Genomic DNA, 288,358 nt, shown 5'->3' with positions numbered 1-288,358 from the left:
TATAGGTTTGTATAGCTGTTTAATATATTTTACAGATCATGCGTTTAGTTTTCAAACTCATTTGTTGTGTCATTTTCTGTAATAACTCAAAAATGTCTGTTAGTGTTAGTTTGAAGTGAAATGTACTAAATTAACATAGTTGGCAAACATTAAGCAATACCTTTCTTCAAGGTAAAAAGAAACATGACTTATACCTTTTAACACTTATTTGTTCCCGTGAAACGGTAGAAACAATATGCAGTTCAATTTACCATTTAACAATTATTTTTCCCGGCGAAACGGTAGAAACATTCGCAGTTCAACTTATCCTTTAACAGTGAAACGGTAATATGCAGCTCAACTTACCCTTAAATACGTATTTGTTCCCGTGAAACGGTAGAAACAATATGCAGTTCAACTTCCATTTGACTGTAATAATTTATCTTTCCTATTTAAAAGCCTTCATAGTAGTTCAACAATAAGTTTGTTGGTTTATAACGTTAAAATATGTCGTTCGATCCCTCTAGTAAGCACAGCACATATAGCACATTGTGCGGCTTTCAGCTCATACAAACAAATAAGTGTTTTGCCTATTACGGGTATCAAAATCCGGTTTTTAGAGTTGTATGTCCACAGACATATCACTGTGTCATTGGGGGTGCGAAACAGAAAGCAATGCAACTGTCTATTTATTTCTAACCACAAATACAAAAAATAATTTACTTATTTCAATGATTATATTTGCTTCCTCGAAACCAATGCCCCCCTCCCCAATGGTACAGCGGTTTGTCTGCAGACTTTCGACGTTCGAAACCGGGTTTTGATACCCGTGGTGAGCAGAGCCCAAATAGTCTTTAGTGTAGCTTTACACTTAAGTACAAACAATCTAAACCACCAAATTTTGTTTTTTAATTGACTAATTTTCAGTTGTTCGGGTTTTTACCTACATACTTTACACCTAATTTTGAATACAAAACTCTTGTCATGGTCTAACAGTTTTACCTTCAGTTTGCATACGTATACACATGATTTCGTAACATTTTCACACACATCTTTCTCTACCGTTACAGTAAACAGCTTCTTTGAAGAATATTTGTGACCCGAAGCACATGTTTGAAATGAGTTTACATTTACGATACTTTACCTTTGAAGTAATGATAAAATTTTACTGCTTTACAAATTATATTCTGTAAAATATTTTTAATAGTTATGAATTTTTCTCATCTTTTGGTCGCCTATCACACCAATGTCGTGTCCTAACAGGGACTGGTGGGTGAAGGGACTGGACTCTTTAATACGAAGACCGTGGGTTGGAATTCACGTTATTTGTCAGTCATGGAATCATTGTAATGTTACGTTCATTCCCACTGTTCATTGGTAAAAAGGTAGTCCATTAGTTGGAGGTGGGTGATGATTACTAGTTGCTAGATCACGGACGCGGATTTCTTTCATATAGCTTTGCGCGAAATTCAAACAAAACTATCCTATTTTACATTGAGTTAGTTACTCAAACACGTCTTACATATCTGACAGACTCCAACATGTGACAGTGAAATATTTCTATGAAAAAAATACCCTATAAAAATACCCTTTTAATAGAAGTAACGAAACATACATGATCGAACAGCACCTAATTATCTTTTTCCATTAATCAATTACATTAACTGTGATGCATAAACCACCTGCAGCTAGATATAATAAATAATTAGTTTAATATATTATGAGTGTAGTATTATGGTGTTTGTGTAAATACACTCCTGGTAATTTAACTTTCTGAAAAGTTCGCGAGTGATTGTTAACAGAATTGTTAGTTGTATGAATTTTGTTTCTTACAGAATTTGGCAAATATTTTACTGAATGTGTTTTTTTGACAAAATGTTTTTAAATCACATACAGTGATACCTAATACATTAACTTTACATCTTGAGAGATTTTATTAAGAAGAAGGTCATGTTACACAGAAAAAACCTGTACGAGAAGATAGGAAAAAAAATACCTGAACTAAAGCTGTGCTCGAAATTAGTTATGGAGGGATCATGTTAATAACGTTATCAATCATTACTTACGTTGTTCAAGCATTCAAAGTTTCAGCTGTCATCTTACCTTCCTAACCTCTTATTTCGAAAATTAATTTCGAGTTTCGATACAAACTACGGCACCACAGCCTTAACAATTACTCTGAAATATCTAATTTTTAACCTAAGACATGCCAAACTACTGATGCAAGTAATGTCGGACCTGTTTTGTTTTGTTTTCCTTTTCACTTCAAGGCAGAAAATCCGAATGCAAAATAAAATTATTTTTATCATATTTATATCACAACGTTTGTTTGGTAGACTATAATTATGTTATTAGTTGTCTCGGGTTTATAACTCAAGGAACCACCTTCTTTTGGAAGTGATAACAGCGTAACATGGCGATGTTGTATGAAACACCTGCCCGCGAAATAAAGGTTTTGTTTTTTTGCCAGCACGTTAGGTATTGCTAGTATATTACTAGCAACGGCTGTCTGAGCTGACGAGACATCTGCCTAGGTAAGCCAAGAGATGTTTCCACTTGGAATAATCAAATGTGCAGCGTAAACCGAGAAACTATAACCTAGTTTCACATCTTCTACGTGAGGAAACTTTACTCTTTATGATTCACTCTTTTACGTTTTGTTTTTAAATAAACACATATCCTGAATGAAGTTTCAGTACAATAAAACACATGTATGAGTGTGAAATAACATTTGGACAAATCTTGACATGCGCATACTGCAATAAGCACATAACAAGGATAAGGTAGTCGTGAGTAGCTTATGATTTTAATAGCATGTATTAGAACCCGCTGCGATAGCTTGGAAGCTAAACATTTGTTATGGAACACAGTTATAACATAATAAGCAATAGTTGGGCCTTTCTGATAGACTTGTAGTGTTTTTAAATGTAGACATATTACAAAACAATACCGTCCAAGTATACAATGCGGGAAGTTTGAAATATAATTAGTTTATAACAATAATGTTGTCATGGAAGACCTAAAATTGCTTTTGAATATGAAAGCACGAAACAGTTTAACCATTATAGAAGACTGTACAGTGACTAACTGGTAATTCTGCATAATTATAAAATTATAGATTGAGTTTCGAAAACTCGTTGTAGGCAGAGTACAGCTATACCTGTGACAAGTTTGTTTAGAATAAATGTTTAATTTCTTAACATAACGTAACGCTAAAGAACAGCTAAAGACATTATGATCCATCAAGAATGTCCTGTTCACTAAATTCAACTAAACTCTTAAAAAAAAACTCAGAGTAGGCTCTTATTATTCAGATATGAAGATGACCTAGAAAGATCGAAACGTTGTTCTCTGCTTAACAAATAAGGTGTTGAAACCCATACCAGCCATTCTGAGAAATATTCACAACTGTTGGTCTTTTGTTCAACACCAACATTCAATGTTCGATTTGAAAGGTGGCCCAGCATGGCCAGGTGATTAAGGCGCTCGACTCGTAATTCGATGGTCGCGGGTTCGAATCCAGGTCCCACCAACCATACTCGCCCTTTCAGCGGTGGGGGCGTTATAACATGACGGTCAATACCACTATTCGTTGGTAAAAGAGTAGCCCAAGAGTTGGCGGTGGGTGGTGATGACAAGCTGCCTTCCGTCTAGTCTTACACTGTTAAATTAGGGACGGCTAGCGCAGATAGCCCTCGTGTAGTTTTGCACGAAATTCAAAAATAAACAAACAAACAATCGATTTGAAAGCGCAGAATGGAGTGAAACAAAAACAAAAACGTCTGAGGAGATTTGAGCTGAATTCTTGTTACAAAATGAAAACTCTTCTATGTACGTTCACCTAAGCTGCAGACGAAAGATAAACCTAAATCTACATACTAAGTAATTTACATAAAATGCAATTAGACTCTTATTCTTATAGAAGCTATCTATTAATTTATTCATTCTATCTATAGGTGAATGAAACAACAGAACGTTATATTTTCTTCCTACAAACTGTTAGTTGTCTTTGTATTTAGATAGCAGCTTTGCGTTTAGCAAAAGGTGTTATTTAATATGCGAAACTGATAAGAAACAGTTTCGATGGAAATCCTGTACAGTAGATTTAACAAATAACACGGAAAAAATTCTGTCAAGAAATAAAATACACAATGAATATTAAATGGAAACATATACATTTAGTTACTGAAATAATATGGTATTATATTCGGTATAAAATAATTAGGAATAGATTATAGTTCAAAGTATTGTTAACAGACTAGTCAATTCATTACAATTAAGGTTATTATATTCGTTTATATGAAAGTTTTATCATGGTGAATAATAATACACTTTATTAAACTCAGCATGTTTCTAAATTAGCATCTGTGCCTAGAGCTCTTTTCTATCTAAATATAACAATAATTGGGACACAAATTAAACATTATTAAGCTAATTTTATCTTAACACCGACAAAACTATGTTCGATGGCATGATTTTGTTTTACATAATATTTTGTGAAATAATAAATAATAACTTAATCATTAAATATAGCATTTTAGCTTATATTTTTTCTAACTAATAGATACTTTATAAATATAAGCAATTTTCTCTTATTTAAAAAAAAAATGCAAATAAATTTTGTGAATGACAAAGAAGAAATAACTTTCGTTAACGTCTGTTAACGTGTTATAACCCAAAGTTCAATGATGTTAAAGTGAAAACATTGAAAAAAGAAAATACGTACTATAATTAGTATTAGTTTTGTTTTTATATTAGTTATAATAGTTTGTTTCTCAATTTGTTAGCAGCACGATTAAAAACAACGCTTAAAATCAGGGGTTCGATACCCTTCAATGGGATCAGCATATAATTCATGTGGCTTTGCTCTAAGAAAAACACACACACGCAAACAATGTTAAACAACGCTTCACTCTGGCAGATAGAGAACGGATAGCCCATTGTGTAGCTTTGCGCTTAAACAAACGTAATAACTAAGCAAATAATATTGAAAGTAGTCTGTTTGAGCAGCAATAGATTTTTACACCGTCTTTAGTTAATATTTATTTACTTTTTGAATTCGCGCAAAGCAACACGAGGGCTATCTGCGTTAGCCGTCCCTAATTTAGCAGAGGGAAGGCAACTAGTCATCACCACCCACCGCCAATTCTTAGTCAACTCTTTTACCAACGAATAGTAGGATTGACAGTCACATTATAACGCTTCCACCGCTGAAAGGACGAGCATGTTTGGTGCCAGGGGTATTCGAACCCGCGATCCTCGGATTACGATTCTAACTCCTTAACCCACCCGGCCATGCCTGGCCTTATTTAACATTTCATTAATTAATAAATTTAGAGTTTTCTATACAAACTACATTACAAAGCGGCAAATTAAGTATGAGATAAAATAATTATTAATATTTCAATACATTTGCCAAATGATACTTTTGTGAAATAATCAAATTAAATAATTAATTATCTTTAGCATTATATATGTAAAATCGGCTCGTTTGGGTTGAGAAAATATTTTACGTAGAAGAGCGAACAACGTTTCGACCTTCTTCGGTCATCATCAGGTTCACAAAGAAAGAAAAAGGTAACTGACCGGAAGCTGACCACATGTTTGAAAGGGGTTGTGTAACTGAGTGTCGGAATGTAGAGGGCGGTGTAAGATGTTTGGATATATAATTTTATATTATTTATTTTATCATATTTAATATAGGTATAAAGGTGTTTCTTTATATTGGTTTATTTTGGGTTTAAGTTGTTGTATAAGTAAGGCTTCTTTAATTTTGTGTTTGTTTATGTTTGTTTCTTTATTTAGTATTTGAGTGTTTTCTATGGTTATGTTGTGTTTATTTGACTTGCAGTGTTCGAAAGCGTGTGAAGGTAACTTTTTGTGTTCTTTGAATCTGGTTTCCATTTTTCTACTTGTTTCTCCAATATAGAAGTCGTGGCAGTTATCACATTGTATTTTATAAATAATGTTGGTTTGGTGTTTGTCAATGTAGTTAACTCCCAACATTAACTTCACATGTGAACAGGAAGAAAGCAATCAAATATCATTTCTTAACCTCAAAATTACAAGAACCGACACACAATTTAATACAGAAATCCACCGAAAAATCACCCATACTGGACTATACATTCCTTGGGACTCAGCACATGAAACAAAACAAAACTCAACATACTAAGAAACCAAATAAACACAGCCATAAAACTATGCTCACCAGATAAAATTAACGATGAATTAGACAAAATAAAACAATACTTCATCAACATCAATAAGTTTCCTCCACAAACCGTAGAAAACATTATACACACACACCTAGACAGAAAGCAAAATCAACCAACAAAAGTAAATATATCTGACGAATCAAAAAATCATGAAACCATATACTGCTGTATACCATATATTCCCGATATCAGCAGACAAATAACCAACATTTGGCAAAAACTAGTAACAAAATATGACATTCCAATTAATACCAAATTTATTCAAAAACCAGGCACAAAACTGAGGTCTATACTATGTAAAAACTACACTGACAAACACCACACCAACATTATTTATAAAATACAATGTGATAACTGCCACGACTTCTATATTGAGAAACAAGTGGAAAATGGAAACCAGATTCAAAGAACACAAAAGTTACCTTCACACGTTTTGAACACTGCAAGTCAAATAAACACAACATAACCATAGAAAACACTCAAATACTAAATAAAGAAACAAACATAAACAAACACAAAATTAAAGAAGTCTTACTTATACAACAACTTAAACCCAAAATAAACCAATATAAAGGAACACTTTTATACCTATATTAATATAATAAAATAAATAAAATTATATATTCAAACATCTAACACCGCCCTCTACATTCCGACACTCAGTTACACAACCCCTTTCAAACATGTGGTCAGCTTCCAGTCAGTTACCTCTTTCTTTGTGAACCTGACGATGACCGAAGAAGGTCGAAACGTTGTTTGCTCTTCTACGTAAAATATTTTCTCAACCCAAACGAGCCGTTTTTACATAAATATTTCTTTACAAGTGGTTTTTTCGACATCACTGATTATCCTTAGCATTAAATAAACCTCGCAACGGAGTAATTATTATTACTTAAATAAGACGAGACTGGTACTATGAATTTGAAGAATCATCTCACAGAAGACTAGTAGTTCCACATGACTAAATGTTATTAAACTCACCGAATATAACATAACTAAACTATTGGATTTCTTCTATTCCATCTTCTATAGTTTATTATTTTACTCGGGCAATCGCTTCAGGATGAATCCAACAAAAGGCCTTATTTGAAGAGGCATTGAGTGCTTCCAAGGGCGCTGAATACGAACTTAGCCTGGGAACAAAGAACATGCGCAGAAGTATATTGAAGTCCCTGGCTGTGCTCAAGTGTTTTCTTTTTCGTATAAGGTCATCAGTTCTCACCGTAGCGTCTAGTACCTTGAAGTCCCTTTGCACCTTGGGCACATTAGTTCGGATTATTTGAGATTCTAAATTTATAACATTAAGCAACGGTTACTAACGGTTTTATAATTCATTTCTGTAGATCGTTATAATTTGTTTTTCCTATTGAAAAACTATCTTGATTGCTTTCAAAAAACTCCTGATAAAGAATGACATGAGTAAATAAATCACAGTTTAAATAATGTAAAGTAACGTGTATTAACAACTCAGTTGTTAATAAAGTCTTGGTGTTTAATTTGATGATTTTATTCTGGGTGAAAAGTAAAGACAGTTATATGTTATAAAAAACTTTCGTCTTCGTTTGTAAACTTACAGCTATTCCACCAGGAGACACCTTTTCACCACAGAAAGAGTGAAGTAAAATAAAACTAAATTTAAAGGAAGGGTTGTGTTAAACTGAAACCTCTGACTAATGTTAGTTTGTTTTAAACAAAAATAAAAAAAACACAAAAAAACGTTGTACCAGTTGATAGGTTCCCTGAGGTACAGGCTATAAAGTAGGCCATAAAATGTACCTTAAGTGTGAGTTTGGTTTGGTTTCAATTTCGCGCAAAGCTACACGAGGACTATCTGCACTAGCCGTTGCTAATTTAGCAGTGTAAGGCTAAAGGGAAGGCAGCTAGTCATCACCACCCACCGCCAACTCTTGGGCTACTCTTTTACCAACGAATAGTGGGATTGGCCGTCACATTATAACGCTCCCACAGCTGAAAGGGGATTCGAACCCGCGACCCTCAGATTACGAGTAGAACGCATTAACCCACCTGGCCATGCCGGGCCTAACTTGTAATTTGAGAACGACAATCCATCATTAACACACATACATATATACAAGTATTATACCTAATGTCGCTCTTCGTTTTCTCAGAATGGCTGGTGTGGGTATTAACACTTTTATTGATAAATGTCTTAATACCAATACCCGGCGTTCTAAAACACATTTTTATTTCAATTGGGTTTCTCATCATCAATAATTCTCTCTACATTTTATTTTTGTATGTTTATTTATTCTATTCTATATTCTTACTTTAGCGTCATTTGGGAGACATAAGCTATCTCAAGTAAAGCACTTTATTTATTAGCTGAAGACCTTTCCATATCATTATAACGTAAACAGAATACATCATTTTTTTCCCTTGACGTAAATGTTATCTTCCTTATACGTCGTTACAAGAGTGCGTTCTATAAATGAATAGTACATTTGATTCTATACTTAACTTATAATTTTTAATTATTCTAGTTGTCTGTAGATTCTGACCACAATATAATACTGATTCATAATTTTAATTTTAATTTAAATTAATTTAGTTTAATAATATACTTAATAAGAATCGAAATAAGGTTGACAATAGTTGCAACGAACCTCGCTTTTCGTTTTGTTAACCTGAAGATGACCTAAGGAAATGAAAACGTTGTCCTCTGTTTTATTTAATAAAATGTTAATACCCGTATCAGCCGTCCTGAGATACATATAAAGCCCCTTCTTTTTTCCTACATGGCTTTGGATTTTTAATGATTAATTTTAATATATACAGTTTATAAACATGGAATAATAAACCTTAGGAAAACTAGACAATAGGTTAGCTATTTTACTTTATTGGGCAACTCAATACCAATTTAACTTCTTCTAAAAGTATCTTTTTACTTTCGGTGCTCCCCATTAGTACAGCAGTATATTTATGGATTTATAACGTTAATATCAGGGGTTCGACTCCCCTCGGTAGGCTCAGCAGATAGCCCGATGTGGCTTTGCTATAAGAAAACACACACATTTTACTTTCGGCTACATTCTGGAATTATTATTTTAAAACTTTTTATCCCAGAACAACTAAACAGAGTGGTGGACCGTACTGACTTTAACTGTCAAGCAGTAGATAGACGTCTTGAAGGTTGAATGTGACCACCATGTTTGTACTGTTTACATAGCTTGTCACCTTGATTAGTTCATTGTTTACTTTGCTAGAAAATGTTCTCACATCTCTCTTGGTTCTTATTTGTTTTGCTGGGAAGTTAAAATATATTTTAGTAAAACAAGCAAAAATTTTATGAATAAAACATAACTTTTCTGCACTTTACTTCTGTAAATTGGGGTAACTATGAAAATACTAATGAATACAACTATGTATTCAGTCACATGCTGACCTAAATATCCAGCAAACTCACGTGGCCTGCTTGTCTTCAATACATGTGCACGATTCAATTATATTATGACCATAAGATATTGTCATTCGACACATTTTCAAAATACAATGGTTAACATCGGATTATAATCGGTTTATTGTTTTTACTTACAAGAATATGTTCTACCACCTTAAAAATTGAAGTTGAGGAAAATTATTTTTGTAATTCAATTACAAGTAAAATACTGTAACAGTCTTCATAGAGACATCTAATACTTAATACTATAATAACCAGTTTTGGGGAATTACCACCTCTTTACAGACCATATCTATGCCATCACACACTGCCTTGCTCTATCTGAAACACACACACACACACACATGAACAATAGCCTGCAGCGTAGGTTTCATTGCAGAAGGGTCTGTCTGAATCCGTCTTGTTCAAAGCAACCCACTCTTTCCTTCTTATTTTCCGTAAGCTGTCGAATATATGAAGACAACAGTTCTCCAGTGTACGTTCAATAGTACAAGCGTACATAAACACATGGGTCCTACTTCTTGTGACTTGAACGGATTATCTTAGTATTGAGTAAAAAGGATATCAGTTTTAGTTTCCAGCTTGTTTGATTATCTGATGGTTGAACGGATATCTTGAAAACAGTTTGTGTACGTGATGTACGTCGTTTTTCCAGACGTCTTCTTGATTATATTGCATACTGTGACGTGAAACACGTAAACTCCTTTAGCTATTGACTTTATTTGTTACACTGAGGTAGAACTTGTTGTAGGCATTTTTCTGTATAGTCCTTCTTACCATAGTTGATTCATATTTTTCATATTGACAATAGTTGTCAGATATTTTTTAACTGCATATTCAAAATAGAACACATGTTCTATTGAGATAGACGATTATCCTATAATAATATGTTAATATCTAACACATGTTCTATTGAGATAGAGGATTATCCTATAATAATATGTTAATATCTAACACATATTCTATTGAGATAGAAGGTTTATCCTATAATAATATGTTAATATCTAACACATGTTTTATTGAGATAGAGGATTATCCTATGATAATATGTTAATACCTAACACATGTTCCATTGAGATAGAGGATTATCCTATAATAATATGTTAATATCTAACACATGCTCTATTGAGATAGAAAGGTTATGTTATAAAGATATCTTAAAAATTGACAAATGTTCTGTTGAGAAAATAATGTTAATATGTAAAGTTATTTGTGACTTCAATAAGATAATTGTCTCATGTGTTTGTGTTTTATTCTGTATATAAGTGGAAAAGAGAACCTAAGTTTTAAAGATCGAAAAAACACGCGAGGCTTAAGTTAAGACATTTTTATATTTACAACAAGGTGATTCGCATGTGGAATTAGTTTCTTTTGGCAGCACAAAGACGGACTCTTTACAAACGTTTGTGAGAATAATCGATAATATTTGGGGGTAAAAAATGGTATCTTTTATTCATGTGTTACATTTAGTATCGGTTTAGTTGGTAAACACTTGGTATATTATAGAATTATCTCATTATGAATTAAAGCCCATATGATTTCTAAATATTTTAGTGAACTCTACGCACGTTTGTTTCAAGAGCGTCATCGTTTAACTGAATAAACTGGAGTGACTTACTACCTAATTTTATTAAAAAAAAACAACAAAAAAATTTGTTTTCTTAATTAAACACGTGCATCTCGTGGTAACTATGACTGCAACCGAAAACATTATTTAATTAATGTTCGGGATCCATTTGGTAGTTCGCAATTATATTTCTAAAGAAATTATATAATTTCAGCTTTAATAGAACGTTTCTCACTAACGTTATTGTGAAATAAAATTTATTATAATTAATAATTCAAAAAATTAAATAAAAAGTAATATAATTCTAGGAGGAAAGTACGTAGTATTTATAATGTGACGGTCGATCCCAGTATTCGTTGACAAAAGAGTATCCCAAGAGTTGGCGGTGGGTGGTGATGACCAGCTGCCTTCCCTCTAGTCTTACACTGCAAAATTAGGGACGGCTAGCGCAGATAGCCCTCGTGTAGCTTTGCGCGAAATTCAAAACAAAAGAAACCCTGTGATTGTAGGGATAGCGTCACTTGGAATGCACAAGTCACAATATGTTAAGGAAGGCACTCCATTACAGGATGAAGAAGAACCCGTTAAAACTTTTGTCATATAATCGTTATAATGTTCTAAATTAATTTTTAGCTCTATTGAATAACAGTAATTTACACGTCATCAGATAGAGATTTATTACACTGTTATCATTGGTCAAGTTATAGGTATAAATCCGGGTTCCACATGTTTACTTAAAGGATATTGCACTTCAAATGTGTGTGTAGGATTAGTACAAGTTCCTTTGTTTAGTTCAAGTACGAAATTCAAAGCAAACCCTCAAAACTTTGCTGTGTAGCAGAGCAAGTACAAATATATACATATATAATATCATTAATAATTTTCTGTTTTTGCTGCTCTTTCGTCTTTATGTTTTATATTTGAGAACTTTAGAATAATTCGAGAGGTACGGTGTTCTTACTCAGTTTACAATTGTATATTGAAGTATTTTCTTATATCATGTGCTTTTCTTACCTCCTGTCATCTATTTCTCTCTTTTCCTTGCTCTTAGGAGCGTCTTAAACAGAAGTATTGGGAAATGCAAGTTTCCATATATGTATATATTTAATACAAAGTCCAGATATTTCTATGAAATGTTTAATGCATTGCATATTCTTCAAACGCATTGTGTTATCAGACGAAACCAAACCCTAAAATAACATTACGATAAAGACAAATAGTAAGGGTTCATATATACTTGTATGCCTTGGTAACAGTATGTGATATTAGTTACGGTTTTGAAAATTTTATTTTCTGTTCATCTATACATGCACTGTAAGTAATGTATTTGTTGTCACGACTGTGTAGAATCTACCCTCTTCATTCACAGGGTTTTGGGTGGCTAGGCGGTATGTTTGAGAGTTTTATAATAAAAATTGGGCTTCGATACCTGCAGATGGCAGAGCTTAAAAAGTCCATTGTAAAGCTTGTGGTTAACAACGATCAAACAAAGAAAATGATCCACCAACCAAACGTACCTGGCTGAATTACCTGTGTTGTTATTACACGAGTTCAATTTCTCAGCCATTATTGTGTTTATTGTTACCCAACCAGCCTGAATAGCTCTCGTATTATCATTAGATCCGAATAATGAGCAGGCTATTTCAACAAAACATTAATTAAGAATATATGAAGTGTTAAAATTAACATGTAATATAATCCTTAATATAATCTGAGCTTATTGTGACATGAATAGAGCTGACGAAAAATTACACTTCAATAGATTAATCTAGCTTACACCGTAACAGTTACCAAACAATTTACTGATATAAAGTGTCTCAAGTACTCATTACCGGCTTGGCAACTCTTTTGCCAGACCCTGAATCGTGCCGTTTGATTTGATCTGGATTTGAATGAATTATATTCATGTTCACATCTGCCCAACTTCTTCCTTTCGGGATAGGTCCCGGCCTTTCTTTCCACTGCTGCCTTTGCCTCCACCCAAAAAGTCAAGAATAATAACGATAATTAATTTATTAAAATAATAATAAAAAAAAAACCACCACTTAATCTTAATAACAATCCACGAAAGGGGACGAAGAGGAACTACAAAGTTCCTGAACACCCCAGTTGGAGAGAGAACTCTTCTGATTTCTCTCTCTTTAAACTGAACCCCTGCCACGTTAGTTTAGGTTAGCACAACCGGCTTGTAGAATCCAGATACTGAGTTAGAAGCCCCCTCAATGATCTAGAAGGTATAATTCTTTAGTTTCGTTCAAAATACAGAAGAAAATGAATGGTAGTGCAGTTCGTATAATATGTTATTTGAGGAGAATAGTAATTAGAGCTAGAACGGAATGATTTGTAAAAAAAAAAAAAACATATTTTATACATAAAGTTTAATTAAAACATTTAAACTAAATACTTGAATATAAGCTTTTGTTTTTCACTAGCGTGAAAGACGCCAACAGCATTGCTTCCAATAAATCACAGCTCGCGCGTTATTTCGTTTTGTTTTGTTTTTTAAATAGTCGTGATGGAAAATGCAATAAATGGAGTTCTTTATATATGGTTGAATTTCATTACTCGTTTCCAGATACTAGCAATTTTCAGTGAGATAGATATTGTTGAATTTTTTTTTTTCCTCGTTCTTATTAAAACTTTAGATATAATTACAGATTCATGGACGTTCAATTATTTTGTCTCTCATATCCATCTTACGTTCCAGGTCCCGGCATGACCAGGTGGTTAAGGCACTCGACTTATACTCCGAGGGTCTCGGGTTCGAATCCTGTCGCGCCAAACATGCTAGTCCTTTCAACCGTGGGGACCTTATAATGTTTCAGTCAACTCCACTATTCGTTGGTGACAGAGTAGCCCAAGAGTTGGCGACGGGTGGTGGCGATTAGTTGTCTTCCTTCTGGTCTTACACTGCTAAATTAGGGACGGCTAGCGCAGATAGCCCTCCTGTAGCTTTGCGCGAAATTCAAAACTAACCAAACAATATTCCATTGCAATCAAAATGAATTTCAATCAACCACCTATTGAGCATTTCTAATATTTTAACATTTTTTAAACTTCCACTTCAACAAAATTAAATTACTCTTAACTTCGGATGCGTTTCGTCAATATCACCCAGAAAAAATAAAAACACAGAAGTTTTCTTATCGTGTTCCAAATGGTTCAAATTAAATTTGAAACGATAATAGTAAGAAATAAATAGCTTAAAGAAGGAATCAGCAACTATAAAAGCATTCAGTCAGTAATGGTTACTGTAATGGTTACAAAGTCCTTCAGTAATATTTTTCTGTAATGGTTACAAAGTTCTTCAGTAATATTTTTCTGTAATGGTTACACAATTCTTTAGTAATATTTTTCTGTAATGGTTACAAAATTCTTCAGTAATATTTTTCTGTAATGGTTACAAAATTCTTCAGTAATATTTTTCTGTAATGGTTACAAAGTTCTTCAGTAATATTTTCTGTAATGGTTACAAAATTCTTCAGTAATATTTTTCTGTAATGGTTACAAAATTCTTCAGTAATATTTTTCTGTAATGGTTACAAAGTTCTTCAGTAATATTTTTCTGTAATGGTTACAAAATTCTTCAGTAATATTTTTCTGTAATGGTTACAAAATTCTTCAGTAATATTTTTCTGTAATGGTTACAAAATTCTTCAGTAATATTTTTCTGTAATGGTTACAAAATTCTTCAGTAATATTTTTCTGTAATGGTTACAAAATTCTTCAGTAATATTTTTCTGAACTACTAATATTAGAATTTGGCTGAAGTATTGTTCTGTTTTTTATAAACATAAATATCTTTTCTGATATTTTTACCAATCATAATCTATAATGATTTAGGGTTAAAACTGCTTTCAAAGAACTATCCCGTCTGCTATCTAAAATTGCAATTTTCTTAGGGAATTTTTTTCAAGTCTTAACTAATATTAAAGACTTTATAAGAAGACACTAAAATTAAAATTCAAATTAGCTCATCTGATTAAAAAAAATGGATTCTTGTTGAACGTTTACCTTTCTTTCAATTCGTTATCGATTTTCTGTTAGGCACTCACTGCACATTTATTAGTTGTTTCATTTTTTTAACTGAAAGACATTTTTACTTATGTGACAAGGTCATTAACGTATAATAACCAGAGTAATAACTTTAACGATTTTGATTTATTATCTTAAAAGTAAACTACGGGCTTATAACGTTTCAATCAAATTTGTCAAGGTTAAAAAGGCCCGGCATGGTCAGGTGGGTTAAGGCGTTCGATTTGTAATCCAAGGGTCGCGGGTTTGCATCCCCGTCGCACCAAATATGCTCGCTATTTCAGCCGTGGGGGCGTTATAATGTGACGGTCAAAAAGTAAAAAAGTTTGTTGGTAAAAGAGTAGCCCAAGAGTTGGCGGTGGGTCGTGATGACTAGTTGCCTTCCCTTTAGTCTTACGCTGCTAAATTAGGGACGGCTAGCGCAGATAACCCTCGTGTAGTTTTACGCGAAATTCAACAACAAACAAACAAGGTTCAATACAGGAACACACACAAACTTAGACTTTTCCTGGTAGTATTGTTTCTTTGAAACATAAAATGTCCACAATTATAATTATAAGTATTTCACAAAGTTTAATTTTTGTGTCTCAAGAAAGCTGTTCTAGGTTTCCAAAAAAATTGACTCAAGCTGTTTCAAATGCTATAGTACCTTCTACCAATGCAATTCGGGTTTATTCTAGTATCTTCAAAATCATATGCAATTATAATAAAGGGAAAAATTCATTAAATTTAACAAGAAAAACATTAAATTTAATTTAAATATCTAATAACTTTTTATTGGGTTTAAGAACATTTTGTTTATTGTGCAGGAGAAGTAATATTTGGTATATAATTTGTGCTGTCTCCTAGTGCATTTACCTGATGCAACTAGATGGCGACACAAACAAGGTAAGCACTGAACTTATTACGCTGAACTATTATAATATTATTCTTAATGGCCACCATGTAACTCAGTGGTGTGCCGGAATGCTTATAACGATAAATTTATTTAGATACGCGCTGTTGGCAGAGCACAGATAATCCATAATATCCATTTCTTTTTAAAAACAAATAATTAACTGAAATTTTTCTCTCTCTCTTTCTTTGTTTATATATATGTGTGTGTGTTGTCTCAATGGGTGATCAGTAAGCTACAGAATGCTTAATCTAAACATTTGGATTTGATACCCGAAGTGGATGTCGCGCAGGCACCTTAGAATGGAACTATCGGCTTAGAATAAACATAATCAAAGAGAAAGTACAATTAACTTGTTCTAAACATTTAGGTAACATATCTTTACTTACTGATTTTTGATTTTGTAAAACATTCTAGAGAGATAAATAAATAAATAAATACATATATATAAAATCAAGAGTTATATACTTAGACGTTACATTTTTCTTATATTAAACTTAAGATAGTGGCTCCATCTTTGGCAAGGATTTTCGTCATAAACTTTGAATATAATTTTCATATCAAAATTTGTGGTGCATATTGAAGGGATTAACGCATTTTAACAATAAAGTTAGAGGAAAATAACATTTAAGCTCCAAATAATTAGAATAGAACTTGCGGCTTCTTCGGGGCAACGACGAAGCTACGATTAAGTATTCTCTTATAAATAATTGGAGAGAAAAGTTGATTCATTTTTCACCTTACTTTATTACCAAAATGTTCACAGCACAACGATTTTAACTTAATAAATAAATATCAATCAGTATTTATATTAAACAAATATGAAACAAGCATACATACAACGACTTAAGCAAGTATTTAGACGTATGTTAGTGTAGATAACAACATGCCAATATGTAATTTGTAGAATCCAAAGATATTTTATGTCCTGGGTGGTTAGTTATGTGTGAGTTATAAATCAGAAAATTCGACAATACGAATGTTATATCTTAAACGGTAACGTGATCTAGCGTAATATTTAGATAATTTGATTTTATAAAGGAAAATGAATGCATTTATTTGTCTGAAAAATAATAAAATGACTAGTCATGAAGAGCTACATTAAATATACTTAGTTTCGTGACCGCAGTACTAAACAAACATAAATGTCATGTCATGAAAACTTGACATTAGTTTTAGAGCTTGAATAAGCCACTTCGCTTCACCGATATGCAATGATATATTAAACAATATTTTCTATGCTTAAGATAGGATAAATAATCAATCAACTTATCTTTAAATATCGATACACAGATATATGGGGTATTTAAATTATGGCCCCCTTTCAATTCATCTTCCTTCTTTAAAACTTTCAGAATCAATGGGTTTATGACACCTATTATACCAGTTTGTTTGGTTCTCTCCGGCTGGTTCTTTATGGTTTTTCATTTCTGAACCAGATCTGTGTGTTACAAATGATTAGGTCAAAAATAACACTCCTTAATTACCCTCGGTACCTTTCGGCGATCGGATATCAATTGTTATCTTGGTTAGTAGTCTCATAATGACCCAAGTCTAATTATTTATCAGTTATTAATTTCCATTTTAATCACCAGATTCTAATTACTTTACTTTCTAGTTGTATCCTACGTTTCGGCAAGTAAAATAATAAAATACGAACCATACACGAGAAAGATAAAAGACATCTAGCTGATAACACGTGCACTCAGTCAACTTAATATACAATGAACAGAGTGCGCTGATATTAAAACGATTTTGAAAATATAAATCAAGAAGTCACGTGACATACAGAGCCGATATAAGGTCCCAGGGAAACTAATTACTTTATCCCTAACGTTACAACTTTAACAAATAATTACACCTTATTTATATTTATAAGTTTCATCCTCTTTAAGAATCAAACAATATTTGTTGAACAGTGAAAGTGATTACTTAAATTTTTATTTATTTATTTATTATTAATCCTAAAGTTACACAATATAACATTTGTACCGTGCCAACCATGGTTATCGAGAAAATTCGGTTCTCAGTTTAATTATTCAGTTGTACCGATGAGCCACTAGAGGGCGAGCAAACTCTACGCAGTTTTGTTTTTTCTCTATTTCTATACTAATGCTTTTATTTGCCAGAACAAAGGAAAATTTGTTACGCTAATGGGTTTCCTGAATCTTGTAAAAATAATAAAATAAAACCACAACAACTGATAGAGTTCCTACAAAGTGAACAACACGTATATGATATTTGTTCGCAGTTAAGTGACTTAAGAAAAGCTTAAACTGATTATAACAGGCATAAACTGACGGTCAATGAAGCAGCTGAAAAGATGGGATATTAACTTACTCTTATAATTAGCGGACAATTAATGGAACGAACCATGTTCTTCTTTTTACTGAACATTACAGTAATTCATTAACTCATAATCACTTCAGATAACAGAGCCATTAAAGTGTCTGGAACACTCATGTTTTTCATCACTGCTTCTGCTATGAACTGCCTACTTGCATTATAGCAAAAATAAGAAATCCAGATTGTTGCTAACGTTGAAATGATATTATTTAATACCTAAATACTTTGTAAACACTTCATTTCTTTTATTGTTAAAAGTGTTAAAGTTTAATGATTTTGTAGCTTAATTTCAACGTTTGGTAAATAAAACTAAGACCATTGTGTTTGATATGCGTATATATGAATAAAGACTATTATTATAATATTTATCGTATATATGAACAAAGACTATTATTATAATATTTATCGTATATGTAAACAAAGACTATTATAATATTATTTATCGTGTATATGAACAAAGACTATTATTATAATATTTATCGCATATATAAACAAAGACTATTATTATAATATTTATCGTATATATGAACAAATAGTATTATTATAATATTTATCGTATATATGAACAAATACTATTATTATAATATTTATCGCGACGACTACTCCTGCCAAATAAGCATTAAGGTTAAGAACTTAAATATAATAAAAGTTGTTGCTTTTGTGGAACTATTAAGAAACTAAAGCAGACTTGACTCGATCATATAAGCAGTGTCTCTTCAACGCTTAATATATGTCGTATCCAAGCCAGTCAGTTGAACCCTGGTATTAAACGAAAGGCCTAGTCGACACATGATATAGAAGGTACACATTTGCCGGGAAATATAATATTTACTTTGAATGTGATATTCTAAGAATTATTCTTTAATCTAAACTTTTCACCTGGGTTGATAACAATAATTACGATTTCCTCGATAATTACTGCAGGTTGGATATATTTTCGTATTATTCAAACACTGGAAACGACCGGTGTTATTTGGCCAAAAAATTGGGCATTAAGAACCTTGGGAATGTTTTGAAGGGTTTTCTATCCTGTGCCAGACTCCTCAAGTTTATAATAGCAACAGAACTAATAATATTAAAATCGTTCTTTTTACACGCCCCCCCCCCAGTGGCTCAGCGGTATGCCTGCGGACTTACAACGCTAAAATCCAGGTTTCGATACCCGCGGTGGACAGAGCACAGGTAGCCCTAGTACACTGCTCACTTGGTGTTATAAAAAATAGGGAGTATAGCCAATAATAAACAAAATACAAAGAAAAGTTGAGGTAGTTACGGGTGGCTGCCTATTGTTAGTGGTTCGGAATTACAAACAGTACCACATTACCTGGATGTTCATTGTTAAACGAACTGCGGTGGACTAAATAATTAAATGTGATTTTGTCGGTTGCTAAGCTTCTCTGTCGTGTAGTTAAATCAATCAAATCGCTACTGCGAATAAAGTAACGTTTCTTGAAGACAAGAAATTGATTCCACACGTTCACGTGAAATATTCTCTACAAGTATCTGGTGGTGAAAATAAATCACTTAATTGGCTTCAATATCGAAATAAGTTTGATCGTAGATAAACCTTAATGGTGATAAGATTGAACAGTTTAGAACAGCTACTTAAAAAAAAAAATAGTACTGAGTGAATAAACTTGTAGCTGAGACTTGTCACATGTGTTTGTTTTTGAATTTTGCTCAAAATTACTCGAGAGATATATCTACGCTAGCCGTCCCTACTTTAGCCGTGTAAGACTAGAGGGAAGGCAACTAGTCATCACCACCCACCGCCAACTCTTGTGGATGCTACTCTTTTACTAACGAATAGTGGGATTGACCATGTCATTATAACGCCCCCACGGCTGAAATGGCGAGCATATTAGGTGTGACGGGTATTCGAACCCGTGACCCATAGATTAGGAGTCGTGTGCCTTAACCATCTGGCCATGCCGGGCCCATGTCACATATACTGAAAGGTGTTTAAACGAACCCAACGAAATATTATATAAACACTTAAAGATTACCGGATAGTGACATTAGAAACCCAAACAAGTAATATAAGCAAGAACAATGTCAAGAAAACTATAAACATGTTAAAAGAAGAGAGTGAAATAAATCACTTTCCTTACTTTAGGGCCATGGGTGCGTTATAAATGTGACAGTCAAATCTCACTATTTCATTAGAGAAAACCAAGCGTTGGCGATGAGTGCTCTTGAGATTTTGCCTTCCTTCTAGATTACCAGTTTAAAATTAAGCACAATCAGTCCTTCCGGGAAAGTACCGAGACAGAACAACTAAACCCTACATAAATTATTCTTTCAAAATTAAAATTTTAAATGTATATTTCTTGTATCGTGGCGTACTCCTTCAGGTCTGCAATGACGGAAATTTCATATGATGCTTTAAGTCTAAGCCGGAAAATGTAACATTTTCACTTATTTTCTGTCCTTCAGCTGAGATTTCCAATTATCTACTGGACTCTCCTGTCGAAAATTTAGAAATATTGGATAAGAACATATAAAACTATAATTATTTATTTTCTGTCATCAGATCCAGTTGTATGTTTATTATAATGTTTACTAATGAGTAAAGGTACTGAGGAGTACATGTGACAATTGAGTATATAATGTTTACTAATGAGTGAAGCTACTGAGGAGTACATGTGACAATTGAGTATATAATGTTTACTAATGAGTGAAGGTACTGAGGAGTACATGTGACAATTGAGTATATAATGTTTACTAATGAGTGAAGGTACTGAGGAGTACATGTGACAATTGAGTATATAATGTTTACTAATGAGTGAAGGTACTGAGGAGTACATGTGACAATTGAGTATATAATGATTACTAATGAGTGAAGGTACTGAGGAGTACATGTGACAATTGAGTATATAATGTTTACTAATGAGTAAAGGTACTGAGGAGTACATGTGACAATTGAGTATATAATGTTTACTAATGAGTGAAGGTACTGAGGAGTACATGTGACAATTGAGTATATAATGTTTACTAATGAGTGAAGGTACTGAGGAGTACATGTGACAATTGAGTATATAATGTTTACTAATGAGTAAAGGTACTGAGGAGTACATGTGACAATTGAGTATATAATGTTTACTAATGAGTGAAGGTACTGAGGAGTACATGTGACAATTGAGTATATAATGTTTACTAATCAATAAATGTACCAAGGAGTACATGTGACAATTGAGAATATAATGTTTACTAATGAGTAAAGGTACTGAGGAGTACATGTGACAATTGAGTATATAATGTTTACTAATGAGTGAAGGTACTGAGGAGTACATGTGACAATTGAGTATATAATGTTTACTAATCAATAAATGTACCAAGGAGTACATGTGACAATTGAGTATATAATGTTTACTAATGAATGAAAGTACTGAGGAGTACATGTGAGAATTGAGTATATAATGTTTACTAATGAGTAAAGGTACTGAGGAGTACATGTGACAATTGAGTATATAATGTTTACTAATGAGTGAAGGTACTGAGGAGTACATGTGACAATTGAGTATATAATGTTTACTAATGAGTGAAGGTACTGAGGAGTACATGTGACAATTGAGTATATAATGTTTACTAATGAGTGAAGGTACTGAGGAGCACATGTGACAATTGAGTATATAATGTTTACTAATGAGTAATGGTACTGAGGAGTACATGTGACAATTGAGTATATAATGTTTACTAATGAGTGAAGGTACTGAGGAGTACATGTGACAATTGAGTATATAATGTTTACTAATGACTGAAGCTACTGAGGAGTACATGTGACAATTGAGTATATAATGTTTACTAATGAGTAAAGGTACTGAGGAGTACATGTGACAATTGAGTATATAATGTTTACTAATGAGTAAAGGTACTGAGGAGTACATGTGACAATTGAGTATATAATGTTTACTAATGAGTAAAGGTACTGAGGAGTACATGTGACAATTGAGTATATAATGTTTACTAATGAGTAAAGGTACTGAGGAGTACATGTGACAATTGAGTATATAATGTTTACTAATGAGTGAAGGTACTGAGGAGTACATGTGACAATTGAGTATATAATGTTTACTAATGAGTAAAGGTACTGAGGAGTACATGTGACAATTGAGTATATAATGTTTACTAATGAGTGAAGGTACTGAGGAGTACATGTGACAATTGAGTATATAATGTTTACTAATGAGTGAAGGTACTGAGGAGTACATGTGACAATTGAGTATATAATGTTTACTAATGAGTAAAGGTACTGAGGAGTACATGTGACAATTGAGTATATAATGTTTACTAATGAGTGAAGGTACTGAGGAGTACATGTGACAATTGAGTATATAATGTTTACTAATCAATAAATGTACCAAGGAGTACATGTGACAATTGAGAATATAATGTTTACTAATGAGTAAAGGTACTGAGGAGTACATGTGACAATTGAGTATATAATGTTTACTAATGAGTGAAGGTACTGAGGAGTACATGTGACAATTGAGTATATAATGTTTACTAATCAATAAATGTACCAAGGAGTACATGTGACAATTGAGTATATAATGTTTACTAATGAATGAAAGTACTGAGGAGTACATGTGAGAATTGAGTATATAATGTTTACTAATGAGTAAAGGTACTGAGGAGTACATGTGACAATTGAGTATATAATGTTTACTAATGAGTGAAGGTACTGAGGAGTACATGTGACAATTGAGTATATAATGTTTACTAATGAGTGAAGGTACTGAGGAGTACATGTGACAATTGAGTATATAATGTTTACTAATGAGTGAAGGTACTGAGGAGTACATGTGACAATTGAGTATATAATGTTTACTAATGAGTAATGGTACTGAGGAGTACATGTGACAATTGAGTATATAATGTTTACTAATGAGTGAAGCTACTGAGGAGTACATGTGACAATTGAGTATATAATGTTTACTAATGAGTAAAGGTACTGAGGAGTACATGTGACAATTGAGTATATAATGTTTACTAATGAGTAAAGGTACTGAGGAGTACATGTGACAATTGAGTATATAATGTTTACTAATGAGTAAAGGTACTGAGGAGTACATGTGACAATTGAGTATATAATGTTTACTAATGAGTAAAGGTACTGAGGAGTACATGTGACAATTGAGTATATAATGTTTACTAATGAGTGAAGGTACTGAGGAGTACATGTGACAATTGAGTATATAATGTTTACTAATGAGTAAAGGTACTGAGGAGTACATGTGACAATTGAGTATATAATGTTTACTAATGAGTGAAGGTACTGAGGAGTACATGTGACAATTGAGTATATAATGTTTACTAATGAGTGAAGGTACTGAGGAGTACATGTGACAATTGAGTATATAATGTTTACTAATGAGTAAAGGTACTGAGGAGTACATGTGACAATTGAGTATATAATGTTTACTAATGAGTGAAGGTACTGAGGAGTACATGTGACAATTGAGTATATAATGTTTACTAATCAATAAATGTACCAAGGAGTACATGTGACAATTGAGAATATAATGTTTACTAATGAGTAAAGGTACTGAGGAGTACATGTGACAATTGAGTATATAATGTTTACTAATGAGTGAAGGTACTGAGGAGTACATGTGAAATTGAGTATATAATGTTTACTAATCAATAAATGTACCAAGGAGTACATGTGACAATTGAGTATATAATGTTTACTAATGAATGAAAGTACTGAGGAGTACATGTGAGAATTGAGTATATAATGTTTACTAATGAGTAAAGGTACTGAGGAGTACATGTGACAATTGAGTATATAATGTTTACTAATGAGTGAAGGTACTGAGGAGTACATGTGACAATTGAGTATATAATGTTTACTAATGAGTGAAGGTACTGAGGAGTACATGTGACAATTGAGTATATAATGTTTACTAATGAGTGAAGGTACTGAGGAGTACATGTGACAATTGAGTATATAATGTTTACTAATGAGTAATGGTACTGAGGAGTACATGTGACAATTGAGTATATAATGTTTACTAATCAATAAATGTACCAAGGAGTACATGTGACAATTGAGTATATAATGTTTACTAATGAATGAAGGTACTGAGGAGTACATGTGAGAATTGAGTATATAATGTTTACTAATGAGTAAAGGTACTGAGGAGTACATGTGACAATTGAGTATATAATGTTTACTAATGAGTAAAGGTACTGAGGAGTACATGTGACAATTGAGTATATAATGTTTACTAATGAATGAAGGTACTGAGGAGTACATGTGAGAATTGAGTATATAATGTTTACTAATGAATAAAGGTACTGAGGAGTACATGTGACAATTGAGTATATAATGTTTACTAATGAGTAAAGGTACTGAGGAGTACATGTGACAATTGAGTATATAATGTTTACTAATGAGTGAAGCTACTGAGGAGTACATGTGACAATTGAGTATATAATGTTTACTAATGAGTAAAGGTACTGAGGAGTACATGTGACAATTGAGTATATAATGTTTACTAATGAGTAAAGGTACTGAGGAGTACATGTGACAATTGAGTATATAATGTTTACTAATGAGTGAAGGTACTGAGGAGTACATGTGACAATTGAGTATATAATGTTTCTTCTCTTCATGCTCATAAGTGAAAAATGTCATATTCCGATACTAAGTCTGTTGTGTTTTTTTCACGTACATGTACAACGAATGTGAGACGAATTTTCAATTTCATTTAAACTAGTGGAGGAAATGACACGTGTTGGTGTTAAAATTTAACTATTTCGTTAACAAGTGTGAAAATATTTCGTCTACGTGAACGCTATTTCATACTGACACTATCAGTTGTATATAAACAGTGAAATTATAGTTTAAGTATTTTGTATAATACACGGTATTCGTAGTAATATGTGATGATATTCTATGCTGATGGGTCCGGCATGGCCAAGCGTATTAAGCCGTGCGACTCGTAATCTGAGGGTCGCGAGTTCGCATCACGGTCGTGCCAAACATGCTCGCCCTTTCAGCCGTGAGGACGTTATAATGTGACGGTTAATCCCACTATTCGTTGGTAAAAGAGTAGCCCAAGAGTTGGCGGTGGATGGTGATGACTAGCTGCCTTCCCTCTGGTCTTACACTGCTAAATTAGGGACGGCTAGCACAGATAACCCTCGAGTAGCTTTGTGCGAAATTCCAAAACAAACAAACAAAACCTATGCTGATTTCATCGTATCGTGTTTAAAATACGCAGCAAAATTCAGTTTAATGAGATAAACCGTTAAAAATGTTAGGAAAAACTGGCGTTAATCAATTGTACATAAACAGTAAAATTAAACCAAGTTGGTTTTTAAAATAAAGGATTTTGTTTTGATTCTAAATGAGTTAGACTCTTTAGCTGACCTCAAACGTAGGACATTGGATACTTCAGAGCAGTAACATGCATTTTAGTTTTATTACCATTACTGTAAATCTCTTGAATAAATCTCTGGAATCGTATAAGATTGCTGCGTATCAGCTGTTAACTGAAACAAAGTCACTAAATCTACTTTCTTTCAAAAATAGCATTTGCAATTGCATTCGTTTTCAAAGCTGCTTTATTTCACAATAGCACCGGAAACTTGTCTACGAGAAGACGACTATCTCTCTGAGAACCAATGAAGAAGGAAATTAGACGTTCTGCTAATTAGAACCGCAGAACCAAAGCACCAGAACGAGTGACGGTGGACCATGTACTTGATTCGGAATAACGCAAGGCTTTCTTCAGTCTCCGAGTTCCTTCATCTTGTGTACTAATTAAGTGTGTATGTATGTATGTATGTTTTGGAATTTCGCACAAAGCTACTCGAGGGCTATCTGCGCTGGCCGTCCCTAAATTAGCAGTGTAAGACTAGAGGGAAGGCAGCTAGTCATCACCACACACCGCCAACTTTTGGGCTACTCTTTTACCAACGAATAGTGGGATTGACCGTCACATTATAACGCCCCCACGGCTGGGAGGGCGAGCATGTTTGGCGCGACTCGGGCGCGAACTCGCGACCCTCAGATTACGAAGCGCACGCCTAAACGCGCTAGGCAATGCCAGGCCCTACTAATTAAGGAGTAGGAGTCTTGGTAGATTGGAACATACTCACAGAGAGCTGAAACATCACGGTGAATGACGGACGAATTACGTGGTGAAACTCGTTCATGCGACTTCATGTACACCCTGATAGAACGAAATGTAGGACCGATGTATCCATAGCAGCTGCACCATATATGTGATTAAAAACACCTGTATAAAAAAATAAAACGAACGTGTTTAGGAAAAACTCACGAAATATGCGTGAAATTGTGCGTTACAAAATTCGTGGTCAACTATCTTGTGCATATAATCTATTAAAACAATACAAATTAAAGTGTAGAATCCAAATAAGCCGTCAACAAGTTTGTAAGTATTAAAACTAGAATTTTTCAGATGTAATGCATTTATCATTCGACAAGTTATCTAACACGGACGAAAACGACGAAAAAATAATAAAACCTTTTTATTACAGACGAACGTTTTATCCCCCCCCCGCTAGTACAGCGTTAAGTCTAAGTATTTACAACGCTAAAATCAGGGGTTCGATTCCCCTCGGTTGGTTCAGCAGGTAGCCCGATGCTATACGAAAACACACGAACATTTTATTAACCGTTACTTATCTTCCGTATCTTAAATAAACGCTAAATAAATAACGGAAGTGTTTGGTAAGGTTAAAACGGTAAGAAGTGTGCAAGTGAATATTGCCTTTAATTATTTAATGAATGAGACTGTAGTTTTTTTTTACATTGTTATCTTTAATATCACTTCCAAGTTCTTTATTATATGACTTATTTCGTAACAAATAATTCCACTATAAATCTCTTTACATGCGTAACTTTCATTACCGAACCGGAGATTATATCTGTATGTGACAGATATGCAAATATTTTATCAAACATGAATCGTATAAGAGAAACATAAAGGAGAATTTCTCAGCATGCGACGTACAGAATTACAAATTTCATCTTGCTTTACAAAATGTTCGCTTGTATAAGATGAAGTATTCAGTTTGGTACAGATTGCATTTGTCCAATGATAGCAAGTTAAGTAATAACCTGAATAGAGCCAAGAATAGAATACGTACAACCATGAACATCTAAACGTAAAGGATTTTTCTAACTGTGGTAGTTATTTAATAGTCTCCCGCTAGTACAGCGGTATGTCTCCGGATTTACAATCAGAGGTTCGATTCCCCTCGGTGGGCTGAGCAGATAACCCTTTGTGGCTTTGCTATACGAAAAACACACACGTTATTTAATAAATACAAATACCGAATTAAATATATGGTGAGTAATGCATGTACTTTATATTCAGTAAAAAAATTAAATGTTCATTTATCTTATACTAAAACATTTTTTTTTTTTTTTAAATAACTTCAAGTAATCTTCAAAATTAGCTATACGCATTTTCAAGTTTACATTATTAAGTTATTCTAGTTTTTTTTATGTTTTCGTTCAAACATTTACCAAAAGAGACAAATATACGTAAAGGAAATAATAATATAATGATTATGGTAATAAGCGTGCTGCAAACCTTTCAAAATATTAGAAACTGATAAAGATTATTTATGTTAAATCATTTATTTGGAACCTTCATTGTAAGCGGTGTTTCTGATCGTAAACCTAAAAACATAGGTTAGTCCTAAATTAGTATATTATGAACCAATACACAATATTCAATCAATGAGTATATTTGTAAGTTAGTACTGAGGTGTAAAATGTTTAAAATTCTTAGTAATTTTAGTTAAAATTTAAAACATACAAATGTGTGTCTTAAATAGTAATAAAAAAAAACACGTAATGTTATTCATTTTGTATACATAATGATTGGTTTGTTTTCAATTTCGCGCAGAGATACTCAAGGGTTGTCTGCGATAGCCGTCTCTAATTTAGCAGTGTAAGATTTGAACTCGCGACCCTCAGATTACGAGTCGAGTGCCTTAACCACCTGGCCATGCCGGGCCGCACGTAATGCTCAACAATTACAAAATATACAATAATTTTTGTGAATTGTAACTGTGACAGTTCGTTAACATGTGATTTTTAATTGTATAAGTTATTGTTTCTTTATAAGTTATGCCGAAATGGCCAAGCGTGTTAAGGCGTTCGACTCATAATCCGAAGGTCGCGAGTTCGAATCCCGGTCGCGCCAAACATGCCCGCCCTTTCAGCCGTGGGGGCGTTATAATGTTACGGTCAATCCCACTATTCGGTGGTAAAAGAATAATCCAAGAGTTGGCGGTGGGTGGTGATGACTAGCTGCTTTTCCTCTAGTTTTACACTGCTAAATTAGGGACGGCTTGCGCAGATAGCCCTCGAGTAGCTTTGCACAAAATTCAAAAAACAAACAAACTTCTTTATAACTTTGTTTTATTTTGTTCTAAAGTAGTATTTTTGAACAGAAGTATACTGTTAACAACATACTGATAAAACAGAACAATTCAGTGATAAAAATCGGAACTGTTTATATCCTCGTGAAAGTACATAACTTACTTTGGTGTTCTAGATCCGGATGTAATGAAAAAGGGTTGAAACTTGCTTCAATTCTTTAACTTTATCACTAACGTTATGTCATTATTTTTATAACATTTGGCTGTTTTTATAGAATCTTACGTTTTATTTATCTTAATTCTTCGTTGTTATTATAAATACATCCTTAAATAACTGATGTCTGTATTTGATGTTAATCAGGTGTCACTACCATTTGTTGTTCTAAAATACAATTTCCCAACATAAAGCTAAATCTTAATTATTAATTATTTCTTTATATAACTTTAGTTCTTAACAAATCTGACTTATGTTATGAGCTGGTTTGAAAGGCAGATAAGCATCCGATACGAGTTATTAAACTTCTCTTTTAAATCTGATGTTGGAGTGTTCAGAGTACAGATACATTAATTATTTTATCTTACTTGACTGGAGGCAGTCTCGTTATTATCTCATATTATCCTAAAATTATTAAGTATTCAAAGAAATTCAAATAAAATCCTATCTTTTATTTTTCATCCAATTCTACTTTTGACGTCGTCTAGCAAGTTTTAGCCGAAATGAGACACTTAACGATATGTCCGATAAAAGAAATAGTGCCACTTTATTTATATTATAAATTTGTAAATAGCAAATGATCGTTTGGTTAGAAACTTGAAATCAACAAATAATTTGTTATTAATTAGTAATGAAAGAATAAAAATAATTTTTTTTAATTCTAAATTTAAGTATATTTTTAGAGGTATTGTTAAATATTTGTTTATGTCGTTTGACGTCAATACTCGTAATAATTTAGCAGAAAATACGGTTCTCTTTTCACTCCGTCGTTCTGTGGTAAATTGTGAAGGTAGACTTACTTCATTAGAGGTAAGTTAGAAAAATGATAAAAAAGAACACAACAAGCAACAGAATAGGCTGATTTTACGGCCTTCAGTGAATGTATGGAATCTATTAAGTTTGTTACTGTCACACTTGATAGCACAACATGGGAGGATACGAGATGACATAAAGGTTAAAAAAAAACCGGAGGAAAAAGCATATATCAAGTAATGAACAGAGTAAAGAAAAAACAAAGTAAAATAACGCTGGGACTTAAAGCTAATCATTACCTTGGCTCATATCCTTACAAATTGATAAAAAGTGTAAATTGTGACATTCAAATGTGATAAAAAAATGTTATGATTGTTTTTGCTCAAAGACTAGTAAGGAAAGGACATGAAGGTTGACAGTGGTCGTAACAACTCATTTGTAGCATTCTATTTTATTTCCGTTTTACTCGATTTTACTTTAACTTGAAATATAGCTTCGAAACGTTTGTAGAGCGTTGTTAAAATTATTAAGGGTAGATAACTGACTAGAATGAGAAGTTTTGAACAAGAGAAATACAGAGAGGTTTTTAGGCTGTTTTTTTTTTTTTTTTTTTTTACGACATGGTTATGGTTGAAGCGTTGCTCTGTTTCTTATAGCTGGGACTCCACAAGGGGCCTGGCATGGCCTAGCGCGTTAAGGCGTGCGCTTCGCAATCCGAGGGTCGCGGGTTTGCGCCCGAGTCGCGCCAAACATGCTCGCCCTCCCAGCCGTGGGGGCGTTATAATGTGACGGTCAATCCCACTATTCGTTCGTAAAAAAGTAGTCCAAGAGTTGGCGGTGGGTGGTGATGACTAGCTGCCTTCCCTCTAGTCTTACACTGCTAAATTAGGGACGGCTAGCACAGATAGCCCTCGAGTAGCTTTGTGCGAAATTCCAAAAAAAACAAACAGACTCCACAAGTAATGTTTTTGATACCGGTTTTGACATTTCTAATCTGAGAAACCAGTTATTGTTAAGCTAAGCTTTTGCTAGGAACTTTAATAAAATATTTATTTGAAAAGTAATTAACCGTATTTGGTTCTTAAAATGCACGAAGGTTTCGGACGTTTCACTCAAGCTTCTAAAGAGAGCTTGAGTATAATATTATTGAGCGTCTCAATATCTTGATGTCTGTATATATTACTGTATACTGTTTTGAGTGTACCAATCACAAAACTGATGACAGTTTTACTTTATAAGTGTTTTTGTTGAAAGCAATACCACGCCCAGCATGGCCAAGTCGTTAATGACCTCGAATTGTAACTTGAGAATCACGGGTTCGAATCTCCGTCGTACCAAACATACTCGCCCTTTCGGCCGTGGGGGCATTATAATGTGTGGTCAATCCCACTATTCGTTGGTAAAAGAGTAGCCCAAGAGTTGGCGGTGGGTGGTGATGACTAGCTGCCTTCCCTTATTGCTAAATTAGAGACGGCTAGCGCAGATAGCCTTCGAGCAGCTTTGCGCGAAATTTAAAAAAAAAAAAACAAAACAGAAATACCAGCATATTCCATGCTTGATTATATCTTAAATACATTCACATTAATTTATATGTTCATTGAATATTAGCTCATTACACTTTTTACAAAATAATCATCATTAAACTTCTCTTACTTTTTGCGCAAAATGTTTGTACTGACTGACACAACTCTGAAGAAATTAATTAAAATATGTTTCACAAAAAAGCAATAGTCACAATGATTATTTGTTAAATAAAACAATTTGAAAACAATAAAGTGCATTGAAACCGGTTTATCAATAACAATGTTCTTAATGTTAAACACAGGCATTGTTATATTTCCATTTAGCCATCTGCTACAATTACTATTAAACATTACATGACACGACTGATACGAAATACAGAATGCTATTACCAGTTAGGCTAGTTATAGATTCAAGTAAAAAGAAATTGGTTATCATAGTTTTATACACTACTCTACCAAAAGTGGTTATCATAGTTTTATTCCAATACTCTACCAAAATTGGTTATCATAGTTTTATACACTACTCTACCAAAAGTGGTTATAATAGTTTTATTCAAATACTCTACCAAAATTGGTTATCATAGTTTTATACAAATACTTTACCAAAATTGGTTATCATAGTTTTATACAAATACTCTACCAAATTTGGTTATCATAGTTTTATACAAATACTCTACCAAATTTGGTTATCATAGTTTTATACAAATACTTTACCAAAATTGGTTATCATAGTTTTATACAAATACTCTACCAAAATTGGTTATCATAGTTTTATACACTACTCTACCAAAATTGGTTATCATAGTTTTATACAAATACTCTTCCAAATTTTTGTCCTAATCGTCCCTGTTTACTAAGACCTACATCCTACTTCAACTGTATTTGAGACATTAACAACTGAGTCATTTGAAGAATACTTTTATAATACCGAAGTCATGTGCAAGGAAACAAACGAAACCCACGGAAAAATAAAAGCTCGTTGGTTTCTCGGTTTAAATTTGCTCGTAACAGATATTTTGAGCGTGCCTGTATTTACTCGAAGATCACAGGGTTTTCACTTGTATTACCAGTCTACACGTTACTTCTGTTGATGCGAAGAGCTAAAGAAAAATCGATTCTTTGTGTTCTCTACATTTCTATATTTTAGGCTTTTTTTTTTTGTATTTGCTCCAGAACCTTGAAATATTTGATTAACTATTATTAAATATTCTATAACAATATTGGATTGGAATTAGTAATTATGTTTAGATTCATTTTTGTAAATATTTAAAACTAATCAGTTTATATTAATATAATTTTCGGTAGTGGCAGCTTGGGTAATTTTAAAGCAGTTTATAGAAGTTTGAGTTCTTAATTAATTGAGATTCTATTGTACGTACAAGAAATAATTTTAGTTGAAAGCTTATTATTTCTTCGATAATTATAATAAAATTAGTTGTCTTCTGATGTAAGAAGATGGCGCGTTGAAGCAACAATGTTTCGACAGGTATGTGTGAGTTTTAGGGTTAGGACTTGTCAGTTAACAATAATGAGTTTTTAAGTTTCTGAAAAACAACAAAAAACTCGATTAACTCCAGAAATTACAAGGTGGGTATTCTCTTTCCCAGATTTGCTGGTTTATTTAATGCAGTTCATAAGTTTGTCACTGTGTGAGCAAATTAGGAATCACGTTTAGTAGCAATGTCATTAAGTTAAACCACTAAAAACTGTGTAATATGTCATTAAGTTAAGCTAGTAGTAACTTTAATAGTAATATATCATAAGTAAAGATGGTAGAAACGTTAGTTGTAATATATCATTAAGTTAAACTAGTAGAAACTTTAGTAGTAATATATCATGAAGTAAAGATGAAGAGGTCATAGTTCCATAGGCTGTAAATGTATCAGAGCATGTGATAAAATCATAAAACAGTTATTCATTTTAGTAAAACTAAGTAAGAAGTTTCCAGCCGACCCACGAACTAGAGTACTTGACATTAAATCCTTCCTCACCGATAAACTTATATGTCGTCGTGTATTTAGATTGAACGTACGTTTTTGTATGTCTGTACAAGGAGGACACACCGATTATCTCGATGTTTGATTTACTTAACCTGAAACGTCGAGAATGTCGTCCAACACTCAGCCCCTAACTATTTTCTTTTCGCGTACAGAAGTAACGCTGTAGTAACAATATGTATACCAAGTTACTGTCAAAACATATCTGATCATAAAACTATTGTAAAAGTGTCTTCCTTCTTTACTAATTACCTTTTATTTTTTAATATAAAATTTAGACAACCGTAACTTATGAGAACCATGTGATATGACATATTTCTGTTCATACAATAAGCTTTAGTAAATATTGTAAACAACAGACGTATAACAATGACTATATGCTAAGTTGTACGAATGTTATTTTAATCCTGGTATTCCGTATATATTGTATTATTTGTAAACATCAAAGGTTGTATTATACTCTATGAGGAATTTGTCCATAAGATAAAAATTGCCCAAATTATAAGATGGATAATATTAATATTTCTCTATGTGCCCAAATGATTACACGTTCAGGAAGTTAAACTGTCTATTTCACTTCTAAGTGAACATTTAAGTATTCCCTAATAGTTGAGAAGTCCTGGCATTTTACTAGTTGTGTAATGAAGGCTAGTTTTAAACCGTAAGTAAAGTTCATGACCGGTTTAGTTTCCAAATGTTTTGTATAATTTAAAAATAATAAAAAAAACATTGATTATTAGTTAAATTTTAGTATTATAAAATTATTATAATTATATTAATCGACGTTTTTGTTAAAACACTGAAGTATTATGAAAATTTAATGACTTGAGCATTGGACTATTTATGTAATATTGTGAAATACATTTGTTCATTCTAGAGATGTGATTTTGCTCCTCGCTGCTACAACGGTAAGTCTACGGACTTAAATCGCTAAAATCAGGGGTTCGATTCCTTTTGGTGGACTCAGCAGATAGACCGCTGTTTCTTTGCTATAAGAAAAACACACAGATATGATTTTTTCTCTGAATGGTAATATCATTCAAATTTCTTAAGTTAAACAATGGTTTTAACAGTTTCTTATATTCATGTCACTGAAAATCTTTGAACACTTGGTTAATGATAAAAGAGTAAGTTTTAGTTAAAATATTGTTCATTTAGGACATGTACATGGTAAGGAAACTTAATTAACTGATCAATTAGTATTAAGCATCCTTTTTATAATGATTTAATTAATTATTAAATTAGTGATGAATAACAATTTTGTTGAGAAATGTGTTATATATGAGCTATGGCTGCTTAAAAACACGTTCTCTACTTTGGAGTAAAATTATTTAATTAATAATTAATTAACTAATGGATTAAAATTTACTATCCTTTTAAGACTAACTAATACTTAAGCGTCCTCTTAAGGATGAATTAATTATAAATGATTTAACAAGTTAAAGAGCATCCTTTTAAGGAACAATTTAATTTATTAATGACATGATGAGACATGTGTCGAACCAGTCATGTCCGTTTGTCATAGTGGCCAAGAAATACGTTCTCCACTTTGTAGTACTATTACGTAATCATTTATTATGGCTGCCTATCTAAGTACTGAAATATAATTTATGCTCACCATAGGTTAGTTACATGCAGTCTATGTTGACAGTTTATTGAACTATGACGTCATGGCCGCCTATGATGGAGGCCCAGTAACGTGCCCCTAACAAAGCGCACTCTAGTGGCAACTTTAAAAATAAGGACATCATCATCTTTGACATCACCGCCACTCCCCTGAGGCAGCCAATCAGCATGAAGCGGCATCCTTTGGGTGCAATCATTCTGGACTTACTACTGTCGAAACACGGTTTTAGCATTAGATCCATGAACTTGCGGCTGTGGTACTTGGAAGCCTTAAAATTATAAATAAAGAGAGACTGTAACACTTATAGTATGTTTCTTTTAAACACTGACATTAACCTAGACTTAACAACAACTGATCATTAAGATTATATTTGTTCCCATGTGCATAATAACTACTTTGTTTAGTTGCATGTTATATTGATATTTAACAGTTTTTGTTTCGAGTTTACTCTTAGTAGGTTCTTCAACATTTGCTACATACCTATCTGAGGATCGCGGGTTCGAATCTCCGTTGCACCAAAATGCCCGCCCTTTCAGCCGTGGGGGTGTTAAAATGTGACTGTCACTTGGTAAAAGAGTAGCCCAAGAGTTGGCGGTGGGTTGTGATGACTAGCTGCTTTTCCTCTAGTCTTTCTCTGCTAAATTACGGACAGCCTGGACAGATAGCCCTCATGTAGTTATACTAACTTAGTTATTACTCACCCACTGTAGTTGTACTGACTTACTTATTACTCACCCACTGTGGTTATACTAACTTACTTATTACTCACCCACTGTAGTTGTACTGACTTACTTATTACTCACCCACTGTAGTTGTACTGACTTACTTATTACTCACCCACTGTGGTTATACTAACTTACTTATTACTCACCCACTGTAGTTGTACTGACTTACTTATTACTCACCCACTGTGGTTATACTAACTTAGTTATTACTCACCCACTGTGGTTGTACTGACGTACTTATTACTCACCCACTGTGGTTATACTAACTTACTTAACATTTACCCACTGTGGTTGAAGTGACTTACTTATTACTCACCCACTGTGGTTGTACTGACGTACTTATTACTCACCCACTGTGGTTATACTAACTTACTTAACATTTACCCACTGTGGTTGAAGTGACTTACTTATTACTCACCCACTGTGGTTGTACTGACGTACTTATTACTCACCCACTGTGGTTATACTAACTTACTTAACATTTACCCACTGTGGTTGAAGTGACTTACTTATTACTTACCCACTGTGGTTGTACTGACTGACTTCCATTCTTCCACAAGTTCTACGTGTAATTTCTGTTTACTTTAACTACCAGTTCCAAGCTCACCAACTTGCTGTGTTTGAATCATCTTATACTTGTATTACACGTGATTTTTGTGCCATATATTGCATTGTCCCAAATTCTCACTTTTTCTCGTAGTGTCTGCTCTACGTTAATCGTTTTTCACTTAGAAAACCTCTTCACTGCTACACTCTCTCAAGGATTAGGTATAGCTTGTTAGAATTATTACTATCAAAAGACTACACCCTTACCACAATTTGATGTTTTGTGGTAACGTATGGCTAATTGGCTCACTAAAAACCAAGTACCACAGAGAAACCGAAGAAAGACCACGCCATACAAACATACATGCCACGAGATTTTTCACGCCCAAAAAACACTTCTATTCTTATCTGATTGGTCAAGATGATGGCAACATTATTATTGTTGTTATCTATACAATCTATACAATCTATCCTGACCAGCACTTACAAATTTACAGCTTTTAATCATCAATAATGTTTCAAGTCATAGGGACCTCGGTCAGTTTAATTTACTCATTTTCGCCTCTGGTCTACTGCAAACTCAAAGAAATAAATGCCACGCTTGGCGCGATTATCTTTTTCTTGTCAGTGCTATATCCTATTTAACACTCCTACGAAAAGTGGGGCCTAATAGGCCCCAGAGCAACGTGAAAGGTTATTAATATTAGGCTAACAAATTTATATTTAAATGAAATTGCCATTTCATTTGATTCATTTCATTTAAATACAAATTTATTAGCCTAATATTAATAACCTTTCAAGTTGCTCTGGGGCCTATTAGGCCCCACTTTTCGTAGGAGTGTTAACATTTACGTCTGATTGAAGCAAGCTAACTACATAGATCTTACCAACAATAAAAATCCGTTAATGAATATAGCAAATTTGAATATATTGTTCTTAGGATCATGTTTCATCAGTTTATACCTGAGCTGTTAAGTACATATTTTTTGTTAATTTTCTTTACTATCAAAAATAAGAGGTCAGCTTCTGTCAAGAAAAATACCTCGACAGTAACATGTAGTATTCAAATTAAATAAAAAGACTACTTCTCAACTTTCAACAAAGTTCCCTTGTATGTATTTGAAAACGTGATTAAATATAGTTACTTCCTACGTTTTAGTCGAAATCACAGAGAGACGTAAAACAGCTTATTTTATAAAGAAAAATAAGATAAAACTGACATTAATAAACGTACTGTGTTGGCCGACATGATCAGATGGTTAAGGCACTCGATCTCGTAACTTGAGGGTTGCGAGTTCGAATCTCCGTTACATCAAAGATGCTCGCCCTTTCAATCGTTGGGGCGTTGTAAGTGACGGTCAATCCCACTATTCGTTGGTAAAAGAGTAACTCAAGAGTTGGCGGTGGGTGGTGGTGACTAGATACCTTCACTCTAGTCTTACACTGCAAAAATAGAGTCGGCTAGCGCAGATAGCTCTCGTGCAGCTTTGAGCGAAATTCAAAACAAACTACTGTGTTTGTTTTACTTTGTATCCTCACTTGGTTGTTGTTTTCTTTTTGTTTTACTTTGTATCCTCACTTGGCTGTTGTTTTCTTTTTGTTTTACTTTGTATCCTCACTTGGCTGTTGTTTTCTTTTTGTTTTACTTTGTATCCTCACTTGGCTGTTGTTTTTTTTTTGTTTTACTTTGTATCCTCACTTGGCTGTTGTTTTCTTTTTGTTTTACTTTGTATTCTCACTTGGCTATTGTTTTCTTTTTTGTTTTACTTTGTATCCTCACTTTGGCTGTTGTTTTCTTTTTTGTTTTACTTTGTATCCTCACTTGGCTGTTGTTTTCTTTTGTTTTACTTTGTATCCTCACTTGGCTGTTGTTTTCTTTTTGTTTTACTTTGTATCTTCACTTATTGTTGTTTTCTTTTTGTTTTACTTTGTATCCTCACTTGGCTGTTGTTTTCTTTTTGTTTTACTTTGTATCCTCACTTGGCTGTTGTTTTCTTTTTGTTTTACTTTGTATCCTCACTTGGCTGTTGTTTTCTTTTTGTTTTACTTTGTATCCTCACTTGGCTGTTGTTTTCTTTTTGTTTTACTTTGTATCCTCACTTGGCTGTTGTTTTCTTTTATTACATGGTTTAACGACGTGGTATCGCAACTCATCTTGTGACACAGAAGTATTTCCGTGGAATTACAAATTAGAATACGGGTTTCGATACCTGTGGTGGGCAAAATACATATAGCTCCTTGTGTTACTTTATGCTTAGCAGTGTTCTATACATTTCTTTGGTAGTTTATCAGATTACTGATGCGAGGTTAACCTGTTATTTTAGCCATATGTACTTGTTTATCAGACAACATAAACCTCATTCGATTTACATATTATTTTGCATATGTCGAAAATTTTTCTTCATTTAACAGTCAATTCCTTTACAAGGTACGAGAGGAACCGAACCTCTGATTTTAGCGTTGGAACTCCGCGAACTTATAGCTGTTCTATCGGGTGACACGTGTTTAGTGTTAAATATCATTGACGACTGTTTATCTCAGTCCAACGAACATTATGATTGATATAAAGTGAGGTTCTGTAAAGTAATAAATCAAATAAACCATGATAATTAAGCTATTTTAGTTTAATACATTTTAACATTTAAAATTTGTATTTAAAATTACTTACTGGAAAACACGGTATTCTATTATAAGTTACTGTTAATCTCGTGAATGTTAAAGTTGTTTTTAGTTCCATTATGTTTCCCTTATTCCTTAAGATCCTCTGTCAAAGTTTGAAATAAGATATCTTGAAAAGTAGGTTTTATTGATATATCTTTAATACCTCATTTAGCGATATGGCGTTTTTATATATTCCTAATTTTCTTTCCGACTAACATATTCAATCAATCACTGCGCAGGAAGAAAAAGTCCCACACTAATAAGACACGTCGCTATTGTACAAATTGATCCTCAACAGAAAATATGCTACTACTTTATCCTCTTCCTTGGTGTTTAGTCAGCGCCTCATTACATAGAGGTTTCTTATCAGCATTCCACTTTTTGTTGTTCTCGATTTGAAAGATTTAGTCGCTGACTGGCTCTATTGCATTTTAATTTTCTCTAGCCCTAACTGGAGAAATTTTAAAGTATGTTCTCGACTATCGTGACGTGTGCATATCTTAATATAAGTATAAAACTTTCACTTTTGATGTTTTAATAAGCAGGTTAATTAGCAAGAAGTAATTTAACCAGCAGTCACTACCACATTTTTATTTCATCTAAGTATACTTACTTGCATGATTGATTTTATCTTTAAAAGTAAGTTGATATGTTATACTTTACAGTTATCTAAATATCTGGCACTTCGGTATAATTTCGGAATTTTTTTTTTTACATCTTATAATAGAATGATCATTTTGACAGTAATCTGAGGGTCGCCCTCCCAGCCGTGGGGACGTTATAATGTAACGGTCAATCCCACTATTCGTTGGTAAAAGAGTAGCCCAAGAGTTGGTGGTGGGTGGTGATGACTAGCTGCTTTCTCTCTAGTCTTACACTGCTAATTTAGGGACGACTAACGCAGATAGCCCTTGTGTAGCTTTGCGCGAAATTCAAAACAAACCAAACTAATTGCCACATACCTTGGTCAAACTCGTCCTAAAGCTATTATTAGCCCCGAGTACTTGAACAGTTATATGTCTCTTCATATTTATTTATAAAGAACATTACTAGCAGTTTTGCTGTTCAAGTTCACAAAATAATTTGATTTATACCATACTAATTCCTCGCATCACCCATAATAATAAAAAGTAACCTTTGGAAAAAGCTCAGAGATATATGTTACTTATAATAAATATAATCGCAGTTACTTGGTTTAATATTAGCTCTACATGGCCAGGTGGTTAAGGCATTCGCCTCGTTATTTTAAGGTCGAGGGTTCGAATCTCCGTCACAGCTGGAAAGTGTTAATAATGTGACGATCAATTCCACTTTTCGTTGGTAAAAGAGTAGCTCAAGAGTTGGCAGTTGCTGATGAGGACTAGTTGTCTTACCTCTAGTCGTACACTGCAAAATTAGGGACGGGTAGTGTAGCTTTGCGCGAAATTCAAAACAAACCAATGGTCTGATATTTAATTGACAAGTCAATAAATATATTGACTTTCGTGATGAAAGTAAGAATCTAGAACTATTTGAAGACATACGTCTTAGTTCTATTTGTTATTGTTTGTCTAATCAATATTAGTAATAACATAAAGTCGAATGTCAATTAATCTCCTTTGGTGTTGTGGTACGAAAAATGTACATAAATCTTAAAATTAATTTTAATTAATCAAGCATTGCAGGACTTGATGTTTGAATTTTTTTTTTTACAGTAGACAATTTTTCCTAATCCTTTCACCGATACATTTATTAACTAACAACCCAACAACAGGCAGAGAAAAAACACCTTACATTTATGAGTTACCTAAGATACATAAATAACATGTGCCTTTTAGATGTATCCGCCAAAGGATTTTGGTCATGTTTTTACTTGAAAATTGGGATCTTAAACTTCGCAGATAGCCTTCGAGTAGCTATGCGCGAAATTCAAAAACAAACTAATTCTCGGGCATCTAATTTCATCGTGCCATTGTCGGTTGAGTTTTAATACAAACCAAAACATGCACGAGGATAATCGCAAGTGAAAAACCTAACACGACCCCATCAATGAGCAAAGATGTTTGAAAAACTGTTACACCATTAACACCATGATTGGTTTGCTATGTATAGGTGTTCATGAAAACATATAGAAAGCCACCGAGTACTTAAGAGCTGTTGTGTATTGAAAGTTAGATATTATAGAACTCCAGTTGTCACTGATATCACTTCAGTGTTTAACTATTTACTTATGTAGCTTACAAGCTGGGAGATCGCTCGCTCTTCGTCACTTTAGCGTGAAACCCGGGTAATGAGCTGTGACCTTTCAAACTCCCACTTGAGAGACATCTACATTTTTTTCACACCCACTTTACATGTAATCTCTGAGGCAATGTTTTCACCTGTCAACATCAACACTTCTCAAGTGATATTGATTTTATTCAAGTCCAACTGGTTACACTTATTGAGGAAGATGGGTTTTCGAAGAAATAACCATACTTACTATTTGAATCGACATTGATTGCTTCGTCTCTCTCTAAGAAGGCTTAAGTTTGAAAGTTATGTTTTACCGTCTAGCTCCTCCTCTTCTTTCATTGTGACACCATGAACATTCTCAGGTGTCAGGAATTAACACTTTGTGATTGTGACACCATGAACATTCTCAGGTGTCAGGAATTAACACTTTGTGATTGTGACACCATGAACATTCTCAGGTGTCAAGAATTAACACTTTGTGATTGTGACACCATGAATATTCTCAGGTGTCAAGAATTAACACTTTGTGACTGTGACACCATGAAAATTCTCAGGTGTCAAGAATTAACACTTTGTGACTGTGACACCATGAACATTCTCAGGTGTCAAGAATTAACACTTTGCGACTGTGACACCATGAACATTCTCAGGTATCAAGAATTAATGCTTTGTAACAGTAAACATTAACTAAGGACTACAAAAAATAACAAACAAACTCTGGAGATAATAAGAACAATGAGAGATCTTACAAAAAAGCAGGACGTTTTCTGAGAGAAACAGTTAGTGAACGTCAGTTTCTAAGTCTAAATAAAAATGTAAAGTATTTACTAAGAATTTACCATAGATTATAATAATTTAATCAGGAGTGTAGTACAATTAATAAAAAAATATTTCTAGAAATATTTTCAACTTAACCAGAGTATACGACTTATTAGTTTCATTATAACCCAGTAGTTGTAAATGAACTAAATCTATGTTTTAGGTTATTTACATGTGAAATCATAGAGACAGTTTGTAGATTTGTGTTTATTTTCTTATCATTAAGTTATGTATAAGTTTCATGGTGGTTAAAAGTATGAGTTTGATACTATATTATGTTAGTTAATGAGAAATTATATCTTTTATTTATTTAATAATAGTGATTTTAAAATTAGCCATCTTAGGTTTCATTTTAACTTTCATTAAGACATATGCACATTTTGGAAGCTTCAATTACTTCTGCAAAATAGAAACTTTTATTTCTCGTTGGAATTTAGTATTATAATGACTATTAAAAGCTATGATGCACTTAAGACATGCATTTGAAAGTGTGAATCTTATATCAAAGCTAATTTATTCAGTCTGATTAGTAGTTTCCATGACTACCTAACGAGGTGAAATCGAAGCAACCCACGACACTGAAGTACATAAATACATTATTTTATCTCAGCTGGAGTATGTAGTTGAGATGTGTAGAGAAGTATATTGAATACTTACGTTCGTTAATGCTGTTGTATTCTATTAATGTTGAATAATTATATTATTATTATTAATAGGTGACTTCGAAAATATAATACCAGTTGTATGTGACTCTAAGAATTAATCAAGGTAGTTAGTTTAAAATCTAAATACTTGATTTATGATGTTTCTCAATCAGTTGTTGTTGTTGTTTTAAATTAAGCACAAAGCTACACAATGGGGTATCTGTGCTCTGCCCCCTACAGGTATCGAAACCCGGTTTCTAGCGTTGTAAGTCCACATACATACCGTTGAGCCACTGGGGAATTGTCGATTAGATAAAACAGGTTGTTTTCTATATCAAGCGAATTATATCATTTTTTATTAGAAAGTAAAATAAATAAATAAATACATAAAAAAATTTACTCGTGTATTGCTTAATCGTACGTTTTATTGTGTATTTAACACTATATCAGATTAATGCTACATCATACGTTTAAACAGCTGTATTTCTGTGGCAAAATGTTGTTGTTTTTCCTGACAAGATAATATTGGTATTTCTAACTTGGAACATTTTTTTTCCACAACATTTCCAGTAAGCTAGATATCATATTTCGAATTGTTCTTACAAAAAAACAACAACAATATATTTGTCTGTGTTCTTGGAGTCGATTTGTTCCTTTCGATCCATGATTTAGTTATCCAACCTTATAAAGGTTTCCCTATTTTGTTTCCCATAGCACTTGCTTTTTCCATTCTTCAAATGTCAAAACTAGAAATTACTGAAATTATTTTTTGTCGTGCTTTCATCCATTATAAGCGTATTTAAGTTGAACCAGTTCTGTGAACAGGAAAGTGAAACATAGCTTAGTCTCACTTAATTTTGAAATGCAACAGTAATACTAAGCTGTACAGCTAAATATTGCTAAGAATTACAACTAGAAAAATGAACTAATCTTCATTGTCACTTTACATCATTGACAACTCAGTGAGTCGAAGTCTTTCGGAACATGTAGTATCATTTTCTTGACATTAAGGTTATTAGGCAACAGTTCTTGGACAGAAGATGCCATTTACTGTCGCTACAGAATGTAAGAAAAAATACGTAGGTTCATGAAATATTAATAGAAATAAATAATAACCCTTTAATCCAAGTGATTTCGAAAGTGAGTCTTTCTTCAATTTGCTCCTGAGAAGAAAGGCATATGTGTGTTTTTCTTATAGAAAGGCCACATCAGGTTATCTGCGGTGTCTACCGAGGGGAATCGAACCCCTGAACGAAGAAGAAAAGTCCATCTTTTGCTCGGGTTATAGGGTTTTTATTTCATGGTTATAGAATGTAAGCTATATTGTTTGTATGTATGACTGCTATTACTTTCTTAACCTCCAATGTAAGTCATTGTTCTTCCACATTTGGAAAGACGTGCAATTAGATTGAATTTATTTTAATATGTATCCAAAATCACAGACAATGACTGAAGTTAAGGTATACACATTTACTTGGGTAATATTGCGGTAAAAAATATTGCTTGCCAATATTATGGTAAGCGAGTGTTTTCTTATAGCAAAGTCACATCGGGCTATTTGCTGAGTCCACTAAGGAGAATCGAACCCCCTGATTTTAGGGTTGTAAATCCGTATACTTACCACTGTACTAGCGGGGGACTACTTGATGTACTCTAAATGTTTTGCGATCAGCTGAATCAACTTTATTGGAAACATAAAACACTAAGAAAAAATTACAATCACTTTCTTCGACCAATGAGAGTCTTTTATAATCTAATGTATTTTATGACTTAAAAGCTACTAGATGATATAAACATCAGTACTGAAATTTCTATATATCTTTCTGTTTTGTTGAGACCAGAGCTTTCTGTTCAACAACGTGCTGTCTCTGCTTATAAGTCTAAGAAAATTCTAGAATAAAATACAGCTGGCTTGGTGTTTTCTTCTAACTTGTCTCAAACATTTTGATTTATGCTGATTCGTTAATGATGAAGGAATACAATCCGTGTTGTCCTTCTACTTAGAATAAATAGATAAAAAAATAAAATACTTGAATATTTTTCGTTCATTAGAATTTGGCAGAGAAAATTCAATCACACACTTGAGTGACTTAACTACGTATCTTATTAACTTATTCTGTAAAAGTGTTTATTTTATTGTAACAAAACTAAAACATTGTTGATGAAATAACCTCATAGTAAAACTCGATATTCTTGAGAACTTAAACTACAATAATCATATTTATACATATAACTTATAACTCACATTACAAGGGTTACTTTTATACCTAACACTCAAAGATTGCTTGCATTACTTTTACCCCCCAAAGAATCTCAACATCTACAACATGTGAGTGTTGTGTTCATCTGGATGTATCTTTATTCTGGTGTCTTGTTTTACAGGTTAACACAAATATTTGATTTCATAAAGTTTTACATGAAGACAAATAAACATTTATACTCAATTTAAAATATGAGTTGCACGCACAGTGATATTTAAAAATGAGCTGAAATTTTCAACCTTATGCTTGAACGGCCATGTCCGAGGGCTTCGTATACAGCCGTTGCTAATTTTGGGCTACTGACCAGAGGAAAGGACAACTCGACAGAAGAATTCTCTATCGCAAATGCTTTGCACAGGTTTTTGAACCGAATGAATAAGTTAACTCACACTTTTGTAATATTCTCAGCATTAAAAGTGCGGAATGTCATTAGAAGTTGAACGTCGTTAAATAAACTGGTTTGTGTGTCACATTGATAAATAAATCTATAAATATGAGTCTTACGTTTGTAGGTCGTATACAACTATTTCAGAATAACATTTTAAAATATTTCAATTCTACGATAGTACGGTTACAGACAAGTGTTTGTTTCTCGATGAGACATTGATAACCTTACAAACTAATAGCGTTAAAATCCAGGGTTTGATTCCTCGCGATAACACAGCATGTAGTCTGATATGGCTCTGCTCTAAAACAACCAAACCAGATAAGTACTTAATAATATTTTTTTTTTTTTTTGTCTAGAACGACTGTTCAAAATCTCTTGGCATGTGCCTAGTAACGTGTGTTCTAAGAAAGATAAAATTAAATATGAGGTATTCTAAAGAAGAATATTACCTCGATTACATCTTAAATATACATAAAGTCATTGGTTTCGTCTATCATATCTTAATTTGTAAACAATTTGTTAAATTCTAAGTACAGTTTAACTACGACTGATTATCGCGCGAAGTGAAGCTTGCATGTAAGCTTACTTACCATAGGCGAACAGCCTATAATTAAAACACAAGTTGTCTTTACGTAATCGTAACTTAAATATGTTTACTAAACTGTTATCAAATATTGCAGAATTAACGATAACTGTCACTAGTTATCTGTCTTTTTGGTTGTATAGTTAACTAGATTTCACTGTGACGATAAAACCCCGCTAACTCATCTTATTATTAGGATAAAACTTATGCCATGTTTTCCAGGCAATAACAATACCTAGACGTTCACCCAGTAACAATGCTTAGACAATCACACAATAATAATACCTAGGCAGCCATTGCCAACAATACCTTAACACTTACACGTGTGTTTAATAATAGTAGAATGGTGTTGGCTAAGTTTTTACACAAGGTATTACGTATCGACATGTATAACTTTGTCTCGTTATTTAAGGACACAGGTGTAATACACTTACATATATATCAATCTCACGTAATTGGTGTGTGTGTTTTTTTCTTTTCGCAAAGCCACATTGGACTATCTACTGAGTTCACCAAGGAGCTCATGTAATCAAATACATTAACTGTCAATAGGCGAGTACATCAGCATTTTAAAATAATAATGAACTTTACATAAAACAACAAAAAACACATATAGTGGAACTGAAATATCAAAATTATTATTCTAATACCAGTCATCATTATCATCTTTAAGTCCTATATTTTATTTTATAAAAGGCCCGGCATGGCCAAGCGTGTTAAGGCGTGCGACTCGTAATCCGAGGGTCGCGGGTTTGCATCCCCGTCGCGCCAAACATGCTCGCCCTTTCAGCCGTGGGGGCGTTATAATGTTACGGTTAATCCCACTATTCGTTGGTAAAAGAGTAGCCCAAGAGTTGGCGGTGGGTGGTGATGACTAGCTGCCTTCCCCACTAGTCTTACACTGCTAAATTAGGGACGGCTAGCACAGATAGCCCTCTAGTAGCTTTGTGCGAAATTCAAAAAACAATACCATTATTTTATAAAGAGTAATTCACAAAGACAAATTTGTAACTTATGTATGTCATATATGAAAATTATATGCATACGCGAGTGTACATTTTGTTATGTATAATATGCAACACTGATCATATATATGTATATACATCACACATTAATCGGTATTTCGAAGATTTTGAGATATTTGACGAAAAGGCGTACTTTAAGTAAAAACAAACAAATAAATAAAAATAAAAGGGCGTCCAGTAGGCGGTCACGGCTTTTATCTATTTCCAGCATATACTTCGAATGTTTCAACTACCTCGACAAATCTAAGACAAGGGAAGATGATAAATCGTTTCTCTCTCTGCAACTTTCATAAAGAGACCAGATGATCTAAAGTTCGAAAACCCCACACTAAGGGAGGTTTGTCAATATCAGTGTCTCTCAGACGTGCAGACAAACGGGAAAGTTTCTCGACTCTCTCTCTTCTATCTAGTATAGAATAAATAACAACAGTAAGAACATATCTGCTACACACGGTAACATTTTCAATAGAAAGGTAAAGTAAGCTCCTTCTGATTCATGCCTAATCTCTCGTGTTTTTATTCTTTGTTCTTCAATCTCTAGTCAATTTCACGTCGACTACTCTAACAGTGGTCCTCTTATCTACAAATAAAGTACCGACCACACCCTGGATACAACGAGTGACAATTCATTTGATTTTTTTTTTTTTGTCAAAAGCGAAAATATTAAAACAAAGACCATAATATCAGAATAAAGTTTTAGGTGCTTGTGGAATTTTAATATTACAGTTTTTATTATAACAAAAAGTGTCTCCGCTTTAAGCACATTTATATGCACACAGGCCACGCTGGCCTCTGTGTTTGCAGGCATCACTTCAAATAGTTCGCCACTATATATACCAGCTCGACAAAGGTAAATCATAAATTATTTTGCGAGTTGAAGTTAGTTTGTTTGGTTTGAATTTCGCGCAAAGATACATGAGGGCTATCTACGCTAGCTGTCCTTAATTTAGTAGTGTAAGACTAGAGGGAAGGCGGTTAGTCATCAGCAGCTACCAACTCTTAGACTACGCTTTTACCAAAGAATAGTGTGATTGACCGTCATATTATAACGCTCCCACAGCTGAAAGGGCGAGCATGGTCGGTGTTACGGGGATTCGAACCCACAACCCTCAGATTAGGAGTCGAGCGACCTAACCACCTGGCCATGCTGTGTCATGTTTAAGTTAGAATTAAAACAAGTATGGAATTGAACATTTTAATGGAAGTTGCTACCCACAGAAATGTCATATATTCACTGCTAATCCAGCTCTGCGAAATGTACAAAATGATGCGACATAAAATATATGTACATATGTATGTGTTGGAAATTAAATTCACGTGATGGTTGTTTCTTATATTGATGTATCAGAAGGAAATGATTACCTGAGGCTAAACAAGATATGACTTATATGTAATAATGCAGGAACAAATAATACGTCATTTCGGAGGTGTAACGTACATATCCCAAAGGAGTCATTTTTAGTTATTCGACATTCTGATGTTTCACTATTATTATTTCTAATAATATCCATTGTGTCCATCACATGTTACAGAGCGTGTTTGAACAAGAAAGAAAGAATTGTCTTTTGGCAATAATGATGGAGTTTGTTTTTTTCTTTTGTCAAAATTATAACATGCTATTAAGTGTGGTTTTTTACTCTTTTATGTAAAACCTCTTTCATACAGTAATAAATAATGAGATTTTCAACTGCACTTTCTTAATCTCCAAAAATATTTTATCTCATTATATCTAAAAGATAATATACAGCAGATGTTGCTTGAAATTAAATGAGTCATGTTATTTTCCTAAGTTTTAGAGACTTGTTTCTTTTCTTGTGATTCTTGACTCTACATTTATTCAAAAGTCAGGTTTATGTTTTTACTGCCAGAACGTGGTTACACTCTTTATTAATTTTTTATGCTTACTATAGACAGATAATGAGTAATTATATAGAACATAACTACATCTATAATTTTTTGTAGTGCCTCCTAGTGGTACAGCAGTATGTCTGGAAAACGTACAACGCTAGAAACCGGGTTTCAATACCCATGGTGGGCAGAGCCCAGAAGACTCATTGTGTAGCTCTGTGCTTAACTTCAAAGAAGCAAATTGTTAGTAGTGTTACAAAAATACATTAAAAGAGTGAAGGGTTCAACACTACACAAATATTAAGTACACCAAATTATCAATAATTAATGAAGTCTTGGTGTAATTAATCTTTGTGTAGCGTTAGACACTTCACTCTTTTAATGTATTTTTGAAACACGACGAACAATTTGCTTGTTCGAAGAGAAAATGATATAAAACAGTTATATTAAACTATGCACTACATATATGCAAAATATCATCCATCTGTGGAACTATCACTTATCGAGTTTTCAGCATACAACTTTACGTCGTGTTTATTTAGTGTACGAACCAGATGAAGATGGATTGACGGTATTCCGTCTACTAAATATTTCTTTGGCAAAGCTGTTAAACATTATTTTTAGACTCTCGTCTCATTGATCATTTAAAACAAGTTTAACTTGCTTAAGAGGCAGCAGCTCAGGAACATACAGTAGCTACGAAAATTCTTTTGCATGCAATTTTTTATAAAGTAAAAAAAAGAAAGAAGCTCATCCACTTATGAACTTTCTTTTCAGGTGTTGAGTTAACACTGATGTTGTAGGTTGCAAGTGTTACCTTTCAAGCAAAACTGACCAATTTCAGGCACTTTCAGTTTCTTTTCCTTTTTCCAAATAACATTCAGGGAATAAAAGTGCCTTCTACCAATGACATGTCTTCAACTTTTATAATGAAAGATGTCCTGTCTGTTGCGAAGGTTTACTTGGTTTTTCACGAAATTTTATAGTTCAGTTTTAGAAATTTAGTTCAGTATTAGAAATTTCATGCTTTATCGAATTAGTGAATCGAAATTGAATTATTCTAGAAATTGATCAAAGTAAAAGTGTAATTTCTGCAGCACTGATCTGGCCGCTACTATCCAATACAATTTCGAACGAGACTGGAGATTCGATCTGTGGAAATAAACCTCATGATGTATCGATTTAAGATATATTTTCCGTGGGGGAAAAGAAACACATAAAAGTTTGGAGACACTAAATGAACGTATAGATTAGCATTTCACTTTGAAAGAATATATTTTATTTGGTTTTCGTTTTTTTACTTAAAGCTCTTCAGGATATGATTCATAAATTCTATGCATCCTAGCAGTTTATTTTATGATTATTTTGATTGAATATCTATAAATGAGAAGACCACCATGAGTCATAGGAACTCGACTTTATAGCGTTTTTGTCATATATATATTTATATACGAAATGAGAGGAAGGCTGAATCATTTCATGTGATACGGCAATCTATTGTAGAAGTATTGGAATGGACAATATTTCACTGTATTGACAAGTTTCATTATAATTTGCCCAAGTTATTATTGTGAAAAGGAGGCTGTTATAAATCTTAACGCAACGTATATAAACACAGCCAATATCAGAATGATATTAATGTCACTGTGTAAAAATAAGAATATAAACATTTTTATCACAATAACAATAAACCGTATGTTTAGATATCACGATGGATAGTCTAATCATTCGTTGGATTTACAATAAAACTTAGAGTTAGATATGTAGTGGATTATCTGATGCAACCCAGAGGAAATATATTGCTATCGATACTGTAAGAGTCTGTGATATATTAGCGGTTTCACTATAAAGAACAATCGTACGTTGTCTTTTCTTCTGTGGAAGGTTAAATATAAACAGCTGTATCACAGACAACGATAACTGCTTGCACTAAAGTTCGTTCTTTAATATCAACGCTCGTAGCTCAGCGAACAATAGAATATAACCAACAGCATTCCAGGGAACCGTAAAATATATCCACTTAACTTCACAGGTAATAGCCGCCTGAATAAAACCGAGAAATTTTTTCAGCTCTGGCAGTGATTTGAATATACATAAATACTTGTAACCAATAATATGATTATTGTCCAGTGAACATTTCAATAAATAATATCAGGGTGTCATGAATAAAGGTGGATCAAATAAAGGTCGGTGAGGACTTATTATTCAGGGTGAATCGTTTTTATTCAAAAATGTCATTGTTTTTACTGTTTTTTAACTTTTAGTATTGATGTGCATTCACATTGTTTGGTAATTACTGATTTATAAATAGATCCGTTCATTGTTTACACTATTCAATAGACTCACACGTGTCTGTGGATGTACTACATGGTATATATACAATATCTATACAATAGACTCACACGTGTCTGTGGATGTACTACGTGGTATTTATACAATATCTATACAATAGACTCACACGTGTCTGTGGATGTACTACATGGTATCTATACAATATCTATACAATAGACTCACACGTGTCTGTGGATGTACTACATGGTATCTATACAATAGACTCACACGTGTCTGTGGATGTACTACATGATATCTATACAATAGACTCACACGTGTCTGTGGATGTACTACATGATATCTATAAATAGACTCACACGTGTCTGTGGATGTACTACATGTATCTATACAATATCTATTCAATAGACTCACACGTGTCTGTGGATGTACTACATGGTATCTATACAATAGACTCACACGTGTCTGTGGATGTACTACATGGTATCTATTTCATTGTTTGTGGCTGATGCGATTTGTTTTAAAATTTTTACAAGAATATGTTCTGAAACTATTTTGACAACAATCTCAACAGCATTTCTTAACCGTTGTTTCTACATCTCTGTGTGTGTTGTAGCATTGACCCCTATCCTTCGGTGGATCAGTGTTAAGTCTGAGGATTTGGAACAATAACCCCTGCTATGTTGAGGAAAATGTCTCACAGAACATCGCGTCGCATAATATTATGCAGCGAGAATGAGGGACAGCACACAGATACACTGGATACATAAGATATATGGATGGGCAGGGACTTACGGGCCACCCTGTATATGTATATAGGAACCTTAGTGAGGTCATCTAGGTCATTCGGTTTTCCAGGAAATGTTTATTTCTCTACACACTACAGTATTCGCTTCATTTCCGGTACAATGTAGCCGATGGCGAAAGTGTATGTGACAAGGTGTTGGGATGTTTTAATTTATAAATAGTTAAATATACTCAGATGTTTGAATAAAATAGAAGTGACACCTGGAGGCTGATTTAAAATACATATTACATTAATCAATTTATAAAAACAGGTAAGAAACATGATTTCAAACAAAGAGTAAGTTTTAGGAAGCTTTCATATTACATGAAAAGAAGCAAAGAGTAAAGTTATTTTTCCTTTTCTGACAGAGATGAAATCAATCAACTGAGATCACTGATTCCAGGATCCAGATTAGTCTCGGAATGCTGAACACTGTTTGGATTAGCAGTCCAAAAAACTTCTTTTATTTCTTTATGTGATTTATTTTTGAATCCTGTTTCAATACCAATGATAGTACTATCATCAATGGAATAACCAGACTGATTAAAGTGTTCAGCAACAGGAAGACCTTATTGGTGCTAATGGAAGATTTATGGTTGTTGAAACTTTCTATAAGAGTGGTTTGCATTATAATAAGTCTGTCGTGTTCTGGTGGATACAGAGCTCGAGTCATAACCTGTGATTTGCTGGTTGGAATCTTCTTACGTAACCATGTGCTTGGCATGACCAAGCTTGTAGGACGCTCAATTCTTAATCTGAAATTCGCGGGTTCGAGTCTCTGTTACAGCACACGTTTTCGCCCTTTTAGCCATGGCGGCGTTTTAAAGTACGGTCAATTCTAACATTCATTGGTAAAATAATAGTTCAAATGTTGGCGGTGGGTGGTGATGACTAGCTGTCTTTCTTTTAGTCTTACAGTACTAAATTAAGGACGCCTAGCGCAGATAGCCCTCGTTTAGCTTTGCTTGAAATTCAAAAACAAACAAATAAACAATGCCTGACAACAACGTCCTCTCAAACATTGAGCTGTTGTAAATAAAACTCTATATTACTTTTCATTTTCAGACTAGATCCCTGTAGTCTGTCATTTCTAAATTAGGAACGACTAATGCAGATCGAGTAACTTTGTATGAAATTCAACAAAACAAATGTTTTCACTTTCTGGAGAAAATCTGAGATTTTTACAGGAGCTCAGAGAAATGCACTGGTTCCCTGTTGAAACATGATTTTCAACAAACACTTGTATTGCAACACTCACTACATAATGTTGGTAATCAAGTAGGTCAAATCTCTTTAACTCTAATAGAATGATTGTTTGTTTGTTTTTTGGAATTTCGCACAAAGCTACTCGAGGGTTTTCTGTGCTAGCCGTCCCTAAATTAGCAGTGGAAGACTAGAGGAAAGGCAGCTAGCTAGTCATCACCACCCACAACAAACTCTTATCCTACTCTTTTACCAACGAATAGTGGGATTGACCGTAACATTATAACGCCCCCACGGCTGAAAGGGAGAGGATGTTTGGTGTGAGAAGGGTTCGAACCCGCGACCCTCGGATTAGGAGTCGCACGCCTTACGCGCTAGGCCATGCCAGGCCCTCTAATAGAATGAGATTATTTTCTAAATAAATTAAAACCATTTGTAAAATTGGTTTAATATTTTTATTTCTGTCGAGAAAAGGACTTTCTTCTAATGCTTATATATACAGAATCATAGAAGAAAGTATTCCTGAACAATTTAATTTATAATTGAATGGATTTAATCTCCTGAAGAAATTTTGATTTTTTTTTAAAGTATCATCTGAAGTATTTAGAAAGTACAGTTCTGAAAATATTGTAAGAACGAACTTTCTTCTAAATAATAACATTTTTGAAAATCAAAAGAAAAATCCGCATATTCGTGAACTATGGATTACATTTTTCAACGTTTGTTAGTGGAATATTTTAAGAAAGAGAAAAAACAACAACTGATGTGTAGCAGCAGTAAGAACAGTTCATAAAAATTTCTTTGGACAAAAGAACCATTATTTGTCTTTTCTCTTAAGGAATGCCTCACATGAAGAAACGTCTTTATGTGTGCATCTAAACATTCAACCATTTCGTTTATTGACTGTAATCAGCATCAGACGGTGTTATATAAATTTAGGACTTAACAGTTTTATTTTTATTTTTACTGAAAGTAAGAGAAAATATTTTCTCTTTTTTTAAATACAAACATCTCAAAATATGTTCATAGATGTTTCATAAATTAAAAAAAACAACCATGAAGGTCACCGATATTTTAGAAGCCAGTCTTAGTTCGGAGCGCTTTTCTTATTACATCTTTATTCATTCGTTTTACGAGGATAAAAATAAAACAAAGAACAGTTAAACAATTCCAATTAAAATAAGAGCTGTACCTATAGATTTAATAGTTTGTTTTTGAATTTCGCACAAAGCTACTCAAGGCTATCTGTGCTAGCCATCCCTAATTTAGCAGTGTAAGACTAGAGGGAAATCAGCTAGTCATCACCACCCACCGCCAACTCTTGGGCTACTCTTTTACCAACGAATAGTGGGAGTGACCGTCACATTATAACGCCCTCACGGCTAAAAGGGCGAGCATGTTTGGTGCGACGGGGATGCGAACCCGCGACCCTCAAATTACGAGTCGCACGCCTTAATACGCTTGGCCATGCCGGGCCAACCGTAATAGAAAGCTTTTACTTTATTTGTTTTTGTTAGCACAAAACAAATTCCAAGTAAATTTCAAATCTAATAAACTCTAGTTTAAATAAAGCTACACTTTTAAATTTAGAGTTAAATTTTGTTCATGTTGAAAATGATAGTTTACTGTTGTAATAAACTACGTTTATCGGTTACTCACGAAGAAACACTATGATAAGAAACAAAGGAGATAAATCACTTATCTCTATACATGTTTCATTATTTGTGTGTGTTATTTCGTCGTAAGAAGTGAAAAGAGATAATATCTTGGATAAAAATAAATAATGTCGTTTGGTAACCCTGTTCGTGAGAGTCACTTTGTTACTTTTTCTGTGTTATGCAGGTTACGAAACTTTATAATTCAGAACTACAATATTTTAAAACATGCAACAACTCTGACGCTCATACTTCATACATGAAACTCTTTGTTCTGAAAGAAACATAAATTTTATTTCGTTTTACAATAACACTACTAAAGCGTGAAATAAGAATCAGAAGTAGAGATAACACACAACGAGAAACTGGTTCGAACCACAACTCCGTTGTTCTAAAACCTTTGTGTAAGATTAAATGTATGGTAGTAGTTTGAACATAAAGATTCTTCCAAACGTAAATAGATATAACAGTGGTTGACTGAGAAGTGTCTTGGACATTGTTATAAATTCAATTTCATCTCGGCCTTTTTATGTCAGGAAATAAGTTAGACATATAGTTTTAATCTAAACAAACTCAAATATTACTTTGATAAAATTGAACTAAGATTTAATATTCTATATCTTATTTAATTACGTTTAACAAGAGATGCAGTCTCACGGTTGGTCTCAAATAAGTGTATAGACTTACAACTTTAAAATCGAGGTTCGATTCTTTGTACTGAATAGAGCGAAGTTAAATTATTTTGCAGCTTTGCTCTAATGACGCCTTCATTAACAAATCCTTAATGAGCTCTAAAATGAAGAAGTTGGTTAGAAAATTTTAAGCCTTATTTTTAAAGCAAGATATGATTTTGGTTTACGAAGAAAAATATTTTTATAGCTATATCTCATCATATTTTAACAGTTACTTATCGTTAATTATTAACAGACCCTTGGAAAAAATACCCTGTGAATACTTATTGCTCTGAAGTTTAACAGTTTTATACTAATGTTTAAACAAGGATTTCCATACCATTACATGAACAGACAAAATGAATTTAGTGCTCTATTCTCTGCTGTAATCTACATAGTAACACAGCTAACCAATAGCTCTGAGAATTATTTAATAGCTGTCTTTGTTATCCTAATAGCGTTTGTTGTTATAAAAATAGCAAATCACCACAAAGTCATACAACTCTTTGAGAATTAAAACAAAACAAATTCAAACTGCTAGCGTAAGTAACAACTTTTCCTTACGTCTTGTATGGGTGTATGTGACTGATGTGTCTTGCCTTATTCGTCAGCGAATGAGTCTGTTTTCCAATTATGTTGAGAGCAAAAATCCAAAAATCCTTATATTAATTTTTTTGGAGTATTTATGTTTCATAATAACTTGTATAACTATATATATATATAAGCTACTTTTAACTGTGTAAAACAAAGACTATATATATAAAACTACATATATAAGACAATATATGGTCTTTGTTTTATCACAATTAAAAGTAGCGTTTAACATTAAAGACACCCATTAAGGTAAGATAACTTTTTTTTTTTTTGTTTAGGAACAGTTTAACTCATATTTATTGTCAGTAGAGTTAAGAATTTCAAATTGTTCAAGTGTTCTTGTACTATTCAAACCGATCGCCGACAATCGCAGTGGTAAATGCCTGTGTAAAGACGATTTGTGATCCTAATTGACAAATAGCAGACTCGGGAACCTGCAATAAACATGAGCTAAGAATCTAAGAAAAGAATCTTATACGTAAACATAAACTCTCATTGAAAGTGGACTCCAGTGCTAGAAAGCTTACCACAGCAATGTAGAAGTCATGTTAAACCTTTGTTCTGTATTTTATTGAAGTAACGTTTTTTTGTTATTTTCTTTCTAAATATGGTATATTTCTTCTTTTACTGTGAACTAACTGCTTACGGTTGAAGCAAATGTGTTATTTGCCAAACATGGTTAAACCAATTATAGGACTTGATCCTTATTGTTTTTTCTGTTTCTCAGTGGTGGTGTGGAAATCAAAGCCATGATCAGGATCATTTCTTCAAAATGTTCCTCAAATTAGCACACATAAAGACAACCGAAGATTCAAATATCCTTTAATCAGATCGAATATATTCACATATATAAGGGATTTCAATTTAAATTTTATTAAATTATATGTAAATTGTTACGTATTATATTTTATGTCGGATGAATCTTCAATTTATTATGTTAACGTATTACAAAAAAAGTGGACATTTTAATTTTTATTTGAAAGCTATTTGAATGTCTCAAATTTATGATATTTTACAACTGGATTAATACACACAATTTTCTTTCTTAACACAAATATATTTTAATATACAAACGATAATACAGTTTATAATAACAGTTATTATAAATAATAATTTATATACAAAGTTTTACAAACTTACAAACAATACTGAGTCTTATTTCTAACCTGGAACTGAATCTTTTATCGACGGTTCACGGAGAGCGAATTAATTCTATGTTGATACACAGATACAATTCACTTGATGGTCACGTCGGACTTGCGCAATATACATTCAATAATATAAGTTACACGCATTTATAACATATATTAAACTGAAACAAACATAGATATTTAAATAAATATACATTAGTAAATCCGTTACAAACTCAACTTACTTTCTGAAGTTAAAAATGTAAGCTAATTTTCCCTATTCGTCGCAGTTGGGAACGGGGAAGCATTGTTTTCAATTATATGTACAATTGTGTGTGAACAGTTGTCTTTTGGTTTTGATTAACTTTGTATGTATGTTAAATTTTTCCGAAGAAGTAAATGTTTAACTTTTAGTGAACGCAGGTCAAAGGTCAAAGTCACAGTGAAGATCAACCACATAACTCTAAACGTTTTCATTTGATCTTTATCAATGTTCGTAAAAATGTTCAATGTTCTTAAGGGATTAATTGATTAAATTTTAGTGCATGCAGATCAAATGTCAAGGTCACAGTGAATGTCAACCATTCAGTTTCAATGGCAGCCATCTGGAATATTCTAAAACAGTTAAAAGTCACTTGAGAACGAATTGAGATAAAAAATAGACCTCAGTACATAGATCTCCGTTTAGGTTTCTTTTGTTTATGTAGTTAACCACAAAGCAACACGATGGTCTATCTGTGCTTTGCCCACCACGGGTATTGAAACTCAGTATCTAGAGTTGTAAATTTGCCGACATACTCCTGTGCCACTGGGCACGTGAGGAACTATTTGTTTTATAGTTTACAGTGGTCACTGCAATAGTCTACATTGAGGTTATGATTCATGTTTATAAATAATGTGGTTAAATTTTGTTTTGAAATAAAAATGTTCTTGTTAATTTATCCGTATATTGAATGTCGTGTTTTATTTATTTTGTAACAAAAACCGTTAGTATGAAAATATTACAACAATTAATTATTTATTGTAAATGTTTTCTAAAAGCATACATAGCTAAAGGAAATAAATTAATAACGACTTTGTTTTGATGGATAAAGAACTTCGATTTTAGAGCCAAGATGACGTAATTGAATTCTTTAAATTTATTTTTCAGACGAAAAGTATATTCAGGATAAAAAGGGTGAATTTTATTAGTAAAAGTAGCGTAAAATCATATTGTCATTTATTTATCTATAAGCTTTGTCCGATAAGTTAAAAATAAAGGGTTTTAAATTAACGAGAAAAAAGCCTGCACATCCTTCAGCGAGCTCAATTCACCAGATTCTTCCCCTATATTGTTAAGATATGTTTGACCCTGTATGCTGTTGTGACCTGTACAGTTAAAATATTTTTTGTCCCTATATGCTGTTGTGACCTGTACAGTTAAAATATTTTTGTCCCTATATGCTGTTGTGACCTGTACAGTTAAAATATTTTTTGTTCCTATATGCTGTTGTGACCTGTACAGTTAAAATATTTTTGTCCCTATATGCTGTTGTGACCTGTACAGTTCAAATATTTTTGTTCCTATATGCTGTTGTGACCTGTACAGTTAAAATATTTTTGTCCCTATATGCTGTTGTGACTTGTACAGTTAAAATATTTTTGTCCCTATATGCTGTTGTGACCTGTACAGTTCAAATATTTTTGTCCCTATATGCTGTTGTGACCTGTACAGTTCAAATATTTTTGTCCCTATATGCTGTTGTGACCTGTACAGTTCAAATATTTTTTGTCCCTATATGCTGTTGTGACCTGTACAGTTCAAATATTTTTTGTCCCTGTGTGCTGTTGTGACCTGTAAAGTTAAAATATATTTTGTCCCTGTGTGCTGTTGTGACCTGTAAAGTTAAAATATATTTTGTCCCTGTGTGCTGTTGTGACGTGTACAGTTAAGATATTTTTTCTATGATTTTCAGTTAAAGTCTAATATACATACATGTCAATAATTTTGTTTCTAAGCAGCACTCAGGGCTGCAGCGTTGCCAAAAATTTCCTTTACCAAGACGTTCTATTTCCTCAGCGAAGATTCTTCAGCTGGAAAGAAAGTAAACAAAATAAAGAGACGAGAATACAGAGTAAGTTGGCTTATTCAGTCACGTGTGATAGAGAGTGTTTGATAAACATAAAGGGAACATCCTTAGATACACAGTCACGTGTGATAGAGAGTGTTTGATAAACATAAAGGGAACATGCTTACATGCACAGTTACGTATGATGGAAAGTGTTTGATAAACGTAAAGGGAACATCCTTACACAGACTTACATACACAGTTACGTATGATGGAAAGTGTTTGATAAACGTAAAGGGAACATCCTTACATAGACTTACATACACAGTCACGTATGATGGAAAGTGTTTGATAAACGTAAAGGGAACATCCTTACATAGACTTACATACACAGTTACGTATGATGGAAAGTGTTTGATAAACGTAAAGGGAACATCCTTACACAGACTTACATACACAGTCACGTATGATGGAAAGTGTTTGATAAACGTAAAGGGAACATCCTTACACAGACTTACATACACAGTCACGTATGATGGAAAGTGTTTGATAAACGTAAAGGGAACATCCTTACATAGACTTACATACACAGTCACGTATGATGGAAAGTGTTTGATAAACGTAAAGGGAACATCCTTACATAGACTTACATACACAGTCACGTATGATGGAAAGTGTTTGATAAACGTAAAGGGAACATCCTTACACAGACTTACATACACAGTCACGTATGATGGAAAGTGTTTGATAAACATAAAGGGAACATCCTTACATACACTTATATATTTTTATTAGTAATGGTTCGTTAATCTTGTATTGTTTAAATTTTACTATTTACCCTTTATGTTGTCGTAACTTATGGTTAGTTTCATGTTTCCATTTAAATATAATGGTCCAGTTTACTTTGATTACTCAACAATATATATATATATTAGATTTGCCTGCGTCGGACTAGAGTTTTCTAAAAACTCCTCGTGTTCCCCCCCTCTGTTCCATTTCATTCAGCTCTCGTCTTCATCAAAAAAGGAAAATAATTACACATTGAGAGTTTAGCAGCATTTTCAAGTATACTCTCAACAAATCAAATAGAATGGTACAACTTAAATAGACAATGTCTCATCATGTGATCATTAGACACATACAAATTGACAAATAGTTAATTTATCTATTAGACCAGTTATCCGGGGTAGTAATAAAAGGCTTACTAACATAATCTTGTTACCGAAACCCGTTTCCTAGTAACGTCCTCGCAGAAATTGTTGAAGTATAAGTGAGTGTTACAGAGTTTTCTTATTTCTTTGGCCCTATGATAAGTTGAATATTATAAAAGTGCCCAAAGATGAAGTGTTGTTAAGATAGTTGTTACCCCTCTAAGATGATATGAGGTACACAGTTGATTTTATTTTCTGTTATAAATATATATATGGTTTCTTAGAGGGAAATTGGTAAGTCTTCGGATTTAAAAGGCTAAACTCAAGAATTCAGTTCTCCTTGGCGAACGCAGAAGGTAGCCTTATGTGGATTTAAAAAGTAGAAAACACACACATCCACTGTTTTGTTGTTAAGTAGTATCACTAAACGACATCTGGTTTATATATATATATATATATTAGATATAAATTCATAATGTTTGTCCCTCCCTAGTACAGCGGTAAGTCTACGGATTTACAACTCTAAAATCAGGCGTTTGATTCCCCTTGGTAAACTCAGCAGACATCCTAATGTGGCTTTGTTATAAGAAAACACACATAAACATTTATAATATTCACAGTTAATTTGATAGATGGATTCATTTCTATGGTATTTATTGTACTTTGGCGAGTGAGTAATAACTTTATGATTTGTTTGTTTTGTTTTTGAATTTCACGCAAAGCTACACGAGGGTTATCTGCGCTAGTCGTTCCTAATTTTGCAATGTAAGACTAAAGGGAAGGCAGCTAGTCACCAACACCCTTCTGCCATCTTTTGGGCTATTCTTTTAACCAACGAATAATGGGATTGATCGTAACCTTATAATGCCTCAAAGGTTGAAACGGATTAGAACCCGCGACCCTCAGATTAGGAGTCAAGCGCATTAACCACATGGTCATGCCAACTTTATGAACGTAAATTCCGGAAACTGGAATATATTTTATTGACGCTGCAGACAGTACCATATGAATTTTCTCTAAAATAAATAAACAGGCATTTATTATAGTATATAGTAAAGTTTATTGAGCAGAACCTTTATGTTTACTCTATGTTTTAGCAAAAATTTTGTTTAAATATCTAAGTTGTGTTTTTGTAAGTTTGTTCCCTGTTCTTACCAACTAATTTGTTCTGTGGTTTTGAATAAAAATGGTTCTGTTTTTAGGCTGTTCAGTCCAAAGCACTTCATTCCTTGCTGAGTTCTTTTCATAATCTATTTAATTTATGACGATGATTGTTTTGCAGTGTCTTTTTCCACAGGCCAATCACACAAAACTCCATAAGCGATTTGACCGGTATTTTTTTGTGTGGGATAGTATGAATACGCATTTTATTTTGCAAATGTTTGAGGTATGTGACGCTTGAATCGATAACGTGGAACTAGCATGACTCACTTGACTTTTGTTACTTTTACGGACTCAGATCTTTCTTGACTATGTTACGTGGACGAATTTTCTACTGTACTTTGAGTTCTTGACTCACAACTGCTACAAGACACTGAATGTTACTACCAATTGGCTGAGGTACGACTTGTTGCTGGTATTTTTCTGGATGATTCTGGTGTCCCACGTTGATCCATGATTCATTTTTGTCAGTGCCATCAAGTAAAATGAATATCCCCGTCTTAGAAATTCTAAATTTCCGATATAAACACAATTTTGGGATATGAGTGTACGATTATACTAAAATGTAGTTCTGATACATTCTGTTCCACTGCGACTTTATTTTGTGCGACTGTCATGGGATTTGCTATCCAAACCTACCATATAATAACGTACTCAACCTTTTGTATTTCTTTAGGTGAAGCAAGTCAGAAAACAATTCCAAACAAGTCTTTGAACTAGCCTCTTCTCTTTCTTGATATATTGAACTAATCGTAGATTGATGTATGCCCCCCCGCTATTACAGCGGTATATCTACGGATTTACAACGCTAAAATCAGGGGTTCAATTCCCCTCGGTGGGCTCAGCAGATAGCCTATGTGGCTTTGCTACAAGAAAAACACACACACAGGTTGATGTATGTTCCATTGTGTATATGTTTTTTTGTGTATTGTTATACTGAATCTGCTGTGAATGTGTTTGATATTTATATTTAAGAAATGACTGTTGCTTTTTTCTCCTCGTTTAATTGTGAATTTTATATTAGTTTTGTTCGTTTTACTTAAACTGTCAAATACGTATTTCAACTAGGTGTTGAGTGGAAATGTAAGATTGGAATAACGCTGTTTGTAATGCATTTTTTATAAAATGAATAACTTTGTCACGGTGGGTGATAAAGGTTCTCCATACATGGATGTTTCATGTTACTCCATACATGGATATTTTCATGTTAAATCCTTAAAAGAACTCAAAACAGTTGATTATGGCAAAATTAAATAATGTTTTTAAGTCTATTGAATCAGCACGTGCTTTATGATTTTGATTCACTATGTTAATTGCTTCGAGGTCGATATTTAAAGAAACATTGAAATTACATCGAACTAAAGAGGTGGGTTTACTTCCAGTTTGTTTTTTACAGTTTTCTGGCTGACTTTATAGGAATTTTCCTCTGTTGTTCCTGTCTTGTATATTAAGCCTGACAACAGTCTAAAGATGGAATTTGCTTAGGTTATAGTTGAGTAGTAAGTAGCGACAGCTTGCCTAACACTGATAGGATTTTCAAACTCTCATAGATTTGTGAAATTTTCACATTCCTCTTTGAGTGCTATTATAATTTTTTTAGGAATTTTATTTTCCCTTTGGAATTTCAAAAGGAGATTATTCTGTTTATTACACGTACTTTATCTAGGTTCTTCAGGTTTCTTAGTCATTTTATACATTTTCTACGCAATTTTTTATATCGGGTATAAATATGGCGTATTTTTTTCTCCGTCTCTGAGTTTGTTTGAATTAGCACAAAGCTACACAAGGGGCTATCTGTGCTCTACCCACCACGGGTATCGAAACCCGGTTATTAGCGTTGTAAGGTCGCAGACATATCGCTATTAATTGCTGTTTATTGCCTTTAAATGTATCAGGCTGGTTTTATTTTTTTATGATTTTGAAATAATTTAGTATGCTTGTTTACTTTAAAAAAAAAATAAAATTATGTTTCAAAAAGTTCTTCAGTAAAATAGTTCTCGGATTTATGTTTTGGTGGAGAAAACTACGATAATCTTTTATGTTTTTGTTGAGTTTAAACTTAATAAATTAACTATCTTTTTATTTAAATAGCGTTTTGATTTATCTGGTATGCTATTTTGTTTATGTGGTTCTATTGTTTTTTTAAAACTGGAAACTATGTTACTAGGATACTAGGTTTTCGTGGGCTGCTAGGTTATGAAAGATGGGGTAAAAAAGCCATATTGTATAATTCAGATAATTATTTATACTCTTAACTGATGGTGATTTTAGGAGTTTTATTTTGTGTTTTTATTAAAATATTTCGAAAATTTTGATTTTTACACGATATTTCTAAATGTGGTGCTACGTTATGTTGTTTGTAGATTTTTAAAATAATTCTATACGTAGTTTAGTTTCCGGTATAATAATTTTTTTCTCTCAAAACTACTAAAAGTTAACTTAGACCTTCAGTAGCCCGAGAGAATTTGACGTTTTTTTTTTTTCCTTAAATTTTGAGAAATACTTGGATTCTCTTCTCAAACATTTCAATTAATCTATTATTTTAGTGAAATTTTAAATACTGCAAAGCTAAAACATTACAAGAACCAACCACATGTAAAACAAGTTTATACGTTACTAGGACTAAAAAAATTGTTTGAAACGGGAGACAGACAGAGACAGAGAACTAAGTTGGAAAATCAATGAAACGTAAGAATCATGCTCAAGGAGCTTACATCTTTGTGTCATGCAACATTACCTTATGACGATTTCTAACGTTAACTGTAAAAATCGATAAACACAAAAAAAAAATCGAAAAGAGAGCTAAAAACCTTTACAGAATTTTCTTTCGAACAAAATTCTTGAAAAGTGGCTGTTTGGATATTAGATTTTGTGTAGCATCTATTGTTACTCAGCTTCGAGGTAAGGAAACTAGATTGGTCATTTCAAAATCAAGCGTTCCACAATGTGCGAGAGGTACGCTCACAGACCTAAAACATTAACATCCGGAGTTTAATTCACCGTGATGGTAGATAACCTACCATGTGGCTTTGCACTTAAAGAAACAAACTTACGAAAATTGAGCAACATCTGTATTGTCTGTCACCTTCTCTCTTTAGGTTCAATAAGAAATTTCTAAGTCTGCGAAACAATGTAATATGATGATATCATTACTTCTAGGCTTATATTACGTTGCTTCCTATAGAATGTTTGTTTGTTTTTTTAGAGAACAAAACCACATTGTACTATCTGCTGTGTCTACCGCAGGGACTCGAACCCTCGATTTCACCACCATAAATTCCTAGACTTATCGCTGACCCACTCTTGGCCTTCCTTTGCCTCTAACTTAATATTAAAATACCAATGATTTTAGGGTGTTTTATTTTAAAATATAGTCAGATTGGTACTTATTTAATCAAATTTAAATTAATTGATATAATTAATTAATTGATTGATTTTATCCCAAAAGCAAACATGATGAATCTTAATGATGAAGAATTACATTTAGTAATAATATATATGTGAAGTTAGGTCTCAATCAGGTGGATAAAAAATAAACATTGTGTACAATATTTGTTTTCAGTTTAGCTTAATCTCACGAAAATAATTATTGTTTTACAAAGGTGTGAAATCAGTTTTATCTGTAGATCTGAGTTTACAAAATATTAAGATTAACTAGTCTTCAAAACAATGATTGTAATTCTGAAATGTGATGAAGAAAAGCAATTTAAATTTAATTTAAATATATTACAATAAAAGCGGTTTATTTCATGGTTACTTTATTAACTACAATAGCATAGTATGATGGTTGGAGAATGTATTAATACTGTTTATAACATTACATATTTTGATGTATCGAAATATATCTGACTAGTTCACAAAACTGTATTCACAAAAACAACAATAATAACAAAAATATTCCGACAGTAGCCTTTAAAAATGGTCCAGGCACAATCGAACGTTTGCTGTGCCATCCTGTGGATCAGAAGGTCCAGGATTTGCATTCCTTTGTCGAAAACAAAAACCAATCGCATTTTTCACTTTGTGGCAATGATGGCGTTAAAGAAGTGACGATAAAATTCCATCATTCAGTTAGAATAGATGATGAGGGACACTGTCGGCTAACTGTTGATGAGCGACACTGTCGGCTAACTGTTGATGAGGGACACTGTCGGCTAACTGTTGATGAGGGACATTGTCGACTAACTGTTGATGAGGGACATTGTCGAGAAACTGTTGATGAGGGACACTGTCGAGAAACTGTTGATGAGGGACACTGTCGACTAACTGTTGATGAGGGACACTGTCGACTAACTGTTGATGAGGGACATTGTCGACTAACTGTTGATGAGGGACATTGTCGAGAAACTGTTGATGAGGGACACTGTCGACTAACTGTTGATGAGGGACATTGTCGAGAAACTGTTGATGAGGGACACTGTCGTCCAACTGTTGATGAGGGACACTGTCGACCAACTGTTGATGAGGGACACTGTCGATTAACTATTGATGAGTGACACTACCAACTAACTGTTGATGAGGGACACTGTCGACCAACTGTTGATGAGTGACACTACCAACTAACTGTTGATGAGGGACACTGTCGACTAACTGTTGATGAGGGACACTGTCGACCAACTGTTGATGAGCGACACTGTCGATTAACTGTTGATGAGTGACACTACCGACTAACTGTTGATGAGGGACACTGTCGACTAACTGTTGATGAGTGACACTACCAACTAACTGTTGATGAGGGACACTGTCGACTAACTGTTGATGAGGGACACTGTCATCTAACTGTTGATGAGGGACAATGTCGACTAACTGATCTCCCACTAATTCATCAGTTCAAAATTAGAGACGGGTATCACAGTTAGCCCTTGTGTAATTTTGCGTGGGTATCTCAATCGAATTAATAACTTATATAAATAGATGAGTAGTCAATAGTAACATTGTGATATATTATTGATATTGGCAACATGCAATCACATTATCTTTATCTTTTATATCCTTTGAAAATTGTAAAAAAACAATCAATGTATATATATATAGAGAGAGAGAGAGAGAACGTGCTAAATAGAGATAATATGTGGAATGATTCTTAACCAAGTTATAAAAACCACTAATAAAGCATTTTAACTAACCTAAAATACCTTGAATTTAGCTTAAGTGAAACGTTGGGACATTTGATTTCTTAGTTCTCAGATGTATCGCGTGTTTGAAGTAAAGTGCTACAAATATTGGTTGGGCATGGCTTAGTCGTGAGGGCACTCGACTCATAATCTGTCTGTTGCGGTTTCGAATTCTTCTAAAGAAACTCTCACTCCTTTTACCTGTGGGGCGTTACAATGTTACGGTCAATCCAACTATTCGTAGTTAAAAAGTAGCCCAATAGTTGGTAGTGTTGACTAGCTGCCTTCCCTTTAGACTGTCAATTTTAAAGTAGGGATAGCCACCTTATTTAGTGATCGAGTAGATTTACGCGAAATTCAACAAACAAACAACCAGAAATATTTATGAAATATTAGTGTTTAGGCTTTCTTTTGGTTAACATTGGTTAACCAATTATATTTCATTATATTAGCACTTATACAGGACAATTAAGATATACAGACTACTGTTATATTAAATAAACTACTTAATGACATTCCAAACTCACTTTCTAGTATTTTGCAGGATATAGGTCCATCTGTGGTTTGGTGGCAAGTTTGAAGGCTGGCAACGCCAACAATTGAGTTTAGATAGCAGTGGTGGGCGCAACATAGATAACCCACTGTGTAGCTTTGTTCTTAATTACAAACGAGCCAAGTATGCAACATAAATTGTAACGTAAAAAGGGAAAATACTCACAAAACTGACATAGATATGAAAAGGGGAAAAACAGTGAATACATAAAATACTTGTTGTCATAAACAGAATCAAAAGATGTTTAAATTAAACAGACGATGAATATAAATACAGAAACTCCTTTTTAGAAATTATAAATATAATCATAAGGAAGTCTTTAATAATAATATAACCATAAGGAATTCTTTAATAATAATATAGCCATAAGAAAGTCTCTAATAATAATATAACCATAAGGAAGTCTTTAATAATAATATAACCATAAGGAATTCTTTAATAATAATATAACCGTAAGGAAGTCTTTAATAATAATATAGCCATAAGGAATTCTTTAATAATAATATAGCCATAAGGAATTCTTTAATAATAATATAGCCATAAGGAATTCTTTAATAATAATATAACCATAAGGAATTCTTTAATAATAATATAACCATAAGGAATTCTTTAATAATAATATAACCATAAGGAAGGCTTTAATAATAATATAACCATAAGGAATTCTTTAATAATAATATAGCCATAAGGAATTCTTTAATAATAATATAACCATAAGGAATTCTTTAATAATAATATAGCCATAAGGAAGTCTTTAATAATAATATAACCATAAGGAATTCTTTAATAATAATATAGCCATAAGGAATTCTTTAATAATAATATAACCATAAGGAATTCTTTAATAATAATATAGCCATAAGGAATTCTTTAATAATAATATAACCATAAGGAATTCTTTAATAATAATATAGCCATAAGGAATTCTTTAATAATAATATAACCATAAGGAATTCTTTGATAATAATATAGCCATAAGGAATTATTTAATAATAATATAACCATAAGGAATTCTTTAATAATAATATAACCATAAGGAATTCTTTAATAATAATATAACCATAAGGAATTCTTTAATAATAATATAGCCATAAGGAAGTCTTTAATAATAATATAACCATAAGGAATTCTTTAATAATAATATAACCATAAGGAATTCTTTAATAATAATATAGCCAAAGGAATTCTTTAATAATAATATAGCCATAAGGAATTCTTTAATAATAATATAGCCATAAGGAATTCTTTAATAATAATATAGCCATAAGGAATTCTTTAATAATAATATAACCATAAGGAATTCTTTAATAATAATATAGCCATAAGGAATTCTTTAATAATAATATAACCATAAGGAATTCTTTAATAATAATATAGCCATAAGGAAGTCTTTAATAATAATATAACCATAAGGAATTCTTTAATAATAATATAGCCATAAGGAATTCTTTAATAATAATATAACCATAAGGAATTCTTTAATAATAATATAGCCATAAGGAATTCTTTAATAATAATATAACCATAAGGAATTCTTTAATAATAATATAACCATAAGGAAGTCTTTAATAATAATATAACCATAAGGAATTCTTTAATAATAATATAGCCATAAGGAATTCTTTTATAATAATATAACCATAAGGAATTCTTTAATAATAATATAGCCATAAGGAAGTCTTTAATAATAATATAACCATAAGGAATTCTTTAATAATAATATAACCATAAGGAAGTCTTTAATAATAATATAACCATAAAGAATTCTTTAATAATAATATAACCATAAGGAATTCTTTAATAATAATATAGCCATAAGGAATTCTTTAATAATAATATAACCATAAGGAATTCTTTGATAATAATATAGCCATAAGGAATTATTTAATAATAATATAACCATAAGGAATTCTTTAATAATAATATAACCATAAGGAATTCTTTAATAATAATATAACCATAAGGAATTCTTTAATAATAATATAGCCATAAGGAAGTCTTTAATAATAATATAACCATAAGGAATTCTTTAATAATAATATAACCATAAGGAATTCTTTAATAATAATATAGCCAAAGGAATTCTTTAATAATAATATAGCCATAAGGAATTCTTTAATAATAATATAGCCATAAGGAATTCTTTAATAATAATATAGCCATAAGGAATTCTTTAATAATAATATAACCATAAGGAATTCTTTAATAATAATATAGCCATAAGGAAGTCTTTAATAATAATATAACCATAAGGAATTCTTTAATAATAATATAGCCATAAGGAAGTCTTTAATAATAATATAACCATAAGGAATTCTTTAATAATAATATAGCCATAAGGAATTCTTTAATAATAATATAACCATAAGGAATTCTTTAATAATAATATAGCCATAAGGAATTCTTTAATAATAATATAACCATAAGGAATTCTTTAATAATAATATAACCATAAGGAATTCTTTAATAATAATATAGCCATAAGGAATTCTTTTATAATAATATAACCATAAGGAAGTCTTTAATAATAATATAACCATAAGGAATTATTTAATAATAATATAACCATAAGGAATTCTTTAATAATAATATAGCCAAAGGAATTCTTTAATAATAATATAGCCATAAGGAATTCTTTAATAATAATATAGCCATAAGGAATTCTTTAATAATAATATAACCATAAGGAATTCTTTAATAATAATATAACCATAAGGAAGTCTTTAATAATAATATAGCCATAAAAAATTCTTTAATAATAATATAGCCATAAGGAAGTCTTTAATAATAATATAACCATAAGGAAGTCTTTAATAATAATATAGCCATAAGAAATTCTTTAATAATAATATAGCCATAAGGAAGTTTCTAATAATAATATATCGAAAATTTAACGGCGGAAAGACTTATTCATGCTGAAACTTTGTAGAATGGACGACAACTGCCTGTTGTGGAGACACAAGTGTAGAGGACGACGTTTCAAAAGTCTTCCGCTTTTCGTCTTCCAGTCGAAACAGTCTATTGAAGTAAGACCTATTCACAGTTTTCACACAAAACTCTTATTTATAAAATATGAACAAGACATTTTACTAAAATACCTGTATCATATCGGTTATACCGTTAAATAAATTAAAAATTTTAACGCATACAAATACTCGTCCTGCATTATTACTGACGCATCAGGTAAACCAACACTTTCACTGTTCCCTGTTCTTTTACAAATTGTTATAGTTACTCCAATGTTGGCCCATCAAACTCAATCTCTTTCTCAACAGTTGTCTCCTAACTATCTTGTTGTCTTCTTTTCTTGGCTTCTGATCCTTTGTCATCAATATAATTACCTACCTTGTTCTTCTCTTCGCTGTCATATGTCCGAGCCAATTCAACCGCCTCTTCTTAATTACTGTCGTAATGGATTCTTGTTTAGATGTTCCTCATTTGTGATATTATTCCTACAGGATGTACGTAGAATGTTCCTTAACCATCGATAGAGGGCGGTTTTTACAATCAGCGCCAAGATTTTACATCTGTATACCATTGCTGATACGATTTTATGCCCCCTGCAAGTCGAAACTCTTGTTTCTCAAAATGATCTTAAGACTTCCAATTGTTGAGTTTGCTTCATCTATTTGCGATGTAACCTCTTTGTCGTATTTTCCATTGCTTCACGCAGTACTTCCAAAGTAACGTACTCCTGAATCTTTTCTACTGATCTAACACCTGTCAGAATTATTAATAATAATATGACCATAATCTTCATGGTGTTTGACTTGCTTACATTAATACTAAGACCAAATTTAGTCGCTTTTGTTTTTACCTTTGTTATTGTTGTTTCAACAATTTCCATCCAGGATTAATCCAATCCACTAATATCGTCCGTGAATCATACAAGTAGTTACCATCTGTTCATTTCACTGCTGTTACAACTAAGGTAGGTTTTACTAGGCAAAAGGTTGCTTATTTCATTGTCCAGTCAATTGCTATGCCAAACTACAATGTACATAATATACAACCTTGTCTAACGTACGTGATAATTCTAAATCACGCCCCTAGTCCAGAATTGGCTCCAACTGTCTTTGTTTAAGCATTTCATAAGATTTTCTATCTTTTCAAGAATATCATAACTCATGGTAATGCTCCACGTACGTTTCCTAGGACGCTTTCTAAAGCTTTTCTGAAGTCAGTGTAATTAAATATCAAAGGTCTTGCCACACAAGAGGTTTATCGATTATCTGTTTCAATGTAGGAATCTTTTTCACAGGAAGACCGTTCTAGTTGAAAGCCTGCCTGTTCTAGTCTTAGTATAATTTCTTTCATCTGGTTCAGTAGAATTCTTAACATCACTCTTTCAGACACTGGTAGTAGACAAATGCCTCTCTAGTTCCAACACCGTCTCGCATCACTTTTTATTGAGGAGACCAATGATAATTCTATTTCTACAATCATTCAGAGCTTCAATTTCAAGCTCCCCATGGCTCAGCGGAACGTCTGAGGGCTCACAGTTAAAAACAAACAAAAATTATTTTTCAGTTCACATCATTACAAAAATTGTCAAATATTCAATAATTCGTTTTCCTTTTACCTTTAATAAATCTACGTGGATTTTATTCATATCATAATGGTTACTTTAATCAGTAAAATTGTCTGTAGTAGATTACGCTTTATTTCTCCTGGAAATGGTCAGTAAAATGGTCACTGAATCGATAGAACATTTTCATAATATAGTTTATTATTGGTTTGTACAAATTCAAATACTACTTTTTAATAATAACACAACCTAATATAATACACGTGTATTACACACAATGGATAACATTTCATTGTTATTCAAATGAATCATTGCTTATTGTGTATATTCTATAACATATTCTCTCGTTCGATAATTATTTAATAGATATTTGCGTTTTTCAATATTTATACAGCCTCATACTATAACTAACTTTAATATAGGGAAGTAAAACATAACATAGTTTTATTTGAGTTCTTTTAACTTAAAGTCTATCTTTACTGTATTAAAAAAGTTTAGTTTGAATTTCGCGCCAAGCTACACGAGGGCTATCTGTGCTGGTTGTCCCTAATTTAGCAGTGTAAAGATAGAGGGAAAACAACTAGTTATCACTACCCAACGCCAGATCTTGAGCTATTCTTTTACCAACGAATAGTGGGATTGACCGTGACATTATAACGCCCCCACGCCTGAAAGGGCAAGCGTATTTGGTGTGACGGGGATTCCAACCCGTAAACCTCAGATTACGAGTCGCGTGACTTAAACCATTATCTTCCTTTCAGCCATGGGGACGTTATAATATTACGGTCATTCCAACTATTCATTGGTAATAAAGTAGCAGAATAGCTCAAGAGTTGGCGGTTGGTGGTTATAACTAGCTGCCTTCCATCTAATCCTACACTGCTAAATTAGGGACGGCTACCGCATATAACCCTCGTGTATCTTTTCGCAAAATAACAAAAACAAACAAACCTTGTAATTCCTCCTCAGAGGGTTTCGGCTAGACTTGTAAATGTAAGTTCACGTGAATTCCTAGTTTACATATTCTGGCACTGAGCTCTGTGTCCTTGGACTACTTCCAAAAAAACAATTTGACTTTCTTCAATACTTAGATATGCCCGGCATGGATAGGTGGTTAAGGTATTTGACTAGTAATCTGGGGTACGCGGGTTCAAATCTCCGTCACATCAAACATGCTCTCCCTTTCAGTCGTGGGGGCGTTATAATGTTACGGTCAATCCCACTATTCATTGGTAAAAGAGTATCCCAAGAATTGGCGGTGGGTGGTGATGACTAGCTGCTTTCCCTCTAGTCTTACACGACTAAATTATAGATGGCTAGCGCAGATAGCCTTCATGTAGCTTTGCGTGAAATTCAAAAACAAACGAACAAACCATAATAAAATTGTATGGATATTAATAACTCATGAAACTTGTTTCTCTCACCTACTAGAAACGTGCGTTTTTTCACTTTACTAATGTGTTTCAACGTGAAACATATTTCTGTCTTCCAAATCTAGACTTGTGTTTCTTATGTTCTTTTATTACCGGAGACTAGGAGAGCTTGAAGACACGAAGTCAAATAAAATGGTTATTCTACTAAGGTTTAGTTTTCGGTGTTCTCTGCACTAGAAAGCTCCCACATCAATTGAATTGTAACAAGAAAGTTTTCAATCTTTCTAGAGTTTTCAATCTTTCTAGTAATAGTCCATGAAATTGACAAGAAAAATGATGGTTAGTTATGCAGATTCTTTTCATGGATCGTAAACAGCGGTCTTACCAAGTTCATAAGTTAGGCTAGGATTTGATATACATAACAGTGATCAGGAGCTATTTATATCACCAACTGATGGTTAGTTATGCAGATTCTTTTCATGGATCGTAAACAGCGGTCTTACCAAGTTCATAAGTTAGGCTAGGATTTGATATACATAACAGTGATCAGGAGCTATTTATATCACCAACTGATGGTTAGTTATGCAGATTCTTTTCATGGATCGTAAACAGCAGTCTTATATATGTCACACTTTTATTTACTTTTATACATTGTGTTTGACTTATTGGAAATCATTATAACCGATAAAAGGATAAACTCTTTACTAGAAAAGAAAGTTCTCAGAATTTAAGGACGAAAGCAAAGGAAAACGTATAATATGTTAACTACTATATACTTTACATATTCAGTGCAAATGAGGCCTTTTTCCTCTTACCAAGTTCATAAGTTAGGCTAGGATTTGATATACATAACAGTGAACAGGGGCTATTTATATCACCAACTGCATGAACAATAGCTGTTCTCATATTAACTGCAATTATTATAAATGTATTTAAATCACTTACAAAAATAGGGTAATGGTTACTAACACAATGCTATTTATGTTAAGCAAATAATAATTTATTGATATTATTATTGTTGTTAATTCAAATAACTTTACTATTATTGAGAAGAAGTGGCGAGCCCAAAACGTGTTTTCTTGTTTCCAGAGCGGATGAAACAACCGCAGCGCCAACGAGAGAAGACAACATTAGTTTCGGTTGTAAAATTGCACAATAAGCTATGTGCATTACAACATTTCTTTATTCTCACTTTTGAAATCACGTTTTTACGATTCGACTTTCCTAAGATCTTTCTGCACTTGAATCTCGATTTTAACTTCAGCTTTACTAAGTTTTCAATTTTTTTTTTTCTCTCAGGAATTGAAACATGCTAAATCTAAACATAAATTTCTGTTTATTCATATGTGAATAACATATGAAAATTAGGCTCAAGTTGAGTTTTGATTCTTATTTGGAGAATATATTTCTTCGCCTCCTGCTTTGTGCATTCGTTCTCTCTCACATTTCTCAGTTTTTTTATTTACTTGTTGTTGATCACCCTGTCTTTTATAGCTTTATTCAAACCTAGCCTTACCCATTTCTTATTGCCAGCATATTTTCTTTGCCTCTCGCTGTGTTAATTCGTTTTCTTTCATATCTCCGTCTTTTTTTTTCCTTCTCTTTTGTTGATCACTTTGTCTTTCGTGGCTTTACTCAAACATATTTGTTTTCCTTGTATCGGATTAAAGTGTCTAATGACTTTAAGAACTTCTGGAGCTTCCGAATCCCCTGAATTTAGAAACGAGGCTATTTTCCAATAATTCTTCAACCATTTAAAGCTGCTTTAAAGACCGAACAAAAGTCGCTCGCTTTTTGGTCTCTCTTAACCCGAATGAAACTTAATAAAGCAAAAACACGTTTTTTGATTCGTCGCAAAGCAGCACTCCACGACACCTATATGTGGGGATAGTGTTCCTGATTTTATCGTTATAAATCATGAAGATTTCTCGTAAACCACAATATATTTAAACACTTTGCTATTTCGAGGCAACTAATATGCAACAAATGTAACGACGAAAACCAACGTAAGTGATATTGTTAAAGTTAAAACAATGGTTAGGAAAATCATTGTAATATATCCCAACCCAGATCTTGTAAACCTTCTACAGCTCTATACTGAAATTGAAAATCAAATATGCTATATCAGATAATCACATGACATTTTGTGATTTATTATGTTTAGTCTGTAGACGATACGAAGAGAGAAAATGAGTTATTAGACATCCACCGAAGTAAAATCTGAAGTTACATGAAATAAACATTTCAAACTTTCTTTTTTTTTTACATTTTACGTAAAAATGCTTTAATTTAAGTTTTCGGTTGCTTAAGGTCCTTTAACGCAATCTAAAATTCTGTTTATGAAACGAAAAAGAAACTTTACTCATAAAACAGTCGTTATGTGATTTTCAAACTAATTGCATCTCATATGTCGTGAATATATCTGATGCGAATTGAGGATATATATAGCAGTTTACATAAATCCTTAGGACAATAACGGCTCTTACTAAATTTCAAAACATAATGTTAGACACAATTTATTATGTTCCATGAAGCTCGACATATTTTTTAATCTATACCTATTTAACTAATCTAACCAAATTCTCATTCATTCTATCTCGTTACAAGGTATATAAATTCATTTAAAATGAGCATCACTTTTAAAAGTCTTAACTATCGTGTTTGTTGTCTGGCACAGATGGTTATTATACGTTGCTTTCAATGCTATATCCTATTGTGTAACAGAAAGAATAAATAAATAAACATACGCCGTCATACTGGGAGTAACATGTAGTCAATACAATAGTCATGAATTTAAAACATTCATAACTAACTTAGGGTATGTATTTATTCAGGTTTTTTTCTTCTTCTAAATGTTTGTACAGCTGTTTAAATGTAATAAACATTCTTCTTAACCAAACATGGAAAGATCATAAACACGTACTGAAAACGTTACTAAAACAATTCTTACAAAGGGTGACGCATATACTTGTACAAAGTGATATGAGCGGTTTTAACATTTTGTTCGAGTTTCTTCAGTAAATCAGAATTCTTCTTTCACTTTTATGGTGTGGAGACGTGATATCGATTTCTCCTAGTCTCTGTACTGTGTGCACGTGAATAGAAAAGATTCCTCTCCTTCCTTCGACAAGTAAGAGTGAAAGGAAAACTTTAACTTCGCTGGAGTGTGTGTGTGCGTACCCGATTTCGAAATTGTTTTCTGTAGTATATTTCTTGAACGTGCGTTTTGTCTGTCGGACATCAGTGTGCCTGAATGCCTCACCCAAATACCAAGCATTTAGATCATTATTAGCAACAAATATGCATTACCAGGAACATAGTGTACATTGTTTAAATATTTTGTGATGTGTCAAATATGCCTACAACTTGAAACGAAACGAAGGTAGTTAAAAAAAACAACAACTTTCTTTTCAGACATCCAAATCGTTATTGTAAGGAAAAACAAAAGCTCTTAACAACTTACGTTTTCACCTATGTACAACTATATTACAAAGAAAACCAAAGGCGTATAAATGTACATTTAAGATTATTTTACAAATCAAGCAGGATCAGATTGGATCGGGCGCGGCATGACAAGGTGGTTAAGGAACTCGACTTGTAATCTGAGGGTCGCAAGTTCGAATCTCCGTCACACCGAACATGCTCACACTTTTAGCTACGAATGTGATAATGTGACTATCAATCTCACTATTTGTTGGTAAAAGAGTAGCCCAACAGTTGCCGGTGGGTGGTGGTGACTAGCTGCCTTCCCTTTAGTCTTACACTGCTTATGTAGGGACGGCTAGTGCAGATAACCCTCATGTAGCTTTGCGCGAAATTCAAAACAAACTCAGCCAGATTGGATCGTACAAACCTAGGCGTCTAATCTAAGCGCAAATAAAACTATCGATCTATTTTGTATTTGCAAAAATTAGAGTATTTGCTCTAGTTATCACAGCCTTAATAGATCTGTACGTTACCCTGAAAAGTGTCATAAGATTTTAGAAACATATGTTTGGTGAATATTATTCAAGTACAATAATATACGCAAAATTCAACTCTTCGGTATCCATATAAGTTAATAATTTCTCTCCTTGTTATATATATATATATATAATACATATCTAGGAAATTATATAAGAAACTTATAGTAGTATAGCATTAAAACTGTGAAGTGCATGAAGCGCTAGTTTTAACCCTGTGTGATATTTGAATAATGCATTAACAGCTGTGAAGTTCTAGTTTTGTACCCTGTGTGAGATATGAATATAGCGTTAACAAATTATGAAGTTCTAGTTTTGTACCCTGTGTGATATTTGAATAATGCATTAACAGCTGTGAAGTTCTAGTTTTGTACCCTGTGTGAGATATGAATATAGCGTTAACAAATTATGAAGCTCTAGTTTTGTACCCTGTGTGGATATGAATATAGCGTTAACAAATTGTGAAGTTCTAGTTTTGTACCCTGTGTGAGATATGAATATAACGTTAACAAATTGTGAAGTTCTAGTTTTGTACCGTTTATGAGATATGAATATAGCGTTAACAAATTGTGAAGTTCTAGTTTTGTACCCTGTGTGGATATGAATATAACGTTAACAAATTGTGAAGTTCTAGTTTTGTACCCTGTGTGGATATGAATATAGCGTTAACAAATTGTGAAGTTCTAGTTTTGTACCGTGTATGAGATATGAATATAGCGTTAACAAATTGTGAAGTTCTAGTTTTGTACCCTGTATGAGATATGAATATAGCGTTAACAAATTGTGAAGTTCTAGTTTTGTACCCTGTGTGAGATATGAATATAACGTTAACAAATTGTGAAGTTCTAGTTTTGTACCCTGTGTGAGATATGAATATAGCGTTAACAAATTGTGAAGTTCTAGTTTTGTACCCTGTATGAGATATGAATAAAACGTTAACAAATTGTGAAGTTCTAGTTTTGTACCGTGTATGAGATATGAATATAGCGTTAACAAATTGTGAAGTCCTAGTTTTGTACCCTGTATGAGATATGAATATAGCGTTAACAAATTGTGAAGTTCTAGTTTTGTTCCGTATATGAGATATGAATATAGCGTTAACAAATTGTGAAGTTCTAGTTTTGTACCCTGTGTGGATATGAATATAGCGTTAACAAATTGTGAAGTTCTAGTTTTGTACCGTATATGAGATATGAATATAACGTTAACAAATTGTGAAGTTCTAGTTTTGTACCCTGTATGAGATATGAATATAGCGTTAACAAATTGTGAAGTTCTAGTTTTGTACCCTGTATGAGATATGAATATAGCGTTAACAAATTGTGAAGTTCTAGTTTTGTACCCTGTATGAGATATGAATATAACGTTAACAAATTGTGAAGTCCTAGTTTTGTACCCTGTATGAGATATGAATATAGCGTTAACAAATTATGAAGTTCTAGTTTTGTACCCTGTGTGAGATATGAATATAGCGTTAACAAATTATGAAGTTCTAGTTTTGTACCCTGTGTGGATATGAATATAGCGTTAACAAATTGTGAAGTTCTAGTTTTGTACCCTGTGTGAGATATGAATATAGCGTTAACAAATTGTGAAGTTCTAGTTTTGTACCCTGTATGAGATATGAATATAGCGTTAACAAATTGTGAAGTTCTAGTTTTGTACCCTGTGTGGATATGAATATAACGTTAACAAATTGTGAAGTTCTAGTTTTGTACCCTGTGTGAGATATGAATAGAGCGTTAACAAATTGTGAAGTTCTAGTTTTGTACCCTGTATGAGATATGAATATAGCGTTAACAAATTGTGATATTCTAGTTTTGTACCATGTGTGAGAAATGAATATAGCGTTAACAAATTACGAAGTTCTAGTTTTGTACCCTGTGTGATATTTGGTGCGAATACGTTGTTGTGTAAATGCAGATCTGTTAAACACACTTCTGAGCAGTAAAAGTAAAAAGGAGCAAATGTTGCTATCGTTAAACTAACAATAGTCCAATATTCAGCCTCTTAATTGGACATGATTTCGCACTTTGATCAGCGCATTACTATGTGTAGCTTACCATTTATTTTACAAATGGTAAACGTGGGACTCTGATATTTTCATTAAAAATAAATTACTTCTGAGATTAACTAAAAATACCACTGGAATCTGTTGCGATCTAGATATGCAGTAGCTTCGTTTTCCCATTCTTATGTACATGAACTTTATTTATGTCGAACCTACATTGCTGTCACGAATTTACTTATACCGTTGTAAAGATAACAAATTCCTGTCTAATACTGCTAATATATAACACTTAGATTTAGGAATAAATGACTAGTTTGTTACTGGTAGTAAATCGTCTTCTTCCCCCGTCTCTCTGAATTTGTCGCTCACATATAACCTTGTTTTCCCTTTTTTCTTGTTGAACTCCAGTGTTTGTATTCATTTCTCAAACACTCACTTCTAATCGGTTTCTGTGATAAGGATATTACACCTTGTTTGCTTGTATATGGTTATAACGTTTCATAGCCTTGTAGGTTTAGTAGTCTCCATAGGGAGTGAGCTTAGAAAGACAGAAGCTAAACTCACGAGCTCCAGTGATTTTCTAATGAATACTATGTAAATCTCCTAATTCCCCAGAGACTGACCAAAGGCTGGCCTCTTTCTTACACTTGCTTAACTACAATGTTACGATAAATCTAAATTCGTGGCTAAATCGAAATGCCACTGAGAGAAGTAATGAATGTTTATAGTTTAGGTTTAATTCGTTGTGGAAAATGTCAGATTTGGTTTGGTTTGAATTTCGCGTAAAGCTACACGAAGGCTATCTGCGTAAGCCGTCCCTAATTTAGCAGTTTAAGACTAGAGGGAAGGCAGCTAGTCATCACCACCTACCGCCATCTCCTGGGCTACTCTTTTACCAACGAATAGTGGGATTGACCGTAACTTTATAATGCCCCAGCTGCTGAAAGGACGAGCATTTTTGGTGTGACGGGGATTCGAACCTGTGACCCTCAGATTACGAGTCGAGTGCATTAACCACCTGGTAAGGCCAAGGCCTTATAGTGCCACTGTTATGAGAGAAACTGAAAAAAAAACATATTTTACATACAAAAAAGTAATTTAAACGTTGTTTTAAAACTACACCAAGAAAGATACTCATAGAGTATCAAATATGCAAATAAAAAAAACATGTACAGAGACTTATATAGCATGGTATTAAATAAAATAATTTGGACTTCATTCTGAATCTCTTTTATTACAGTAATTTCCCCAGGCGGGATAAAACTTGTCAGGCGAAAAGTTTCATGCTGATAAAATCTTAGAGACTTCGGCAAGAAAACATAACGGGGATCATACATTGACAGTCATGCTGTATATTTAATAAACAGTTCACCTGAAATTCATACTTCATTAAAATTACACAAAAGTTACGCCTGAAAATTAGCTGTCTCTGGCGTATAAAAACCTCGTTCACGATTGTAAGAAAAAAACAAAAAACACTCTCCTTTCAGTAATGGAATGTGGTTGTGTAATAGCTTGTAACATGTGTGAAGGTATTTTCCATAAATATCAACCACTTGAAATCCACGCAATATATATTGCATTTCACTATTCAGCTTTCACTCTTTCAAGTTACGTCAGTTGTTTAACCGTCCATCAAAACGGTTAAAAACTTTTTTTTTTTCATTTTTACAAAACACGAATATTCTCTCGGCTCAATATTTTTGTAATGTCAATCACCCCTCTTGATGGTACAGGTATCCTTCTGACATAACTTAATATTCATCAGAGAGTATCAGATAACCTGATATGTGTTAACAGTATTAGGTTAACTTATTTATATACTTATAATTTAAATACTTTGTTTTTTACTGTTCGTAACTCTGAGTGTGCCCCTCTCCCACTGTTTGTTAGCTCAGCGCAAGTTTCCGGACTTAAGACGCCAAACATTAGGTTTCGGTCTGACATGGTCAGATGGTTGACTCGTAACATACAGATATATAAAACACCATCACTCCAGTAACAATATTCTAGAGACATCGATAATAAATAATGCTTACACATTTTATAAAATTTAAAGAAATTAAAACTTCCAAGTAATAAAATATAAGAAATTCAATGTTATTTCAATCTTATTTAATGTAAGTTTGTTTGTTTTTGTTTCATAAAACAACTCTCATTAGAATAAAATTTGCTTTTATTTGCACAAACCAAAAAGAAAAGTTCTTGTCATAATCTGTGGGAAGAGTTAGAAACCTCGAATCCGGTGATACTTTGAATATATATATATATTTCGTTCTAATATCCTTTATTCCATGAAGGGGTTGAAGGAAATTATTTAACTTCGGAGTACCACGTGTATTAAATTGCAAATATTTGCCATAATTAATATGTTTTAACATTTGAACCAAATATTTTATCATTCAGGATAAGCGGTAAAATACATTTTTGTTTATTTTTCTGGTATACTACAGATGAGTGTTAAAAACATTTTAAATTAAAATAAACTAATTTGTAAATTAAGATCCCTTAAATTATTATCTTCTTAGACAGACTTAATTTTGTAACTTGTAATATAACAATGTACCAAAGAGTTGAAAGTTTAAGCCATTCAAGAAGTCAGTCTTTCGGATTTTATGTTTTTAGGATTTACTGAAATATAACAAGAAAATTTGAAGGACTGAAAAAAAAAACGTTATTTGACGTTAATTCAGTTAATCTATAACGTCAAGACCCGGATGTTTGACACACCCTATGGGCAGAGCATACATAGCCCATCGCGTACCTTTTCGCTTTACAACAAACAAGGAGAAAACGGGTTAATAGTGTTACCAAAACTCAACTGTCTTGCACTCTCGTTCTCACTAAGCACAACTCCAGAACCGGAAAGCTTTTCGTGTAGCATGTTGAAGAATAAATCGTACTTGGCTGTCTCGAGGTTACTTAAATAACGCTTACAAGAATGAAGAGCATGAGAAAAACCAACAAATCACCACTTAGTTCGAATATAAATTGATTGGATAACGAATTCCTGAAATTAGAAGTATAAACTTTCATCATGTACCTTTACTGTAGAAACGTAGTGAAATTGCTGAGAATACAGGAGAGCAAGTCACTTGGACATTTTGTAGCTGTGAAATTACTGAGAACACAGGAGAGCAAGTCACTTGGACATTTTGTAGCTAACGTCTTTGATTTTTATTCAAGTTCCACCTTACTAAAGTCTCACCATTTAGAAAAACAAATTGCTCAGATGGCGACATTGCAGCTCTGATTCGTGTCTACTAGCATTTTATTGGTTATTCTGTTGAATACGTAGAAATAGCTTTGGCCTGGCATGGCCAGGTGGGTCAAGGCGTTCAACTCGTATTCTGAAGGTTGCGAGTTCGAATCCCAGTCGCATTAAACATGCTCGTCCTATCAGCCGTGGATAAGTTATAATGTGATGGTTAATCTCACTATTCATTGGTAAAAGAGTAGCCCAAGAGCTGGCGGTGGGTGGTGATGACTAGCTGCCTTCCCTCTAGTCTTATACTGACAAATTAGGGACGGCTTACGCAGATAGCCTTCGTATAGCTTTACGCGAAATTCAAACCAAACCAAACCTGACATTTTCTACAACGAATTAAACCTAAACTAGAAAAGAGCTCTTTTCTACTCGATCAATTTCCTAAAGCACAAAATTCCAAAGCGAAGATATCTTAAGGATCTTGAAATATTTAAATTAATATTTTTTATATTTTTATATTATATTTTAAATATATTTTTAAATAAATTTTAAAGATAATGCTAGTTTCATACGTAGGCTCAGAATAATCTCCTTCAAAACAACTATGGCATGTTAAAAAACTTGGAAATTCTTAAGTATTTGTCTGAATTGCTACTGCCCTTGAGTACTAACAAGTTTGACTTTGGTTAGGTTGCATTCTTTATGGAGTTAGAAAAGAAGAATCGAAGTGATACCTCGAAATGTCACCATTCAAGCTACTAATTAGAGTAACACTACTAAGTTCAACCTCTGTGCATCATCATAGGATAGGATGAAAGCCTGAAAACTAGAAATGATCAACCCATCTTTATCATATTCTTGACCTTTGAGATTATAATGCTCAATCTTTGGTTTTTTTTTATCATTTCAAAAGCAAGATCTATATGACCGTTTTTCATGAACGACAATACAATCAATAACTGTCTTTTTCTTCTTCAGAGCGACTTTCACTGACCCTCAGGTATCTAATTATTTCTTTCATGAGATACACTTCTGGCATGACATTAAACATTACAGAAAAGCACGTGACTTTATTTCTTACACAATAGTACACCCTATATTTTAAAGTAGTAGCCCGGCATGGCCAGCTGGGTTAAGGCGTGCGACTCGTAATCTGAGGGTCGCGTGTTCGCATTCCCGTCGCGCCAAACATGCTCGCCCTTTCAGTCGTGGGGGCGTTATTATGTGACGATCAATCCCACTATTCGTTGGTAAAAGAGTAGCCCAAGAGTTGGCGGTGGGTGGTGATGACTAGCTTCCTTCTTTCTAGTCTTACAATACTAAATTAGGGACGGCTAGCACAGATATCCCTCGAGTAGCTTTGTGCGAAATTCAAAAACAAACAAAAAAATTTAAAGTAGTATTTCTATAGATTTTTGTGAGTGTTATTTGAAATATAGCTAATACAGTACTAACAAACACGTTTCCGGTTTGTTTTCCGTCTTTGTGATGACTTTAAATACAATAATTATTTCCTGTCAGTCCAATATGTCAGACCCCTCGAAAAGGATCTTCATACGAGGTGAGGGTACCTCTCAGAACAGGTTCTCTACTTTCAGTTTACTTCCTCTGGAATGTAAACATCCATCCACGTGTTTGCTGTGCGTGGCGAACCGTGAAGGGGAGGAGAGGACCCTGATGGTTGAGGAGCTCAACCCTAACACATCACTTTAGTCTTGAATTCCTGTAGACGGACGACTTTGAGGTGGCTCCCCAGGGTCAGTATGCTGGTCCACTTGGGCTAGAATCAACCTAGTACCACTGTTGGACGTTCTCATCAAGTGTTGTGTATATTATGTCTGATGTTGTGTTTGGGTATAGTGCTCACAAAAAAACCCTGGCGTTGCTGCAATGTCCTTGTTTGGCATTGCAATGCGTCCTCTCGTAGGATTCCATGGTGATTGGGGACAATAAGTATTGAAATTTATTCTATTTACTACAGATACCCTCATCAAAGAAAAAACCCACAAAAACAGATTATTTGAAAACGACCACGCATAGACAACGCTGTTGTACAGTGACCATCACAGTCTGATTCTGTACCTAGATTTATCATTTTGCATTCATTATCTGAGAAATTCATATGACAGATGTACCTTTTTCTCATTTAAAATGGGATTAGAGTGGCTTGCTGGCTTCCCCAAATCGGTATGAAAGTTGTACTCGAGAGACATTTTGGTGGAAACATCTTCATCACAACACACAAAACTTCTCTTGAAATCGAAGACTAGGAGGATATACCCATTAAGGTTATTCTCAATGTTACTTTGAATTCTTTTGCACTGTATCTCCACTGTCAAGGACGGAATAATGCTATCTACTAATGTTTTAATTTTGATGTATACACCGCCCACTTGCCATCATCCAGGCAGATTACTTAAACTGTCAGGTACGGCAATATATTTCCAACCCTATCCGATGTTTCCACTGCCGGCGTTTCTGTCACTCAAAGATGTCTTGTCGGGTATCTTTAACGTGTGCACGTTGTGGTGGCAAAGATCACAACGCCTAAAAGTGCGAACGGAAACCACACTGCGTCAACTATAGTGGTTCACACTCCTCATACTCTTGTTCTTCCGTAATGGGGTGGTTGAGATAAAGGTGCAAAGTTTAAAGACTGTTAACAGTATCTCCTACCCAGAAGCTCGGAAGTTACTGTTCCCCTACTTCATTTCAGACACATGATGTTGCACTGTTACAGTGAGAGTATAGACGGATCTCTCTACGCTTCAAACATAATTGTTTTCCAATCTTGTGAACAGTCTTTTGCTTTCATTGGTTAACAGAATTGACGAGTCAATGCTGATTTCTATCACTGTCTCTACAACTCCTTCAAGTGGTGCTCCGGATCCAGGTTCTTTGGCTCCGGGTTCTGACGTTTTCTTCTTCTTTTTCCACCTCTAAGTGCAAAACGATTATTCGATGAAGCTCTCAATCGTTGAAATCTTCATCCACCGAGAGAAACCTGCCCACTAAACAGAGGGAAGGATCTATGGAGGTCGATAGACTTCCTTTCAATAAACAGAAAAGAAGTGGTCGAAAACAGAAGGGCTCTCTATCCAATCCTTCTCCACCTAAGTAAAAATGGTTACTTTGATACAGTTGAACTGCCGACGTTTCCATTCTAATTTGATTACATCATCAAGGCTCTGGTCGATTCTTGTCATCCTGTGTGTCTTTCCTTGCAGGAATCGTTTTTAACACCTGCTGATATAGTCATCTTTCAGCAGTTTTCTTTATGCCGCAATGACAGGTTGTGTGATAGACGAATGCATGGAGACTGGGCATTGCTGATCGAACAGCAGCACGCGCCCGCCCTTGGAGACCGTAGCCGTTCGTATTTCTTTGTGTCGTACCATTACTGTTTGTTCCTTCTTCCTGACTCCTGGAGAGAGTTATCATCAGTCAGACCTCGATGCTCTCATTGAACAGTTGCCCTTTTTAATTTTAATGGAAATAATCCCATCTGGGGTGGTGCTGATATTGATGGGAGGGGTCGCTCTGTAGAACGTATGCTCTCGGATAACAACCTTTTTCTCTTCAGTACTGGTGCTTATACTTATTTTTATGCACCTGGTCAGTCTTTTACTGCTACTGATCTGCTCTTTTACACCTTTATCTCACTTTTATTAAAGAGTTGACACTGACCCATGAGGCAGCGATAATTTTCCTATCATTTTGAGATAGACTGACCGTGATTGATGTTACCTAACCTAAATGCCCCGATAGAAGCTGGACCACGCCAACAAGCCCTCTTTCACTGCTCTCTTGGAAGTTGATCCTTTCGTCGTCTGTAAGCCATTGACAGATGATTGCGTTGCAGCAGTGATTGACTGTATTGTCCAAGCACCTGCTCAACGTATTCTTAAAACCTCAACACTTTTTCTTTGGTAGCTTTGTCCGTGGTGGAATCCTGATTGCCACATAGCAAGAGTGGCTCAAAAGTAGGCCTGTAATACCTTTTGTATGTATCCCAGAATTTCAAACTGCATTTCTTTTCAGTGGGTCCGTGCACATGCTCGGGAGGTAAAACGTCAAAGCCAGAAGGAACCTTGAATTAAATAATCTTCTCTTCTACCACAAGTTCCAAAATCATATGGGACAAGATTTGGAAGATCATTGGGTAACATACTTCTCTCCCGCTTTTGATCTTGCTCTCTGATGGCCAGGAAGTTGCTGATGATTTTATTCATCCCTTTAAACTGGTGAAACTCAGGCTTGCTCTTCAATAGTGTGGCAATACATCAGTTAGAACTGATGATCTTCAATCTCTCTCCTGATTCTCTTGCTATTTTTCTGAATGTCTTTAACTGGATCTGGCAGGAGAATGCATTTTTTGATGCTTGGCACTGGGCTATTGTCCATTGTTTATCTAAGCCTTGGAGAGGATCCCAAAATTCCTTCAAACTATTATACAATTGCTCTGACAAGCTGACTCTTAAAATCTTAGAGAAGGTGGTTAATGCTCGTCGTATTTGGTTCTTCGAATCAAACAACCTCCTCTCACCCACCCACTATAGGTTCTGATGACAATGCTCCACTACTGGTCTACCGACTCAGTATATCTAGTTTTATCACGACTCTTAAACCTAAAGTTGAAACCTAAGAACCAGTTTCCAACCCTTTTACGTTTATAGCTGGAGTACTTAGCGCTGTGTTCTATAATAATATTTTTTTAACGACATACCTTCCCAACCCCCCTGAACTACAGTTTAGCATCCCAATATGCAGACAACATAGCTATTTGGAACACTTAATGCAACTCGAATACAGATATCACTAAAATTCAAACAATACTTGACACTGTATCACATGTATCACAATGGCACGCTACTCTAAAACCCCATTAAGACTTAATGATGTTGTTTTTTTTTTTTTTGAATTAATCACAAAGCTACACAGTGGGCTATCTGTGCTCTGCCCACCACAGGTATCGAAACCCGGTTTTTAGCGTTTTAAGCCACCGGAGGGCTAAGACTTAATGATCACATTCATTAAAAACTTAATAAATCAAGGGAAAACGTTCATTAACTTTAAACTAAAGTTAAACAAAACAAACATCGATTTTACGAACACGGTTAAATTTCTAGGTTTTAATTTTTATGCCAAATCTATCATGAAGGAAACACTTTAACAATATTATCAAAAATAATCCAGTGTATGAATTTTCTGAAACACATCGGCAGACTCAACAAAGGACGTACAGCTAGAACCATTCTTACAATCTATAACACATTCGTTAGTCATATGTTCGAGCATCGTAACATGTAACAAAATGACCAATCGATATTCAAGATTACACAACCTTCAAAATAAGGTTATCGAAATCGTACTTCGACGATGAAATTACATTCCGCCCGTTTACCTTGAATCATTAACCGTAATTTCTCCTATACAGGACCGATTCATCAAACTTGCCTCAAGATATTATAAACGTAGGCCCGGCACAGCGAGATGGTTTGGGTGCTCGACCCATAATCTGAGGGTCGTGGGTTTGAATCCCTCTCACATCAAGCATGCTCGCCCTTTCAGCCTTGGGGCATTATAATGTTACGGTCAATCCCACATTTCGTTGGTAAAAGAGTAGCTCAAAAGTTGGCGGTGGGTGGTGATGACTAGCTAGCTGCCTACCCTCTAGTCTTACAAAGCTAAATTAGGGAAGGTTATCGCAGATAGCCCTTGTGTAGCTTTGCGCGAAATTCAGGAAGAGAAACAAAAGCAGATCTTGTTATGATTCTTCATTCATGTTAGTTGTAGTTAAGCACGAAGCCCTTGTGCAGCTTTGCTCGAAATTCAAAACAAACACACAATTATAAATGTACCTTTATAAGAAATTCATAAACTCAATAGGTCACATCCATAGCTAAAACACCTCTCTCCTGGACCAAATGTATCTCCCTATTTAACACTATAAGTAAGGAAAATATTATTTCGATTTAGTAGTATAACTAGTAATCAAGTTCTTTGATTTTTCAGTTTTGGGCACTGGACAGCCAGACTATTTGGCGCCTGTTTACTAGTGAAAGTAGTTTTTTTTCTGGACACTCCGGCTTCCCGATAAAAGGAAAAATCGACATTTGATTTATAGATCCCAGGCCTTGAAATAACCGTCTCACGCCTTGCTACTTTAGCTTTCTTGTTTGTTTGTTTTGTTTCGTTTATTGTTATTATCAGGTCCTCTAATGACTGCTCAACCTGCTCTCCTAGATTTCATGTCCAACGTAGCTTGCCTGTCTTCAACAACACAGGTGTTATAGTCATTTTTTAATATGACTCTCTATTTCAAAGACCTCTCACACTTCTGCACAATGTCAATACAAATTTAAGATATCGCCCTGCACTTCTTTTCGACCAAACCTTACTTCCGCGAACGGGTTGAAGAGATGCAAACGTTTCTGAGTGGTCCTGAACTGAAGTGATAAACTAAAAACAATTTGCAGAGGCCTACAATGAATTTTGAGCTAAACAAAGTGTCTCATTACTGAAAGCGCTACAATAAGTTTTGATCCTAACATACGTTCTCATAATTGAAAGCTCTGCAATAACCATTAATCATAACATGGGCTTTCATTACTAAAGGCGCTGCAATAATTTTGTTCATAACGTAGGTTCTCATTACTTAAAGCTAGTATTGAACGTATTAAGAATGAAACGAGTAATATTTTTATAAATATTGTTGTAAATCATAAATATTGAATTACCAAGAATATTTTTCTCTCAGTCAGTTACGATCAAAATAAGAAATAAATAGAAATTCCTTCCTTTCTGTCTCTCCTCAGCCGGTACAACGGAGTTACAACGCTAAAATGAGAGGTTCGATTCCCCTCCGTGGACTCTGCAACTAGCTCGATGTGGCTTTGTTATAATGAAAACACACACCCTTGTTTTATTGTGTTTAAAAATATAAAAATGCTTGATATATCTCCATATTTCTTTAAGTAAGTCTCCAAGTGACTCAAAGGTAAATCTGATGGCTTATTACGGTAAAAATCATGTTTCCATATCTGTAATGGGCATAGAACAAATAATTCATTGTATAGCTTTGCGCTTAAGAGCAAACAAAGAAACAGTTCGTTAAATAAACAATGAAATAAAGCTAAGGTGTGTTTTAAACATCTGTTTGTTCTTGAATTTTGTGAGATACCGAGGTTTACAGGTATACCGTAATAAGTATACTAGTTTTAAAACTTACATTTCAGATTAATTAATAAACTAGTGTCCTCGCACGTTTTAGTTCTAGAAAATAATGTTTAATCAGCGCAATAATAGATTTTTAACTAGGAGGTGTACAGGCAACGTTTTGTACACAACGAAATACAGCGTACTTTGGAATGTGGTACTTTCAACCTGAACGTACCAAGTTGACACACGAACTAATCGGACATGTCAGAGACCGCATGGCCCAGACAGACCTGACTCCAGTTTAGTACGTTTGGATAGAAGAATATTTTTTTGTTGTTTATCTGTTCAATTTCGCGCATAGCCTTCCCTAATTTAGAAGTGATAGATTCGGAGAAAACCAGTAAGTCAACACCTGCACCCTGCTAACCATCTCAGTTAATTTTCCCTAAGGCAAGCATGTTGGATGACGAGACTCAAACCTAAGACCCATAGATTGTTAGTAGAGTATCCTGATCACCAAATCATGCGCAGCTTAGAAGAAGGATAAACAGTCATCTAAACTTGAATATCACGGTTATAAAGCTCCATTGACGAAAATGCAGAGTTTGCTTTGCAGCACACTGCCTCTCAAACTTTAAACGTTACGACCTGCAGTTTATCGTTTATGTTAAGCTTCAGGTACATCTTATTCAGTATCTTCCTAGCTTCCTGGAGAACTAATTCATTTTAAGAAGATAGATGGAGTTACTCAGAGACTATATTCCACTGAGTTGACACCGTAGCTCAGCGGCAGGTAAGCTTGAGGGCTTATAACGCATCCCCGTCGCACCAAACATGCTCGCCTTTTCAGCCGTGGGGGCGTTATAATGTTACGGTCAATCCCACTATTCGTTGGTAAAATAGTAGCCCAAGAGTTGGCGGTGGGTGGTGATGACTAGCTGCCTTCCCTCTAGTCTTACACTGCTAAATTAAGAACGGCTAGCGCAGATAGCTCTGGAGTAGCTTTGCGCGAAGTTAAAAAAAAAACCAAAACAAACAAAATAAGCTTATAACACTAGAGATCAGAGATAAGTACACACCCCGGTGGCCGAATTGCAGATTGCTCATTGCGTAAATTCGCTTTAAAAAACAACAACCAACAAACTTCTAATGAATTAGTATGATTTAATTAATATCCACATGAGACTTTCAACATAAAAGTATGTCCTTGCACTAGACTGTAACCGTATTTCATACATTAAAATTGTGTCCCAGTTAACTGATGTTGTAAAAAAGAAAAAAAAAACCAGAAGAGATTGCTTCTTAGTGATGTGTACTTTAAAATTAACGTTCTTTAATGGGAGATTACTGTTTTAGTATTGTTAATTTGTTACATAAACATCTATCAGTACATGTCACTTCAACTTCATCTTAACGAAGTACAAACAAGATATCCACAAACTTTGTAATTTGCAGCTCTCTCTATATACTCTTCATAAGACTATCTTTCTTTCTCTAATTTTCAACTTATTTATTAACTTGTGACATTTTTAATATTTTAACGCATAATTTAGAGGTTAAGGGCCTAATTTGTTTAGTATGTAATGTCTGCATTCTATGTGTAACGTTTTGTGTTTTGTTAATTGACTTGAGGTCAAATTTTTATAGCATTGAGAAAGACGCTCTTTTAAGTTACTTTTATAAAAACACTGAAAACTGAAAAATTATATTTTACTTGTTACAGATTCTGTATAACATCTGTACAGATGGTAACCCAAAGAAATACGGAAATATTAGAAGAAGTTCTACAATAAAGATAATACAAAATATTTTGATGACCTATGAGTACAAAACTGGCTATTGGTTACTTAAACCTTTATCAGTACATCTGGGGTCCCTGTGGACCCCGACGATAAATATTTTTGATATTTTTTCATTGACCAGTTATATTTCTATTTATATTTAGGTAATTGTCACATTATCATCCTTTGACATAAAAGTAGTAAAACTTTCGATTTTTTGCAGTCGAATAATCTGTGTCTTCATTCAGTATTTTGTTAGCTTTAATTTTGAAATGTCAATTATAGAAGAAGTGACCCTGTATTATCGAAATATATGTCAATGATGACAATTTTTTGTCTAAATACGAGAAAATGGTTACAAGTAAATTTCATATTTTGTAATAATAAACCACATATTATATACTTAGGGTATTTAGTCTTTCTTACAGTTTATCTGCACAATGATATGAGAAGGCCAGTATGTTAAGTTTTCAACATCTAAATCATACCTTCAAAATTATGAGCATTAAATATATGCGGAGTCCATATGGACCCCAGGTGTACTGAAAGGTGGATATTTTAACATGTATTGATGAAGGTTAATACATTTAAATACGGTTTAAACAACACCCAAAACGTTATCACTAGTTACTGGTACAGGATATAAGGAACATTCTTGACCTATCCTTATAGATAAAGAAAATTCAGCAAACTTATATAAATTGTTTGAGTATATTAACATGACGAGAACAAATAAACCAAATGTTTGAGGCTTTACATTAGCAACAGAACTACCAATAACAAGTAATTTAGAAAACGTTGGGGTTTTATAACTACACAAAGTACGTGATCAGTTACGTATGCAAATGAATCGTTTCCAAGAAATGCTATCAATCGAAGATAGCCAACGGTAAGATTGTAAGAGTGTACGACTGTTCACTTCTCCAATCGGTTATCTCAAAAGTTTAATGAACAATAGAAAAATAAAATTACGAAATTCCGCATACAATATGTCAAACGTGTAATTTTAAACTCACATATATGTACCATGTATCCAATGGGTTTGTGAATTTTCGAATATAGATAAGCAATAAATATTTTTTTTTAATTTACAAAATGTATAAAATAATATACTTATTTGAACCAATGAGAGACAAACAATCTTTCACGTGTATATATGTTTTACTTGATATGACAAATTATTCAAAATGTATTTGGCTGAAGATTTATTTGGATCTACAAATAAAAAATATACTGAATACATTCATCAACAATAGGCCCGGTATGGCGAAGTGGGTTAAAGCATTCGACTCGTAACCCTAAGGTCCGGGTTCGAATCCCCGTCGCCACCAAACGTACTCGCCCTTTCAGCCATGGGGGGCGTTATAATGTGAGGGTCAGTCCCACTATTCGTTGGTAAAAGAGTAGCCCAAAAGTTGGCGGTGTGTGGTGATAACTAGCTGCCTTCCCTCTAGTCTTACACTGCTGAATTAGGGACGGCTAGCGTAAATAACCCTTGAGTAGCTTTGCGCGAAATTCAAAACAAAACAAATAAATGGTCAGGTTGTGCACTGAACGACACAATCACACTTAGATTCAACTCAGGTGTTTCAAGTGTGCCTTAATTGGAACATGTTATTTGAACACATTTTTCATGTCAAACATGGCATAGTTCGAAAGAACTTTGATGATATGATACTGTGTGGCACATGTTCCACATAAATAATCATGCCAGGCTATTGATCTGTTAACATTCAAAGTTATTTCAGAATAGACTTCAAATGATAAAAGTTTCAGTAAAAGAGCACTTGGCAGAGGAAGCCTATCATTTCTGTAATTGGAATCGTCGCACGTTGAACAACAAAAACGCGATTGATCTAACTTACAATAAGAAAAAAAAAAAGAGTACAATACGAGGTGTAGAATCGTCCGTGAAGCAAGTATACACAGGGCGCTAATTTTCCGGGACTAGCATGTTAACGCGAGCAAGGTTGTTACTGGTACAAATTGGGGGCTCTTAAAAAAACCCAGAAGAAACGACCTATTCGACCTTTTCGTTTTAAATGGGTGTCAGAACGAAACCAGATCGACTATATCTTACCGTCCTTGTCAGCTATTCAAGATTTAAGCCGCTTTTTCCATTGTAGGCTGTGGTCCATAACATTGGCAAGGGCTTGTCACAATAAAGAGAATGATAAAAAGGATAGGTTAACCTGAAATGCATTTCCCTTTTTTGGTGATAACACCCCTCACACAGCGACTTGCTGAGCATGTTAAATGTATCAAATATTTGGCCTGGCCAATTCAAATTATTATTGCGTGTTACTATTGAAACAGGGAATGCCACATTATACACCAGTTCTGGTAGTCTTTGCACTATAATATTCCTTTAATTTTATCCTTCATTGACAAACCATTTACTTATGTCTTGTGGAAGTGAGGGGCAGACACCATATTAAGTTTTTTTGAAAACATATTTCGTTTATATTTTTGTCCAGCTCATATATTTTGGCGTATTTGTACATCTACCTTTATACGAAAACACTCTCACATAAATATATATTTTAGACCTATTCTTACCTTCAAGATAAGTGTTTTTAGATACCAATAGGCTCTCACTTATGTGTTTAAATTTTCTTTTTCGTTAAGCGCACAGCTACACAATAGCTTTGTCATCTGTATAGAAATTCGCTTTTTATCAGGAGATAAACAAAACGCTGAGCCACTGTAGGCTGTATTTATATAAGTCAACTTAAATTCGTTTCGCATTTTCGCTTAAATTATTACACCATTCGCAAGATGAAAAACAAATCATAAATAACAAAAGTTGCCTTTTCTCTGGCAGAAGTGAAGATGACAGTTGATGAACTTTATTTAGCTCAAGTATTTCTGAGAATGGTATAGTACCTACTTCAGGATATCAGTTAGACCTCGGCCCGGCATGGCCAAGCGTGTTAAGGCGTGCGACTCGTAATCTGAGGGTCACGGGTTCGCATCCCCGTCGCGCCAAACATGCTCGCCCTTTCAGCCGTGGGGGCGTTATAATGTGACGGTCAATCGCACTATTCGGTGGTAAAAGAGTTGCCCAAGAGTTGGCGGTGGGTGGTGATGACTAGCTGCCTTCCCTCTAGTCTTACACTACTAAATTAGGGACGGCTAGCACAGATAGCCCTCGAGTAGCTTTGTGCGAAATTCAGAAAAACAAAAATAAACAAACAATCAGTTAGACCTGAACGTCGTCCCTTCATTTTAGTGCAGTTCTACACACACACGCACAACAACAACAACAAGAAATCGGATTAAAAATAAATTAACTTCTCGACAAATATTTTGATATGACAAACCACCAAGAATAGTTTCTTAATAATATCTTACAATTTGAAATGCATATTCAGTGATTGTATAAAGAACTTCTCAGACGTTATATATGAAAATAACTATAACATTAAGGGTTAATTATAATGTATAAGCATGTTGGTTTGTTTGAATCTCGCGCAAAGCTACACGAGGGCTAATTGCGCTAGCCGTCCCTAATTTAGCAGTGTAAGACCAGAGGAAAGGTAGCTGGTCATCACATCCCACAACCAACTCTTGGGCTACTCTTTCACCAACGAATAGTTGGATTGACCGTCACATTATATCCCCCCCACGGCTGAAAGGGCGAGCATGTTTGGGCATGACAGGGATTTGAACCCACGATTCTCGGATTGCGAGTTGAGTGCCTTAACAACCCCTCTGCGTCGGGCCGTATAAGCAGCTTTCGGAAGCTGACACGAAGCTAATTTCTGCCTGCTTCTATAAGAAAATATTTGAATGAATGTTTGTTGTTAAACAAACGGAAAGAGAAAAGAAACATTCTTGTATCTATTCATACGTTATTTAAAAAAAAATTCTCCACGGCTTTGGTATGAAAATATTTATTTTTCAAAAAGAGTGGTGGAAAAACAATTTCCAGTGTTTCACTGTAAAATATTTTAAAATAAATTATCTTCCTGTAAAAGTAATTTAAAATATATGATAAAGACCATCAATCATTTGAGCACACAAATACTTGGTTAGTTTAACGGAATCATGTTGATCTGGACGTAGATGTAATGGGTTTCTTGTACAGTATCCTGAATCTAATACAGATTTCCCATGTGGAAGTTGGTAGACATTATTGACCCACCATGTAATCATCTTAATAATTTCACTAGGTCAGACGTCACGGCGTGTCCATTTTGATCGACAGAAAACCAGACACTTTACGTCTATATCTACTCTGCTGGTGTCCATTCGTCTTGAAGGAAAACGACAGACAGAGCCTGAGGTGCGTGTAGCTCAAATAAATCAGAAGATGTATTTCAATCAGACGGTTATTTTCCACGACATTTTCGTTATTACAGAGTTAATTACAAAAATAAAGATAACAAAACCATGCAGTTTAATTACTGCAAAATTAAGGTATAGGATATAAACGATAGAGATATAGAGTAGTAATTATGGGAAAACTTGAACAAGTTTTTGTTTGGAATTTCGAGCAAAGCTGCACGAGGGCTATCTGCGCTAGCCGTCCCAAATATTGCAATGTAAGACTAGACGGAAGGCAGCTAGTCATCACCACCCACCGCCAACTCTTGGGCTACACTTTTACCAACGAATAGTGGGATTGACCGTCACATTATAACGTCCCCACGGCTGAAAGGGCGAGCATATTTGGTGTGACGGGATTTGCAGTGTAAGACTAGAAGGGAGGCAGCTAGTCATCACCACCCACCGCCAACTCTTGGGCTACACTTTTACCAACGAATAGTGGGATTGATCGTAACATTATAACGATCCTACGGCTGAAAGGGCGAGCATGATTTGTATGACGAGAATTCGAACCCTACACCCTCGAATTACGAGTCGAACTCCTTAACCCACCTGGCCATGCCGGGCCGTGTAAACTTGAATGAAACAGGATTTTAATAACAACTAAAACCTAAGCTTTCTCATGTTAACCATTATTTTTCTTTTGTTTCAATGTTAACCGTGATATCTTTCAGTTGTTATCAACCGTATGAGAAGGTAAGGTAATTATGTTATTAATAAACTAAAATTATATACGTGTTAAATTTCCTGTAGAAAGTTTAATTGTATTTTTACATAGCTCCCAAAATGTATTGACGCGAATAAAGTGCCTGCGTATTGGAACAGATCATCACAGAGTCGAACGTATGAGGTTCTATTTGTTGTTAGCTCAAAGCAACGCAGTATGTTAATTGTGCTGAGGTCATCGTAAGGATCGGCTATCGGATCTCAGCACTGTAAATCGGTAAAATTACTGCTAAAACTTCGAGATAACAAATATGCAAGAGTTTGTTTGTTTTTTTATTTTTACTCAAAGCTAAACGAGGTTTATCTGTGCTAGTCGTCCCTAATTTAGCAGTGTAAGACTAGAGGGAAGGCAACTAGTCATCATCACCCACCGTCAATTCTTGGGCTACTCTTTTACCAACAAATAGTGGGATTGACCGTCACATTATAATGAGGACGAGCATATTTGGTATGATGGGGTTTCGAACCACCGACCCTCATCTGAGGCGAGTGCCCCAATCACCTGGCTATGCCGGGCCTATGTAGGAGGGACAGAAACACATTAGTGTTTCGTGGAAAGTAGACACAATAGTAAATTTACAGTATGTGTTTCATCGATTATGTTGTAAAAGCATGTCCAAGATTTAACTGAGTGATTTAAAAATCTTCTTCAATATTGACGACATAAACAGCAAAGAACTGGTGCCATCATACTGTGACGTAAAAATCCCTGATGCTCTCACACTGTAAAGTACAAACATCCTGGTGCCATCATACTGTAACGTAAAAATCCCTGATGCTCTCACACTGTAAAGTACAAACATCCTGGTGCCATCATACTGTAAGGCAAAAACCCCTGATACTCTCACACTGTAAAGTACAAACATCCTGGTGCCATCACATTGTAAGGTCGATTTTTCGGATAGTCATTATCCAAAAATCTAGGATCTCAGTGATAGCGCCTATAATGCTTTACAGGGATGTTTGAAATATCTTTTCTGTGTATGCACAGATATGAAACAGCTTTTACTGAATAGTCAGAGAACTCTAAAAGACTGTTACCCTTACTAGTTTGTGTCATATGCACTTGCAAGGATAATCGTTTTCTACAACAAATATTCCAATGAAGATATATGCAAGAGTGCAAACAGTTGTTCTCTAAGTAGCCTATCACGTTAATTAAACAAGTATATGTTTTGAATGTTGGAATAGATATTAATTTCAGCAAACCTATCTATAGTAATGGCTATTTTTTATTAGGATTATTTTCCCGAAATAATGAGATTTGATTTTTATACATTAATTTAATTTATGACGCAAAAAAAATCGTTTCTTAGCAAAAGGAATAATAATGAGCTAAACCAAAATATGGTTTTCTAAGAACTTTACAGCCACATTTAATACACATTTGAGAAGTGGACAGTCACATTTAAAACACACCTGAAAACTTGACAGTCACATTTGAAACACTTGAGAACTTGACAGCCACATTTAAAACACACTTAAGAACTTGACAGTCACATTTAAATTACACTTGAGAACTTGACAGTCACATTTAAATTATACTTGAGAACTTGACAGCCACATTTAAAACACACTTAAGAACTTGACAGTCACATTTAAATTACACTTGAGAACTTGACAGCCACATTTAAAACACACTTGTTGCTAATACTATTAGCTGAAATGGTTTCTAAATGACGTTAGTTTGTTAAACGTTATTCAAGTATTCAAACTGCTCTTACCACTTTCAGAAGTTTTCTATCTAGTTGTACTCACTTCATTCCATAAGGTTAAGATAGTTGTGTTTTTAACATTTTACTTATCCTTGTTACAATAACATCTGAATCGAGAGAAGAATGATTCTGTTTTAACATCTAATTCTAACTACCAACTTTTTTTTCATAACTTCTGGTATCAAAGAATGTTATATTTATCTGAATAAAAGATGTACAATGATTACTTACGTTTCTATTTGTTTGTTGTTGTTTCTAAGTCGAAGCCACACAAATGATACCTTTGTACCTGATTTCTCCAAGCGCAATCGTGTTACATAATCTACTTAACAATGTTCAAAGATTTGTTAAAACTGTATATCTTGAACCTCTCTAAAGCTGAATTTTTACAAAACATATTGACAAATAATGGTTTTCCGTCTGAAGTTCTTAAAATATAGAGCAATAGAACATACTAAAAATCACACTTCACCTCAACATTTCTGTTATTTATCATCGTTTTGCTTTTATTATAATATAGTTTTATTGTTAGAAAACAAAGTTAGGATATTATAAAATGTGTTCATTTACAAATAAAACCTTTTTTTTGGTTTTCAAATCTACTTTCAGAGTTTGTAATGTTTTCAAAACTAAAAACTGCTCTCCCACGTTCATAGATCGTCTACAGGTACTATTATGGTGTCTTTAAAACCATTCATAATGGTAAAACAGTATGATAAAAAAAATACATGCCCGTGATCATAGGGGGCTTCCAACAGAATCTGTCAGTCACATGTGCTCCACTTTCATATCAAATTATTAAGCACTGTTCAACTGCTGATACTTCCAAAACTAGGATATTAAGATAATGAAACTTTTGAACTTCTGTTCAAGGAAAATATATTATCCCACACGAAAATCCCAACCTAATGAATATCTCACAATTTTTTCGCCTCTCAAGTGGCTCAGCGGTATCTCTGCGGACTTACAACGCTAAAAACCGGGTTTCGATACCCGTGGTGGGCAGAGCACAGATAGCCCATTCTGTAGCTTTGTGCTTAATTCAAAAAACCACAACAACCAATTCCTTTCAACTAACTTTGTGTTGAGTATTGTATCATGTTTAAATTTTTAAACTGTGTTCTCCAGGGCTTTGTAAGTTTAATTTATTTCTTACCCGCTGTATATTAAAACTTTTGTTGTCTCTTATTACATGGCCCGGCATGGCTAAGCGTGTTAAGGCGTGCGATTCGTAATCTGAGGGTCGCGGGTTCGCATTCCGGTCGCGCCAAACATGCTCGCCCTCCCAGCCGTGGGGGCGTTATAATGTTACGATCAATCCCACTATTCGTTGGTAAAAGAGTAGTCCAAGAGTTTTCCAAAACAAACAAACTTATTACAGAAACGTGTTCTATGTACAAAAAACGTAGATCCGAACATTCGAAAATTAAACATGTTTTATTTTATGGTGGTGATCCTGGTTATGTTTAGACATTTTCGCGGTTTATTCAGATTTTTGAGACGAATAACCAAGTTACTATTACTTTTTAAAAAACGCCCATGGCTGAAAGTAAGGAGGGCGCTCAAAAGCACATGCGTCTAATCTCACACCCTTTGTGTCACAGCTCTAAACGCTTAAACTAGGTCTTTACACCCATTACCTATCAGGCAAACACCGCACATGAACAATCGAGATCTAAGATTGTTTTAGTAAAGAAATACTGTTTTTTAATCATTTTAACAAGTGCAGTATGTTGTTATTTCACAGAAGAATATGGTAAGCCATTCATTAATCTCTTTTTATATTTAAATTGAAAATATTTTTCAAATTTCTATAAACATCTTTATATTGTTTTCAAGATTAATATATTAAATTAATATGTGGAAAGTATAGGAATTTACTCTATTTGTTTATTTATGTATGCTCTTTAAAAAAAGAAACGCAAAAGACAAATTGTTAACAAGTTTATTCCGGGTAGTTTTGTATGACATGTGTGAAACTTTGTACATTCATTGCTGAACATCCAAAGTCTGCAAAAGCGAAGTCCACGCTTACTAGGTGAAGTTTAACGTCACTCAACGTCAATAACGAGTATGTCCCCTGTGAGCATCAATAACTGCATGGCATCTCCTGCCCATGGAAGCGATGAGATGACGAATCACATCCTGTGGAATGGCTGTCCACTCAGCCTACAAAGCTGCTGCAAGCTGAGGTAGAGTCTGCGGTTGAGGTTGTCGCCGTCGCAGACGTCGGTCCAACTCGTCCCAAAGATTTTCGATGGGGTTAAAATCTGGTGATCTGGAGGGCCAGGGAAGAACGTTGATGTTGTGGTGTCTCAAGAAGACAGTGGTGAGTCGGGCTGTGTGAGGATGGGCGTTGTCATGTTGAAAAACGTCGTTGATGTTCACCATGATGGGTTGCACATGGGACCTAAGAATCTCGTAGACGGTTGCGTACAGTCTGATCGGAAATCCTACGCAGCCCTGGTATGGTTGAGGCAGTAGACGTCGCAGTGGTGGTCCTATCCCGAAGGTGACGTAATCGGATGTAGCGATCTTGTGCGGGCGTGGTCACACGAGGTCTGCCAGATCGTGGACGGTCACGAGTTGATCCATGTTGTTGGTGACGATTCCATAGCCTTGTGATGGTGCTTGGGTGGACATTCACAGCTCTGGCAACATCTGATTGAGATTCGCCTGCTTCCAAGCGACCAATGGCGTTGTTGCGTTGTGCTTCAGTCAGTCTTGGCGTAACTGTATTGCGTGTCGGTGGCTTAACACTGAGCTATGGAAACCGAGAACCCGTCACTTTTATAGGGATTGTGCACATGTTGCACTTGCAGAACATGCAGATCTCTCAAACAAATTTATTGGACACGCATGCGTTTTCCTCCGTTTTCAAAGTGCACAACTTTTATTGTCATTTTGGTCTGACAATCAGTGCCTTAACACGTGTAACATCACATACTCTGAGCTTGCAAAGTTATTACATATATTTCTCTTTAAAATAACAAAAATATCCCTTTTGCGTTTCTTTTTTTGAAGAGTATATTTTCTATGTTGATTTACGGTAGACTTGGAGTTTGATAGTTTTTTGCATGCTGGCCTGTAGATGAAAAGATTAAAGGTTCGAACGACGATATATAGAAGAGCACCTTTGGGGACCTATAGCTGTGATAGTAATGCTATTATTCTGTTATGGGCAGCTACATTATTATTGGCCAAACAGATGTCTTTCTTCTGGACAGCAGATGGCAATATTTCACTACCCTATCGATATGCGTCGCACAAAGTGCCGTTCAAAACAACAACAAACAAAAAACAAGATTGATATGCAACTTGTAGATAAAGTTCACGATTTTTTGTCACAAAGTTTCCGTCTGATTGTTTCAGCTGGTGTGAGGCAGTTCTCGATAAGTACAAGAAGTTGTCAAGCAATATTGGACAGTACTAGACCTTAAGACGTTTCATGTGGCTTGTGTGCTGCGGACTGTAACAATTTCTCGCAGGTTAGGAGACAGTTTGACCATTAGAAGCTCGTAAACCGTCACGTAAACACATGGTTGTGAAGCTCGAATCAGTGGTATGGTTGTGAAGCTCAGATCAGTGGCATGGTTGTGAAGCTCAGATCAGTGGCATGGTTGTGAGGTCGAGTGGCATGGTTGACCAATGTGATCAGTGGCATGGTTGTGAAGCTCGAATCAGTGATGGTTGTGAAGCTCAGATCGTTTTCAACAAGCCGACAACCGTGATCAGTGGCATAGTTGTGAAGCCCAAATCAGTGGCATGGTTGTGAGGTCCGGGTCAGTGGCATGGTTGAGAAGCCCGGATCAATGGCATGGTTGTGCGGCCTGGATCAGTGGCATGGTTGTGAAGCTCGAATCAGTGGTATGGTTGTGAAGCTCAGATCAGTGGCATGGTTGTGAAGCTCAGATCAGTGGCATGGTTGTGAAGCTCGGATCAGTGACATGGTTGTGAAGCCCGATGGAAATTTTATTCTATGTGAAGAATTGTGTGAACAAAAGAAGAGCCAATAGATCACAGCAGGGCAAGCATATTTCTTTATGTGATGTTATCTAATTACAGCAATCAAATGTTGAAGACGAGAACACCGCAGGAAACTGCTGCTAGCGATCAAATATCCAGTCTGCGTGTTATTTTATTCCGTAAAGCTTGTCCTTTATTCTATGTTACTACAAAGTCAGGTATACTTGTTCTTTATTCTATGTTACTACAAATTCAGGTATATTTGTTCTTTATTCCTTGTTACCCCAAAGTCAGGTGTACTTGTTTTTTATTCTATGTTACCACAAAGTCAGTTATACTTGTCTTTTATTCTATGTTACTACAAAGTCAGTAATACTTGTTCTTTATTCTATGTTACTACAAAGTCAGGTACACTTGTTCTTTATTCTATTTTACTACAAAGTCAGGTATACTTGTTCTTTATTCTATGTTACTACAAAGTCAGTAATACTTGTTCTTTATTCTATGTTACTACAAAGTCAGGTAAAGTCAGTTATACTTGTCTTTTATTCTATGTTACTACAAAGTCAGTAATACTTGTTCTTTATTCTATGGTCAGGTACACTTGTTCTTTATTCTATTTTACTACAAAGTCAGGTACACTTTTTCTTCAATCTGTATTACTACAAAGTCAGGTATACTTTTTCTTCAATCTGTATTACTACAAAGTCAGGTATACTTTTTCTTTATTCTATGTTACTACAATGTCAGGTATACTTTTTCTTTATTCTATGTTACTAGAAAGTCAAGTATAGACAGGTTTACAGTTTGTACATTCTTACATCTCCTTTGTCCAGTAAATTGTCATACGTTCCCTGACCCTTGAGGTCATTTATTCAGGTTTTAACCAATGCGGATTTCGTTTTCGCATTTCGAAGTCACATTAATATCTTTAGCATTATCAAATAAAACACAGCTAAATGAACTTTAGCAGTTGATACCAGAGGCGCTCTGGTTGAGGCAAAAGTTGGCAACCAGACAAAAATATGTTTTATTATGTGATAAAAAATCGCCTACTCTAGCAAGAGCTCACTACACGAAAACCGACTAAGTTGAACTTGTTATTAAGTTATAGAAATAATTTTTGAAATTTGCTTTTATTAGAAAATAAAACCACTTACAAAATAAAAATGAATAAACTTAGTATTATGAAAAGTATTTAATTTCGAATTCACAATTCAAAGGAGGTCCAGTTTAATTTACACAGGCCCGGCTCGTAATCCGAGGGTTCTGGGTTCGAGCCCTCTCGCACTAAACATGGTCGTCCTTTTAGCCGTGGGGGCATAACAATATGACGGTCAATAAGACACATCTGAATGATCTTCAGCAGTTGATTCTAGAGGCGCTCTGGTTGAGACAAAAGTATGTAAAATAGTAGCCTAAAAATAGGCGGTGGGTGTTGTTGACTAGCTGCCTTCCCCTAGTCTTACAGTGCTAAATTGGGGACGGCTATTTTACTGGAATGAACAGTAATATTTCTCGTGTAATTTTGGAATTGCCTGAAAAGAAAGTAGCGATTATATTCAGTATTATGTTAGTTTGGAATATGTTGAATTACTATAGCGTATGATCCACGTTTGTTCCTATATGAAATAAAATATTTGCTTAAGAAAACTAATTACACGCACATTTTTAATGTTTCCTGAATATTTTCTCTTCTTAGCAGTTGCAGTGGGCCTAATATAGCCTAGTTGTGTTATTTTTCATTTGTTTTTCCAGTTGTTGCATTTAAACAAACAGTTTGTCATCGTCTAGATGTGTTAAGTATAGTTTTAATAGCGAAAGATAGAGATTTCGCAAATTAGATTTCATGACCTAGTTTTTCTTATAAACCACGTAGGAGAAACTTCCGTCACATCGCGAGATTTATTAAAATCAAACGTTTAGGATTTTATTTCGTGTATTTTAATACGGTTCAATAATAGAAAATAGGCTTCTTGACTACAAAACCTTTAAAAATGTTGCTTTGTGCCCAAGTATTTTACTACACTTTTATTAAAGATTCAAAACAATTAATTCGTATGTAATAAATTCAAAAACTCTTAAAATTTTGTATATCTTGGAGAATTAAAGCCCACAGCAAATAAGGCTAACAATACCATAACAAGTCATAAAGTTTATTTTATTATAAGTATGTGAATTGGATATCTTATACTTAATATAAGTTTAAACGATAGAATTATGTTTAAAGTTTTTTTTATAATTCTAATAAAAGTCCCTTAGTGAAGAAAACTAATTACAAGAAGATAGTTTTGAATAAATAGTATTACAGTTTTCTTAACTATTATTACATCTCTAGAAATTAAAGAAAAGATATAAGAGTAGTATACAGAATGTATAACCAACCAAAAAAACAACTGTTTCTCTACTACAATATTAATATGTTTCCCTGATTAATTGCAAACACGGTAAAATGTACAATAACAAATTGACTACTGGCAGAATGCTCAGTCATATGATTTCTATAAGGGTCATACATACCATGAGAAAAACGTAAGCGCTGGTTAATACTTTTCACTATGATATATTTCTCTTTGGTTAATTTGTGTTTAGGGTTACTGATAATCAGAACAATTGTCACAAAACATTGATCAAAGTATAGATTGATATGTTTTGAATTTTGCGCAAATTTTACACGAGAGCTATCTGCGCTACCCGTCCCTAATTTAGCACTGTAAGACTAGAGGGAAGGCAGCTAGTCATCACCACGTATCGCCAACTCTTGGGCTACTCTTTTTACCAACGAAGAGTGGGATTGGCCATCACATTATATCGCTCCCACGGCTGAAAGGGGCGAGTATGTTTGGTGTGACAGGGACTCGAACTTAAAATCCTCAGATTAGGAGTAGAGTGCCTTAACCACTTGTCCACGCTGGGCTTCCAGTAAAAGAAGGTGTAATTTATCTTTTAGTTTTAATAGAAATATCCTATAAATAATAACATATTCCACATGCTTATCCTTTATCTTGGATTTTAATGGATGATTAACATGACATTTCTGTTGTTTAATGTTTGAAAAACTTGCAAAACAAAATCGGAAAGGAATACAAAAGTTTTGTTTAGAAATCATACAGATTTTTTACTTGTTTATTGATTAGCATAAAACTGAACAATGAACTAGCTGTGCAACGTCCATTGTGGATACAAGTGTGCAATAGGGGAACTACAGTTCGTACCATCACCTTTCCATTATTTTTGGACGGAGAGTGAAACGAATACTTGCGTATTTGATATAAAACATTAAAAATAACTTGTTTTTGTTTCTTACAAAATATTTTAGTCCTTCTTTTTTTTTTAAAGTACCATATTAGGTTAAAAAAGAATCACGTGTCTTATCGATAAATAAAACTTTTATCTGGGACTTGGATAAGGCATTCGAGTCGTTACTTGAGGATCAAAAGCTCAAATCCCGTCACACCAAACATGCTCGCCCTTTCAGCCGTGGAGGGCGTTATAATGTTACGATCAATCCCATTGTTCGTGGTCAAGTAGCCCAAGTGTTGGTGGTGGGTGGTGATGACTAGATGCCTTCCCTCTAGTCTTACACTGCTATATTAGGGACGGCTAGCGCAGATAGCTCTCAAGTAGCTTTGCCTGCAATTCAAAAGAAACCAAACCAAACTCTTCAATTACACATTAACGACATTCCCGTTTGTGATAAAAGTATTAATTCGAAGTTCGTGATTCATCAGAATGATTAACTGGTGTTGCGTATGTATTTAGTAATGTCAATTTCATACTGTTACCATTTTATAATGTTTAAAATGGTTAATACAAAATGAACTGCCTGCGGATTCTTTCACTTAAAGGATTGTTTTATATACTGTATATTTTACCATACAATGTTTGAACTTAGTAGTGTTGCAATGGTATATCTCAGGACGGCTGGTATGGATATTGACACTTTTACTAATAAAGTAGAGAGCAACGTTTCGACCTTCTTGGGTCATCTTCAGGTGTTTTGTTTTTACGAACTTGAAGATGACCCAAGAAGGTCGAAACGTTCTTCTCCACTTCATCAGTAAAAGTGTTAATACCAATACCACCCGTCCTCAGATACATTTTTACTTCATGTGGGTTTCTCATCATCACGAGTGTTGTATAGTATTCTATTTGTTATAAACATTAGAACAGAATTTAGGTTGAGCCTATAATGTATAGAATCATAGAAAATTATGCAGTTCAAGTAACCAGACCATCAAATCCACCATCCTTTGGGACTATTTTCGTATATACTTCTAAATAAAAAGTTGTAATTAATTTTATATTTACAGGATGTGCCCTCGTTCCTGGCTCCATTAGTGGGGTAAAATATAATGATATTTTAACAAAGGTTTGCTCAGTAAAATAATGAGATTAAATTAGGGGCACGTCTTGAGTTGCAGTATTTTTGTTATTTAATTTGGTAGAGGAATATTCATTGATATATGCGATCGTTTGAGAAAGCCACTGATAAATCGCTTTGCACCACACGATGCTGTCACTGTGGCTTTTCGTAACTGAGTTAACAAACACGCGAATTAAGCCTTTTGCATTTCTATACGTAAAGAGAAATGATGGATACATCCCACAGCTCAAAAATATGATCAGAAACATTTATCAAATGAAAACAACTATAGTACAAATTTGAATATCCATTTGACTGTAAAACATTAGTTCTCGAAGAGACCTTTAAAATCATAAATAAATTCTGATGAATCATTAACCAAGTTAACTTCACATTTGTTTAAGGTTAGGTTTCTTATGAAGTAAATAGTTAAATGTATCTGTCTGACTCCAGTGGCTAAGCGGTAATTCTGAAAGCCTATAAACCCTAAAAACCATGTCTTGATAGTCGTGGTGGGTATGACATTGATAGACCATTGTGTGGCTTTCTGCATAACAACAAACAAACAAACAAAGTACCAAGCAGGTAAAAGTTAAATACAATTCTTGAGCCAAAAGTGGACTGAGAGTCCTGTGTCAAAGATATATTGTTATTTTTTTTTAAAAAGCTTAGGACGAAATTTGACTCTGTGTCGTAGAATAAATTTTATTGTGGAATGTTTCGAAAAGTTTTGTTATTTTTCAGTAAACTGAAGTTACTATATATACATATACATATACATATATTAAATAAGTGTCAAGATAAACGATTAGTCTATTTAATAGGTTTTGATGGTTCAGAAGGGCTATCTCTCTCACTCTCATTTCGTACCAAATTTTATATTGATTCTGGTAAAACATACATTGTGACGACATGATTTATGGGGTCTTCATTTATATTTTCATTTTTAGCGTCATAAACGGAACGTCTCCATATCTAAAACTTTCCAGAATATTTTGATCGAAAGAATTGATGACTCATAGGCCTAATAACATTTTGATTTTGTTTTTAAAAAACTCTCAACATGTCAACAGTTTGAATAACGAGCGTAAAAAATTCGATTGAAATAAATCAACGTTTATTGGAATGACATCAACTTTATAGCTTGAAAGAAAGATAAAATATGTAGAAGACAATATAAAAATAACTGGAGCTATTATTGATTGCTAAACATTGTTTTTAATAATGAATATCTGATTATTTATGTCGTTCATTTAATATCGTACACGAACACGTGATTTGAAATTAATTTCTACGTCAAACAAACGTTAAGTTTGTAAGAAAATATTTTGTACTTAGACATTAAAAGTATGCATTTAAAAAAAAACTCTCTGTTGCAAACATTTTTTAAAACTGTTTTCATAGTTTGTGCATTGTTTTTATAGATATAGTGGCCAGTTAGCTCTAACATGCGAAACACTTCGACTTTTTTTCAATTCTCAACTGAAGGCTACAGAAGGTTACATGTGGCAAAGTAAGCGTGCATTCCAATACGTCATTCAGTTCACTTCTTGTCACTAAGTTACACCAGTTTCAGGGAATCCTACCTCACATCAGTGACTCTTTGTAGATATTTCAATAAAGATAAAATCAATAAATACTGAATCGCATCATTTAGGTAGTAAAGTAAACTGTTTCAACAGTCACCACTCGTTACGGAAGATGAGTGACTTTTTAAAAATACAATACATGTAATTAGAGTATACACATTTTAAAGTAGAATGACCGAATTTTCATGTTGGTGGTAACTGTTAACAAGGAATTCTACCATCTGCGAAGTACAGAGAGACGACACGTTTTTCATGTATTACTGTTACTCTAAGGAAACATTCAACCGCTTAGTGTGCGACTTCCATGTTACTGTGTTTCTTGGAAACGTTTTACTCTAACAATACTGAAACAAAGACCTGCATTACGTGTGTATTATTCTGATATATATATACACATTTCTGTCGTGTATCCTGAAAGTGCCATGCATTACCGTTATGAAACTTTTTTTTTAAGTTTCATTATTGTGCTCAAAAAAACGAATTGAATGTTTTCCGTTCTGCTTATAATGTGCCTTGGTAAGGAAACCATACCATAATTCAGTAGTAATATCTGAAGTGAAAATCGAATTCGTACTCAATACATTTTTACTATGTGAGCATGTTCTTGAAAAGAAATGCCAAACACTTTAGGAGAAATGCAAAACATTGTGTGCCGAACAGAAATACTGTGGCATGGTTTGGTTTGAATTTCGCGTAAAGCTACACGAGAGCTATCCGTCCCTAATTTAACAGTGTAACATTGGAGGGAATGCAACTAGATATCACCACCCACCGCCAATTCTTTTGCCAACGAATAGTGGGATTGACCAAAACTTTATAGCGCCCCCATGGCTGGAAGGGCGAATATGTTTGGTGCGACGGGAATACGAACCCGCGCCCATCGGATCACAACTCGAGTGCCTTAACCACTTGGCCATGCCGAGCCAGTTAAAGTTGTATTAACTGTTTAAGTTAAAGTACTATTCAGATATTTATCAAACTGTGTGAATAATTTCAAGTGTGAAACTCTTTGTTGTGATATAGTGATACTGTTTTACAATTTTTTGTCATTTTCACATTTTTCTGAAAATCCAAGTTAATTTTACTATTATCTAATTATTAATATTATCAAATAATTATATAATTATTCAGCTAATGTTAGGTGAAATACAAGCTTCATTATTAAGCGACTACTTTTAGATTTCCTTTGAAATTTTTGGGATGAAATACAGTTGAAACTTCAATGGAATGTTCAGAAAGTAGTGAGCAATAGACCGTTCATCTCAGTGACGCGTTTCGAACGTGTCACTATAGTTTCTTTTTTCATCGAAAGAAACGAAGACCTCGCCTTCTTGCTAGAGTCTGCATGGCCATCAATCGCTTTTTTTTTTAAACCTGATACCGATTCTGTTTTGAAACTAAATCAATCTACCAAATCTCAAAGAAATCGAAAAAAAGCTAACAACATAAAAAATGGCCAGTAAAGATCATATATATATATTATTCTTTCCAAGAATGGTCAGTAGGAAGGAAAATATTAAATTTCCGTCATGGGTTTTTTTTTTTTGTGGTAATAACGTTTTGTTTTCTTACACACAAAACAAATGTATTATTTTAAATACAGAACTGAAGATATCGCAAACTGAATGATTACAAACTCAATATTCTGAAAGACTCTGCATGCAAATTCAACCTGAGCAACTGTGAAACCGTTTTCGGAATATTGAGTTGCTTACCCTTAACGATAATCATTTGTTATCAACTTATATTCCGTGTCTTTTAAAGACAGTGGTAAAGTACTGAGCTCGATCTTCCGTAATGTTCAACAGCGTTCAGGATTTGTCAGTTTTATATAACTTCTTTGGTTGTTTTTTTTGCAGTCGCTAAAACAAACAAACCAATATATAAGTTTCTTTCTTGATGCATTTTTAGTGGCCATTCTACTAAACTTGTGTAAAAACTACGTTAATTTAAAAACAAACAATACCATGATACATTTCGAATAAATGATTCTTATCACTAGAACGTATTTTAAGTTTTGTTTGGTTTGTTATGAATTTCGCGCAAAGCTACACGAGGACTATCTGCGCTAGCCGTCCCTAATTTAGCAGTGTAAGGCTAGAAGGAATACAGCTGGTCATCACCACCCACCGCCAACTCTTGGGTTACTCTTTTACCAACGACTAGTGGGATTGACAGTCATATTTTAACCCCCCACAGCTGAAAGGGCGAGCATGTTAGATGTGATGTGGTGTATTTTAAATGGTGACTGGAAACCTCTGACTGACAGAACTGAATTTCTCTGTGTTTACCTTATATAATTAATTACATGTTTAATTGAATTTCTCTATGTTTACTCTATATAATTAATTACATGTTTAATTGAATTTCTCTATGTTTACTTTATATAATTAATTACATGTTTAATTGAATTTCTCTATGTTTACTCTATATGATTAATTACATGTTTAATTCAGTGATGTTAAGTAATTAGATGTTAAAAGCATTTAACGACTTATAATTGGCCCAGCATGACCAAGTGTGTTAAGGCGGTCGACTCGTAATCCGAGAGTCGCGGGTTCAAATTCCGGTCGCACCAAACATGCTCGTCCTCCCAGCCGTGGGGGCGTTATAATTTATCAGTTAATCCCACTATTCGTTGCTAAAAGAGTAGCCAAAGAGTTTGCGGTGGGTGGTGGTGACTAGCTGCCTTCCCTCTAGTCTTACACTGCTAAATTACGGACGGCTAGCACAGATAGCCCTAGAGTAGCTTTGTGCGAAATTCAAAACAAACAAACAGACTTATAATGTTCAAAGTTATATTAGAAGTCGTGCTTATACAAAATCACATTTTTTTTTCACGTAACTTTATTTGTCGTAAGATATTGGCCATTTTCTGTGAGATATATACCAAAGAACTAATTAATATGTATAGAAACAGTTCTCATGTCTGAATTATTTTTTATTCTGATAATTATATTGTAATTAGGTGGTCTAATACGTTTTTTTTTGGTGTAGATTCTGATAAAGAACAACATTGTTTAAATATGTTTTTGCATTTAAAAAAGAAATTAAATAACAAATAACTAAACATTATCTATTATGTTTAACTATCTGTATGTATAAATATAATTAACTACAGAGGGTTGAGTTTGTTATATTAAAACGACTTTGAACATGCAAACAAATAACTCATTTGAAAAACACAGATGATGTGAGTCCCGATGGAAAGGCATATTTCAGATCTACATTTCGAAATTTCTTATTATTTCATAGTTAATGTAATGCCATCAGTAATTACTATTGGGAAATTACGTAATACGCATAGATTCGGATGCAAACACTCAGATTATAAACGTGATCAGATCGTGATTTTAGAATTTCAGAAAAAAGACATTTCTTTTATACTTAATAGCATTGGACAACAATGTAATATGTTAACATGTGAAATTTGTACCATCCGCAAAGAGACATTTAACTTCAACTTCAGCCATGGTAAGCAAAGTGCGGCGTTTTATAGGGGTTGTCCAATAGAGTATAGGCTCACTAAGATAAGACTTACAATCACAACTGATGTTAAACTGTCGCATAACTCAAACAGCTGGGGAAGAAAACGGTTGTTCGTGCTGTTATTCCATAGTAAGATATATCTGTCACGTTGGCGGACACATCACCTACGGATTTCTGTGTGACTGTATTATTGAAACGATGGTAACACGAGGTAGATATCGAAAAATACGATGTAGTTTGGACAAGCCAGTCTTAAGACAGAGCCTTTTGCAATGGAAAATACGCCACGTGGCTGATGTCAAGCAACAGTTTTCATGAAGAATAGAACCAGACGTGGCGACAAAGAGCATAATCACGTGTGTGCAGTTTCAAAATCGCTATAATATAACGTACAGAACCTGTTCATATGTGTATATACATTGCGGTGTACCGTTTTATTTTTCTCAACTAATGTAACTTGTGAACGAAGTGTATCTATTCTTCTGGTTGCAATTAATGTAGATTTTCTGGTTAAAGATTTAATACACTCTATTACCCGTTTAATGTGGTTTGTGTTCATGAAATACTGCTACTATTGAAGATAATTCGATGTTGATTCTACTTATAATTTACCAACTCTAAGTTATTAAACGACAGTTCAATCGCTTTAGTAATACTATATCTCAGTATCTCTCCCCCGTCCTTTCTCACTTTATAACTGTGACCAGAATTCTTGTGTATCGAAAGTTAAATCACACTCAATGGCTAAACAATATACAAAATGAGAATTCAATTTTCAAAATGAATTGTAACTGTTCACTACTAACACATTGAAGACGTAAGCTTAACCATGGGTTATATCGGGTTTTCTTTATGAGATCGTTATTTACTTTAATGTACCATCAACCTTTAACCATGTGGCGAGGTTCCAAAACCATTTTAGTATAACGTACATTACCTATTTACATATATAATACATTTTATCTTTTCTTATCTCTATACTTGTTTGACATTATTTACAATATATGTATGCGATACATATGTGTATGTGGGCTTTGGATAATGCATATTTTTTGGTATGGAAGGTGCAGTTTGTTTCAATAAAAGTGTAGATTTGAGACAATGCTGACAAATCCCCTCTAAGTGATAAATATGGCATTGCTTTTACACACATATTATGAATAAATAAAAAGTATAATTTTTATAGAAATAACTTTTGAGCTTCGAAAAGCTCTAAGTTTCGTGTACAATTTTCTAAATTACCAACACATCTCTGTCGCGCTATATATCGTAAGGAAAAATAGCATCTCTTAACTTCTGTTTTTAGAAAGACAGAAAATAGAAATAACTTTCATATTTATTTTCCCAAGACATTTCCAAGCTGAACCTATGGTATAATATTTGAAATAATCTATACTACATGACATGATGAACAACATGGAATAACTTATACAATCAATGTAAATAATAAATAATCATTTTGGATATGATCAACACAGATCATTTACTTCATTTTAAGGACCACGTGCACATCGTAACTAATTTCCATTTCAATTGTTATTACTTCTGGGAATAAAACATAACTTTTCTGAAACAGAACAAAAAACAACGACTTATTTTGAGCTCTTTAGTATAGTAGCTGATGTATGTTTATCAGTATATACACAATTTGCGCAGCTTTATAAATCTCCTGACGTTCACATAATGTCAAAAAATATTTTTTCATTAGTTCTGAAACCAAAAGGTTTCTCAAAATTTGTGAAAATACCCGATTAATCAAATACTTCGGCTTCGTTATGTCCGGTGTTTGTAGAATAATTAACGTGTCTACATGTTTAATATTCAAATTTAAGTAATAAAACTGAGGGCAGTATTTGAACGTTTTATGTTTTATTCATTGTGAGCTCCTGTAAAAGGCCTAAGATCTTTGAATACAGACTTATCTCGAAAGTCCTACGCGTTTTTCTTGTTTCTATTTTATAAGTTAACATACTGCTCAAGGTTTGTCCATTTTTAAACTTAATTAATTAACTACATTCGTAATGCAATGTTATTTACTTTCACTAACATCTTTTTCAGGTATGAGAAGTGGTACCTTTCTTTGGATGGTATTATTAACATGTCAGTTATAACACAATGTTGAAGGTACATGCAAACTTCACGATGAAAACATTGATGTAATATTTTAATGTAAGATGTTTCTCAAATGAGCAGAAATGAATATTTTGTGAAACCTCACAAATGTGAATCTCTTTCTAAGCTACTTACAACAAAACGAAAACGATTATGAAGGGTGTGCTCCGAAACTGTTATGATAATTTACACTAAGAGTTAGAAAATATATTTATAGCAATCTAATATTAATTTATTCAAGATAGAAAATAAATAGTTGCTGTAAATGTGGTTTCAGTAATAACACTGACTTACACCCTTCCTAATTACTCAGGAGGTATGCTTGAGGGGTTATAAAACTAATGTTAAGGGTTCGATCCACATTATGACAACATCTCAAATAACCAAATGTTAATAATTTGCTTTGAAGTAAATTTTACTTTGATTCTTTAAACATTCTATACGAATATCAACTGACATAGTTCAAAATATACTTTTTTATTAATATATATTTTATTGGAAAAGTATTTGTCCCTTTGTATGTTAGTGGTAAGTTTATGGTCTTACAACATTAAAATCCCAGGTTCGAGTCTTCACAGTGTAGCCAGTTGTATAACTTTGTTCTGACAACAAATAAAATGTATCGAGTGACATTTTTGAAAATGAACTGATTATTTTAGAAGAAATGCACATCATGAAGTGCTGTCTGTTTTGATTAGAAGAAACACAACAGAGAAGACAACTGACACTTTGATAACTGATAAAAGAAGGAGGAAAGATAAGCATCCGCTGTTACGAAATGAATACTTCAAAATAAACAAAAAATACAACTTCACTTATATGTGATTTATGTACACCTCCATTGGATACCATTTTTATCATCAGCTTTAACGGACGACAGCTTGTATTTTTATCAAACTGAATTCTTTCGCTGACTTTGACTTATATTTTATTACCTGATGCAAACTATTATTTTTCGTTTTCAATTTAAAATAGAATTTTTTTTAAAGATTCATGTTTTTGTGCTCAAAACAGTTAAGTAGCATTTGAATGTGTTTCTTAAACACGTTGTTGGTAACGATTAGACAATAGAACTACATTATTAATCATTAGTACTGGTTTTAACACAAATCAGGTGCAGCAATCTCTTGTGCTTCGGTTTATCTGTATGTATTTAGTAGATCAGGGTTCTATCCGTGATGGATGACGGTTGGTTATTCTCGCTTCTTTATTTCACTTGTTTACTGATTTACATATTTTTACCATTTTTTACATCTTAATTACTAAATCATTGTAAGGAAAAAAACAGGTTCGAGCAAAATAAATGACTGCCATAAAAACATGTTTATTTTACAGTTTCACAGTAACGAAGCTCCGCGTACGATAGTGACGTAGTTTAAATGTTTCCAACAGAACACACCTTTATACTTGACTAAAACACTAATTTCTAAATAAACATTTCCAGACTATATAATACTGAAGAACTGTGAAAGATCATAATGTATTACGCTACAGAAAAGCAGGCTGTGAATCAAAGAAAAACCCAAATTACAGTATAAATAGAGAGGTAATCATATCTATCGTAACAACTTTAAAACACATATTCCCTTTCTTTCTTTTCTTAAAATAAAAAGGTTCAACAAAACGTATTGTCACACGCAAGCAAAGCTGGCAAATTATCCGATTTAACAGTAATCACGTATATCGACTAAGATACTTCGCTAGCATAAGACGTAGATGTTTAATGATAGGTGAAACTGTTCAACATCCAAGATAGACTTACGACGTAACCTTCAGGAGTTCATGAGCACATTCGCATCGATGTTACAACTTACTGATAGATTTTGATAGTTGGAGCTAAATCTATGTGGACGGCGGATTCAGACGTCCGTTTGACGAGGTGGTATCAGATGAAGGTCAGGTTGGTCAGTGCCGTAGACGAACGTATGAAGTGTTGGAGAAGGAAGAACTCGAACACCTTTTATATTTGGTTGACATGATGACCAATAACTTTGTGGCATCACGTATTCGTCATCGTTACTTGTACGGTGTGACTGTACTTGTAGCGGATCCTAAACGTTATAAAAATGTTGATAGTGTTTAATTTTTTAAGAAAGTAATTCATTAAATAGTTAAATAACAAACACATAGAAAACCAAATACAGTTGTATTGGCAACAAATGATAGAATATAACAAAGTATTAACTTAAAATTTTTTTGCTAAGTTGCACATTTCCTTGTGCTCTACTATGTAAACGTCATGATGCAAGCATTCAGACTCTATTTAATGTTCATAGCAATTTTATTATCACAACCAAAATTGGCTCCAGTTATTAAAGATCCCTTTGACTTTATATGTAAAATATGTATTATCTGGCTCTCTGATATGTAGTTCAGTTAGACCATGCATAGAAAAAATAAATGAAAACTTGCAATAAATATATTTCTATGAAAACTGCGCGGTAAGTTAGGACTAACTGTGACGTATAATCCACGTGGATGTATAAGTGACTTTTTGAATAATGCTTAAATTTCTAAAGATGGATCTTTATACTAAGGTACAAAGTCATAGTGTTTAACGTCCTACATTTAATCTACTTTACAAATCTTACAAGAAAAGTGAAAATATGAAATTGGTTTCGAGAATTGTGTGAAATAAAAGGTAACTGCCCTCAAAGAAATAGAGAAACTAGTAATTGAAATAATAATATGAAGATAAGGTATTACTTCCAGACAGTAGAACCTTATTTTCTTATTCTTATTTTTATTTCAATTGACATTTTCTTCTTTTCTTTGGAGAGCAGTCACCTTCCCACAACAGTCTGCAGGCAGTGAAGAGTGATATAAATGTGGGACGTTGTGGACTTGAGCACCCACATCTCGCTCTCCTAATTTCTATATCTATTTCTACTCCTTTATTTTATGTGAGACTGGCGAATGGAGGTTAAGAATGATAGACGGCGTATCTCCACCGCAATAGAGGTCCTACCTTCGCAGTCACCTCCAAAACCTAGGGAACATTTTATATCTCACATTATAGCATGTACGCTGGAGGCCCTTTTGATTAGTGCAGCATGTCTTTATATTATGTTCTAATATATTTGTATTTATACTTGTTTTTATGTTATAACAGACTAATATATATATATATATATATACATATATATAATTGTTAAAAAGTAAAGAAAATGGAGATGTTTTCAAATTTTGGATAAATTATTTCATCATTAATAGTTTTATTAAACTATTTTTATGTTGATAGCTGATAATCATATGACATAATGAGGATATTTACACATCAGTTTTGTTGTCAAACAATTTTCAGATATTGAATTGTTAATTTAATAAATCTAAAAAATTAGGGAAAATAGATAGAATCAACACTATTCTTTTAATATTTTTCTCGGAATATGAAAAAAAATATATAAACGTGATTTTAAATTCACACAAGTGTCGCCAAAGATAATCCACTTTTGGAACAAAATATCATTCTGTAAAGCAATAACCTGAAATACAATATTTTTCAAGCCAGTTATAAGTACATAACTAAACTGAAAGCTTCATATATTTGAAATAATACAATTAATACACGGTTGTACTGATGTGAAAAAAATAATTTTACACAACGACAGTTTATAAATGCTACCATTTCAAAGGACTGGTTCTGAGGAAGGTGTTTGTTAGCTGTCCATATATTTCCTCCTTCTTGGATGTTGTAGTCCTCTTTCAAGTCATCATAGACTTTTTTAATCACTCCCTGATGTTCGCCTATTGAAACCCCTTAGACAATATAGATAAAATTTATTGAAAACTTAGAAAATATCTGAGAAATAGCACATATGAAAATACATAGCATATGCATGCATGAACAAACAAAAATGCAGCTATTATAGAATAAAAATATATTTACAACGATGCAATTCCAGCAAGCTAAAACGTACGAGTGAAGAATTGCAATAGAGATATCATCTGTTTCTCTTATGTTTTAATAGGGATGTCATCTGTTTCTCTTATGTTTTAACAGGGATATCATCTGTTTCTCTTATGTTTTAACAGGGATATCATCTGTTTCTCTTATGTTTTAATAGGGATGTCATCTGTTTCTATTATGTTTTAATAGGGATGTCATCTGTTTCTATTATGTTTTAATAGGGATGTCATCTGTTTCTCTTATATTTTAACAGGAATATCATCTGTTTCTCTTATGTTTTAATAGGGATGTCATCTGTTTCTCTTATGTTTTAATAGGGATGTCATCTGTTTCTTTTATGTTTTAATAGGGATGTCATCTGTTTCTCTTATGTTTTAATAGGGATGTCATCTGTTTCTCTTATGTTTTAACAGGTATATCATCTGTTTGTCTTATGTTTTAATAGGAATGTCATCTGTTTCTCTTGTGGTTTAATAGGTATATCATCTGTTTCTCTTATGTTTTAACAGGTATATCATCTGTTTCTCTTATGTTTTAAGAGAAATGTCATCTGTTTCTCTTATGGTTTAATAGGGATGCCATCTGTTTATGTTTTATAATATGCTTCAGATATCAAAATTATAAAATGTTTCGTGCAGTTATGGATGATATATTTTTATCAACTTTTCGTGACAATAAAAATCATTGTATGCTATCTCTTCCTTGATGTATTAGAAGAAAAAGTTGATTTATTTTTTCATATAAATATGAAACGTATGTTAGCCGAAGTGCTTTAACATTATTGTTTTGTCATTAGGTCCAAATAATTTTTGAATAAAAAATTATTTACCAGTAATACTTAAGAACCATCTAAGTCTCATGTATATAGTTTGAAAGAAATTATCACATTTAAATTGTGAAATTATATTCTATCTTGGTTAGATCATTTTATAATGATATTATTGTAAACTAAATAGATAATTCACCATATTTATATTATTGTAAACTAAATATACAATTCACCATATTTATATTATTGTAAACTAAATAGATAATTCACCATATTTATATTATTGTAAACTAAATATACAATTCACCATATTTATATTATTGTAAACTAAATAGATAGTTCACCAGATTTATATTATTGTAAACTAAATAGATAATTCACCATATTTATATTATTGTAAACTAAATATACAATTCACCATATTTATATTATTGTAAACTAAATAGATAGTTCACCAGATTTATATTATTGTAAACTAAATAGATAATTTATATTATTGTAAACACCACCAGATTTATATTATTGTAAACTAAATATACAATTCACCATATTTATATTATTGTAAACTAAATAGATAGTTCACCAGATTTATATTATTGTAAACTAAATATACAATTCACCATATTTATATTATTGTAAACTAAATAGATAGTTCACCAGATTTATATTATTGTAAACTAAATATACAATTCACCATATTTATATTATTGTAAACTAAATATACAATTCACCATATTTATATTATTGTAAACTAAATAGATAGTTCACCAGATTTATATTATTGTAAATTAAATAGATAGTTCACCAAATTTATATTATTGTGAACTAAATATACAATTCACCATATTTATATTATTGTAAACTAAATAGATAGTTCACCAGATTTATATTATTGTAAACTAAATAGATAGTTCACCAGATTTATATTATTGTAAACTAAATAGACAATTCACCATATTTATATTATTGTAAACTAAATAGACAATTCACCATATTTATATTATTGTAAACTAAATAGATAGTTCACCAGATTTATATTATTGTAAATTAAATAGATATTTTAATATTGTAAACTAAACAGATGAATCGCTTAAATAAATTGATTGCCACTCAACTTGGACGTACGTTTCTGACTTTCCTTTTGAATTGTGAAAGTTAAAAAAAGCAAAACAAACTAGTTTCCTGTGTTAAAAGTTCATAATAATTATTATTTAACACGTGCTCTTAATAGCTTCCCCCCTCGGATTTACAACGCTAAAATCAGGGGCTCGATTCCACTCGATGAACACGGCAGATAGCCTAATGTGGCTTTGCTATAAGAAAAATCCACTTGTTCTTAACTAAAAACGTTCTTCCAAATAACAACAAGAAATAATATCGACGTATAATCCTATTTCTTTCCAAACTTTTATAAACATTAGGCTTAATGATTTCAAATTATAAAAAAATATTTACTTTACTTTTATTTTATTTATGTATCTCCAATACCTGGAATGATATCTGGACATTTTTTCCTTGTAGCTTCTAATTTCACTTCAGATTCTTCATATTTCTCTGGTTCAGGCTCTTTTCTGGAATTATAGAATAAGTTATGCGTTTAGGTAAATTTGTAGGAATGGTTATTTTATCAAAAGTATGATTTTAATCAACTTTACACAAACCAGCTCCGGAATTTCACTTATCGAAATTTATAAAATATCTGGGTATGGAATAGAAAATATAAATTGATGTAATAAGACTTCTACTGGAATAATATTAACACAATATTGAAATAAAATAAATTATAGTTGTGAATAAAAAATGAAAAGAAAAATCCAGTTTATTTTGTTTAGTATTTTGGTAAAACTGGTACTCCATACTATGTAAGACTGGAAGTTTAAATTTTATGTTCTAAAGCATTAAAACGATCAGATTGATAGATGTAAGCGGTTCTCTCTTTTTTCTGCACATTCTCTGTGCATGATATAGGGCTGGAAAGCTTTACATTTTAAGAATACAAATGCCCAACAGTTTGGCGACACAAACATTGTTTCGTTTGTTGTTGTTTTTTAATTCTGCACAAAGCTACACGAGGGCTATCTGCGCTAACCGTCCCTAATTTAGTAGGGTAAGACTCGAGGGAAAGCAGCTAGTGATCACCATTTACCGACAACCATTAACACCCACACAATAACGCCCCCGCGGCTTAAAGGGAGAGCACTTTTGTGTGACGGGGATTCAAACCCATGACCCCCAGATTACGAGTCGAGCGCCTTAACCACCTAGCCATGCCAGGACGAAATCAACAACTTAAATGAAGTAATAATTTTCACACTTGTGCCATTCGATGGATCTGAAGGTAAGGTTCCGGTTTTGAGTTCATACTGAAGTGCTTTGTTTACGTTTACGTATCTCATTAATTTATCAATAATTTCTAAAACGTTATTTTTATGCTTTCACATTAAACGTATAATGATGGATAAACCAATATTCTTAATGTAGATATTATTGATTTAAAAACTGTTTGTGTTGATTTACTTACATCTGGTTACGAGTTGCCTGTTGGCGATGTCCTGAAAAGATAAAACAATTTTGAAAAATTAGAAAATAATATAACAAAATTTAACTCTAAGAAATATCCGTTCATAAGTGTCATAAATAATTTCACAAATGTCATTTACGTGTTTGTTATGTGTACAGTATTATTGGTACTTCTATGAAAAGTCCAAGTATATGATAGCAGCTTTTCAACCTCCGTAGACTCAGCAGATAGCTCGATGTGGCTTTGCTATATGAAATCACACACACACAGTTTTTCAAATATTTCTGGGTAATATACATGCATTACATTTGGAACAGTTTGTGTAAGGAAAGGATAGAAACTCCCTAAGAATGTTTGTTTTTAATTTTTCGCAAAGCTACATGAGGGTTATCTGCGCTAGCCGTGCCTAATATAGTAGTGTAAGAATAGAGGGAAAGCAGCTCGCCATCACCACCCACCGTCAACTCTTGGGCTACTCTTTTACCAACGAATAGTGGGATTGACCTAACATTATAACGCTCCCACGGCTGAAAGGGCGAGCATGTTTGGCGCGTTGGAGATTCAAACCCGCGACCCTCAGATTACGAGTCGAACGCCTTAACCTACCTGGCCATGCCGGAGCCTCCCTAATAACGTCGTCAATATATAAAAAGATCATTACGTTTAACTTTGCATCCAATTAAAAGTTAGTCAAGGACACTGACAATTTTCTTATGTTTCTAAAATATTTAGCTATAAATAAAATATTGGTGATCGTTTTCAATGACTCTGCGGAAAAGTTAATAACCAAAGAAGTATACAAAGACTGCTCTTCATATATATACTTCTTTGCTTATATATGTGAGTTAAGCCTACACGAAATTGAAGAAAGTTTGTAGTAACATTAGAAAACTGTATTATTTAATGTTAAACAAAGTATAATTTTCCATAGCTGTATTTCATAAGCACATAGAGTTTCTCTATATATAAATAACAAATGCATTTTAAAATATTAACTAGTGCGTATATCACATAAATCTCTGTGTTCTGGATAAAAATTCAAACTTAAAAACTGGTTAAATATATTTTTTTTTTAAACTAAGTTAAACGAACTTTCAGTAAGTTGAGGAAAATAAATTTTAAAAAGTTTCTGAAATCAAAAGACTAAGAGAACTTTTTCAACTCATATCATTTGTTTAATAAAAATGTTTCAACTTTCTAACAGTTTATCAAATAAAATAAAAATAACATAAACATGTAAGTGTAAACATTAAGTTGGTTAAACTGACACAATGTAAGTCGTTAAAAAAAAAATATTTTCTTGAAGAAAACAATTTGTAAAATTAGTGCAACTTCTTACGTGTAACGTTGATATTAGCATATATATATATATATATATATATCATGTAAATTATTATTAATATACGAAAAATTAGAGAATCAGTTATCGACTACCTATATTATTGTGATTTTTTTTTTTTTTAATTTAGGCAAATCAGAAATAAGCTTGTAAGAGCGTGTCACGTGAGAAAATAAACAGATGAATTATAGAATCAAAATCTGATAACCTGGAAGTTTTCAAAGATAAAAGATCTCATCTGCTCAGGAGTAAAACATAGAAAAACCGTTTCGTTGTAATGAATCTTGTCCAAAGATTAGTTAAATTAGGCTCTTCAGAAAGTTAAGTGAAAAATTAATTTCTTATTGAAATATAATTATACTCTGTAATGAATGATTCGTAAGTATGTAATCTCCAAAGCTTCAATCTATAATAAACATTATCACATTTTAGTATTCCTTCAAATAATTATATTAATTATATTTGGAGATCGTAATTTAGTAATTAAGGGCTATTTTATGTTGGAACCTGTTAAATAATTTTACAAAATATAGTTCCCCGCTGGTACAGCGGTAAGTCTCGGGATTTACAACGCTAAAATCAGGGATTCGATTTCCCACTGTGGACTTTGCAGATAGCCCGAGGTGGCTTTGTTATACGAAAACGCAACACACACACACACACAAAATATTAAAATATTCTTAATAGCTTTTGTATTGTAGCATACTTGTCTAGTGCTGATAACATATACTAATTCTGCAACGGAAAAATTTGAAAGATGTAAATATTTAGTAGCATATTATTTCAACATGTATTTATTGTATGAAAGTGGTGTAGAAAAAATTCTATATTTGCACTACAACCTTTACATTTGTATTAACTAATTATCGGATTATTTGTGATCCTTGTCTTAATGTGAAAGTGAAACTTATGAAAAACAACAACAAATTTTTGGATTATAGAATATCACGATTAACAACTAACTAATACAGTTTTAAGAACTATCTGTTATTATCATTCTCATTATCCTAATTAGTCGGCCAGGTGGTTAAGGAACTCGACTCGTAATCTGAAGGTCGTGGGTTCGAATCCCTGTCACACCAAACACTCTCACCCTTTCAGCCATGGAGGCGTTATTATGTGACGGTCAACCCCACTATTTGTCGGAAAAAGAGTAACCCAAGAGTTGGCGGTGGGTGCTGATGACTAACTGCCTTCCCTTTAGTCTTACATTACTAAATTAGGGACGGCTACCGCAGATAACCCTCATGTAGCTTTGCGCAAAATTCAAACCAAACCAAACCTATTTACTTTGACTTAAGTAGCTAAATAGTAAAATCTAGGCTTAGTTTATTCAGCAAACATTTAAAAAAATAAAATAATCACTAACAACAACAACAAAGAAAACAACAAAGTTTTAAACAGCGTAACGCCTGTATATATTGAATAAGTGCACTCTGTGTTAGATAAATTATATTTCACTAATATCCATGAAAAAAACATTTGAACGAAAAAAACAAATAAAATAAAGCAACGTTCTATTATACGCTGTAAAACGGACCTTACACTCAGCTTAACCCTTAATGTGTTAACCTTAACGACATATTAGTAAGAATAACTCAGTGGCTTTTGCTGTCGCGTATTTTTGTGCAACATCAACCCGTGAAACTTGCACTGTAATCATTTTTGTTTAATAATACACTTAATGGAAAGGAGCTGTGCAGAGAAGTAATATAAAAATTGATGTACTAATGATATGAGCTCTGCGAAATGAACTCAGAAAACTAGAGTCATCTGATTGAAGTGGAAGTGGGTATTTTTTAAATTTATTTATATGAACGGATTATATTTCCCCTTCACCATTAATGCAAAATGCTTTCAAATAATATATGTATGTATTTACGACCAAAAATAAGTAGGTAATTGCCTCAGGGAAGTAGATTCAGGCTGAATTAATTGCAAAACTGGTAAATGGAATTGCACAGACTTACCTTAATAGGTGCACAACGTTCAGGCTAAAACTAAATATTCGTATTTTTATTTCCAGAGGAGAGGAAGAGACATCCATGATTATGTACAATGAACAAATAATGTTAACAAAAAGACTCCACTCGCGTTATTTATTTTTGGTTAAAAGTATAATGATTGTCTTGGTATATATAGGAAAAAATATTGTATTCAAAATAATTTAAATATGAAATGAATTATGCGTTGTGCCCAGAACGACTAAAACTGTAGAACGTTACGTCAATATACGTAAATGCTACCTGTTTAACTTCATGGTAGTTTTCTTTATGGTAATAAACGATTTCATGAGTTATCAGTGGTTTGAAGAAATATTTTTTTTTTACATTTTTCTGGATATGCAAATGTAAGGCCAAACCATATTTGTATTTAAAATGGGTTTATTTTGCATTTTAAGTTTTCCATAAAAAAACAAATGGGTTAATAAATTATAGATGACTTTTCTTTTATATTATGATTGTAAGAATATCAGTTTGATCGAAATAAAACGTAAAAACGAAGTAATATCACGCTTCTATGGTTTCATTAGAAGCAGCCGTCTATCTACAAATGATTGAAGGTGGTATGACAAGCTACACGTGGAACGCGGTCCTCTTACAACATGTGTTTCTAATTTAGGTTTCAATTTTATGATGCTTAAGAACAGAAGTAAAACCGGAGAGGTAATGCAGACCAACTGTTTTCTTAGTCCTGCTTCTAGAAATGCAGCTGTTACGAAAACATACATTAGTGTTTTCTACTTCAACTTGTCTGTTACATGTGTTTTTCTGATTTTGTTAATTACGATTCATCGAAAGCATCGATTCAGTGTGGCATTACCATATATATTAATTTTAGTTGTTTTTATTGTTTTAAATTGTATATAATTACATATATGTAAAACTATAAACTGAGTTGTTTTAAAACTTATTTTACTTTCGGTTATATTATTATTAATGTACGTTTTTTTTTCTACTATATTATAGGCATAACTACGATTACTATTTTAACTATAATTAGGACATTTGAAACATAACTAGGACATCAAACCTATTAGCATTGACATAGTATCTACATTCACTCACTATACATATATTTTACGAATTGAGGACAGCTGAAAAAATTACCTTTCCTATTCAAAAATTCGTGCAATTCGTAACACCCAGAGGTTGTGTAACAAGTAAAGACTGAATAATACATTTTTCCATTTCAAAATTAGTGCAATTCCAGTTCCCAGAGGTCGAGTAGCTAGTTAAGAGTGAAGAATATATTTTCCATTCCTAAGTTTGTACATACCTAACTCTCTGAAGGCGAGCGGTGAGTTAAGACGTCCACTTTCACGTGTAACCATGAAGATCTAAGAATAATTATTTGCATTTGAATTAAAACCTAATTGTTTGTTTGTTTTTGAATTTCGCGCAAAACTGCACAAGCACTATTTGTGCTAGTCGTCCCTAATTTTGCAGTGTAAGACTACAGGGAATGCAGCTAGTCATCACCATCTACCGCCAACTCTTGGGCTACTCGTTTACTAATAAATAGTAGGATTGACGGTCACATTATAACGCTCCCACGACTGAAAGTGCGAGCATGTTTCGTGCGATAGGGATTCCACCCCGCGACCTTCAGATTAAGCCTTAGCACACCTGTCCATGCCGGGCCTTTAAGCCTAATGCAAGTTACTCACTGTACACAACTTCTATAGGCTATTGTTTATTAAATTAAATTCTAACGCTATGTACTGTACATGACTTCTATGGACTATTGTTTATTAAATTAGGGCCTACTGCTAACTACTCTACACAACTTTTATAGACTATTGTTTATTAAATTAAAGCATAATGCTAGCTACTCTACACAACTTCTATAGACTATTGTTTATTAAATTAATGCATAATACTAGCTACTCTACACGACTCTATAGACTATTGTTTATTAAATTAAAGCATAATGCTAGCTACTCTACACGACTTCTATAGACTATTGTTTATTTAATTAATGCATAATACTAGCTACTCTACACGACTTCTATAGACTATTGTTTATTTAATTAAAGCCTAATACTAACTACACTACACGACTTCTATAGACTATTGTTTATTTAATTAAAGCCTAATGCTAGCTACACTACACGACTTCTATAGAATGTTCTTTATTAAATTAGGGCCTAATACTAACTACACTACACGACTTCTATAGACTGTTGTTTATTTAATTAAATCCTACTGCTAACTACTCTACACGACTTCTATAGACTGTTGTTTATTAAATTAGGGCCTAATACTAGCTACTCTACACGACTTCTATAGACTATTGTTTATTAACTTAAAATCTAATACTAACTACTCTACACGACTTCTATAGATTATTGTTTATTTAATTAAATCCTAATGCTAACTACACTACACGACTTCTATAGACTGTTGTTTATTTAATTAAATCCTACTGCTAGCTACTCTACACGACTTCTATAGACTATTGTTTATTAAATTAAAGCCTAATGCTAGCTACTCTACACGACTTCTATAGACTATTGTTTATTAAATTAGGGCCTAATACTAGCTACTCTACACAACTTCTATAGACTATTGTTTATTAAATTAAAATCTAATACTAACTACTCTACACGACTTCTATAGACTATTGTTTATTTAATTAAAGCCTAATGCTAACTACTCTACACGACTTCTATAGACTATTGTTTATTTAATTAAAGCCTAATGCTAGCTACTCTACACGACTTCTATAGACTATTGTTTATTAAATTAAAATCTAATACCAACTACTCTACACGACTTCTATAGACTATTGTTTATTTAATTAAAGCCTAATGCTAACTACTCTACACGACTTCTATAGACTATTATTTATTTAATTAAAGCCTAATGCTAGCTACTCTACACGTCTTCTATAGACTGTTGTTTATTAAATTAAAGCATAATACTAGCTACTCTACACGACTTCTATAGACTATTATTTATTTAATTAAAGCCTAATGCTAACTACTCTACACGTCTTCTATAGACTGTTGTTTATTTAATTAAAGCCTAATGCTAGCTACTCTACACAACTTCTATAGACTATTGTTTATTAAATTAAAATCTAATACCAACTACTCTACACGACTTCTATAGACTATTATTTATTTAATTAAAGCCTAATGCTAACTACTCTACACGACTTCTATAGACTATTGTTTATTAAATTAGGGCCTAATACTAGCTACTCTACACGACTTCTATAGACTATTGTTTATTAAATTAGGGCCTAATACTAGCTACTCTACACGACTTCTATAGATTATTGTTTATTAAATTAAAATCTAATACTAACTACTCTACACGACTTCTATAGATTATTGCTTATTTAATTAAATCCTAATGCTAACTACACTACACGACTTCTATAGACTATTATTTATTTAATTAAAGCCTAATGCTAGCTACACAACACGACTTCTATAGACTGTTGTTTATTAAATTAGGGCCTAATACTAGTTACTCTACACAACTTCTATAGACTATTGTTTATTAAATTAAAATCTAATACTAACTACTCTACACGACTTCTATAGACTATTATTTATTTAATTAAAGCCTAATGCTAACTACTCTACACGACTTCTATAGACTATTGTTTATTAAATTAGGGCCTAATACTAGCTACTCTACACGACTTCTATAGACTATTGTTTATTTAATTAAAGCCTAATGCCAACTACTCTACACGACTTCTATAGACTGTTGTTTATTTAATTAAAGCCTAATGCTATCTACTCTACACAACTTCTATAGACTATTGTTTATTAAATTAAAATCTAATACCAACTACTCTACACGACTTCTATAGACTATTATTTATTTAATTAAAGCCTAATGCTAACTACTCTACACGACTTCTATAGACTATTGTTTATTAAATTAGGGCCTAATACTAGCTACTCTACACGACTTCTATAGACTATTGTTTATTAAATTAAAATCTAATACTAACTACTCTACACGACTTCTATAGATTATTGTTTATTTAATTAAATCCTAATGCTAACTACACTACACGACTTCTATAGACTGTTGTTTATTTAATTAAATCCTACTGCTAGCTACTCTACACGACTTCTATAGACTATTGTTTATTAAATTAAAGCCTAATGCTAGCTACACAACACGACTTCTATAGACTGTCGTTTATTAAATTAGGGCCTAATACTAGCTACTCTACACAACTTCTATAGACTATTGTTTATTAAATTAAAATGTAATACCAACTACTCTACACGACTTCTATAGATTATTATTTATTTAATTAAAGCCTAATGCTAACTACTCTACACGACTTCTATAGACTATTGTTTATTAAATTAGGGCCTAATACTAGCTACTCTACACGACTTCTATAGACTATTGTTTATTAAATTAAAATCTAATACTAACTACTCTACACGACTTCTATAGATTATTGTTTATTTAATTAAATTTTAATGCTAGCTACTCTCTACGACTTCTATAGACTATTGTTTAATGTGCATCCTTCGACTTATATAGAACATTGTTTAACGTAACTCCTTTCACATCTAGTAATTGATAAACAGGAACGTTTATTATTTCGATATATCATAAAGCAGTAAATACATTTCCAGAGACACAGTAGAATGATTATTCTCCTTGGTGACTCACCTACACAGAAACTAAATCGTCATGGAAACAAAAGCGGTGTTAACACGCTTGCATAAGACACAAGTTTCACCCCTTGCTTCCACAAAATATCAATCATTGTTATAGATATGAATAAAAGTTTTACGTGTGAAGGGTATAGATACAGTCATACCATTACTACCTATCCTGATGGTGCTAATAAAAGTCTGAATGAGCTGTTCTATAGTCTTGTCTCAGCTAATAGCTCCAGATATACTTTTCCAGTTCCCGCGTTGCATCCGTGGGCTTTAGACTAGCGATTTCCAGCATTCATTTTGTTTAGATAGGTGTGATTATATAGAACACTTTCGTCATCGTTCCCGAGATGTCTAGTTTATAGAAGAGGCTATTTGTGAGCGAATTAAAACCATTCTCAGTAATAGCCTAGATTTGCAAAAGGAACTGCTTATGGTCTCTCTATTAATCTGGTATCCAAATATAAATGGCTCTGACAGTCTTTAATTCGTTAAACACCTCTGCTTATCACAGCAGATAACACTTTTATATAATAATGCGCGTATGATAATGTGAATACTATGATTAAAACTAATGGGAACTCTTGTATTTCCAAGCTTCGTCGTAAGTCCAGAATGTGTGAGTGCAGCAATGTATTATCCCAACAAAGGATATATATGATTATCAAAACATCGCTTTTTCATCAGGTTGCTTTGGTTTCTTTCGAATTTCTCGCAAAGCTACTCCAGGGCTATCTGCGCTAGCCGTCCATCATTTAGTGGTTTAAGACTAGAGGGAAGTCAGCTACCCACTACCACCCACCGCCAACTCTTGGACTACTCTTTTACCAATGAATAGTGAGATTGACCGTCACATTATAACGCCCACATGGTTAAAAGGACGAGCATGTTTGGTGCGACCGGGATTCGAACCCGCGACCCTCGGATTACGAGTCGAGTGCCCTAACCAGCAGGACATGCCGGGCCATTTTTTATAAGATAATTCAACTTTTAATTTTTAAGAGTGGAGTAAACGTTTGTAATTTGCTTTAGTTTAGTGTAATTGTAATCTAATGTGTCAAGTAGAAGTACATCTTTTACGCAACAAGTTCAGTAAAATAGTGCTCATCTACCTATTAGATATGTATTCAGAAACTTATAATTATCGTTGAAATGCTTTATTAATTCATTTCAGTTCCTGATTGTCTGATGAAAAAACAAACAACCTAAAGCAGTATGAATATAAATAGGAGAATTACCAAAGAAAACACGAGTTGTTTGTTGGTCCCCAATTTAATTTGGTACTAAATTGGTACTTAGTTTCGATTATTCTATCGTGTTATTTTATTCGTTGTTTTTACTGCATATTTTTTACATGTTATTAATTACATCATAACTTAAGTTTGTTCAGCTACAGAAAATATCAGAAGAGGAACAAATGCGAGAAGTGATTTTTTTTCTTACTTACCATGCTTTGCACGAAATTTTAACACACATACAATCAAGATAGCTATTAGTACCAGTCCGCCAACTATGCCACTGAAGACAATAAATAAAGGGTTGAGAGAGACAGTCCAGTGAGTATCTGTAAGGAAAAGTTAAGCCATTAATCGATTGTTCTTATAACATTACGCACACATACTTATTAGACAAAAACACATTAGTTAAAGTAGCTTGACTTTTATATTGCTAATGAAACTTTTAACAGGAATCTCTTCTAACCACCTTACAACGTTATGGAAATTAAAGTATAAAGTATAGATATTTTAAGGGGCAGAACAGTTTTCACTGTTTAAAGTTAATTAAAAACTACGGGGTTTGGAAATTCTACGTATTCATTTTCCTTTGTGTGTACAGTTTGGTCAAAAATCACGACACTCGATTGAATACGTAACCGATTTTTATTTATTTGGAAATCCCTGTAGTTTTGGGATTTAAGGAATACCCCCTTATTGGTTAGTGAGTGTCTCGCAAAATCGTTAATATATAATGTTTTTTTTTTGCTTTCTCTGTTGCTAGAATATGGAAGTGTATTTCACTTTATAAGTCAAAATTTACTGAAACTGTCAGTTTATCGAGCAGTGTTTTTTACATACTTCTATATACTACACCAGGGGTTGGCAGTGTGTGTGGAAAATGGTAGCTGTAGTTGGCAAGTGCTTGTAATGCGAAATGTCGCACGTTATGGAAGCTGGTGCGTCGCACGTTATGGCGGGGGGGGGAGGCTTAGGACGTAACAGCTAGAGTCAGCTTTAATGCTTTTCAGACTTAAAACATTTCCGGAATGTTTGAGATTATTGGTGGGCGCGTCAATAACAAAATTTTACCGCGTTATTTTCCATACGGAAAGCCTGCTATATCGACCTATGTGGCTTAATTATGCTCTATATTCTCTGAAACGGTGGTTCTCGTGAGTTCTAAGGTGGGTTTTGTGGTTTTATTATAACTAATATGTATCAACTTTAAATATCTTGTCATTCAATCATCACATGGCTGACAATCTGTAAAATATGAGAAGGTAGTGGACAATAATAAACGTTGAGGCCCGGCATAGCCAGGTGGGTTAAGGCGTTCGACTCATAATCTGAGGGTCGCGGGTTAGAATCCAGGTGGCACCAAACATGCTTGCCCTTTCAGCCGTGGGGGCATTATAATGTGACGGTCAATCTCGCTATTGGTTGGTAAAAGATTAGACAAAGAGTTGGTGGTGGTGGTGGTGGGTGGTGATGACTAGTTGCGTTCCCTCTAGTCTTACACTGCTAAATTAGGGGCAGGTAGTGCAGATAGGCCTCATAAAGCTTTGCGCGAAAAACAGACAAACAGAAATGTATGTTTTCGAAAACGCATAGCCTTATAGCGTTGACAACATATGTATGAGAGGTAAATAGAATTACTTTAACTTCCTGTAGTAGAAAGAGAAACATTACTGAGATATTGCTGTAGATTTTGCACTAAAGCGTTTCCTTTGCTACAGTAATTCCCTTGAAAGTTAAACCTCAACTCCATTAGCGATGCATTTTAATGGTTCTTTTGAAAAAAGAGGAAATATTGTTTCGTTTTTTTCTGTTGACATAATTTGTTGGAACTGGCTATACATTTATAATTTAAATTTTTGCTTCTTTAAAATTATACAAACATTCTGTTTACACGTATTCCATTGAATATACTTTTAAGTTTGAGACAGTTAACTTATAAATTTCCATCTTTGTAATTCGTGGAAACTTTTAAACGTGAATAAAAACGAAAATTCTATTTATTCTTAAACTACTGTATGACGATAGCTTTCAATTCCGTTGGAAAACAGAAAAAGTTGTTTCCTGATTTACTTGAATTTTAGGCCCGGCATGGCCAAGTGTGTTAAGGGTTCGACTCGTAATCCGAGGGTCGCAGGTTCGAATCCCGGTCGCACCAAACATGCTCGCCCTTTCAGCTGTGGGGGCGTTATAATGTGACGGTCAGTCCCACTATTCGTTGGCAAAAGGGTAGCCCAAGAGTTGGCGGTGGGTAGTGATGACTAGCTGCCTTCCCTCTAGTCTGACACTGCTAAATTAGGGACGGCTAGCGCAGATAGCCCTCGAGTAGCTTTGCGCGAAATTCATAAAACAAAAGAAACAAACAAAACCCATCCAATTTATTTAAATCAACATTCTCACTAAAAATTCAATTCGAGATTAGATAAAGATAACTATCTGAACAAACTCTGACTAATTGAATCAGGAAAATTTGAAGCTGATTCGATGTAAACTAAATTAGAAATAAAAATCTGCGTATTAAAATGCATCTTATTTCTATTGTTTGTCCATATTGTGCAAAAGTATACACAGGAAAAACCGGTAACTTATTAGCAGAACGTACGGAGAACACCTTAGAGACATAACAAATTGTGTCGAAGATAAACCTGTGGCTTGACGCTTGCACAATCATACCATTCATCATTTCAAAATACTTGTTTTAAAGAAAGACCATACACACAAACATAAACACAAATTACAAGGAAACATAAATAATTACAAAATAATTTTTTGACCTGGAAACTTTCCAACCCATTGATTTAAATGGTCTTTTAGTTTCTTATAATATTTTTCGTTCTAGTTTTACTCACAGTTAAATGGTTTTATACAGTGAATTATGTATCTATCTATTACGTGTATGTCTCTCTCTCTCTCGCCCAAACCTCTGACTAATGTTACTTGTTATAATCAAAAATAAGCTGAACCAAAAGTTAAATAAATAAAAAATGTTGCATCAATTGAAGGGTACTCCAGGTATAGCTATAATGTCGGATATAGAATGTACCCTAGGTCTTGGAGGTGACTGAAGAAGTAGGACCCACTTTGCGGTGGGGATATACCCTCTATCAATCTTAACTTCTGTTCGCCAGTTTCAAATGAATAATAATAAAATAATCAAAGAAAGAGAAATTTGGAGAGCAAGATGTGGGTACTCTAGCTCACAACGTTCCATATCTATGTCACCCTTTACTTCCTGTAAATAGTTGTGGGAGGGTGATTCCTTTATCCTAAAACAAATTCCTCTGTAGATTTACCTATTCTACAAGTTACTCTTAAACTCCACAATTCTCCGATTGAATTTAGATTTATATCTAGCTGAATAAAAATAATTATTAAACAACCGGCTATTTTATTAAAATAAATTACTTAATATTTTATTTGATAAAATTAAAAATATAAGTGTTAATAATAAGAAGCGTACTTTTCAGATAATAAAATAAAATCAATCAATTTTAGAATATCAAAGAAATTGTGAATAAGTGAACAACATTGAAACATTTCATTTACCACACTGTACATCACAGTTTCATTAAAAGATTTAATTTTTGTTACAGATGCATTAATAGAACAGTTCTCTTATCCTCTAAAGTCGTATTAAGATTGTGCTTATAGTAATTGTATATTTTCAATAACCAGGTTCTTAAAGGAGTGCACCCCGTTAGTACAGCGGTATGTCTCCGGATTTACAACGCTAAAATCAGGGATTCGATTCCCCGTGGTGGGCTGAGCAGATCGCCCGTTGTGGCTTTGTTATAAGAAAACACACACTTAAACAAGTAATGACTGTTCTACTTCTATTGCAAATTTATATTTTTACTTTTATGAGAACAGGTTTATTGAATATTCCACAAACTCAGATATATTTGCTTTAACTTACTCATACGTAACGATTATTTAATTAGTGTAAATAACCCTGAAATAAATAGTGTTATTAGCACAATTTATCCAGTAGAATTAGAAATGTGAGCTCCACTTTCGCAGACACCTCCAAAACCTTGGGTACATTTTAAATCGTACATTTTTGGAGATTCTTTAATAGGTGCAACGTTTTTTTCTTCTCTTCAGCTTGTTTTTGTTTAAAATGAATTATGTATACATATATGTATAACTTTCTATTGTTTCAATTGTTTGTAAGCGTTGTTATACACGTCCATGTGTTGCATTATCACGAGACATCCGATTTAAAATGTTTTCGTTTACGGATTTACTGTTCAGTTAGTGATACCTGAAGAAGGGAATTGCCTAAAACGTTGTATCTACAATAGTATATATACACTAAAAATAAATATCTCTGTAGCTATGTTCTTGGATGTTTAATTTACAAAATTTGTTCATTATCTCTTTCAACAACAACTACGCCTAATTTCTCACGCAGATTTCTACTTTTACCTTTTTAAACATAGAACCAAGAAAATTGTGTATTTGTAGTGTATTTGTACGAATTTACGGATAGGTAACAGAGCAAATAATTCCATAAGCATATTATTGATTCGATTGTCATCTCACAATAATGACTAAAACAAAGAAAAGTGAAATAACTCGCTTGTAACACCAATTGTCACTTCTATTTTCTGGCTGCTACGCCCGTATCCCTAATATTAAAACAAACCTTCGTTAGACATAAGAATAGAGAAAGAAGTGTTAAACGTTTGTAACAAAGTAACTCAGTCGTTTGTTTCATATCTGAAACATCAAATTGCAATTACAGTTTTAATGGTAACTGTTTATTTGAATTACTGTAAGCACTGAAATCGCGAAATTCATTTATACAGAGAATTCCCACAATCGTTTTATGATCAAGAAGTTAATGAAACAAATCATCTAGGTTACTATGATGATCTAGGAAAATATATTTCAACAATTTACCCTCAGAAATACCTTTGGTGTTCGTAAGCGAAACCTTTTTTCCCGGGGCCCGGTGTGGCCAGGGTGTTAAGGCATTCGACTCGTAATTTTAGGACCGCAGGTTCGAATCCCCGTCACACCAAACATGATCGTTCTTTCAGCCAAAGGGGGATTATAACGTTACGCTCAATCCCACTTTCCGTTCCTAAAAGAGTTGTCCAAGAGTTGGTGGGTGGTGATGACTAGCTGCCTTCCCTCTAGTCTTACGCTGCTAAGTTAGGGGCGGCTAGAGCAGATAACCCTCGTGTAGTTTATCCCGAAATTCAAAAACAACCATACAAACAAAATATTTTTCCCGACAAATGTTTTTTAGTAACAGTGGAGTTCGCCCAGGAGCTTATGAAGGTTATTGTAAGAAAATGAATTCTACTGAGATTGTCAAGTTTGAAAAGAACAAAGCTGGATATACTGTAAATAAACATGATAAATATTGTGACAATAAATGAGAACGAGTTGATAAACCTACTCTTGACAACCATGTAGTTTTCTTTATATATATTGTTTTGTTCTACAGTCTTCTCTCCCTGTCCCGTTGTAAAGTGCTCCAGATTGAAAAACAATGATCTTAGAAAGAAAGCAGGTCTTGCCTATGAATTGACTAGTAGAGAACTAATCTAAGAAAATTTCCAGTAGCACAGTGGACTTACAACGCTAGAAACTGAATTTCGATACCCATTGTGTAGATTTATGCTTTACTACAAACAAACAATCTGAACTATAAAAACGTGCTTGGATCTAAAATGTAAACTCGCTTTATTTGTCCAGTGGGCGGCGTTATCTCGTGATTTTTTATCTCTGGAAGCATTGGTAAACTGCGACTTTTGGTTAACGTTATAATAGGTGAGCAAATGATATTCAAATACTAATCCGTTCAACTCGGATACATTGTTCAATGTTGAAATATCCATGTGGGCAGAAAAAGCGTCACCTACTAGAGAGAGCAAACTAACGTAGTATTAAAAACTTTCTACGACACATATTTCTACCATGATAAAATCGAAATTAACTAATTATATTTTCTGACGATATCAATATTATATATACAAGGTAGGAAATTCGTTATATACGCATATCACTTACTGATTTCCTTTATGACGTTTACTTTATCGAAAGCCTTCGCACAATGCGCCACACTAAATGATGATACATGTTTACCTCTTTCTACACTCAGCATAAAGAACTAACCAAAAATTAATTATACGAAATAATCCATGTTGTTTGTATAAATATATCATAATCCCCAACAGTAATTATTGCAATTAATTTTAATATATATGACATTTATAAGCTATTAAGGACTAATTAACCAAAAAAATAATGTGTATACAAGAAATATGGTATATAGATAGTCTAGAAAAATGAGTTGTTTAATTGTTTGTTTTTGAACTTCGCACAAAGCTACACAACGGCTATCTGCGCTATCTGTCCCTAATTTAGCAGTGTTAGACTAGAGGGAAGGCAGCTAGTCATTACCCCCCACCGCCAACTCTTGGGTTGTCTTTTACCAACGACTAGTGGATTGACCGTCACGTTGCCCTTACGGCTGAAAGGGCAAGCATGTTTGGTGTGAGGGGGATTCGAACCCGCGACCCACAAATTACGAGACGAGCGTCTTAACCACCTGGCCATGACGGGCCTTAAAAGTGTCGTCTAATATGGAGTGAGAATTATAAATATCCAAAACAGCTTGTTAAGTTTTATTGTGTATCAAAACAATAAGTCGTGTATTTAACAGCTATGAGTTTTTTTTTTTTTTAAGCTTTTATCTACATACACTTAAGTCAACATTAACAAAATTAAAACATTTCATCTTGATTCTCAACCTATGCACATGAAGAATTATGTAAATAAAAGTACATATTTTACCTTATCACGACTGAAAAGAAAGTTACATTTATTTTATTTACTCATTACTTTATAACGTGTCTTACACCTTTATTGTTTATTTCTTTTTTGAATTTCGGGCAAAGCTACTCGAGGGCTATCTGCGCCAGCCGTCCCTAGGCCAGGTGGGTTGAGGCGTTCGACTCGCAGTCTGAGGGTTACGGGTTCGAATCCCCGTCACACCAAATATTCTCGCCCTTTCAGTCGTGGAGGGCGTTATAATGTTACTATAAATTCCACTATTTGTTGGTAAAAGAGTAGCCCAAGAGTTGGCGGTGGCTGGTGATGACTAGCTGCCTTCCCTCTGGTCTTACACTGCAAAATTAGGAACGGTTAGCACAGATAGCCCTCGAATAGCTTTATGCGAAATTCAAGAAGCAAAACAAACAAGCGTAGGAATAAAAGTGTAAGGAAAGGACAAAGTTCACACGTTATTGAAGACGAGATAAATGTAACTCTATGTGATTATCAGCCTCAGTTGTTGGCTTCATTACAACAAGGAAGTGACAATGTGTGAACTAAATAAAAGAAGATAATTAGGATATTAACGTAACGTGTAATTTTATAACCATTTTAAAATAGGCAAATACCAGTTAAGTAGAAAACAGATATTTTTATTACCATTACTTTACGTGTATATAATATATACAGAGGTTTATTGACCTCCAAACTTTTAAACATTGTCAAGAGCTCTATGAAGTGGAATACTTAACATTGTAATTAAGTTTTGCATTCGCATTGTTATACATGTAAAGTTTTAGCATTAAGATATCTCTTCACATGAGCAGTGTAAAAGTTAGCAATGTAGGGAGGTGAAAGTGTATGAGAAAAATATATAAATAACATAATAACATATAAATATAAAAAATTCTACAATTTTTCCCATACGAATACACCGAAACGTTTAAGGATGTTTTATAGACAGATCATAGAAATGTTTTTAGATAACCATGTTTAGTTTTATAGAAACTTTAAGTTTCACTTATTCAATGCTTTCGTCTTTTTCTTTTCACTTTAAAACCAAAATCAAAATACAAAGTTGTATCAGATGAAATGGTTTTCAGCTTATGCAATATTTTCATTTCTATACTTAAAAATGTTTATTATTTTTATAAATTTAATACTGTACAGCACTTACTTGATAGCCTTATAAGCACAGAGCAAAATATTTCAAATAACAATAAATTCACAGTATGCACAGGTCTGAGAGAAACGAATATTAGTGTATTTATGTTGGAAAACATGAATCATTGAAAACAATTACGTATTTTCCAACACAATTACTGGAGTTCGGATATGATTGTTGAACTTACCACAACAAGCGTGAAACTGGAGCGGATAGCGAGTCCTAAGGTAATTAATTTTCACGTAACCAAGCTACTGTTTTGTTTACAGTTAGTCAGTATAAATAACAACCAGAGGCGTCAGGCAATCTATACCGGTCAACATGACCGTAAAGTTCCTGTGGAGCTGATGTCTCATGAGGTGTCGGTAGACCAACACACTGCGGATATATTCAAGTATAAATCCAGTCTCAGTATTATGACATTTACACTAACGACGTCAAGCCTTTTATGACAAGCTATTTTATATCTGAGAGCTGGTAAACAAATACATAACATGAAAACAACATAGGCGTATGTATATTACACACGATTTCTCAGTTATAAAATGCAACGCTTCACTCTAATTAAGCTTACAAAATTGTAAAAAAGTAAAATAGAACTTATGAAAAATGTTGCAGTAAAGTAACATAACTCGTATATCGAAGTGTCTTTGCTTTTAGCTAAAGCTCGTTTTACATAATTATTTCGAATAAAATGTTGTGCTAATTCATTGTAATTGATTTGTGGTTTGGTTTGTTTTGAATTTCGCGGAAAGCTACACGAAGGCTATCTGCGCTAGCATTTCCTAATTTAGCAGTGTAAGGCAAGAGGGAAGGCAGCTAGTCATCACCATCCACCGCCAACTCTTGGGATATTTTTGTATCAACGAATAGTGGGATTGATCGCACATTATAACGACCCCACGGCTGAAAGGGCGAACATGAATTGTTTTGTGTATGCCGCAATTAGCTTTTCTTATAACAATTCTGTTATATTTAGAGACATAATATCAGTAGTTGTTAAAGAAAGTGCTGTTTACATAGAAGATTTATATATAAATCCAAGTGTGTGTGTTTTCATTCCGAAAAGCCACCTCGGAATTATCTGCTCGTCCACCGAGGGGAATCGAACCCCTGATTTTAGCTTTGTAAATCCGTAGACTAAACGCTGTACTAGTGGGAGACAATATATCCCCCACTTTCATAAATATAATGGTAGAATAGTAAACAAGCAAGTAACCATGTTTAATTCTGTCAGTGACTCTATGTTTCGTATTTCATTCTGACGAATTTAATAAACATTAAAGTCCGATGCGCTTTTGTAGAATAATATGACTGATGCACATAAAATGTGCTTTAGAGATGTAAACAGTTAATATTGGAAGCAAATTTCGATTGGTACCAGCTTGTTAGTACGAATACGCTTAGAAGAAACCCTCCATTTATCACGAAAATATTAATTTAAACAGAAATTTACGCAAGTGTCAGAAAGCACAGAAAGAAACAAAATAATTAGATATATTTTTTTGGGGGATCATTTGGAGATGACTGTAGTTGGTTTCATGTCAAATAAAAAAGTCACAGATCACAACCTGACTAAACTATTGTTTCTTATGATAAAGGATTAGAAAGATTTTAAAGCATAATTTAGTACCTGCTAAAATTGTGTGTAAGAGTGTGGTATCATCGTACGTATTTGTGTTTAAATTATACGTTGAGAAACAGCTGCAGAAGTTAATTAAAACTTGAAACTTTATGATGCACACACACACACGTGCTTGTCCTTGTTTTCGAATATTTTATCATTAGCTTTGTAATAAAAATAGTTTAATTTTCCTTAAGCTACTTTCTTCATTTGGTAATCGTACGGCATTTAACTTAGCAAAAAAACGTGGAACACAACTTTAACAAAATTTAGTACGGAAATATTAGTTTTCCCAAACTTAAAAAGCCCCTACCAACTCGGCGAGTCAAATGGCTTACGACGCTATAAATAAGGGTTCGATACGCGTGATTGGCAGCGTATAGATAGCCCATTACCTAGCTCTGTGATTGAAAATAACAAACACTCTCACGTATTCCGTAAGGAGATCAGTTGGCTCACAGTATCAAAACGTGTTTGTGAAGGCAACCATGCTATGCGCTTATACTGTTCACAGAAACATGTTTTGTTTTGATTTTTAAACTTGAGACAGATAAAGGTAATTAGAATAATTCTCTGGAGCCTCCCTTTATCTTGTGTCAAATACATTAGAGTAGTTATTTGTGCATGTAGTGGATTAGGTATGTGTTTTATTTGTTTTATTGTTAGTTCCACGAGATTAACAGTTGCCACGTGATTACAAACTCGTGCAAAACAAGAAACCGTTCATTCATCAACTGTTCCTTAAGAAAAGAAAAACATCTAATAGAAGACAAATTAGTTGGATGTTTAAGAGATTGTGATTTAACAGTCTCGCGTTTACGTGTCCTAGCTACTGAACTGATTAACTGGTTCAGAGTTTTTATCAGAATGAATGTAGAGAGACGGGAAATTTTTTGATTTTCCTTTTGTTTTTGAATTTCGCACAAAGCTACACGAGGGCTATCTACGCTAGCCGTCCCTAATTTAGCAGTGTAAGACTAGAAGGAAGGCGACTAGTCATCACCACCCACCGCCAAATCTTAGGCTACTATTTTACCAACGAATAGTGGGATTGACCGTCACTTATAACGCCTCAACGGCTGAAAGGGCGAGCATGTTTAGTGCGACGGGGATTCGAACACGCGACGCTCGGATTACGAGTCGAACGCCTTAACCCACCTGGCCATGCCGGGGCCCAAATGTTATTGAAACGGCTGCCAAACATTCGAATATCTCATAGCCAATGGATCTATGGAGAACGTTTGGGCAATCAAGTAGTTTAACATTTTAACAGATCCAGTAGACAATCATTGTTAATGTCAATGTTTGTTTTACTTCGCGTAAGTGATTCTTTATCGCATGTACATTTCTATATGATTATTGATTCAAAAGTTTTACATTAAAATAACTTGGTTCATACAATTTAAAGCACCAGACATTGTCAATAAAAATATGAAACTAGCATCCACAGTTATTCGCGGTAAAATATGCAGTGAAAAATACTATTTGGAAATACATACATCGTTACGTGTTCTACAGCACTGTTTAATCCTAAGTCCACCTTACGAAATAAAACCGAAAAGCAAACGAATGATGCTACGTTTTGAACCAGCGTTTTACGTTACAAATTCTTAAACTTTATTTTAAGAACTATACCTCTAATTCTAATTTAGTTTGATGGTCGCAGGTTCAAATCCCCGTCACACCAAACAGGCTCGCCATTTCAGCCGTGAGGGTGTTATAACATTACGTTAAATCCCACTATTCGTTGGTAAAAAGTAGCCCAACAGTTGGCGGTGGGTAGTGATGACTACCTGCTTTGCCTCTAGTCTTACACTGCTAAATTAGGGACGGCTAGCGCATATAACTCTCGTGTAGGTTTACGAGAAATTCAAAACAAACCAAACCGAACTAATTTAGTTTGATCATGCTGTTTGCTGAACCTTTTCGTATCCCGTTTTGTAATTATGTATTCACAAAATAATGTATAACCTCTCACCATGATTTTCTGGAAACTAAGATAATTAGTTTTTACACGAGGAAGCTATGAAGGGTGTGTGGAGACATAGATAGACAAGGGAGAGAGAGAATGCGTGTAACACTTATAATGATGAATCGCCTAGTATCTCAGAACGGCTGGTATGGGTATTAATTACCACTTAACTGATAAACAGAGAAGAGCGTTTCGACCTTCCGAGGTCATCTTCAGGTTAACTAATTCAGGTTAAAGTTGTTATCTGCTTATCAGTAAAAGTGTTAACACCCATACCACCCGTTCTGATATACATTTTTATTTCACTGGGGTTTCTCATCATTAAGAATAATTGCCTTATGAAGAACTTTGGAACTGCGCTTTCTTTTAATAAATAGTTAAGAATTACATATATTAGGAACCCCTCGGGCTGTGGCCCATATTTACGGAGTTTCTGTAATTAAAATTCAATGCCTGAACTACTATTTTACACTTTTTTTAGTCTAATGATCTTTCTCGCTATGTTGTATATTTAATATCTTTGAACAAGTCACGAACAGTAATTAGCAGAGGTTAGATTTACATGATCTAATATAAATCGATGCCAAGTTTACGATTCGTTTCCGGGGAATCCTCTTTAAAGTGTTTTCGCTAAATATTTGTTTCTCTGAGGGTTTGGGTGAAAAGGGGCCCATGATATTTGTTAGAAGTCGGTGAGTCTAGTAGTTTAGGAAAAGGAGTTTTAGAGATATTCGAGGATCCGTAAGGGGTTGGACGAAAGGCAAACTTTAGGAGCGAGACGATTTATTTCAGTCGACTGAAAAATGAATGTTAATATAAAAATAGAAAACTATATGGTCCGTCATGGCTAAGTGGTTAAAACACTCGACTTGAAATATGAGGGTTGCGGGTTTGAATCCCTGTCACATCAAACATGCTCGCTCTTTCAGCCGTGAGAACGTTAAAATGTGACCGTCAATCCCATTATTCGTTGGTAAAAAAGTAGCCCAAGAGTTGGCGGTGGGTGGTGATGACTAGCTGCCTTTCCTATTGTCTTACACTCCTAAATTAGGGACGGCTAGAGCAGTTAAAAAAAATAGTTCTATGGGAAATGAAAATCTTGAAATCCAAGTATGTTTTACACAGTTTTAAAATCTTTTGTTTCAGGGTTTCTTCTCTGTCATATACAATTAATCAGAACAAATAATAAATAAATACATCTACAATATCTGAGTACTTGATTATTTAAAGTTTATATTTACATTAAAATGAAAGTGTTGTCTTGTATTCATTTCTGTAAAAATAAAAAAGGGAAAATTGCAGTATAAGAGATAATATAATATCATAGTTTCAGTTAAATCGGTAACCGCATTTTCTGTTTTATACAGCCGCTCATTTCACACAATTTTCGGCGGATGGTCTCGAGTTCCCCCTGCGATATAACTCTAAATTGCAGATATGGTGATCAGGGATCGAATTCTTCCAAAGTAAGGAAATATTTCCCTCACTTTAAGCTGTAACTGCGTTATAAGCAATCTTTAAGCGCGGATGATGGGTGGTAGGGCACTGATGACACGCTATCTTTGCTTTGATTTTTAAATCAAAATTAGAATAAGCGGTAGACATTCGGAGTAGTTTTCCTATATGTACGAACTATAAATACAAGCTGTTATTGAAATTCAACCAATACGGAAACAAGAACCTAATTTGATTCTTTGCCTGTGGTTATCTGAAGATTCTTTTGTTTTGAATTTCGCACAAAGATACACAAGGGCTATCTGAGCTATCTGTCCCAAATTTAACAATGTAAGACTAGAGGGAAGGCAACTCTTGATCTACTTTTTTACCAACGAATAGAGGAATTGACCGTCACTTTATAACACCCCACGACTGAAAGGGCGATCGTGTTTGGTGCAATGGGGGATTCGAACCCACGACCCTCAAATTACGAGTCGAGTGTCTTAACCACCTGGTAATGCTGAGTCTTCTGGAGAATGAATTATCTTAATGTTGCATAGATAAAACTCCCAACTTTTAGCATTATAAGCTCTTAAAATTATCACTAAGCAAACGGGATACTTGGGCAATTAGTAACAGATGAGGAATACTATGAACTTGTAGAAGTAAAAAAGAGTGACAGAGCGAAAACATAAAAAACAACTATGACGAAGAATGTAAATACGTCATATCATTACATCTCAATTTTATATTCCTTATAATAACATGAGTTAAATAAATATTAATATCAGCGACACCGCAGGGATTGTGTTAATAAGTTTAAAGGCCAAAAAAATCTACATTTTGTGCAGAAAAGGTGAAAAGTCCTCAAGTGAAAACGCATACAATTTTTTTTTTTGTGACAAATAAACTTACAGTTCCAGCGTATCAGAAGAGGGTGAAAAAACTAATTAACTTTTATTGTGTCGTAAAATATTTTGCCAGATGTTGATATCCGTTGATGTATAACAACGCTTTCATCTGTTTGCATTTATTTATTTCAATATATATTCTAGTCCCTCAAATAGCTGGCTAAGTGCGATAAGAAATATACAGTATATATAGTGCTCTCCAACGTGACCTTTTGAAAATTAATCGTGTTATTAATTTTAAGTTTGGTTGTTTGCATATTAAGCACTTATACTCAGAGATATCTGAATATCTAATCGTAATATTACTAAAATTACTTATTTTTAATAATATATTCAGGACTTTATTAAACGTAACATACTCTGTCTTTTTTTTTATTAATTCAGTAATTTGTTGTTTGGAATGAAGCACAAAGCTACACAATGGGCTATCTGTACACTGCCCACCACGGGTATCGAAACCCGGTTTCTAGCGTTGTAAGTCCGCATACATACCGTTGAGCCACTGGGGGGCTAATTCAATTTTTTGTTTGTTTGTTTGTTTTGGAATTTCGCACAAAGCTACTCGAGGGCTATCTGTGCTAGCCGTCCCTAATTTAGCAGTGTAAGACTAGAGGGAAGGCAGCTAGTCATCACCACACATCGCCAACTTTTGGGCTACTCTTTTACCACCGAACAGTGGGATTGACCGTGAAATTATAACGCCCCCACGGCTGAAAGGGCGAGCATGTTTGGTGCGACCGGGATGCGAACCCGCGACCTTCAGATTACGAGTCGCTCGCCTTAACACGCTTGGCCATGCCGGGCCGGCTAATTCAGTAATTTACCGTTACGGTTGGAGAATTTTAACGTTGAAAACTGGGTTTCGATACTCGCAGTCTGGCACAATACAGATACCTTGTTGCGTAGCTTGAGCTTAGTAACAAAACAAACTTATGTATTTATCCTAAAACAGATTTTTGTTTAAATATTTTGACATATACGGCTTGTTATATATTCCAATAGAGACAAAAAGAGAACCTTCAATACCTGCGCATTTCAAATTCTTTTAGGCAGGATTAGAGTACATAAATATATCGGATTTTTGTAATTAGCTATATTTTTGTGCGCCAGTAATACGAAATGTGGGACACACGTACGCCTGGGATTCGATTTTATTACTCTACCGTCTACCCTCAAATTAAATTCTTTTACGACGGATTAGAGTAAATTAATCTTGAGACTCTGGACGTGCTGGAATAATCAATCTAAAGGGTTTGACCTCCTAGGAGAAAAACTGTAATTTGATCTCAAATCGGTCAAGAGACGACAGAAGTATGAGCCATAGGTTTGGACTCGAACTTAGAGCCGTTCTATGAACCGTTAACAAAATTCGGAGATAACACACACAAGGCCCGGCATGGCTAAGTATGTTATTACCAATATTCGTTGGTAAAAAAGTTGCCCAAGAGTTGGCGGTGGGTTGTGATGACTAGCTGCCTTCCCTCTAGTCTTACACTGTTAAATTATGGACGGTTAGAGCAGATAGTCCTCGAGTAGCTTTGCGCGAACTTCGAAACAAACTCACCTTTCCCTTGAAGATATAGGCTATTTCTCTCTATAATCTCAGCCTCTGATCAACCTCTGCTACTAAAGCTAGATCAATATTTTTGATTAAAGAAAAACGAAACAGACTTTCCATCAAAGAGTGGAAATAAATCACTGTTATGGAGGAAAGGTTTCTTACACACACAAAAAAAATATATATAAAAATGTAAAAACGAGGAAAATATTTCGATACCAACACTTTAATAAAACTGGGTTCCTACACGGTCAATAAAACTGTAACAAAATGTCACCAGAATGAGAACAAATTTAATCAAAAACATTCTTGGTTGATAACGTTGTGAATGTGCAAAGTATTGGGTTGAACGTGATCGTAACCTAACACATCTTAAAGAACCAAATTTCAACACTAATAAACATGAGGTGCGTTTAAGACAAACAGTTTAAAATGATGAGTAAAGATTCAATAAGCAATTCTATTTAAAATAAAAATAAATTTACAAATAATGTGTCTACTGCAAAGATGTACCTACTTGTATCAAAGATATAACTACTTGTATTCTGACCAGCCTGCCATTGTTATAACTACTTGTATTCTGACCAACCTGCCATTGTTATAACTACTTGTATTCTGACCAACCTGACATTGTTATAACTTATTGTGTTCCGACCAGCCTGCCATTGTTATAACTAGTTGTATTCTGACCAACCTGCCATTGTTATAATTATTTGTATTCTGACCAACCTGCTATTGTTATAACTTATTGTGTTCCGACCAGCCTACCATTGTTATAACTACTTGTATTCTGACCAACCTGACATTGTTATAACTATTTGTATTCTGACCAGCCTGCCATTGTTATAACTACTTATATTCTATTCTGACCAATCTGCCATTGTTATAACTATTTGTATTCCGACCACCCTGCTATTGTTATAACTATTTGTATTCTGACCAACCTGCCATTGTTATAACTATTTGTATTCTGACCAACCTGCCATTGTTATAATTATATGTATTATGACCAACCTGCTATTGTTATAACTTCTATTCTGACCAACCTGACATTGTTATAACTTATTGTGTTCCGACCAGCCTGCCATTGTTATAACTTATTGTGTTCCGACCAGCCTACCATTGTTATAACTACTTGTATTCTGACCAACCTGACATTGTTATAACTATTTGTATTCTGACCAGCCTGCCATTGTTATAACTACTTATATTCTATTCTGACCAATCTGCCATTGTTATAACTATTTGTATTCCGACCACCCTGCTATTGTTATAACTATTTGTATTCTGACCAACCTGCCATTGTTATAACTATTTGTATTCTGACCAACCTGCCATTGTTATAATTATTTGTATTCTGACCAACCTGCTATTGTTATAACTTCTATTCTGACCAACCTGACATTGTTATAACTTATTGTGTTCCGACCAGCCTGCCATTGTTATAACTACTTGTATTCTGACCAACCTGACATTGTTATAATTATTTGTATTCTGACCAACCTGCCATTGTTATAACTATTTGTATTCTGACCAACCTGCCATTGTTATAATTATTTGTATTCTGACCAACCTGCTATTGTTATAACTTCTATTCTGACCAACCTGCCATTGTTATAACTTCTATTCTGACCAACCTGCTATTGTTATAACTATTTGTATTCTGACCAACCTGCCATTGTTATAACTATTTGTATTCTGACCAACCTGCCATTGTTATAATTATTTGTATTCTGACCAACCTGCTATTGTTATAACTTCTATTCTGACCAACCTGCCATTGTTATAACTTCTATTCTGACCAACCTGCCATTGTTATAACTATTTGTATTCTGATCAACCTGCCATTGTTATAACTTCTATTCTGACCAACCTGCCATTGTTATAACTATTTGTATTCTGACCAACCTGCCATTGTTATAACTATTTGTATTCTGACCAACCTGCCATTGTTATAATTATTTGTATTCTGACCAACCTGCTATTGTTATAACTTCTATTCTGACCAACCTGCCATTGTTATAACTTCTATTCTGACCAACCTGCCATTGTTATAACTATTTGTATTCTGACCAACCTGCTATTGTTATAACTTCTATTCTGACCAATCCGCCATTGTTATAACTATTTGTATTCTGACCAACCTGCCATTGTTATAATTATTTGTATTCTGACCAACCTGCTATTGTTATAACTTCTATTCTGACCAACCTGCCATTGTTATAACTTCTATTCTGACCAACCTGCCATTGTTATAACTATTTGTATTCTGACCAACCTGCTATTGTTATAACTTCTATTCTGACCAACCTGCCATTGTTATAACTATTTGTATTGTGATCAATCTGCCATTGTTATAACTTCTATTCTGACCAACCTGCCATTGTTATAACTATTTGTATTCTGACCAACCTGCTATTGTTATAACTATTTGTATTCTGTCCAACCTTCCATTGTTATAACTTCTATTCTGACCAACCTTCCATTGTTATAACTATTTGTATTGTATTTTGACCAACCTTTCATTGTTATAAGTGTTTAACTTTACTACTGAATACTTTTGAGAATACATATAACAGAAAATAAGTTATGGTCCAATTTGTTTTTCTTGTAGACCTTGTTTACCTTTAATCTTGACAAAACGTTGCAAAAAGTGCATGCCATTTTCAATGTCATTGTACATAAAACTTTGTCTTTCCTTGTATAAGGGCATTGTACTGCAGGACATTTACTTTGAGTACCACAAAAAATACCGATGGTTTATTAAACAACGTCAAACAATTATGAGCCACTTGGATGCATACTTCAGTTCATGTCTGGATGATAACTCTTTGGTTTTGAACTGATCGAAAATTCTCGAAGATATTTTTGAAAGTCTAGATAAGGCAGGATTTTAGCATTTTGATATTGATAAAACATATTGTTTGAGGAAAACATATACAAAACTTTAATATTAGCGTCATTGTTTCTATCACGCAACAACTAAATACACAATAAATATTGATATAACATTGGTGTTGGTTAACTGTTTTTTGTGTAGTAGATCAGAGCTCTACTAAAGATCTGATGTAGTATAATTGTTTATGTTTTGCAACAACTAAATATACAATAAAAATTAAACGTAAAATTTTTGGACTTGCTATCTGGACTATATTAAAAGTCTTCTAATGAAATAACCACTGTCATTTAATTTTCTGTTTGTCAAACAACGGACGAAATTAAAGTCTTCTAATGAAATAACCACTGTCATTTAATTTTCTGTTTGTCAAACAACGGACGAAATTAAAGTCTTCTAATGAAATAACCACTGTCATTTAATTTTCTGTCTGTCAAACAACGGACGAAATTAAAGTCTTCTAATGAAATAACTACTGTCATTTAATTTTCTGTCTGTCAAACAACGGACGAAATTACTTATATAAAACTTTTTGAACATGGACATAAATATATTTCCGACTTATCTTTGTTACCGATAAAAACAGACTATATGCTTGTTACGAAATGTGTGTTGACAACTAAATGTTGAATATTTCCAGGATGTACACTAAAGAATGGGACAATAATGGTTCTGGATTTATGATAATTACCAACAGAAATCCTTGTAATAAACATAATTATTTACTTTACATTGTCTTCAGTAACATTAAGTTTCTTTTCTCACGTGCTTACAACGATGGAACATTAGTGCGAATTATGTTTATTTTTTACATTACAAATTGCCAGGAAATGTTCGCACTTCCCATATCCTAAGAACAATAAAAAAATATTTTAAGCAGAGACAAACAGTAATGACATAAACGACAAAGACTCGTAATTATCTAAGTTTTAAAACGCACCAAGACGAGTTGTCTTCAAGCGAGACAGGTAGACGTCTTTACAAATGACACATTGCACCAACTTACATCTTCCTCGTTCATAAACTGTCCAGCTTAAAATGGTAAGAAAAAATAACAAGTTCTGCACTTCTTGAATAAGTCATGGAATACTAAACCTTAATCACTGACTTACGGGACACAATCACGTGGGAAATAACCTTTAAAAAAACTGATTTAATAAGTTTTTTTAAACATATTATCAGAGTGTATCAGTCCTACATTCAAGCCTCTGGTTATACGTTGTTGACAGCTTGAAATGTTACAATATTCAAATGCATGATTACGTTATCAAAATACGCTTCGCTAATATAAATGTATTTCTGTTGATTTTGTTTATACATTTTCGTTTGTTATGCGGTAATAATACGGCAAGATAGTTCAACGCAAACTTTGCTTTGCGCAATATTACTTCTTCGCACATTGTCGTTCATGGATTTTACTTTTACACAGTTCGACACATACGTTACACCATGACTAACACGTCATAATTATGCTCACTACAATAAAGTTTTATGTAATGACATATTTTCAGGAGTTATGAAAACCACAAACGGAAACGTGTTTTAATGAAAATGTTTCGTTTGACGTTTCCGCTTGTTCTGATTAAGTGGGTTAAGTTTAATCTTTTTACTAAGAAACGACTACAATTACGAGTGAAAAATCAATATACTGTATTACGTTTCGCTAAACTTTTCTGGTATTTCTAATCAGCTGCGTATGGTAAATCTCATGTTAGCATTGTATAATGTATTCCAACGTAAAACATTTATGAAATTCCGCATGTTTAAATATAATTAAAAGAAAAAACAGGCACAGCTGTTATACTTTGATTTCAACGAATGACGTAGTTACCCTTCTGAGTCAGAGTTTCAGGGACTTTCAGGGTGCCAGGTCTGAGCATAACTGCTTCCCCTCTGCCTTTCCCGTTCACTGCATACAAAACTACGACAAAATTGGAATTGGGGGGAAGACCTTTCGCGTGGAAAACCGGAGCTCTGGATGTGAGATTTGAGCGTATTACATTATGCGTAGTGTCGTGGATTTCCATAACAAACAGTTGGTTCATACCCCCGTCTTTACCTTCTACACAAAGAACACGGAAAGACGAATCTGTCTGGTTGGTCACATTACAGTTACGTAAAGCTTCCGGAAACTCTGAAAAATATTAAAAATAATCGTCCCTTATTAAGTGTAAGACAAACCTTTGTTTATATTTGTTATTTATTTATCGTGTTTGAACTCTTTAGAAAGGGAGAAATTAACATGTTCTCTTAACACTACGCTGGTTTCCAGCAACACTATTACATTATTAGACACTACGCTGGTTTCCAGCAACACTATTACATTATCAGACACTACGCTGGTTTCCAGCAACACTATTACTTACATTATTAGACACTACGCTGGTTTCCAGCAACACTATTACATTATTAGACACTACGCTGGTTTCCAACAACACTATTACATTATTAGACACTATGCTGGTTTCCAGCAACACTATTACATTATTAGACACTACGCTGGTTTCCAACAACACTATTACATTATTAGACACTACGCTGGTTTCCAGCAACACTATTACATTATTAGACACTACGCTGGTTTCCAACAACACTATTACATTATTAGACACTACGCTGGTTTCCAGCAGCACTATTACATTATTAGACACTACGCTGGTTTTCAGCAACACTATTACATTATTAGACACTACGCTGGTTTCCAGCAGCACTATAACATTATTAGACACTACGCTGGTTTCCAGCAACATTATTACATTATTAGACACTACGCTGGTTTCCAGCAACACTATTACATTATTAGACACTACGCTGGTTTTCAGCAACACTATTACATTATTAGACACTACGCTGGTTTCCAGCAACACTATTACATTATTAGACACTACACTGGTTTTCAGCAACACTATAACATTATTAGACACTACGCTGGTTTCCAGCAACACTATAACATTATTAGACACTACGCTGGTTTCCAGCAACACTATTACATTATTAGACACTACGCTGGTTTCCAGCAACACTATAACATTATTAGACACTACGCTGGTTTCCAGCAACACTATAACATTATTAGACACTACGCTGGTTTCCAGCAACACTATTACATTATTAGACACTACGCTGGTTTCCAGCAACACTATTACATTATTAGACACTACGCTGGTTTCCAGCAGCATATTACATTATTAGACATTACGCTGGTTTCCAGCAACACTATTACATTATTAGACACTACGCTGGTTTCCAGCAACACTATTACATTATTAGACACTACGCTGGTTTCCAGCAACACTATAACATTATTAGACACTACGCTGGTTTCCAACAACACTATTACATTATTAGATACTACGCTGGTTTCCAGTAACACTATTACATTATTAGACACTACGCTGGTTTTCAACAACACTATTACATTATTAGACACTACGCTGGTTTTCAGCAACACTATAACATTATTAGACACTACACTGGTTTCCAGCAACACTATAACATTATTAGACACTACGCTGGTTTCCAGCAACACTATAACATTATTAGACACTACGCTGGTTTCCAGTAACACTATAACATTATTAGACACTACGCTGGTTTCCAACAACACTATAACATTATTAGACACTACGCTGGTTTCCAACAACACTATTACATTATTAGACACTACGCTGGTTTCCAGCAACACTATTACATTATTAGACACTACGCTGGTTTCCAGCAACACTATTACATTATTAGACACTACGCTGGTTTCCAGCAACACTATTACATTATTAGACACTACGCTGGTTTTCAGCAACACTATTACATTATTAGACACTACGCTGGTTTTCAGTAACACTATTACATTATTAGACACTACGCTGGTTTCCAGCAGCATATTACATTATTAGACACTACGCTGGTTTCCAGTAACACTATTACATTATTAGACACTACGCTGGTTTCCAGCAACACTATAACATTATTAGACACTACACTGGTTTCCAGCAACACTATTACATTATTAGACACTACACTGGTTTCCAGCAACACTATAACATTATTAGACACTACGCTGGTTTTCAGCAACACTATAACATTATTAGACACTACACTGGTTTCCAGCAACACTATAACATTATTAGACACTACGCTGGTTTTCAGCAACACTATAACATTATTAGACACTACGCTGGTTTCCAGCAACACTATAACATTATTAGACACTACACTGGTTTTCAGCAACACTATAACATTATTAGACACTACACTGGTTTCCAGCAACACTATAACATTATTAGACACTACACTGGTTTCCAGCAACACTATAACATTATTAGACACTACGCTGGTTTCCAGTAACACTATTACATTATTAGACACTACGCTGGTTTTCAACAACACTATTACATTATTAGACACTACGCTGGTTTTCAGCAACACTATAACATTATTAGACACTACGCTGGTTTCCAGCAACACTATAACATTATTAGACACTACACTGGTTTCCAGCAACACTATAACATTATTAGACACTACACTGGTTTTCAGCAACACTATTACATTATTAGACACTACGCTGGTTTTCAGCAACACTATTACATTATTAGACACTACGCTGGTTTCCAGCAACACTATTACATTATTAGACACTACGCTGGTTTTCAACAACACTATTACATTATTAGACACTACGCTGGTTTTCAGCAACACTATAACATTATTAGACACTACGCTGGTTTTCAGCAACACTATAACATTATTAGACACTACGCTGGTTTCCAGCAACACTATAACATTATTAGACACTATGCTGGTTTCCAGCAACACTATAACATTATTAGACACTACGCTGGTTTCCAACAACACTATTACATTATTAGACACTACGCTGGTTTCCAGCAACACTATAACATTATTAGACACTACGCTGGTTTCCAGCAACACTATAACATTATTAGACACTACGCTGGTTTCCAGCAACACTATAACATTATTAGACACTACACTGGTTTTCAGCAACACTATAACATTATTAGACACTTTACAGTTTTTTACATGCACTTAAACAAGTCATCGTCATGTTGAAAACAGTATTAAAAAGTGTAAATGTGGGTGGAAGATGAAACAAATCAAAAGTGAAGAAATTGGAATACTGCAACTTATTCATGAAAATATACTTAACGTATTTTGCCAATGGGCTGTGAAGAGTGCAGATTCATTAGTGGAGAATAAATATATATAACAGGAATACTTATTCTACAATATATTGTATTAAAAATTATTAGATTTAATTCTGGTGTTTGTTAGGTTGCATATTTAAATGGTTTGTTTGCAGTTAAGCACAAAGTTTCCCAATAGGCTATCTGTGCTCAATCCACCACGGGTATCGAAACCCGGTTTCTAGCAGTGCAAGTCTGCAGTCATACCGCTGCGGGACTATATGTTGCTATACCCACCACGGGTATCGAAACCCAGTTTCTAGCAGTGTAAGTCCGCAGTCATATCGCTGTGGGAGGCCATATGTTGCTCTACCCACCACGGGTATCGAAACCCGGTTTTCAGCAGTGTGAGTGCGCAGACATAACTGCTTGGGGAAGGCTGTATAAATGGAGAAATATCATATCAAAACTATGATGAAAAAATCTACAAAATCTACATATATCAGCAAATTGTAACAAATAAATTCAACGTAAAAAAGCAAACAATATATACAACAGTTAGAAAATGTCTAATCAAGCAGTAGTACACGTGAGATATATTTTAAAAAATGGCAAAAAATAAAAAAATTAATAGTGGTTCTAGATTTGGAAAAAAATGTGTTTTTTATGGCTGTGATGAAGGGAAAAAAACGTATATATGTTAAACCTGCTTTTATCAAGACACAAAGCAAATACCGATTTTAAGATTGAAAATCTTTCAAAACTCGTTAAACCATTAATCTAAAAAATAAAACAAAATCAAAAGCCGTATGAAAATGGAACATGCTGATAACAACTTTTGGATCTGCAACATTTTGGTAAGTTTGAGTAGGTTAAGTTACGAATCTTATTTTAGAGAATTTAAGGGGATTTGGATCACAAAATTTACTTGATTGATTGTAGAAATCAGATTAGAAGTGAGAAACGAATTTATTTTTATAGAGTACTATATATTTTAAAATTTTACAGGCTAAATTCAAATAGAACATGTTTATCTCATTTTGCCATTACTGGTATTCGAGCCAAACATTACTTATTTTAGTGTATGTAAAAGTGCACATTTCATCTTAGGAAACATTGATGTTAATTTTAGATACGAATCTATAGTACGTGATTGAAAACGCTTGTGCTTGGAATTTTTGCTTCAGAAAATCTTTGCCCTTGGTTTGGTGCTTTCCTGTCTGCATGAATGGAGACTTCAGGAAATGAAGGAAATTATTTCTCTGTCTTTTTTTATTTGAGATATAATTTTATTTGAAATAAGAAATTTAGTCTGTATCTTACATTTAGTTTTTAAAGTAGTTTTCACTAAACGTATTTAAAATCATTTATAATTTGAGTCAATTTTCGTTGAGGCGTTTTCAAATTTCGATATCACGTTTCTTGTGTTTAGAAACTTTTGTATGAAATATATTCTAATTAAATTACAGATCGAAGAGTATAACTGCCATAGGTTCAACCACACCTGCACAATTAGTGTTAACATGTTAGGAAGTAATGCTGTTAAAACTTAGAACCTGTGGCATGTAAAACATTGAAGTATCCAAAAACAACAAAACATAGCTCTTTATTGTAAGCCTTACAATATAATATCTGAAACGCCTGTTGTAACTTAAGTGCAACAAAAAAAAGATGTGACCCATTAAAGTATTAGAACAAAATCAATAGTTAACACGTTCAGGTGGGATTCAATGCCTTCAAAGCTCTTTAGCAAATATCTCTCAACGAAGGTTTCTTTCTTTGTTGTAAAATAATACAAAGATATGTAATAGACTATCTACGCTGTGTTCGCTAAGGATATTGAAGCCAGTTTTTAGCATTATGAGTTGCAGATCTACAGCTGAGCCACTTGGGGTATTATAAAAAAAAAAAGATAAGTCAATATCATAATACATTTGATCTTTTTCACAAGTCTTATCGTGATGGTTCTTCAATTGGATTACGCCAGTGCTTGTAGACATGGATCGTAACAGGTCCAGGATTCAGGTAGTTTCATATTATGTTATTTTTATTAATGTTCTAGTTATGATCTCGTTGTTATTTTCCCTTGAAACTTTTAATGTATTATTTCACAGCATTCTCTCTCCGTCATCGCGCATGTGCGTGTCATATAAGGATAAAACCATTATTGTGATACTTTATAATGATACACAGAAGAACGAACAGAGGAGCACTACAAAACGTGATACATTATAAGCCTTCACCATAGCAACCTCCAAGCATTCCTACATTATGGTCCTTTACTGAATCTTTCTATCTTATACTAGAACGTTTATCTAGAACAATCCTTTATCATGTTTGTCAACAAAGTGTACGTGTAAGTCCTGTTATTTTACAAAGTGTACGTGTAAGTCCTGTTATTTTACAAAGTGTACGTGTATGCCCTGTTATTTTACAAAGTGTACGTGTATGCCCTGTTATTTTACAAAGTGTACGTGTATGCCCTGTTATTTTACAAAGTGTACGTGTAAGTCCTGTTATTTTACAAAGTGTACGTGTATGTCCTGTTATTTTACAAAGTGTACGTGTAAGTCCTGTTATTTTACAAAGTGTACGTGTAAGTCCTGTTATTTTACAAAGTGTACGTGTAAGTCCTGTTATTTTACAAAGTGTACGTGTATGCCCTGTTATTTTACAAAGTGTACGTGTAAGTCCTGTTATTTTACAAAGTGTACGTGTAAGTCCTGTTATTTTATAAAGTGTACGTGTATGTCCTGTTATTTTACAAAGTGTACGTGTATGTCCTGTTATTTTACAAAGTGTATGTGTAAGTCCTGTTATTTTCTTAGTTTTGGCATTTGGAAAAATATAATGAAAATGCACCTAAGTATGAAAGGATAATCGGAACTGCCTGTAACACAGTCTCGTAAAGTCTTCGAATTTATTAGTTGACATCTTCAAGATCCAATACAGTGAACTATGGTGATAAACCACATCATGTCGTCTATGATACGTCTAAAATTTCCAGCTTTGATTTTATACGCTGTCAAAAGTTGAATATTCTTTGTTATTGTTGACAGAGAACATTTGTTTGTTGTACTGAATGTTTGTTTTTGTTCAATTGTTATTGTATTCTTTGTTATTGTTGACAGAGAACATTTGTTTGTTGTACTGAATGTTTGTTTTTGTTCAATTGTTATTGTATTCTTTGTTATTGTTGACAGAGAACATTTGTTTGTTGTACTAAATGTTTGTTTTTGTTCAATTGTTTATTGACAGATATTTCTTTTATGAAATAAAGGCAGAAGTAAATAAATTGTCATATTTAACTTCGTCTTCATGACCTTTACTAAAGATTAAAATGAATTTGTTTATATTACAAGAATAATAAACGGACAAGGCTTAACAGAGAGTAATTCATAAATTTAAAGCAGTCCAACTGCATTAGCTCATTACAACTGTATTCTTTAGCTTCTATACATTGTAAATATATTTCAATTGCGAGTTTATATATAATTATTTTGGCTGTGAGACATTATATTATTCATTTCAAGCACATGACGTTGCCTATAGTTCGTTTCATGGGGTGATACATCTTTATTTATGTCATGGCCATGTGATTAATACGCTCGACTCATAATCTGAAGGTCGCTAGTTCGAATTCCTATAAAACCAACTATGCTCCCCCTTGCTGCCGTGGAGATTTTATAATGCGACCTGTCAATCCCACTATTTGTAGGTAAAAGAGTAGCCCATGAGTTGAAGGTGAGTGGTGATGACTAGCTGCTTTACCTGCTAAATTAGGAACAGCTAATACAGATAGTGTTCGAAATTCGAGAAAGAAACAAACATCCTTAATGCCAGTTAAAATTTAAAGCAAATAAAATATTTTATAGTGATTTAAAGCTAGAAAAAATTGTTGACGCTAAAAACTATTTATAGATTCCTTGTGATGAACAACTTCATAACTGGTTTATATCAAATACAATTTCCACATCAAGATAAGACGAGATTTACGTACATTCGGAAGCTATCTGTTTCCTCTCCAGAGGTTAATCCGGGACACAGTCTAAACAGGCACAGCGAGCCCTATTACCTTCCAAGGATTTTACCCAATAGTTCATGATCCTTTCAGGAATTTTTTTTCTCGTGTTGCTGAATTTTGGTTCATTGAACAAAATTGTTTTAATTTGCTCAAAATTAATATATATTTGCATAGTTTGTCATAAACAAAAGTATAAAACATTGCACCAATTGAAAGGATCCCTAGAGTACAGGCTATAATGTGAGATATAAAATGTATCCTAGGTTTTGGAAGTGAATGAAAAGTAGGACCCACATTGCTGTGGGAATACACTGTCTACCAGTCTTAACCTCTGTTCTTATTATTTTATTGTACTTAACCCTTCAGTAGTAATATTGTCTCTCTTTCTTTATATACAAATATATACTACACTTTATTGGGCCCGGCATGGCCAAGCGTGTTAAGGCGTTCGACTCGTAATCCATGCTCGCTCTTTCAGCTGTGGGGCGTTATAATGTGATGGTCAATCCCATTATTCATTGGTAGAAGAGTAACTCAAGAGTTGACGGTGGTTGGTGATGACTAGCTGCCTTCCCTCTAGTTCTATAATGCTAAATTAGGGACAGATAGCCCTCGAGTAGCTTTGCCCGAAAATTCAAAACAAACAAACTGTACTTTTTTTTGGTCTTGAGAGAAATTCTGTATTTGCTTAACCTAATTCGTATTCGTAAAATACACATGTTTTGGTAAATGTAAAGTAACTGCTAAGAAAAAAATAAAAAAATATTTATTATGTTTAAACTATATTTATTTAGTAAAGTTTCGGTTCAAACGTCGAAAACTGGCGAAATATGTTTTTCTTAATTTGCTCTTTTCTAATTTTAAACCAGAATTATACAAAAATATAATTTCTGATGTATTTTTTCACTTGTTTTAAATCACTGGCCAGGAAGCCTTTTGTTTGACAAAGGCCCTCGTATATTGCATATATAAATAGTTTTTCAGACAAAAATTCGTATCATGATACAATCCAGTTGTCTCTCAGATGTCTCTGCATTGGAGACATCTTGCTCATTACTAGAACACATGGAATTTCAGATAAACTTTTGTTTCTCGTCTTGTTCAAATCAGCTAATGGGTTTGACGTGGACAGAAATATTTCCTTTGATCAGTGACTCGTGGTAAACTAAAGACAGATATGAAATATTATTTGTTCATGCATCCATTTTGAAATCAGAAGTGGGGAAAGACAAATGTTAAATATAAAGACGTTTGCAATCCAGAAGATGTTTGGTACAGATATTACATTTTAAAAACATACAAGACATTACTTTTTAAAATAATCTTGCTTGATAAGAAAAGGTATCAATTGAATTGGTTCATTTTATCAATTGGATTGTTTATTTATTAAATATTCTTAATCCTTTAAAACGTGATATTTAAATCATCTCTTGAAATGTGTTTTCTTATGGCAAAGCCACATCGGTCTGTCTGCTAAGTCTACCGAGGGTAATCGAACCCCTGATTTTAGCGGTGTAAATCCGTGGATTTACCGTCATCCTAACGGGGGACACATCTCTTGAAACGTCGTTTACCATGTAAAATATTGATTTCTTTTGAATTTCGCGCAAAGCTTGTTTGTTTTTGAACTTCGCACAAAGCTACTCAAGGGCTATCTGCGCTAGCCGTCCCTAATTTAGCAGTGTAAGACTAGAGGGAATGCAGCTAGTCATCACCACCCACCGCTACTTCTTGGGCTACTCTTTTACCAACGAATAGTGGGATTGATCGTCACATTATAACGCCCCCACGGCTGAAAGGGCGAGCATGTTTGGTGCGACCGGGATTCGAACCCGCGACCCTCGGATTACGAGTCGAAGGTCTGGCATGGCCAAGTGTGTTAAGGCTTCAAACATGATGTGATGGGTATTCGAACTCGCGACCCTGGGATGACGAATCGAGTACCTCAACTACCTGGCGATGTCGAGCCACGTAAAATATACTTTATTTATTGAAACTTCAAAATAAGTAACAACAAAGGTTTCTCAAGTCGTTTCTTGCATTTTTAGAAACAATATATAAAAAAGTAAACACTCGAAAAATTATTAACGAACTAATGCAAGGAAAAAAATCTCGTTATTCACAAAAACAATTCGAAAGGCTTAGCACGAAAGGCTTAGCAATATCTATTACTTTTGAAGTGATTTTTACTCCAATGCGCTCTGCTTCTTGAGTGTTTTCTATAAATTTACTCGCTTATTTGCACTGAAATGTATGTAACGAATAAATCACGTGTTTCTCTGTAATGTGTACACGTGTCCAAAATAAAATGATCATTCTTTAGTTCTCAGTCTTACCCCATACCCTAGTTTTAGGTTTTAAAGGAATGTTAAAAACGACTCTGGAAATATGATGTTTTTAAACAACACAATTTCAGCTAGAAGCGTTGGAAGTTTTACAAATAACTCCTAGGTTTCCTAAACTTCTCGAACCGTGAATCTTGGTGGTCTATCTGATTATAACTTCAAAGAGAATCCTTGAAAAAGAAAACTTAATGACTTCGCGTTGTTCAACAATGCCATGTTATTACATTAGATATCCAAATATGCCAAAACTTCCACTGGTGAAATAATATCAGATATAATTTCATAGTATGAGAAACACGTATCGGTTGGTTGGTATTTGGATTTTTGGAATTTCGCACAAAGCTACTCGAGGGCTATCTGTGCTAGCCGTCCCTAATTTAGCAGTGTAAGACTAGAGGGAAGGCAGCTAGTCATCACCACCCACCGCCAACTCTTGGGCTACTCTTTTACCAACGAAAAGTGGGATTGACCGTCACATTATAACGCCCCCACGGCTGGGAGGGCGAGCACGTTTGGCGCAACTCGGGCGCGAACCCGCGACCCTCAGATTACGAAGCGCACGCCTTAACGCGCTAGGCCATGCCAGGCCAAACACGTATCAGTTTCTCTGCAATCAAAATGATATCATTTGATTTGTGATTTATTTTTACTTCTTTGTTTAATATTTTTTGCAGTAAAATTATAAATTTAAAGGCGAGGTTTCGTGAACTAACGCAGGTCAAATATTTGACTAAATTATCCACTTGCATTATATATCTAAAAACGGCTGGTATGGATAGCGAAAGCACTATATTGAGGAGCGAGCAACGTTTCTACCTTCTTCTGAAGATGACCGAAGAAGGTCGAAACGTTGTTCGCTCCTCTGCATAGAGCTTTCTTTATCCATACCAGCCGTTTCTAGATTTTCTTTTTTCTCTACAAGTGAGTTTTCTCGTCATCACGGATTATCCACTTGCATTGTTTGTTTGTTTTTTGTCTCAACTCAAAACAATCCACGGGTAGAAATTCATTTTCTGGTACATCAATTGAAAGAATTGGTTGATTTTTACGGAACTTAAAGACGAATTGGGGTAACGAATAGATAGTTTTTGAGCTAACTGCGAAATCATAAGCTACTTATATATAGAAAAATAAGTTAAGTTTTCGTGAAAATGACTATCTATTGAGTACCCTGAATTACATAAAGATATGAATCACTTTTCTTCATCCTAGAGTAGTAACAGGGTACTTAATATCTCTATTAGTTACGTCTTGCATGTGAAAGTACTTTGTATAACAGCTCGGTTAAACAGATAATGAGAAAACTGTAAAACATTGCATGCGTTATTAGAGTGTACAGCATAATATATTCGTCTGAAAACAGATTGAACCGTATGCTCTGTGCAGAAGAAAATACAATACAAAAGCTCTAAATGAGCTTTTCCTCAAACATTCCTGGTTGTCCAATGAGACAAGTGGCTCGGCAGGGCTAGGTGGTTAAAGTACGCGACTCGTAGACTGAGGGTCGCGGGTTCAAACCCCCATCGCACCAAACATGCTCTCCCCTTCAGCGATGGGGACATTTTCAAGTGATGGTCAATCCAGTTGGTCGTTGGTAAAAAAGTAGCCCAAGAGTTGGCGATAAGTGGTGATGACTAGCTGTCTTCCCTCTAGTCTTACACTACTATATTAGGCACGACTAGCGCGTATAGCCCTCGTGTAGCTTTCCGCGAAAGTCGAAATAAACAAACAAAACAATAAGCAAAAATTACCACACTTTCCGAAATTCAACCGGCTGGGCAAAGTCTTATTAAAGTATTTAATATTGTATTAGAATATAACCTAAGTTTTATCTTTTTAACTTAGTAGTGAATGACAAATGACGTACTGTATTAATTGTCACTTGGATGGTCTACAAACCTAGATGTTGATAGAGGAATTATGAATTTTTCATCTAAACAAGACAGGATATATTTTGTGCGCTAAAGAAGCAAGTAGGTTTGTTTGTTTTGAATTTCGCGCAAGGCTACTCGAGGGCTATCTGCGCTAGCCGTCCGTAATATAGCAGTGTAAGACTAGAGGGAAGGCAGCTAGTCATCACCATTCAACGCCACACTCTTAGGCTACTCTTTTACCAACGAATAGTAGGATTGACCGTCACATTGTAACGCCTCCACGGCTGAGAGGGCGAGTATGTTTGGTGCGACCTGGATTCGAACCCCTGACCCTCGGATTACCAGTCGAACGCCTTAAAACGCTTGGCCATGCCGGGCCTGCAAGTAGGTAATATGTTTTAATTGTCCACGGAATTCTTACCTGGAAATTTTAATGACATTTTCCATTCCGCAATAACATATCATTAGACTGTACCATTATTGCAAACTCATTTCTCTAACAGATGAAAACTGTATTTTTGTTCATTTCAGGTTACTTTACAACAAATTTGACTTCACAATATGCCTGTTAAAAAACTATTGTACTTGTGTTCCTGCTTTGAAGGTTTTCTGCTACAATATTCCGCTATTTTATGTTTGTTCGTTTCGAATTTCGTGCAATGTTACATGAGGGTTATCTGCGTTAGCCATTCCGGATTTATCAGTATAAGACTAGAGGAAAAGCAGTTAGGCATAACCACCCACCCCCAACTATTAAATTATTCTTTTACCAACGAATAGTGGGATTGACCATCATATTATAATGTCCCCACTTTTGAAAAGGCGAGCATGTTTGGTGTGACGGGGATTCAAACCCGCGACCCTCAGATTACAAGTACAGCGAATTAACAACCTGAGGATTTAAAACCTACAGTTTCGGTTTCGATACCTGTGGTGGAACGACCGCAGAATATTATGTATCTTTGTGCTTTAAAATAAAGTAAAAAAATACAAAAATAATTTTTCTCATAATCATACAACTATCAATGTCTAAATATCTTAACCGTCAGAGTAGTGAGTACAAGTTATATACTGATCAATAAGTTATATACTGATCAATAAGTTATATACCGATCACCCATGTCCTTGTGTTCTAGTCCAAAATGGTAAGATTTTATTATATCTAGGAATGCTTCGTTACATGTTATGTCTATATCACAACTGGTTAGATTTAGATTTTATTATCTCTAGGAATGCTTCGTTACAAGTTATGTCTATATCACAACTGGTTAGATTTAGATATTATTATCTCTAGGAATGCTTCGTTACATGTTATGTCTATATCACAACTGGTTAGATTTAGATTTTATTATCTCTAGGAATGCTTCGTTACATATTATGTCTATATCACAACTGGTTAGATTTAGATTTTATTATCTCTAGGAATGCTTCGTTACAAGTTATGTCTATATCACAACTGGTTAGATTTAGATATTATTATCTCTAGGAATGCTTCGTTACATGTTATGTCTATATCACAAACGGTTACATATAGATTTTATTAACAATAGGAATGCTTCGTTACATATTATGTCTATATCACAAACGGTTACATATAGATTTTATTAACAATAGGAATGATTCGTCACATGTTATGTCGATATCACAACCGGCTAGATTTAGATTTTATTAACAATAGGAATGCTTCGTTACATATTATGTCTACATCACAAACGGTTACATATAGATTTTATTAACAATAGGAATGCTTTGTCACATGTTATGTCGATATCACAACCGGTTAGATTTAGATTTTATTAACAATAGGAATGCTTCATCACATGTTATGTCTATATCACAACTGATCAGATATGGATTTTATTAACTCTAGGGATGGTTCATTAACTTGTATGGCTATGTCACAACTGGTTAGAAGGCGATTACATTCATATGAAAAAAAAGAATTATAAATGAAATTTGTAGAAAAAAAAATCATGATATGTCAATTCAGTTTACAAAATAGTGTAACCGAACTGAATGCTATATCTATGCTTAAGTTGTATGTTTAACGGTAGGGTTTTACTAAATAATTATTTTAACATGTTATTTTCCCGTGAAAGTAAATACTTATTTTAACTATTCTTTCAAAACAACTCAATTTTTAACATTTTTTTATCATACAGCATTATTTTTGTATAAAATAATTTTACAAGAAACGTTTTTTAACAATAGTAAACTTTATGTTTACACATGTAAGTCTTGAAAATGTTATTTTTAACGTGTTTATTACCATACAATATTCATATTGTTAACATTTTATGATGATATTATAGCAGTCACGGCTGTATCTATTTACCAAGTGGCTCCAGAATGACATGGCGGGTATCTCAAACATACTACAAAATGTTTGTTTGTTTTCAATTTCGTGCAAAGCTACTCGAGGGTTATCTGCGCTAGCCGTCCCTAATTTTGCAGTGCAAGACTAGAGAGAAGGCAGCCAGTCATCACCACCCACTGCTAACTCTTGAACTACTCTTTTACCAACAAATAGTAGGACTGACCGTCACATTATAACGCCCCCACGGCTGAAAGGGCGAGCATGTTTGGTGAGACCGGGATTCATTTATCTATTATTAAAGTTGCGTGCCATTAACAGCCACATACAAATCAGTTTAATTATACTGTGCCATCAAGATATTTTATTTCCTGAAATATGTACAGCTGACATTGTAAATTTATTTAACTTTAAAGATATAATGTCTATTTTCTTATTGATCCAAACTGTTGCAACATCCTTCATTAAAAACCATTTTGTTACAGGTTGACTTGTTAAATTTGCCTGATAGATCTCTATTTTACTATTTTATTATCATATAATTAAGATATAAAAACTAGGTTTAGAACTAGTTTTGGTTCTTATTGACAGAAATTTTCTTTCGCCTCTCTTTAGTTTATTCGTTCGCTCTCACATCACATGTTTTTTGTTTTCTTTTTCACTGATCACATTGTATTTTATATCTTTCACCAAACTATACCACACATACCTTTTTCATTATAATGGGTTAGAAAGAATATTTTTTGGTCACCGAAGTTTATAAAAATCTAATGCATAAATTATTAAATTCGATAAATAACAAAATACACTCTGTCAAACAAAATGACAAATTATTCGTGGATATAGCGAAGATTTTAAACAGATTTCAATAACGTCATTAAACCTTTCACTCACAAGCCATGGAACGTGCAATAGTCAAAGAGGATTACCCAACTCTTGTGAATTCAGATGTCGTAGACAGTGTTCTATAGAATAACAAAAATAAAGCTGAAATTCTATTAAAATCAGATCCAGTGTTGACCTATCATAGAATGATTGAGAAGACCTGTAGTAGACCTGTCCCTGGCAGTAATATGATCAGCCTTATAAACGATGTATAACGTAAGCGAAATGATTTTTATTCAGCTAGATGGAAATAATTTGTAGAATAACAATCATATATATATATATATTAAATAAAAATATTTCGAAAGGGCTAGTGCGAAACAACGACAAATGGCAGTTTAAGAGATATCTAAAACAATAGGACACGTATGTGTTATATCTAAATAGGTAATGTTTTAAAAATAAACTACTATTGTTCATTTAAGTTGGATGTTATTAAGAATTATTGTTAATACTTTATATCTAAATGGGTAATGTTTTAAAAATAAACTACTGTTGTTCATTTAAGTCTTGGATGTTATTAAGGATTATTGTTAATACTTTAAACTTAATAATATTTCGAGTTAAATAAGAATTATTGGTTGTTGTAATGGACAGATTTATACTAACTTTGGTTAAGAAGTCAGCACAAAGGATCACGCACAAAAGTTACAATAATTTTTAAAAGAGACTCAAAAGTGTTTTCGAATAGTTCACTATTCATCTTCTTGGGAATAAAGCCATTTTATTCTCCTGAAGAACAGTAGTGAACTCTTAGAAAGCACTCTAGTTTGGGTCTCTATGAAAAACCACATTAATACTATTGTCAGAAACAAGATATCATGATCGTAAAGCGTTGATGAATGCTTTAACTATTTAAATGAAATATAAAATAAATCATATTTGATGTAGACTAAGAGCTACAATCTGTTTATTATAATCCTTCTCATTTTGTCATTTATTGTTGAGCTCTGATGTAGACCAAGAATTACAATCTGTTTATTATAATCCTTCTCATTTTGTCATTTATTGTTGAGCTCTGATGTAGACCAAGAACTACAATCTGTTTATTATAATCCTTCTCATTTTGTCATTTATTGTTGAGCTCTGATGTAGACCAAGAACCACAATCTGTTTATTATAATCCTTCTCATTTTGTCATTTATTGTTGAGCTCTGATGTAGACCAAGAATTACAATCTGTTTATTATAATCCTTCTCATTTTGTCATTTATTGTTGAGCTCTGATGTAGACCAAGAATTACAATCTGTTTATTATAATCCTTCTTATTTTGTCATTTATTGTTGAGCTCTGATGTAGACCAAGAATTACAATCTGTTTATTATAATCCTTCTCATTTTGTCATTTATTGTTGAGCTCTGATGTAGACCAAGAATTACAATCTGTTTATTATAATCCTTCTCATTTTGTCATTTATTGTTGAGCTCTGATGTAGACCAAGAACTACAATCTGTTTATTATAATCCTTCTCATTTTGTCACTTATTGTTAAGCTCTGATGTAGACCAAGAACTACAATCTGTTTATTATAATCCTTCTCATTTTGTCATTTATTGTTGAGCTCTGATGTAGATCAAGAATTACAATCTGTTTATTATAATCCTTCTCATTTTGTCATTTATTGTTGAGCTCTGATGTAGACCAAGAATTACAATCTGTTTATTATAATCCTTCTCATTTTGTCATTTATTGTTGAGCTCTGATGTAGACCAAGAACAACAATCTGTTTATTATAATCCTTCTCATTTTGTCATTTATTGTTGAGCTCTGATGTAGACCAAGAACAACAATCTGTTTATTATAATCCTTCTCATTTTGTCATTTATTGTTGAGCTCTGATGTAGACCAAGAATTACAATCTGTTTATTATAATCCTTCTCATTTTGTCATTTATTGTTGAGCTCTCATGTAGACCAAGAACTACAATCTGTTTATTATAATCCTTCTCATTTTGTCATTTATTGTTGAGCTCTGATGTAGACCAAGAATTACAATCTGTTTATTATAATCCTTCTCATTTTGTCATTTATTGTTGAGCTCTGATGTAGACCAAGAATTACAATCTGTTTATTATAATCCTTCTCATTTTGTCATTTATTGTTGAGCTCTGATGTAGACCAAGAACAACAATCTGTTTATTATAATCCTTCTCATTTTGTCATTTATTGTTGAGTTCATCCTTTATTTAGATTTTTAAAAACATTTATCAATATAAAACATTTCAAAGACAGGTAAATCGTCAGGAGATGTACACAACTAAATAAACCAGTAAGATATCAACTTACAATGAACGATGGCTACCTGATTTGGTGACTCTCTCTATAATCTAAGTTGCTATACAATCACGTGTATCGACGCGCTTTCTAAGTAAACAAGTTTGTTGTGCTCAAGGATAAAAAAGTGCAACACCAATCAATCTTTCAAATAAACTTGAAATCAGAGTCGAAAGCTCTGTAAACCTCAAACTGATGTTGGAACAGAATCTATAATCCTACGTTTAAACGTTAAGGAATAATTTATTCACTTCTTGTTCACAAATAACAAAACGAAAATGTCTATGGTAGAATGAGTTAATAACACATAATTAGAAAGTGCCAATATTTGATACACCACAGAATTGACATGTATCTCCATGTATTGAAAAATTTGATCAACACCTATAACTAGTCATACCATCATAGTAAATAAATCATATCAACGGACGTCTTGTTTTTGTTTGTTTTGTTTTGTTTTTTAATTTCGCGCAAAGCTACTCGAGGGCTATCTGTGCTAGCCGTCCCTAATTTAGTAGTGTAAGACTAGAGGGAAGGCAGCTAGTCATCACCACCCACCGCCAACTCTTGGGCTACTCTTTTACCAACGAATAGTGAGATTGACCGTCACATTATAACGTCCCCACGGATGGTAGTGCGAGCATGTTTGGTGAGACTCTGGCGCGAACCCGCGACCCTCGGATTACGTAGCGCACGTCTTAACGCGCTAGGCCATGCCAGGCCCCAACGGACGTCAATTATTCTAATCAGTTTACAGTGTGGAAGATGTTGTAAGAATCACTCAGAGTCTGATCAGTGTTTAGTGAGGAAGCCGTTGTAAAAATCATTCAAAGTCTAATCAGTGTTTAGTGAGGAAGACGTTGTAAAAATCATTTAAAGTCTAATCAATGTTTAGTGTAGAAGACGTTGTAAAAATCACTCAAAGTCTAATCAGTGTTTAGTGAGGAAGACGTTGTAAAAATCATTCAAAGTCTAATCAGTGTTTAGTGAGGAAGACGTTGTAAAAATCATTTAAAGTCTAATCAATGTTTAGTGTAGAAGACGTTGTAAAATCACTCAAAGTCTAATCAGTGTTTAGTGAGGAAGACGTTGTAAAAATCATTCAAAGTCTAATCAGTGTTTAGTGAGGAAGACGTTGTAAAAATCACTCAAAGTCTAATCAGTGTTTAGTGAGGACGACGTTGTAAAAATCACTCAAAGTCTAATCAGTGTTTAGTGAGGAAGATGTTGTAAAAATCATTCAAAGTCTAATCAGTGTTTAGTGAGGAAGATGTTGTAAAAATCATTCAAAGTCTAATCAGTGTTTAGTGAGGAAGATGTTGTAAAAATCACTCAAAGTCTAATCAGTGTTTAGTGAGGAAGACGTTGTAAAAATCACTCAAAGTCTAATCAATGTTAAGTGTGAAAAACGTTGTAAAAATTACTCACAAAAGTAAACGTTCTTTACAAAATATGCAATCAAGATCGTCTTAGTAAAGTAAAGCGTCGTTTACAGATAAGCTATATACTTGGATGGATAGACGAAGTCGATGTGATTCACAGGAGATTGAGATAAAACCTTCAGTGTATAAACTACCTTGGAAAAATCTTAAATGGAATATTTTATCATTCTGAGCCACACCAAGTAATCGAGTCCTCCAACGCCATCTATGTTGGATAAAAAAATAATGCGAGAATGGGGAACTGGTAAAAACAAACAGTATTTCGTATAACTGAAAGGATATTGTGAGAAATGTGACTGTCTGTTACCATAAAATAACTATAACTCTGGTAATCGTATTTCACCATCGGTCAGCTGTACGTGACTTTGCTTAGTAATAGTTCTATGATATATTTTACCACCAATATTCAAACTAAGTACATAACTCGTATTTCAAGACTTATGTAACTTGAAGGTTTGTGGGAAGTGGCTGTGATAGTACAATATAGACTTCCTACATCGTAAGCCCTCATTTTGTTAGAGTAATAAATTATATTAGACTAGGCATTTACATGAAACTGGAGACTTAATCAAACTTATTAAATAGAATCAATGTCATGTTAATATACACGATGATTTTGTTCACTCTTCGTGTCCACATATATTGTACAACTTAGGATTGTGGACGTACCATAAATAAAAATGAATTTCGTGTTGTTGATGTAGAATAAATAAGAATCAACCTTGTATTGTTGACGTACAATAAATGAATATTGTTCGAAGTTCAAGGTCTAAAGGGAGACATTATCATTGAAATTTCGATAAAGCCTCTATCGCAAATGCATTTTTAGGTCAAAAATCCACATAAAAATGCTTGGATAAAATACAATACAAAAATACTGCAAGGATTTTATTCGTATACATTTGAACAATGTCGTTATTGTTATGCACATTGTTGTTTCCGACATGTGTCGAAACGAAAGCTGTTAACGTTTCTTTATGGGTGTGTGTTTTTTTATATAGCAAAGCCACATCGGACTTTCTGCTGTGTCCATCGAGGGGAATTAAATCAGTGTACATCTGTGACTTACCGCTGTCTCTGCGGGGGACAAGCTGTTAACTACCCTTAGATCTGATAAAAACAGCAAGAATATGTTTCTTAACAATTTTATTTCAAAACGTTTTCATGTAAAATTACCTTTAATCGATACGCCCTTCTTGTAACTCAAATGGCTAGATCTTCGTTGTAATAAAAACACTTTTAAACCATATTCACACTTACATAAGATAAAGTAACTTTTAGTACCGATACTTTGATTTGTTTATTTACGTGAGGCAGTGCTCTGAGCGTCATGCTGATTGAATGAATCGAACTCACAGGTTCAAGTAATTATACGTCATATAAATTGTTTATTTATACAATGCCGTATATCCAGTTTAATATTCCATTTACGCGTATACTAATGTAACAATGATAAGCTGATCCAGGAAGTTGATTAACAAGGGAACGTCTATTCAATTTTAAATTGTAGCATGAATGCTCAGCACAATTCCGAGTTTTTCTTTTTACCTTTTGTGCAGACAGAGGCATTTACAACCCTAGAAACCAGGTTTCGATAATCGTGGTGGTCAGAGCACAGATAGCCCATAGTGCAGCTTTGTGCTTACCCACAGACAAACAAATCGTGTAGGACGCAATAAAATTCCCTCTCGGCATTTTGGCCTCAGTTCATGTGTAGAAATATTCGATGGTTCACTTCCCAGAAGTTAAGATGAATTTAGGGCGCTATCCATTCACACCGACAGCGACCTGTATTCGAACGATAATCAGTCAAAAAGAGTGGCTTAAACAAAAACAAACCTGTATTTCCAACGGCTAAATATATGAATACAAGTTTTTTAATCAAATAAAGCCAGTGCTTCAGAGAAAAAAAGCCTTCTTGTTCTACCATAACCACACTCACTATTTGCAATGACACACCAACTTTACTTGAGTAAATACGCCACAGTTTTATCAGCCGGAAACAGTCCTTTCCTCATTCTGCAGCTTGTGGCCTCGAATCGATAATGAAATAACCGAACCCCTGTTTCTGTGCCGCGTTTTCATAGAATTCTTTAACATACTTGACACGAGTCGGAAGTATTGTTTTCGCTAAAATGTTCATCCAAGATTTGTCTCTGACATTCTTGAACGTAATAATAGAGAGAAAACTTAAATTTATATTATGCTCTTCTCTACCCTGATGCAATATGCTCTGCATAACATAAATCACCAATAGATTCAAATGGTGACTTTTACTTCTATAAAGTTGAAACACCCGTTTATTCACACTCATAATAGCATCAGTGACGAACAAGATTTAGTTTATCAGACAGTAAGTAACAATGAAACTCTTCAGGCAAACCTTCGAGAAATTGAACATTTAGGACATGCTATCACATTAGATCAAGTGTAACGCTGAATCAGTTCTAACATGCCAGGCATAATTACATCCATTTTCCTTCAGTTATACGATACTTAAATTCATCACCCAGAGACAACAAAAGAGAACACCTAGGATAAGGTTGAGGTTTGATTCGATCAGGCAGATTACGCTATGAAATCATAATCAGAGCTTAACTTTACAAATAATTATTATGATAATGAAAATTTTGCTGTTTTATTCGCAAAAATAATATTTTAATTTTCTTTAGTAATGTGGCCACGCTACACCATTGGTGGTTATATATATTTCTAATCCCTCGAATTAAAAATACACTGCACAACAATATTTTGAAAAGTTTTGCTTCCTGAAAAGTTTCTTGCTGATTGTGACAGGTACCTGGTGGGTATACACAAATATAGTTTTGGTTTTGCTTCATCACGTAGGAGTGTGTGTTTTTCCGTATAGCAAAGCCACGAAGGACTATCTGCTCAGCCCACCGAGGGGAATCGAACCCCTGATTTTAGCGTTGTAAATCCGGAGACACACCGCTGTACTAGCGGTGGGCTCATCACGTAGGAACTCTGAGAAAGAGACAGTTAACTGTTTACCGGTAATAACATATTTAATTGCATTTATGTTTTTAATACACTATTAATTAAGTTCAACATAATTAAACGTGTTTTGCTCCTGATTTTTGTTTGTATTCAATGTCCGGTGCATTACGTTGCAGTGTCCAACAGTAGTCAGCAAGCATTGACGGATTCCAGTCGCCCTGATATCGTTTTTCCATTGTAGCAATGTCCTGGTGAAACCAAGATTTCGATGAAACGGTATGTGATGGGCTAATTTGGATGTGATTTTCGTGATCAGCAGCCAAAAATCTATAAGGAACACCCAACAGTGTTCAAGAAGCAAAAACATTGTTGTGCAGTGATATTTGAGATCGTATATAAAACACACTTTTATAATAATTATGTCTCTATAACAGCTGTTTCGATGTCACTCTTTCATTATTAAATATGATTAAAAATCTAACTCATCTTCGCTTTCCTTAATTTCTAAACAATAAAAGCACCGAAAAACAATTTTTAAAAATTTATGGAGTTTGAACTCGTGGCGATCAAGCGTAAAACCAATAAAAGTAGTTCTCTTGATGTAGGTTTGAAAAAATATACCTGACTCCACCAGTAACTAATTGTGAAAACGAAGCACAATAATGTAGAATTACTTAAAAATATAAAACTGATAGGTTTAGTTTAAAATTAGTTATGGTGAGATGATTTTATGAAACTTACCCGCAGGTATGACGCTATATATGCAAGGGTTGTTTTGTCTTCCAGCCATATTTGTCCCCCAGCAATACAATAAACCGTAATCGTCTTGGGTTCGAGGAATGATGGTCGCGTAGCTTGTGGCTCCATCGTTTATGTAGTTTATAATATCCACCACCCCTCCACTGCTATTGAACTTCCACTCAAATGTAACGTCCGTAGGATCAGCTTCAAGTTCACATGATATTTTGACTCCTTCATTCATAGTTGCTGCGTATATAAGCTTTTGATCCTTCTTACACTGTGGGGGGTCTTGGGGAATAAATTACAAAACCATACAATTAATAACGCGACAAAGTGTTTGAAGGAAGAAGTAGAATATTATTAGATTTCGCATAAATTAATCATATTATTATTAATGTCTACAGGCTAATTTAAGCCATGTATTAAAAATCAGGGGTTCGATTCCCCTAGGTTTTGCTATAAGAAAACACACGCGCGCGCGCGCACCATGTAATAAAAAATCTTTATTTTAATTATTTTTTTTATTTTCAAGATATTTATCTAATGAAAATATATTATTGTGGCAAGTTTAATTAATAAATTAATAAGTGGTGTTTTTATGTTGTGCTTAACCTATGTGTGATTTCGCAACGTTTTATTTAAAACATGCATTAGTGAAAATCGATAATACGTACAAAATCATTGATAAACAGCTGAGAAATCTTAAACTTCCTTACTATCATTTCTTGCCAAGCTACAGAAGATTGGTTTGCTTTTTTTTTTTTTAATTTCGCGCAAAGCTACATGAAAGCTATCTGCGCTAGCCGTCCCTAATTTAGCAGTTTAAGACTAGAGGGAAGGCAGCTAGTCATCACCACCCATCGCCAACTCTTTGGCTACTCTTTTACCAACGAATAGTGGGACTGACTGTAACATTATACCGCCCCTGTGGCTGAAAGGACGAGCATGTTTGGTGTGACGGGGATTCGAACCAGCGACCCTCGGATTACGAGTCGAGAGCCTTAACCACCTGGACGTGCCGTGCGTGGTACAGAAAGAAAGAACGACGTGAAGTTATCAGATCGCTTAACCAAATGGTGTATTTTAGATTCACATACATATGTAGATATTTTTATTACTTAATTTGAGTTTAGGTTTTGATATGTGACAGATATACATCAACATAGAATACTTGTCATACGTTTTCTAGCTGTAACTTGACTTTTTTTATTTCATGTTCATGTGTTGTGGACTCGTAACTCTCAGGCTGAAACCAAATTACATTTATTATTCAGATAGATAATTTTATGTTTCTACGTTTCGTACCGATTATAAAAGAATTAATAATCGCACCTTTAAAGTTTTCGAATAATTAATCGTTGTTTGATTTGTACTTACTAACTTATGTTGTTACTTGAATAATAAAGACAGCTTATTGATTACTTGCCAAAGTATTTTTGACAACTTTTGCAGATTATTCTATTAAATATTTGTTTTACTTCATCTTATATTTGAAGTGCTTAATTTATACACAACGTGTATATGTACATCTGAATATAAAGGATATGCCTGATCAGAAAAATGTGTACCGGTTAACCCCAATAATTAAAATGTGATTGCAAGTTTCAGTTGTAAAATATGGATACACCACTAACACAAATCGAATTTTATTTAATAACGTATAAAAGAATAGTATACATACTATGTAACGTTTTAACGCATATTACATGAAAAGCTACGTTAAAACAAAATCGACGTTCGCATTAGTTTAACTTTAAAACATTAGTACATTACTTTGTAGTCGGGTAAAATTTTGCTACTGCTGTTTCGATTTCTATGAGACGTTACTTAATATGACGTTAGACTTAGAAACCTTTTAACTGCAGTGTAATTTAACACCTGTTTTAATGGTATAAAGCCATAAAATGTACACCCAAACGGAAGTCTCTCGTAAGGTAGGAATGTGAACAAAAGACAGTACAGTCTGTGTAAGAGACCCCTCAATACGCAGCAACCTTATGACAGTACAGTCTGTGTAAGAGACTCCTCAATACGCAGCAACCTTATGACAGTACAGTCTGGGTAAGAGACTCCTCAATACGCAGCAACCTTATGAAAGTACAGTCTGGGTAAGAGACTCCTCAATATGCAGCAACCTTATGACAGTACAGTCTGGGTAAGAGACTCCTCAATACGCAGCAACCTTATGACAGTACAGTCTGGGTAAGAGACTCCTCAATACGCAGCAACCTTATGACAGTACAGTCTGTGAAAGAGACTCCTCAATACGCAGAAACCTTATGAAAGTACAGTCTGGGTAAGAGACTCCTCAATACGCAGCAACCTTATGACAGTACAGTCTGTGTAAGAGACTCCTCAATACGCAGCAACCTTATGAATATATGCAGTGATGCGTTTTAGGATTTAAGAGATATTGTAACCCACGTTATTAAGACAAAAGACATTATTTATGGATGATGTACTAGTATTTATGTAAAGTAACTTACAGCAGTTGATCAAATAGCGATCAAAACAAATATAATTTTAACTCTCGTGGTTAGAAAGACACTCAAAAGGAAATCAAATGTTCATTGAGCACTGTGTGGAAGCTACTTACTTCAATCCTACTCTAAGTGATAGCTTAAGGGATCGTCCGAAATATTTAAATGTAAATACCACAGAATTTAACGATTTTAATGAAAAACACTTCTGTGTTTAATTTACGAGCAACCGAAAACAGCAGATTTTAATATTTGTTCAATAACTATCTCTACCACTGAAGTGTCCTAAAGCGTTATCTGTTTTAGAGCAAAGCCATACTGAGCCATCTGCTTTGTCCACTCCAGGGAATCGAGCTCTCAATTATAGCGTTGTAAGTTCGTTCACTTACCCTCTACCACAGGGAACGAAACATTCACTTCTTTTCCTTCATTTACTAACTATTCATCACATGAATACTAACTAACTTTCTTCGAAATTCGTTCGTTTATTTTCGTATATACAAGTCAAATATTTTATGGCTCGGCATGACCAGGTGTTCGAAGCACTCGACTCATAATCTAAGGGTTGCGGGTTCGAATCCCCATCACACCAAACATGCTTGCCCTTTCAGCCGTGGGAGTATTATAATGTGACGGTGAACCCCACTACTCGTTGGTAAAAGAGTAGACCTAGAGTTGGCGGTGGGTGGTGATTACTAGCTGTCTTCCCTATTCTCTTACACTGCTAAATTAGGGACGGCTAGCGCAGATAGCCCTCGAGTAGCTTTGCGCGAAATTCAAAAAAGAAACAAACAAATATTTTAGTACTTGCTTAGCACTCTTCTTATTTGTCATAATTTATATTCTTGAATTAATATTCTAAAGGTTTAAATCCACGTAAAACAGAAAACAAAAGATATCCGGCAATACATTTAGTACAAATAAAATTATACAGACAATACGAATGAAATAACTCACATTGAACTCTGAGAAATACAGCGTTACTCTCCCCTTGTCCTTCACTGTTGGTCGCTAAGCAACTGTAGCGCCCCCTGTTGGAACGATGCACCTTCTGAATGACCAAAGATTGGTTACTGATGATCACCCCTGTCGATGTATTTGTCTGTAATTCAAGGCCTTCGAATCTCCAGCTGATACGTGTTGATGAAGGATTGGCCCGGATATTACATTCGAAATACACGTTATTTCCCTCTTGAATGTGGCTATGACGCAGTTTACTCCCAAGACGAAGTGACAGTTGTGGAACAACTACCCGTATTAATACAAAGCACTACCCGTATTAATACAAAGCACAGGTATAGCATCCAGGTAACACGAAGAAAAACAAACTAGAGCTGTAAGTATTGCGAAAATATTACCATATGGACTTTATCATACAAGTAACGTTCATGTGAGCTTGTTCGGAAGTCGTTTCATGGTTTATGTGAAAGCAAATATTGTATCTCATTTAATGGGCTTTATATCAAATACAGTTTTAGCTATATATTTCATTTAATGAGTCTTATATCACGTAGAGCTTTAGATATATATATCTCATTTAAAGAACTTTATATCAGATGGAGCTTTAGCTGTATATATCTCATTTAATGATTTTATATCACTACTCAACAGTACTTTATCGTAACATCAATGAACGCAAAATGTTTCAAAAGAAAACAATAGTTTCTTGTGTCATAATAGTTCACAAAATAATGGGTACTTCTGAAAATAGCTCTTGTACAATCATTTGTTAATAGCCAGTTCGCGAAAATAAACTAGTTAACCTTGTAAAGAGTTGAATAACTATTTTATTATAAAACTCCATTAATCAGTTTTATTTGTTTTCTTTGTTATAAACCTCATACGGAAGTAAAGTGGGTCAATACAATACTTCTAACGTGCAGAACAAACTTCCTCTATCTCTAAACCTCATACGGAAGTAAAGTGGGTTAATACAATACTTCTAACGTGCAGAACAAACTTCCTCTATCTATAAACCTCATACGGAAGTAAAATGGGTTAATACAATACTTCTAACGTGCAGAACAAACTTCCTCTATCTCTAAACCTCATACGGAAGTAAAGTGGATTAATACAATACTTCTAACGTGCAGAACAAACTTCCTCTATCTCTAAACCTCATACGGAAGTAAAGTGGGTTAATACAATACGTCTAACGTGCAGAACAAACTTCCTCTATCTCTAAACCTCATACGGAAGTAAAGTGGGTTAATACAATACTTCTAACGTGCAGAACAAACTTCCTCTATCTATAAACCTCATACGGAAGTAAAGTGGGTTAATACAATACTTCTCACGTGCAGAACAAACTTCCTCTATCTATAAACCTCATACGGAAGTAAAGTGGGTTAATACAATACTTCTCACGTGCAGAACAAACTTCCTCTATCTATAAACCTCATACGGAAGTAAAGTGGGTTAATACAATACTTCTCACGTGCAGAACAAACTTCCTCTATCTATAAACCTCATACGGAAGTAAAGTGGGTTAATACAATACTTCTAACGTGCAGAACAAACTTCCTCTATCTATAAACCTCATACGGAAGTAAAGTGGGTTAATACAATACTTCTAACGTGCAGAACAAACTTCCTGTATCTATAAACCTCATACGGAAGTAAAGTGGGTTAATACAATACGTCTAACGTGCAGAACAAACTTCCTCTATCTCTAAACCTCATACGGAAGTAAAGTGGGTTAATACAATACTTCTAACGTGCAGAACAAACTTCCTCTATCTATAAACCTCATACGGAAGTAAAGTGGGTTAATACAATACTTCTAACGTGCAGAACAAACTTCCTCTATCTATAAACCTCATACGGAAGTAAAGTGGGTTAATACAATACTTCTAACGTGCAGAACAAACTTCCTCTATCTATAAACCTCATACGGAAGTAAAGTGGGTTAATACAATACTTCTAACGTGCAGAACAAACTTCCTCTATCTATAAACCTCATACGGAAGTAAAGTGGGTTAATACAATACTTCTAACGTGCAGAACAAACTTCCTCTATCTCTAAACCTCATACGGAAGTAAAGTGGGTTAATACAATACTTCTAACGTGCAGAACAAACTTCCTGTATCTATAAACCTCATACGGAAGTAAAGTGGGTTAATACAATACGTCTAACGTGCAGAACAAACTTCCTCTATCTCTAAACCTCATACGGAAGTAAAGTGGGTTAATACAATACTTCTAACGTGCAGAACAAACTTCCTCTATCTATAAACCTCATACGGAAGTAAAGTGGGTTAATACAATACTTCTAACGTGCAGAACAAACTTCCTCTATCTCTAAACCTCATACGGAAGTAAAGTGGGTTAATACAATACTTCTAACGTGCAGAACAAACTTCCTGTATCTATAAACCTCATACGGAAGTAAAGTGGGTTAATACAATACTTCTCACGTGCAGAACAAACTTCCTCTATCTCTAAACCTCATACGGAAGTAAAGTGGGTTAATACAATACTTCTAACGTGCAGAACAAACTTCCTCTATCTATAAACCTCATACGGAAGTAAAGTGGGTTAATACAATACTTCTAACGTGCAGAACAAACTTCCTCTATCTATAAACCTCATACGGAAGTAAAGTGGGTTAATACAATACTTCTAACGTGCAGAACAAACTTCCTCTATCTATAAACCTCATACGGAAGTAAAGTGGGTTAATACAATACTTCTAACGTGCAGAACAAGCTTCCTCTATCTATAAACCTCATACGGAAGTAAAGTGGGTTAATACAATACTTCTAACGTGCAGAACAAACTTCCTCTATCTATAAACCTCATACGGAAGTAAAGTGGGTTAATACAATACTTCTAACGTGCAGAACAAGCTTCCTCTATCTATATAAGTTCAATACTATACTATACACTAGTAAACTTGGTGTACACAGTATCATTAACGTGCAGAAGAAACTATGAAAATAAATTCCATATTATACAAATCGTGTTTAATCGTGTGTTGACATTATCTAAGCTCATGTTTCCAGCGCACAATTAGATGAAAGCAGTGTCAAAATATCGTTGTTACTTGAACAATGAAATATGATTTATAGAGACACTTACAATGAACTTGTAGTTTCCAACCATCTTCGATCGCACTTCCTGGAATTAGAACATTTTCTGCTCGACAAGACAAATATTTACCGTTATCGTCACTAGTTGGTACGATGGTCAGCGCGCTAACAGTTATGTTTCCATTAGCGATCAGATCAGGTGGTACAAGAACTTTAGCAGTTTTAAGCTGCTTACTGCCTTTCCACCAGGATATTTGAGCAGGAGGTCTCGATCCGCCAGCCGTGCATCTCAGATCTGAAGAATGATCCGCAGAAAGCGGGCGGTTTTTGTTTGTAATCTTCACAGCAAGAGGCCTAACTATGGAAATCAAATTTCATAGCAGTCAGAGATAAAAAATTAAATAAAATTACACAATTATTTTGAAACAAACATAGTTAAAAAAAGAAAAATAGGTAAAATATTCTAGATTTTATAATTGTTTCTAAATCCGTTAGTAAAATTCTGAAACAATAGAAATCAAGTGTCCAAACCTTATCTTCTATTTATCTTTTTTTGTTGGTTGAAAAATTTAAATTTTTAAAAACACAGAAAAGTTAAAAATTAAAGACGCCAACATTCGCAGGTTTATGGAATCATGACCAATTTTCACAATAAAAAAATCTTGAAAAATACAGAAAAAATAAAAAAAAGTCCTTATATCACTGTTTGGGACCTGCAAGTATACCAAATTTCATGTAAGTTGGTTGAAATACGTATTAGAGTCCAGAAAAACTTCAAATTATGTCTTCCTCACTGAAACATTCAGTATAAAAAGAAACTTCAAAATCGTCGTATATATTTGTTTGGGATACGTAAAAAACTGTATTTGTAGTAAATCTCATGTAAATTTGCCAAAATACGGCAGAGTAATTATTAAAAACCCAAACTCTAAAATTATGTTTTCTGTGGCATCTTTAAAAGAGCCTAAATATAAAAAAACTAAAGTGGTCATGTTAGAACAAGATATAACCATGTCCAGTTTCAATTCAATCCGCCCATAAACGAGGGAATGACATCCGATCGAAAATTGTTTGAAGGAAGAAAAAACAATAAAAATACAGTACGAACACATAATGTTGTTCTTGGTGTTATTTGTGGTGAACGAACACGTAATGTTGTTGTTGGTGTTATTTGTGGTAAACGAACACATAATGTTGTTGTTGGTGTTATTTGTGGTAAACGAATACATCATGTTGTTGTTGGTGTTCTTTGTGGTAAACAAACAAATAATGTTGTTGTTGGTGTTATTTGTGGTAAACGAACACATAATGTTGTTGTTGGTGTTATTTGTGGTAAACGAACACGTAATGTTGTTGGTGGTGTTATTTGTGGTAAACGAACACATGATGTTGTTGTTGGTGTTATTTGTGGTAAACGAATACATAATGTTGTTGTTGGTGTTATTTGTGGTAAACAAACAAATAATGTTGTTGGTGGTGTTATTTGTGGTAAACGAACACATAATGTTGTTGTTGGTGTTATTTGTGGTAAACGAACACATGATGTTGTTGTTGGTGTTATTTGTGGTAAACGAATACATAATGTTGTTGTTGGTGTTATTTGTGGTAAACAAACAAATAATGTTGTTGTTGGTGTTATTTGTGGTAAACGAACACATAATGTTGTTGTTGGTGTTATTTGTGGTAAACGAACACAATGTTGTTGTTGGTTTTATTTGTGGTGAACGAACACGTAATGTTGTTGTTGGTGTTATTTGTGGTAAACGAACACATAATGTTGTTGTTGGTGTTATTTGTGGTAAACGAACACATGATGTTGTTGTTGGTGTTATTTGTGGTAAACGAACTCATAATGTTGTTGTTGGTGTTATTTGTGGTGAACGAACACGTAATGTTGTTGTCGGTGTTATTTGTGGTAAACGAACACGTAATGTTGTTGTCGGTGTTATTTGTGGTAAACGAACACATAATGTTGTTGTTAGTGTTATTTGTGGTAAACGAACACGTAATGTTGTTGGTGGTGTTATTTGTGGTAAACGAACACATAATATTGTTGTTGGTGTTATTTGTGGTGAACGAACACGTAATGTTGTTGTTGGTGTTATTTGTGGTAAACGAACACGTAATGTTGTTGTCGGTGTTATTTGTGGTAAACGAACACGTGATGTTGTTGTTGGTGTTATTTGTGGTAAACGAACACGTAATGTTGTTGTCGGTGTTATTTGTGGTAAACGAACACGTAATGTTGTTGTTGGTGTTATTTGTGGTAAACTAACACGTAATGTTGTTGTCGGTTTTATTTGTGGTAAACGAACACATGATGTTGTTGTTGGTGTTATTTGTGGTAAACGAACACGTAATGTTGTTGTTGGTGTTATTTGTGGTAAACGAACACGTAATGTTGTTGTCGGTGTTATTTGTGGTAAACGAACACATGATGTTGTTGTTGGTGTTATTTGTGGTAAACGAACACGTAATGTTGTTGTTGGTGTTATTTGTGGTAAACGAACACATGATGTTGTTGTTGGTGTTATTTGTGGTAAACGAATACATAATGTTGTTGTTGGTGTTATTTGTGGTAAACAAACAAATAATGTTGTTGTTGGTGTTATTTGTGGTAAACGAACACATAATGTTGTTGTTGGTGTTATTTGTGGTAAACGAACACAATGTTGTTGTTGGTTTTGTTTGTGGTGAACGAACACGTAATGTTGTTGTTGGTGTTATTTGTGGTAAACGAACACATAATGTTGTTGTTGGTGTTATTTGTGGTAAACGAACACATGATGTTGTTGTTGGTGTTATTTGTGGTAAACGAACTCATAATGTTGTTGTTGGTGTTATTTGTGGTGAACGAACACGTAATGTTGTTGTCGGTGTTATTTGTGGTAAACGAACACGTAATGTTGTTGTCGGTGTTATTTGTGGTAAACGAACACATAATGTTGTTGTTAGTGTTATTTGTGGTAAACGAACACGTAATGTTGTTGGTGGTGTTATTTGTGGTAAACGAACACATAATATTGTTGTTGGTGTTATTTGTGGTGAACGAACACGTAATGTTGTTGTTGGTGTTATTTGTGGTAAACGAACACGTAATGTTGTTGTCGGTGTTATTTGTGGTAAACGAACACGTGATGTTGTTGTTGGTGTTATTTGTGGTAAACGAACACGTAATGTTGTTGTCGGTGTTATTTGTGGTAAACGAACACGTAATGTTGTTGTTGGTGTTATTTGTGGTAAACTAACACGTAATGTTGTTGTCGGTGTTATTTGTGGTAAACGAACACATGATGTTGTTGTTGGTGTTATTTGTGGTAAACGAACACGTAATGTTGTTGTTGGTGTTATTTGTGGTAAACGAACACGTAATGTTGTTGTCGGTGTTATTTGTGGTAAACGAACACATGATGTTGTTGTTGGTGTTATTTGTGGTGAACGAACACATGATGTTGTTGTTAGTGTTATTTGTGGTGAACGAACACATGATGTTGTTGTTGGTGTTATTTGTGGTGAACGAACACATGATGTTGTTGTTGGTTTTATTTGTGGTGAACGAACTCATAATGTTGTTGTTGGTGTTATTTGTGGTAATCTGATACGCTTCCGAAAGTTCCTCATAATATCCTTATGGTGGTTTTGCCACATTCCCATGTTATTCAAAAATGTGACTATAGACACCGTCAACGATATTAAAAGTCTCTCAACAGATTTGATGATCCACAATGAGCATTAACGTAGAAAGTAGTCTCATATTTTGGGTCACCTGGAACGAGTAATGCCCGAGTTGAATTTTTTTTCATCACAAATTGACTGAATTAACGAAAAAGTGGCGAAAACGTTTTTGAAAAACGAAAGTTACCTTTCGTCATTTCAAGATTTTAGAATAAGAAAAACTGATATATGGCAGTTTATTTTCATGTCCCATTAAAGTCCTTGCTTTGAACATATAAATGTGAAAGAAACTTATTAATTTTGCTGACTTCTAAGATTATTGATGTTTTCATATTTATACTTTGTCTATAGAATTTATTTGTTTTTAAATTTCGTGCGTAGCTACATGAGGATTATTTGCACTAGCTGTCTATAATTTAGTGTAAGGCTAGAGGGAAGACAGCTAGTTATCATCAACGCTTGAGCAATTCTTTTATGAAATAATAGTAGGATCGACCCTCACATTATAACACCCACCTTAAGCTGAAAGGGCGAACATGTTTGGTAGGATCGAGATTTTAACCGGTGACTCTGAGATTGTGAGTCGAGCACCCTAATATTTGTCCATGCCGGATTTTAAAGAAAGCCCAATGAACGTTAACAAATGTTTTGACATTTCAAATAAAAATATATACAGCCATGTGAAAAAGTTAGGACACCCTATGAAAGCCTGTGTATTTTTGTAACGTTTTTGGATATATAGATATTTAATCTCAATTTTAACAATACAGATATTATAGAATATAACTAAACAATTAAAACTGAAGAAAAGACTTTTCAAGATTTTCTGTAAATGTAATTCTACAAAAATGCACATTCTAACCGAGGAAAAAGTCAGGACACCCCCACAGTTATTCCCACTTAAAATGGCTCAACTCACACACAGGTGTATCACACCAGATGCACATGATTAGAAGATCGTTACTCAGCATTTTAATGAAGCTTGCCGTATTTAAACCTTAGACATTTAGTTGGTGTGCTCCTGACTGTTGAAGTAAGAGTGAGCACCATGGTGAGACCAAAAGAGCTGTCTGAGGCCTTCAGAAAGAAAATTGTAGTTGCTTATGAGTCTGGTAAGGGATTTAAAAAGATCCCAAAAGAGTTTGAAATCAGCCATTCCACTGTCCGGAAAATAGTCATGAAGGAAGAGGTTTAGTGCACCTGACCCTCCTGGATATTTAACACCACTACCCAGATACCAACACAGAAGAAGCGGAAATAGTCAACAAGGGCCATAACAAGGGTCACAACAACTGCCAACATGCCCAGATGGTTGTCCAGGTAAGGCTTTCAAAACAACTGCCAACATGTCCTGGTCTGGTCGTCCAAGCAAGTTCACCCCGAGAGCAGACCACAAGATGCTAAAAGAGATCTCCAAACACCCTAACATGTCATTACGGGAACGACAGCAGGCTCTGGCTACTGTTGATGTGAAAGTGCATGCCTTTATAATCAGAAAGAGACTGCACAATTTTAACTTGCATGAGAAGTGTACAAGAAGGAAACCTTTGTTCTCTAAGAGAAACATCAAGGCCAGACTGAAGCTTGCCAGATAGAATATAGTCAAAGACCAGAACTTCTGGAATAATGTTCTTTGGACAGTTGAGTTTAAAATTGAATTATTTGGACACCAGAACAGAGGACATGTTTGACGTAAACCAAATACAGCATTCCAGGAAAAGAATCTCATACCAACCTTGAAAAGTCTTTTCTTCAGTTTTAATTGTTTAGTTATATTCCTATAATCTCTCAGTATTGTTGAATTGAAATTGAGATTAAATATCTTATTTTGTTTTAGAATTTCGCATACAGCTACCCGAGGGCTATCTGTGCTAACCGTTTCTAATTTAGTAGTGTAAGACTAGAGGGAAGGCAGCTAGTCATCACCACCCACCGCCGACTCTTGGGCTATTCTTTTACCAACGAATAGTGGGATTGACCGTCACATTATAACGCCCCCACGGCTGAAAGTGCGAGCATGTTTGGCGCGATGGGGATGCAAACCCACGACCCTCAGATTACGAGTCGCACGCCTTAACACGCTTGGCCATGCCAGGCCCCAATTAAATATCTATACATCCAAAAATGTTACACAAATACACAGGCTTTCATAGGGTGTCCTAACTTTTTTACATGAGTGTATATATATATATATTTTAAGGTGTTGAAGAAATCAAATTGAAATTTATTTATAATAACCACAAACTGATATGGCTACATGTCCACCTGGTGACTGTTTTAGATATGACGTATTTCGAATGCTATTTTCCTAGCATAGCAGGCTCAGTTCGTGATTATAAAATAGATATTTGAAAGAACATGAAAATCAGTTAACGATCTTTTAGGTAGGAAGTTAAAACTGTGCATAGTTTGTACACTCCGTTCATAAGTTCTGAAGGGCTGATCTGCTTCTGATGTTTTGAAAAAAAACAAAAAACATGTTAATTTGAAATAGTTTTACCTTGCTATTGTGGTCTAACGATTTTAAACTCTAAACTTACTTCATAAGCTCTTGTGATGCTATTTTCTCTGACGGATGGTTCTGAACACGATACCTGTGCATTGACCAATGTCGTGAACAATGCATTAAGATTAATAACTGCTGCCATAGCTCGTGGTTTATACAATAGTTCAAACCTAATTATTAATTAGCTACTATTCTTTTTACTAGATACTAAGTGCTAATTACTCTCTATCTCATGTTTCGAATGCTAATTACCTGCCATCCTTAGAGAAGTCCTAGGAAGAGTTATTTCTGTCGCAATACAAGTTAGGATTAGATCGTATTTTTTGATAGAAAAATTGAAGTGCTATCTAATGATCAGGGTTCTCATAGGTTAGAACTGGATACTCGTAGCTTACTTAAGTGCTTTCAACAGCATAGCAATGTATTATTTGAATTTTATGAAAGATTGACTAAGTACTGTCTCATTTCGATGGGTACAGAAAACTTCATTTATATGTGTGATTCGTATCCTGTTAGTTTCATTTTATTCTAACCTTCTGGGAATTAAGCGTGGCCAAGCAATTAGACCGTGAGAATGTGTTCGAGGTTCTGTGGTTTGAGTCCTGTTACTACGAAAACACACAAACAAATTGCACTTAGGTCCTCAGGTGAGTTTGGGCATTATTAAAGCAGCGGGCAACTCACGAGTTAACGGTGTTGTCTAACTGCCTTCCCTCTAATATATGACATAAATATTTGAGATTATTGAGATTACAACCACTAAATTTTTCCCTCTCACGGTCTATCTTAAGGAAAACAATATAATAACACTGAAACCTCAGTTATAGCCATTAAAAATAGTTGTTTGATGTTTTGATTTTTGAATTTCCGTGCAAAGCTACTCGAGGGCTATCTGCGCTAGCAATCCCTCATTTAGCAGTGTAAGGCTAGAAGGAAGGCAGCTAGTCATCACCACCCACCACCAACTCTTGGACTACTCTTTTACCAATGAATAGTTGTATTGACCGTCACATTATAACGCCCCCACGGCTGAAAGGGCGAGCATGCTTGGTGCGATCGGGATTCGAACCCGCGACCCTCGAATTACGAGTCGAACGCCTTAACCCACCTGGCCATGCCGGGCCAAAAATAGTTGTTACAATGAAAACCGTCTGACATCTAAAAGACAAATGTCGTACTGAGAAACACGATTTGTAAAGTTTGTTTGTTTTGAATTTCACGCAAAGCTACTCGAGGGCTACCTGCGCTAGCCGTTTCTAATTTAGTAGTGTAAGAAAATAGGAAAGACAGCTAGTAATCACCACCCACCGCCAACTCTTGGGCTAATCTTTTACCAACAAATAGTGGGATTGACCGAACACATTATAACGCCCCCACGGCTGAAAGAGCGAGCATGTTTAAAGCGACGGGGATTCGAACCCGCAACCCACAGATTACGAGTCGATTGCCTTAACCACCTGGCCAGGTCGGGCTAAGACTATTGTATGTAGTAAAATGAACAATTAATGACTATGTTTAAGAGACAGTATATGTCAATAGTAACGAAAATCATTGATATCTGACCACCATACCCTTGCTCTAGTCATTAATGTTAACGAAGTCATCGTTTGTTTTGAACTTCGTGCAAAAATACACAACGACTATCTGCGCTAGCTGCCCTGAAATTAAAAGTTAAAGACTATAGGAAAGGCAGCTATTCATCTCCACCCACCATTAACTCTTGGGCTACTCCTTTACTAACAAATGGTAGAATTGACCATAGCCGTATAATGCCCCACAGCTGAAAGAGCAAACGTGTTTGGAGAGAACGTGTTTGGGACATGTTGTTGTGCTGAATTAAGCACAAAGCTACACAATGGGCTATCTGTGCTCTGCCCACCACGGGTATCGAAACCCGGTTTTTAGCGTTGTAAGTCTGCAGACATACCGCTGAGCCACTGGGGAGCGAACGGGGACATTCAGATTGCAAGGTTATTTCATCGTGCAAGGTCCTAACCTTACTAACTCCAAGTTAAGTAATGCTCGTGCTAATGAAGAAAATTCTACTGGGAATTTTGAAGCTTTAATTTATTTGTTAGATTTCGAAAGTTTCAATACATGTTTTAACTCACATTCATTTAATATTCATTTTTCGCGTCGATTTTTGTTTTCTAATATACTAAACTTGTTTTAAAATATTGCATTTTCTTAATAGACGTACGTATTATTCATAGTTTTTATTCACTATTGGAATATTTCTGTCTCTTGAAATGTTTTAATGTCTTCTAAGATCGTCCTTTATGAAAAGTTTTTTTATGGCAGTAATTATTGAAATTTCTTAAAATACTGAAATTGTTTAAAAATATTTTATAGGGCTTACACATGGGGCCCGGCATGGCCAAGCGTGTTAAGACGTCGGACTCGTAATCTGAGGGTCGCAGGTTCGCATCCCCGTCGTGCCAAACATGCTCGCCCTTTCAGCCGTGGGGGCGTTATAATGTGACGGCCAGTCCCACTATTCACTGGTAAAAGAGTAGTCCAAGAGTTGGCGGTGGGTGGTGATGACTAGCTGCCTTCCCTCTAGTCTCACACTGCTAAATTAAGGACAGCTAGCACAGATAGCCCTCGTGTAACTTTGCGCGAAATTAAAAAAGAAACAGACAAACAAAACAAGCTTACATGTGAAAATAATATGAAAAAGGGAAGGAAATAAAATACCTTAATATTTAAACCAAAATCAGGCATTTAAAGTATATCTGATCCTTATATTTTGTTTCATTATCTTATGATAATGAATAGGCTCTACCATTCACCCTTTTAGCTGGCCCCCCCCAGTGGCAAGGCACTGTGGACTTATAACGTTAAAAACCTGGTTTCGATACCCATGGTGGGCATATAACAGATAGCCCTTTGTGTAGTTTTGTACTTAATTCAAAACAATAAGAAGCCTTTAGCTGTGAGGGAGATATAATATAATGGTCAATGCCCTTTAGCTGTGAGGGAGATATAATATAATGGTCAATGCTACTACTCGTCGTCAAAGGAGTAGCTGAAGTGTTGGCGGTGAGCGATGCTGACTAGCTGCCTTCCCTCTGGTCTTTCAATGATATTAGAAAAAGTTAGCGCAGGAAACCCTCGTGTAGCTGTGCACAAAATTCAAAATAAACCAAGCTCTAATATACAAAACGTAAAGAAATAATTATTCACCTGTCTTCCAGAGAGATATTAAAGTTTTTCTGTGTTAGTTTGGGTGGATATAGAGGTTTTATTTTATCTTTCTCACATGTGTTTAATGTCAGTTTTAATTTTGTATTATTCTAGTTTATTATACAGTTTGTTTGTTGTTGTTGTTTGGCTGTATAAACTATTGCAAACAGATCTGCGTTATCGAATGTTATACTTATGTTATGTTCCTGATTATTTAACTTTTATTGTTGTTTCTCACATGGTATATATTCTTATCATTTTAACATAAAAAATGGAACTTCATAATAATTACTGGATAGTTTTCGAAAGTGATCGTATTTGTTGTTGTTTTTTTACAATTTATTCTTCTGAATTAAATGAAACTAAAAAGGTTAATCAGTGTGTAGTACTAACTGTTCTCAACTCACAAAATTCGTTACATTCGAAAAGACACGAAACTGAAAGTAAAGTGGAAAGAAAAAAGACGTGTGAGTTATTACAATCAGTACAGTGTGAGTTATGTTCTTATCATGTGTGGTGCTTTACCTGCTAATGTTACATCTGTTAGATATTTAGCTAAGGGGGGCACATGGTGACGGAGGGGGTAATCGTGTTTGTGAATTCTAAGTAAACCCTAGACGCGCGAGGCAGTACTGGAGTATAAAGATGTTATTTTTTTTTTCCATTCGACGTTTTTTGTGGTACCCCTGAAGGAAATGATTAATCGTTTCTCTCTATTTTAGTCGTTGGATTATGATTGGTCTTTGTGGAGTGACCACCTTTAACTGTAGTTTAGTTCGATGGACTATTTTTATTTGCTCACGGTTACAGGTTATTTCCTTTTCTTCTACAATTAGTGTTGTGTTTATGTTTCTAGAGACTGATGCATTTTTGTTGTAGTTCAGGAAATATTGTAGTGAGGTTTTCGTTTTGTGGTTTTCTCAGCTGCTGACATTATAATGAATTCTTTACTAGTAGGCTGTGAACTGTATCTCCTGTGGCTGTAGTGATATCAAAGGTGGATGTTTTTTACGTGTTATGTATGAGTTTAGTGCTTTACTTAATACACTTTCTTTAGACCATTTTAAGGGTTATTTATTTACGTGTTTCTGTTATGTTCATTTTCTTAGATGTACGATGAAATTAGTTTTCTTATGGAAATATTTTATCATCGTTTATTTTGAACTGCAGATTCATTTAATTTCCAAGTTAGTCTCTGAAATCTTGATAAATGATTTAACCTTAAACCATTTATAGAGGAGAATGAGTTGGTTATTTTTATTAAGTAACTGCGTTTCTTATAAATCTCTCAAAGTCCACGTTCTTACGTGTCTTTAAGTACTTTGGTAAGTAAGTCTGGCAATAGTATATCAATCATTGTCATAGCTGAAAGACTAAGCGGTCACCTAAATCTAGTTATTAATTAAAGTTTGTAATTAATAATTAGGGTTACGTGATTGTATAAGTTAGTAACGATCCATATCTGATCGCCACAATTTTAATTTCATGTATTGATATTCCACACTATTGAACGTTAAAAGAGTCCTCCGGTTAGAAACGACGAATATCCAAATTAGGCTTTATTCTAAACCAATCAATATTTTAATGTATTGAACGTGATATTTTCATCTGTATATTAAACTGAAGCTTGCGTATCAAAATATCATGTTTTAAAGTTGTAAGTTATAGGAAACTTTATTTTTCCATACCAAATGAAACACACATAAATATATACACTATAATAACAAAGAAAGTGTGTGTTTGTTTTTCTTAACGCAAAGCGATATCGCTCTATCTGCTGAGCCCACCGACGGGAATCGAACCCCTAAATTTTAGGATTGCAAATTCGTAAACTTACCGCTGTATTAGTGGGGGGCGTCAGAAAGGTTAGTACATAACACACCAAAAATATGTGGAGAAGACATAGAACTTAATAGCGGTAACCACCCTACTTTGAATACAGCAGCAGAGTAGCAGATAAACCTTGGAAGGAAACTGGTTAGTAATTATCATTTTCAAGTTACGTACAATAAATAGTTACTAAGTAGTAATTAGAATACGTTAATTGTATCGCTTGTTACGCATGACAATGTCTACAGTTTTCGTCAACGTTAAAACGCTGTAAAAATTATCCAATCGGACACGACAAAGAGAAAACGTCAGGCGTCTCTGCTGTTAATACAACATAAAGATGGCAGGGAAATTATTCTATGTCATTCTAGCAAATGTAAGAGGAGAAGAATATATATTTTTCTTGTAAAATATTTAACTTGATGAAGCTATCAATAATTCATGAGTTATAATCGTATAGAATTATAAAACAAAAGTTACCAAAGGCAATATGTCAGAAGTACCTTTGAACTTGGAAAGCAATATTCATAAACAAAAGAAAATGACCGACTCATTACTGGATAAAAAATATTTACAAAAAAAGTTGAGTCTCCCAAACGAGCCGGTTGATTAACCTTTCGGTGAACGTATGTGACGATTCAACGTTGCACTGGGTCAACCACATAATTTGAGAGGTGATAATGTGATTTTCATTAAATTTAGTTCAAAAGTTGAGTGTTCCGCCAAGAATAACTAGTTTCATCTTCGATTAATTTAGCTCAAAGATGACTATCACTCGTTTTGTTATATTTTAAGAAGTTATGATTTTGAAAATCTGTCAAAACTTGATAACAAATTGACATAGAAAGAGGTTCTTCGCATCTAATCTCACATTTTTGAGAGCGATTAATTATATGGTATATATTTTAAGTTGGTTATTTCAAAAGTAAAAAAAACATCACGGCGCAAAAGTTGTACTCTTTGACTGCCTTTCGAAGGGTATGTGGTAATAAAAACAGATTATGAACATTATAATCACTTGTTGGACGCCTGTGTGTGTATGTAGCTTTAAGCTTATAACCACTACCTTTGCTCAATGTTAATAGTCATGTCATAAATACACTCATTATTAATTATAATTAATTGAATTAAACATAGAAAACTTATTAGAATAATATAAATTACCCGCGATCCGTTTCGGATGCTCAAAAGCATCTTTTATTATTTACAAAAATCCAAGTACAAACTTCTCTTGTATCCTATTGCTTCTGTATGAAGTTTCGTACTTTAAAGTAACTTAGCTACCACGTTAATCCATAATACCTGATCATTTGTACCACGTTAATCCATAATACCTGATCATTTGTACCACGTTTGGTCTTACTATTTTCAACTATAGTGCATCCGAGATCCCGAGAAATCCTATGAACCAGAATTCGGATTCAAGTATTTTAAAACCCACTCTTACACCTCATAATTTAATTCTCCTTGGTACAGGGGGGGGGCTCTATGCCATATCGATAAAGACATACTTCGAGTCCGTCTATTAAGTTTGAGCTTGTTAGCTGTAAAACTGTGCAAGGAGTTCGTAAACAAACACTTTCAAAAACACACAACGTGAATTAACATAGGATATTATATTTGAATTTTATATTTCCATATACGTAGACTCAATTTATGTACATAATACATGTACAATACTATATACAATTGCAGATCAACTGGTTTAACATCAGGCCTAGTTACATGAGACTTCCCTAGTTTGGTTCTCTTCAGCAAGCTGAAGTTCGTGTTGAAGTTCGTGAAATGATTCGTTTTATTGAATTCACAGCTGCAAATAGCGTTAAGAGAAATGGAACCCAAATGATAAATGCGGTAGTTGGTGCCTGCACACACAAACACACACACACACACATATACATATATACGGATGCACAGATGTATGTGATTGTCTGTAACACGTGAGGCTTGTACAAGAATGATCAAAATGATACGGGTGAGTGCACGTACATGTTAAACAATAAGTTACATCGTAAGGAGAGAAACATTTCTCTGAAATTCACCAGAAGTACCATTTGTTTTGAAAAGAGTTAAAGAACATAAATATAAGATCCATGCACCACAAACGTTACAGATAAAGTAGTTTATTTCAATAGTTTATTATTATATGAAAGAGAAAGTGAAAATATTTCACCTTTATGAATACCAGTCCTATTTGGTTTTAAAATAACGAAAAACGTTAAATCATGTTCATGGTGTATGGTTCAGACAAGAGGTAAAAGGATGAAATTATTTAGGAAACTTCTAAGCTACAATGACGAAGACTAGCGTAAGACTCGTGTTTTTTATGGTCTTTCAAAAATATTTTATAACAAGATGCTGAGTATTGATAAGAGAGATGTTGCTCTACAAGCCATAAAATAGTTCCTAGAGGTTTTTTATCTGAGAAATTGTGAAGAACTTTGTGTTAAACTAACTTGAAGAACCAGTTGTATCATAATATTTTTTATCGCCCAATCTGCGAGCACATGAGACTAAATTCAGAGGACTGGGTGAGACGCAGATGGATGCCACGGTTTCCTGTATGCAATATAGAACAGGAAAATAATGCTAGGATAAGCAGTTGTACGTGTTAGTCTTAAGAAAATATATACACACATTTTAGTGCCAAAAGAATTCGTCTCTCAATAGTGTTTGGCCATCCGTGAAGACGAGAGATTTAGGCAGGTGCCACATTTAGACACCTTACTCTAGCAAGTAAGATTTACGGAGCTTTCTCGAAAATCGTTGTCGAAAGAAGATAAAAAACTTCGGAAGAAAACTTTTTTTTAAATAAAAAAACAGATATTTTATTGCGTAACATTTACGGCTGCTAATGTGTTTTGTAGCCTTAAAAACTCCTGTAAATTTGGCCATGTTGGTGGACAATCCGGCCATTGTAAAGTGTTCATATCTGTATTCAGATTTCAAACAGGGAGATTATCTGAAAAAATGCGTTTAAAAACCATCCATCAAACATATCATCCTGATTCACAAACTGTGTGCTAAGGCATTAAAAACCAACCCAACAAATATATCGTCCTGATTCACAAACTGTGTGTTAAGGTATTAAAAACCAATCCAACAAATATATCGTCCTGATTCACAAACTGTGTGTTAAGGTATTAAAAAACCAACCCAACAAATATATCGTCCTGATTCACAACTTGGGTGTTAAGGTATTAAAAACCAACCCAACAAATATATCGTCCTGATTTACAAACTGGGTGTTAATGTATTAAAAACCAACTGGTTGTTAAGGGATTAAAGAAACAAAAAAATGTTCGTATTCAAGTGTAGTAACAGATATCCAAATTAACGAAGTGATTGACATTCAAGTATTGTAAACATAACCGTTTTTTCTTCTATTTTATTATTAAAAAACAAAAGGGAATTCTCGATATCCGCGATTGTAATTAGATCTCAAATCAGTCAAGAGATGGAACTATGAGGTAAAGGTTTGTACTTGATAAAACAAAAAAAGAAAACAAACAAATTCAGAGCCATTCGGTGAGTCGCTATGCCACTACGAATTACCAACAGGCGATCCTTGAAGATCAGACCCTAGACACGTAACATAGACAATAGCTATCCTGTCTTGACTGATCACTTTATAACTTTTAGCAAAATTTTAATATAGACCTGAAACAATATCCACATAGCTATACTAACAAGCCCATACCTTATGTTTAAGCTTAGATATAGAAAATTTGCTATCGTCTTAATAGATGTGTACTTCATTATAAACGTCATATCCTTTGGTATATTTGGTATTTTGTGTGTTACATGAATGCTAAACAAACGTAAATATGTATTCAAAATCTGTGCATATTAACATTTTTGGATAAATGTTTATAGTAGAATTTCATAAAGGAAGTTGAGTTTCGTTTGTTTGGAATTAACCACAAACTTACGTAACTGTCTTTCTTCCCACCACAGGTATCAAAACCCAGTTTCTAGCGTTGTAAGTCCGGGGACATACCCCTGGGTCACTGGGGGAGGGGCACGAATTTGAGGTTTATGAAACCTAAACAAATATCTACCTAATTAAATATCAGTTAAACAACAGTCAAAATGCAACCTTTTTTCACCTCTGACATGACCTTACTAAGTCTTGATTAACAAACTTAACAACGTCAATGCACTTCGATCTCGGCGCCCCAGTTAATTTTCCCCTGTAATTAAAATTATGAAAAGCATAATTGATTGTATTCGTGATAATTGTAAGAACTTCTTTAAAGTATCGACAATTCCGTAATTACTTATACAAATCAAAATAATGTTTGCTGCATTAATATAATACACATTTTTAGAGTTAGTTTCTTAATCAAGAGAACCTGTTTCACCAAATGACTAACTCGTTTAATACTAGTTTTGAACTTTTCGCAGTATGACCTGAATCAGAGACCTTCCAATCAAACCCGGGAAGTAAACGTTGAGGAAGTTATGTATTGCATTAATAAAGAAAGAGAATGAATTCGAACAAATAGACGTCATATGTTATGGTTATAGATTCCTCGTTGATTGTTTACGTATAACAAGTACGGTACGGATTTGATCAAACCAGGTCTCTGTATAACGTATTGGATTTAACCGTTTAGCGCTTGTTCATTGGCATTATTAAGTTAATACCCAGTTTTTTACATAAAAACCCAGTACATTTGTATAGATGCCTTTGGGTGTTTCAGTCATAATAGACCTCAATGAACTGAGTAAATCTTAAGCAAATTAATATGGTAAAAACGGAAATAATGTTTTCCAGATATTTAGTCACGTGTTATGGGCTCAGCTGCAAAGGTGTTACAATCGTTGTAGTATTATATTTTTCGACGATTTTGTTTCTACCAAGAAGTCGTCTCCCAAAACTAATTTTTTTCTGGACTATTTTACTAATGAAACTGTATATCTCGAACGGAGTTCGAAAACGTGCTCTTCTTTATTCTGATCTAAGAAATATATATATTTAAGCACCATCTATGATCTGGGAATTTCAGATTCATTTTGACAAGTAATGCATTTTTTTTTCATTTCAGAAATAGGAAAGCTAGTTGTTGTTTTCTTTTTAAGTGCAGAGCACATTTCATAAAGTAATACGAAATTATATTAACAAACGTTCACCAAAAGTAAATTATTTTGTTAATTTTGTTTCTGGGAATCCAATACTGTTTACATTATTATTCATTACATTATCGAGTTTTTGTTTTTACTTTTTACTGCTTCGACAGGTTTAAGTCGTGATAAACTGAGAGGTACAAATAAAAACTTCGCAAGTTTATCATCTTTACACAATATTCTTTCATTTGTTGCTAACTCGTTGCATATTCCCAAAAACAGTCACGTGAAGCTGCACCTTATGAATTTGACGTATGAAGATTTGAATGGTTATCTTGAAGTTTTTGTTTGTTTGTTTTTGAATTTCGCGCAAAGATACACGAGGGCTTTCTGCGCCAGCCATCCCTGATTTAGAAGTGTAAGATTAGAGGGGAGGCAACTAGACATCACCACCAACTTTTGGGCTACTCTTTTATCAACGAATAGTGGATATGACGGTAACATTATGACGCCCCCATGGCTGAAAGGGTGAGCATGTTTGGTTTGACGAGGATTAAAACCCGCGACCCTCATATTACGAGTCGAGCTCCTTAACCAGCCATTCTGGGCATCTATCTAGAAGTAAAACCCACATATCTGGCAAACGTAATATATTTTCATAGAGCAAATAGGCCTAAAGTCTACAATAGAACCTGCAGTAATAATTTAACTTTGCTTCTGATTAATGAATCTCCTTCATGTAAAAAGTTTTATTAACAGGAAACAGTTAAAGAGGTTTAAATTTTAAACTGTTAAGTTTGCAATTGTAATGTCATATATTAGCGATAACATTCGGATATACGTAAATTATTAATTTCACTAAATAATTAACTTAAAATAATTTAGACTGCAATTACAGTTTCGGTAGTAGCTATAACGACTATATAAGAAATAATAACTTTTTATAGAGGGAGTTTATCACTGGGTTTTTCTACATTATTGATACGACTAAATAAAGACAGTCTGAATCAATAGATGAATTACGAGTCCTAACATAAGAACAAAAATAGCAGCCATTCTAACCTTTCTTTTGAGACCCGATGCTTTTAGAATTCATAAACACTGATGTTGATTTTGGGTGATATTGATCAATGTTAATGGTTTTCTTTTAACATGTTTTGTTCTTAGAGCTTGCCTTAAAGTGTTATTCGATATAACTTAGAAATATTGATTGACTCAAACATAACTAGTTCATATTGTTGACTTCTGTAAAGTCTTACCACATTTTACGACGTGCTTTGTGTTTTATAATACTTCTGAAGGAGGCATATTATTTCAGATTGTATGTTTGAGAAATGTATAAAAACAATTTTGATTAATTTGCCATTTAATTGTTCGTGTTTTATAAAATTATTACTTCTACATGAATGATGTATTGGATTGGTACACAAAGTACACTTAACAAGATTCATTGGAAAATAAAGATTAATTATCGTATATACAGGGTGTCCCAAAATAACGTTTACACTCTTTGACTGTGTATAGCTAATAAACCGTTTCTTTTGTTTCAGATTTGACTTGTGTCCAAGGATGGCGGATAATCAGCTTACAATCGAGCACAAAATATTCATTCTCAAAACTTTTTGGAAAGTCGAAAACAAAGCTGAAGTGCAAAGACGTTTTACTAGAAAGTTCCATATGGATGCGCCATCTCGCCCCAGCATTTCACACATCATCGCCAAGTTTGATGAACACGGAACTCTACACAGTATGAGAAAGGGTCGCTCCGATCGAAAACGATCATCAACAAGTCCAACAAGAGAGCAAGAGGTCATTGATAATGTTCTGAATTCTCCAAGAAAATCAGTGCGCCAACTGTCTCGTGAAACAGGTATCCCTAAATCCAGCATTCATCGCATTTTGAAGCGTTCCCAATTCAAAAGTTTCATCGCATCGCTTGTTTACGCTCTGAATGACGTTGACCCTGATCGAAGGGTTGAGTTGTGTGAATGGCATCTTGCTAGATGTGCAGACGATGATGAATGTCCACTCAAAATTGTTTGGAGTGACGAAGCAACGTTTAAGCTGAATGGCTCAATAAATCGACACAACTGCACCTACTGGGCAACAGATAATCCACATGTGACAGAGGAACATCACTTAAATTTGCCTGAAGAGACTGTGTGGTGTGGTCTGTTCGCTAGGGGACTCATCGGACCATTCTTTTTCCAAGACACCGTAACAGGATTGAATTATCTCAACATGCTACAAGAGTTTGCCATGCCACGCATCCAAGAACAATTTGGAGAAGAAGAGTGTTTCTTCCAGCAGGATGGTGCTCTTCCCCACTTCCATCGCGACGTGAAAGCTTATCGGGATGCATCTATGCCAGACAGATGGATTGGACGAAGAGGAAGTGTAGAATTTTCTATCACAAGATTTGACACCCATGGATTTCTTTTTGTGAGAGTTTCTGAAAGACAAAGTTTACAGCACAAAAAGGGCAACAATTGACGAATTGAGAGTTGCAATTGTAGAACAATGTGCTTTAATACCAGATGAGATGGTGTTTGATGTGTGCACTTCCATTTCTTCCTGTTATGAGATGTGTCTGGAGCAGAACGGATTTCAGTTTCAACACCTGAAGTGAAGCAAGCAAATTGTGACATTTTACAATTTCAACCAAGAAGAGTTTTCCTTGGGAAGAATTGTATTTGTTATTTTTTCTCTTGATTTCAGTATTAAATCTTTAAATAAATCCTTTGGCTATCATATGTATCTTGTTTCATTGTTAAAATCAATAAACAAGGCAAGTTATAATGATCCAAAGAGTGTAAACGTTATTTTGGGACACCCTGTATTTATATATATATATATATATATATATATACAGGGCAAAACTAAAAATGATTCCTTGTTTGTTGACAGGTATGAGATAAAGCTTATTTTTGTTACACGTAGATTTACTCTTACATGGGCCCGTGGGGGCGTTATAATGTAACAGTCAATCCCACTATTCGTTGGTAAAAGAGTAGCCCAACAGTTGGCGGTGGGTGGTTATGACTAGCTGCCTTCCCTCTAGTCTTACACTGCTAATTTAAGGACGGCTAGCGCAGATATCCCTCGAGTAGCTTTGCGCAAAATTCAAAACAAAAAATACTCTTACATACAAATAAGTACATTATGTTGGTTGATATGTGAGAGCTTTCAGTTAGACAAGCCCCTCAGTGCTCAACGGTATATCTGCGGAATAATACTGCAAGAAACAAGGTTTCGATACCCACGGTGGGCAAAGCACAGATATCCCTTTGCGTAGCTTTGTACTTAAATACAAAAACAACAAAACAAAATTGACAAAATATCACAATAAATAAATAGTTATCTATTTGGAGAAAACAGAGTCAGATCTGACTCTAGATTTAAATGTAGTAAACATGTATTTACTGTTAAGCACAAAAAACTGTTTGTACTTTACCCACAGCTGGTATCAAAGCTGAATATTTAGCGTAAAAGTTCCAGAGTTACCGCTCATCCATCGAGCAGAGAGTGTGGGTCGTAATAAATTTACGTGATTGTAAGACATACATTTAACTTAACGATCCTTCCACTGTTGGGAGTTGCATTGTTAAAAATGAATTTAGAAACTTAAGACCGAAAGTAATTACGGAACTTCGGATACACTCGGATTACAAACGTCTATAAAAGTCTTCAAACTTTGTATTGAGTGAAAAGATCTTTAAACTCACAGTTCATATCCACAGTAACTGTTGAAGATTGAGGTAAAGTTTGGTTGTTGTTCGTGGCTTGACAGGAGAAGGTTGCCATCAAGTGTTGACGTTCCAGCATTGGAATCAGTAGGGTGTTTTGTACTATATTCTTCGAGATTATCTCGTACGTGGTGTCTAGAAGCACTGACTCTCTCCACCATGAGACAGATGGCAAAGGTTTACCTGTCAAAAGTTACTGTTTCAGAGTCAACTACACGACTTGCATATCGCAAGAAAGAACAAGAAGAAAACAAAATGCTTAGTTAAGTATCGTTATAGTTAACCTTTCAATGCTGAGATAGATATCATGATAGTTATATTTTCTGTTCATGTTTTTAAAATAACTGAACGCTATTTTATCAAAAATGAAAAATAAATAGTTCTAGAATCTTTTGAACAGTTACGAATAAGTAAATCCTAAGGAACATTTCGGAACTTGTAATGCAATAACTAAGTAAAAACTTACACCAATGATGTGATAGCAAAATGAAATTTTAGTAGTGTAGTTTAGTCCTAGCTATGTATGTACCATTACAAATTGAGAAATAAGATCATACTTTATATGATATATATATATATATGTATATAGAGAATATAAACCAAGGTTTGAAAACAAAGTCCATGAACAGTTATAAAATATAGCTACTTGAACATTTAGTCTGCACTGAAAGCCTCTGAAGTAATGTATAAATTGTTAGATAGCTATAACTGCCCTGTTGCTGGGCCTATAAATGGAACAACACTAGCCCTTATAACACGTTAACGTATTATTTAATCTTATTACAAATTACATTTCTCAATTTTGTTTTATATACTTATATAGTTATATCTTTAAAAGTTTATTTAATTTCATTATTTTTGATAATAATGGATGTTTTTCGCTCATCAGCCATTTAAACGTACTCATATAAAATATCCACGACACTTTGTTATTGAGTACAAAGCTACATGACAGGTATCGAAACTTGGTTTCGAGCGGTATAAGTATGCAGACACTAGAGGAATAATATTCATGAAAATGTGATTACGGAGGTTACAGTTTATATTTATAATCAGTAATTGTATTTTAATTCTATATACTTTATTTAAAATGTTTAAATACTGAGATGATTGTATCAGAGATAATTTAATTTCATTTAACTACATATGTTTTTACGACAGATAATTTATTTTATCTTTTAACAAATATGTGGCTCTCTACGACACGTCTCAACCACCACTGACTGTGTCTGTCACATTTCAGCCAATCTGATGGTTTGTTTGTTTTGGAATTTCGCACAAAGCTACTCGAGGGCTATCTGTGCTAGCCGTCCCTAATTTAGCAGTGTAAGACTAGAGGGAAGGCAGCTAGTCATCACCACCCACCGCCAACTCTTGAGCTATTATTTTACCAATGAATAGTGGGATTGACCGTCACATTATAACGCCCCCACAGTTGAAAGGGCGAGCATGTTTGGTGCAACGGGGATGCGAACCCGCGACCCTCAGATTACGAGTCGCACGCCTTAATACGCTTGGCCATGCCGGGCCACCAATCTGATGGATACCGTTATTACGTGAAAGACATGGTCAGCACTAGTTATAGTAGATATAAAGTAACTGACACATTGTTACACATTCTCTGCTTTCTCTCATAAGTTCTTTTAATAATTTCACTCTCTGATTTAATAAAGTTTGTTAGGTTTAAACAATAATTTATTTAAGCGATGGTTTAGTGTCATTTGCATGTGACAATGTGCCTTATAAAGTAAACTTTCTGAAACCTAATTTCCTAGTACAAGTAGCACATAATTTACTCTGAAATTGGGATGACTTCAGAGTAATTTTCACGTGATTAATTGCCCGAGAATGTATTTATCTTGACTAAACTATCTAGAGCACTAGTCTTTCTAGATTATCTTTAACCAATAAAAATTGCTTATATAGCTAGTCCTTTAAAAATGATGAGCATTTGATGTGTTTTTTTTATAATAGTATAGTTCACCTTAAGAATTTGTTTATAGTACTGAGAATTAAATCAGTGATTTGGATATTTCAAATCTAAATAAAGTTCTCAACTAAGTGTAATTTCTAACAAAATCTCATGTTACATTTTGATTAGTTTACTAACTGTTAGTTTGTTTTACATATGTAAAAAACGGCTGGTATGGGTAGAGAAAGCCGTTTTTTACATATGTAATTTTCTCTACAAGTGGGTTTTCTCGCCGTCACGCATTGTTAATTTGTTTGTTTTGAATTTCGCGCAAAGCTACATAAGAGCTATCTGTGCTAGCCGTCCCTAATTTAACAGTGTAAGACTAGAGGGAAGGCAAATTGTCATCACTATCCACCGTCAACTCTTGGGCTACTCTTTTACTAACGAATAGTGGGATTGACTGTCACGTTATAATACCCCCACTGTTGAAAGGGCAAACATGTTTGGCCTGACGGAGGTTCGAACCCGTGACCGTCAGATTACTAAGCTACCTTGCCAATTCGGGTCTAAGTACACGGTCATTGATTTGAGCGTGTAAATATAGAACTCAAGTATGACGAGGCTTAGCACAAATTATGTGATTGTTGTACGTATAATATTCATAGACACAAAGATAACAATTCGTGGATACATTAAATTCACTCTTATTTGTTCAGATGGTTTGTTTGTTTGAAGATCAAAACTAAACAATGGGGTATCTATGCCATGTTCTCCGGAGAAATTGAGCTCCTGATTTTGGAGTTATAAGTCCCCACGTTTACTGCTAAACATTAGAAAAATGTGTGTGTGTGTGTGTTTAGAACAAACTGGGAATACTTTCAAAAGCCTCTGTGGGAGAGATTTAATAAGATTTGTCTGACTTTTCACAAATCTTAGCGAAGCCTATTTTTTCATTGTATTTATATTGTTAGCAGTGTTGAATATATGGTTGATAAAATATATTCAGTGTTATTAAACAATCTGGAAGCATTTCTCCTTCAGAGGCGATTAGATACATAACAAGAGAGAATTATCAACAGCACATGAAACACTTTTATTTCTCAGGCAATATGAAACACTTTTAGGCAATATTAGGGTAAATTGACCGATGAGACTTTGGGCGTGGTCAGATACATCAAGCGGAAGGATTCTACCTACTGAGCCAAAAACTGTTGTTAGAACTCTAATTGGTCTAAGGACGACGGTGCTGTGAGCTAAAAGCTTATACTTAAAAAAAAAAAAAACTCAGAGCTTGTTTTATGAGCGCTAAAACACGTTAGCCGTATATACTTTTTATTTAGTTTTATAAGAAACTTCTCGTGTTTCACAAACGTTAGCCTATATTTAAGAAGATTAATTTATTGTTTTGTTAGGAACCGGAAAACACAACATTATGTCCCTTCTCAGACTATCTCCTGCTGGTACAGCGGTACGTCTACGGATTTACAACGATAAAATCAAGAGGTTCATTTCCCCTCGGTGGACTCAGCAGATAGCCCGATGTGGCTATGTACTTATCAGATCCATTCCAATCATTTTTAGGTAATTAGAATAATATGATAAAACTCTGCAGTAATCGTTCTGTTAGTGCCACGGTTATTTTACTGATAAATAATCCTTATTTTGCATGTTTTTATTTAAAACCAAAAGTTTATTTTCAATAAAGAACGATTTATTGTACAAATCTCAACGAAACAATAAGGTAGTAAATAATAGGAAAAACAACATCCTCAAGTCAGTTAATAATATAACCAGATAAATGTCTCATTTTTAGAATTATCTGCAATACATTATTGTTTATTGGAAACAAATATTTAAACAAGCGTCATTTGAATATTAATTTTTGTGTTTTCATTATAAATTTAAGAATAAGGTGGTATAGAACATATCCCACATCCATTATTTTACTCCCCTAAGCCTCACTTTATAGGTTCAGTTTATTTATGTTATGGTATTCCTTTTCTCTGTTGTTGTTACTGCATGTATGTACTTATGTACAAGTAGGTTGCAAGCTACTTTAACACGACAGTTTTACCAAAAATCAATACACGAGTCTAAGCTTTCATTTAACTGTTTAAAATGTCGTACATTTTTATTGATAATTTGAAACGTGTCACATCCGTATAAATTCAGATTAAGTAAATCATATATCATTTCTGACTGAACATTACTTATAATATTAAAATGATTACGTTTTAATAACCATGTAAACCTTTGAAGTTATAAATAAGTAGTTTAAATAACACCTGAAACTTAGTTGGTACTCTGTTTGTTTGCTATAGAATGTTACAATCTGCAGAGAGCTTGTTTTTGTTTTTGTGAATTTCGCGCAAAGCTACTCGAGGACTATCTGCGCTAACCATCCCTAAATTAACAGTGTAAGACTAGAGGGAAGGCAGCTAGTCATCACCACCCACCGCCAACTCTTGGGCTACTCTTTTAATAACAAATAGTGGGATTGACCGTAACATTATAATGCCCCCACGGCTGAATGGGCGAGCATGTTTGGTGCGATGGGGATTCGTACCCGCGACCTTCAGATTACGAGTCGAACGCCTTAACCCACCTAGCCATACAGGGCCTCTCCAGAGAATAGAAAGTGTCTTTTTTTTTTTCGGTGAGCCGGCAGGTGGGGTAAAAGGCCAGTTTTTTATTTTTCGATCGAAAGACTAAAAATTTGTCAGTCGTAATGTAGAAAGCGTAGAACTTACTGAGAATACTCTTAAATATTTGACCCTCATTTCTTCTTTTCAGCAACCGAAAATACCGAATCATTTAATTTATATGTAAGTCGAAATACAACAAACAACTTTTAAAATGCATTAATGGTAACTTATTATGATGTCAGGTCCGTCGCTAAGTGAGCCAGCACAGAAAACTACCTAAAGCTCCAAGTTCTTGGAAAATTTTAGTACGAGTAGCGACAGTTGAACTACGATTGGTCCAACTGCAGTCAAGAATATAGTGTTATATCATGCCAATATGTCTTCTATGTGGTCCAGGCATTGTTTATGATTTATATATTATTTTCACAATGAGCCGTATCTTAGAGCTCGTATGAAACATTACAGTCGTACAACCTTTTGTATAATTATACCAGCAATGATTGGAACATATATCACCTGAAAAGTTATTATACTTAAAATTATTATAATAATAAATTTTATTAAATTGCGCTCAGTTTTATTTGAGTTGCGTAAATAAGATTTCACACAATAAGTTAACTGCTGTTTTTTTGGTTTTTTTTTTTTATTTTGCCCTCAATCTTAACCAGTTTCCTCTTGGCCGGTAAATTTCTAAGTCAAGAACTTTCACACCGAAATGGTTAGTTTAGTCAGCATACATATGGGACGAGCATGTCCGGTTAAGTGAATTCGAAATTTGTCCTCCAGATTGCTAGTTGAGAACCCTAACCACCAGGCCATGTGAAACCTATAAGTCAATGATCCTATCAAACAAACTGTAACACGCATGTTAGGCCCGGCATGGCCAAATGGTTAAGGCACTCGATTCGTAATCTGAAGTTCGCGGGTTCGAATCCCCGTCACACCAAACATGCTTCCCCTTTAAGCTGTAGGGGCGTTATTATGTTACGGCCAATTTGTTGGTAAAAAGAGTAGCTCATGAGTTGGCAGGAGGTGGTGATGACTAGCTGCCTTCCCTACAGTCTTACACTGCAAAATTAGGGACGGCTAGCGCAGATAGCCCTCGTGTAGCTTTGCGCAAAATTAAAAAAACAAACAAACAAGTATATTAGATAAAAAATGAACTATATTAGTATGATAACATTGTTAAGGATTTCTGGTAAAACGAACAATAAACTACTTAGCTAAACGTGCAGTTTTGATCGATTTCTTTAATTTGCAGTTGTCCTAAGTTAAAAATGTTAGGCCTCAAGGACATTAAGAAAATGATTTTCAAGGACCACTAAAGACCATATCTATATATAATATCTGCTCTCAATTTATACCTGAAGAAGCCTACAGTTCGATATCAGAGTTTCAATATTTCATTTATTATTAATTTTCAACTACTATGAGCCTTCAACGCATTCTAAAATATTTAAACAAACATTTGTAAAGTTTCATGCTGTATGAGAAACGTGGTCGTAAGTTGTGGTTGTTGTTGTTTTTTTATTCTAGCAGAGGTAAATATATCCACCTGCGATATCAATTTCGCCACATCCGTTATACGTGCGTGATGAATAAAAGTAAAGAGCTAAAGGTATAAAAAAGCATTTTCACTTGACGCTTTAACGTCACATATTAAGTTCTTTTCGCTTGTTTGTTAAAAAACCCTTTGAATAGCATATTTTAAAACTTTGAGAAGGGTCTCTGACTATACTATTACTTTCTCTAATGAAAACGAATTAGAGTTAATATGATTTTATTAATTTTTGTTGTTTTTGAATTGAGCACAAAGCTACACAATGGGCTCTCTGTGCTCTGCCCACCAGGGGTATCGAAACCCGGTTTTTAGCGTTGAAAGTCCGCAGACATACCGCTGAGCCACTGGGAGGCTTTATTTATTGTCAATAGCTATGTAATTAATGCATTGTGTATAGATTTTCAGTGATAATGGATACTTAAAAAAGTTCAATATGTGCTGTTGAATCGTTACGTTTCTGTCAGAAAACGTTGAGAAATAATAAAATAAATATTTTCACATATTCTTCAGCAAATATAATAATAACAAATGAAACTGTTCTGCAACAATGAATTATTGTTCTGTTGTGTAACATCTCATCCATGTGGTTACACAAAAGTTCATATTTTATCTCGAGAAACAAATAATGGACAACAGAAATCTTACGCTCTTGAATATGTAACTTCTCATATGATAAAGTTTTTTATACGAGTTTTTTTTTATTTGAGCTTTATCAAATGTTACAAAAGTGTCCAGGTAATATTTTAAAAAATAACAGTTGTTCACTTTAAAGATAAACCGTATTTGATTATTTTATTCACTAGAGAAGCTGTATACCTTAAGACAAAGAAGAACTGGGAATAGGTAAAGAAAATAGTGTGCATTTTCTTATAGCAAAGCCAGATCGAGCTATTTGCTGAGCCCACCGATGGGAATCGAACCTTTAATTTTAACGTTGTAAATCCGTAGACATACGGCTGTACTAGCGGGAGACAACAGTGTGCAACTCTAATTGTTACCGATATCTGACGTATCTAAATGCTATCTATTATTTAAAACTCAAATCATATGGTTGTTCTAATAAAGACAAACCATTACTTACAATAAGATTCTTACTTTTCTGCAGAAAAGAATATTATAGTGTTTATGTTCCAGTTAATGCTATTTCCAAAGGTTTTCAATGGAAGGTTTTAAGACAGATCTGTTAAATACTATTCCAAAGGGTTTCAATGGAAGGTTTTAAGACAGATCTGTTAAGTACTATTCCAAAGGGTTTCCATGGATAAGACAAATATGTTAAGTACTATTCCAAAGGGTTTCAATGGATAAGACAAATCTGTTAAATACTATTTCAAAGGTTTTCAATGGATAAGACAGATCTGTTAAATACTATTCCAAAGGTTTTCAATGGATAGAACAGATCTGTTAAATACAATACCAAACAATATCTTTTGATAAAACTTTGTATCAGTTTCTAGAATGCGACAGCCTAAAGACGCGTATCCTTGTATTGCAGAGATAGGCTAGTATATATATATCAAAGATTTAATGACGTGTGTTCTTTTGGTTAGTCGCTTCATATCACAATCTGACAATTTAATTTTCAGCAAAATCATTGAAGAACCAGTGCATGGAATAACTGGGTGCGTGAAGTTATTTTTGAGCAGCGTTTGCTTGCTCTCTGTGAGTAAGGAACTTGAACAGAATATCCACTTTGTGCTGAAGGTAATTCTATTTACGATTTCAGTTAACAAACCAAGATGGCAGCCGCTAGAGAAATCGTCTATTTGATTGATGGCGACGACAACGATAAATGTTTACCAACTGAGGAAACATGACAAAGTCATAAAACTTTTACTTATACATTTATATAGTCATGCCTATATATATATATATAATTATTTATAACAACTAGGAACATATATTTTGCATCTGAAAATTAACTTTAAACTCACTATCAGCGCAGAAATGTTTTAGATTAGATAATATTAGCATTTGAATCGATAGAATAACTGTATCGATTAATAAACGTAAAATTATTGATACTAAACCTCTCTTCAACGAGTTGTTTACTAATCACTGTAAACAGGTTGTTAAACATTGTTAAGGGCCGGTATGGCCAAGTGGTTAAGGCATTCGACTCGTAATCCGAAGGTCGCGGGTTCGAATACTCGTCACACTTAACATGCTCGTTTTTTTAGCCGTGGGGGCGTTATAATGTGACGGTAAATCCCACTATTGGTTGATAAAAGAGTAGCCCAAGAGTTGTTGGTGGGTGGTGATAACTAGCTGGCTTCCATCTAGTCTTATACTGCTAGATTAGGGACAGCTAGTGCAGATACCCCTCGTGTAGCTTTGCGCGAAATTCAAAAACAAACAAACATACACTGTTAAAGCAAATCTATTTTAAATGATGAAAATTTCTCATCCTCACCAAACACATCTAGATCTGTGTACATACCTCCTTCACTTTCACACACCAGTGTCAAGCTTTCACCCTCGTTATACGGACCAACCAAACTTTCCAGAACTTGGCCGTTTGTATCCCTTACGATGGTTCTCTTTGGTGGAACTAGAAAAGGAAATTTTTTACATGAATAAAACTTACATTTCATCAAAGCAGCTTGCATGTTGTTTTAGAGCAAACGTTTCGAAAATTGTAACTTCTTCAACTGTTAAAAGGCAAAAGCAAAATATTACATCGGGAAATCAGACAAACTGGTGTATATGTATTTGGTAATTAAGTAGAAAACACCATAAAATACATATTTTTCCTTTTACTTTTTTACTGAAGGTAGAGCAATATGTCTTATTGTAAGTATTTATCAAAGTTTGAGTAGATATAAATAAACATATAATATTCTCAAAATCGGTCAACGATATAACGTAGTATAAAACCTCTGTTAGGTTTTCAATAGTCAAAAGCATAAAAATCATCTATAATCGTAGAATCACGCTATAATGGAACTCTTGCTTATATGATATTGAAAAAAATGTTTTTATTACGCGATGTAAAATCCCCAACTTCGAGTGCTTTTCATGCTGTTGCATGTAGATTTGCAATAGGGGTCACGACTTTTCCGTCACGAAGAACTTTATTTTTCTCCATTCTCAAGAAGCATGTATGACGTCATGAATACGCCACACGCGGTTTTAATGCACTGGCGCGTCGGGAAGTGATTTCTTTGTACGGACGTGCACTTTTTTTTATTAGATACAAAGATGTAATTAAAGAATACTATGCCAAAACCATAACACAAAGTGGGCCCGGCATGACCAAGCGTGTTAAAGCGTGCGACTCGTAATCTGAGGGTCGCAGGTTCGCATCCCGGTCGCGCCAAACATGCTCGCCCTCCCAGCCGTGGGGGTGTATAATGTGACGGTCAATCCCACTATTCGATGGTAAAAGAGTAGCCCAAGAGTTGGCGATGGGTGGTGATGACTAGCTGCCTTCCCTCTGGTCTTACGGTGCTAAATTAGGGACGGCCAGCACAGATAGCCCTCGAGTAGCTTTGTGCGAAATTCAAAAACAAATAAACAAACAAACAAAATAACACAAAGTCTTCATGTTACAATTTTGATCACCCCCTCTAAATGTTTTGTAGTCTTTGGTTACAGTCGTTAGATAAGAAATAGGGTTGTTTTTTTTTTTTTTTTTTGGAGAACGTGCTCTGTGCAGTTCATTGGCTACTTCCATATAAATTAATGTTATTTTATTATTAACATTACTTCTTTTTGCTAGTGTTTTTATCCTCTTTAATTATATGACGCTGTATATAATTTTAGTCTAAGCTCGAACACTCTAAATGTTTAAACACAAGTTTTAGTAATTGTCATTTATAGCAACATGATTTTGGAGTCATTCTATGTTGCGATTATAGTCAATAATGGCATGTTCAGTTTTGCTCTATTGGATGACCGTGAACCTTGAAAACATACTTTTAGGACAGTTTCTACTGTAAAGGTACCTGTCGTAAGGTTGTCATATTTAAAATCAACAATTTTTCGTGGAAGTTTATATAATTCATCCATTGTAGAAAGATGATGGTTTCTTAGAATCCATTTCAACAGGATTATTGCAGAGACATCTACAGGCAACTTGACTGAAATGTCTTCGTATGGGATAGAATGAATACCTTTTTCATTCTCTGGCTGCTTCAGGAATGCGACAGTTGAACAGGTTTCCAGAGGAACGAGTGCGATTTGTTGCAGTCTCTTTCTGAATGGTCAAGGTTCTACAAGTTGATCCATATATATTTACTCTTTAACGTTATTAAGTTCAAGGGATATCCGCGGACACTGGAAATTTTAAATCCCCTCTGAGCGTGCCTTTGTGATCTGAATGTATGAATATTTTGCTTCGGAAACAGGCCTGGCATGGCCAAGCGCGTAAGGCGTGCGACTCGTAATCCGAGGGTTGCGGGTTCGCGCCCGCGTCGCGCTAAACATGCTCGCCCTCCCAGCCGTGGGGGTGTATAATGTGACGATCAATCCCACTATTCGTTGGTAAAAGAGTAGCCCAAGAGTTGGCGGTGGGTGGTGATGACTAGCTGCCTTCCCTCTAGTCTTACACTGCTAAATTAGGGACGACTAGCAAGATAGCCCTCGAGTAGCTTTGTGCGAAATTCCAAAAACAAAAACAAACAAGCTTCGGAAATGGTTGTTACAATCCTATCAATAACATCCGAGTGGCATCACATTATCTATCAACCACAAACCATGTTAGAATATAGTCCGTATATTAGCTGTGGTTGTTACACGACTTGTTGACTTCTACATTAAAAACCATTTAAATCCATTCAAGTGTAAAATACCAAGTGAAAAATGTGCATCGTGTTACTTCGTAATTTGTGATATTTGCAGTAATGTTTCTTGTTCTAAATAAACGTACTGGTACGTTTCAAGTGAAATCGGTCAGATGTCATAGCGGAAATCATTGTATTAACTTTATTTGAATTTCATCTTTAGGAAGCAATGAGTTAAGCGATTAAAGTAAGTGAAACCGTTAATCGTGTCATTATTTTCCTCATTACCCATCCACCTATTTATGAAAGTGTGTGAGCGCTCAGGTCTCTAATAACGATCGTTTCGAACTGCCAGTGTTTAAGAACAACGGTCGTTTTGATGTTTGTTTACTTCCTAATTCTGCCGCTTTAGAATCATCCAGGTGGAAAGGAAGTGTAATTTAATCTCTTTTAGTAATTAAAGAAAGAGAACTGTGACAGAGAGTATAACTCGTAGAACGTAGCATTTAGAAATTCCCAAATGTCCTATTAAAATACTTAGCATTCCAAAAACCATATTTCACCTGTGTTTGATCTTTTTTTAAGTTTAGCACAAAGCTACAAAATGGACTATCTATGGTCTGTCCACCACGGATATCGAAATCCACTGCGAGCATTGGATAAAACAACTCACTTGAAAAATGAATTCACTTTTGAATTTTTTTTTTGTAGAAATAAATATCACTCAACTAAATTTCATTGATGGTTGGATTTTACAGAGAAATGAGGTCGTATGATATCAGCTTGTTTATGATATTTTGATTCAGTGCGTCATGTCATCTCTGCCACGCCTATCCAGTCATTCAGAGAAAATGACCGCCATTTGTCAAGTGCTTCTGAGACATTACTTTATAATTTCAGCATATAAATTGTTGGCTGTACATCGTATGTATTTCAATACACGGTATTTTGTCTCTCTACTATTTATCAGTATATTTCAACTACGTGAGTACAGATTAGTTTCTCAAGTATATCTTTCTGTCACCAAAACCGTTGTATTCAATACCAGAAAAATACAGTTCCCGATCCACGAAATGAAAGTGCCACAAGTACAAAGATTAAGATTTCATTTTACAATTTAATATGACTCATTATACACTGCCAAGTATTCTTATAATGCAAACTAAACAAAATTAATCCACAAATGAGGCCTTACAGTAAGTCTGTATCATGAATACTTCATATGGAACTAACTTTCTGAGATAGAGACTGGATTAAAATGACTAGCCAAAAATTAAACTATTATACGTTCTTATCTATTAACGTTGGATTTTGAAAACTCTACTTAAACCATGACGATGTTATCAGTAATCCTTGTATCTTGATCTATTTAAAGTCCTTTATCCAGACTATAAAAATAATCACAGTAAGTGTCTTTGTTTCGTGTCCTATTAAAATTTTTTATCCAAACTCTGAAAACAATCACAGTAAGTGTCTTTGTTTTGTACAGTTTAAAGTCTTTCAGCCAGATTATGAAAACAATCACAGTAAGAGTCTTTATTTCGTACAGTTTAAAGTCTTTCAGCCAGATTATGAAAACAATCACAGTGTCTTTGTTTCGTACAGTTTAAAGTCTTTCAGCCAGATTATGAAAACAATCACAGTGTCTTTGTTTCGTACAGTTTAAAGTCTTTCAGCCAGATTATGAAAACAATCACAGTAAGTGTCTTTGTTTCGTACAGTTTAAAGTCTTTCAGCCAGATTATGAAAACAATCACAGTAAGTGTCTTTGTTTCGGTTTAAAGTACAGTTTAAAGTCACAGTTCAGCCAGATTATGAAAACAATCACAGTAAGAGTCTTTGTTTCGTACAGTTTAAAGTCTTTCAGCCAGATTATGAAAACAATCACAGTGTCTTTGTTTCGTACAGTTTAAAGTCTTTCAGCCAGATTATGAAAACAATCACAGTAAGAGTCTTTGTTTCGTACAGTTTAAAGTCCTTCAGCCAGATTATGAAAACAATCACAGTGTCTTTGTTTCGTACGGTTTAAAGTCTTTCAGCCAGATTATGAAAACAATCACAGTAAGTGTCTTTGTTTCGTACGGTTTAAAGTCTTTCAGCCAGACTATGAAAACAATCACAGTAAGTGTCTTTGTTTCGTACGGTTTAAAGTCCTTCAGCCAGATTATGAAAACAATCACAGTGTCTTTGTTTCGTACAGTTTAAAGTCTTTCAGCCAGATTATGAAAACAATCACAGTGTCTTTGTTTCGTACAGTTTAAAGTCTTTCAGCCAGATTATGAAAACAATCACAGTAAGTGTCTTTGTTTCGTACAGTTTAAAGTCCTTCAGCCAGACTATGAAAACAATCACAGTACAGTTTAGTCTTTGTTATGAAAACAATCACAGTAATAGTCAGTTTAAAGTCCTTCAGCCAGACTATGAAAACAATCACAGTGTCTTTGTTTTGTACAGTTTAAAGTCTTTCAGCCAGACTATGAAAACAATCACAGTAAGAGTCTTTGTTTCGTACAGTTTAAAGTATTTCAGCCAGACTATGAAAACAATCACAGTGTCTTTGTTTGGTACAGTTTAAAGTCCTTCAGCCAGACTATGAAAACAATCACAGTAAGAGTCTTTGTTTCGTACGGTTTAAAGTCCTTCAGCCAGATTATGAAAACAATCACAGTGTCTTTGTTTCGTACGGTTTAAAGTCCTTCAGCCAGATTATGAAAACAATCACAGCAAGTTGTTGGAACTTAAACCCAAGAATAAGTCCAGAAACAGCGAAAAAAAAACCCCACAAACCCAGAAATAACATTGTAAAAATTAAAAAGAAAGTCTTACCTAACTGCAAGCGTGGAGGTACTTGAAAGGTAAAAGGAGTCTTTATGGTACACTTACTTTTAACGGTTTGTAATGAAATACAATATACATTTTATTCTACTTAGATTTGTTCTAATAGCCTGGTAAAAAGACTCGTCTTTACTTATTTAATGCATGTTACATTTTTTCCGTTTTAGTCATCAACGCCCATTACAACAAACTCATTTCCCTTATCTGATGATTCAATAATGACTGAATTGCGGGTTTTGGGTTTACCTGGCTCATGTTCGTTTATCTACCCCTTTCAGACAATGAAAAGGCTTTCCAGAATAAAATGTTCATATGTATTAATAATAGTAATAATTGCCACTATGTATATATATATATATGTTGAATTTTTATTATGTGCTCGGTATTTTTAAGTTTTGTAGTTGTCAGTGCAAGCCATTTACATATAAATGTAATATATATATATTTGTGTGTATATATTGTACGTACGTTATGGAAATGGTAAATGCAGTAAGCTACTGTTGATAAAGTTTTTCATAATATTCTTTGAGCTCTGTATTGTTTGTTTCTTTTCAAGTTGAAGATTGGTTTAACAATATTTCTCTGTTACCGCTGATATTCGTCCATGGTAACAGCTGCTTTTGTCTTTTCGTTTATATTTTTAATTATTTTTGCACTTTGCCCAAAAGGCTGCATACGTTATCCGTTCTTAGTTATTTTGAAGTGGTACGCTAGAGTGAATATGTTCGTTTGTTTGCTTTGAATTTTGCACAAAGCCACACTAGAGCTATCTGCGCTGGTCGTCCCTAATTTAGCAGTATAAGACTAGAGGGAAGGCAGCTAGTCATCACCATTCACCGTATGCTAAGTACTGGGACAAGCTAGGCCTTTGAAGTTATAAACTAAAATAAATGCCAACGAAAAAGAAATTCTAGCAAGTTTAATATTATACAATGTTCTAAGACAGTTGCATAGTAATATGTAATAAAGTATACAAACTCCGGCAAGACGTACATATACATATACAACAATCTATAACTTCTTTAGTTGTTAAAATCACCGATTTACCACAAGTCACGTGTTCATGATTTTATATATTCATACATTGACAATAACGTTAAACTCAACTAACCGTTGAAATCACCTATGAAGTTGCTTTTTTCCGGTAATTATTTAATGGGAGATATTCACTCTCACAGGAATAAGCTGTCACATTAGGCCTCGTAAGCTTCGTATGTATGTTACATTAAAGCGGTTGATGACATTTCTTCATTCAGTAAATTGTCTCTTACTCCTAACTCATTTGTTTGAAATGCACGCTGTTTCGTAAATTAAGAGATTATTTCTCTTGTTAGAAATACATACAACGTTAATAGCTATTATAACTAGTATAGCATACGCCTGCGATGATTTTATTGTATTGAAATTTCTACAGTAATTCATGTACGCTGAATCCGAAAATAATACCCGTTTATCTCCGTCAACTGTAGATTTGTTTTTCAAAATGCCATGTGAACGTAACTGAATCATTTTTATTCAAATCGAGTCACATTTTGTAATGCTTAAAGTGTTGACAACCATTATCTATAGATTTCTCTAGACCAATCGCGACGTGAGTCTTAACGTTTCTTCTACACCTCAAACATAATAAACATAGTAATAATAAATGTTCGCTGTGGTAAACGAAGTAAGAGTTTGATCTAAGTAAGAGTTTGATCTATGTAATAGTTTGACCTAAGTAAGAGTTTGATCTAAGTAAGAGTTTGATCTTTCCTTTTCGATTTGTAAATTTTGTTTAGATGATTTTTGGAAAACTTGTTATTAAAACTAGAACAACTTTTTATAAAATTTAAATTCGCAGACCTTTGTAGTGAATGGTCACTTTACAGTGCAACTATAATACGACTATTACTTAGTGACCTTTAAATATATCAGTTGATTGGAATGTTATTATTATGTTCATTGTAAAGAATAACATACTTACATTTCAATTATGCAAGTATTTGGTCTAATCTCAATTTCTTTTATAAACTTACTGTGATTCTGTTCCAGATTTATATGTATGAACTTGATCTGGTCTGATCAAAGACGACGTTCAGTTACATTAAGATATTTAGTTGTTGATTGTAATGATTATACACCATGATTGTTCATGGCTGTGTATTACTATTATTAGTTAGTTAAATGTTTTGGATACGAAGTTTAGTCACTTTAGTATTAATTAGAGTAAACTTGAGGTATCGAGAGGTAGTAAATAATCGTAGTTTTTCGTTGTTGTTGTTTTATTCCACTCACAGAAACCTGTGTAAAAGCGTATGTTTTTGAGAGTGGTATTTCGAAATGACATCGCAAATTGACTTACTGTTTGTTGGATGAAAACATACTGGATTATATTAGGAAACATAACCGAAACTTTTAATACAGGAGAAATAAAGTTTAAAGTACAATGAAACTTCTATAATCTGAACCTATTTGTTGTGAACTAATTCAACCGGATTATCATACATGTCAGAATAGTTGAATCACTTTGAATTCAGTGGACTCCTTTAACAGCGTGTATTATACAGATTGATATATGAGTGCAAACCATTAAGGATTGGCGCGCAACTGGTAAACATGTAAATTCAATGGACTTTATTAACAGCGTGTATTACATAGATTGATATATGAGTGCAAACCATTAAGGATTGGCGCGCAACTGGTTAACATCTAAATTCAATGGACTTTATTAATAGTGTGTATTATACAGATTGATATATGAGTGCAAACCATTAAGAGTTGGTATGCAACTGGTAAACAAGTAAATTCAATGGACTTTATTAATAGTGTGTAGTATATAGATTGATATATGGGTGCAAACTGTTAAGAGCTGACATGGTAAACATGAATTGAACAGTCTTTGTTAACAGCATATATTATATAGATCGACCTAAAGTACAAACAAGTGAGTGTTGGTATACAACTTTTAAATGAAAAGCAGTTTTGTGTCCAATAAATAAACTTAACTTCTTATTTTCTATGTTATTAATAATTATGAAAAATTAAATAATCAATGTGGCATTTCGCTAACTTCACATCCATCATTATTTTGTTCAAACTAATGGTTTGTTCACAGAACACAAAATACGCAACATTAGACTACAAATCACTTTCCAATGAAGTCATAATCTGCTTTTGAACTGATTTTGTTCTTTCTTTGACACTTCTCAGAAGCTTTAGGAAAAATCACATATTATCTCATCATCTTCGCATAAATCATCGTTTTCATGACATCTTTAAAGCTGGATTGTGATTTATACAGACTTACTGCCCCGACTGGTAGATTATATCTAATGTCAGATTCACTGTCACCACATCTCGAAGAGACACGATAGAATCGACATCTTCATTCGACATCTCTTGTTTTACTGTGCTGATGACATTAATCAACTAATATGGCATTATTAGCACTCGCGAGTAAGCTATAAATTCCATAAACAATCTCATTAACGACGTGTCACCAGGTTCAGCATTATCTCTCTGTTCAGGCTGTTTCAAGCTCATGATTTGCTCGAAGCTATATTAATAGCAGTGGACCAGACAAAATGTATCATTTGTACTTACGGTTGTGTCTCGTTATTTTTAGCATATTTTGTGTACTTTCTAATCAGTTGACACAGTCATAACGTGTGAATGATCTGACTATGCCAGTTTCCGTAAGCTGTATAACTAATGTGGGTTTGGTGGTAGGCGTATGGTGTTATCGTAGGCCGTTCTTGATTTGGTGCACACTTCTCCATAAGGGATTTTCCTCTTCTTTGAGAGTATCATCCAGTTAAAATCCTTCAACCACTTCGAGAACAATTCTGAAGACATCAATGCTTTCTCTTCCAACCCGTGTCTTGCATCATTTTCTCAGTAACACTGTCATTAGCTAAAACCGTTAATGTGGGTGTTTTGAGGGTAGCAATGACCACCTTGTTTTATGGTATGGTCTACTTTTGTGTACTATCTACCAAATCATGTATCCCTAGTGATTTGATGAATGTGTGTGTGTGTTTTCTTATAACAAAGCCACATCGGGCTATCTGCTGAGCTCACCGAGGGGAATCGAACCCCTGATTTTAGCGTTGTAAATCCGTAGACTTACCGCTGTACTAGCGGGGGGGCTTGGATGAATATCATTAGTAATAGCTGTTGTATTCAGAACAAGAATATACGATTATTTATTTAATTTCTTCATGTGAAGATCTGTCTATTTCAAAAATCATTCGGATTAAGATTAGTACGAGTTGTCTACATACTGATGAAAAATTGTTCACTCTAATAACAAGTGTTATCTGCAATAAAACGTGTTCACTGTAATAACAGGTTTCATTGCAAAAGCAAGTGTTAACTACAATAACAAGTTTCACTGCAATAATAATTGTTCATTGTAATAACAAGTGTTCACTGCAATAATAAGTGTTCATTATAATAACACGGGTTCACTACAATAACAAGTATCACTGCAGTAATAAGTGTTCATTTTAATAACAAGTTTTTCACTCTAATAACAAGTGTTGACTGCAATAGCAAACGTTCATTGTAATAACAAGTGTTCACTGTAATAACCATTGCCCATTGTAATAACAACTGTTCATTGGAATAACAAATGTTCACTGTAATAACAAGTGTTCATTGGAATAACAAATGCTCACTGTAATAACAAATGTTCATTGGAATAAATGCTCATTATAATAACACGGGTTCACTACAATAACAAGTATCACTGCAATAATAAGTGTTCATTTTAATAACAAGTTTTTCACTGTAATAACAAGTGTTGACTGCAATAGCAAACGTTCACTGTAATAACAAGTGTTCACTGTAATAACCATTGTCCATTGGAATAAGAAATGTTCACTGTAATAACAAGTGTTCATTGGAATAAGTGTTCATTGTAATAATAAGGGTTCGCTGTAATAACAAGTCTTGACTGCAATAGCAAACGTTCACTGTAATAACAAGTGTTCACTGTAATAACCATTGTCCATTGGAATAAGAAATGTTCACTGTAATAACAAGTGTTCATTGGAATAAGTGTTTATTGTAATAATAAGGGTTCACTGTTATTACAAGTGTTGACTGCAATAACAAGTGTTCACTGTAATAACAAGTGTTCATTGTAATAGCAAGTGTGCACTGTAATAGCAAGTTATATTGCAATAACAAGTGTTCGCTGTAATAACAAGTGTTGACTTCAACAGCAAGTGTTTATTGGAATAAGTGTTCATTGTAATAATAAGGGTTCACTGTAATAACAAGTGTTGACTGCAATAACAAGTGTTCACTGTAATAACAAGTGTTCATTGTAATAGCAAGTGTGCACTGTAACAGCGAGTGTTCACTGTAATAGCAAGTGTTGATTGCAACAAGAAATGTTCATTGTAATAACAAGTGTTCACTATCCCAGAGAGGCTAAACATTTGATAAACACATAATCTATACATGATGACTAAATGTACATGTTATATGTTTATTTATAATCATAGAAACTTTACCATAATGATTCTTGTAGCGTCTATATGAAAGTAATTTCCATTCTAAACCCAACTTACGAAGTAAAAATTTGTTTCATTAAGAAATTGCAGAACTAGTTTTTCTAGTTTCTGTTTTCTGATAAACAGTTCAATGAAAACTAAACTATCATCCAGATCTCGCCACAGGTTCCGAAACATTGTCTACTTTAATTAAGAAAACAGAAACCACACCAAGTTAATCCAGACTGCTGCTCGTGTTTTTACAACAGATTTTGTTAATTAACTCATTTACTCTTCACTTATTTGTGTCTCACACACACTATTATTATTTCCTACTTTAGAAAACTGGTCTTACTGTAACTATAGGCCCTGAATAGCCAGGTGGTTAAGGCACCTCGATTCTTAATCTGAGAGTCATGGGTTCCAATCCCCGTCACACCGAACATGATCGCCCTTTCAGCCTTGAAGGCGTTATAACGTGACGGTCAATCCCACTATTCTTTGATAAAATAGTAGCCTAAGAGTTGGCGGTGAGTCGTACACTGCTAAATTAAGGACAGCTAGCACAGTTAGCCCTTGTGTAGCTTTGCGCCAAAAATCAAAACAGACAAACAAACTTTTATTATAATAACTTTAACCTCATCGTGTGTAGAGAAGTTCCACTAAAAGTCAGTTTTGGTTTCGATATCCAATGTTAAACCACAGTAAATTAGCGTGTGTTTTTTTCTTACACAGTTTCAGTGTTCTTTACGTTTTATCTAATTTGTACGGTTAAAGTTTCTTTCTTAAGTAAACTATTTTGCGATTGTTACTTCGAATTACATATGAGATGTTCTAGTTCCTAGTCGGGAACGAAATAATGATTTCTTTGCATGACTTGCCAGTAAGGATGATTTGTTTGGTTTCTCTTCCTAAATTCATTAGTGAAAGACAAGTTCACCCACATCGTACAGATGCCTTTCAGATATTTATTACCCAGTTGAATTAAACTTTAGCCTGAAGAGCACATTCATTGGATGATACGTTTACAGCACGGTGACGTACGGTCGTTATTCATACAAAGGCGGGGCCTGTTTCATCAGAATCTAATCAGTTTATTAATACTGATTTCATTAAACTGTATAAACTGATTTCCGATCTATCGGGTAACGTGAATTAATAACGAAATAAGAAATATAATAAAATACGATAGAGAAATCCGAGGATAATCTAAAAAAATACCAGTATCTCAGCTTATAATAGAGATGATGAATCATCAGCCAATTGTGGTACGTCCATAATATTGGATTAAAGTAGCACATGATAGCTTATTGACTCTACACAACTTATAAGATGGTCGAAGATTATTCCTGAAAATGAACCTTCATCGGTATTAAATATTAGAACAAAGTAGCACGTAAATATGAGAAACTCATTACTAGAGCTCACATCAGTTCACAATCGCAGGTTATTAACCTTCTAACAAGGCAAATAGAATATTATTGTTGATTAAGGCTGCATGGAATTGGCCCGGCATGGCCAGGTGGGCTAAAGTGTTCGACTCGTAATCCGAGGGGCGCAGGTTCGAATCCCGGCCACACCAAATATGCTTGCCATTTCAGCCATGGGGCGTTATAATGTGTCGGCCAATCTAACTATTCGTTGGTAAAAGAGTAACCCAAGAGTTGGCGGTGGGTGGTGATGATTAGCTGCCTTCCCTCTAGTCATCCACTACTAAATTAGGGACGGCTAACGCAGATATTCTTCGTGTAGCTGCGTGGAATTAAAACTACACTGGGTTAAAACAAAACATAATTAGAGTTTAAATTTTTTTTCCAAATGTAGCGATGGGAGCAAAATACGATAAGATCTGTCACTGGTTTTATTAAAACACAAATTTCTTGGACATCAGATATGCAATACAAAATAAATGTCTTTAATTAACGTAATAATAAAATACTATATACTCGAACCTTAACCCTAGAATAAAATATACATGATTTGCAATTAACTCTGTAATAAAGTTTGTTTTTGTTTGTTTTTTTTAATTTCGTGCAAAGCTAGTCGAGAGCTATCTGTTCTAGTCGTCCCTAATTTAGCAGTGTAAGATTAAAAGAAAGGTAGCTAGTCATCACCGCCCATCGCCAACTCTTAGGCTATTCTTTTACCAACGAATAGTGGGATTGATCGTAACATTTTATCGCCCCCACGGCTGAAAGGACGAGCATGATTTGGTGCGACGTGGATTCAAACCCGCGATTTTCAGATTACGAGTCGAGTGCCTTAACACACTTGGCCATGCCGGGCTTTCTCAGTGTAAGTAAGAGATGATTTAATGTAAAGAAGTGGCAATGAACATTAATAATAGATATTTGACCCTATAATCAACAGGGAAAATAAATGCAAACCAAACTGAACATCAAAATCGTGCTATATAATTACACAAACTACTCTACGGTCAAAATATCTCAAATTAATTAAAATATTTACAAAAAATTAGAAAGAATGTTAATAATCTTATATATAACCATAGAGAACAAATCCAACAAAGGCTTAATTTAAAGAGCCAGGTGTTTGTTATATATTTTTAATATAGCTTAATATACCTTTTAAAGGCAACTTAGTTAGATATTTTGCTTAACAGTTACCGGGATTACAACTGTTGTTCCATTTATCCGTCTTTCCAAACATTTAATTAAAAAGGCCTTCTAACTTACTAATTTATCTGCTTGACACTATAGCAACAAGATAGATGAAGGTAAGTTTAATTTATTACGAGATTGCTCAGACTAAATAAGCTGATCCAGCTTCACTATTACACTCAAAACAGCTGGAAATTTAGAACATTGTAAGAAAATTGAAAAGAATATTTAAACAGACAACAACGTAACAAAATATTTCTGATGTTTAGCTCTCAATTATTGTTATTCAGTGCCTTCTAAATTGTATGTAGGTTGATAATACTTTTTCACTAAAAACACTGCTCGCTTATCATCTCTTGATTTGCAATAAAACGCGCTAACTGTTTTACTAGGTTCTATTTCTGCTATTTAAAATGCAATATCCTTCCTATTTTGTTATTTTATTTCGTATCGAATGCACTTCACCGTATCAGAGTCATCTCGCTTCACATAAACAGGAAGTATTCGCCAATAATGATTTCATTCAAGCGAAACAGGAAATGAAAAAAGAAACTATATTAAGTGAACGTTTGTTGTTGAGAGCTAGGTGCACAATGGACTATCTGCATAAATAGCACTCTGTCTTGTAGCATGTTAAACCCTTAACCTTACCGCTGAGCCACAGGAGAGTTTTTCTAAACAAAGATCCCTGGTGCATTGTGTATTAAACAATGTGCTTTATGAAGTGTTAACTTGGAACAGGTTACGAAATATATATTGGAAAAATTTACAGTTGGTTTGGAACAATGAAGTTCTATTGTAAGATAGGATTAATGAAATCGAACAGAAGTAGAATAGTTCCCAAATAGCCCCCACTGGTACAGTGGTAAGTCTACGAATTTATAACGCTAAAATCAAGGGTTCGATTTCCCTCGGTGGGCTCAGCAAATAGCCCGATGTAGCTTTGCTATAAGAAAACACACACCCATTTCCAAAATAAGTAAACTTATTCTTTAAATTTTGAAGTACATTTCCATTGCTAAAATTCAGAAACTTAAACATTACTTTGTTTTTGATTCAAATCTGTTTTAGCTAAATAATAATTTATTTATTGTAACAAAATAAAATCTGTTATTCACAACATTTGTTTGGGAAAATTCGGGCTGAAAAAAATAAGTTTTTAAATAAATTATAAGATACAGTTATCATTACTTCTTTATTCTGGATCGCTTCTAAATAATCACAGACAGTACAGGAATGATGGTGTATTTCAACACAACAGTCTCCGGTGGTTTGGGAATAATTCCGAGAGCCCAAACTCTAAAAATCAGGTTTCGCAGTAGACACAATACAGATAGCCAGTCCATTGTGTAGCTTTGTGCTCAACAATAAATAAAATAATTGACATATAATTAACTCCCTTTAAAATTCTATTTCAGCTCTAAAGATTTGATAAGGGTTAGCTATATTCAACATGAGTGTTTCAAATGTGCTTACAGTCCATTTCCGTGAATTTATATAAGCGAGAGAATAAAGAAAAACAAGGATACGAGATGTTCTGAAAAAAGTTTGTTTGTTTGTTTGTAGTTAAGAATAAACTTACACAAAGGACTATCTGTGTCCTGCCCACCAAGGGTGCTGACATGCGTTTTGTAACGTTGTAAGTCCGCAGACATATCTCTGCGCGAATGATGAGCTGAAGAATAAGGGATAATCGATAGTAACACAGGACACACTCTACAAGGGGATATATAGAGAAAATTCCAAATGAAAAAATAAGGCTAAAAACATTACAGAATAAATGTTTCCAAGAATAAAATCAAAATTTGAATGTTGGGCTAGATGTCAAGGGTAAAAATATTCTTAACTTAAAAATAACCAAAGTGTTCTTTATCAACAAATATTTGAAAGACAGTTTATAATAACACGTGCACAAATAACTGCACTTGGAGCCACCCAATTATCTTCTCTGTATCCTTGAAGATACCAATTATTGAAGATTTTATCAAGATACAAAAGCTGCATCTTATTCTGAACATTATTGGATCTAAATTTTGTTTTGTGTCCTTGTCCATTTCATTGTTTTATTTGTTTTTTGTTAGAAGACACAAGCTTCACATAAAATAATAGTGTTTCTGTCATTCCTCTTTGAAAAAATTGACTTTCATCTTCTATGGTGGTTATAATACAACAAATGTAATTTCTCTTTCCTTCTCCTTATTAGTAAAATGGTCATTGTTTCAAATAACGAAGTGTTGTAAAAATAGACTTACTATTTCATATTTCACAACAAATACCACGTATTGAAGACCCTGCATAGCCAGATGGTTAAGGCACTCGACTCATAAGTTGAGAGTCGCGGGTTCGAATCCCTGTAACACCAAACGTGATCGCCCTTTCAGCCGTGGGGACTTTATAACGTGACGGTCAATCGTACTCTTTGTTGGTAAAAAGGCAGCCCAAGAGATAGCGTGTTGACACTCTAGTCTTATACTCTTAAATTAGGGACGGTTATCGCAGATAGCTCTCGAGTAGCTATGCGCGAAATTCAAACAAACCAATATATGGTAAAGATAGGAAATGTTTTCAAACTAAAATTGTTCAAAAAATCACATCATCTTAAAGGTCATAACGTATTCTTTCCAAATACACTATGACTTTTGGATTACTTTTACGCTGGGTTAACAGAAGTTTTTTTTTCGTTTTAAAGAAACATTATGCACTTCGTTGATGAAATACAGCCTCAAGCTTCAATTCTCCTAATAAATAAACACTAACCGATACTTCTCTATCAATATTTCATTTAAAAAGCATTTCTAATATGTTTTAAAAAAATTCATATTTTACCCAAACTACCAACGCCTTTAATTTTTGTCAAAATTTTCCAATACAGCTTTTTATTCAACACAAGGCCGCTCTTGATCTAGTCACTCGTAAATGAATGTTCTTTTACCGAAATTATACATATTTATTCCATTAGCTGTTATCAAGCGTCAGGCTAAACTCTACGTTTATTTTTCTTTACAGATATAATAAAGGAAGAAAGAACTTTGAAAATAAAACTGTTTAAAAACATCACCACGTCTTGTAAGTAACGAAGTCTTCTTTTCAAATACACAACGACTATTTTGAACTTTTACCCTAGGTTACCGGATTTCCCCTTTTTCGTCTGACCTATGAAGCGAGGTTATATATTTCATTAATAATATACAACTTCAAATTTTAAGTTTTTTCGAAATACACACTATCCGATATTTCTTTTTAATATTCCATTTAAGAAGCCTTTTTCAACATGTTTCAAAAATTTCATATTTTCATCGCATCACCTAGCTTTTGATTTATTCTCAAACTTTTGTAAAAAACATTTTTCTTATATCTAAATACAAAAACGTTCTTAACTTACTCATAACTTGTTAATCTTCCACCAACGCTCTTCTTATTTGTTTCATAACCTGTTAACAATCTCTAGACTAGTCTGCATTTTATTTCTCACGAAATGGTTTGATTTGGTTTGTTTTGAATTTCGCGAAAAGCTACACGAGGGCTGTCTGAGCTAGCTATCCTTAATTTTGCAGTGTAAGACTAGAGGGAAGGCAGCTAGTCATCACCACCTACCACCAATTCTTAGGCTACTCTTTTACCAACGAATAGTGTGATTGACCGTCATATTATAACTCCCTCGCGGTTGAAAGGGCGAGCATGTTCGGTGAGACAGGGATTCGAATCCGCGACCCTCGGATAACGAGCTAAGTGCTTTAACCACCTGGTCATGCCGAGACCTCAAAGTATGGTAAAGAAAATTCGAGCTTTAAAACTAAAACTGTTTAAAAAATCACTACTTCCAGAAGGCCATGATGTATAATTTCCAAATATACTACGATTTTTGGATTGTTTTAGTCTGGGTTAATGGAAATTCTTTTTCTTCTTAGTTTTGAAGCAATATTATGTGTTTCATTGATGAAATATGGCCTCAATGACAAATTTTCCTACGGAATAATCACTATACGATAGTTCTCTATAAATATTACATTTCTTAATATTTCAAAAATTCTTATTTTTGCCAAACCACTAAGGCTCTTTTTCAGAAAATTTATTAAAATATCGTTTTTCCTTATATATAAACACAAAGACATTCTTTCATTTGTTGACAAAATTTAGCAAAAAAAAATATCATATTTGAACACAAGACAACCTTCACCTTTGACCAAAATATTCATTATTTATTCTACAAACACTTATTATAATTAAGGATAACTTAGATTTTCCTTTGTTTTTTAAGATATAGTAGTGGTGACATTACATATTTTCTTTCCACCAAACCCCCCTGTTACACAGCAATATGTCTATGGACTCACACTGCTAAAAACTGGGTTTCGATGCCCGTGGTGAGCAGAGCACAAACACACCCTAAATAAATATCCTTTGGGCAAAATTCTCATTATTTATTGCATAAGTTTATTCCTTAAATTTAAGGCTAATTTCGATCTTCCTTTGTTTCGAGATTTTGTGGTAAAGGAAGATAGAACTTTAAAAATAAAACTTTTCAAGATAATCACTTCAGCTGAAACGCCAATATGTGATCTTTCCAAATATACTATGCTTTTTGGATTCTTTTTATCCCTAGTTAGCTTAACTTCTTTTTGTTTCTTGATTTTGAAGCGTTTGTTTGTTTGATTGTTTTTGCATTTTGCGCAAAGCTACTCGAAGGCTCTCTGTGCTAGCCGTCCCTAATTTAACAGTTTAAGACTAGAGGGAAGGCACCTAGTCATCACCACCCACCGCCAACTCTTAGACTACTCTTTTATCAACGAATAGTGAGATTGACCGTCACATTATAACGCCCCCACGACTGAAAGGGCGAGCATGTTTGACGCGACGGAGATTCGAAAATCCGCGACCCTCAGATTAAGAGTCGCACGCCTTAACACGCTTGGCCATGCCGGGTCGGATTTTGAAACGATGTTAAATATATTATGTTAATCACATGTACCCGCAACTTTAGGTTTTCTACAAAATAAGGCCCGGCATGCCCAGGTGATTAACGCACTCGACTAGTTATACAAGGGTCGCGGGTTTGAATCCCCGTCACACCAAACATGCTCGCTCTTTCAGCCGTAAGGGTGTTATATTGTGAAGGGTCAATCCCACTATTCGTTGGTAAAAGAGTAGCCCAAGAGTTGGCGGTGGGTGGTGATGAACAGCTGCTTTCCCTCTCTTCTTACACTTCTAAATTAGGGACAGCTAGCGCAGATAGCCCTCGAGTAGCTTTGCGCGAATTTTAATCCAGACCGAACCTACGAAACAAATTCTATCCAATACTTCTCTTTTAACATTATCTTCAAAAAGCATTTCATCATGTTTAAGAAAACTGACATTTTCAGCGAAACTATTTTTTTGTATTTTTTTTTCACAATTTTGGCAAAAATAATTTTCCTCATATTTCATCTTGTCTTGCTCATTCGTAAATAAATATTCTTTCACAATATTCTTCTTGCTTACTTCACAAAATGTTATCAAAACTTAGATTAGCTTCGGATATCTTTATTTCTCAATATATAGTAAAGAAATGAAAAGCCCTAAAAATAATATCTTTTAAAAAATCACTATACGTAAGAGCCCTCTACCTCCTAGTGGTACATCGGTATGTCTGCGGACTCACACTGTTAAAATACGTGTTTCGATACCTTTAATGGGCGTAGCACAGATATTCCAGTCTGCACTTTTGTGCTTAATTCTAAACAAACAAACATTATATGTAAGGAGCTATAGAATTTTCTTTTCAATACCTTGCGCTCTTTGGATTTGCCCATTATATAGCTTTGCTTTAAAAAACAAAATAACAATAGTTCATGTTAAGAAATTATAGACTGAGATACATAAACAATTTTCACGTAAATATCTCATTTAGTTGAATGTAGTAGAAATATAGTACGATATATCTATATATTAATCAAGACACTTTGAAAATAATACATTTGTGTGTATTATGTAACTTTCATTCACTACTGGGTTTTCTCGTATTAATTAAAATCTAATAACGACAAGCTTATTTATTAAATACGTAAGCACTGTGAAAAATAAATTGATTAATCCAAGTATTGTTTTAATCTTCAAATTATTTTCAGTTATTTACAAAATAGAAGAAAAACGACTGTCTTTATATACTTTCCATCAAAGAAAGGCATACACTGTGGCTGTAATTTTCGAACGTTGAGTTGTATGCGTTATGCATTCATGTGTGCATACAGGTGTAAATTTTAAACGGACAGTAAATAAAACTGAAAGTTCAATGTAATGTACTTTGTAGTTCAAGAAAAAACTAACGTTATTTGACAAAAATATATGTCTGAATGAATTGAACGTGACAGTTTAATCAGATTATTGAGACACACACAGAGATTGCTTACTGATAATTGAAAGCTCTGCCTTGGAATACCTTGTCCTAGCTACACGAAAATCTACTCGACAATTGTAGGTCCCAGAGTCTCCTTCAATAACTGGATCAAGTATCAATATAGCCGGTCTCGAAATAACACTGAACAAGGCACGATCAGATAGACTGTCGGTTGGGGAGTGGTGGCCAGGACTTGTGTGCCCCCGCCTGGCGTCATAACTGTAGAGTGGATTTGACGTATCTCCCCTGTACCACAGCACCAAAGACACTTCATCGTTTGTATCGGGAGGTGTGATATTGCAAGGAACAGCTGCTTTCATACCTGATATTCCGACCACTTGCTCTGGAAAACAATTAAGTGAAATTAAAAAGATTTTAATGCATATTTATGAATATCCAGAATTTGTTGCTAAAACTAAGTCTGTTGTCTTACAACACCGCATTACTCGTTCTGGCCAGGTAAAATAGGGAGATAGAAAATACAGTTTTCTCAGAGAGGCTGGTACAGGTGTTAACACTTTTACTAACAAAGCAGAGAACAACGTTTTGACCTTCCTAAGTCGTCTTCGGGTTAACAAAGATTTAACCTGTTAACCTTAAGGTCATCAGCCGTTCTGAGATACATTTTTATTTCAAGTAAGTTTCTCGTTATTAAGATCGTCTATTGTCAGTAATTATTGGTCAAAGAAAATCAAGAAACAACTAAAATAGCTTATAAGTTAAAAAAGTAAATATATTGTATATTCCGTGATATATATTATTTTACTTCAATTGGTTAGAGTGTACACAACGCTATATTATCTTGAAACTATAAATTAAATACTAGATAAATTAAATAAAATAAATTAGATACTATAAAAGTATCTAAACAAATACCAAATACACAAAAGTTAAATGAATTTCGAGAATCGTCTACGAGATGAGAGAGTTAGTGATTTGGCCCGGTATGGCCAGGTGGGTTAAGGCGTAATCTGAGGGTCGCGGATTCAAATCCCGATTGTTCTAAACATGCTCGCCCTTTCAGCCGTGGGGGCGTTATAATGTGACGGTCAACTATTCGTTGGTAAAAGAGTAGCCCAAGAGGTGGCGGTGGGTGGTGATGACTAGCTGCGTTCCCTCTAATCTTACACTGCTAAATTAGGAACGGCTAGCACGGATAGCCCTCGAGTTGCTTTGTGCGAAATTCAAAAACAAACAAACAAAACATTTAGTGATTGGAAAGTTATAATTCTGAATCTTATCTTCAAAAGTGATTTTTGTATTACGTATTTGTTTTGTGCTTAAAACTGACGTATCATATAAACATATAGGCCTACCATGGGATTATGGTTAAAGCATTCGACTACTAAGTTGCAAACCGTTAAATTGTAACCCATCATGAAAAACGTTCGTCTTATCAGCCTTGGAGGCGTTGTTATAAGATTATTAAACTTGATGTTCATTGCTAAAATAGTAGCTCAAATGGTGGCTATGCGTGTTGTTGACCTGCTCTCCTTCCTGATTTTATTACTTCGACATTAGGGTCAACTGTGTAAAAATATATCTTGAATAGCTTTGCTCATAATTAAACAAATGGGTTATATTAATATGGCAAAAATATTTCATATTTTACTTTTTTAATTATTTGTAGTGCACATTTTAAACTGTCGTTGCGATCTCTTAGGATATTTCTTTTAAAATAGAACTACGTTAACTCTTTCAATATGGGCTCGGTCAATTTGACCGACCACGTGACCTTTTGTAGTGCTTCAAAATCTTTAAAGATTTGATACTACTAGCTTTTAATATAATCTCGATTTCTACAAGGAATTTGGCAATATTTCAGTAAATATTGTAAGTTTTTCATTACAAAAAATCATATTTCTTAGTGACGTAATTTTAATGAACTAAAAATATATTTTCCTTGAATATATCGAGTATTTATTTTAAATGGTCCATGTGCAAAGTGATTTTCTTGTTAATAATAAAAATACTTTTCTTTATCCGAAAAATCTCAAATTTAATTTGTGCAATTTCTAGAATCTCGTAAATAAATTTCAAGTATTTGTTTTCAGTAAACATTGATATTTTACCTGTTGTTTTTTCTTCTCTAACACTATACAAAGTCAGTTAATTCGACTGACTTCATAAGCACGCTCCCCAGAGTTTTGTTTTGTTAGTTTTGGAATTTCGCACAAAGCTACTCGAGGGCTATCTGTGCTAGCCGTCCCTAATTTAGCAATGTAAGGCGAGAGGGAAGGCAGCTAGTCATCACCACCCACCGCCAACTCTTGGGCTATTATTTTACCAACGAAAAGTGGGATTGACCGTAACATTATAACGCCCCCACGGCTGGGAGGGCGCGAACCCTCGACCCTCAGATTACGAGGCGCACGCCTTAACGCGCTAGGCCATACCAAGCCCCCTCCACAGAGGAACAACTGTATATTTTTCTTAGTGACGAGAAATCCACTTGAAACAAAAATGTATCTCAGAACGGCTGGTACATTCTGAGATACAACTGTATGTCTGCGAACATACAATGCTGGAAACCAGGTTTCGATAATTGTGTAACTTTATGCTTAACTTCAAACAAACAGTCATAACCACATAAATCTAAATAAATCTAAATTATAATTTTCCTTTATAGAATAACTTCAAATGTAACATGAGAGTGAAATCCTTGTCGACCCTCCACTGGCGTAGCGGTATGTCTGCAGAATCATATCACTAAAAAACTGGTTTCTATACTCGTGGTGGGCAGAGCATTGTATATATTTGTGCTTAATTTCAAACGAACAATTGCATTCTTTACCCTATGTAGCTTTAAACTCGTAATAGTACAGACGCTTTTCTAATCAAGTTCTATTACCCTTTGACCCATTTATAAGTATTATTCTCACCAATATAAGTTACAAAATACATGGAGAACGTGCAGCTCGAATTACATTACCCGCGAGCTACTCGGTACTGTTCGTATGCGTGCTTCGTAAAATATTTTATTATTACTTGTTTCACCTAATCAAACTATAATTATCATAAAGATATTCTTACTTTTATATTTTAGCTGCTTTTGCATGAAAATTAAGAAATAAAGTCGTTGACCAAGTTCTGTAGGCTGTAGATGACAATTAACCCTACTTCTTATATTAATGGTAGAATTGCACCAAATAATTTTATTTAGTTAAATAATACACCAAAGAACACAAAATAATAACTTGTAAAGAAGCAGATACGTTTCTCCAACTATCACAATTATAACTTTCTAACTTCGCAAGAAGAGCCGTTACAAATTCATCTAAGCTGGTTGTTATTTTTCCCATGAGGACGAAGTTTGTACTAAAAACTAAACTGACAATTTTCTGTTAAAACACAACGTAATATAATATGCATTTAACAGATGAACACCTTGGCTTTCTATTGGTTATGCATAATAAATAATTAAACGTGAGAGAGAAGTATTAACAAATCCTGAAAGACGTGATGTCATAGGTAAGAGAGGGTCTGACTTTCTATTTGATATCTCTGTAGCCAAACAAAATTGAAAGCTAAACAAAAATGTTTTTTTTCTCAACAATGAAGATTTTATAGCGAGAAACTTACGTTGAATTCAGTACATATTAGAGAGTTGGTAAATTCAAGAGAAAAGATGGGATGCTTTTAAAAAATATGTCACACTAGAGGATATTCAGGATATATTTTAATATTGCCTCATAAAATTAATAACTTAAACTTATTATGTGTGGTATACTAATTGATACAACATAAACAACAAGTAATTTAGTAACTACTTAAATGTAAGCTACTGAACACTTGGGGTATGTTCAGTAAATGATGCCCTGGCAGATAGTGATAACTAAACTTATCTTGTAAACACAAGTTTCTCCATACTGTAACTGAACTTATCTTGAGAACACTAGTTTCTCCATACTGTAACTAAACTTATCTTGAGAACACTAGTTTCTCCATACTGTAACTAAACTTATCTTGTAAACATTAGTTTCTCCATACTGTAACTGAACTTATCTTGAGAACACTAGTTTCTCCATACTGTAACTGAACTTATCTTGAGAACACTAGTTTCTCCATACTGTAACTAAACTTATCTTGTAAACATTAGTTTCTCCATACTGTAACTGAACTTATCTTGAGAACACTAGTTTCTCCATACTGTAACTAAACTTATCTTGTAAACATTAGTTTCTCCGTACTGTAACTAAACTTATCTTGAGAACACTAGTTCCTCCATACTGTAACTAAACTTATCTTGTAAACACTAGTTCCTCCATACTGTAACTGAACTTATCTTGTAAACACTAGTTTCTCCATACTGTAACTAAACTTATCTTGAGAACACTAGTTCCTCCATACTGTAACTAAACTTATCTTGAGAACACGAGTTCCTCCATACTGTAACTAAACTTATCTTGAGAACACTAGTTCCTCCATACTGTAACTAAACTTATCTTGAGAACACTAGTTCCTCCATACTGTAACTAAACTTATCTTGAGAACACTAGTTCCTCCATACTGTAACTAAACTTATCTTGAGAACACTAGTTCCTCCATACTGTAACTAAACTTATCTTGAGAACACTAGTTCCTCCATACTGTAACTAAACTTATCTTGAGAACACTAGTTCCTCCATACTGTAACTAAACTTATCTTGAGAACACTAGTTCCTCCATACTGTAACTAAACTTATCTTGAGAACACTAGTTCCTCCATACTGTAACTAAACTTATCTTGAGAACACTAGTTCCTCCATACTGTAACTAAACTTATCTTGAGAACACTAGTTCCTCCATACTGTAACTGAACTTATCTTGTAAACACTAGTTTCTCCATACTGTAACTGAACTTATCTTGTAAACACTAGTTTCTCCATACTGTAACTAAACTTATCTTGAGAACACTAGTTTCTCCATACTGTAACTAAACTTATCTTGAGAACACTAGTTCCTCCATACTGTAACTAAACTTATCTTGAGAACACTAGTTCCTCCATACTGTAACTAAACTTATCTTGAGAACACTAGTTCCTCCATACTGTAACTAAACTTATCTTGTAAACACTAGTTCCTCCATACTGTAACTGAACTTATCTTGTAAACACTAGTTTCTCCATACTGTAACTAAACTTATCTTGAGAACACTAGTTTCTCCATACTGTAACTAAACTTATCTTGAGAACACTAGTTCCTCCATACTGTAACTAAACTTATCTTGAGAACACTAGTTTCTCCATACTGTAACTAAACTTATCTTGAGAACACTAGTTCCTCCATACTGTAACTGAACTTATCTTGTAAACACTAGTTTCTCCATACTGTAACTGAACTTATCTTGAGAACACTAGTTTCTCCATACTGTAACTAAATTTATCTTGTAAACACTAGTTTCTCCATACTGTAACTGAACTTATCTTGAGAACACTAGTTTCTCCATACTGTAACTAAACTTATCTTGTAAACATTAGTTTCTCCATACTGTAACTAAACTTATCTTGTAAACACTAGTTCCTCCATACTGTAACTGAACTTATCTTGTAAACATTAGTTTCTCCATACTGTAACTGAACTTATCTTGTAAACACTAGTTTCTCCATACTGTAACTAAACTTATCTTGTAAACATTAGTTTCTCCATACTGTAACTAAACTTATCTTGTAAACACTAGTTTCTCCATACTGTAACTGAACTTATCTTGAGAACACTAGTTTCTCCATACTGTAACTAAACTTATCTTGTAAACATTAGTTTCTCCACACTGTAACTGAACTTATCTCGTAAATAATAGTTTATCTGTGCTTTAACGTAATTCACTTTCTGGTCCGTGACTTCTTCATACAATAGCACAACTTTTAAAGACATCACTACACTAACCAGTCTTATGAATTTATGTACACATGAGTTTAACGTAGCACAGACTTGATCATTTCTAATTTAAAGAGAGAAATGCTCATCATTATAATGTGTCCAGAACGTCTTACAGAGCTGTTAATAATACTTTTAATTACGTTTGTAACATGTAATAGAACTTATCATTCTCAATTAGTTTTACTCACAAAGTTTATTTTAATGTTTATCTTCTCTCATACGCACGACATCTAACTAGCTTGTAATTCGTACCTAACACTACTGTTTATAAGTACTATCAATCATATGGAATCTCAAAGAAATATTTCCTTTTTTTACTGGTATATAAATTGCAGCTTACTGACCGTATTTACCTAACGTAGTACAACTCTCAACATAGAGTCTAGCTATCACTTCTGTTATCTACGAAGCAGCCCACATGACTTATAACCTATACCTACTCTCACAAATATAATGAATTACTGCTCGTTTCATAAAATAGCTTTGCCTAAGCTCCTAAGACTTATAACTGTGATACACTACTACGTATATTACATCTTATTTTGCAATTTAATGTGCCGTATTGTTATCAACATCTGATTTTTCAGACTTATAATCCTCTCATATTGCTAGATATAAGCACTTCACTATAATATTAATATCTAAAAGGTATCTCACTGAAGAACAAGTCTTTTTTTTTTTACTTATAAATCGATGATGAATCACATTGTTTTATATTATTTCTTTCTGTCACACGTACCTCATTTAGTCTAAATCGTTTATACGCACCAGTCTTTTATAATTGCATTTGGCTTGGATTCAGTCAGACTCGCTGTCCCTTACAAGCTGTCTAACCTGCTGTACTTTGTGTATAATGGTGGAGTTAACTTTCCAGTGTGGTTATATAACTCACTTCAACTAAAACCAATCGTTTCATAAAAGTTCTCGTGTTTACGGCTGCTTCAAGAAAGATTTCTAATAATAATCTTATATCCAAATAAAATATTAGCCTGAACACAAAAATGGAATAGCTTTTAAACGAACAATAACATTGTAGTTTAAAAAAAAAATGTTTCACACTGTAAATTATCGTGAACGTCGTAAAGTTTATATACCAATGATATTATTTGCGTAAAGTTACATAATGGGCAATTTGTGATGCACCAACCACGGGTATCGAAATCTGCTTTGGAGCACTATGTTTGTTTTGAATTTCGCGCAAAGCTACTCGAGAGCTATCTGCGCTAGCCGTCCCTAATTTAGCAGTGTAAGACTAGAGGGAAGGCAGCTAGTCATCACCACCAACCGTCAACTCTTGGGCTACTCTTTTACCAACGAATAGCGGTAATGATCGTCCCTTTATAACAACCCCACAGCTGAAAGAGCGAGCATATTTGGTGTGACGGGGATTCGAACCCGCGACCCTAGAATTACTAGTCGAGCGCCTTAACACGCTTGGCTATGCCAAGCCCAAGACGAGTGACCAGGAAGTTTGTTTTGTTTGTTTTTGAATTTCGCGTAAAGCTACTCGAGGGCTATCTGACCATGCTGGGCCTTTGGAACATTATAAGCCCCCAAATTTATCGCTGATACACTGGGTGGTCCATAGAATATACTCTGAGGTTTGTGTCATCAAACTTTTTGTGAACTACAGCCAAAAAGTTGGCTCAAAACTTGATTAATCCTGAATATAGTATTAATATATTATAACATTTCCTGTTAAAGCACGGATTTTTAGGGATTACGCTGAAATAACGAAGTGACATCTTAAGGAAGTCGCTGATAAGTACTTCAGAGACCTCTAACATAATTTGAGCCAGGATTAAAATTACGAAGTAACACGTTCAAGGAAAATAAATAATAAGAGCATTAGTGATGCAAACATAGACAGATAGGAACGCCTCCGCAATTAAGACATTCGCATACACGCTTCACAAAGGGTTTAACTGGATTCTTACTAACATTATCATCACAATCAGACGTCTAGAGTAACAAATACCCAGTGGATCACACAGGATTGCTTGTGAAGAATGACACGCACAGAAACGTTATTCCAATCTCTGAGGCTGTAACCGTACAACGGAACATTTTAAATCTTGAAGACGTTAATTTCATTTCACTTTTGTTTCGTGCGTCACTATAACTAAAAAAAAACACACCAAAGAGCCATATAAAACGCACCATCTAATTACTCTCGAGCCTTCATGATGACATCTTGAATACTTCTGTGTCACGTTTCAGTCCATCCTCTTCTATTAACAGTTATTTGTTTACGTAATCACCTTTCGATAAAACTTAATATCAATCATATCTACAAATGATTAATTGTATTACTTATACAATAAATATTTGTATTTACTGCTGTACTTTATACCTTGTTTGGCATGCTTAAATTGGTTTTGTACTATTATATTGTTCCACCATCAGCCTTTGTCCTTGAATTTAATGGATCTATATTGCTTCATTGTGGTCACTGTTTACATGCGCCATACTTTTCTCTACACAATAACATCACTGTTTTCTAAAGTTAAAAATAACGTGTGTTTTTTTATTTTACAATTGAGTATTTGTATTCTATGCTATAAGAAAGCAAACTAAAAATAACGTGTGTTTTTTTATTTTACAATTTAATATTTGTATTCTATGCTATAAAAAAGCAAACTCAAATATACGTCAATTGACGTCGAATGTTTAAACCTAATTAAAACAATGTAAGTTTAACAGCAACGATATATTTCAAAGTAATAATCTGAACACGAATTTTATCTCAAAATTTTGAAATTATAACAGTTTCTTGTTTTTCATTTACCAACAAATACAAGTGTAGGGTGTTCAGTAGTGTAGGCGTTTTAAAAAAAGGGATGAATGGCTGTTTATAGAATGGTTAGAGACATATAAAGGAGTTATAATCTATGTCGGTTACAATCACATATTAAAAGGGTATAAAGTTTCCAAGTGGAAACTGTTATAAACCTATGAAAATGTTAATATGAGCTCATGGTTGGTAATAATAGAAACAATGAAACAATAAATACAACACAGCTTTATCGAAAACACATTGATTGGGATTGTATAAAGTCAACTAAGGAAAAGAAAGATTGGTAGAAGTGATTTAGAACGGTTTTCCATATCAATATTGTCAGAGAGTCAACAGAAAGGATGTAATTTTATATTTATTGTTAACAACTAACGAGGTTCTGGTTCGAAGCACTGATGTATGAGAATATATGTGGATGAGTAATAAATTTATAATTAAGTTCATTATCTTGTTACATGTTAAGATAATAATAATTGAAATAATCAAAGCAGAATATGATGAATAATTTGTTCAAGGGTAATGTGCACATTTTTGTTTTCAAAAGTGTCAATTAAAGACAGACATGTTCTTAATAATAAAAAAACTGGATAACAGAAAAGGAGTAACGTAATTGTCTTTCACAAAACTTACAGGAGAAAACAGAGATAAGCTCCCTAAGTCACGAAATTGAAATTTGCAGATAGGTTTGAAGATTTATGGAACTAAATAAGAAAATAAGAAATTAGACTTGTGTTTAAAGAAAAGAAATCTAAAAATTGATTTTTATAGGATTTTTATAAGATATTTATAGGATTTTTATAAGATTTTTATAGGATTTTTATAAGATTTTTATAGGATCTTTATAAGATTTTTATAATATTTTTACAGGATTTTTATAAGATTTTTATAGGATTTTTATAGAATTTTTATAAGATTTTTATAGGATTTTTATAGGAATGCTGTTTCTTGTTCTTGTTTTTATAAGAATTCGAAACTGCTGAGCTATGAGAAGTCCTCTTCTATGCTAGTACAGCGGCAAGTTTTCGAATTTACGACGCTAATATCAGGGGTTCGATTCCCCTAGGTTGACACAGCAGATAGACCACTATGGCTTTGCGGAAACAGAACAAATACGCAAAAGAAGGAATTCGATGGAAAAAAGCAAAATATTGTTATTAATGGAGTTCAGTCAAAGTGTCCTCCTATCACTAGTGAGGTGCCTGTACGGGTCAGTGTTTAGACATATGGTTTTTCTCATTTATTTTAATGAAGTTAGGAGAGGCGTAATTTGCAAACCGTTGAATATTTTAGTTGTACTGAGAAACTGGTTCAGAGATAAACTTATTAGGGTGATTTCGTGGACGGAAGAATTATCTCTATAGGTTTGGCTTAATCTCTGTTTACTTATTTTGTTACGAAAACTAAAGGTGGAGAGACGATGATATTGAAGCTTACAGTGTAATCCATAAGACTGGTAAGATAAAAGTTTTTCATTTACTTGTACGGTATAATGAAAACAATTAGCAAAGATCTGTAAAAGAAAAAAAATATATCTGCACGTGTTCCTTTTAACAAAGCCACACCGGGCTATCTGCTGCGTCCACCGAGGAGAATCGAACGTTATAAATTCATAAACTTACCACTGTACTAACGGGAGACGAAAAAATATATGAACGTTTATGGTGGATTTATATGACTAACTTATCTGACAAGTTACCGCTCACAGTAGTGGAGATGGTTGTTACTTTGAACGAGTTTAAGAGAAGAGTCTTTTTTTTTTAGTAAATAATAGGTGGGGTTCAGTTTTTACTTTTCTCAAGAGTGGGTATGAAATAACAGTTTTAAAAAATCAACTGGTCCTTATGGATCTTATCTTACGTTTAAAAACAAAGTAGAAAAATCAAGTATTGTTAAGATTTTATCAGACGCATTTCCTCTCAAATAAAGTGCGAGTATATTGAATTGATATTAGATGTTTCAGATAAAACCGTTTGATTTGATTTGTTATCAAAGCTGGAACTACATCTCTGAGCAGCAGAAGTATTTTATTCTAAGCGGAAATAGTTTAAGCTGAACTGTTACATTTACAATAAACAAAGATGATGCTATCTGTTGGAATGAATGACCTTAATTTAAAAAAAAAATATGTATGTGTGTGTGTGAAAATGTGTATTTAAATTGACAATAACAAAAAATAGTTCTGAAGCCAAACCCATCACTTGCTACCGTATCATATCAGTTTCATAAAATTCCATCTCTCATCACTAATCCTAGCCATCCTACCACTTTGTGTCTAGATTATGCTTCATGTAGTAATGAAACGTTCACAGTTACTGATGAAAGGTTATAATTCTCTGAAACCGGTGTAATCCAGTAACAAGTGACGAATCGAGTGATAAATTAGGCTTCATATTTACACTAGTTCTAGTATTTAAAGGATTTTTCTCGTTGAATTATTCAAAATAGTAGATTAGTAGTGTGAGTGTTGAATTATTCAAAATAGTGAATTAGTAATGTGAGTGTTGAATTATTCAAAATAGTAAATTAGTAATGTGAGTGTTGAATTATTCAAAATAGTAAATTAGTAATGTGAGTGTTGAATTATTCAAAATAGTGAATTAGTAATGAGTGTTGAATTATTCAAAATAGTAAATTAGTAATGTGAGTGTTGAATTATTCAAAATAGTAGATTAGTAGTGTGAGTGTTGAATTATTCAAAATAGTAAATTAGTAATGTGAGTGTTGAATTATTCAAAATAGTGAATTAGTAATGTGAGTGTTGAATTATTCAAAATAGTAAATTAGTAATGTGAGTGTTGAATTATTCAAAATAGTGAATTAGTAATGTGAGTGTTGAATTATTCAAAATAGTAAATTAGTAATGTGAGTGTTGAATTATTCAAAATAGTAGATTAGTAGTGTGAGTGTTGAATTATTCAAAATAGTAAATTAGTAATGTGAGTGTTGAATTATTCAAAATAGTAGATTAGTAGTGTGAGTGTTAAATTATTCAAAATAGTAAATTAGTAGTGTGAGTGTTACACATTCTTCACATCCTATGTGAACATTAGAGTGAGTAAAAACTCAAAACATTATACATATAATAATTTATCAATTAATGAAATGTGGTGTAAAACCCAAATCAGTCAAACTGAAGACTTCTACTCTTTATAGAAGTCTGCACGTGTGTGTTGAAACAGTAAAACCCAAATCAGTCAAACTGAAGACTTCTACTTTTTATAGAAGTCTGCACGTGTGTGTTGAAACAGGTAATGAAAATTTTGATATTTCGTATTGTCAAACTGTAAGTATTTTGTTTGACACACGGGTCAAAAGACCAGGTCAGTGACGCCAAGGTTCAGCATAGTCGCTTCTAATTTAGAACAACTGAACTGAGTTATGATCGTGAGTCGAAGACAAACACTCCTTCTAAACAGTTGGCCGCTCAGTGACTCAGCGGTGTGTCTGTGGACTTACAATGCTAAAAACCGGGTTTCGATACCCGTGGTGGTCAGAGCACAGATAGTTCATTGTGTAGCTATGTGCGTAATTCAAAACAACGACACCTAAACGGTTTGTCTTAACCAAATAGCGTGATATAAGTGTCAGCTAAAAGAACGAATAGGTATGAACAACATGACCCAAACTCAAACCTTCCATCTTCAGGTCCTTAGTTCGATGAAAATAAGAAGTCATGTCACCAAGTTATTACGTCATTAAATTTATACTATATTTTTTGAATATTTGAAAGTCTTCTTTCTGACAGTTTTGACATAGACAAACTAATTAGGTCTCTGCTTATATAAAAAGTTTCTCACCAATTTCAATGTGAAACCACTTCGTCGTTTTATCAGAACTAAAAACTATCATTACACACATTAGTTTGAAAGCATCTGATATGTATATCAAAAGTAATAGTATTATTCGTAATGTTAAGCTGACATTCTAAATCAGCAAAAAATGTCATTTTTTCAGTGTTTTTTGTGAAATAAAATACTATAACTTACAATTCATTACATTTGTTTTTTTAGACCGGAAATACCAGGATGTACCTACTACTTTGGTCTACTGTCTATCTACTGTAAGATAAACCTTCTCTAACGTGAGTTCTGTACTTTATTTTTATATACATTCGATAAACTAAATTCAGTTTCTACTGAACACACATATGAGCGAATTTGAATATACTGTAAATACTTTGTCTATATACGTATAATGATTTTCAGTTTACGTAAAGAATCTCCCCACTGAAAGGTAAAATTTCTTTCAAGTATTATTATATTATGCTTTCAGCTGAAGTTAACAGTGAACATTCTCCACGTGAAACAGTATAACTTTATCATATATTGATCTTACAATTAGAGTAATAGGTCTTTCTATCGGGTAGCGGTACGTATTATTGATATGCCTGAGGTTTAAAAACACACATACGTTTTAAGATATTTTTATTTTATTTATTCATTTTTTATGCTGCTATACTTTTTCACATAAATAATAAAATAGAATTATGCGAGAGTTACTGTAAATGAAACAATCAAACCAAGGTAATTTTGCGACATGTGTGAAAACTCTAATAAGGCGTTCGAACAGTTTAACGTGGGAAATGACCCCTATGTAGATATTAAAGTGGAAAAGTTATATTTGATTTGTTTGTTTTTGAATTTCGCACAAAACTACACGAGGGCTATCTGTGCTAGCCGGCCTTAATTTAGCAGTGTAAGACTAGAGATTGACCGTCACATTTATAACGCCCCACGGCAGCTAGTCAGGATTCGAACCACCTTCACCGCCAACTCTTAGGCTACTGAATTTTATATTCATTTAATTTATTACTTTTGTTACTAACGTATAGTGGGATTGACCGTCACATTATAACGCCCCACGACTGAAAATTAATACTATAAATAAACAACCTTATAACACAAAAAATTTTGACGAGAATGTTTGGTGAAACGGGACAGAAAAGACGAGAATTCGAACCCTCGACCCTCGGATTACGAGTCGCACGCCTGGACACGCTTGACCACTTTGTTTCTCATTGACCTCAAACTCACACATCAAGTGACCTCAGTGTACCCGTGGGTATAAAAACTTGAATGTTGGCGCTGCGATCCCACTAGCTTACTGCTGAGCCGCTAGAGGACGTATTAATTTTGTGTAACGTAAATATGGTGCCTCGTTTTCTCTGGATAACAAAAATGATGGAAAGGTATTGCTTAATACAAATCAAAAATAGTCTTTTAAAAGTTACATTTCTCGACGCATCCAGAAAAAAAAGGTACTTTATAAATATTTCCAAGTAATACTTTGAATACTAAAGTCATTTTCAATTAAATGTAAGTCAGTTTTTATTCCATATGCAGTATGCGACGTAATGTCAGTTTGTACGACCTCATTATGTCCAGAAGGTCTAACGTGTAAAATCATTGAACTTATTTGAGTGTGGTCTAGGGATCTTCTAACCTTACCTTAAGCATTAAAAACTGAAAACGTCGATTTTATCTATGAAATATTTACAAAGTGAGATATTTAGTTAGATTTTCCTCATTTTCTGTCTTTTTCAATGGATCACACAATAGACTTTATAGTGTAACGAATAGATCATGCCTTAAATATATACTGTGTAACATAACACTAAACCTTATAGTAAATATAATATATATCATAATATCGTGATGCGTGATATAGCGTGAAAATTTCTCCACTCATAAGACAAGTAACTCGCCGAAAATATTGTTGTTTGTTAGGTTTGTTTGTTTTGGAATTTCGCAAAAAGCTACTCGAGGGCTATCTGTGCTAGCCGTCCCTAATTTAGCAGTGTAAGACTAGAGGGAAGGCAGCTAGTCATCACCACCCACCGCCAACTCTTGGGCTACTCTGTTACCAACGAATAGTGGGATTGACCCTCACATTATAACGCCCCCACGGCTGAAAGGGCGAGCATGTTCGGCGCGACGGGGATGCGAACCCGCGACCCTCAGATTACGAGTCGCACGCCTTAACACGCTTGGCCATGCCGGGCCTATGTTTGTTAGGAAAGCAAGTATTGTATATGAGATTTCTTTTGTTTGTGTGCAAAACATACATTTAATCTGTTTATCAATAATATGAAAAATCGCTTTTATATATTATAAAAATGGATAAAACGGTATAATTTTAATATCAAAGAGAAGCGATAACTAATCACTGATTACCTAGTTACTAGGTAACTAATCAATTTTTAAAAACTTGTGCGTGAGCGTATGTGTGTTTCTAACGTGTAAAAATAACAAGAAATACTAGAAAATTCACAGACACTTTTCACAGATCTTAAACGTTTTTTGCATTGTAATACGAGATGTCCATTGTTGCAGGCTATTGGGTAATCCATCTGGAGATTTTGCATTCAGAACGTGCATGTGACACGGTTGTTCTATATCCAAGCAACGTGCTTTGCACTTCGAGAGATTTTCCTTCAATTAATTATAGGATGCGGGAATTTTAACACTGAATAAATAATTAGGAATACTATTTTCATACTATTTGGAGTATCCGTCCTTTGGACGGAAGTTATGTGGATTTATAATTAAAGAAAGGTTATCTTAGGGCATGAAAAGTTGTTGAACTTGGATGTAATTGTAAAAAAAACACACACCAATAAATACTGTAAAACACAAAATGTGAAGCTCTAAGTTTGTTTGGGTCTTCCATTAATTCCAATTAACCTCCATACCAAATTTGGTGAAGATCCATTAAGAGAAAGTGAGGTAATGATAAAAATACGCAAAATTCAAAATGTAAACTTAAATTTTACATGTGTTTTTCCTTGGATCCAGTAAACTACCAAACTAACATCGGTGAATATTCATCTACAAGAAACAAAGTAGTTGTTAAAAGCGTAAAAAAATTGCTAAACAGAAAATTTGTTTTTCTTTGGTGAAAATCCATCTACACCCTGTGAAACAGTTACATGGACTGAAAACACACAGTACTATTATACTTATATTAGTTAAGTGTGTTATGTTGTTGAGTTATGTGAAGAAATACTGATGAATAAATAATTGCTACAATAATAACTATATATATATATTTTTATTGTCGAAAATATACTGTTACTAAAACCATTTGTTTTATCGAAAAGCCTTACAACGGGATATGTGCGCTCTGTAGACCTCGGGAAATAAAATCCCCCCCCTAATTTTGGGGTTGAAACTTCGTAAGACTGAATGAAAAATATATCTAGTTTTATTTTGGAGTCTAATTTCACTTTAAGTTGAGATTTCACGAACATCCATCGGTCACATTGAGAATCATGCTCGCACGAAACTATATTCTGAGAAAACGTATTAACTTAATAACCTTCATGCTGTAATGCTTATGCAACATTTTAACTAGATGAAGTTCAATAACCATCAAACTTTAATGCTTATGCAACATTTTAAGTAGATGAAGTTCAATTACAATCAAACTGTAATACTTATGCACCATATTAACTAAATGAAGTTCAATAACCTTCAAATTGTAATGCTTATGCAACATTTTAACTAGATAAATTCAATAACCCTCAAACTGTAGTGCTTATACAACATTTTAACTAGATGAAGTTCAATAACCTTCAAACTGTAGTGCTTATGCACCATTTTAACTAGATGAAGTACAATAACCTTCAAACTGTAGTGCTTATGCAACATTTTAACTAGATGAAGTTCAATAACCTTCAAACTGTAGTGCTTATGCAACATTTTAACTAGATGAAGTTCAATAACCTTCAAACTGTATGCTTATGCAACATTTTAACTAGATAAAGTTCAATAACCTTCAAACTTTAATGCTTATGCAACATTTAACTAGATGAAGTTCAATAACCTTCAAACTGTAATACTTATGTTACTCAACACTGTAAACAGTAATCTTTTCTCTAACATTAACATAAGGACATTTGATAAACCTGATCTTTCTTCTTTTTTTTTCATCGTACAAGTCGTCGCAGACATTAAGAATTAGAATGACAACACATGATGTTAAGATAACTTTGATCTTTAGTTGTATAAAACATCCTTGGATGGTATGTCGCATTTTGACAGTGAAAAATAAAACTTTCGTAAACACGTGAAGACAGTCTTAGAAATTTGGATTACAAACTAATTTAATCTTCTCTGCAGTATTATACGAATGTATAATCAAGTCAGCTTTACTGAACGCATTGTCTAGAAGAAAGGTTTTCTTTCAGGCTTTCACATAAACGGGTCGTTCTTAGCAAGATTAGAGCTATTATTTGTGCACGTTGCTATAATTACTCAAATAAAAAATGGTTTATCTGATAAACAAGCATATCTAATCGAGAAATATTTGGCACGTTCTTTCTAAAATCTTGTTGTTTTTTTGTCTCGGTCTCATTTTTGATGAGAACTGTAAACTTTGTCAAACTTAAGTCTCCTCAAAATCGATCTCAGACGCACGCGAGCTCTGTAGTGGTTCTTGTCTCCGCGGGAACTTCTGTCATCAAAGTTTACACATAAAAGACATGTTAACTGTTTTTCTTTTTTATAGTTTGCCCCCCAGTGGCTCAGCGGTATGTCTGAGAATACAACGCTAAAAACCGAATTTCGATACCCGTGGTGGGCAGAGCACAGATAGCCCATTCTATAGCTTTGTGCTTAATTCAAAACAACAACATTTTTACAATTCAGATATGTTTTTACTCGGTATTTTCAGTGGTAAAGTAATTCAAAGAAATACCGAATGAAAACACTAATGGCATGAACAAATACATCTAACAGTGGAAGAAAAAGTGGCTTTAATTACATAACGGATAAACCAGTACCCACAAGGTAAGATCAGTTTTATAAACTACTGGCAGTAAAGTATGTTTACTTACACTATGCCTGATCTACTGACCACAAGTGTAAATTCAGTTGGACCAATTTCAGTACCACCCTCAAATGTGCGAATTTCGGTTATCTACCCTCAAGATATTACCTGTACCAGTTCTCCTTCAAGATATACTCTGTACCAGTTCTGGAGCTATTATCATAAACGTGATATACAATATTCAGATTTTGACATATTGGCCCTTAAGTGTAGTTTTTTATAGCATAATCACTCTACTGCTTCCATTAAAGAGAACAAAACTTTTGTCAGCCTATTCAAAACATATTGGTTGGTTATTTTATAACGAAATAAACGATGACAACATTTTTTATTAACATGCTAATTGATATAAATTTGATTTTACTTTAAACGATGTATCATTTTCTTTAAAATGTTATAATATAATATTGGTGTCTCAATATAATATTGAAATTCAAAACAAACAAAAGAAAACAAACCATGATGCCATGTTTGAATTAATACTAAGTGAATGTAAACAAAGATAAATCTATATTGAAAGGAAATGCCCTGTTTACCATTTTATCCTTTAGTTGTAATAGTGTAACTGTTGAGTACCACTTTAAATAAAGCAGAAACATGCCAAACAAATCTCTTACGTTTGTAATTCAGCCTCTCAAACCAAACATTCGAGTCTAAACTTCGCCTACTAATGTTATAACACAGTGTTACTCAATATTTTCATCACAAATATATAAAGAACAATGTTCGGCAAAATTGTAATATTTATATCGAAACTAAGCTAAAACTGAGCTAGAATTAACATTGTATGTACGGTGGATTTTACTTTACAAATAACAACTGAACTCTGACAAACTTAGGTACAACGTATAATGAGTGAAAATGAAAGTAAATCCCCCCAGTGGCTCACCGGTATGTCTGCGGACTTACAACGCTAAAATCCAGGTTTCGATACCCATGGTTGGCAGAGCACAGATAGTCCCTTTGTGCTTAATTCAAAACAACAACAATAAAAGTAAAATGTATTCACTTTAAAAGTAGTTACATAAGGTTCTGTATTCAATATCTAAGTTTATTTATTCCATAGAAACAATAAACGTAACCATTTTTTTAATGAGTATCTAGTGGTACTTATGATTCTGATAGCTAAACATGGTACAAAGCGACTATTTAGTGATATACTATTTTTCAAAGATATAAAAGAAACTTCAAGCATCCCGCGAACTCTGTTACGAAATAGTCCATTTCAGGAAAGATAATCACACCAACAAATTTAAATAGGAATAAATACTTCATCTCTAATATTTTGTTAAATTTACTTAATGTTCAGATCATTCGAAGTGTAACTTAGTAACTGGGACGCTACGCCATCTAGTAGTTGTGTTACTTTTTTAGTTAAAAAGTTACAGAAAGCAAATAAACAACAAAAACGAGCCCAAATTAGTGCCCCAACTAAGTCTTTCCTTGTCAAAAATTTTGTTTTCAAAAAAACATTTCAAATTTAGAAAAACTCTCTTGAGATTATTTTGTTTTATTACCGCTTTAGTGTCTAAAGTCCGTCCTTCATTAAAAAATCTAAAGAAACAAATAACGTTATCTTTGAAATCGATTTTGTTTGTTTTTTTAAATTTCGCACAAAGGTACTCCAGGGCTATCTGCGCTAGCCCTCCCTAATTTAGCAGTGTAAGACTAGAGGGAAGGCAGCTAGTCATTACCACCTTCCGCCAACTCTTGGGCTACTCTTTTACCAACGAATAGTGGGATTGATCGTCACATTATAACGCCCCCACGGCTGAAAGGGCAAGCATGTTTGGCGCGACGGGGATGCAAACCTGCGACCCTCAGATTACGAGTCGCACGCCTTAACACGCTTGGCCATACCGGGCCTCTTTGTAATCGAATACTTACTTACTAAATAAGTATTACATTTATATACGTAAAAAACGACTGGTATAGCAAGAGAAATCACTATGTAGAGGAGCGAACAACGTTTCGACCTTCTTCGGTGACTCCACTTTTACATATATCATTTTCTTTATAAGACTGTATTTTAGCCTGTTGAGTCATCTGGGAAACAGATTCCAATCATGACAAGGAAGCGTCTGAAACTTTTCGATATTAGACAGTTCTGCAAGCCAGTTACTAGTACTACAAGTGACAATGCAGATGCAGATAACCCAACAACCTTAAGCAAAGGAATAGAAACTTGCCATACAGAGGAAATACCATGTTCATCAGAGGACGAGTCTGAAAATGCTTGTGCAACTATTGCACATCATGAACCACCAGACAGTTGTGAAACAAGTTTGTGCAGTAATGAAAAATCTGACACTTCACAGATACAGTGTGGATAGCCATATCATCCAGACGCACAACTAAGACCACGACAGAAAACAAAATCTCAAAATATGAACTTCCAGGGCAAGTGGTTTGATGAGTTCTCATGGCTGCACTTTGACAATAATACTCAAAAAGTAATATACTTTTATTGTGCCGAGGTAAAAAATAGAGGCCTTTTTACAGGGAAATTAGAGAGACCGCTTGGAGTATACCTTCATATCCACCGGTTTTTGCAACCGGAAAAAGAAAAACAGAAATTCAACGAACACCAATCCTCCTCTCAGCACAGATTCGCTATATATCCAGAAGGTTCACTTGATGTAACTCCAGTGACTGTCCAGCTAGATGATGGAAAAAAGAAGCAGCAGGAAGAATACAAAAGAAGTCTAGCCAAAATATTCAGAAGTTTACGTTTCTTACTGCGTCAATGTTTAGCATTACGTAGACATACTGATACGGAGGGGAACTTCCTGCAGTTATTGAAGTTCCTGGAAGAGGAAGATCCTGAGTTGAGAGCCTAATTGTCAAAGAAAACCACATTGGTATCACCCAGGATCAGAATGAAATAATGAAGATGTTCAGCCATCAATTACTGAGGAACATAACACATGAAGGGCAGCAAAGTAAACTCTTTGCATTAATGGTTGATGGCACTCAAGATGTTACAGTTGCCGAACAGGAAGCAATATATGTACGATACGTAGATGAGAACCTTGATGTCCATGAGACATTTCTTGTTTGTACAGTGTTTCCAATACAACTGGTGAAACAATATCCTCAACATGCAGTTGATGCTTGTAAATGTGTTCGAGATTCTATCCAGTGGGTACATGAACTTGATGTCTTGCTTCAGATGTCAGGCAAATACAAGACAATCTTTGAAAATATTGTATCGTCAGACAGCCACAATGGTCCAGTTAAATACATCCGCCCACTGTGTCCAACACGCTGGTTGTGCCGCTTATCTGCAGTTACATGTGCTAATGATCACTACAGTGACGTTGTTGATTCTTTGTCTAAATTAGCAAATGAAAAATCAGATGTAGCAGCGAAAGCACGAGGTTTGCTGGACAGATTTGACAAAGGAAAGACAGTTTTAGGATTGTTGATGGCTCAGCATCCATTAGCTGCATTAAAGGAACTAAATCGTGCATTCCAAGCAAAATCAGCGACAGTATCTGGCATGATTGAAGCATCTGCAATGACAATTGAGTAACTGCGGGTTTTGCGAACAGAGGAAAATTACAACACGATATTTGATGAAGCTGAGAAACAGGTAACCTCCCTAGATCTGGTGCCTATTGAACTACCACGCAAATGCAGACCCCCCCAGGAGGATCACAGGTGATGGCTCAGCACACCATTCTGCAACAGCTAGAGATTACTACAGAAGCCAATATTTTGCATTTGTGGACACAGTCATAGAACATCTGACCACTAGATTCAATGCAGACAACAATGACTTGAGGCAATATTTGGCACTTGAGAACATGATCACATCTTGCAAGATTGACAACTCGATTATAAACTTCTAACCAGAAATCTCTCACAACGGCTCGAGGTTCAGTTGCCCATGTTCAAAAGAACAACAAAAGCAGTATCTCTGAAAGGTGCAAAGGATGCTTACTGCAAAATGCATGAAACAAGCCAGCAGATGTTTAGTGAAGTGTTTCCTCTCATGAAAATTTTGCTTGTATGTCCAGTATCCAGCTGTGAATGTGAACGCAGCTTTTCTGCATTAAGACGGTTGAAGACGTGGTTAAGGTCAACTATGTCTCAGTGCCGCCTCAACCATGTGACACTTTGTCACACTCACAAAGATGAGGTCGACAAGATAAATATAGAAGAGCTTATGAAAGAATTAATAAACAGATCATCACAAAGCAGGTCTACGTTTGGGAACATGTAGACTAGAGGACTAAATGAATCTTACTTCAATGAAAAGTATGAATAATTATGTGCTACATTGTATTGATGTGTAATTTTCAAGAGTTCGCAAAGACATTTTACTTATTTTTATGAAACAACATTAACAGTTTTTCAATAGATATAAACTTATCAAGTTACTGTTATCAAATTACTAATTTTATTAATATTTGAAAACGTAATTCATGCAATGAAAGTTATTAGTAACCTTGTCAAGTATAATGGCCATCTTTTATACTGTGCAGTGTGCAGGAATAAATTCATGTGGCAGTTAATTTGTGACACATTTGTCTTTATTCTATTAACATTTTGAAAACTGTTCACAACACCTCACTTATACAAACCTACATGAAAACCTTGAACTATCGTGGCAACAAGATTACTCTATGACTGCATGTTTACAGCTTTCAGGTCCATGTAATCAGAGATTAACAATTTGCAAATTGAACAGTCCACATAAGTGGTTGCAAAAATCATCCTCCCTCCATCGGGTGTAAAAAATCTACGCCCCTGCCGTCTTCATATTCGTATTTGAGTAACAATTTTATTTATCTATCATTTTTATGTTCGATTCTATTTTATTTATTTTTTGTTATTATGTTGATTGTCTAAAATGTGTTTTTAATAACCCATAGAATAAAAAGATGGTGCTATGTCATGTTCTTCCTGTGGTTGTTAAACTTAGTATGCATATAATAAATATATTTCGTTTCTATTTGTTGTCACGAAAATGTTAAATACATTTTTCAATCTTTTTCTGTTTGTTGAAAACAGTTGTAGGAAATTGATAGAATCTGTTATAATATTTTTGACATAACATTGTTTAATGATATATTACATGGTGTTGTGCAGGTGTTTAAACAAGTCGTACCATAAATGTCCATGTTCACTACTACTTGGTATCGTATTACAACTTACCTTTAATTTCCTGAATTACTTATTTTATTTTACTATTGAAGATTATGGAGAAACGACGGACGACCACAGCTTATTCTGTCACTACCTCAGCTGGCACATGTGTGGATATATATATATACATGTTCACACACGCGCGTGAAGATAGTTCTTCAAAGTAGGCTAGTCTGTCATTACCATGCAACGTTAATGATCAAACCTTTATTTCGCCTGTTCTGGTACTTCCATTACGCACCACAAACATACGTATATAGTGATGGACGTTTAATATGCTCTAAATTGGATTTTCATAACTATTATTACTCGTACGTGCGTAACAACGGCCTCATTCTATGTCCAAAACACTGTAGGATGTTATTTCGAAAATAGAAAAAAAAAATGATACTATTAACATATATATATATATAAACGAGCAGTTCTATCTACTTTCTAGTTTAAATGTTTTGTATGCGAAAGAGAAAAAAAAATCCAAACTTTCTCAAATACTTTTATTATCATGATAGTGTCTAAGTTATTGACTTATCAATACCTTAATGCCCTATTACACATGAAGATCACAATACAAGATCCATCTTGAGCATTGAAAGTAATTTCATGACACTTTAAATTGTATGTATTTGCGCATAAAATTATAACTTTCAGTATTTTGTAAAATTATTATTATCGCGAAGATCTGTAATTTTATTTTTATTTCTAGACATAATGAAGTTAAATATACTTTCGACAGCTTTCTCGCTATTGAGTGAATTTGTGACAAACAACTAGAAATCCATATGTTCATTTTTTTAATTTGTTATAAAATCATTTGTTCCGGTTTTAAACATGTGTTTATTTCGATTATGATTTAGTATTATTTTTTGTTTGTGTTTTGAAGTTCGCGAAAAGCTACTCGAGAGCTATCTGCGCTAGCCGTCCCTAATTTAGCAGTGTAAGACTAGAGAGAAGGCATTTAGTCGTCACCACCCTCCACCAGCTCTTGGGCTACTCTTTTACCAACGAATAGTGGGATTGACCGTCACATTATAACGCCCCCACGGCTGAAAGGGCGAGCATATTTGGCGTGAACCGGGATGCGAACCCGCGACCCTCAGATCACGAGTCGCACGCCTTAACACGCTTGGTCATGCCGGGCCTGATTACGAGTCAAACGCCTTAACCCACCTGGCCATGCAGGGCCATGATTTAGTAAGAATAAAGGTAATTCAGCTTACCCGTCGGTTATTTTACGCTTTTATTACATCTTCGCTTCTTTATAAAATATTATTTAAATTCTCAGATATACAATAAGCCATTCTCACAGGGACGCAGCATGGCCAGGTGGTTAGAGAGCTCAAGTCGTAATCTGAGGGTAGATGGTTCGATTCCCTCTCTCATACGAAACATGTTCGCCTTGTCAGCCGTGGGGGACGTTATAATTAACGGTCAATCCCACTATTCGTTGGTAAAAAGAGTAGCCCAAGAGTTTGTGGTGGGTGGTGATGACTAGATGCCTTCTCTCTAGTCTTACACTCATAAATTAGGGACGGCTAGCGCAGATAGTTTTCGTGTAGCTTTGCGCGAATTTCAAAAACAAACAAACAAACTAGCGCAGATAGCCATTACGTAGCTTTAAGTGAAATTCATAACAAACAAATAAACCGACGATAGATATTATAATTTAAAGATATAATAAAAAAAGAGGCACCTTAGGTATATTTTCATCCCATTTACTATTAACATAAAATTCATTATTCACCTGCTTATCCTAGTAGAATTTACAGAGATCTTTGCAAGAAAGTCCATAAACTTACCGCTGTCCCACCAGGTGGCAAGTATTTACAACTTAAGACATTTGCAAGCAACACATTAACATTAAAAGGCTAGTAAAACTGCCTTCCAAATATCATTGTTATGTTCGTCCTTAAGGAATAAAAAAATTGAAACAGTATGTCTACCTCTTAAACAAAAGACAAGTAAATTCATTACAAACTCTCAAACCTTCAATGTTCAGATGGCTCTCGTGCTGGTAGAATTCATTACAAACTCTCAAACCTTCAATGTCCAGATGACTCTAGTGCTGGTAGAATTCATTACAAATTCTCAAACCTTCAATGTCCAGATGGCTCTAGTGCTGGTAGAATTCATTACAAATTCTCAAACCTTCAATGTCCAGATGACTCTAGTGCTGGTAGAATTCATTACAAATTCTCAAACCTTCAATGTCCAGATGACTCTAGTGCTGGTAGAATTCATTACAAACTCTCAAACCTTCAATGTCCAGATGGCTCTAGTGCTGGTAGAATTCATTACAAACTCTCAAACCTTCAATGTCCAGATGGCTCTAGTGCTGGTAGAATTCATTACAAACTCTCAAACCTTCAATGTCCAGATGACTCTAGTGCTGGTAGAATTCATTACAAACTCTCAAACCTTCAATGTCCAGATGACTCTAGTGCTGGTAGAATTCATTACAAACTCTCAAACCTCCAATGTCCAGATGACTCTAGTGTTGGTAGAATTCATTACAAACTCTCAAACCTTCAATGTCCAGATGACTCTTACAAACTCTCAAACCTTCAATGTCCAGATGGCTCTAGTGCTGGTAGAATTCATTACAAACTCTCAAACCTTCAATGTCCAGATGACTCTAGTGCTGGTAGAACCTTCAATGTCCAGATGACTCTAGTGCTGGTAGAATTCATTACAAACTCTCAAACCTTCAATGTCCAGATGACTCTAGTGCTGGTAGAATTCATTACAAACTCTCTCAAAGATGACTCTTGCAGAATTCATTACAAACTCTCAAACCTTCAATGTCCAGATGGCTCTAGTGCTGGTAGAATTCATTACAAATTCTCAAACCTTCAATGTCCAGATGACTCTAGTGCTGGTAGAATTCATTACAAACTCTCAAACCTTCAATGTCCAGATGACTCTAGTGCTGGTAGAATTCATTACAAACTCTCAAACCTTCAATGTCCAGATGACTCTAGTGCTGGTAGAATTCATTACAAACTCTCAAACCTTCAATGTCCAGATGGCTCTAGTGCTGGTAGAATTCATTACAAACTCTCAAACCTTCAATGTCCAGATGACTCTAGTGCTGGTAGAATTCATTACAAACTCTCAAACCTTCAATGTCCAGATGACTCTAGTGCTGGTAGAATTCATTACAAACTCTCAAACCTTCAATGTCCAGATGGCTCTAGTGCTGGTAGAATTCATTACAAACTCTCAAACCTTCAATGTCCAGATGGCTCTAGTGCTGGTAGAATTCATTACAAACTCTCAAACCTTCAATGTCCAGATGGCTCTAGTGCTGGTAGAATTCATTACAAACTCTCAAACCTTCAATGTCCAGATGGCTCTAGTGCTGGTAGAATTCATTACAAACTCTCAAACCTTCAATGTCCAGATGGCTCTAGTGCTGGTAGAATTCATTACAAACTCTCAAACCTTCAATGTCCAGATGACTCTAGTGCTGGTAGAATTCATTACAAACTCTCAAACCTCAATGTCCAGATGACCTTCATTATGTCCAGATGACTCTAGTGCTGGTAGAATTCATTACAAAAACTCTCAAACCTTCAATGTCCAGATGACTCTAGTGCTGGTAGAATTCATTACAAACTCTCAAACCTTCAATGTCCAGATGACTCTAGTGCTGGTAGAATTCATTACAAACTCTCAAACCTTCAATGTCCAGATGACTCTAGTGCTGGTAGAATTCATTACAAACTCTCAAACCTTGCAATGTCCAGATGACTCTAGTGCTGGTAGAATTCATTACAAACTCTCAAACCTTCAATGTCCAGATGACTCTAGTGCTGGTAGAATTCATTACAAACTCTCAAACCTTCAATGTCCAGATGGCTCTAGTGCTGGTAGAATTCATTACAAACTCTCAAACCTTCAATGTCCAGATGACTCTAGTGCTGGTAGAATTCATTACAAACTCTCAAACCTTCAATGTCCAGATGACTCTAGTGCTGGTAGAATTCATTACAAACTCTCAAACCTTCAATGTCCAGATGACTCTAGTGTTGGTAGAATTCATTACAAACTCTCAAACCTTCAATGTCCAGATGACTCTAGTGTTGGTAGAATTCATTACAAATTCTCAAACCTTCAATGTCCAGATGGCTCTAGTGCTGGTAGAATTCATTACAAATTCTCAAACCTTCAATGTCCAGATGACTCTAGTGCTGGTAGAATTCATTACAAATTCTCAAACCTTCAATGTCCAGATGACTCTAGTGCTGGTAGAATTCATTACAAACTCTCAAACCTTCAATGTCCAGATGGCTCTAGTGCTGGTAGAATTCATTACAAACTCTCAAACCTTCAATGTCCAGATGACTCTAGTGCTGGTAGAATTCATTACAAACTCTCAAACCTTCAATGTCCAGATGACTCTAGTGCTGGTAGAATTCATTACAAACTCTCAAACCTTCAATGTCCAGATGGCTCTAGTGCTGGTAGAATTCATTACAAACTCTCAAACCTTCAATGTCCAGATGGCTCTAGTGCTGGTAGAATTCATTACAAACTCTCAAACCTTCAATGTCCAGATGGCTCTAGTGCTGGTAGAATTCATTACAAACTCTCAAACCTTCAATGTCCAGATGGCTCTAGTGCTGGTAGAATTCATTACAAACTCTCAAACCTTCAATGTCCAGATGGCTCTAGTGCTGGTAGAATTCATTACAAACTCTCAAACCTTCAATGTCCAGATGACTCTAGTGCTGGTAGAATTCATTACAAACTCTCAAACCTTCAATGTCCAGATGGCTCTAGTGCTGGTAGAATTCATTACAAACTCTCAAACCTTCAATGTCCAGATGACTCTAGTGCTGGTAGAATTCATTACAAACTCTCAAACCTTCAATGTCCAGATGGCTCTAGTGCTGGTAGAATTCATTACAAACTCTCAAACCTTCAATGTCCAGATGACTCTAGTGCTGGTAGAATTCATTACAAACTCTCAAACCTTCAATGTCCAGATGACTCTAGTGTTGGTAGAATTCATTACAAACTCTCAAACCTTCAATGTCCAGATGACTCTAGTGCTGGTAGAATTCATTACAAACTCTCAAACCTTCAATGTCCAGATGACTCTAGTGCTGGTAGAATTCATTACAAACTCTCAAACCTTCAATGTCCAGATGGCTCTAGTGCTGGTAGAATTCATTACAAACTCTCAAACCTTCAATGTCCAGATGGCTCTAGTGCTGGTAGAATTCATTACAAACTCTCAAACCTTCAATGTCCAGATGACTCTAGTGCTGGTAGAATTCATTACAAACTCTCAAACCTTCAATGTCCAGATGACTCTAGTGTTGGTAGAATTCATTACAAACTCTCAAACCTTCAATGTCCAGATGACTCTAGTGCTGGTAGAATTCATTACAAATTCTCAAACCTTCAATGTCCAGATGACTCTAGTGCTGGTAGAATTCATTACAAATTCTCAAACCTTCAATGTCCAGATGACTCTAGTGCTGGTAGAATTCATTACAAATTCTCAAACCTTCAATGTCCAGATGACTCTAGTGCTGGTAGAATTCATTACAAACTCTCAAACCTTCAATGTCCAGATGGCTCTAGTGCTGGTAGAATTCATTACAAATTCTCAAACCTTCAATGTCCAGATGACTCTAGTGCTGGTAGATCGTATGGACAGTTCTGTTTTGATTGTGGGCCAGACATGGCCAAGCGTGTTAAGGCGAGCGACTCGTAATTTGAGGGTCGCGGGTTCGCATCCCTGTCGCGCCAAACGTGCTCACCCTTTCAGCCGTGGGGGCGTTATAATGTGACGGTCAATCCCAGTATTCGTTGGTAAAAGAGTAGCCCAAGAGTTGGCGGTGGGTGGTGATGACTAGCTGCCTTCCCTCTAGTCTTACACTGCTAAATTAGGGACGGCTAGCACAGATATCCCTCGAGTAGCTTTTTGCGAAATTCCAAAACAAACAAACAAACAAACTGTTTTGATTGCATTAAGTGAAGCTTTCAAATAGTGTTAAACAAAGTGCATGAAACACGAGTCAGAAGATTAAGATTACCATTATCATGGTAATCCTACATTTTTAAATGGCAATTACCAGAAGACTTAAACAGTTCAGACAAAATTAAAAAGAATTAGTTTTTTTTTGTCTGCTTACTAGATTTTGATTCTGATAGCATATTATTTTTTTGTCCACTTTATGATTGCTGGTAGAATATTAATATGTATATTAATTCGAACTAATTTTTTTCATAATACTTTGAACTGCTGTCTAATTACACTACACAATTTCATTAAAGTCCGAGAGGTAGTGAAAACCGGAGCTTATAAGCACGCCACTTCTTTAGAAATAGCAAACTAAATTTTCTTAATAAAACGATTAAATATTAAGGATGGAGAGATTGAAAAATAAACACGATGATACGGATTTTCGGTGACGTCATAAAATAGAGAACGTTCATATATTTGAATGCATATGATAAACTAAGAATAGCAGCATTTAAAAATCATTTTGATTTATTATATACAACAGTAGTAATACAAAAATCAATTACATTGTACAAGAAAATACACTGAATTTTATCGTACTGACATACGTTTTTCACTGAAATATGCTTTAGTGTAAGCTAACATTGCTTCTAAGTTTTAATGATAGCTTTTTACATATATATATATAGATGAATATTTGGTTTGTTTTGAATTTCGCACAAATCTACACGAGGGCTATCTGCGCTAGTCGTCCCTAATTTACTAGCGTAAGACTAGAGGAAAGGCAGCTAGTCATCACCATCCATCGCCAACTCTTAGGCTACTCTTTTATCGACGAATAGTGGGATCGACCGTCTCATTATAACGCTCCCACGGCTGAAAGGGTGAGCATGTTTTGAGTGACGGGTATTCGAAACCGCGACCCTCGGATTACGAGTTGAGTGCCTTAACAGCCTGACCATGCCGAGTATATATACACATACACCAATATATTCAGCACAAATATAAGAGTGTTCATCCTGACTCGGCATAAACAGGTTGTTAGGGTGATCGATTCGTAATCTAATGGTAGCGGGTTCGACACTCATCACTCCAAAATGCTCCCCCTTTCAGTCGTGGTGGCATTATAATGTTTCGGTCAATCCCGCTATTCTTTGTAAAGGAGTATCCCAAGAGTAGGCGGTGTGTGGTAATGGCTGTCTGTCTCCCCTCTAGTCTTACACTGATAGATCAGTGAGGACTACCGCATATATCTCTTGTGTAGCTTCCCTCGAAAATTCGAATAGTAACAATTTGTTAATCTTAAAAAATAAAACTGATAACCCAAACAATAAACAATTATTGTAATAAACAAATAAATAATTATTTGTAAAATTGTATATTCCGAGCTTTTTTTTTTAATCATTACAGAAATATGTGTTGTTTTTATCATTACAGTAATATGTGTTTTTTTATGTTCTGTGTACCACTCCCCCTATGGGTCAACAGTCACTTTACCAACTTCTATAATTAAAATGCGATGTTCGATTCGCTGCGAAGGGTATAATAAACATAGCATTTCGTTCGGATTTGCACAAGGAAAGCAACAATTTTACGTTCTATGTTTCAACAGTATACCATAGAAAATATGTGCGTGTATATGTATTGTAATTAAACGCATGTACCTCTGAGTGTTGATTTGTTCCTAAGCCTATTTCTTTAATTATTTCCTAGAGATTCTAACATTCATATGAAGACCACTGTAAAACGATTAAAATGTCACACAAATTCCGTGTATCCTAAACTTTAATATCTATTTCTCTCAGAAACAGCACAAGGATTCCACTAATGACAAAGATATAAACCGCAACGGCTGTCTCTTACATGTGTTTTTTTATGTTGTCAGTCCATGCACGAACTGTCAGACAGATTATGGAAAAAACCAGTAATATAGTAATACAGTAACGTGTCCTAAAAACCAACAAAAGACAGCATAAGCACTGTGTTACGGGTGTCTCTGGAGAACTCTAATAATTAGAGAACGCTGTAATCTTGATTAAGTTCTAAAAGTGCAAGGAAACGACACGTGTAATTCGTGATGTTAAGAAAACACGTAGTTTAAGAAATTGAAGAAACCAATTTGACCATAAAATACGAAACTCTACATAGGATCTCTTTTGAATAGTGGCTTTTCTTTTCTCGGTAAGGCGGAAATGACCATGTGAAGCAAAGTGTGGCATAAAGTGAAGTTTAAGTGACTTCACGCACGCTACCATGGAAATCTGGAAGTGTCTGAAAAGCATCTAATGTATTGTTACAAGAGTTTCTCATTTCTCATACACAATGCTACCAAAAATGAGAATTTTACTAGTAAAGGAGTTAAAAGTGTGTTGTTTTAAACAAGAAATGTGGTCAAGAGAAACTACAGCAAGTGCTGATAACTTAAAATAATAATGAGCTGTGAAGCTAGATTTAAAAAGGAATGTTTAATAGATGTAATTAGAAAATTACCTTAAAATTATCATAAATGAATAACACAAAGTAAAATAGTTAGGAAAAGCTACAAAGAATTCATACCTCATGAACAAATAAAAAAATATATTTTTCTGATATAAAGCAAACTAATAAACTACACATAATATGTATTTGAGAAATGAGTTCTGCATATAGTTAGTCTTACAACAGTGGTTCTCAACATTTATTGCGTCGTGGCCCAATAAATAAGTTTAAAGCAAAGAAAACAACAAAAATCATCGAACTAACTCTTTCTCTCCTGAATAAATAACCAATAATTCAACTCAAAGTTGGCGGTGGGTGGTGATGACTATCTGCCTTCCCTCTAGTCTTACACTACTAAATTAGGGACGGCTAGCGCAGATAGCCCTCGTGTAGCTTTGCGCGAAGTTCGAGAAACAAACAAACTTGGTATGGAATACAGGACCGTCCATTTCACAAGTAAGTAAAATTATCAGACCCGAAAGTTTTTATCTAAACCATCAGCAATAAGCAATTTACCGAAGGAAACAGTTGAAGAATGCTATTAGTGTATGATGCGATATTTGTGCTTTTCGTGGTTCCCTAAAGCAATATCAAAAACCGTTTCCTGCTAAGTTCGTAGACGTCCTTTGGCTAAACGAGAAGTAGTGTATGGCATACTCGTGATATATGATTCTGTGTTTCTTTTGGATTAATCCTGTCTGTTTTCAGCTCAACGAACAACGTGTTCGATAAAATAAACAGTAGCAAACAAATAGGGATTCCAAATTTATGTTTCCATTTTATTTTCCAACATTCAACTGCAAATCAAACAGAATTCATCACGATTTCCTTCAGGTATTGGTAAAAATTTGGAGTAATCTTTAGGTGTTTTTTTTTATTAATTATAAATATAGTACTAAGGAAAACATACTAACAATGCAGATGAAAATAACACTCTACGTGTTTTAACGTGACCTACGTTATATTGCGTTACTGTAGGTTACGTATTTCCTTTTTTTACTTTTTAATGATATATCTCGCCATGTATCAAGATATTGACTTGCTGGTCCTTCACCTCTATTTAGTACTTAATTTTGTTTGTCACCTTTCATTATTTATAAAGTTTCTCTAACATATAATGCTATTATATTACTAGTTTGAGCTAAAATTAAAGTTTTTCTCTCCATAATATTGTAGGTTGGGTAGTTCCTACGTGTTCAGCTGCACCTGAGGTTCCAATTTTTTATTCTTTATATAACCGTTCTTGCAATTTGGAATTCAAATTTGTTCAATAGAAACACTAGTACGTTCACAACCTATTTTGTAAATATCTATTTTATCCATTAATTCTATTTTATATTTAATATTCCCTACATGTGTTTTATCTTGTCTATTGGTTTGAAAATAGGGCAGTACTTATGGTATTTTTTAAACGTCTCCTAGCGGCACGGAGTAATGTTTGTGGACTTACAATGTTAGAAACCAATGGTGGGCAGAGCACAGATAGCCCATTGTACTGGTTTGTGCTTAAATACAAACAAAGTTGTTCAGATAACTTATATAATTTAATTGTTAAATTTAAAGGTTTGTTTGTTGTTGCATTCACAAATAGATATTAATGAAGTATTTTAAATTGTATTTGAACCTTTGTTAAATTTATTAGGTGCTTTTTAAATCACATTTGGTTAAAATCGTCTTTCAAGTATGAAATAGAGATGAAGGATCAGCAAGTAAAAAAAACCCACAAAGAACTGGACCAAGGAAATATACAAATAATAGCAAAGCGAAACGACAAGGGGTAAAGATGTAAAGTATATCTTATAATTAACTCCTGTACATGACGTAAATAATGTTGAAATTTGTAGTGTTATTTTGAAAGTGAAGACCGTATGGTTTCAATAAAGTTTTAAGTTATGTAAATGGGAAACATTGTTTATAATTATTTATTATGATTTTGGATATTACACGAGTCTCGATAATTCATCATGAAAATAACGCCAGCCTGCATCTGGAAACTTCTTTCCTGCTGATTTAGTGCCTCCCGCTAGTACAGCGGTATGTCTACGGATTTACAACGCTAAAATCAGGGGTTCGATTCCCCTCGGTGGGCTCAGCAGATAGCCCGATGTGGCTTTGCTATAAGGAAACACACAACCACACGCTGATTTAGTTTCAAGACCTGATTATAGTTAATTCGAAGGCCATGAATTTGGAAATGACCTCATGTTTTTTCTATCAGGTCTGAGTATTTCACAAATTACATTTACAAATTTCACTAGTATTATAAATTCCCATCATATCTGAATGCATGATAACTGATTACGTCTGCTACAAACGATTAGAATATATGATTAAAATATGAAGAAATAGAAGTGCATATTTCTAAATGAAACCATGTACAAAGAAACATATGGACAGTATAGACTATTGTATGTGACTTAACCTGCACTTTCTAAGATCCATTATACTTATTGTAGTTAAATTTCAAAATTTAATCTGAAAAAAAACAAAAAAGTATAAACCCGGTACGATTCGAGTGCCTTAACCACCTGGCTATGCCGGCCCCAAAGAGAGTGAACGGAATATTCTATTGAATTTAAAAAGCGCTGTTCATGCATTTCCATTCTGTTCACTACTTACAGCATTGCACAAATTCTGTCTTTCTTTGTACGTAACTAAAACAGCCAACTTAACACTCAAGTTATTGTGACGTCAAGTTCCAGAATATTACAAAACGAAAACGTTTTTGTTAAAATCACATTGTAAGAACATTAAAATGCTTGTATTGTTTTAGGTTAAATGTATGGGTACGTTACTTAAAAACTTAGCTTTACGTTGTTGCTCGTTTGTTTTTTTGTAAAGAACCAATTTGCCAAAAAAACTCCACAAAAACCAGCCTTGTTTTACTTCCTTTTTCTTTATAAACGTTTTAGGGTTGGAGTGATGGCTAATGTATCTGAAATGTTACTCCGAGAGTTTAAGAAAGTTGTCCACGCTTTAAGACCATGTTGCTTATTAAACTTCACGGTCAAATTCATCCGTTTGGCTGGATTGGTTTGGTTTGTTTTGAATTTCGCGTGAAGCTACACGAAGACTAGAGGGAAATCAGCTAGTTATCACCACCCGTTCCCAACTCTTGGGTTACTCTTTTACCAACGAATAGTGGGATTGACCGTCACATTATAACGCCCTCACGATTGAAAGGGCGAGCATGTTTGGTGCGACGGGGATTCGAACACGCGACCCACAGATTACGGGTCTAGTGCCTTAACTACCTGGCCATGCTGGGCTCGTTTGTTCGGAAGAGAGTAGAACCCCAAGTTAGCGATTGGTTGTTTCGTTTTGTCTGTTATTTCAAAATTATGGAAAACTTTGTGCAGATATCCTTTTCTATAGCTCTCTTCAAACATTTTGAAGCAAATAAACAATTGAAAAACTGTACAATTTTTTTTATTTTGTATTTGCTCGGAAAACTTAATATCCGTTTTAAAGAATCAGAGATAGTTCTTTTTTTAATACCAACAAGCAGAAAAAAATCCCTTTTGTCACAATTTCCGGGTAATTTGCCTTCTCGATCACTCTCCGGAAGTAAGCTTCATTTCAAAGAGCTCACCACGAAATACTTTTTCAGAGATCTTTGAACAAAATAAGCTTTTGTACGTCACAGAAAATAACGCTTCCTTAAATACTCAAAACTGGACCTGCTCACTTCTGATACGTACTAAGATACTGAGTTTCTGTCTGATAATTCTAAACAAGCACCTTCAGCTCAGAAAAATAAAAGGGAAAAATCGTCAACACAAAAATACTGTGAAATAGAATATTTTCATGAACATGACGTTTGAAAAACGTGTTTGTGACAAACCCATGTGGAACGTGTGAAACATGTGTACATGATGAACAGTTCTCACTTGAAATGTATTTTATGGAATTAAAGATTGTTATAAAACTCATTTGGTACTAAATGTAGAATATATAAAAAAGTATCACGTTACTTTTAAACGCTTTAGAACGGAAATACGGAAATGTAATGTTATAAGCAGTTTTATTCTGTTGCTTGTTACCGCGCAACAACAACATGCCATGAATTCTTTTAAACCTTTTTACCTAGCACTGTTTAACTTTTGTATGTGAATAATATCATGACATTAACTTGTTATTTGATGTTAAACGGCGCATCAGCTATTTGATAATTGTATATTGGATATTTATTTTAGTTTCACCTAATTTGACACTGACAAAAGTTGTACTGTTGAGCTCTGAACAGGTGAAACTACATTCCACGGCCAGGGGTCGGCGAATCAAAGAATGTATTTGTACTTACGTCATACATTATATATTTTTTTCATTTTACTTTGGTGAAAATAAAATGAAAGTGTTATATAATCGTATCGACCCGGCATGGCCAGATGGTTAAGGCGTTCGACTCGTAATCAGAAGACCGCGGATTCGAATTCCTGTCACGCCAAATATACGCGCCTTTTTAGCCGTGGGGACGTTATACTGTGACGGTCAATCACATTATATGCTGGTAAAAAGAGTAGCCCAAGAGTTGGCAGCGGGTGGTTGTGACAAGCTGTCTTCGCTTTAGTCTTACACTACTGAATTGGGGACGGCTAGCGCAGATAGCCTTCGTGTAGCTTTGCGCAAAATTCAAAAACAAACAAATAATATAATCGTATCTCAACATGGTTCTAAACATTCAGTAGTGTAATTTTTTGAAATATCCCAATTTAATTGATTATTTATGTAAATATGCTTTATAAAGCATAAAAAATTCACCTAATTTTGAAGGTTCATCTCTTGAACATAAAGTTTTACCTTTCCTAGTTATTATATCATGCTTAAAAACAAAGAAAAGTGAAGACCACCATAGAATGTTTTTGTGTCAGTGACAGCGACGTGAGGAAACATCAGATTTATTGTCCTTCCTAAAGTTTATAAATAATTTGCCCTTACTTTTGGCCCGACATTGTAAGGTTGGTTAAAGCGTTCGATCCGTAATCCGAGGGTCGCGGGCTCGAATCTCGGTCGCACCAAACATGCCCGCCCTTTCAGCCGTGGGAGCGTTATAATGTGGCGGTCAATCCCCCTATTCTTTGGTAAAAGAGTTGCCAAGAGTTGGCGGATGGTGGTGACGACTAGCTGCCTTCCCTCTAGTCTTACACTGCTAAATTAGGGACGGCTAGCACAGATAGCCCTCGAGTAGCTTTGCGCGAAATTCAAAAAACAAACAAGTTTCATACTGTTCTTTATTACATGATAAGAAGACTATCACGTCATGGATACCAAGCCGTATGAGATAAACAGTTTCACATCCTGTTACCTAGTTACGGTTCTGGTAATGTTATTTTCTAACTTTGGATATTGATATTCTATGGTTATTATTCTTACTTTTGACATTACACTTTATGTTAGTTTCAAGCATGAACTTCTTCTGAAGTAAAGAAGATCTGGGATTCTATAACCTCTCTTGCTTGTTGAAACTATGTATTACTACTTATGTCCTGTTTTACAATATATAAATCAAGCTATCGGATATGTTAAAACAGTCGTTATGACAACTGAAACCAATACCTCACTGGGGTTTTCACCTTCAGTGTTTTACGTATGGAATGGATGGCTAACTATTATTTCTTCTTTTTTTCATGGAGTGAATTGTAAAGTTGTCATATCCATGTTTGCTTCATTCTCGTTGTCCAGTCAAAAAGTTAAAACATTGCAGCATGTGTTATTGAATGGTTGTCATATAACGTCATAAGCCACTGAATAACTATTTAGCCTATTCGTAAAAGCTATAATTTACAAGTAACTTTTGTGATTTAACGTTGATTTTGTTCTAATGCACGTTTGGTAGCTCATATTTAACGGACTGTTTTGTAAATAATAAACTGCGTTAAAACTATTATAATGCCTATATCACAAGTTTGTGTATTTCTTTGGAGTCGATCAGTAAAGATCTCGTGTGATGTTGTTTCACATTACTCACACTGACTAATCAAATTGAAAGCATGTTTTAGTCATATGTTTTACTGTAGATATGACATTTATAAACTCAAGAAAAGTTTTAAATAACAGCATTTCAAAATTAAGTTCTTCACCTAATTTTGAGTGGCAGGCTGGTATCATTTTCCCACTGCATCTGGTTTCCCTAACTGAATGCTCATCTTTGTTGTTTTTTTCTCCACCATTTAGCTCGCGTCATGTAATCTTTGCTTCAATTCTTGAATTACTAATAGCATTTAACGACCTTCCAAAAGAAAAGAAAAGAATACTGTCCATATACATAAAACGATAATCCAGCTGTTCCATTAGAGATTCTAAAGGATTAATTCTATTTTTTTTAAATTCGGCATAGACTCTGCATTAGACAAGAAATATAATTAAAATTATCACTGTCGTATAATGATCCAAAATTCTCACTTACTTCTTAATTCATTTCTTCAAGTCGTGGATCTAGTTTCAAATTTCGACAAGAAAGTATTTTGCTCAAATTAAGGTAATTTTGCTCATTATCCCATGATTTAAGGAAGATTAGCGAATGTCCTTACCCAATCAATTCAGTAATAATGAATCTCCTCATTTTTATACACAAACAATAGAGACTTATTTCCAAGAGTAGAATGATTTCATTTCTGAACAGCTTGCTAACATTCTCGCTTCTGGCCGAGAATAACAACCTATTTATTTTTAATGGATCTACCATTGTCAGTATCATTGTAACATCAAGTTACATTGATGTAATAAGATTTTATTCTAGTCCTTAACGAGAAAAAAACAAAAAAAAACAATTGGACACAGTGATCCTTATGAGAATAGTGAAGGGAATTTTTTTCTTTGAATCTCATAGGATTGAGAATACATTTCCCAAGGGATAGCATATTCCAAGGAAGGTTTTGGGGCAATTTAATGTCCCTATAGTAGCATCATCTGGAAATGTCATCGGCGTTACTCTATGATTGCACAGTAAAGTCCCATGTGGAAATTCTTATCCATCCTACCTGCTTCTTTATCACTTCATACTTAAAGCTATTTCAAATTCAGTCATTTCTTTTTAACACAACAAGCTCACTTTAAACCAGCATTACCTGGGTCTACATTGTACATACGCAAAGCAGGAGCATAACAAGCTGGCTGAGCACCACTAAATATCCAACTTAAACAGAAGTACAAAATTTAACTTTTAGAAGAAAGGCTGCCACAGTAATTTTTTTTTAAACTAAAATTATATTTCAGATATAACCTGACATATTCCTTAACAATTTTTGTAATTAACAAAGATAGATTTTTTTTCACTTTCACCATGTAGAGTATGGTAATTATAATGCTGGTAAAACTCTAGTGTTAACCACAAGACGAAGGTGCTCCTACTCACTGTAATATGATGTGTACAGACATCTTGTTGCTCTTGCTTCCAAAAAGACTTTATATCTGCCTTTTATATCCATCTTGTATATCTGCCCAGAAGTACTTAGCAATGTTTGTTTTATACATTTATTTGTAAGATACATAAATATATCTATATATATATATATTCTTTTAATATGTTTATTTAATTATATAAGATAAAAGTTGAGATAAATAGTACTATTCAGGTATTAGTTGGTAAAATATTACTTGTTATTTTCTTAAACGTTAGTGTATAAATATTGTTACTGTTGATAAATAATTCCGCTGGTACAGCGGTAAGTCTACGGATTTTCAACAAAGAAGTTACGGGTTCGATTCCCCTCGGTGAATTCGGCAAATAGCCTGATGAGGCTTTGCTATAAGAAAATGCACACACAAGGTTTGTTTTGGAATTTCGCGCAAAACTACCCGAGAGCTATCTGCGCTAGCCGTCCCTAATTTTGCAGTGTAAGCCTAGAGGGAAGGCAACTAGTCATCACCACCCACCTTCAGCTCTTGGGCTACTCTTTTACCAACGAATAGTGGGATTGACCGTAACATTATAACGCCACCACGGCTGAAAGGACGAAATGTTTGGTGCGATGGAGATTCGAATCCGCGACCCTCAGATAACGAGTCGAACGCCTTAACCCACCTGGCCATGCCGGGCCTACACACATGGATAAATAATAAAAATAAAATTGGCATTTACATAAAATTTAGTATGTCAAGCAAGATGTCATATAAAACAGGAATTCCTATTTAATTAGATCGTCCTTTCAGCCGCATGGGTGCTACATGTGACGATCAATTCCACTAATCATCAATAAAACAGGTGGTTAGTCTTTCAGTGCTAAATTAAGGACGGCTAACATGGACAACCATCCCATAGCTTTGCACGAAATTCGTGACAAACCATATTTTCTTAAGATTTTCTTTTCAGGAAATGACGTCAACTGTGAGATAAAAGGAACATTACGTTTATTAATCTTTCAGAAGAAACTGTAAAATATTACAATAACTTCCTTCTTAGGTCTTTTTCTTCAATTACCGCAAATAATTTCAGTATAAATTTCAAGTACAAACAAATTAACAAGATATCATAGTCTTTATCCACAACTTCTGAATTACTTTGTTTCTTAGCTAAAGTGAAACAAATACACTCTTTTGTTGGTTCTTTTTTACACTTTTTATCTTTCTGCATATTTGATGGTAAAATAGCAAGTAATTCAAAGTAGAAGAAAGACGAACTAACAGATTTTTGTATTGTGTTGTCATTCAGATAAATTAGATATACTCTAACACAGCTGCCAATGAGATCAGTTTTAGTAATCACTCTATCGTATATGTTTCCTTCAAAATAAAGGCTTGGCATGGTTAGGTGGTTAGGGCGCTTGACTCACAATCTAAGGGTCGTGGGTTCGAATCCCCGTTTCACCAAACATTCTCGTCTTTTCCAGCCGTGGGGGCGTTATAATGTGACGGTCAATCTCACTATTCGTTGGTAAAAGAGTAGCTCAAGAGTTGGCGGTGGGTGGTGATGACTAGCTGCCTTCCCTCTAGTCTTACACTGCTAAATTAGGGACGGCTAGCGCAGATAGCCCGTGTAGCTTTGCGAGAATTCAAAAAGCAAACAAACTAGCCTTCAAAGTAGGACATAACATGTTGTTGTCAGTCCGATTATTTTCGATTGGGTAACCACAGCCTATAAGCAATAAATTCATAGCTGCTACAACCAGAAATGTAAGTCAATAACTGTGTGTAAAAGAATTGTTTTGTATGCCAGCAACAGTTAGTTTGTGGTAATACAGATGGTTAACTGTGTCTATACAAGCCCCTGCCTAGGGTGTACCATCAGTAACATGGGTTAATGCATACAAAATCGAGTAATAACTTTTTATTTCCAGCTTACGTAACTAACGACTAAAACACGTATGCGAAGTGTACCAACAAACAGTATAATCAATCAGCCATCACAATGTTTTGTTTTTTTTCGAGAACTAATAGTTTCTGACAGTTCTCAGTAGAATGTCCAGAACTGCCTTATCAAGCATATCTATAACAAACAGAATACGTCAATCACAAACAGGTGGCATTGTCAGCAACCAGTGGAACATCATAGGAACAGCTAGCTTGTGTTGACACAATATAATTTACTGTTTTCTTGTATTACTCACGTTCCCAATCACCACACGCTCTGGGTTCCTGCTATTCACGAAGTTGTTCATTTCTAACTATATTTCGGTACTAATAAACTCGCGTGACTTCCTATTGGACCTTCAGAAATGAGCATGTACTTTCACTGTCTATGTGGATATAAAACTAGTTGTTGTTTATCTGGATTCTGCAACAGAGTAAACAAATGTTTTTCTTCTTATCGTACCTTAAACCTTATTGTAGTTTTAGATTTTATGTTACTGTTATAGCTTTTACGTGTGTGCTTCTGTTCACCTTGTAAGCACCTTTAATACTCAGTACATTAAGAGATAGTAACTGAACGTGTGAGTGTTGTGATAAATACGCGTGGTACACAGACTGTCGAGAAACATTCTCGATACGAACGCTTACACTAACGCGCCCAGTATGAAGCACGTGGGCCCAGTATGGCTAGGTGGTTAAGGCATTCAACTCGTTATCTGAGGATCGCGGGTTCGAGTCTCCATCACACCAAACATGCTCGTACTTTCAGCCGTGGAGGCGTTATAATGTTACGGTCAATCCCACTATTCGTTGGTAAAAGAGCAGCCCAAGAGTTGGCGGTGAGTGGTGATGACTAGCTGTCTTCTCTCTATTCTTACACTGCAAAATTAGGGACCGGTAGCCCTCGTGTAGCTTTTCGCGAAATTCAAACAAACAAAGCACGTTAAATTCCATTTTCGGGCATCATTATACATGTTTGTGTGTGTATAAGTTTTGCGATTAGTAACATTTATCACGTGTACTCTTACAAAACAAAATACCTAATATTCAGTTGTCTGATGAGCACTTGTTATGTGTGTGATTAAATAACCACGCTGAAACCTTATACGTCAAGAAGCGCTCTAAGTTTGGACGTTTAAACATCGAGCCCATTATTATACAGTATGTTCTACTGAATGTGTTGACGAATACACAAGTGGACGTGAGAAAACTTCCACATTAAGAAATAAATTGCTTAATAACAACTTCAAGAATCTATTTATTAATCTTTGTTCAAATCAAAGTTTAAGATACACATTGTAAAAATATATTTCTTTAGAGAATGACAACAATGGTACATTATATTGTCAGCCTGTCTGAATGTCAGCCAGTGCACTGATAGGATATCTTATTTCGAATTAACATTGTAAGAGGCAAGCCATCTGTCCGACTTTTAAGCCAGTCTAGCCTTACTGTAAGATGTTCGAGTTTAATCACTTAGACTATATTAAGATTACATAAGCGATAAACCTATGGAAAGTCTTATGTCCTAGATTTACTACATTAACGTATTACAATTTTAAAAAGTTGGAAATTTTAATTTCTTTTTACAAGCTAACTGAATGTTGATATATCTCAAATTTATTATATTTACCAACTAGATTGATACTACACACAATTTTCTTTCTTAACACAAATATATTTTAACATACAAAAAATAAAATTTTATTAACAGTTTTTAAAAATAACGATTTATGTTCAAAAGTTTTACAAACTTATAAACAATGCTAAGTCTTCTATCTGGTCTGGAATTGAATATTTTATCGACGGTTCATGGAGAGAGAATTAATTCTAATTTTAATGCAAATGTTTGTTTCACAAACTTACAAACAATATCAAGTTCTCTATCCAGTCTAGAACTGAATACTTTGTTGACGGTTCACGAGGCGCAAATAACTTTTGTGTTTATACATAAATACACTTCACTTGACGGGAATGCAAGCTGGCTCTAGTATTCACACGTGATTTTTTCTCGACCAAAATATCTGTCCTCGAAGAAATATTTACGTCCGAAGTTAATTCACTAAAGTTTGTAATGTTCGAAATCTATAAACATTCCTAGTCTGAACGGTTCCGATTAATAAGCTTTTGTCACAATTACAGCTTCCAAGGCTTGTACTGATTGTAGCGACCCAACAATATTATACTGTTTCCCTGCGTGTTGCGATGGCTAACTTTTATACTCATTAGGCGATATTCCTGAAAGTTCACTTTGCAACAATACTGGCGATCACTAGTATTATGTACCACCTGATAGATAATTTATTCTTAAGTTCGAGAATCTTCTACAAATTTAGAGAACAGGCGGAACTTTTGCAATACACATTTAATAATATGAGTTACATGCATTTATAAATATACATTAAACCGAAACAAACATAAATATTAAAATAAATGTATAATAACTTTTGCAATACACAGTTAAAATATGTTACATGCCTTTCTAAGTATGTATTAGACTAAAGCGAACACAGATAGTAAAATAAATACTTAACACTAAATCCATTACACATACGTACCTAACTATGTATACAGAACGTGGCTATTTATATACTCTTTAAACAATGTTAAATCCCTAAAACTAGTGTAAGATGTTTACATTAAATGTAATAGATTGATTGCCTTAAATCACTTTGGCATTACCAACTAGTAAAGCTAATGATTTAATTTCTAGACTCTTGGTTACCTTTGGGAAAATATTACACAAAGTCCATTTTTCTGTTATCTTTTGTATGCTATTTTAACACACCTACGAAAAGACGTTTCTAGTCCTGATTTCTCCAAGCCCGTTCCCCTGGCTGTGGTTTCGCTAGATAGTAGATAGGGACAGCGGGAATCTCGTTAATCCATTCATTAATGGATTTAAATGGCAATTTCATTTAAATACAAAATTATTAGCCTAATATTAATAACCTTTTAAGTTGCTCTGGGACCTATTAGGCCCCACTTTTCGTAGGAGTGTTAATTTATTTAAGTTGCGTCAAATTTATATAACATTTGTACGTAACTGTGTAATTAACAGTGAATAAACTTGATATCGTGTTTTACGATATATTAATGCAATTATGTCACGTTCCAGCTATATTAATTCAAAACATTCTCCCAAAGCAGTCTTTTATAATTCATATGGGCGTGTATAAAAAATCTGTGTTATATTGTAAAGGTTTAAGCTTACGTTTTCAGATGGCAGGCCCCCGCATGGTCAAGGGGGTTAAGGCGTTCAACTCGTAATCTGAGGATTGCGGGTTTGAATTCGCGTCGCACCAAACATGCTCACCCTTTCAGCCGTGGGGGCGTTATAATGTTACGGTCAATCCCACTATTCGTTGGTAAAAGAGTAGGCTAAAAGTTTGTGGTGGGTAGTGATGACTAACTACCTTCCTTCTAGCGTTACACTACTAAATTAGGAACAGTTAGCGCAGAAAACTCTCGTGTAGTTTTGCGCGAAATTCAGAAAAACAAAACAAATATTAATTAAATAAAAATTGAAAAGGATATGCGCAAAAAGATTAGAGTATGTTTTTTTTAAGAACAGAGATGCCAACCATTACGATGTTGGTGTATACATTACGACTATACGCTCATACAGACAAATATTACGGCTTGTTGCAGCTCCCAAATTATTATATATTATATAGGCCTATACGATACAGTGATAGCTTGTTCCCCCAGGGCTTGAAAGGGGAGAAAAGAAAATTTCTAGTGAGATACAAATAAATTTTGATAATAAATAAAAGACATAGTCCAAATGGTTACTTGCAATAATCATGTTTGTGCTTGAAATAATAAGAAAATATTTGTATCTCCGACGTCTACCAATAGTTTGAGTGTGGTGCTTCTCCATACTGAATATGTGGGGGAATCCATAGTTACGTCATCAGTGCTTGTCAGCCAATCAACGCTCGCATAGATGAGTATTTCTCATTTTCTAAGCGGCATAGAAACACCAATGCGATCGTTCACAAGATGGAAAAAAGAAGCCTCGTTCACCAAATTGTCTTGTTTCTGGCAAATATAAAAGGACTAAAACTGTGAATCAAAAATTTAGGAAAGAGTATAGTGCAAAATATCCGGTCATTGCATCAAAAGTCAGTGACAGTCATGCGTTTTGTACAGTTTGTCACATCGATTTTTCTGTGGCGCATGGCGGGATAAACGATTGTCCCAGACATACAAAATCGGCATCTCACCAACAAAAGGCTGAGGCGAAGACAAAAACGATGCAGATAACGACATTTATGAGTAAGAATTCAGAATATAAAGCCATAAATGCAGAAGTGATGTTCACGCAATTCGTCATTGCTCATAATTTATCCATAGCTGTAGCCGATCATGCAGGTCATATATTCAGAAAAATGTTCCCATACTCTGATATAGCGAAAAAATATGGCTCTGTATGCAGTTAAACGGACAATGCTGTTATAACTCCCAACCATCAAGAGACATTCTCATGAAAACATAGGCTGCAACAGCTGCAAAACTATTACAGTAAGTGTAATAAACATGATATAAACTAGTCCTTACACAAAGGATTTTTCTGCTTACTGTTTGTGCATTTTCAGTGTTGTTTTACCAGTATGTTTGTTACTCTGAACTAAATAAAAGACATAATTTCAAAAGAATTTTTTAAAGTTTATTTGTCAAATACACAAAACACAGTCATAAATGAGCAATCTATAGCAGTAATAAATAATAGTTATAATAATAATGTAATAATAAACAGCTAAGAGACATTGGTCAGGCCTGGTAGCCGCAAATGATAAAGGGCTTTGTCTACAATCATTACGCTCAGTCATTTGAAATATATATAGTTGGCATTTCTGTAAGAAGCATGTTAAGAGCAACATTAAGATGTTTTCAAGAAGTATTTCAACAGTTTGTTCGTTTGTTTGTTCTGGAATTTTGCACTAAGCTACTCGAGGGCTATCTGTGCTAGCCGTCCCTAATTTAGCAGTGTAAGACTAGAGGGAAGGCAGGTAGTCATCACCACCCACCGCCAACTCTTGGGCTACTCTTTTACCAACGAATGGTGGGATTGACCGTCACATTATAACGCCCCCATGGCTGAAAGGGCGAGCATGTTTGGCGCGACGGAGATTCGAACCCGCAACCCTCAGATTACGAGTCGCACGCCTTAACACGCTTGGCCATGCCGGGCCCATTTCAATAGTACAAAGAACATGTCTCTAAGAAACATTTCAAGAGAAATATTAACATGTCTCCGAGAAACATTTCAAGAGCAAGACTAACATGTCTCTAAGAGGCATTTCAAGAGAAATATTAACATATCTCCAAGAAACATTTCAAGAGCTAGATTAACATATCTTTAAGAAGCATTTCAAGAGAAATATTAACACGTCTCCAAGAAGCATTTCAATACCAAAAAACCTAGTATTTACAAAGTAAGAACACCGGTACTCAATAAGCTTAAGATAACACAATAAAAACGAGTGCATCAATAAAGTTTGGTATTTGTACCAAGATGCACAATTAATATCCAGAAACATTCTTAACGAGTTTACTAGCTGAGAAGATTAGATCGAAAATATTTCTCAGTTTTTTATTAGAATAATCATCCAGATACATTATTAGACAGAGAAGCTTTCTGAAATTGTCGATACTGAGCTTAACTTATTGAGAAATGTTATTTGAGTGTGCTTTGACTTACCATATGCATTCAGAGAATCGATATTTGGGTTTGGTAATGTATAATATGGTAGAAGCTGATCAGATTTAGTTAAAGTAAACGGAATATTTACAAATTCCAAAATTATTAAAAATATAACTATGTTCTGAAATACAATACTACGAAATTTGAATCTAGTTTTTTTTTAATAATTTATAATAACACAAAGTCTGAAAACGAACTATGATGGTTGGGTAGAAATTCCTAACATAACGGTGTTATAGGAAAATAAAGATTAAAATATCATAAATCTATAATTGTGCTCTGTCATCAAAACTGATAATGGAACTTCATCACAAGTATTAAGTCAATTATTGATTGTTTTGTTTCAATTCTTAAAGAAGGAATAATAAAAGTTAAGAAATCATCAATTTGTTGTTATATTCGATCTCCAATCACTTGAAGCTCTGAATTCATAATGAACATTTAAAAATGTAATGTGACATTCAAAATGATATCACAATGTGCTGTTTGTCAGATTAATTCAGTAAAATAGATTCTTTGTAGTTCAATTTCCTGAATAACTAACGGTTGTGCTTGACATATCACTGTTGTGCTATGTTAGACGATTATATATCTTTTTAAATTTTTTATAACTTGTGGAATTCTGAATTATAATAATGCTTTTAACGAAATTATGATAAAATTTATAATTGTAAATTTACACAAACCATGAAAACAATTAAGTTGTCAATTTTTGTATCTCAGGTATTTTTCTTTCCCACTATTCATTGTTAAACAAAAACAGAATCCTCAGTTGTATTTCTAAAAATTGTTGTAACATGTGGAATTTTGAACTATAATAAATGTAAAAGAATAATATATTGGAGATTACTTTCAAATATGACATTACAAACTGCTCAGTGTTTATTTGTTATATCATCTGACAAATGATATCCTACTTTATTGAATGAGAGCATTTAATAAGATTTCTGTTTGTTTGTGTGTTATACTATCTGTGAAATATGATATGATAATTTACTGCAGCGTTTTCCTAATTTTTTGTTTGTATCTGAATTACGATTTCCAACTTTATTTACTTTGGACATCTATTAAAATTTTAATTAAAAATGTATTTCACACGACTATACTCGCGTAATTTAAACATGATCAAAGATACTTCAGAAAACAGTTAAACATTTTCTGCACGTGACCATAATGGACACCTGACAATAGTCGCTTAGTCGAAAATTTATCAAATTTCGCTTACAATTTTGTGATTTTAGTTTTTATCGCAATCCAGTTACAATTGTTTCATTCTACTATTAAACTGGTTGTCAGTATTTCACTGTGTGATGAAACTAACGAACCGTAATTTCATCTTATGATGAAGCTAGGGCCCATCTTAATATACGAGAACTGAATGCATATTTATCACATCGAAGAATAAATTCAAAGTCTGAATTATACAATAAAAAATTATAATATCCTTGCTGTTTCTGAAAAAAAAATTTGTAGATATGAATATGAAATTGATATTATTTCATTAAGATAGTCCCCCGCTGATACAGATTTACGGAATTTACAACGCTAAAATCAGGGGTTCGATCTCCCTCGGTGGACTCAGCAAACTAACCTGCTGTGGCTTTGCCATAAGAAAAAAAAACACACACATTCACTAAGATAAGTATAGAACATAACTCTTTCCTGGTGTTAACGTATTACATTGTGAGAAATATTTATTTCTTTTTAACTTCAATGTTATTTTAGGAATGTTATAAATCAAGAAACACATTTAAACTTTCACAAATAATAACAATAAGAAACCGAGTAGCTATAAAAGAAACTCAACACGATTGCTGGCACTAAAATATCTTTCACGGTCTTTATTTCGTACTTGTTTTTTGTTTGGTCGAAATAACGGTTGGTCACGTTACGAATGTTCTTTTTACCTTTACTTAAAACTTTATATGTGGAAACTAAAATGGAAGAAACATAACCATTCTTATTGTCGTTCTTCGCACAGTCACGTTGGAACTAGAAAAAGGTAACTGTACGAAAATGTAAAGTAGAATATCCTGTTACTTTGTTTGTTTGTTTTGAATTTCGCACAAAGCTACTTAAGAGCTATCTGTGCTAGCCGTCCCTAATTTAGCAGTGTAAGACTAAAGGGAAGGCAGCTAGTCATCACCACCCACCGCCAACTCTTAGGCTACTCTTTTACCAACGAATAGTGGGATTGACCGTAACATTATAACGCCCCCACGGCTGAAAGGGCGAGCATGTTTGGTGCAACCTGGATTCGAACCCGCGACCCTCAGATTACGAGTCGCACGCCTTAACACGCTTGGCCATGCCGGGCCCTATCCTGTTAGTAAGAATTGAAAGTAACCATATAGATTTTATTGTGAAAAAATATCTACTGTATTCTGTGCATATACCGAATAGACGGAAATTTCTTTGTTAGGATTCAAGTTTATAGTACGTAATATACAAAAAATAAATTTAATTTCACGAAAGTTTTTTAAATATATGAAAGTACGATCTGCTTTTGTGCGATTTTCATTTTGATTTTTTTTTCTTGAACAATTGATTTGGTTCTGCCAAAATTTACGCTCTTTGTTGCAATAGATCAGGACTTCGAATGCAGAAGGAATAAAAGATAAATATCCATGCCTAATGATAGCTGTTTAGAAAGACGGTGTTGCTTTGTCATTTAGAGATCTGTCCACATCGTTTGCCATATTTTTAACGCGTGCTGTTTAAGTTATGTAATTTGCTTTATCTAAAAAAGAAGTTTACAAAGTAGGTAAAATTAATAATTGTAATCAAATCAATCATGACGATACAATTATAATGATCGGCTATCTTTTTTTTTTTTTCAATAACCAAAATTTTGATGTCATATTTTAATAAATGTTTCTTATTTTACATTAAAGCGTCTTGGTTACAAAATGTTTAAAATATACCTTTGTCAAAAGAGTATCGGAATATTAAGAAAACCCATATGTTTATCACCACTCAATGTTAATTGCGTTATCGCTTCAAATCGCATTTCTGTTTTTTAATTGACCACATGCTCGAAAATATTCTACAATAGAATCAACACTTGCCAATCAATTATGCGTCATCAAAGAACACAGTATGTCGATGTTTAACCAAAGATACAACACATATGTGTGATTATTTTGATTCGGGTCGAAATAAACGGGCCCGGCATGACCAGATGGTTAAAGCACCCGACTCGTAATCCGCGGGTCGCGGGTTCGAATCTCCCTCACACCAAACATTCTCTCCCTTTCAGCCGTGGGGACGTTAAAGTAGCTATCAATCCCACTATTTGTTGGTAGAAGAGTAGCCCAAGAGTTTGTGTGGGTAATGACGACTACGTACCTTCCCTCTAGTTTTACACTGATAAATTAGGGACGGTTAACGCACATAGCTCTCGTGTAGCTTTGCGCGAAATTTGAAGACAAATAGAATAAATGAAATTTTATTTTCGGAAAACTTATACAGTAGAATGTTCGCATGACGTTATTAAATAGTACATATACGAAATAAATCGGCCATTATATATAAATCTTGAAATATTTATAAATTTTAATTATTTCTGTGTATATTACTTAAGTTTGGTTTATTTTGAATTTCGCGTAAAGCTACACTAGGGCTACCCACGCTAGCCGTCCCTAATTTAGCAGTGTAACACTAGAGGGAAGGTACCTAGTCATCACCATCCACCGCCAACTCTTGGGCCACACTTTTACCAACGAATAGTGGGATTGACCATAACATTATAAAGCCCCAAAGGCTAAAAAGGCGAGCATGTTTGGCGTGAGGAGGATTCGAACCTGCGTTATGTTAAGAATCAAAGTGAATTTTTCTTATATTTCGATGTGTAATATTAACCTTTTTTAAATAATAAATTAAATATTTTAATCTTTTTATTTGTAATAGTGAGTTATTACTTTTTCTTCTACCACAAATTTTCAAAATATTACACGTGATCAGTGAATAGGAAATTTATTCGAGGATCTTAGAAAAATACTTTTGGTGTTACTTTATGACCTCTGGTCTAAACTTGTTGTATACCTTCACGAAGAGATTTTATCCAGAAAATACAGATAATTTTAACATTGGTACACCAACCAGATCTGTAAGAATGGTATGAATTTTGTTACATTAAAGAAACGTATACATTTGTTATACAGGGTGTTCGGAAAGTCACTGTGCACTTATATATTTATTAACAGACAAAACTGCACAGTGACTTTCCGAACACCCTGTATTTGGCTACATCATAATTCTTAATATTTAAGATCGTGTCAATAATTCTGACTTCTCTAAGCTTATATAAAACAGACTCTCTCAAAAATTAAAATATAAAGTTTATTCGGGATGTAAATTAGAAATACAGGAGTTACGATTCCTCAAAACATTTATCTGATAAGAGCTTTCTATACACATATATATATAGTGGTTGCCAGTTAGTCCTATTGGAGCATATATCTTGCAATGTAATACAAGGTTTAATGTGTACTTTTAAGCATTTAGTTTAAGTATTGCAGTAAATAGGCTTTTACGCCAAGTTTTACATAAATTGCTTTAGTCTTTTAGAAGAAAACACACTGTTCTGGCCTGATTGATAACGTCTAGGAGAGTTATGAAAGTGTTTAATATTCAAGGTATCTACAGTAGCACATTAGCACGCCGTATTCTGAAGAGTATGATTTTCAAAATCGTACAGTACACACGAGAAAGCATGTATCTTGTAAATACGCAACTCACGATAAAAATTACAAAGTTTAAAATGCTGTTCTGTTTCTCTGTGATTTTTCTAAGGATCAATTCTCTAAACTGTCATACCTGTACCAAAACACAAACACTCTTTGTAAAAATAACGCAAAGAAACAGTTGTGCACTTAGTTGTTTCTTTGAAAAATCCACTTCTTTCACAAAAGGTAGAACTAAAAGAAAAACAAACAAAACAAAAACATATCCCCTTAATAACGATATCTTGTAGTGCTCAAGAAGAGCTTGTACCCGTATTCAATATATTTTGATTAAAGCAACTCAGCTCCTCGAACATGCATTCTTCTATCATCAAAAGTAGAGATTTATCATGCACTTCATCTTTGCTTTTTATATGTTTAAAGAGATTTCCTTTATATTAATAAAAAAATTGACACACTATATTTCCAGCTGACCAATAATGTCAAAGAATAAAATGCATGTGTTTTTTCTTTTTCAGTGCCTCGTGCGATCCAAACTCAAGAGCACATGTAAATGTAAGTAATTATGTATTTGTAGAAGCGAGAAACGCTCCACGTGGCCAGGTAAGTAGGACATTCAACAATATGGGGCTCGCGGGTACGAATCCATATCGCACTAAACATGTTTGCCCCTTTTTTTCTCTCAGCCGTGAAGGTTAATCCCACTATTCTTTGGTAAAAGAGTATCTCAAGAGTTGAAGGTGGGTGGTGATGACAAGCTTTCTTCCCTCTAGTCTTTCACTGCTAATTTAGGGACAGTCAGAGCACACAGCCCTCGAGCAGCTTTTTGCGAAATTCAAAAACAAACAAATATAAATTCGTATGTATTTGTATATCATAAAAATGCAAATATTAGAATGTAAAGAGGGATTGTAAGGCTGAACATTTTCTCTTTTTTTGGTATCAACAACTGCACTATATGTCTATTGTTATCAACAACTGCACTATTTGTCCATTGTTATCAACAACTGCACTATATGTCCATTGTTATCAACAACTGCACTATATGTCCATTGTTATCAACAACTGCACTACATGTCCATTGTTATCAACAACTGCACTATATGTCCATTGTTATCAACAACTGCACTATTTGTCCATTGTTATCAACAATAACTGCACTACATGTCCATTGTTATCAACAACTGCACTATATGTCCATTGTTATCAACAACTGCACTATTTGTCCATTGTTATCAACAACTGCACTATTTGTCCATTGTTATCAACAATAACTGCACTATATGTCCATTGTTATCAACAACTGCACTACATGTCCATTGTTATCAACAACTGCACTACTTGTCCATTGTTATCAACAACTGCACTATATGTCCATTGTTATCAACAACTGCACTACATGTCCATTGTTATCAACAACTGCACTATATGTCCATTGTTATCAACAACTGCACTACATGTCCATTGTTATCAACAACTGCACTATATGTCCATTGTTATCAACAACTGCACTATTTGTCCATTGTTATCAACAACTGCACTATATGTCCATTGTTATCAACAACTGCACTACATGTCCATTGTTATCAACAACTGCACTATATGTCCATTGTTATCAACAACTGCACTATATGTCCATTGTTATCAACAACTGCACTACATGTCCATTGTTATCAACAACCGCACTATTTGTCCATTGTTATCAACAACCGCACTATATGTCCATTGTTATCAACAACTGCACTATATGTCCATTGTTATAAACAACCGCACTATTTGTCCATTGTTATCAACAACTGCACTATTTGTCCGTTGTTATCAACAACTGCACTATATGTCCGTTGTTATCAACAACTGCACTATATGTCCGTTGTTATAAACAACTGCACTACATGTCCATTGTTATCAACAACTGCACTATATGTCCATTGTTATCAACAACTGCACTATATGTCCATTGTTATCAACAACTGCACTATATGTCCATTGTTATCAACAACTGCACTACATGTCCATTGTTATCAACAACTGCACTATTTGTCCATTGTTATCAACAACTGCACTATATGTCCATTGTTATCAACAACTGCACTACATGTCCATTGTTATCAACAACTGCACTATATGTCCATTGTTATCAACAACTGCACTATATGTCCATTGTTATCAACAACCGCACTATATGTCCATTGTTATCAACAACTGCACTATTTGTCCATTGTTATCAACAACTGCACTATTTGTCCATTGTTATCAACAACTGCACTATTTGTCCATTGTTATCAACAACTGCACTACATGTCCATTGTTATCAACAACTGCACTATTTGTCCATTGTTATCAACAACTGCACTATTTGTCCATTGTTATCAACAACTGCACTATTTGTCCATTGTTATCAACAACTGCACTATTTGTCCATTGTTATCAACAACTGCACTATTTGTCCATTGTTATCAACAACTGCACTATATGTCCATTGTTATCAACAACTGCACTATATGTCCATTGCTATCAACAACTGCACTACATGTCCATTGTTATCAACAACTGCACTACATGTCCATTGTTATCAATAACTGCACTATTTGTCTATTGTTATCAACAACTGCACTATATGTCCATTGTTATCAACAATTGCCCTATTTGTCCATTGTTATCAACAACTGCACTACATGTCCATTGTTATCAACAACTGCACTATATGTCCATTGTTATCAACAACTGCACTATATGTCCATTGTTATCAACAACTGCACTACATGTCCATTGTTATCAACAACCGCACTATATGTTCATTGCTATCAACAACTGCACTATATGTCCATTGTTATAAACAACTGCACTATATGTCCATTGTTATAAACAACTGCACTATTTGTCCATTGTTATCAACAACTGCACTATTTGTCCATTGTTATCAACAACCGCACTATTTGTCCATTGTTACCAACAACTGCACTATTTGTCCGTTGTTATCAACAACTGCACTATATGTCCGTTGTTATAAACAACTGCACTATTTGTCCATTGTTATCAACAACTGCACTATATGTCCATTGTTATCAACAACTGCACTATTTGTCCATTGTTATCAACAACCGCACTATATGTCCGTTGTTATCAACAACTGCACTATATGTCCATTGTTATCAACAACTGCACTATATGTCCATTGTTATCAACAACTGCACTATTTGTCCGTTGTTATCAACAACTGCACTATATGTCCATTGTTATCAACAACTGCACTATTTGTCCATTGTTATCAACAACTGCACTATTTGTCCATTGTTATCAACAACTGCACTATATGTCCATTGTTATCAACAACTGCCTTATTTGTCCGTTGTTATCAACAACCGCACTATATGTCCATTGTTATCAACAACTGCACTATATGTTCATTGCTATCAACAACTGCACTACATGTCCATTGTTATCAATAACTGCACTATTTGTCCATTGTTATCAACAACTGCACTATTTGTCCATTGTTATCAACAACTGCACTATTTGTCCATTGTTATCAACAACTGCACTATTTGTCCATTGTTATCAACAACTGCACTATATGTCCATTGCTATCAACAACTGCACTATTTGTCCATTGTTATCAACAACTGCACTACATGTCCATTGTTATCAACAACTGCATTACATGTCCATTGTTATCAATAACTGCACTATTTGTCTATTGTTATCAACAACTGCACTATATGTCCATTGTTATCAACAATTGCCCTATTTGTCCATTGTTAACAATAACTGCACTATTTGTCCATTGTTATCAACAACTGCACAATTTGCCCATTGTTATCAACAACTGCACTATATGTCCATTGTTATCAACAACTGCACTATATGTCCATTGTTATAAACAACCGCACTATATGTCCATTGTTATCAACAACTGCACTATTTGTCTATTGTTATCAACAACTGCACTATATGTCCATTGTTATCAACAACTGCACTATATGTTCATTGCTTATCAACAACTGCACTACATGTCCATTGTTATCAATAACTGCACTATTTGTCTATTGTTATCAACAACTGCACTATTTGTCCATTGTTATCAACAACTGCACTATTTGTCCATTGTTATCAACAACCGCACTATATGTCCATTGTTATCAACAACTGCACTATTTGTCCGTTGTTATCAACAACTGCACTATATGTCCCTTGTTATCAACAACTGCACTACATGTCCATTGTTATCAACAACTGCACTATTTGTCCATTGTTATCAACAACTGCCTTATTTGTCCGTTGTTATCAACAACCGCACTATATGTCCATTGTTATCAACAACTGCACTATTTGTCCATTGTTATCAACAACTGCACTATATTGCCCTTGTTATCAACAACTGCACTACATGTCCATTGTTATCAACAACTGCACTATTTGTCCATTGTTATCAACAACTGCCTTATTTGTCCGTTGTTATCAACAACTGCACAATTTGCCCATTGTTATCAACAACTGCACTATTTGTCCGTTGTTATCAACAACTGCACTATATGTCCATTGTTATCAACAACTGCACTATTTGTCTATTGTTATCAACAACTGCACTATATGTCCATTGTTATCAACAACTGCACTATATGTTCATTGCTATCAACAACTGCACTACATGTCCATTGTTATCAATAACTGCACTATTTGTCTATTGTTATCAACAACTGCACTATTTGTCCATTGTTATCAACAACTGCACTATTTGTCCATTGTTATCAACAACTGCACTATTTGTCCATTGTTATCAACAACTGCACTATTTGTCCATTGTTATCAACAACTGCACTATATGTCCATTGCTATCAACAACTGCACTATTTGTCCATTGTTATCAACAACTGCACTACATGTCCATTGTTATCAACAACTGCATTACATGTCCATTGTTATCAATAACTGCACTATTTGTCTATTGTTATCAACAACTGCACTATATGTCCATTGTTATCAACAATTGCCCTATTTGTCCATTGTTAACAATAACTGCACTATTTGTCCATTGTTATCAACAACTGCACAATTTGCCCATTGTTATCAACAACTGCACTATATGTCCATTGTTATCAACAACTGCACTATATGTCCATTGTTATAAACAACCACACTATATGTCCATTGTTATCAACAACTGCACTATTTGTCTATTGTTATCAACAACTGCACTATATGTCCATTGTTATCAACAACTGCACTATATGTTCATTGCTATCAACAACTGCACTACATGTCCATTGTTATCAATAACTGCACTATTTGTCTATTGTTATCAACAACTGCACTATTTGTCCATTGTTATCAACAACTGCACTATTTGTCCATTGTTATCAACAACCGCACTATATGTCCATTGTTATCAACAACTGCACTATTTGTCCGTTGTTATCAACAACTGCACTATTTGTCCATTGTTATCAACAACTGCCTTATTTGTCCGTTGTTATCAACAACCGCACTATATGTCCATTGTTATCAACAACTGCACTATTTGTCCATTGTTATCAACAACTGCACTATATTGCCCTTGTTATCAACAACTGCACTACATGTCCATTGTTATCAACAACTGCACTATTTGTCCATTGTTATCAACAACTGCCTTATTTGTCCGTTGTTATCAACAACTGCACAATTTGCCCATTGTTATCAACAACTGCACTATTTGTCCGTTGTTATCAACAACTGCACTATATGTCCATTGTTATCAACAACTGCACTATTTGTCTATTGTTATCAACAACTGCACTATATGTCCATTGTTATCAACAACTGCACTATATGTTCATTGCTATCAACAACTGCACTACATGTCCATTGTTATCAATAACTGCACTATTTGTCTATTGTTATCAACAACTGCACTATTTGTCCATTGTTATCAACAACTGCACTATTTGTCCATTGTTATCAACAACTGCACTATTTGTCCATTGTTATCAACAACTGCACTATATGTCCATTGCTATCAACAACTGCACTATTTGTCCATTGTTATCAACAACTGCACTACATGTCCATTGTTATCAACAACTGCATTACATGTCCATTGTTATCAATAACTGCACTATTTGTCTGTTGTTATCAACAACTGCACTATATGTCCATTGTTATCAACAATTGCCCTATTTGTCCATTGTTAACAATAACTGCACTATTTGTCCATTGTTATCAACAACTGCACAATTTGCCCATTGTTATCAACAACTGCACTATATGTCCATTGTTATCAACAACTGCACTATATGTCCATTGTTATAAACAACCGCACTATATGTCCATTGTTATCAACAACTGCACTATTTGTCTATTGTTATCAACAACTGCACTATATGTCCATTGTTATCAACAACTGCACTATATGTTCATTGCTATCAACAACTGCACTACATGTCCATTGTTATCAATAACTGCACTATTTGTCTATTGTTATCAACAACTGCACTATTTGTCCATTGTTATCAACAACTGCACTATTTGTCCATTGTTATCAACAACTGCACTATTTGACCATTGTTATCAACAACTGCACTATTTGTCCATTGTTATCAACAACTGCACTATATGTCCATTGCTATCAACAACTGCACTATTTGTCCATTGTTATCAACAACTGCACTACATGTCCATTGTTATCAACAACTGCATTACATGTCCATTGTTATCAATAACTGCACTATTTGTCTATTGTTATCAACAACTGCACTATATGTCCATTGTTATCAACAATTGCCCTATTTGTCCATTGTTAACAATAACTGCACTATTTGTCCATTGTTATCAACAACTGCACAATTTGCCCATTGTTATCAACAACTGCACTATATGTCCATTGTTATCAACAACTGCACTATATGTCCATTGTTATAAACAACCGCACTATTTGTCTATTGTTATCAAGAACTGCACTATATGTCCATTGTTATCAACAACTGCACTATTTGTCCATTGTTATCAATAACCGCACTATTTGTCTATTGTTATCAACAACTGCAATATATGTCCATTGTTATCAACAACTGCACTATTTGTCCATTGTTATCAACAACTGCACTATATGTCCATTGTTATCAACAACTGCACTACATGTCCATTGTTGTCAATAACTGTACTATTTGTCCATTGTTATCAACAACTGTACTATTTGTCCATTGTTATCAACAACTGCACTATTTGTTCATCAGTTATTTGGGGGGAGCACATTTTTTTAACTTTTAACCGCGGCATAGTGGCTCATAGAAAGACGTTGGGTACATTTTCGTGTAGCTGAGCGTGAAATTCTAAAACAAACAATATTTTCAAATTCAAACTTTTAGCTCACAGCTCCATCTTGATGAAATATTTTTCATGTAACCTCAGCAGCAACTAAAGAGGGTCCCCTAGTGTTTCATATTTGAAGCTTAACTCCGTAATAATTGTTCGTTAATATCGATTTGAGTCACTTTTGTTTTAATTCTGCAGAATTTTAACATCGTAATAATTAAGAAGTCAAATCAATCTACATTATGAAGTTCACGTTGTCCAACAAATAATGTTTTTCCATCTTATGCCCCTTAGTGGCACAGTAATATGTCTACGAACTTACATTGCAAGAAACCAGGTTTCAATACCCATGGTGGGCAGAGCACAGATCGCATATTGTGTAGCTTTGTGCTTAATTCTAAATAAACAAACTCAATCCTATATTTAATTTCGTAAGAGAAAAAGCAAAATAGACAACATTACACGAAATTCACTCGAATGACTTATTCATAAATCATTTGATAAATTGCTTATGACAATCGACATCAAATTAATATTTTATTTTAGTTTCAGAGGTAAGAATATAATGAAATAATTAAACAGAAAATGTTGCAGGTAAGGAAACAGGAAAAATAGATAAATAAACAGTCAGCGAGATTCATCAATACAACGTCGAATTTTCAAAAATATAAAATATTAGTAGCTGAGTGGGAAGGGGTATTTCTCTATATATATATCTTTAGAGAAAGAGAGAGAGATTGGCTTACTGATAAATACATATACGGTTATAAATGGAAATAAATAAATACAAGCGTGCGCGAAGTTGGTGATGAATAGTTCTTTATTCTGTTTATTCTGTACACTTCACGTAGTGATTCGATGTGATGTGACACAGTATGAGACAAGAGAAGTGAATGTCCGATGTATTTTTCTGACAAGTTTGAGGTTCGAGAGAGCCTAACGTTTAATGATATACTTAGCCTTAGGTTAACAAGAATCATAATTAATACAAACTTACCAACTTCCGCACTCCCGTCTTGGAATGTGAGGACAGTTTGCACAGAATAGATCAGGTAAAGTTTCAGTATTTGAGGTTTGACTCTTTCAAAGTATGTTCTTCCAGACATGTATTTTATCAGTGAAATCGGCAGTACAATATGGAAATTTATAAAACTTTCGTCAATTATATTAATCAAGCTTAAACTTTTATTCTTTTATAAGAGAACTCACATAAGAGAATTATTTGGCATACTTTTTCTCGCAGTGAAAATTATAGAAATACTCGTTGGTAATAAACCTTAATGATGTGGGCCGAGACGAATCATGTTGACTTATCTGATACAGAAACCGTAGAAGAGCGCACTAAGATAGATGGCTAACTTCTTCCCTATGTAAGTGCTTTCTGTAGAACTTCTGTAAGGAACTACGTAGCCTAAACACAGACCATTGATTTTGTTGTCCAGCGCCATCTGTACAGAACTGTCGCTTGTACGTACTCTTGGGTGCAGTTGTTCGCTGAACAAATTGAAACCTTATGAATGTACAATAGAAAAATAGCATAATGTTACATTCCGCCTAACGCTAAGAAAACTGCATTTATATATACATAGCGAAGAGTTATTTAATGAGTTTTTATAGGTACAAAAGTACTTCTGGGACCAAGTTTGCTTTCTGTATTTCTATAGGAGAAATATCAGCTGCGGGTCAAAAGTATCACTGAAATAACATAAGACACTTTATCTTTTAACTATTCGAACATATTGACAAAGTTACTGAGTTTTCATCTTTAAGGCTTAAAACACTATATAGTTCTTAAATTATTGAGAAAAACTGATAACTTGAATATTTATACACTTATCTGAGGGTCGCGGGTTCGCATCCCCGTCGCGCCAAACATGCTCGCCCTTTCAGCCGTGGGGGCGTTATAATGTGACAGTCAATCCCACTATTCGTTGGTAAAAGAGTAGCCTAAGAGTTGGCGGTGGGTGGTGATGACTAGCTGCCTTCCCTCTTGTCTTACACTGCTAAATTAGGGACGGCTAGCACAGATAGCCCTCGAGTAGCTTTGTGCGAAATTCAAAAACAAACAAACAAATTTATACACTTATATATTTCATGTTAAGAAAATTTCCATTTACATTAAAATAGAATCGCTGAATATATTTATTCTGTAATATATAATTTTTATTTAGATATTATGTTTCTAATTATTTTTAATGTTTTCTTGTATGCTTTGTTGTAATTAATTTTTATATGACTTCGTAGGAAATTAATAATCAGCTGATCGAGACATTAGTTTTCATCACACTCGCTAGGTGGTTTCAGAAGTGTATTACCCACGAACTCTCAACGTTAATCTAAAGTGAGCTAGTTCACTGTTGAACCATAACAGTCATTAATCACTCACTGGTAATTGCACCAGAGCGATACGACTTTTATGTAAGAAGATCGGTACAATTTACATAAACCGAGAATCTTGATCAAGAAATTTAAAGGAAAAAAAATCCACGGATTAAAAAAGTGCAATCCAAACAATGAGACGATTATGTTTGGCGTTTACTTCATAATGAAGATTTAGTTACCAAGTAATATCTTCAAATTATCAAGTAAAAATACGGTAATTACGCAGCCAATTGAAAGAAGCATTAATTTGAACTATATTAACTTTCTGGAAGTAATTTTCTTTTTTTTATGATTAGCAAGTAGAATCATCTGACGATCAGGCCACCTATTAATGTCTTAATGTAAAAGTGTCCGAGATTGAAATTACATATATACTTTTATAGTTTGGATTTTAGCATTACACATTATTTGGAGCACTTTTATCCCAATAACTGAAGATACATAAACATTTTATCTTACTATGTCAATGGCTTATGATTAAGTGGAATCAACACATGAAGATCTTTCACTTAACTAATCGATCCAAGCCTTAAAGCAATTCAGTCGTACTTATACTTACCAATTACTTACCCTCCTACCTTCATATATATACATATATTTATTTAAATACCTAATCCAGTTAAACCAGTCCAAAGATGCACATTTCATACATTCCGAGAGGTTTACGACCTGAGGCTACAAATAAAACAAGATTTTATCTAAATTTATAGATAATATAAAACTAGTATATAAAGGTCTGCATATAACGATTTCCCAACATATTTTAGGTCAATAAGGTGTGTAACGGATTTACTGCTATATGTTTTTTTCAGTACCTACATGTGTTTCAGTTTGAAGCATGTGGTGTGTATTGTTGGATGCGTATAGCGCAAGTCCTGCCCGTTCTCAAATTTGCGGAAGATTCTTGTGAGTAAGAATCAACTATATTTGTTTTACAAAAACGCTAGTGGGTTCGAACTCTGTTGAACGTTTAGGAATATCGCGTGATTGGTATAAAGGCAGCTAGCCGAGAGATAGTAAGAGGATATTATTATTATAAGTCAGCTACAGTCACTGTGCTATCGGCTTCGGAAGCTATAATTGCGATTAACGCCTATTATTCGGCAAACTATTAAATTTGA

The 288,358-nt window shown here is 34.1% G+C and overlaps 1 protein-coding gene across 7 annotated transcripts; it reads right to left on the bottom strand.

Moving 5' to 3' along the window:
* Positions 1–112,622: 112,622 nt before the first annotated feature.
* LOC143233333 (B-cell receptor CD22-like) lies at positions 112,623–286,246 on the bottom strand. 7 transcript variants are annotated; one of them, XM_076469474.1, is made up of 14 exons: positions 285,853–286,246; positions 263,963–264,111; positions 226,802–227,131; positions 207,196–207,306; positions 198,614–198,817; positions 178,671–178,979; positions 175,547–175,837; positions 172,110–172,397; positions 149,939–150,241; positions 129,971–130,087; positions 120,533–120,563; positions 119,500–119,582; positions 116,958–117,091; positions 112,626–115,383 (listed from the first exon to the last, which is right to left on the bottom strand). In XM_076469474.1, exons 2-14 carry the CDS (start codon positions 263,988–263,990, stop codon positions 115,192–115,194), a joined length of 2,421 nt encoding a protein of 806 aa, XP_076325589.1. In that variant the 5' UTR covers positions 263,991–264,111; positions 285,853–286,246; the 3' UTR covers positions 112,626–115,191. The 7 variants fall into 7 exon arrangements, with proteins under 7 accessions (XP_076325593.1, XP_076325592.1, XP_076325591.1 ...); XM_076469477.1 differs by lacking the exon at positions 263,963–264,111 and having other exon boundaries at positions 112,624–115,383; positions 150,167–150,241; XM_076469475.1 differs by lacking the exons at positions 263,963–264,111; positions 285,853–286,246 and adding an exon at positions 244,281–244,300.
* Between the last annotated feature and the right edge of the window lie 2,112 nt (positions 286,247–288,358).

This window comes from Tachypleus tridentatus, chromosome 12, assembly GCF_004210375.1.
Source record: "Tachypleus tridentatus isolate NWPU-2018 chromosome 12, ASM421037v1, whole genome shotgun sequence".
NCBI classification, from domain to species: domain Eukaryota; kingdom Metazoa; phylum Arthropoda; class Merostomata; order Xiphosura; family Limulidae; genus Tachypleus; species Tachypleus tridentatus.
This window is presented reverse-complemented; position numbering and strand designations above follow the sequence as displayed.

What these genes read in the sequence shown, in the direction of transcription:
- LOC143233333 (XM_076469473.1), bottom strand. Translation starts at nt 285,961, where the DNA reads ATGTCTGGAAGAACATACTTTGAAAGAGTCAAACCTCAAATACTGAAA. An exon ending in TTGGAAACTACAAGTTCATT is followed by an intron (nt 175,838 to 178,670) that starts GTAAGTGTCTCT and finishes TAATACGGGTAG; the next exon opens with TTGTTCCACAACTGTCACTT. An exon ending in TGAAACTCTGACTCAGAAGG is followed by an intron (nt 130,088 to 149,938) that starts GTAACTACGTCA and finishes TTTTCCTTACAG; the next exon opens with ATACTCACTGGACTGTCTCT.